A 215385-nucleotide genomic window follows, 5' to 3' on the forward strand; every position below is an offset into this window, starting at 1 on the left:
AAAACCCTTCTCTGCTCTTTTATTTGTGCAGCATTGGGGATTGAATCCAGGGCCTCATGCATGCTAAGGAAGCACTCTTCCTCTGAGCTACCTCACCAGCCCTCCACTTGTTTTTTAATCACAAAGCTTTGGATGGAGAGAGAAGGTGAGGGAGAGCAATACGTATGGCAGCATAGACTTGAAAAGGGAAGGTGCATTGCCATTTGATTTGGAACCTCAGTACAAGTAAAACCATGAATAGCAAACCCTTGGCTGTAAAGGCACCCACATTCAAATACACAAAAATACTGCGGAACCAAGCAAGAGCAGATATCTGAAGGTTTTTTGTTTTTCCCTGTGTTGATTTACTTTGTCATAGCATGCTCACAATAAAATCTGCAATTATCTAGTTTCTGGGGTAGACTCCTCAGCCCGGCATTTGGTGGAAGCAAAGCTAAATAGCAACCACTTCCTGCTCCTAGCTGGACAGCTATCAGGAAAGGCAATGAATGCCCAGCAGGAAGTGTGTGGTTAGGGCCACTGGGGCTATGTTCCAGGACGTGGCTTTGAAAAAGTATGAGGGATAAAGGGCAGGTTTCATTTCCAACAGGAAGGGCAGAGGGGATGAATTTATGTCAGCAGTATCAGTGTGGTCCCTGGAGTGAATGATGAGAACCTGTGCTCCAGTAGTGTGCCTGGAAGTGCCGTCCGCTTAAGCATGAGCTTCAGAATCCGGTGGAGGACCCGAGGGAACTTTCAAGGACCTGCTTACATGCTCAAGCGCCAAGCCTACAATGCCATCCCCAATCTCAACCTCCTGCTTCTCTTTTCCATACCTCTGTAGTCGACTAGGATGGTTTGTTTCCCTCTGTGCCTTTCCCCAGGAATCATCTTTTTTATTCCCAGACTTCAGGTGTGGTACATGCTACAGATGGAGTCTGGAATGTCCCCCATAGGCCTGTGTGTTAGTGGTTTGATCTTCCTCGGGGCACTTCTGGGAGGTGGTGGAAATCTTTTAAGAGGTGGGGCACACTGGGAGGTTTTAGGTCACTGGTGGACTTGTTCCCTATGCTGGTCCTGTTCACCCTGTTTCTCAGTCACTTCAAGGTGAACAACTTACTCCACCACCTGCTCCCACCATGATGTACTGTGTTGCCACAGGACCCGTTGGTTATGGACTGAAACCCCCCAAATTCAGCCTTAAATCAAACCTTTTCTCTTTTTAAGTTGATTTTTTTCAATCATTTGTTACAATAATGTGAGGCTGACTCCTAATACCACACATTTGGAGCTCCTGGATCTGTACCTCTGCTGAGGCTCAAATAACTTGTGCAAGGTGTCACAGCGAAGGAAGCCAGCTGCAGAGCCCACAGATGAGGTGTGCTACTGTGCTGCCTCTGCAGGAGGTCTCCCTCTTCCTCTCATCTCTCTACCCTCTCCCTGCACATCCTCTGGTCTCTCCTCCACATTTTTTCTGGCTCACAGTCTTCTCTGCTCCCAATCCCCCATCTTCTCTCAACATTCCTGTGAATGATCCACTCAACAGCCCCAGCCTATCCGTCTCCACCCTCTCTGTCTTCATCCTCGCTCTATCAGGGCACCCACATCCATCACCCTACTGCCATTAGTCAGAATCACTCTAGAACTGCTCTCTCTGAAATCCTAAACTGTTTTCCATCCCTGATCATAGCTTGCCCTTTCAGTCCTCCTCCCACTCCTGTGTCTACCTTCTCCACACATTCTGCCCCTTCCCATCTTCATTTCTGTCCTTATTTAGCCGTGAGTCCATTATTCAACCCAATTAATTTCAATTAATCACCCAGAACCTTTAACCTTCTGCTCCTCTACTTGGCAAAACCTAAAAGAGGATCAGTCAGATTTTACTCCTATCCAGGGAGACCAGTGGAGCTGCTGGAGGGGTGCACTGTACAGCCGTGGCTGTCACTCTCGCCAAGGCCCTCCACTGCCACCCTCCCTGTCAGCATTCTCCCTATCTCTAGTCAGCCTTGCCAACCCCTTATAGTCTCAAGGGACCCCTCCCACTCATTCTTGGGCTTGTGTCATACTTACAAAGGCAAAACAAAAACTATTGGGAGGAACTTTATGTGCCAGTATCCTTGCTTCCTTTCCTCTTGTCTTCTCTTCTCCTGTCTAAGGTTAATCCTCCCACTGGGTCCCAATTTTCTGTCACTGCTTTATGGACATACTCGCTGACCAGCCATCTTCTTTTGTGTATGTGGTGCTGAGGATCGAACCCAGGCCGCACGCATGCCAGGCGAGCGTGCTACCGCTTGAGCCACATCCCCAGCCCCGACCAGCCATCTTCTTTCCAGTGTTTTCAACTTTCCTCCCTGCTAGCCCGTTCCACTTAGTATATAACCATATTTGTCTCGCCTATAATAAAATCCTTCTGATACTTGTGTATTCCTCTAATTATTATTATATCATCTCCTTTTCAAATAATATTTATAAAAGTAGCATATAAGGCTAAGGGTATGGCTCAGTGGTGAAGGGCTTGCCTAGCTGGCATGTATAAGTCCCTGGGTTCAATTCCCAGCATGGCAAAAAAAAAAAAAAAGTATGTTTTGGATTTCCCCATTCATTTTTAATCTACAGAAGTATGCTGTTATTAGGTTGGGGATGACAGCTCAGTGGAACAGCACTTGCCAAATGTCTGAAATAAACTTGCTTTTGCCCTTATAGCAAGACTCCCTTGCTGACCACTTTCTCCTTCACCTGTCTTCTCTTTGTGTCTACACATGACTTACATTTTCCTCTAATCACTCTTTCTCAGCTTATATCTTAGGCTGGGTTCCCCCCCCCCCCAAGCAAAGAGAGAAGGATTGAAAGCAAGCAATTGATGTGGAAGCTGGTCCCAGGAACACTGGGAAGAGGAAGCAGGGAAAGGAAGGCAGATGGTGCAGGCTGCAGTAACAGGCAGGTTATGGCCAAGGGTAGGGCGCTCAATTCCACTGAAGAACCTGTGGGAGGTTATGAAATATACACCTCCAAATTGTTCCCTGGAAGAATGATGAGCTGGGATATCTGTCCCCTCTTAGGTGTAAAATTAACTGACAATAGGAAAAAAAAAAAAAAACAACCAAAGTTTATTCATGTGCATATGGAGCACCCAAAAGTGGCTTCTAAATAGTTGAAGAGGAGCTCAGTGTGAGGCCCAGGCAGGAGGATCCAGAGTTCAAAGCCAGCCTCAGCCATTTAGCAAGGCCCTAAGCAACTTAGCAAGACCCTGTCTCTAAGTAAAATATAAACAGCACTCCTGGGTTCAGACCCCTGTACCAGAACAAAACAAAACAAAAACACCAGTTAAAGAGGAGAAACGGGGGCAAAATGGCTTCTATGGGAAGAGCAGTTGGGTTTCCAGGGTAACAGAATGGAGAAAAGTTTGGGATAATGCTTGTTTATTAAGTGTGGGAGGGTTTTCTCCCTTTCTTTCTTTCCTTCCATAAAAGTCCCACAGATCCTGGGGGCTGGGGATGTGGCTCAAGCGGTAGCGCGCTCGCCTGGCATGCGTGCGGCCCGGGTTTGATCCTCAGCACCACGTACAAACAGAGATGTTGTGTCCACCGAAAAAAACCTAAAAAATAAATAAATAAGTTTTTTTTTTTCTCTCTCTCTCTCCCTCTCCTCTCTCTTAAAAAAAAAAAAAAAAAAAAAAAGTCCCACAGATCCATATAAGCTCACTTTCAGAAACTTCTGCTTTCAGTGAGATAAGGAGAGCTCCAACAAGATTTCTTTCTGTATCTGTTGAATCTCAAATATCTTTAGTTTAAAATAGTCCTCACATATACTCTGGGCCCAGGTGGGTCCCCACACTGCCAATTCCCTAAAATCCCTGTTGAACTCCTCGGGGATTCCAGCATGTCTATTGCCAGCAAGCTCGCTCCTTTGGCTGGAAAAAGACCTTAGGCAGAGAATCCTGGTAAAAATGTTGAGTGCCAAAAGGACACAAGCTACTACCATTTTTATTCTGATTTTTTCTCTTCCTCTACCTGCTTCTTTAATGGTGGGATTCCCCAAGATCTTACCCTTCCATAGTTCTCACAGCTTCAGTCACTATGATGTCACTCAAATCTATCCCTTCCCTTCTCATCTCCCTTAAGGTGTGTGTGTGTGTGTGTGTGTGTGTGTGTGTATTGAGAACCTTACCTTGGATTGTCCACTGCAAACAAAACTCAATAAAAACTGGGTTGACAATCTCTCTTTTTAAAAAACGTATATATTTTTTAGTTGTAGATGGACACAATACCTTTATTTTATTTATTCATTGATTTTTATGTGGTGCTGAATATTGAACCCAGTGCCTCATGCCTCACGCGTGCTAGGTAAGTGCACTGCCACTGAGCCACAACCCCAGCTCTGGGTTGAGGGTCTTTTAAAGCCTTTTCTCTTGTTATTCCCTACTTGTCTTGCTTTCTTAAAATCTGGTCTTCTTATTGTTTCCAGAGGTCTTTCTAAAACATCTGTCCTAGGCTGGGGGTGTAGCTCAATGATAAAACGCTTGTTTAGCACACACAAGGTGATGGGTCTGACCCCAGCATGCATGCATGCATGCATAAAATTAGATAAATAGGGGCTGGGGTTGTGGCTCAGTGGTAGAGTGCTTGCCTTGTACACATGGGGCACTGGGTTCAATCCTCAGCTCCACATATAAATAAATAAAGGTATTGTGTCCATCTACAACTAAAAAAAGTTATGAAAAAAATAGATAAATAAATATCTGTCTTACAATATGCCAGACAGTCTTTTAGGTGGTGGGGATATAATAATGAACAAGACAAAGAGGATTCCTGCTTTCAAAAGCATAAATTCTGCAAATACAGAAATAAACAAGAAAGAAGAAAAATATGTTTCATGTAGACTGGAGACCTATTTTAGATTGGGAGGTCAAGAAAGGCATTTTTGAAAAGAACACACTAAAAACCAGAACTGAATGACACAAAGGACACATCTATGCAAACGTACAGGCAGAGAGACCACTTCATTCCCCAGCTGAAAAAGGCTTCTTTCAATGGTTTTCCAAAGACTTCAGGATCTAAGTCCAAATTTCTGCACAGGGCAGAGAAAAGGCTTACAGCATGAGGCCAGCTACCTTCCTCTAGTTTTTTACATTACATGACATCAACTCATTACATACTCACAAGCACCACGAAGACAGCAAGTAGACTGGCTGAGTCCCCCTTACCTTTATTCATCTTTGTACTCTGTCTCTGCATTAGGAGTCAGCTCCATAAATGTTTGTTAAATGGCATATTGGGCAAAAAGTTTAGATGCATTATAAATGTACTGATCTAGATCAGTGCTGTCCAAGAGAAGAAGCATTCCACGTGTGTAAAGTTTCTTCATAGCTACATTAGAAAAGTAAATGAAACGGATGCAACTGTCTTTACATTTTATTTAATGGAACATATCCAAAGTAGTATCCTTTTAACCTGTGATTCATATAAAGATATTGAGCTATTTTACATTCTTTGTTTATCTGAAATCTTCCAAATCCAGTGTGTGTATTTCACCCATCGCATCTCAGCTGGGACTGGCCACATTTCTAGTGCTCTGCAGCCACCTGTGGCTTGTGGCCACCTCCTTGGCGACGGTCCCCTACCAAGGACCTAAAGCAGCCCAGCCATTCACCTCCTACCGCCTTACCTATTTCATCTGCTTTGCAGCCCTTACTAGTTTTACTCGCAAAGCTCTGGTTTGCCTGTCTCTTTTGTGACAAGGACTCACCCTGAATGGTGCCAGGACAGGACAGACATTCAATAAGCGTCCATCCCTTCTTGAATCCGTGCCCAGCGGGCATCGCGAACCTGGGCCGTCCTCTCACCCTCCGGGGCTGCCCTCGCCCTTCCTTTCCCAGGCGGGTCCCTGGAATGGGGCTGGAAACCGTGGACGTGACTGGGAGGAGTCTGGCCTCCTCGGGTTTCGCGCGGCGCGCACGGGGACGCGGCCGCCGGCCATGGCAGACCTCACGGTGTGCTCCTTCCTCACCAAGGTGCTGTGCGCCAACGGCGGCCGTATGTTCCTGCAGGACCTGCGCGGCCACGTGGAGCTGTCGGAGGCGAAGCTCCGGGACGTGCTGCAGCGGGCCGGGCCCGAGCGCTTCCTGCTGCAGGAGGTGGAGATGAAGGAGGGCCTCTGGGACGCCGAGGCGGAGGCGGCGGCGGGCGCGGGCGGCGCGGGCAGCGGCGGCGGCGCCTCGGCCTGGAGGGTGGTGGCCGTGTCCTCCGCGCGCCTCTGCGCCCGCTACCAGCGCGGGGAGTGCCAGGCCTGCGACCAGCTGCACTTCTGCCGACGGCACATGCTGGGCAAGTGCCCCCACCGCGACTGCTGGTGAGGGGAAGGCGCCGGGGGCCCGGAGGAGGGCGCGGGGCGAGGGCCTTGGGTCCAGCGGGAAGCCGGAGCCCAGAGAATGGTGGAGGCGGGTCCTCGTCGGGCGCGGGGTGGGATGGCGACCTCCGGGGAGGCCTCGTCTGCGCTCCCGGCTGGATGCGGGGGGGGGGGGAGCGGGAGGTCCCTCGGCCCAGAGTCCTCAGTCGCCCGCGCCCCCCAAACTGCTGTCCTGCCAAGGTGCCTTCGCTACACGCCTGGGTTGAATCGTGCAGGAACTTTTGAGTTGACCCCCCTCAAAGTGGCCTCCAGGGGACATCTGAGGATCCCGTGAGATCCATGGGCCTTTTGCGCCCACTCCCCTCTTAACTACAGTTTTACAGGAGCAGGTCTGTGCTCTCGGGCTGTAAAATCCTGGTCTGGCCTGACCCACCCCCTCCCCCGGAAACAGGGCTGGAGGCTGTGAGTGAGGACCCACCCTCCGCACCCGCTCAGCGGGAGTTTGAAGCTCTTTCGTGGCGCATTCTCGCCGCACCCTCACCCCCACTTTATGTGGAGGCGCTTTCTTTCTAACGTTAGTAGACAATGGGAGACGGTCCCTCTCTGGGTGGAGAACAGATGTGCAGCCTGTCCAGGGAGGTGACTGGGGGAGGTACACTTGGCTCGAAAGCATCCTTAATGAATAAGAAAATGACCCTGGGAAGGGAGTAGTTTCAACCCAACTTTCTTATTATCAATCAGTGCTGGGAAATTGTGTGACCCACTGAAGTTGAAAGTTGTCTAAGGCAAGAATCCCACCCACTGGCCCTTCCTCACCTGGGCTTCTGACCCAGAGCTTTGTGTTTCCCCAGGTCTACCTGTACCCTTTCTCATGATATCCACACACCTGTCAACATCCAAGTCCTGAAAAACCACGGGATTTTTGGCCTCAATGAAGCCCAGCTTCGGATCCTGCTTTTGCAGAATGACCCCTGCCTTTTGCCAGAGGTGAGTGGCCATGGAGTTCATTGCCTTCTCTGGCTTTGTAGCGTAATAGCTCTGAAGTAGTATGATTTAGTTTCCGATTCTTAAAAGGACCCTTTCTAATTCCTATAATGACAAAATTCGCATGTGTGTTTCTGTTTAGCCATACATAAAGAATTGTTTTCAACAAAATAGTGAGAATCCCAAGAGAAAATATTATGAGACTACCAATTAAAAGTAGAATTTTGTAATCTGGCACCATGATTCTATCATAGACTTTTTCATGTTGCCAGAAAAGGGGTGGGAGGAAGGTGGGGGAGTGAGGAGACCACCATTCAGGATGGCCCTGTTTTTTGGTTTTGGTTTTTTTTTGTGTGTGTGTGTGTGGTGGTGGTGGTGGGGATTGAACCCAGGGCCTTGTGCATGCAAGACAAGCACTCCACCAACGGAGCTATATCCCCAGCCCAGGATGATCCTAGGGTATGACAGGGTCCAAAGGGAAAGAAAGTTGTGAGGTAGAACATGTGAGCTGGAGCTTTTGGTGCAGAAGATGGCAGAGGCCTCCCTCGAGTACATTCGAATCTGTACCCAAGGCAGTCCTGGAGGGGATCTTAGGAAGCAAGGCTTCTTCTTGGCATCCATCTCATTTTAAATGCCTGAAACCTTTGCAGCAGGTTTTCTGTGAGCCAGGAGCATCCCTCTGTTACAGAAAGTAGATTCATCCAGAAGCTGGCGCAGATTATTGACAGGAAGGGTTGAAAGGTGACATCAACTGTGAAGCTGGGAACAGACCTTCCTCTATTAGAGGGAAGGAGCAGTACAGCTGCTGTTTGCCCTTTAATTTCACAGTATTTCTTGATTAGCAAAAGTTTAATGGGCTTTTTTTTCTTTCTTTCTTTTTTTTTTTTTTAAACAACTGTTTACCTGTCCGAGATTTTATTAGCAGGACTGTAGCGGCCAGTTGCAGAAGAGAAGGGGGGAGAGAGAGAGAAAGAGAGAGGGAGGGAGGGAGAGAAAAGAGAGGAGAGGGGGAAGAGAGGGTGAGAGGGAGAGAGAGAGGAGAGAGCAGAAGAGGAGAGGGGGAAGAGAGAGAGAAGTTTAATGGTTTTATATTGTCAAACTCATTGAATCTTTTTCTTTTTTTTTTTTTTTTTTTTTAAGAGAGAGTGAGAGAGGAGAGAGAGAGAGAGAGAGAGAGAGAGAGAGAGAGAGAGAGAATTTTTAATATTTATTTTGTAGTTCTCGGCGGACACAACATCTTTGTTGGTATGTGGTGCTGGGGATCGAACCAGGGCCGCACGCATGCCAGGCGAGCGCGCTACCGCTGAGCCACATCTCCAGCCCCGAATCTTTTTCTTTATGGCTATGTTAGACAGCTTTTTTTATTGGTGTTACTAAAAGACCTGACAAGAACAAATGTAGAAGTTTATTTTGGGGCTCACAGTTCAGAGGTCTCAATCCATAGAAGGCCATCTCCATTCCTTGGGGGCTTGAGGTCAGGCAGAATATCATGGCAGAAGACTGTATGGAGGAAAGTGGCTTAGGACAGGCAGATCAGGAAACAGAGAGCTTCACTTTGCCCAACAAGGACAAAATATAGACCCCATAGGCATGCCACCAAGGACCCACCTCCTCCAGCCACATCCTACCTGCCTACAGTGGGCATCCAGTTAATCCCTAGCAGGGGATTAATAATCTGATTAGGTTTAGACTCTCACAACCCATTCATTTCACCTCTAAACTTTCTTGCATTGTCTCACACATGATGGGCTTCTGGGGATACCTCAGATGGAAATCATAACAGTGGCTCTTCCTAGATGACCTGGGCCCAGCCTCATCTTGTCCTATTAGACTGCTTCAGTGTTCTTTTAGCTCTTATAGTGGGAGGCTGCCCTTGGCCCAAAGTTGGACCTAGAGGTGTGTGTGGCCACTTAGACATCAGGGGCCACAGACAAGCACAGAGGATGAAGTGAGAATGATGCCTCCTGTCTTTTGTATGAAGGTGCCTGGTTGATTCCTTTCACTGCTCTCCTAAAGGTACAGTGCAGGATCCAGACACAGCACACAAGAAAAGACAGTGGGGGATAGTATGTGAAATATCATGCTAGCTCATTTGAAAATTTAGATGAAATGGACACATTTCTAGACACATAGGGCAAACCAAAATTGATTCAAAGAGTCTTATATTTTTTTAAAAAATAAAAGCACTAAATAAACCCTGAAGTGTAAGTTTTCTATAAGAAAACATCAGGCTTACATAGCTTTATCATTTATTTCTATCAATTTTTTTGCATCTTAAGCACAATTGAAAAATAAAAATTATGTATTTATGGCATACAGTGAATATTTTAACATATGCTTTCATGTGACATGATTAACATAACCCTGCTAATTAACATATCATCACTTTATAAGGTTATCTTTTTAAAAATTTTGAGTAGTGAGGATTTTTTTAAAAGCAGGTTTTTAAAAAATTTATTTATTTATTTATATGTGGTGCTGAGGATTGAACCCAGGGCCTCACACATGCCAGACAAGAGCCACAACTCCAGCCCAGTGATGAGGATTTTTAAGATCTACTGTCTTAGTAGTTTATAAGCATAGAGTATGTTATTTTGAACTCTAGACACCATGCTGTACCTTAGGGCTCCAGAATGGATTCATCCTAACTGAAACTTTAGTCCCCTTCACCTGCATCTCCCCATTCTCCCCCCAAGTTCCAACACATCTTTAAGGAACAGATTGTTCTAATATTTGGACTAGGTATGGGGTCTATTTTCCTTGATCTTCTGTACATTGTTGTACCAGCATCCTACTATTTAAAATAGTTTATAATATATGATAATCCAAGTCTCTATACCCATTATTCTTTCTCAGTTTTTTGTTTAATCAATTCTTGTTTCCTTTTTCTGATAAAGTTTAGAATCAGTTAAATTCCTAAAACTATTTTTTTTAAGAGAGGGAGGGAGGGAGGGAGGGAGAGAGAGAGAGAGAGAGAATTTTTTAATATTTATTTTTTAGTTTTCGGTGGACACAACACCTTTTTTTTTTTTTTTTTTTTTTTTTAATGTGGTGCTGAGGATCTAACCCAGCGCCTGGCATGCGCAGTACCGCTTGAGCCACATCCCCAGCCCCCTAAAACTATTTTCTAGGAACTCTTTGACTCTAGGAGGGTCAAAATTGCATTAAAATTATAAGTTCATTTTAGAAAATTGGCACCACAATTATAGATAGGGATGCTCTTTTGTTTTAAAGCAGGTTATGTGTGTCCTGTAAAATTACCCATGTTTTAGCTTGATTGGTGGTGTTCCTGTTGTACCATTTAACATGCTCCTCTATTTCTTGAATATATGGTAAACTAATAGATCTGGAAGTTTGATGGGATTTGGGTTTGATTTTTTTTTTTATAGCAAGAATATTTTTATAGGTGGTGCATTATTAGGGTAACTTAACATTCCAGTTTGCCTGGGAGTGGAGGGGTGTCTTGAAATGTCAGACTTTCATAATGGTATTTCTTGTTGTACCACATGGGGGATCATATAACATCTTGCCATCTTTTTGTGTGTGTGAGGTGAAGTCTGATTGGTCATTTCAGAGCTGACAGCCTGATCCATCGTTATAAAGCTCCCCGAGAGTATGTCCTTGGTTTGCCTGGAGCAGACCAGTTCACGTTAGCTGTCCCCAAGTAATCATTAACAGTGCTCCCCCGCTCTCTGCCTGACTCTCATATTATATGGTAGTTCTGCCTGACTCTCATATTATATGGTAGTGCAACCTGTCGAGATGGGTTTCATTGAAGTAGACCTGAAGTGGGGATTCGGGTCTTGTGATTTATTGAGGGAGGGCTCTTTAGGAAAAACCAGTGGGGAGGAAGGGAAGCAGGATATAGAGGAAAAAAGGCTATAAGCTCGGGGAAGTCTGGCCCAGACTTGATCATGGGGCCATGGATAAAAATTGCACTGAAGAATTGCTCTAGCCTGGGGGCAAGGGGCCAGGCTTTTGTACCTCCATGTAAGTCCTTCATTGGCTACAGGGTTTGGGGGAGAGCAGGTCAGTTGAGGGTCCAAAGTAAGAGAGGGAGTAAGAGAGCCAGTACACACACTGTCTGGGGGAGGCCAGGGCAGGGCTCCACTGATATCCCTCAGCCCTTCACCAAAGATCTTAACAGCTGTTGACAATCAGAAGATGCCATTTACATCAGGGAACTTCAAATCAAAAGCACTATATCACACCCTGGTTAGAATAGCTATTGTTAAAAATAAATAAAAAAATAAAATAAATGCTGATGAGGATGCAGAAAAAGGGGAATACACTGTAGGTGGGAATATAGATTAATGTACCATTATGGAAAACAGTACAGAGGTTCCTTAAGCAAGCAAGGAAGAAACAATATCTAACTACCATATATTGAGGCATTGAAATTAGTATGTTGAAGAGCCATCTGCATGGCATGTTTGCTATGCACTGATTGCAATAGCCAAGATATGGAAACAACCTAGGTGTCCATTGATGGATGAATAGATAAAGACACACACACACACACACACACACACACACACACACACAGGAATATTATTCAGTCCTAAAAAGAATGAACTGTCATTTGCAGCAACATGGTTAGAACTGGAGGACATTATGTTAAGTAAGTCAGATGCAGAAAGACAAATATTACATGTTCTTACTTACAAGTGGAAACTAAAGGTGATCTCAAAGAAGTGGGGAATAGAGGCTGGGTTTGTGGCTCAGTGATAGAGCACTTTCCTGGCATGTGTGAGGCATTGGGTTTGATTCTCAGCACCGCTTATAAATAAATGAATAAAATAAAGGTCCATCAACAACTAAAAATATACATATTAAAAAAAAGAAGTGGAGAATATAATAGTGGTTACTAGAACCTGGGAAGGAATAGTGTGAAGGAGGGAAAGATGGAGAGAGGATGGTTGATGGGGCCAGGGGTGCAAGAGTAACCTACTAATGTTCTATGGCACTGTAGGATAACAATGGTTGACAACAATTAATTGAATATTTCAAAATATCTAATTGAATTTGAATGTTTCCAGTACAAAGAAAAAACATATGTTTGAGTGACAGACATGGCAACTACCCTCATCTGATCTTTATACATAGTATAATACACATTGTATACATGTATTGAAATGCCACACTATACCCCAATAGAGGGTACATAGTAATATGTACAATTACTGTGTGTCAATTAAAATATTAATTTAAAAAAGATACCATTTAATCTCCAGTTTTGTAGGAGGAACTGTTTTTTATTGGCTGAAAAAGATACAATAGCGGGTTGTGGTAGCACATACCTGTATCCCAGCACCTCAGCAGGCTAAGGCAGGAGGATCACAAGTTCAAGGCCAGCATGGGCAATTTAGCAAAACCCCATCCTGAAATAAAATAAAAAGGATGGGGGGGCTGGAATTGTGGCTCAGTATAGAGTGCTCGCCTAGCAAGTACGAGGCCCTGGGTTCGATCCTCAGCACCACATAAATATAAATAAATAAAATAAAGATAGTATGTCCAACTACAACTAAAAAAAATAAAGTAAAAAAAAATTTAAAAAAGGGCAAGGAATGTAGTTCAGTGATGAAGTGCTCCTGGGTTCCGTCCCCAGTACTGCAAAGTAAATAAAGATACGATGAGAACTAATATTCAGGTATTGCCTTCTTTCCGTACCAGGTCTGTTTGCTGTACAACAAAGGTGGGGATCCCCTCTATGGTTACTGCAACCTCAAGGATAAATGCACCAAGTTCCACGTGTGCAAAGCCTTCGTCAGGGGAGAGTGCAAGCTGCAGACCTGCAAACGGTCTCATCAGCTCATTCATGCTACAGCCCTGAAGTTGCTCCAGGAGCAAGGACTGAGTATTCCAAGTGTCGTTAATTTTCAGATCATTTCTGCCTACAAGCATATGGAGCTGCACAAGATGCTTGAAAACAAAGGTAGGCCTAGCAGAGGCAGACAAGAACCGTCAATGGTGAGGTGGTTTCAAAATCTTCACAGTAAAGAAATAAGAACAGTGACTTGAAAGTGAGTCTGAGGACCAAACCACTTCATATGTTAATTGCAGCTTTGTTGTTAGAAAGTTTAGGACAGTGGACAAGTGACAATATTGAAGGGTTTCAGAAGACTTTTGAGTTTATAGTATTTGAACAGAGTAGCTCCTGGGCCAGTTGGGAGCAGGAGCAGTCTTAACAACTTGCTGGGAGGTGGGGAGGGAGAAAGGTGAGGATAACATAGGGATGGCTTTCTTTTATGAATTGGTTTAAAGGGTCTGCTTTTTTTTTCATTTTTTAGCAATTTTAATCACATTATAGAAAAACTTGGAGCACAAACTAGAAATAAAAATTGCATGTGATTCCCCTCACTCTAAACGGTAATAATTGTTACACTTCATTGTAGGCCATTCAGTCCTGTTACTGTGTAAATGTTCTTTTAACTATAATGTGTTTTGCTTATTTATTTTATTAAATTTGCTTATAGCTGAAAATCAGTTAGTGGTGGGTTTAGAATTGTTGATGAGAAAAGGTAATTAATTAATTGCCAAAGTCAGAGGTACTAAGCTTTTATTTTATTTTTAAATATTTTTTAGTTGTATGTGGATGCAGTGTCTTTATTTACTTTTATGTGGTGCTGAGGATTGTGGGAGTGCCTCACATGTGGGAGGCAAGTGCTTTACCACTGAGCCACACCCAGTACTAAGCTTTTAATGTGCAGTTTTCTTTCTTTCTTTCTTTCTTTTTTTCCCCCAGTACTGGGGATTGAATATCATGCCAGACAAGTACTCTACCACTGAGAAACTTCCCCAGCTCTTTTGTGAAAACAAAAACAAAAATTAAGTTTTGAGACATCCTGACGTTTTCTTATGTCGGAATGTTAGTGGCAGACTTTATGAATTTGAAAGTAAAGGGGGACTCCGGAATACCAGTGTCACAGGCTGTCTAGGGAACTCTCAGGGAGAGAAGGGACCTTCTACTCTGTTTCTGATGTAGTGCCTATTATTATTGTCATCTGGTCATTTTTACTGGGACTCTTCTCACTGCGGAATACTGACTTTCTGCTTGCTATTGTTATATTTTTAATGTAACAATTACCTGTTTTAATTCAGAAGGCACAAACTCTCCAAACCCTGGGAGTGAATTAGGAGTCTTGTCTGAGACCTGGTTACCAATATAAAATGAAACTTAAAGAGTAATACAAAGAATATTTTTGGAAAGCTTATTCCTCTCTTCTTTCTTTTAGATAACTCAGCTACTGAGTGTTCACAGGGCCTTGAAAAACAGAGAACACAGGAGGCCAGGGCTGGAGAAGGCAGGCCTCTGGTCCCCCTCCCTGCTCAGTCAGCCAGGAAGCCCTGCCCAGGTAAACCGTGAAGGGCACCAGTGAAGCAAAAAGCTTCTTCATCTTGGAAGACCTGAAAGCAAGTCTTCTGCTGAGCTTCAGTTTGTAACCATTCGTTCGTTCTTTTAGTCATTTCTTAATAATGGTCATTAATAGCTACCTCACAGCTTATTGTGAGAGCTAAAGGTGGGAGGATAAAATTTGGCATGGGTGGCTGGGGATGAGGTTGGACATGAAGCAGGCAAAGAGAAGGTAAAATTTGAGCGCAGAGGGGTCAGTCCAGGGAAAATCCTGAAGATGCAGCTTCTGCAGTTCCTGAGCATCTTCCCCAGCCTGGGCGGATGGAGCTCTTCAAGTGGTAAATTTCTGCTGACTTCTGTGGTCTGACCAATGATTTTGTCCATGTAATCAGTTTACATAGATCCATACGCTTTGCACGGTTTTCTACTTAGGCATTTCATAAGTATCATTCCATTTTGTTCACATGGATCACACATAATCATTTTTTTTTTGCACAGATACATTAATATATCATAGTTCATCTACCTCCCTTATTCTGGGATATTTCAACTCTAACAAATTTTGAATTTATCTTTCTATAAAATATACACAGTATTGAATTTATAAAGCCATGCTTTACTTTCGCTTAGCTTATAGGTGCTAAATGATAATGTGTTTTGGTTTGCATTTCTCTAAATGTATGTGAGTGAATAGTATTAACTGCCTTGTGTGGGTTCTCTTTTGTGTACTGTATATGTGGCCTTTTATTGCTGGGCCCTCTGGGCCGACATGGAGCTCCGTGATTTTCATAAAAGAATGTCATCCATACTGTGCTCAGGATGTCCAAGTTTTGTGCATCCATCCTTGGCTTGCACCACAGAGTAGGTAACCTTTGGGTTCCTGTCAAAGATTTCTACCTCAGCCTGTCTATTTTTTATCTTTTATTGAGCTTTTGCTAAGCCCAGCTGCTATAGTTTGAAGGATGGGTAGTTCATCCATTATTCTGTAACTCTTCTTTCTGTGGATGCAGACGGACCAAGAGAAATCTACCTGCTTCACCCATTTCATGTGGACTTCCCTCTTCCTCCCCGTTCCCTCTTCTGTCTTCTCCTGTGTATCCTGCTGTCTTTTTCAAGTTACGTGTAGATGTCACGTTCTTTGTTTTTATCAAGGGGTACCACAGAGGCAGGTGTATGAATCCTTTGCTGTGTGTATTGTAGTCATATTTCCAAATGTCCTTGTGTAAAGTGCTTTCTTAATTTTTTTTTTGCAATAACACAATGTGAGAAAAAGGGACAATATAGTAGCTTTTATAAAACTAAATTTATTTAATTTTGAGAAAACTTATGTTTTCATTTTGAGAAAAACTGAAATGCTCTTCTATTGAGATGGGGAAATGCAAAAATGTTTGCAAGTGATAAATTTCTGTGTTTTCTCCTAAAAGGGCAATATGATTCATATAACTTATGATAGTTTTTTTTATTGTTGTTGTCAACAACAGTATTTCTGAAAAGCCTGATGTTCTGCATATTTTGTTTTTTCTTTCTTTATTATTTTTTTCCTAGTTCTGATTTTTCCTGGTGCTATTTTTTTTTTTTTTTTTTTTTGGTGGTGCTGGGAATCTAGCCCAGGGCCTTGTGCTTGCTAAGCAAGCACTTTACCACTGAGCTACACCCCAGCCCTGGTGCTAACTTAAATTTTATTTTACATTTATTTTGCATAATGATTAAATGTAAAATCATTATTTTACATTTAATCATTATGACTATCTCCAGTTTATCCTTTTACCATGTTTACTTTTGTCTAAGCCATCTTACACCCTTAATGGAGAGAATGAGGGTCTAAAGGCGTATGCTTTACCCTGAGAGACTTGGTGGACTTTCACATCATTGTGTTCTTTTTATATATCTTATAATTGTGATCTTACATAAGTAAAGGCCCTCTGTAATCTTTGTTGCAATGTTTTATTCAGTTCTGTCATCTTCCATTTCAATTTTGGTTCTGCTGATAATCATTCTATAAAATTATCCTATGTAATTTACTGGACCAAGTCCCACTACATACCAGTAAAGTCAAGAGACAAGATATGGAGGCAAAGAGTCTGACTATTAAAAAAGCTGGCTAGATGAGAAGACAGGGACTCTGTCCCAAAGCTCATCTTCCTGGGAAGCTGACTTGGGGGTGGCTTATGTAGCCGGATGATGGGTGTTCCCTGATTGGTGGGTCCTGTCTCACCAAGTGGGTGGGCCAAATGAGGCACATCTGATCCTCATTGCCTGGTCATGAGATGTTTTTCAGTTCTGCAAATTTCAAAAGCAAAGATCATTATTTCCTCAGACTATTCTTGTCACTGATGAGTTACATATTACACAAAGGACAGGCTCGAGGTGGGTAGCTGCCACTAGTCTCTCTTGGTGATTGCCAAACTCCTGGTGAAAACAGGTTTCAATTAGTTACTTATTATAAACCTTCGATAATGGACGAAAACATCCTTAAGCTCAGCTTCATGATCACACCTCTTAATCTTTCTTTTATTTCCGTCTGATGGTCCAGCTCTGAGACTTCTCATGTCAGAGCTGGAGATGGGTTTTCTTGGTTAATTTATTGGGGTCATGAGGTGAAGCCTCGCATCTCACATTAGGCTCCCCACGCTCAACATAACCCAACTTGAATGAATTCATTTTCCTCCAGGGTTGTTTCTCCTTTTATTTCCTTATTTTTGGATGCTTATCCCCATTCAGTCACTGGACTTAAGCCCTGTACTCTTCTTTGTCTTTATTCCCTGTGTCACATTGGTCACCCAGCGCTGGAGATGTTTGGCTCCTCAGGAGCTTCTCAAATGCTCATCCTTCTCTGCCCCTTTCTTCCCACCCCTACACAATTCCTTGGCTCACACCTTTATCACCCATCTTATGTATCCCACAGGGACATAACTCGGTGTTTTTCAAGTTATATGTGGTGCGAGTTTTTAGTAGAAGGTGCTAGGTGGGCACCTTCCCCCACTTTAGTTCTGGTAGCTTTATTTTATTTTTTAATATAACAGACCTTTGTGGATTCCATCCATCTCCCCCCACCTCCCTCTCTTCTGCACCTAGCTGTCGGGTTGATCTTTTAAAAGCAAATCTAATCCTGTTGCTTTGTTTTCACGTAAGGCAAGTCATAAACTCCCCCCCCACCCCAGGGACCAGGAAGGTGAGTTAAATAGATGGAGTGGACTCTCTGCAGGGAAAGGGGGCACAGAGGAAATCCTGTGGCAGACTCTCCCAACTGCAGTGGGCACGGCCCTGATTTCCATCTGGGAATGTGGACGCAGTTTGTCATATAGTCTGCTTTTCTAAAGAAGCCAGAAATCCAAATTTGTGTGTGTGTGTGTGTGAGAAATTTTCTGATTTTTAAATATTGGCTTCTAATTGAGTTTTAGAAATATAGATTAAGAGTGTTTCTGCTGACCCACGTGGAGTTTTTGAAATGTACTCTTTTGTTGTCTTGTGACTCTGTATTTGTAAAAGATGTTTCCTCTTTTACAAGTGCCGGTCCTTCTTCCCTCTGCCTGCCTCAGAACCTGGCAGTTACAGTCTTCAAAATGTTAGTGTTTCCTGGTCCCTAGAGAGGAAGCACTTTTTGTAGAATTTTTTTTCTTTTTTGCAGTATTGGGGATTGAACACAGGGGCGCTCTGCCACTGAGCTGCATTCCCAGCCCTTTTTGGTTTTCATTTTGAAGCTGAGTCTCTCTGCCCCAGCCAGCTTTGAACTGGTGATCCTCCTGCCTCAGCCTCTGGCATAGCTGGGATCACAGGTGTGAGCCTCTGTGCCCGCTTCCTGTAGCGCTACCCTAGTACTTACCACATTATATCACGGTGCTTTGTGTTTTTAGTCCCTGGCTTTGAGGAGAATCGTTCTTGTTAATTCTAACTTCCATGTGGAAGTTAAGACCTGTTTTTTTTTTTTTTTTTAATCATACAATGAATTAAATGCTGTATTGGAATCTGTTTGAATCAGTATATATCTTCATTGGTTTTCTTATCCCCACTTACATTCTTTAATATTCAAAAATACAGCCCCCCCAATGGGGGGATAAGTAAAGTAAACATCTCTTTCAGTTCTTCAATTTGAATTTTTTATCACTCTGTAACACTTTTGTTTATGATGCTAATTCTTTCCATCAAGGATTTAGTCTGTCTGTTATTAATGTGTTTTTTGATGTTGTTTTGTTATACTTTGTTCTTATTTTTGTCTAGGTCTTATTATGTTACTTCTTTCTTGAGTATTTTATATCTGTGTTCCTACTCAGCATGGAAATCTTTATCTTTGGAAGGCTGTTAATTTTAAAAATATTTATCTTTTGCTGAATTGTTTTTGTTCCAGTAGTGGTAGAATACTTTTTTTTTCTAAAAATAAAACTATAGCTGCAAAATGATTTTTTATGTATTTTTATTATTTTGTGTTAAGTACAAACAAAATGTGATTAAAAAGTTTCTTTGGTATTTCTTCATTAAATATAAAGTTGATTGTTGGTTTTAAATGAATGTTCTTTATTAGAATAAGAGGAATAACATCTTTTCTTCTTTGTTTGAAGCTAAAAGCTTGATAAGATGAATTGGTATCTTTTAATATAATCCTATTTTTATCACTTAAATCCCTAAAATGATTGACTATATAAAAAGTTTTCATAATTTTAAAACACCCTTAAATTCCTGAAATAAACTCTACCTGATTATGGTACATGTTCTTTTAATGTACTTCCCCCTTTGGTATACATTTATACATTCATAAATAAAATTCACGGGGCTGGAGATGTGGCTCAGCGGTAGCGAGCTCGCCTGGCATGCGTGCGGCCCGGGTTCGATCCTCAGCACCACATACCAACAAAGATGTTGTGTCCGCCGAGAACTAAAAAATAAATATTAAAATTTCTCTCTCTCTGTCTCTCCTCTCACACTCTCTCTTTAAAAAAAAAAATAAATAAATAAATAAATAAATAAAATTCATTTATATTTTATACATGTATGTAGTAACTTTCTTTTTCTTTATTTATATGGTTAAAGCGTAAATTTTATTCTAACTACTGTTTAGCGTTTTTGTAAATTGATTTGAAATATTTAAAAAAAAATTATTCTTATATTTTTAAATTACTCTGTCATTCATTAGTAGAGAATATTTTTCCAAAGAGTTTTTTTTTTTTAAAATACAATAATATTTCATTGTGGAAGTTTTAAGAGAATGTAGGAATATATTAAGAAGGAACTAATAAGCCAGGCATGGCAGCACACTTCTGTCATCGCAGCAACTTGGGAGGCTGAGGCAAGAGGATCACAAGTTTGAGGCCAACCTGGGTAACTTAGTGAGATTCAGTCTAAAAACAGGTGGGGGGGGCGGTGGCTGGAGATGCAGGGAGTGGTAGAGTGGCTGGGTTCTGTATACCCCAAACTTTTTTTTTTTTTAAAGAAGGAACTAATAATCACCCATAATACCAATGTATAAAGGCACTTAATTTATTAGTTTTTTTTTTCTTTTTAGTCTTTTTCATGTATACAATCTTAGTAACAATGACAGAACTAAACAGAGCATCCAAAATAAGGTAACAGATGCTGGGCATGGTGGCATAGGCCTGTAATCCCTGAGGCTCAGGAGGCTAAAGCAGGAGGACCACGAGTTCAAAGTCAGCCTCAGCAATTTAGCGAGACCTTGTCTCTAAATAAAATATAAAAAGGGGTGAAGACGTAGCTCAGTGGTTGAGTACCCCTGGGTTCAATCCCTAGTACCAAAATAATAGTAAGGTAACAAATAGGACTAAACATAGCTATGGTTTGAGTTTGTCCCTCAAGAATTTGTGTGTTGAAAACTTGGTCCCAAGGTGGTGGTATGTGACCTTTAGGAGGAAGGACCTAGCAGGAGGTCCTTAGATCAGCTGGGGACATGCCTTTGGATGTGGGACTCCAGTTGCTCTTTGGCTTTTTTTCTGGCCAACATAATCTCTTCCTTTCGAATGTGCTCCTGCTGTCATGCTGCCATCAGCGATGAGGTCCGCCAGATCCAAGCTGATACTGGCACCATGCCCTTGAACCTCCAGAACTGTGAGCTCAATATGCTTCTCTTTATAAAGCATCCCATATTCAGGTATTTTATTATAGTAAAAATGACTAAAGCATCTCCCAATTATGTAAGTTTGTATATTTAAAACTTTACTATCAGTTGCATTAGAAAATGAGATCAAACAATGTCCTAGTTATGCACTTTATCAGTCAGTATTTAGTTGCAACTTATAGAAAGTGATTCTAGTTTAAGAAAGTAAAGGAATTTGGCCAGGCCCAGTAGTGCATGACCCAGCTACACAGGAGATTGAGGTGTGAGGATCACTTGAGTCCAAGATTTCAAAACCAGCCTGGGCAACACTGTGAGACCCTATTTCTAAAACAAAACAGGGAAGTAAAGGAATTTACTAAGAGTAGGGGATAGTTCACAGGCTCTGAAGGAACTGCAGAAGAAAGTTTGGAGACTGCGCCACGTGGAACCACACCCTTAATTGTGCTTGAGAACTGGTCCATGAACACATCACTGCTCCCCCACCTCCCCCGGGCACAAGATGTTATGGCTGTCACCACCACCACAGTAATGCTGGGTCCCCAAAACTGAACTGATGCCGCCCACCATCCAGATGGATTCTGTGCAGACTTTGTTTCTCTGGGTTACCAGCTTCTGATTCAAAGTGAGATGTTAGAGAATGCAGCCTCAGGGGGAAGAATCTGTGTCACCTGTTGATGCTCCAGCTACAGGGGGCGATGGGAGTGTGAGTGTCTGGATTTGTTGCTTCCATAGCAAGAAATGGGCTCTGCCTCACGTGAGACAGGCTTTTCCAACACATGAGGAGGATTTAGAGTGACAGGTGCATTCCGCATTCCATTACTTTAGCATCCCAATGTCATTATGCACATTTCCCCCATTTTTACTTTTAAAAGGGATGAGGGCCACTTGGGAGGCTGAAATACGAGCATCACAAGTTCAAGGCCATTCTCAGCAACTCAGCAAGGCCCTAAGGAACTCAGTAACTGTTTCAAAAGAAAATAAAAGGGAGTCCGGTGGGGGGGGGGGGGCGCGAGTGGGGGCTGGGGATGTGACTCAGTGGTAAAGCATCCCCAGTAACAAAAATAAAAGTGGGTGGAAGATTTTCCAAATATTCTTACAATATTTGTAAATGGGGTAAAGAAAACCAGAATAAAAAGTTTCATCCTCAATATGACATCAGATATACAAAAGAATAGTTGAATAGGAAAAATATTAATAGTGTTCACTTCTGGAAAGTATTTCAGCTCAGTTTTGGGGACCCAGCTACTGTGGTGGGAGTGACAGTCATAGCATCTTGGGCCTGGGGTGGCATCAGTGTCTTAGAGGACCAGCATGCAAAACCCACTCAAAACACAATAAAAATGCTCAAAACAAAACCAGCCAAATTATGTCCTCTTAGCATTCTTTTCCCCCAGGTGCTGGGCATGCTAGGCAAGTGCTCTGTGCTGAACTACGCCCCTCAGGTCCCAGGCTGATCATCTGTGTCTGTTCTTCCCTCTGGAACATCTTGAATTCAACTAAAGCGCCAAACCCCATCTGCTCACAACTTCACTCACCTGGCAACCCCTCCTCCTGGTTTTTGCCTCTGTCTGTGTTTACCAGATGTCTCTAAGAGCCTTCAGGTAGAATTTGCTGGTAGCTATATTCAAGAAATCCCAGATGAGAAGCAACTAGCCAGGATAAGCTAAGCTGCCTCACAACACAATCCTCATTACTTGCTCTGGATGCTCTACACCTGATCTGGGTCCTTCATTCCTAACTTTTGATAACTTTTATTCCAACTGGTAGCTACTCTTAACTTCTATCAGTCATTCTTCCTGTTGTCCTAGACTGTGTGGATCAAACTCCTGCTGGTTTCCCATAGCGATCCTATTAGCCGCCTCTGCTCAGCCCCTAATTTATCATCAATGGCAGCCTCTTTGGTTGCCCACACCTGAAGTCCACTCAGGTGCCTGCCCATCTGAAGACTGAGCCAGCCCTGTTCTGCACGTGAGGCAAACACCATTTGTTAATTCAATCAGGTGTTGGGAAGTGAGCAGACCAGCAAACCAGCAGACGATTGTCACTGAAAAGGCAGTTTATTAGGGTTCCCGAGAAGAGGGGGCCATGCCATGCCAGGCAGGGCCACCTGCAGGTAAATGGCAGGAGGTGGGAGGTGGGGAGGGTTGGTGAGAATGGTGAGGCAGGGTAAGCAGGCCAAGCGGGTTTAGGATTGGCTAGTTAGAAGAGCTTGAGCAGGGTCCGGTGCAGGGGCTGCCCCTAGTTGTCTGTTCCTAGTCTTGCAAAGATCAGAGCAGAACAAAGAGCATCCCGAAGTGCAAGAGCCTGGGGAGGCTGGATGGAGGAGGAGTAGACTCTCTGGACTGGTTGATTTGCATATGAAAGGCTCACTCATTTTCTGTCTCTAGGAATCTCATAATTCCGGGAGGAACAGTCCCTCTCTAGTCAGAAAGGACCAAGGCGTCAAAACCTCAGATACAGAAACTGGAACATGTGGTTGATACCATGTTTTAAACATCCATCCTGTCCTGGGCAGGGTTGGGTTGGCACTGACCACAGCCTAGATCCAAACCCCCTGGTAGTCTCTGGGTTCTGGATGTGCTGCCTGGTCATCCTTTTGTATGAGGCACCTTCAATGGCATTTTGGCTACAGAAGTAGCTCAATATCCTGCTCAATATCCACAGCCTTAGCTGGGTGACTTTGCAGCTCCTCTTATGGAAAGATGGAGCCTCTTTTCCTAAACCCCTGTAGGCCCTGTGACTTGTTCTGACAAATGGAATGCAGGGTAGGTGAAGGTATGCCAGATCTAAGTTTCTTGGAGAGCCCTCTCCCATTTCCACTAATTCTCTTGAACCCCATTTTAAGAAACCCAGGCTGGCCTGTTCCCATGAGGAAAGACCAGTTTCTACCACGCGGCCTGCGCAGTGGTTTCATTAATGAGGTTCTAGGCATAAAGTTAGTTAGACGAGATCGAAATAAAAACACAAGACTCAATTACCTTAATTCTATTGCTAGGTCCGAGACGGCTCCCCTCTCTGGTTCGCTCCTCTAGCCGCCCAGCAGGGCAGCAAGGATTACTCAGGGCTAGCAGGAGAGAGAGAGCGAGCACGCCAGGGAGTAGCCTTTTATTAGGGAACCAGAGATTCAGGGGAGAATTCCATCCAATGAAGGTTGAGGGGGGGCTGCACTCCAAGGTCAGGGTCAGCGATTGGGTCCCCGGGGTCAGTGGTCAGGCACACCCCCACACGGATGGGCTCTCTCATCAGGAGAGGGACGGGAAAAACTTCGACATGTGCCAAAGTGCCTCAGACCCTCAACGGGAGGCACCCGATCACGTGTGAGAATGGCTCCCAACACCAGTTGTCCAGGCTGAGGGTATCCTATGGCAGCCTCTTGCTTGCTGTCCCTCACTCAAACACTTCAAGGGCTCAGCAGGGTCACCTCCTGCACCTGCAATTGACCATTAGTGCATGAGTGAGCTCATCTGAGACCAACAGAACTGCCTAGTAGACCTGCGGATTTATGAGCAATGATAAATTTCAAGGGGAAGATGGAGGGTTCTTCTGCCTAGTGGAATCCAAGCCACCCTAAATAGCCACTCTAATCTTAATATTTCAAATAATTAACAAATAATAAAACACACTCAGAAACATAGTTACAAAAATGAAGCCCCTGATAGATCTAGTCCACATGGGTTCTTGAACTAGACAAAACCAAAAATAGCTCTGGTGGTTTATTTAAGGGAGTACATCAAAGGTAAGGTTTCAAGGGCAGAGTCTTGCTTTGTGATGTCTTGTGGTCAGCAGATTGATTGACATCTTGGCAGGTCACACCGATCTCAGGTGCTGTGTGGGATCTCAGAGCTTGAGGGGGAAGTTCACCTGCATCAGGTGATCAGTCCCTGAGGGGGTGCTACAGGGAGTTCACAACGACAGGCCTATCCCCTCAGGAGGCTACTCTGCGCAACAGTCCACACAGAGCCCAAGGATGCCTCAAGACAGATAAATGCTAATTGATTTAAGCCACCAGGATTGGGGTGGTTTATTATGCAGCTGAAGCTGACTGATACAATACCTATCTCATTTACATGTGAGAACACAACCAATATGATAGGTATTGTTATTAGCATTATCCTTATTTTATAAATAAGAAAATGGAGGCGGAGTACTTAACATAGAAAGTCTCGTGCCTTGTGAGTGGTGGAGATGGCCTTTGAAATCTAACTCCTGGGCCTGCTTTCTTCACTACCACCTCTGCCATTTCACTAATGTAGGGAGACCTGAGGTTCAGGAGCCTTCAATAGGCTCTGATTCCATCTCTTTACCTGATAACTCTATGTCAAATACACAGTTCCCAAATAAGGTTCTGTTAGTATGGTTACTCATCCGACCCAGGTTATGAGACCTTTTAGAGATTTTCTTTTCTTTCTTTCTTTCTTTTTTTTTTTTTTTAAGAGAGAGAGAGAGAGAGAATATAATTTTTTTTTTTTTTTTGTAGATGGACATAACAAAAAGCCTTTATTTTTATGTGGTGCTGAGAATCAAACCCGGGTCACACCCGTGCTAGGCGAGCGCTCTACTGCTGAGCCACAATCCCAGCCCTACGGATTTTCATACTCCTTTTTCAGATCACAAGTCAGTTAAGTACACATTAATTATTTTCTGGGGTAATATTTTGAGATAATATAAAAGTTCCATTCCTCTTCAAACTTTCATCTATTTGTTGTAGCATCTCTGGATGATTCCTGTCAGAATCACTTATGGGGATGGTTGCCAAGGGGTTATTTTCTAATTCCCTTATTTATTATACTTTTAGTGGCTGGCTTCCTAGTGGGAGAGAAGAGTTTTCTCTTATTTATTTACTTGCTAGGCAAGTGCTCTACCATAGAGCTATGTCCCCAGCTCTATCTTTATTTATTTTGGTGCACAAATTGTTTCTTATTTGTCCAGTAGGAGTCCATTCAAGCTAGCGTCTCCATCCTTTTGACATGTCCTCTTCATTCTTTGGGCATTTTTTTACTTTGTGAGGCTCGTTTATGCTCTCTCTGCTTCAGCCCTGGAAGCTACTGTTTTTTAAAAACATGATCAACAGGGGCTGGAGTTGTGGCTCAGTGATGGAGCACTAGTCTGGCATGTGTGAGGCCCTGGTTTGATCCTCAGCACCGCATATAAATAAATAAAATGAAAGATCCATTTACAACTAAAAAAAAATTAAATACAAAACATTATCAACCACTTCCAACCTTTCTCCACCCTGTTGATCTTTAGCAGAAACATTTATTTATTTATTATTTTGGTGCTGGGGGGTTGAAACCAGGGCCTCCTGCATACTAAGCATGCCCTCTACCACTGAGTTAGACCCCTAGCTGAAAATAACATTTAAAATCAAGATCTGCATATAAAAAGCAAGATGTGCTCATCTTGACTGCTGGGGAGAGGACACTTATTCTCTTGGCTACAGACCCAGAAATGGGTGCATACACAAACATGCATGTATACATTTATGCACATATACACATATCTGCACAATTAATACTTATTTATATGTGGTGCTATTTATAGGTACATTAAAACCCTTGAATTCACATTGAATCCTTCAGATCTAATGCAGCTCCAAAAGCTTCATTCTCTCCTACTTCCCATCCATATTTGTAAATTGCTTCTTAAACAATGAGATGACCATATGATCCATCAAAAGTTACACAATTAATTGAAGGCAGAACCTCAACTCAGGCTCCCAGCCCATTGCCCACGACAGTAGACTACACTCTGATTATTCACAATAATATTTATGTAATTGTTCACTTCTAGAATGTACAGAAGTTTCAAAATTACCAAACACCTCTAGAATTCTACTACCTAGAGTTAATATTGGATTAGTGGTTATTTTATCCTTAAACTGGGGTCATACAAACCAAACAGCATGTTCAAAAGTTACTTCGGGGGCTGGGGTTGTGGCTCAGAGGTAGAGGCTCTAGGTTCAATCCTCAGCATCACATAAAAATAAAATAAAGATATTGTGTCTACCTAAAATTTTTAAAAAAAGTTACTTAGGTTTGGGTCCGTTTCCCCACCTCCACCCATGGTCAGTTTAGTGAGGTTATTCACTTGAAATATGGTTTAATTCATTTGCTTCTGTTGTTTTAATTTTGGGGATGGCCCCTATCCTTGATTTTTCTCTTCTCTCCTTTTTTTCTTTTTTGTATGATATGAAATATGAAGGTGGTTTCAAGGATAAGGACTAAACAAAAATGGTTGTTCAGTAAAATGTCCTCACCCACCTCTCTTCTTCCCACTCACTCTCTGTAGGTAGCTGTGTTCCTTTGCGAGGGCTGCTGTAACAAGCACTGCCCACTGAGTGGCCTGAACAACAGATATTTATTTTCTCACAGTGTGGAGGCTGGAAGTCCAAGAACAAGGTGTGGGCAGCTTTGGCTCTTCCCAAGGCCTCTCTCCTGAGTTTGCAGACGACTGTCTACTTCCTGTGTCCTCACATGGTCTTTCCTCCATGTGCACACATCCCTGGAGTCTCTTCTTCATCTTATAAGGACACTAATCATACTGGATTAGAGGCTCATGTGTCCTCATTGAGCCTTAATTACTATCTCCAAAATAGTCACACTGGGAGTTAGGGCTTCGGCACATGAATTCTCAGGGACCTAATTTGGTCCATAACTGTAGAACCAATCTCAAAAGTCTCTGTTTTAGTTTGCTGTAGGATTTTTGTTTGTTTTTTTTTGGTGAGGATCGAACTCAGGGACTTACCACTGAGCTACATTCCCAGCTCTTTCCAATTTTTATTTTGAGACAGTCATATTAAGTTGCTGAGACTGGCCTCAAATTTGCTATCCTTCTGTCTCAGCCTCCCTAGTTGGGGAGTGTCACACCTGGCGAGATTCCTATGGTTTTTGTTTGGTAGATTCATGTAACATTATATACATACATGTATATGATGTGTAATACATATATATGTAAATAGATGTCTATATATTTAAAGTCTTATTTCCCTTCTTTCTTATATAAAATATAACATAATAAAATAACAGTCTCCCTTTAATGGTTCTAAGATCCCCAGTGGGTGCCTAAAATTTTAGCTAGCACCAAACTCTGTAATACTGGTTTTCCTATGTGCCCTACAGCATTGCCATCTAGAATCAATGATATATACCTTCCATGATTTATACCCTGCAGCCTCCTTTGCGTTTATATTCTTGAGCTTTGAACCCATTATTAAGTAAAATAATAAGACTTGAACACAAGCACTGTGATAGCATGACTGTCAGTCTGGTAACCAAGAGGGGGACTAACGGATGGGTAGTGTATACAGTGTGGATATGCTGAACAAAGAGAGGATTCACAGACTGAGACATTGCAAGATTTCATCACACTACTCAGAATGGCATGTAATTTGTTTCTTTCTGGAATTTTCCATTTAATATTTTCAGGCTGCAGTTGACTGTAGATAAGTGAAACCCCAGAAAGCAAAACCATGAATAAGGGTGTCTATTGTCTATTCTTTTGTACTTCATTTGTTTTCACTCAACAATTTATCCTGAAAATCACTCTACATGAATTCATAGTTAACTAAAACTCTGAGTACTGGTGAAAATTCAGGGAATGACTACTTTTCATATGGTACTTGTCAAAGTGTATTAGTAAATTCTTTTCAGGTGGGTACAGATTGAAGATTTTTGGAATTCAAGGGATCAGATAAAATTTTGTTGGAACTATGAATTCTCAAGAAACCTTTTTGTGGGTTGTATGTATTTTCACTCATCACTCTGGTTTGGGCAAACTCAGTAAAGACCAAGGAAAACTAACTTCAATGGCACAACACAAGTTTAATACTTTTACCTATAAAGTTAGTTAGTGGATAGAAGGGAATATAGTCTAATATAATGGGCACTGGACTGGGAGTTTGAGTTGAGGTTCTGTCTTCAATTTATTGTATAACTTCTGATGGTTCATGTGGTCTCTTTGAGTCATTTTATCAGGTGTAAAGTTGAATTAATTCCACCTGCTCTTAGAAGTCTAAGCTATCTTAAGATCGTACAGGGAACGAATGGTCCAAGACAAAAGCAGAGATGGCATGTTGTATTTTATATACATAACTGTAATACAATCAAATGTCCTGAGAAAGGAAGGTAAATATTTGCCTAAGAAAACTGTGTGGGATAGAGAGAGATGCAGCAATATTACCATTTGAAAAAAACTAAAGACTTTTAGAGCCAGCCTGAGGAATGTGGAGAGGATGTAATGGGACAGAAGAAATGTGGACATCAGAGCCAGGAGCATTGGCAAGAAGGTAAGCTTATTATGTAAAAGAGCGGAGAGAAGCAGATGAAGGGAAAATGATGACCCTTTGAATATACCCCGATAATAGGAAACTGATTGTCAATATTTATGAAAATGCAGCTTCATGGATGGGAAATCTATGAATATGTAAAATCACATAGAATAGAAATAGTTTTTATATTTAGAAAGCCCATGAGAAGTAAATGAAATAATAATGGGAATGGAAGTGCTGAAATTACTTTGGACTGACAATCCTTAGAGTTGATACTGGAATATAGAAATGAGTCATAGCTCAATTAGGAAGGCTGTGATGGGAACAGTTCAGCTGTCTAGCAGAGGAAAACCAATGCAGGTGCTGAGGACTGCTCTCCCTTCATGATAATCTCAACAGCCTCAAGCAAGAAACAATTAGAGCTCGGGTAATGATGTATGCCTGTAATCCCAGCTACTTGGGAGGCTGAGACCAGCCTAGGCAGCTAAGCGAGACCCTGTCTCAAAAGAAAACAAAAAGAAGGGCAGGGGTAGCTCAGTGATAGAGCACTTGCCTAGCACGTGCAGGGTCCTGGGTTTGGTCCCCAGCACTCCTGTCCATGCACACACAAAGAAACAATTATAGAGAATTAAGATGGTGTATTTGTTAAAAGCTTGTGGATCTCTATGATTTTTTAAAAAAAATTACTACTTACATATATTGTTTTGATAATATAATAAGAAAAATTTAAAATGACTTAATATTCAAAAAACAAAAAACAAAACCAGAATTCTGGTGAGGCTGGCAGCCACTGTTTCCTGAGCACATTGAGCTGGACATTCACAAATAGCACACAGATTTATCTCAGCCCGACCAATCTGATAGCTGACTGATTGCTGAGAGAAGTTCCCAGTTGTAAGACTATTGTTCAAGTAGGTTGCATGAGAAGCCAGCTAATGTAATAATTAGGAAACATTATCTAGGAAACTCCGTCTTTTCTTACAAAGAACTGAAAACCTTTTCCTTACCAAAATGAAGATAACTGTTATGCTTTGCTTCTTGGTTCATATTTCATTTAATTTAAAAATATTTATAAATAAAGATACTAACATAATTAGTGTGTCACGGAGAAGAAAAATACATTAATGATTTTGCTATTGTTTTATTTTTTATTTACTCTTTTTGTGATGCTGGGCATCAAACCCAGGGCCTTGTGTATACTACACAAGCACTCTATCACTGAGCTATGCCCCAGCACTGTTACAATTTTTAAAAATATCAAGGAAATTCATGAATTGAGGGTTTCTAATGTGGTTGAGGCCCTAGATATAAATTTACTTTTTTTTTTTTTTTTTTTTTTTTAGAGGTACTGGGGATTGAACCCAAGGCCTCATGAATGCTAGGCAAGCATTCTATAATTGAACTACACCTACAGCCCTTTTATTTTTCATTCTGAGACAGGCCAAGCTCTCACTTAGTTGTCCAGCCTGAACTTGAACTTGAGATCTTCCTGCCTTAGCCCCTTGAGTAGCTGGGATTACTGGCATGTACCACTTTAAGCTTATATTTCATTTTCTGAGCTTGTCTCTAAGGTCTGATGAATGATTTGAGAATGTAAGATTTTTGTTTGCTTGTTTTTTGCTTTATATTCCAGGACAGATAAAATGCTAAAGAAAAAAATCTGAAACAAAAAATTAAACATTAAAAAATCAGAGGAGTGGGGCTGGGGCTGTAGCTCAGTGGTAGAACGCTTGCCTTGCAAGTGTGAGGCACTGGGTTCGATCCTTAGCACCACATATAAATAAATAAATAAATAAATAAATAAATAAATAAAAAAATAAATAAATAAATATTGTCCACCAACTAAAAATACAATAAAACTTAAAAGAAATTATAGGAGTAAAAGAAAAAAGAAAAGAAAACAAAACAAAACAAAAATCAGGGGAGTGCTGGGGTGTGCCTCGGTAATACAGTCCTTGCCTAGCATGCACAAAGCTCCAGAAACACACACAATCTGGAGAAAAAGAATTATTTAAAGAATAATGAAGAAAGGGGAAAACTAGCCTAAAAGCAATTCTAGAAATTATAGCACAAAGAGAACAACCAGAATCAATTGTAGAAATACAAATTCCAAGTTGTATTTTAGGGCTGCTTGGATCTCATGAAAATACTAGAGGAAAATAGGTTAGGATGAAAACAACTTCAGCAAAAGTGAGGCATTTGTAAGTGCTATAGAGATTAATATAATACTTATTTGTTTTATGCTTAATTGTTTAATGTCTGGAACTTTATAATCAAATCTACAGTGTAGCCAATCAGTGATACCAAAGATTAATTGAAAAATCAAATTCAAAATACAGAAGGATTGCCAGGCGAGGTGGCGGCTCAGGAGGCTGAGACAGGAGAATTGCAAGTTCAAAGCCAGCCTTAGCAACTGCGAGGCAGTAAGCAACTCAGTGAGACCTTGTCTTTAAATAAAATACAAAATAGGGCTGGGGATGTGGCTCAGTGGTCAAGTGCCCTTGAGTTCAATAGTTCAATCCCTGGTACAAAAAAAAAAAAAAAAAAAAAAAAAACAAAAATAAAAAAACCAGAAAGATTAAGTAGAGGATTATAATATTAGCAGCAAAATGATATTGCTTTCACCTAGGCAACAGAGCACAAAGTACAACTATACATTGAAAGGAAGTGTAGTAGACTAATAGCTCAATCAGAGTTGTAGGAGAGGGGTGTTTTCTAAAATTGGTAATGAAAAATGAACTGAGTGTGAAACTCAAAATACTCAGGGCTCTATCAAATATCACAAGAAACTTAAATGCTTTCTTGCTCTCTCTCTCTCTCTCTCTCTCTCTCTCTCTCTCTCACACACACACACACACACACACACACACACACACACACACACAATTCGATTCGGTGCTGGGACCAGGTGTGGTGGTACACACGTGTAATCTCAGCAGCTTGGGGGGCTGAGGCAAGAAGATCACACGTTCAAAGCCAACTTCAGCAAAAGTGAGGCGCTAAGCAAATCAGTGAGACCCTGTCTCTAAATAAAATACAAAACAGGGAAGATGTGGCTCAGAGGTTGAGTGCCCCTGAGTTCAATCCCTGGTATCCCCACTCAAAAGAAATTTGGTGCTGGGATTGAACCCAGGACCTTGTATATGCTAAATTCATACTCTACCATTGATCCAGAACTTCATACAACTAAGAAGCAGTTAGTAACATTTAAAGAGATACCAAATAAAATTACTTTGGAACTTGTAATCCAAATGAAAAGGCAGAGAGACTGAAATCAGTATCTCTAAGATACTTAATACTACTCATCAATGATGAGAAATATTGGTAATTATAGTAGCTTCTGTTTCTTGCAGCTTTACTAAATGAGACAAGGCTTGGGTGAAGTCCTTTAGGTATACCACCTCATGTAGTTACCAAAAGAGTCACGAGGTAGATTGGTCCTACCCTCACACCTGGGCAAGAGGGTCCCTTGCGTCACTGGGCTTTCTCTCCTCTGGCTTCCTGTGGATTTGGCCCAAGAGAGACATCAGTGTGCTTTAAAGGGCTGTCTTTGCTCATGACAGGTACCACTCAGTATTCAGGGAGATGCTTTCAACATCTCCTATTGTATGTCCTCTAAACCAAAGTGGCTGCATCTAAATGCCCTGCAGGTCTGTGTGATGTAGGAACAAGGGTTTGGATTTTGCACAGGATGTCAGTGGTGGAAACATGCAGGTAGGCAGAAGAACATTAACTCCTCAGATAGCTTTGCAAGATGAATTGTTTTCTCTCAGTCATTCCAGCGTCCATTTGCCTTCCTCCTTTCTGTTTTCCATCAGTAGTTCTGGACATAGTCACAAATTGAGTAGCATTTGCCACAGTGGTCAAGGCAGCTGTGGGGTATTATGTGCCATGAAACAATTCCTGTGATTCTTCAATATTTAGATAAGTAGCCTTGCACGGAACATGTGAGATGCAGGATAGGATATAAATTTTTTTTCATACTGCCTGTGGAATTTAATATGATTTTTGTGTTTTATAAAAAATATTTTTAAAGGCTGGGGTTGTGGCTCAGTGGTAGAGCGTTGCCTAGCATGTGTGAGGCACTGGGTTCGATTCTCAGCACCACATATAAATAAATAAAGTCCATTGACAACTATAAAAGTATTTTTAAAAAATATTTTTAAGATTTAATTCATTTTTAAAAAATTAAAAAGGAAGTCTCACATCAGCTCAAGATGCAGAAAATCAAGAACAAACCAGATGGTCTACAAAATCATATTCTTGAGTCCATAAAAGAACTGTGATCACAAGGCAATCAAGTTAACTGAAATCCAAAGAGTGACAGTGCTGTGCAGGCAGCGATGTGATACCAAACTTTATCACCTTTAGCTGAGCATGGCGAAAAGAGAAGGCCCCCACCCAAATGAATAAGATGAAATTGGCTAGATTCTTAGTTGGGGAGGGTACTTGGGATTGAACCTAGGGGTGCTTTACCACAGGGCTGCACCCCAGCCCATTTTAATTTTTTATTTTGAGACAGGGTCTCTCTAAATGGCTGAGGCTGGCCTCAAACTTGCCATCCTCCTGCCTCAGCCTCCCCAGTTGCTGGGAATATAGGTACACACTATAGCTCTAATGAATTCCTAAAGGCCAAGTATGGGCTAGCAAGTCAATTTGTAACAGCTAATAGCAGAGGAAAGCTGAAAGTTGTATAAGAAACACTAAAACAAATAGACTGCAACAATTAACAGTCTTCCCAGTCCTGAAACACTTGCAAAGACAAGATGCTCCTCATATTACAGACATGCTTATAAAGACACAAAAAGAAAGATGAAAAGAATTGAGAGTACCCAGTTGGATAAAGGGCCTGAAAGGCTGAAAACTCTCATACACGGCTGGCGGAAGACTACACTGGAAGACTAGGTTTTAAAGGTCTTAAAAAAATGCATGCCATTTGATCAAATAATTCCAGTTGCAGAGATTTTTCATGTGAGAATAAAATGATTATTAAAATAGTAATTATGAATAATAATGCAAAATGAGAACTTTACCTGTCAAGTTTTTATGTTTGTTAGGTCCCTAGCAAGAAGCAAATCGCACACACAAACAGGAAGATTAGGAACAGTTGAATGAAGAACCATTTATAAAGGAATGGGCAGGGCTAAAGGAAGCCAGCAAAAGATGGCGGCCAGGGGAAGGAGCCATTCTGGGAGCCCAAGGAAAGTGGCCACGGGAGACAACCCCAACTCGGTGTGGGGTCTTCCGTTCAGGGACTCAGTCAGCCAGTAGTCAGGGAGGGAGTGAAGGGGATTGGTCCCTGGATCCCCCTTTTCTCCCCATCATCAGATTTCTCACTGATGTCTGTCTTGGGCTCAACCCACAGGAAGCCAGTGGAGAGGAAGCCCAGTGATGTTAGAGTCGGTCCAGTGATTACGAAGATCAAGCAGATGGGGAGTAGAAGGGTGGTGGATGGATGGAGGGCTGACTGGGCAGGGTACTGGGCGGGGTGCGGCTCTGTGGTAGAGCACTTGCCTAGCATGTGCCAGGCCTCTGTTGTGATCCCAAGCACTGGAGCGGGCGGTGGGGAAGAAAAGAAAAAAAGGATCCAGCACAGTGTTTTCTGTAGCATTGCTTAGAATGGTGAAATATTAGAAGCCACTAAGTGCCTATCATTAGGGAATATGCTAAATGACGTACGATAGGCTGATATCTTGGTGTACCATCGTACCAGTAAAAGGAACATTTTGGAAGTATCATTTATGAAGGTGAAAGACGTTCATCATATATTTTTGAGTGAAACAAAATTTTTCATATAGCCTGGCCCCATTTTTAAAATCAGTATTTTGTGTGTGTGAAATTTATGCATTTAAAGAGTTTGGGAAGAGCATTCATCTACTGTTAATAATACTTCTTCTGGAAGGTGAGATTACAGATAATTTTAATATTCAGAATTTTGCTGCTCTACATCTTATGCTTTTCCTATAATGTGTGATAAAAAATTAAAGTTCTTTTTTTAGAAAAATGAGAAAGATGGCATGATCCCAGATTTATTCAGTGAGTTCAGTAGGTGCTATTCTTAATACTGATAAGGAAGATTTCTTAAGAATCCCATTAGAAGCCAGTTTCACTTATGAACATAGTTACAAAACTCTTAAATGAAATTCCAGCAAAGAATTGAGCAATGATAATTATCATTGTATATTTGGCGAGGTGCTTATTACTACCTGGGGTGCATGGTGCGTTATAAGTTGCCAGTTTCTCCAGATCCCCAGGGTGGTGATCACACTTTTTTTCATGGTCTAGTGCTATGTTGTCCAATATGGAAACCACTGGCCACATGTGGATATTTAAAATTAAATTAACTAAAATTAAATCACATTAAAAATTCAGTTCCTTAGTTGCCCGAACCATACTCTGTGCACTTAATAGCCATTTGTGGCTAGTGGCTATTTCATTGAACAGCACAGATTTATAGAGTAAACCCATCATTCTACAAAGTTCTTCTGGACCATATTGGTCCAGAAAATTTCTTAATTTTCCCTTTAAAATGGTGGGTGGATTCCACACAGAGTTGTTCATGGTAGGTACTTTTGTCATCTAGTGTTTCACAATTGTCACCCAGAGCCTATAAAATTCAGTTTTGTATCATATTGAGCAAGATTCACTATTCAAGCCTATTTTATTGTTTTGAGATTGCCATTTCCTAAAGGGCAGAGATTGTGTTCTTCCTCTATTTCTGTCAAGAGCCTTAGTGCACTCAATTTAATAAATGTTTACTGGTGTCAACTAGTACAGCTTCCCCAGCTCCTTAGAAGGCCAAGCCAATGTTATCATCTGAAGCAGGCTTTTATATTTTCAAGTGATCTCTAGTTGGTGTTCATGTGCATGGCAGAGGAATCCAGCATTTCTTGACATCCTTTGATGTTTGATCAGCTGCTCTATCAGTGGGAGGATGGATAAGTACATGCCAAGGTACCTTCTTTCTGGGCCTGGTACCAAAGAATGATGGACAACCTCATGCTTCTCTTAAGTTAATTCACTCCCTCTGGGAGGAGGAGGTGAGAGAAGAGACTGGCCGTGTCTTTGTTTCTGTACTTCCATTTATTCATTTAACAAACACGGGGCACTGGGGAGGGAAGAGATGAAAAGGACAAGGTCCCTGCACTTGTAGAATTTACAGGCTGGTGGGGGAGCAGAGTTAATTCCATGTGAAAATGAAGTGACAGAGATCTCTTGAGGACTTGTGGGAACCCAGAGGAAGTGCAGCAGGCCCAGCCTGGGTGAGGTCAGGGGACGCTTCTTAGAGGACTGATGCCCAAGACAACCAGGGACTCAACACCAGGGGTTTCAATCCTAGGAAAGATGTGCCTCTCGAGATTTGAGCAGTAGAGGAGTTTTCTAGAGAATCAAGGCAGTTAGACAGATAGATGGCTACTCTCTGGGTTTGGCTTCATTTATTCATGTAATTGATCCGAACTCGTGACAAGATGGAAGAGTGAGGAACTGAGCAAGACTATGATCACTGTGCTATTCTGAGCTTGAGCCGGGGTTGAATTTTAGAACATGGTTATATGCGAGCTGGAGTTAGTATCAAGCCAGAGAAGAATGATCCTAAAAATAGCTTTCACCAACTGTTGCCATGATTCTGATGTGGGTTTCTGGCTGCCTCAAGAGCGCTGCTGTGGGTTTGGGGCTCTGTAGGAGGAGACCCTGGAGAGTGGAGGCAGAGGTTTGAGCTGGTGGATCTCCACAGCTTGTGTGATGGGAGGCGGAGTCTTGGAGGAAGAGGCGGTGAGGGAAACTGCAGGAACAGAGAGCAAGCCTGGAACCTACCTAAGGAACATTCTCACGCGCCATTGCTGCTACCAAACTGTGCGAGAGTCGTGGACATCTCCAGGCCAATCCATCTGGGCAGGGATCCTGGTTGACTTTTGTACCTGTGGTGACGGGCTCTCTGAGGATGTCCTTCCCTCCACTGGCTTTTATTCTGATGGACAGAAAGTCCTTCCCAGGGACCAAGGTAAACTGAAGTAGTTATTTGGTTGAGATCGAGGCAGGTCAAAATCTGAACTTGTCTTACTAATTTGCTCTTTTGTCCCCAATATATAGCTTTTCTTCCAGTTAGGCAAGAGCCCCGTCCTGCGGCAGGCTTTGCTCATTCCTATCTTCCCACCTTTCTCTTCTCTGCAAGGCTCCCTCCTCCTCCTTGCCTTCCTTTAACCAATGTTGCCATTGTTTCTGTGGTTTAGGACCCAGCTCAAGCCCCATGTGCTCGGGGACACCTTCCCTACTACTAGCTGATCTGTTCCTTCTTTGGATTTTTTTTCATAGCCCAAGTCCTGCCATCTAGCGCTGTGACTGATGATCTTAAAGAGGGGGAAATCAACTTTAGAGACGACTGAAGGCCTCTACCTTGATTCATCTGTTTCTTCTCTCCTCTCTGGGAGATGAATATTGTGGCATTACCCAGAGGAAGAATGCCTGTAAGCCCAGTATTCTCATGCAACCATCTTAAGATGGTCACATTTCCTTCCCAGTCACATAGTGTTATATATTAGCTCATAAATCATTTGGTATTAGTTTTCCCCACTTAACATAACCCAAACCCTTCCTGTGTGTGTTCTCAGTTACTGCACTAGAAATTCAACACCGCCTCTTACTCCGCTGTGATTTATCAAGCGCCTCTCTTGACACTAGGCCGTGGGCTGTGAACTCCACCTTTTCAAAAGGATTTTATGTTGCTCTCAGTTCCATCTCCTCTTAGCTCTGAGAGTGTGCTCTGGTGATGACCTTCTGCATTTTATTCTCTCACTGCCTTTGGACACCTCTTAAAACTAGAAGGAAGTTCAGTCTTGTCTATCCTGACAGCATCTCAGCCTTACTGCCTGCCATTCTCCACTGTTTCCCAACCTGCTCCTTGTTATTTGTCTCCCACCCCCTTCAACATAGTGTGGAGGTTCCTTAAAAACTAGGAAACGAATTATTATATGATCCAGCAATGACACGACTGAAGAAAACTCAATCCATATGCCAAAGAGATCTGTATACATTTGGGTCCACTACAGCACTCTTCTCAACAGCCAAGACACGGAGGCAACCGAAGGGGCCATCAATGGGTGGATGGATTTATCATGGAATTTTAAATATGGGGTTAATAATGTGGGGTTTATAATGGGATATTATTCAGCCATAAAAAGGAGATCCTGTCTTTCATGTCAACATGGATGAACCTGCAGGACATAATGTTAAGTGAAATAAGCCAGGCACAGAGAGAAAAATCTCCTAATGACCAGATTGTCAAGTTCTAAGAGGTCTTCTAGGTCTCTTTGTCCTTGACATTGACTGTTCCCTTTGTTTCAAAACTTTCTTCCCAGGCCTTTGGTGACATCTCATTGGCATGATGCTCTACTTTCTCTCTGCATGGTTCTCCACCTTTTTCAAGGACTCCTCTTCGGATTCTCCAAAAGGTTGGCCTTTGGTCTTTCTTGAGGGCCCTTCCCTGTCCTCTTTTCTTTCCTTCTCTCCTCTCTTTCTAGGCACAGTGATGTCTTCTCACATTTCTAGTTAATAATCCTGCACCAATAGCTCCCATATCTGTATCTTTAGCCTTCTAGCCCCATCCTCCAAGCCCCGGCTCCTCTTTACCACTGCTCATGTTAACAGAGCTCCCCGGGTGTGTGCTAAGCACAGAACAGCAGCACCTTTAATGCTAGATGCTTCATCTGATCTCCTAATCCAGCCTCTCCTAGAGGAAGAGCATATATATTTCAGGACACAGAAAGCATGAGCCAACAAAGAAAATAAATAATGAATTGGTTTTTATAGAAGTTAAAAAATTCTTATTTTTGAAAGTTACCATGGAAAGAATGAAAAGAAGCTGAGCACAGTGGCACACGCCTCTAATCCCAGCAATTTAGCGGGAGGAGCCTGAGGCAGGAGGATTGTGAGTTCAAAGCCAGCCTCTGCAATAGTGAGGTGCTACGCAACTCAGTGAGACCTTCTCTAAGTAAAAATACAAAATAGGGCTGGGGATGTGACTCAGTGGTTGAGTGCCCTTGAGTTCAATCCCTGGTGCAAAAAAAAAAAAAAAAAAAAAAGAATGATAAGACAAGCAATGGATAGGAGAAAATATTTGTAAACACATATCTGAGAAAGGATTTTTTTTATCAAGAATATATTAAAATACTTACAACTTGGTAATAAGATGAGAATTAACCCAAACATGTAATGGGTAAAAGATATGAATGACTCTTCACCAAAGAGGATACATCAATGGCAAATGAACACATGAAAAGGTACACAACCTTTCTGGTCATTGGGAAAACGCAAACGAGACTACGACAAGCTGACTCTCCACGGCTACTCCAATGGTTTGATTAAAAAGACCAACAAAATCAAGTGTTAACCAGAACATGGAACAATTAGGACCTTCATACAATGTTGTGGAAATGCAAAATACAACTCACTTTGGAAGATAGTTCGGCAGTTTCTTAAAAGCTCAATATACAGTTACCACGCAACTCTGCAATTTGACTCCTAGGTATTCACCCAGGAGAAATGAAAATGTTCACACAAAGCCTGGAAACAGTTTTAGCAGCATTATTCGTAATGGCCAAAAGCCTGAAAACAACTCAAATGCCTATAACTGGTGAAGTGGATAAACAAATTTTATATATCTGTTCAGTGAAATACTACTAAGCAATAGAAAGGATCACAGGAACACTATATGGAACAACTTGTATGAACCAGAGACATTATGCTAACTATAAGAAACCAGACTCAAAAGGCTACACACTGCATGATTCTGTTTATATGAAATTCTGGAAAAAGCAAAGCAGTAGAAAAATAAATCAGGTCAGTGGTTATCAGGAATGGGGGTGGGAAGGGGCAAGGGACAGATAGCAAAGGAACTTGTGTGTGTATTCCTGGGTATTGAACCCCGGGGCCTTGCACATGCCAGGCAAGTACTCTACCATTGAACTTCATCCCCAGCCTTTTTATTTTTTATTTTGAAATAGGGCCTTGCTAGGTTGCTGGCTCCGTATTTGTAATCCTCTTTTCTCAGCTTCCTGGGATTACAGGTGTGAACCAAGATGTCTGCCTCAGTTGGGGGGGGTAGGGGGGAGGGGGGAGGGAGGGAGAGACAAAACAGGTGCTTAGAGAGGGGTATAAGAGAGAAGAGGGAAGTTGAGTCTGTGGCCAGAGTCTGGACCTAATTTGTAGGCATATTTTATGTATCCATTCAGGGAAATTCTACCAAGAAACAGAAATGAACTTTTTAGAACAAAGAAAATATTTCATATCTTAAGTGTGGTGGGCGATATAAGATTTCACAGATTTGTCAAACTCATTGACTATTTTAACAAGGTGAATTTCTCTGATTGAATTACCTGGCTGAATTTATCTGGGTGAATAAACTCGACTTAAAAAAGAAAGGAGAGAGAGAGAAAGAAAGGAAGAGCATATATATTTCAAGTGGACTTTCAGGGAAAATAGCGAATTGACTTTAAATTTTGATAGATAAAGCCAAATTGTCTTCCAAAATGGCTACACCAATTTACACTCCTACCAGTAGAATTTGAAAGTGGCTATTTCTCTATGCTTTTTGCACAATGGATATAATCAAAATTTTAAAAGCTTTGTCTATATGATGGTGTAAAATGTTAGGATCCTTGATACTTCATGCATGTGGTGCTAAGATCGTGTCTCAACTGGTCTTCCCACTTAGGCTTTTCTCTCTCTAAATCTAAATCTTATATATTGTTAATCTTTCTGTGCTGAGTCCTAATACTATCTCAAAAAGATCTTGACTGACACTTCATTGCCAACAAATTAGGTCCAGACTCTCTGGCTGCAGAGTTAGGCTCTTCTTGTTCTGACTCAGCTTCCCTCTTCTCTCTCACACCCCACTAAGCACCTGTCGGTCTGTCTGTCTGTCTGTCTGTCTCTCTTTTTTTTTTTTTTTTTTGCTACTGGGAATTGAACCCAAGGGTGCTCTACCACTGAGCTATATCCCCAGCCCATTTTCATTTCTATTTTGATACAGGACCTCACTAAGTTGCCGAGGCTAAACTTGAACTTGCCGTCTTCCTGCCTAGGCCTCCCCAGTGGCTGGAATTACAGGTGCACGACTGTTTTTATCTCTGATTCAGATTTACAGCTTGAGAGTTTCTATATGTGCTTGCACAGCAGAACCCTGGGGAGCGCTCTACAGAAAGGGTTGCTCAATCTTGCCTGCAGAGATTTGGATTTAATCGTTCCGAGGTGTGGCCTGGGTTGGGGGGTACTTCGCTGTGTTTTCTGGAGCCCAGGTGATTTTAACATGCAGCCAGGGGTGTGACCCACTCACCTTTCCAGTTACTCTGACACTAGTTAGAACAATCTCACATGTTCCTGCCTTCATGTCTTTGTTGAGGCTGTCTGTCCTTCCACCTGGAATACCTATTCAGTCCTCTATAGCCTCCAAATCCACTTCATCCCTTGAGGACCCCCTGAGGCTCAGCTCCTTTGCAATTCCACAGTGAAGCTTTCCTTGAGCCCCTCTATCAAACACTTCTGCTCCCTTGGATCTTTTTTTTTTTTTTTTTAACCCAGAGATTGAAACCCAGGATGCTTAACCACTGAGCCACATCCCCAGCTCTTTTTGCATTTTATTTAGAGACAGGGTTTCACCAAGTTTCTTAAGTTCTCACCAAGTTTCTTAAGGCCTCACTAAGTTGCTGAAGCTGGCTTTGAACCTGCGATCCTCCTGCCTCAGCCTCCTGAGCCTGGGAGGCACACCTGGGATTATAGGTGTGCCCCACTGTGCCCGGCTCCTTTGATCAGTTTTATAACTTCCCTCTGGACATTTTTCACGTTCTGCTTTGCCATAATTTTTTTATTTACTTTTTTCTCCCTGTAAGATTGTTAAATTCTTTGAAACAACTGTAACTAGTTAATCTTACTCATTACTTAGCACTTTATGGGACATTTGTTCAATAGGAGCTCAGTAAATGTTTTTTGGATGTTTATTCTAGTTGATTTTCCATTTTGTACAGTTGCTTCTCCTGCCTGGGGCCCTCTTCTCCAGTTGTCCCCACTGGACCTTATTGAGTGACCATCCTGACTGCTCTAGTGAACACGGTATCACTGTCCCCCACCACACTCCTTTCTCCCTTTTTTAGTTCCTGAATAGCTGTCATCAGCTGTGTATTTGTGACTTGTATATCACATGTCTCTCTCCCCAGCACATAAGCTCCACCAAGAGAGGCCTCTCTTTTGTTTCCTGTTGTACCCCCCTCAGAGCCCACTACAGTGCCTGGTATATAGGTGCTCAAGAAATATTGATGGAACTTAGCGAATTAACTTTATGGACATTTATCTTATTTTGTTAATTCGCATAACAACCCATAGTTAGCTGAGGTAGGCATTTCAAGCCCATCATCAGATAAGAAAGATGGAATTTTGAGAATAGGGATAAGCTTTTGGTCCACATCCACAAACTTTCATGTGACAGATCGGAGTGCAGAACTGGGGAGTCCCATTCCTCTTCCAGGGTTCTCAGCCCTTCTTCTGCCTTCCAGCTACCCTCTAGCTGTTGCTGGTCAGTCCTTCCCTCCCATCTGTACCAGGGCCCAGCCCTAAGGGTAGAGGGGTCCAAGTCAAGCGTGTAAGCGTATGTGCACACACAATGCAGTGAAGTGTCAGCAGGGACGGGCCACGCAAGCTACCATCAAATAAGAGGCACCCAGCTTCCTCCATGACCATACAAACCTTCCTAATAACCTGCCGGGCTGGGTTCCAAGGTGGAATTTCAGACTCTGGAGTTGTGGGCAGGCATGTGGCAGCCGCTGCCCTGTGAACATCGAGCCCTCCTGGCCTTCTCTTCCCACTGTGGTTCTTTGCTTCGCTCCAGCAGACTTCACATGCGTGTCTGTAGCCACCCCACCTGCCTGTGCAAGCTCTACACTCCCTGCAAGCAGCTACTGCTTGGTCACTCCTCAGGATCAGACACACAGCTGCTGCTTCACCCTTGAGTGGAGACACCTAAGGAAGAGCCTGGGGCCAAGGGGAAGGAATTCAGGATTCCTGGGCTCTCCAGTGTGGGGAAAATGTGTGTTCCCTTGGCCTTGCAGTCGGAGGGGGCCCAGATGGGGCCCATTTTGCCTGGTATAGAAGGAAACCCCCATCCGACCTTTCCCCCTTCCCAAACCACACTGGAAACCTCCCAAGGACCCAGGCTAATTCTTCCCTTGTCCCAGAGGTTGTGTAGTATCAGATGGAAAACAGGAGAATTTCACTTGGGAGTTGAGCCTTAGGGAAAGAAATTAATCTCTCTGGCTTGTTTATTTATAAAATGAGAATTGGATGATATAATCTCTGAAACTGATTTTTTTTATCTTCTTTACATCCTATTACAACAGGTTGTAGTAGGTGCTCAAGAGTCTACTAGACTTATTTGTTGCATAATTTGCTACAAATGCCTCAAAGCTTCATCTTAATCCCTTTTTGCAGATACAAATGTGTGTAGGTGTGCGAGTCTAGAGTTTAGGCCTCTCATTCTGCCTCAGCTTCCCTCTTTTCTCTTACATCCCTTTAAGCTCCTGTTTTATTTCTCTCTCTCCCCCCCCCATCCCCAGTACTGGGGATTGAATCCAAGGATGCTTTACCACTGAGCTACATCCCTAGCCTGTTTCATTTTTTGACACACCACCTACCAGATGAGCCCTAGGAGACATCTTCCTAGACACTGCAGTAGAATGCTCTGAATTTTAACAGAGGTCCTGGAGTTCCGTCTTCAAGACTGGGGAGACTAAGACCCTAGGTCTCTCACCCTAGACAGTTGGTGCCCAGGAATCATTTCTATTAGCTAAAAGTTGCATTTTCATTTTTATTTCTAACTGATGTCAACTCCTTAATGGTGGGACAAACATTTCACTGTCTGAGTTGGCTGAGGAGGGAGAGGGAGGCTCCTTTCTCTGACCTCCTGAGGTCTAATACAAGTGGAAACTTACTGAAGACTGAGGCCACATCTGAAAGATATACCTCTTCACTGGGGAGTGGATATTCCCCAATAAATGTATAATGAGGGTGCTGGCATTGAACATGGGTCAGTGCCTAGGAAGACTTGCTTCTGGAAGTGAACTAAGAATTTCTAAGAATGTGTTAGCAAGGGTAAGGAAAGGGGCTGGAGTTACAGTGGTAGAGCGCTTGCTTAGCATGAGTGAGACACTGGGTTTGAGTCTCAGCATTGCACGTAAATAAATAAAATAATGGTCCATCGACAACTTAAAAAAAAAAGGATAAGGAGAGGGAAACTGACCATTATTTCCCTTATCTCCAAATGGTGGTGATCAAAGCAGAATGACCTTGGTTGAGAAGTAAAGGTATTTAATCATAAAACATCTAAAGAAACCCATACATGCAATTGGCACACAACCTATCTGTCTATAGTCCTCCTGTCTGTAGGCAGAGTGTGGCCCTCTTCATTTCCCCCCTCTGCTGCCATGGAGAAGCACAGGAGTAATACAATTTCTAAACCGTTTCCATGAGTCCTCCAAGTTCTTTCTTTGGGATCACAAACAATACGCTAGGGCTTTTGCAGCCCTGGGTTCAACAGAGGGCTTACTGGTACCATGGGAAATCCTAAGGCAGGATGACACCATATTTGAACTTCATATTAATTTAATGGGGGAGACAAAGCACAAACTCATAAAGGATAAAATAATACAACATGACAAAACCAGTCAGGCTCCCTTCCCCAAGAGCTCAGTGTGCAGTAAAAAGATGCCTCAAGGCAGTGGTTTGTGGTCAAATTGAGGCAGGACTCTCAGGTTAAAGTTTAAGCTGGTGACAGAAAATCAGTGCTGGCTATATGCTTAAAGTGAATGGTAAAAAGCCCTCCTCAACTACCTCCACTGTTCAAGACACAACAAGAAAACATGGAAACCCTATGCAAGCAGGTATAACCACACCCCCTTGCCTGGAAGTAACCTCTAAACCCAAGGTAAGAGGGGATGGGACCCTCATTTAAATTCATTTCCATGTTAAAAGATACACCCAAGAGGAGACCTAACCCAATTTTAGACACATCTTTGATCTTCTGCAAGATGCACAGTAAGAGACTGCAACATAATCATGACTATTGCTGCATAACTATGAATATGCAAATTCCTGATCCACAACTCTACAAACATTGTTCACCCTTTGCCTTCCTTGCCATTCTGTGGAATGGCTGCTTGGCTGTCTGGCTACTCTGCCTATGAGGTAGACACTACTAATCAATGCAATGAATGAGTCTTTCTAACCCTCTATTTTTAGCTGGTTTGATTTCTCTCTTGCATGAGCTAAAGGACTGGCTGAGCAGGTGACAAAAGGAGGTGTTTATACAATGAGTTCAACAAAAAGAAAAACCATGAAAACCATGAACAAGAGGTTCCGCATCTAGGGCCACCATATCCAGGGACCAGACATGCTCTGACAAGCAGTGTCTCCACTTAGGTATTCACCTGAGTGTGTATGCTGGAGACAAGGTATGCAAAGCCCGTTTGGGTCAGGGCAGGGGGCCACCCGGGATTGTTCATGATGTGCATAACCCTGCTCCACGTCAAGAACATCAAAACAAAACAAATTTTATTTTCAACCATTTTCCCGAAAACGAACAGGTAGATACTTAGAACAGGGTGCTCCAGTCTTGGGTGGGACCTCCCCCTCCCAGGGCTTATGGGGAGAACCTGGCTGAAGAGCAACCTGGAGGGATCCTTTGGTCAGTAGAGATGATTCACATTTTCCATTGTCTGTCATGGTTTTTTGGACAATAAAATAGTGCCCCCCGCCCCAACCCCCATGCACAGCTTTAGGACCCTGGCTGGTATAAGTTCTCCAACAGGATGCAACCGTCCCAAACTACCCGTTTCACCATTCCAAGTCCTTCCAACCACCCTGTCCTCAGAGTTAGAAGCCTGGCACACGGGGATTGACAAACGTCAGCCTCCTTCTCTAAGTTTCTCCTTTCCCCAAGAAATCTAACCCCCAAACTCTGCCTTCATCTCCCAGGGGGGTTGTTTTATCCCCCCAAGGGCCCGGCTCGGTGGGGGTTCTCCAGCTCTGCATCCATTCGGTTCACCGGCCGCTTCCCAAAGGCCTGCTGGGTGCGGAGTGGAGGGCCGGGGTCTTCTCAGGACCCGAGAGGGAGAAAGGAAGGATGGGCAGAGCTGTGCGCGCGCTTCCTCACCCTTTTACTGAACGCTGGGCTCTCGGGACGGGAGCCCGACTTCTCCCCGCTCTGTCGGCTCTGCAGCCCCGAAGGCTGCCCCCGAACGCAGGCGCTCGGCGCACACCTGCTGCCCGCACCGAGTCGGCGGCAGAGGAGGAGCGAGAGGCCCGCCGCCTTCGGGGCTGGCCAGGTCCCCCGGCTCCGACCCCTCCTCGAGGGCCTCCCCGCTCCAGGCGCCCCGGGGGAGCCAGGGCGGCGGGACCCGGCGCTAGGTGCCGGGTCGGGGCGGCGCCCGCGGCTCGCCCGGCCCAGGCCTCCCGCGTCCCCCGCGTCCCCTCCCGGGAGGCGGGTCCTGGGGGAGGGCTGGGCACCGGCCCCGCCGCCGCGCCCGCGCCCGCCGCCTGGGCCGCCCCGCAGGCAGGCGCCGGGCCGGCCGGGAGGTGGTGCTCGCCTCCCCGCGCCCGGGCCCGCGCGTTGCCGGGCAGCGGCTCCGAGGCTCCGAAGGGGGCGGAGCGGCGAGGCCGGCGTGCGGCTGGCGGCCCCTGTCCGCGGTTCCGGCCCCCGGCCCGCCCCCGCCTCGCCGGCCTCCCTCCGCGCCGGTGCGCGGCGCCCCGTCCCAGCCGCAGCCGCAGCGGCCGCCCCTCCACGGCTTGAGCGCGCCGAGCCGCGAGGCCGGGCCGGGGCGCCGGCCGGGAGTGCCGGGGGCGCGGCGCCGACGCCGAGGCGCGGCCATGGAGGGGAAGCCCCGCGCCGGGGTCGCGCTGGTCCCGGGGCCGAGCGGCCGCGGGCCTTCCGCCCGCCGCGCCCGCCGCCGCCGCCCGGGGCTGCTGCTCCCTGGCCTCTGGCTGCTGCTGCTGGCCCCGCCGGCCTCGTGCGCCCCAGGTAAGCCCCGCCGAGACCCCCGGGACGCGGCCGCGACCCTGCCGGCCGGTACTGCCGATCTTTTCAAACCCCGGCTCTCCCCGCCCATCCTCTTTTATTCTCCACGGCTCCCTCGCCCTCCGTTCTGGAGATGCTTTTCCATTCTTCTTGGGCCCAGCAAATAAAGGCACGGAGGAAATACATAAATAAAAGGAAAAAGCGAGCGGATTCTGGCCAGTCTTGCTAAAGGTCTGCAAAGCCATCCTCTGTGAACCGTGGAGCCCGAGGCGGGTCTGGTGGCTCCATCAACCGAATGTGCCTTCTTTTTTTCTGCAGAATGCAGGCACTGAAATTGTATGTGTGCATGGCTGTATGAATGTGACATGTCGAATGTTTGGGGATACTTTATTGTCAGGGCGAAGGAGTACATTCGGTATGGGCTTTAAGACAGTATGGCATTGCCGTGAGCAGCCAGCGTCCCCCAGATGCAGGCAGGCTGGTGGTGTCCCCCAGTGAGCCAGGACACAAAGAACATTCAAAGAAAATCTCTTGGAAAGCGCCCTGGCTATGGGTCTTTCCAGGGAAATAGCTATTGATATTAATTCTGCAAAGGCATTATTAGTACAATGGAGTGTGAAAATATTTTGATTCTTAAGTGTCAGGGCATGAAAGGAGTAAGGGTTGTTTTTATAATGGATGCAATTTAGTGACTGTTCATCAGCATGGAATTAAGAGGCATGATTTATGAAGAAGCATGTGGGTGGGTTTTGTTTGTTGAGGAAATGATTTAATTCATATTGCTTCTCTGAAATGTTTATTTGTCCACCCTGAGTGTACACACAGGACCGCCTGGAGATGGGGTCTGAGCCGACACACTGCAAACCAGTGATTGCCCCAGCACACACACTTGGCCACTTTGTGGGTGGAAAAGGGAAGGTGGAATGAGCAGCTAGGGGTGGAGAGCTTCTGCACACTGAACAAAAAACAGAGAGCCATGGAAGCTGCTCAGAATCCTCCCTTCTTGTGGGAGTGGGGCCAACGGACTGCCAAGTGGCTTTGGACAAAATTGGAACATTTGAAGGTGTTCCTTTGGGCCTGACAGTATTATAACTGGTGAGATGGAGGGCGTGTGCAATAGAAGCAGAGAAAGGGACTTTAGGGATCATAGAATGGGACCACTCTGCATGTAAGAGGAAACTAAGGCAGAGAAGTGACTGGCTCAAGGTCACAGGCTAGCTGGTGCAGAAGCATCACTTTAAACCTCCCTCCCCCACTGCTCTTGACCCACAGACAGGTCCACGTCTGAAGCCTCCATAAGAATTTCCCCTAGTTGGGTGGGGCCTTGTCTCGGGGAGCCACACCATAGTTGGCACTGACGGAGTGGGTCTCTTTTAGGAAGCCTACAGCTAGTGCAAATGGCTTCACCCAGTGTAGTCCACCAGGCTCCAGTCTTGCCGCCTGCTAGTTCCAACCCTGAGTTTCTCTTCCCTCAGAGGAGGAGAGGAGAAGAGAAGAGAGGAGAGGTGATAATCCTGAAGAGTGCTTGGCTTTAGTCAACAAAGAAAGCCCTGTGATACTAATGGATTCATGTCATGGGACACAGCAAACTGTTTCCATTACAGAGTGTCCTGTGTGCCAGGTGCTACATTTTATATACACGATCCAATCAGGCTAGTAATTAGGCATTACTGTTCCCACTTCACAGAGGAGGAAACTAAGGCTTCAGGAGTTGAGGTGTGGTTAGTTCAGACTCTGTCCTCAATAGCTTCCCCATGTACATATGATATTTAGATATTCTGCAGAGGTTGTGGTGAATATAAGTTCTTCTTTTGATGAATTAAATAGTAGAGCAGTTGGGACTATCCTTCCAGAAATTTCTCTTCTTTAGAAGCCCTTTTCTGTTCCCCTCCACCCCCAATCCAAACATGCAAACAGTGACCTGAAATTACATTTCCAACCTAGAGCTGACGTCATGGAAGCAGAGACGTCATCCTTTCACTAATTTGTATATCGGACTTCTCTGGTTTGCACAACTGCTTCGGGGCTGGGTGGTAGACTAAGAACTAAAAAATAGAGGACCCGTTTACAAGGACCTGGTTCTCCAGGATCCAATTGGAAACACAAAGCAGTGTGTGAGCAAGCATAGATCCTTGTATGCACTGTTTAGGGTAAGGAAAGACAAAAGGCAGAGAGGGACATACTAGTAGGGTTCCTCAGTATGGAAGTGGCCCCTGATCCTGATCCTCCTTTTTTTTTTTTCTCTCTCTCTCTTTTTTCTTTCGCAGTGCTGGGGCTTGAACCCAGGACCTTGCCATGCTAGTCAAGCTCTTTGCCCCTGAGCTACATCCCCAATTCTTCCAACCCCCATCCCCATGTGGGGGATGACCTTGGCAGAGGGTAGCTTCCTGATATAGCAGGGTTGCTTGTGGGATACCTGGGCCTGGCCAACAGCTGTTCATCTTTGGAAGAGGTGGCATCACAGTTATTTGGCCTGTGTCTTCTTTCTGCCACTAGAACCTCTTTGCTAAGTCCTGAGTGTTGGACTTTGACCAGCAGTGGGAAGAAGCTTTGCTCAATGCTGCTGTGGTGGTGTGTTTTCTCTGAAGAGTAAGCAGTGTTAGTTAGAAGATGGTGTGCCTTGGTCCTGTTTTGGAGTCCCTCTGCCAGGGAGCAGTCCCCTCTGTGACCATCTGACCATGCTCCCCGCCTTTAGTAGGTTTCTCTTTTCTCTAGAACTTCTGTTCAATAGTCTGCTTTCCAGGTGACATCCTTATTATGATCTTTAAACTTCTGTGTTATTGATTTCTTGTTTATTTCTATTTCATTCATCATTTTGAATTTGATTTTTTTTCCTTAAAGAAAACATTTATAAGTTTGGCTTTGACTGTTCACTGTTGTGGAAACAACTTGTAATACTTTGGACTTTCTTTTGAATGCAGTACTTTTAGGCAATTCGCCATCCACAATATAAAAAGAAAGAATCATGCCCTGATCCTTTGCCCTATTCAGAGATAAGTCTTTTTTAAAAATAATAGTCATTATGAAATTGATAGATAGCTCTGCAGAATTTGGAAGTTACTAAAAGGTACAGAAAACAGTTACTCACAATCCCACAACCCATCAATGATACTGTAAATAGGTTAATCTTTTAAAAAAAATTTTTTTTTGTTTTTAGTTGTAGATGGACACAATACCTTTATTTTATTTGTTTATTTTTACGTGGTGCAGAGAATCAAACCCAGTGCCTCAGGCATGCTAGGCAAGCGCTCTGCCACTGAGCCATACATAACCCCGGCCCCTAGGTTAATCTTCTTAACATTAAAAAAAAGTGAGAATCAAATTATATGCTTAATTGTATTTATGACTTTTTCAACGTTTAACTTCAACATTTTCCTATCCATTAGATATTATTAGAAAATGCAATTTTCTACCTAATAATTTAATTATTCTTCCATTTCTAGTCCTTTTTTTTTTTTAGTGGCTATAAAAAATGACATGGATAAATAGCTGCAGAGATAAGCTTTGTCTATACATTTTTTTCTGCATGTGTGGGTCTTTTTTGGAATTAGAATGTGATTAAACTGTCAGGCCAATCAGGCTGTGTTTCTTCATGTTTTGTGTAGAGTGCTGGGTGAGTAGTAAGTGCTCAGATTGTGGGTGAATGCATCAATTTTTTTAAAGTTGTAATTATAAAATAAACCCTTGGAGATTGGGTAGTTGCATCCTGTCATCACCTGCACTGAATATCATTTTAAAAACCCGTGTTGGTATGTTTGTAATAATTGTTTTAATTTGCATCTTTTAAATTTCTTTAGTGTTGGACTTTTTGTTGTTTATTTTGTATTTATATCCTGTGATTTTTTTTTTCTGTATTTTTGTTCATTTGTCAGTTTGGGTATGTATTTAAGTCTTTGCATATTAAATATAAGGATAGCATCCACTGTTGTTTCTACTTGCTGTACTTCCCCTTCCAGTGGATTTTTCTTTTAAATTTTATAAAATTTTGAAATGAGGAATTTGGAGTTATTTTGATTATCAAAATCTGTTTTTTCTTTTTACAATTTTTTTTTCATTGTATTTATACTTTGTGATGGTTTCATATCCTGTGAGCAAAGACTTAGATAAATGTTAGGCAAGTGTGGTCTGGGGCCTCCAGCATCGACATCATTTGGGATTGGGGGTGCTTATTAAGAATTTAGATTTCAGGGTTCCTTCTTGTCCTAAATTTAAATGTTTGGTAGTGGTGCCTGGGGTACTTCATTCTGACAAGTTTAGAGTCAAAATTTTATACTTCAAAACCACTGAGGTGGATACTGTGCACCCTGGAACTGAGAACTGTAGTGCTTTGGAGATGCACCATTTAGCATCTTGCTGTTGTGTTTTCATTGCTAGAACTATTGCTTTATTTTGTTTGGTTGTAACTGTTTTTGGTCTTGTGATTTTCTGGGTTTTCTTAGGGTTTCCAGGAGAAGTGCAGAGCCTGCTGCTGAGTCTGCCTTCTGCAGCCTGGATCAGGAGTGTCTCCCTGAGGCCTGAATGCAGAGCCCCATAGGGAGTGGTTGAAAGTCACTGGGGATCTGAGAACCAGGGGTTTTCTGTCAGTGCCCTGGGTGACGGAGCCGGCTCATTACTGTCATGGTTACACCAGGTGAATTTTCCCAGATAGGAAGTCCCTGCTCTGACTCACTTGATTTCAATTGTGCCCACCCACCCTTCATCTGGAGCTCTCCAGGATGCTGTTTCTCTTCCCAGAGCTCAGGCAGCAGGATCTGTTGGATAATGAGTTAGACAACTTGGGTGTGCACGTTTCTGCCCACAGCTTACTCTGTGACTACAGGCAAGTTGCCTTGTCCTGGGTTTCCCCATCAGTGTTAAAAGGGGATGAAAGAGAGAGATTGCCTCCAAGTGCCCTCAGTGCTGTTTCAAGCCTCATCTTGGGTGCCTTGGATGCTTACTATAGGCAGCATCGATTCTGTTCCTATAGGGTTTCTGCACCTGTCAGTTCTCTTTGCCCAGTAATTGTTTATGCTGGTGACCTGCTGAGGAGAGGTTCACTCTTGCTATTGCATTGAGTTCTTCTTTTTTAAAATACTCCTCTAGGCAGGTATGGTAGGGAATGCCTATAATCCCAGCTATTCAGGAGGATCACAATTTTAAGGACAGCCTGGGCAATTGAGAGAGACCACGTTATAAACAAACAAATAACCCCCCCCCCCCAAACTAATATAGTTTTGGGAATATAGCTCAGTGGTAGAGCACCCGTGTGTCCAATCCTCAGAACTGCAAAAATAAAAAAACAAAACCCTTCCATTCTTTCCTCTTGCATGCCTACACCAGGGCACATCCTTTGCTTTCTCTCTTTTTTCCCACTCTTTGTCTCTTCCATTTTTCCATCTCCTTTGATAATGCTGCAGTGTGCTGTGGTTTACAGCTTCAGGTGTTACTTCTCTTTATTAGTAAAAATCTAATATTGCCACCCTCACTGGTCCACACACCTGCATCATCATTATCATCTGGTAGTTGAAAATGCGGATTTCCAGATCTCACCCTAGACCTTCTGAATCAGAATCTGCCTTGGATAAGATCCTCAGGTGATTTCACATGCATATTAAGTTTGAGAAGCCCTGGTGAGGAGCCCTGGGTGAGGCCATGCCTTCTGACCCAGCCTTCTGGGACTGAGTAGTGTTGGAACGCTGGAGTCCAAGTCTAAATCTGCAGCTAATCCAGATGCTCAAGAGACCCTGAGACATACCTGCTTTTAGGACTGATAAAGCCCTATTCCATTTTGTATGGGACGGCTCTCCAGAGCTGCCTTGATTTGCCGCCTATTCATTCATTATGAACATTTGGCTAATGGTTACAGCCTGAAATACTGCCATGCCCTTGGTGGACAGCTGCTGTGCTGAACTTCCCTTGCCCCCATCCCCTAGTGCCCTGAGCCTCCCTCTCCTCCCACCCTCCCTCAGGATTCTTCTCTCCTACCTCTCCAAGATCCAGCAACTGGAGGGTTAATGCTCAGTCTAGCAGCTGCTTCAAGGGCTGTGCTTTTGTCTTTTTGATAAGAGCCATTCCCATAGGTGTGTGGTGGCATCTCATTGTAGTTTGAATTTGCATTTCCCTCAGGATTAGTGGTGCTGAACATTTTTTCATGTGCTTCTTGGTCACTTGTATGTTTTTATTTTATTTTTTTTATATATCTGTCTCTTCAAGTCCTTTTGCCCATGGACTTAGAATAACTCCCCTTCTGTTAGTCAGTGCTCATGCTCCACCTGCTGAGAACTGTGTGGACTGTGGTGGACAGTCACTTGTTTATTCATCCGTCCCCTATTCAGTCCTTAGAAAAAGTTTGTCACATGGTGATTTGATGGTAGCTGAAGTCACAGATGTGGAGGACACCACCCAGGGAGAGCATGAGAGGAGAAGGCACCAGTGACAAGGCCCAGGAAACTAATGATGAAAGGGGAAGAGAAAGAAGAGCCCCTGAGCAACAGGGACTGTTGTGACGAGATGGTGCTGTGAAAGATTTGAGTGAGTGATCCATCATGTCAAATGCTATGCTACCGTACTTTTTTGTACGTGTGGTGTGAATCCAGGACCCTTTATGTGCTAGACAAGCACTCTACCACTGAGCTGTACCCCCGGCCCCCCAAGGGTATGAGGGTACCAGGGCCACCTGATCCATATCTCTGGGGATACTTGTCACACACCCTGACGCATGGTCAAGTTAGATCTGCTGAAGCAGCGTTTGCATTTTTGCAATGTTCAACAGGCTCTTTAAGATTTTCTCGTGCTTGGAGAGGTTTGAGTTATTCCTGAGAGTAGGCTGCTGGCGGCATGGAATTGATTTAAGTTTTAAAACATATTAAGACTTGACCATGTTTATAAGCCACAAGAAGGAGCCGGTAAAGAGACAGTGGTTGAGAATTTAAGGAAGGGCAGGCGTGACAGATGCACAACTCACCTGAAGTGGGGAGTTCAGGTGGGAAGGCAGGATTGGGGGAGAAGAAGAAGGGTTGGGGAGAAGGGGGTTGGGAGAAGGAATTGGAGGGGGCCTGGGAGTGAAGTCTAAGGGGTTGGAAGACATCGATAATGAGTCAGGACCCATGCTGCATGATTTTGTCCTGCAGCACTTGACATTCCGTGGTGGCCAGGGAAAGGTGAGTGATTGAGTGGCTTGAGACATCGGGGCAGTGCCAGTGGGAATTGAGGAAGCTGACCAAGGTGGATGAAGGGCACTGTGTGGGGTCCGGCCTGGAGGAGGAAGGAAGTGAACATTGGATGGAGCAGTGGGAAAAGGACTGGGAGAAAGGGTCCAGGAGGCACCCCAGGCAGGAGTATGAGGAGGGAGGCGGGGAGAGGGCGGGAGGGGTCGGTGAGTGGTGTTTCAGGAGTGCATGGACTCTGGTTTTGGTCCTGGGTAATGACCAAGGTAGGTGTAGTTCAGGAGTTAGTTGTTGAAGTGGAATGTGGAATGATCTGGGTGGATAATACCATCCAAGTCTGTTGAACTTGCCAGGAGCAGGGTGGGAAGGGCCGTAAGCTGGGCCTCAAACCCGCAGGGCATGAAGGGAGAGACCTGAGCATCGTGCACCACGAGGAGGAAGTATCTCGAGTTGTCCACTCTTCCCTGCCATTCCCACTCCCACTGTCCCCACCCCAGCCCCTGTCATCTTTTCTCTGGCCACTGATGTGGCCTGGCTCCATCCAGTTCATCCTCCACCTTTCTTGAGTCTGCCGCAGCTGCTGTGGCTTTCATCACATTCCACACCTGAGTCAAGCCCGTGCCCTGTCGCCCTGGGTATGGGACAGGGGGGAGAAGGGATGTGGGATGGGAGAGACTGGACACAGTGGGTGCCAGGTTTTCAGCGTGTTGGTGCTGCAGGGGGCCAGCACCGTCCCTCCAGCAGCAGAGGTGGGGGACAGCTGAACGCCAAGTTGGCCCACCCCAGACTGAGGCCTAGCGGTGGAGAGGCTGTTTTTCAACCCTGAAGTGCGGGTTTGAGTTGACAGACGTGGCGATGACAGAGTAGGGCCCAGCCCCTCAGAGGGCCGGTGTCCTCTGGGGTGCTGTGTGTTCAAGGAGTGAAGTTGAAGTAGAGTTAGGGATGGTAGAAGGGAGAGTAGCAAGGTGGAGGCCCCCTGTGAGGTGAGGAAGTAGGAAGAAGCCCTTGTGGGTGGGGCGGCAGGAGACAGGTGTTGCTGAGAGGGGGGCAGAAAGCGCAGGGCAGAGCCTCCTGGGTGTGAATGGATGGGACTCACGGCAAGAGTGGAGGGATGATTTTGGAGAGGAGGAAGGCAGAATGGGCCGGAGCTCTGGCCATGGAGATGCAGGGGGTGCAGCTTGTGACTGTGGAGGGTGGCAGGTCAGGGGCTGGGCTGTGGCTCAGTGTGGAGCTTTCCTAGCACACATGAAGCACTGGGTTCAATCCTCAGCACCGTGTAAAAATAAATAAATAAAATAAAGGTGGATATAGTCGGCGTGGGTGGAATCGGGAATTGAGGAAAATACAGCAGGTTTCTGGAGGAGAGTAAGAAGAGGGGTGAAAGAGATGCCAGGCAGTGGACAGGGCCCAGGGAGTTGGAAGGCCAGTCTTGGTAGTGGCCCAGGGGGGTACTCTATTCACTCCTCCAGCCACCCTGAATGGCCTAGAGCCTTGGAGAGAATGAGAGGCGACAGCCTTCCTGGGCTGTCGAGGGCAAGGACACTGGGAGGCTCCTGGCTGCCGGTGATGGGCTGGGAGCTCCCAGCCCTGTGTAGTCATCTGGAAACTCTTCTTGCTGCTGCTTCTCTGGCCTCTTGTTTGGGCCTGTGGAAGGAGCCCTTCATCACTTAGCATTTTGGGTGCTGGGATTAACTTTGGAGCCAGACAGTCTGAAGGGCCGCTTTAAAAATGCTGGGTAAGTATTGCTGGGAGCTTTAAAGCCGGGCAAGGGGAGGGGAGGCTAAAACATACAAAAACAAGTATTCTCATGGAGCCAGCTGTGTGTGTGTGTGTGTGTGGGGGGGGCAATGCCTGGGAGACAGGTGGAAACTGGTGGGAAGTTGCTGGGCTTTGCTGTGCCCCAGGTGAGCTCCTGAAACCAGCTGCGTCAGCTTCACCTGGGAGCTTGTTGGAAATGTACCCAGGCCCCGCCCCGGTCCCCTGAACGAATTTACTTGTAGACAGCCTCTCCAGTGATTATGTGCACACTAGGATTTGGGAAACTCTGGCCTAGGCAGTTTCTCATGGAGTTTGGGTGTGTTTGAGAGATTTTTGGTTGCTGCCTAATTAGTGGGGGTCTTAACGTGTCAAATTCTAGCCCAGGTTTCAAGTTGACTGGGAAAACCAAGGGCAGGTTCAGAGCTGAGTTGGTGTCTGGATGTGCTCACAGACCTGCTCCTGCTCTGAACTTCCCCACAGGGTCCCCGCATGTCCCCAAGCCTTTTGTCCCATTCTGGTCTTCCTGAACGGATCTCAGCAGGAGTCAGGGTGGTTAGCTACCAAGGATTACAATAGCACCCCAGATCGTTGAAGCAAACAGGTGTCCCGGAGCAGAGGAGCAGATACACAAAATGTGGTCCAGACATACAATGAAATATTCACGAAGCCTTAGAAAGGAAGGGAATCCTGATGCACGCAGCGTGGTGAGCCTTGGGGACATGATGCTGAGTGACATAAGCCAGACACCAAAGGACAGATGCCGTATGCTGCTGCTTTCACGAGGCACTTAAAATAGGCAAACCACAGAGGCAGCCAGTGGAATGGTGGTTGCCAGGGCCCGGGGAGGGAGGAGTGGAGGGCTGTTTAATGGGTACAGAGTTTCAGTTTTACAAGGTGACAAGAGCTCACTGGTGGCGCAACAATGTGAATCTCCTCAGCACCACTGAACTGTACACTGGGAATGGGTCAGAGGGCAAATTTTATGTTTTTTTTTTTTTTTTTAACCACAGTTGTTTTAAAGAATAACCATCGTGGTGGAGTGGGACCTAGCTGGTAGAGTAGCAGGAGTGGACTTTGGTCAGAGCTGGGAGCCAGTGGGGTGCGGGGCAGGACGGTGGTCTCAGTGGGTGTCCATGGTCTAGCAGCGAGGCTCTCCAGGCCTCTCCCGCTCAGGTCAGCTTTGCTTCCTCCCATCCCTTCCTCTCTCAGGCTCATGTTGTCGAGGGTTATTTGCTGGGGTCTGGGCTGGGGAAGGCAGTTGGAGAAAGGGGTTAGGGTTTTCAACCTGGGCCTGAATGGAGGCTGAGGAGAATCTTTATTTTTTGATTTATTTTTTTTCCTTGTATGGTCTTTATTTTTTTAATATTTATTTATTTCTTGAGATGGGGTCTTGCTATATTGCCCAGGTTGGCCTTGAACTCCTGGGCTCAAGTGATCCTCCTGCTTTCAGTCTCCCGAGTTGATAGAGGCTTAAGAATTTGTAAAATCAGACTCTTCTTCCTAGCCTTTGGAATTGGACTTTTAAATATTTTTATGCCTTTTGAGGGTTACAATAGCTTTATTGGCTTTTTCCAGATTAGAAAAACAATATGCATTCATTGCAATAATTAGTACTTACTGTTCCCTCTGCCTAGAACATTCTTATCTCAGATTTTTATCGGCATGGGTTACTCCACTTCCTCCAGGTCTCTGCTCAAATCTGGTGTTCTCAGAGAGGCATTCCCTAATGCTTTTTATTTTTTTTTTAAATATTTTCAGTTATAGATGGACACAATATCTTTATTTTATTTATTTATATGCGGTTCTGAGGATCAACCCCGTGCCTCACAAGTGCTAGGCAAGCGCTCTCTACCACTGAGCTACCAACCCCAGCCCCTCTAATCCTGTTTTAAAAAGTGAGGAGCTGCCTTCATCCCTAAGATCCTGCCTCCTTAATTTTGCCTGGCGACTCTTGTCATCTTATGTATCTCTGGCCGTCTACTCCGTCTCCCTACACTAGACCATAGGCTCGGTCAGGGCAGGGTTCATTCAGTGCTGTTGCCCACTAAGGCAGCGAGTCTTCCTCTAGTGCCTGCTCTGTGCTGGGCCCTTGGGGTCCAGCCCTGAGCAACATTAATCACATGAGGTGTTCCTAGATGGGAAGTGCCGTGGTGAAGAGAGCAGGTAAGTAGCTGGGACTCAGGATTTGCAGTTTTAATCTGGGGGTTTGTGAAGCCCCACTGAGAGAGATTAGGGCTGCTGTCACAAAAGCTCCACCAATGGAGTGGCCTAACCGACCGGAATCTGTTGTCTCCCAGTTCTGCAGTCTGACATCAAGGCGTGGCAGGACCTTACTCCCTCCGAAGGCCTTGAGAACAGTGCCTGGCTTGTGGTGCAGTCTTCCCATGGTGTTCTCTGTGTGTCCGGTTAAATCTCTCCTTTTTATAAGGACAGACCTACTGGATCAGGACCCCGCCCTTCTTCTGAATGACCTCATCCTAATCACGTCTGCAGGGCCCTGTTTCTACAGAACGTCCTATTCTGAGATTATAGGGGGTAGGACTTCATGTGAATATTTGGTTCGATTCATAAAAGTGACATTTAAACCAGGATTTGAAGGAGGCAAGGGGGCATCCATGTTTCTAGCAGAGGAAGTAGCCAGGTCAGAGGCCTCGAAAGGTATAAAGGCACCTGGCTCTGGGGATGAGAGGAGGCCAGAGTGCTGGGAGGAGCGGGGGCCTCAGGTGTGAAAGAAGTGGGTTTTGATCAGAGGGTGTTGTATTGAGACTTGGAATGTAAAATCCGTTGTACATTGAATGAATGTAGATGATTATACACAGGTATAAAGGCTTTTAGAAAGCAAAAATCACCCCCGATCCTGCCACTCAGCTGTGACATTTTGGTGTCTCTTTCCAGACTTTTTTACACACAGAAGCAGACACACACACACACAGCAGTAGTACCACACTCTGCCTGTGGTTTGGCAACTTGCTTTTTTTTTCACTTCGCACTTTATCACGGAATCTTTATGTTGTCGGGAAATATAGATCCGCATCATGATATTATCCGACACTGTGGAGGTTCTGTATTTTGTTTAATTAGTTCTCTGTTGATGGATAATAATTATATCGCTTTCTGCTGTTCTGAGCATCACTGTACATACATCTTTACACACTTTTCTAATTATTGCCATAGAATAAATTCCCAGAAATAGAATTGCTGGACTAGGCAGTGTGCACATATTAAATTTTGATATATTTTGCCAAATTGCTCTCAAGAAAGGTTGAAGCAATCTATATTCTCTCTAGCAATGAATCAGAGTGCCAATTTTGCTTCCACCCTCCATAATACAGCCTGTTACTGATCTTTATATTATCTTTGCCAAACTCCTAGGCAAGAATTATCTCCTTAACAGTTGCACTTCTTCGATTGTTTACTGGCATTTGATCCTTCATTGGAGCTCTCCTTTGCATTTTTTTCTCTAGTCGTCTTCTGCAGAAATCTCAAGACTGACCTGGGAAGAATTCTAACAGTGACAGAGAGCTTGCCTTGTGCCAAACACCCTGGGAGGCTAGTGTCTCTTGTTTCATCTACACAATCATACGAGGTGGATATTACTGTGATACCCATTTTTTAGATGAGGAAGACAAAGTTTAGAGAAGTTCACTAGTTTGCATTAGGAGTCACAGCTAGTAGGAGTCCTCCTAACTCTGTGGATGAGTGTGCCACCCGCAGCCACGGTTCCCCTGGTCTGGGTCATATTAGAGAATGACCTCATGGTCTCTCCCACTGAGGAGCCTGCTCACAGATTTGCTTGCTTGGGCAAATGAGCTCTGTGGCCCCAGATCTAAGCCCTGCCCATCGCAGAAGCCCTGACTGAAGGCACCCTCAGGACTGGCCCTGAGAAGGTGCTCACCAAACTTTATTTAAGAGAAGTGAAGGAAGTGGATTTTGGAAAGTTGTATGGAGGTGCCCTTTGGTCTTATTTCAGCAGATAAAACATTTTTAACATAAATAAAAGATGGCAGAAAGCTAAGATTCATGTTATGAGCCATATTCTGTTTCCTCCGGCATGGAAGGTGATCTTCTTCTTAATGCTGCGTGACATTTTCTTTCTGCGTTTCTTCTTCACTGTGTCCTGGATCGTGTGTTTGTGGCTTTGGTAACATTTCTGTCTTGTTTTGATGGCTCTGTTTCTCTGTGGTTTGTTCCTGGCAGCAGAGTGTGTGGATGTTCTTCATCTTCTTTGTTCGTAAATTAGCGTAGGCCATTGGTTGAAAATCCATTTCTCATTAACTAGAAATTTTGTTGGGAGGAAGGCAGTGCCTTCAGAGAGGTCCCTTGTTCAAAACCCAGCCAGCGGAGGAAGCTGTCCTACTTCCGTGGCTTTCTGTGCCTCTTGAGCTTTTCCTCAGTTCTCTGTAAAACACAGCTTATTAATGCTCTGAGTTCTTGCCTGAATCTGGTGTCAAAGTTTAACCTGCCCAATAATTTCCAGAAATCTTATTCCTGTAACTGTTCTGATTTTTCTGTTGCAGTTTACGTTGACTTTATGCATTGACAGCCTCCTCGTTCCTCTGTTCCCTCCTCCTATTCAGTGTCCCACTCCCGTGAGAGGAGAACTTGACCTGCTGTGGCATCTGCACTGTGTCAGGCAGCGTCAACTAGTGCTGCACAGAAACAACCAAGTCCCAGGGGCTTTCCTTCAGCTGGTGGCTTCTGACTCCCCTGTGGGGTCTGTCTTGTGCCTTTTGAATTTTGTCTCTTTCTGGAATTTTGCTAACCTGGCACCTGTGCTTTGTTCTTCCGTTGTCATCTTGGATTTTCTAGCTCCAGAGTGCACGTGTGCAGGCAGGCGGCTGTGCACAGGCGGCTTTGTGTCATTCATTTGTTGAGTGCTCCCTGCCGCGTGCTGAGCACGGTGCTGGATGTTGAGATACTATGATGAACGTGGCCCTCAAGGAGCTCAGTCACACAGGAGAGAGCATTCCATGTATAAGTAACTGCCAGACAGTGTACCAAGTGGTATAATAAGGGGACTGCTGTGGTGATGGAAAGAGGCCCGAGAACTGGCAGTAGATGTAGATAAAAAGACGGCAACGTGGAGATACTTTAAGAAGGGAGGTAAGATGGAGTGGTCTTTCAGTGCCACAGGGGAGTGTTGTTTCAGTTATTTATGGCTGTGCTCCAGGATGGAATGTCTTAAAACCACAGTGGTTTATTATTTCTCATGAATCTGTGGGTCAGGAACCTGGTTGGGGTCTCTCCCGTGGCTGTGTTGGGCTGGTACCTGACCTGAGCCGTGGGGTGTGACTTGGCTTCCCTCCCATGTCCAGTCTCGTGGCATTCTCCCACAGGTCCACCCTCTCTCTTCCCACGTGGCCAGCTTGGGCTTCCCTGGAGCAAAGTGGTCTCAGGGTAAAGGACTTGGTGATGGGCAGGTGGCTGCCTAGAGGGATGATGCAGAAGCTGCTAGTCCTCTTAAGATCCCGGGCTTGAAGTTTTCTGAAAGAAGCAACCGGAACGGTGACTCTGGTAGAGCAAATCACAAAGCCAGCCCCGCTTCCAAGGGGCAGGAGGGATAGTATGCACTTAGGATTGGATGATGGTTATCTTTGGAGACTTGCCACCATGAGTGGAAAATGTTCCAAAAGAAAGATATATACAGTTACAGATAGATACATCACAAATGGAAAGAAAGATACAGTTACTGGAGAAAGTTCTTGGAGGAGGCAGGAACACATGATAATAATAATAGGCATCGTGATAACTAACTAAAATGGGATGAGCACTTACCCCAAGCCAGGCATTCTTAAGGCACTAGGCATGTAGTAATTGTCTTACACCATTTAATGCTGATAACAACCCCATCTATCAGGTACAGTTATTAACCTCATACAGGTGAGGAAAGTGATAATATCAGGAGAGGAAGTAAGTCACCTTATTGACTTTAAGTCACATAGCTAGTAACTGAGAGAGGAGGAATTCAAACTCCAGAGCATTCTTGGATAGAAAGAATGAACGGTGCGTCTTCCACTGCGGCAGGTGGGAAGGGGGGAGGAATGAGTCCAGGTGTGGGCTGATGCAGGTAGGGATGGGAGGAGGCTGCAATTGAGGGTGGTGATTTCTGTTTTTTTTTTTTTTTCTTTTGATGAGGACATGTCATCTCTTATGTAAGATGGGACTGCAAGAGTTTGGGCTCCATGAAAACAAGTGGTTTATAATTCTAGTACCTGGGGCTCAGGAGAAGGACCAGAGCAGAAAGCAACAGAAGGATGGTTGAGTGTCCAGAGCCTGGAGGAGCTGGAGACCGTTCATGAGCAGCAGCACCGTCCTAGCCTGTGGCGGATTCAGCTATAGGTTTTGGCTGTCTCATATCAGGGCAGAGAAGGTCCATCTGCCCTGTGGCCATCATGGGGCTGAACCCTCAGCGGCCCCTTCAGCCCATGACAAAAGTCTGATAGATCTGTTTTCTGTTTAGCTTCCATGATGGCCTCTGTGTCACAGTTTACCCCAAGTAGCTCCCCCAAAGTAGCATTTTTATAATAGATTTGGGAAAAAAAGAACATCAAGAGTCTTCCTGCATAGACCCCACAGACTTTGTGTTTTATTTTATTTTATTTATTTTTTAAGAGAGAGAGGGGGGGGGAGAGAGAGAGAGAGAGAGAGAGAGAGAGAGAGAGAGAGAGAATTTTTAATATTTATTTTTTAGTTGTTGGCGGACACAACATCTTTGTTTGTATGTGGTGCCCGGGCCGCACGCATGCCAGGAGGGTGCGCTACCGCTTGAGCCACATCCCCAGCCCCTTATTTTATTTTTCTAAAGTGGTAGTGGGGATGGAAACCAGGGCCCTCACGCATGCTGGGCAAGCACTCTATCACTGAGCTGCATCTCTAGGGTCTTAGATCTGTTTTGAAAGTCTCACTAAGTTGCTGAGACTGGCTTCTAACTTGTGATCTTTCTTCCTCAGCTTCCCGAATGGGTGGGATGATAGGTGTGCACCACCAACTCTGTCTTTGGACATTTAATTGGGTGTTTCTTAAGGTACTCTTCAAGTCTTAAAGTCTTTTCTAGTTGTGATGGGTCTTTTAGTTTTGGCACTGGATTAATTGCTAAGAGGGAATGAATTAGTGTGCACCCAATATGAAGGTCGTGAGGTTAGAAACACATTATGTATGAGAACTCTGGGCCACAGTGCAAAAAAAAAAAAATTGGTTATTTCTCAGGTTGTGTAATATGTGTGCCTACTTGTACAGGAACAGATTCTGTGCCATTAGTCTATTTGGATTATCTTGGATTGTTGCTGAATGATCCGGGGGAAGTACCTGCCATCCACTGTTAGGATGAAGCCACTCATCTCTGGACTGGGAGAGGAAGAGTCGCTGATACGGTAAAGTAGAACAGCAAGACTTTGAATTGGAGAGATGCACAATTTTAAACAACAATCTCAGGCGGCTCTATTGTTCTGGGAGGTATATGAGAGACTGTTAACTCCTGAATCATACCAACTTTTACAGCTGAGAAGTTATATAAATATTCATATCAGTTCCTATTTCTGTGGCTCTGACAAGATGCCCCAGGGCCCATAGCTTCAGGATTCAGGCTGAGTTGGAGACCGTTTCATCAGTGCATAACCAACAGGATGAATTTCACCCTCTTGATTATTCTGTTTGAGATTAAAACTCCGGGGAAGAGAGCAGGACTTGGGAATGGTGCCCATCCCTCACCCAGGAGCGAGTGGGCATCTTGAGTGACAGTGGGCGGTATCTGGATCACATGCTATGGTGGAGGCAGTGTTCCCCAAAGCAGGACTTGGGGGAGTGGGCACCAGGCAGGATTGCAGCTGTGCACTCCACAGCCTGCTCCTGGGGTCACGTGTCCTCTGTGCTCAGCACGGGGCCTTGTGCATGCACACACTCACTGATAAACCTGCATGTGTCTGGAGGATATGTACAAGGGAGAGGAGTGGCAGAAATACGTATTCACAGACATTTTCACAGAAAATTACAAATCACAAAGACACAGTGTATACAAAAGTATAGTGTGCACAAACATATAGGTTAACAGCAATATAATAATATCATGCTGCTGTAATAATCAACTACAATGCAAATAAAACCATTTGGACTCAACATAATGCTTTGGGCTTGAATCAGAGGAAGGCTAAATAGTAGAGGGTGATCCAGGAGAGAGTAGGGGGGTATAGAGATCAGGAGGGGCCAGCATGTGACTGTGGGGCACCAGATGGGTCCACATGCTTTAACAAAGTAGTGGCTAAGACTCATGATGAGACTTTGGGTCCCCACTTGTGTTCCATGATGGGTCTCTTGGCTGTGTTCCTGCCAGTGTGTTCACTAAGCCAGTCTGATCTCTGTCTCTGATTTGTTCTGTCTTTACTTCCCTCCATCTGCCTGGAAGAGTGGAACAGCCTCTTCCCCTCTGGCCTCTTTGCCTCCTCTCCTCCGCCTTCAGGGCTCTGGGGTGGCCTTCCCCACGGAGCTCTGTTGGACTGTTAATTTGTGCCTGCTGTTCCTTATTCCTGGAATGCTCTTTCTGCTCCTCCTTTGTCTGATTTTGTGCCTTCCTCAGAATCCCACCCGTGCATAACCTCCTCCAGGAAGACTCCTGCTCCCCCAGAAGGGTTTCCGTGCCTTCTGTCCATGTGCATCTTATTTGAGTGCTGGCCACTGTACGTCATTGTCCTTAACTAGGTTGGAGACTTCTCGAGAGTGGGAGGTCTTGCCTTCTTGGCCCTGTGTCCTCACCAGCTGGCACCTGGCTCAGGGCAGGTCCTCAGTGAACATGGGTTGAGTAGTTGAACGGACGAGTGAGGAAGGAATGGGCCACACGTGAACATGGCCTGGGTCGATAACGGTGACGATGGAAGGACCGGAGCACCGAGTGGGGGAGTTCACGGTGTCGGTGACGTCTCTAGACTCAGCTGCTTTGTAAGGCTGGATTCTTTTGTTGTCCTTGTGCCTTACTGGTACCTCCCCTGAAATGCCCGGTTCACACTGCTCTTCTTTCTTCAGATCTGAGTCACTCTCTTGGTCTCTGGAGTCACCTTGTGTGATGGGACCTCAAAACTCGTCTTCATTCCAGACCTGTCCCGTGGACTTCGGCCTCTGTGGACGGGCAGTTGTCATTCTAGCCGTCAGGGTCAGCACTGAGTTCCCTGCACTTCCCTCTATTGAGAGGAAGTTTATTAGTCTCTGATTATAAGTGATGCTCGTTTGTGGACACTTCAGAAAATATGAAAGTATATTTAGAAGAAAATAACCATCTTTATTTCTACTACGTAGCCATGACTGTTTATCAACAGTTTGACATATGCCTTTCTGGTCTTTTAAAAAATATACATATGTAATAGACTATTTTTTATGAAAAAAGTACTCCTTTTTATATGCATATATAATTGACTCTACTTTTTCATAAAATGGGATCATACTATCCATAGAATTTTGCATCTTGCTATTTTTATTTCCTATAAGCATTTTCCGTATTCCTTAAAATATTTTTAATTAAAAAAATTCATCTGTAGAGCAGAATTTCTAAGCCATTCTGTAATTATCTGGTGTCTTTCTTGGTCCTCATTCATGCCATCCTATGCAATGCTATGACGAACCTCTTTATGCATAGATTTTGGAACTTCTGGTTATTTCCTTTAGGATAGATAGAAAGAAGAAGAGTAGCTAAGTTGAAAAAGGGTAGCCTGGAAAATAAAAAAAAAAAAGCCATGTGTGGGTGAATCAGAATGCTTTCTAGCATTCAAAGATTTGCCCTGTGTTGGGATTTTAGAAACAGATTTATAGTTTGCATATTTCAGTAATTTTCCTTAGAACACCTGGTCAGACTCTGGTTTTCCCGGCCCTGGGGTCTGGTTTCGTTCCATCTCATCTCTGTGTGAGCTTGTTTGGCTGTGAAGGCTCGCTACCCTCTGCAAGCCTTCGGAGATCTAGAGCCAGGAGGGTGGCGTGGATGGAAGTGGGGATCTTAGCTGCATGGTGGTGTCCTAGAGACTGGTGGCATGACCTGGTGCAAAAGGCCAGGGACCTGGAGTGTCCAGACGGAGTCTGCTCCTCCGTAAAAGCCCAGCTAAGCTGTCTTTGCTTTGTGAAGTGCCTTTTTCCGACCCCCCTTTATGCCACAACTGCATTTAGTTCTCATCTTGAATTACAGTGATTATTTTATTTCTAAAATTGTGGTTAAATACATATAGCATAACATTTACCATCGTAACCATTTTTAAGTATATGTTTCAGTGGTGTTAAGTGCATTCCTATTGCTGTGTAACCAGCCTGCAGAGCTCTTTTCATCTTGTAAACCTGAAACTCTGTATCCATTAAAAATCAAGTCCCTATTCCCTTACTCAGCCCCTTGGGAACCACCATTTGACTTTCTGTTTCTATGAATTTGACTCCTCTGTTCTCTCGGATAAGTAGGATCGTATGCTATTTGCCCTTCACTGACTGGCTCATTTCACTTAATATGTCTTTGGGGTTAACCCTTGTAGTATGAGTCACAATTTCCTTTTAAAGGCTGCATAATATTCTGTCTGACCACATTTTGTTCATCCATTCATGGACACGTGGGTTTTCACCTTTTGGCAATTGTGCATTACAGTGATTCATTTATCTATTTTGTAGCACTTCTGATTGAACCTAGGGCCTTGCACATGTCAGGCAAATACTCTACACTGAGCTACGTCCCCAGCAATTTATTTTTAATTCTGTTTTTACTACCTGACTATGAACAGCAGGGACAGCAATTGGTTGTCTTTGGGACCTGGATATTTAGTGCTGTCTCTGGCATATAGAGTTGAATCACCTAGGGACACCTCAGAGGAGGGCTGTGTGTGGTGACTTAATGCTGTTGTTCTCTGTGGTGCCATCAACACACTGTGACTTCAGCTGTCTCTGTCCCTCTTGTCTTCAGGCCCTGGGTCTCCCATCTGCTGCTTTCCTCTTCTCTGCCACCACCTCAGTCTTGATCACCTAGTCCTGACCGCCAGGCTCTGCAGCACACAGGTCTTCCCCCAGCTGTGGCACTGTGTCACCCTCACCCAAAGCTGCTGGAGCTTGGCTGGGTCCACCTACCTTCCAGGGAGGCCGGGGTGCCCGTGAGCCAGGGAGGGTGGGCTGAGACAGCAGCCTGAGGCGGAAAGAGGACTGTGGCATCCACTGGGGGTGGGGGACACTGAGGTCACTAGTTTGCCCTGGCTGGAGAGAGCAGGGGGATGTGAAGGAGTCTGGTTTGCTCAACACAGTCCAGGATCCTGAGTGGGGCAGTCCCTGTCCTCTGTAGTCTTTCCCCCTTCCTTCCAGTATCCCTCCACGGCTGCACCCTCTGCACCACAGTCATGCCCTGTCAGGCCCTCTGTGCTCTTTCTTCTTTTTGGTACCTAGGATTGAACCCAGGGATGCTAAGCCACTGAGCCACATCCACAGCCCCCCCCCCCCTTTTTTAGAGACAAGAGTTGCTTAGGGCCTTGCTAAATTGCTGAGTCTGGCTTTGAACTCATGATCCTCCTATCTCAGCCTCCTGAGCTCCCGGGATCACAGGCGTGTGCTATACGCCTGTTTAACATCTTATGCATGCTTATTTCTCCAAAGGGAGCAGCACCTGCCCAGGTCCCCGGTTTCCTAACTTCTGGCCCTCTGCTGAACAAAGTTCAGCTGCTATTTTTACTGATAGAGTTCAAGTGCAGAAACATACTCTGCTTCACACCCTTGTAGCAGTTTCTCTCTACTCCACTCATTTGTTTCTTCTCAGAAGCTGATTTTTATTATTATTAATCTGACTTCTTATACATACTAGAGAACTAGGTCATCAGCCCTTGCTAACATAGTGCTCGTGCAATGTGCTGACTCTCCGTATCTTTAGGGTATTGGTTCCAGAAGTCCTGAGACACCCAAATCCCAGATTCTCAAGTTATTTGCACAAACCTATGCCCATTCTCCTGAAAAATTCAAATACTCACCAGATTACTTGTAAATACCTAATGCATAGTAAATGCTATCTAGAAAGTGGTTAAGCTCTATTTTTTTAAGGGAGTAATGAAAAGTTATTTGGTGCATGTCCCCATCTAAAGCAGTTTTATTCATTTTATTTCACTCATTTCCTTTCATGTTTTTGTTTCTCACTGAAGACTTTCAGCTTGTCTGTTGGGCTGTTTTTTGGCCATGCTTCATGTAGGAGGGTGACCTCGGTTTTTTAAAATCTTTTTTTTTTTAATTCTTTATTTTTATGATTGTTTTTCCTATTACCATTGTACTTGAAAGAAATTAAGATGAAGCTGCTTTCCAAACAAGAGTGATTCTGAGAGGAACTTCAAAGTAGCGACCTTTGAGCTTGTCTCCTCATCATCTGCCCTGATGGGTCCTGCTCTTCCTATCATTCTGGTCCTTGGTTTCTACCCAGATATGCACTGTGGACGTGCTCTCCTCGCCAGGCTTTCTCCTTTCTCTTATTGAATGTTGCTCACCAACAGTTTCAGCTCATTAGGGAAGTTCAGTGGTTTACAGGCCTTCTAGAACCTCTGGAACGGCTCCTTGGGATGTTCTCAAGATGATCACAAAAATAGCAGAAGTGATAAGAGCAAGAGCAAGGGTCTCCAAGTCCAACTTCAGATTTCAACGTGTGAAAATAAATACATTTGAGAGCCAGAGTATAAATATTTTGCTAGAGAAGGCCTGTTGGGCAATTGTTATACTAGCTGATCGGAGCGTCAAGTCCTGTTAGTTCACATCAGCAGTTTACGACTCACGCTGCTTTGTTATGAGTGACTTCCCTGAACATCCCTTGATACGCGCGGCGTCCTCAGTTCACTCCTGGGAACGCGTTTTCTCCTCTTTTCACTAGCTGAGACGTACGGAAGCGTGAAGGCATGCTTATTTTTGTGTGCCCTGGTTTCTGATTATTAAACTATTCTCTTGCCTTAACCTGAGGTCTTTCATGAGTCCCATGTGGTTTCATCCTAGAAACTCAAATTCTTATTTTCTGAGCAATGTTATTGATGATTACATTAATAGCTGGCTTTTTTTTTTTTTTTTTCCCTAAAAGCTCACTCCATGTTCGCCTGGTGGCTCTTGACCTCGTGCACGAAAGAATCACTGGGGCATGGGCTGGGGATATGGCTCAAGTGGTAGCGCGCTCGCCTGGCATGCGTGAGGCCCGGGTTCGATCCTCAGCACCACATACAGACAAAGATGCTGTGTCCACCAAATACTGAAAAATAAATATTAAAGTTCTCTCTCACTCTCTCTCACTCTTTCTTTAAAAAAAAAAAAAAAAAAAAAAAAAAAGAATCACTGGGGCAGTTTGGAAATCCAGATCACCTCCTGCCAAATTGAGCCAGGGTTTCTTGGAGTGGGGTCCAGGTGTCAGGAAAGCTTTGACGCAGCCATCCCTTTCCTGGATTATCTCATGTCCTTTTCCTTTTTTCCTCATGATGTGCCTCAATCTAGAAGGGCACATCAAGGACAGGATTGATTGCTCTGGGGTTCTCGGAGGTTCTCCAGTCTGTGCTCCCTCCGGGGTGATCCTCTCCATGTGCCTGTGCTGCCCTGGAGCCCAGCTGCTGGGGGAAGGCAGAGCAGGGGTGTTCTGAGCCAGTGCTGCCTCAGGTCACGAAGCGCTTTTAAATCCTGGATCCTGCGCAGACATGTCTGTGGGGTACTCTTCTCCCATCATTTGCTTATCATGATGTAAGAATTTCCATTGGTTCAGGAGGATTTGTCGGATTAGCATTCTGTGAACTCAGGTTTGTCGCAGAATGATCCTCGGTGAATGTCTTCAGTTTGGGGTGCTTTATCAAAGTCTGTGCTCATTTTGAATCAGTTGCTTTGTGGGGAAAGCAGGTGTCCCATCCACCTGGTGCATGGAGAGCATAGTTGCTCATCTGGGAGCAGCTCATTGAGCTGCAGAGGGGATAGAAACAGTCTCTTGTGTCCAGCCTCTCCACAGGGATACCCAGGGAAGGCAGGCCAGCTGTGCAGTCCAGGAGATGCCAGGACAGGAACCCAGGGAAGGCTGAGTGAGAGATCAGGGGAGAGAAGACTCTGATATTTGAAGGCCAGAGGAAGAAACTAAGGAGGGGGACAGACGAGGGTGGGAGGAAGCATCTGGGAACCCTGAATTCTGCGATTCCTTGGTGGAATTTGGGAGACTCAGGACAGAAGGTGTGCGTGCAGGTGGGGGAGGGGACAGAGGGATGGCAGGTGGGGAGGCAGCGGTGGTGTCAGGAGGGGACTAATGAGAATGGAGGTGTTGGAGGACCTAGGTGAGGCGGTGCTGATAGCTTCAGCGAAGCCGGAGAGAGACTGCTGGAGTGTGTGGTCAGGGATGAGCAGCAGGCCTGGGCCGGAGCCCATGGCTGCTGGGCCTCAGCAGTGCCTGGCAGCAGCTGGGGAAGATGTGTCCCTTCTGGAGCCGACTGAATTCGCAAGAGGGTTGCCGCTCGTGTGGAACAGAAATTAGAAGTGATTATTCTTGTACCAAATAGTCTTTAAATGACAAGGGTCCCCTAAGGCACTTAAATATAACTCAGATTCCAGAGCTGGTTTCCAGGCAGCTTTTCAGGAATTCCTCTCATCACACAAGTTAAGGCTCAGAGGCGCGGGCGAGCTCCTTCCTCCACGATGAGGAAGGATTAAGGGCAGAGGAGAGGTTCTCCCCGTGACCAGCTGCGGGGGTCTGTTAGGAAAACTGTTTTAAGAATTTTGCGAATTTGAGAGACATTTAGGTTTTGAAAATATATATGACAAATAATTTCTAACTTTTAAAATCAAAGCATATGCATTTATTTATATCAAAGTGCTTATAAAAAATAAAATAATTGGGAATCAATCTAACAAAAGAGGTGAAAGACCTCTATAATGAAAATTATAGAACACTAAAGAAAGAAATTGAAGAAAACCTCAGAAGAGGGAAAGATCTCCCGTGCTCCTGGATAGGCAGAATTAATATTGTCAAAATGGTCATACTACCAAAAGCTTTATACAGATTTAATGCAATTTCTATTAAAATTCTGATGACATTCTTCATAGAAATAGAAGAAGCAGTCATGAAATTCATTTGGAAAAATAAGAGATCCAGAATAGCCAAAGAAATCCTTAGCAAGAAAAGTGAAGCAGGAGGCATCACTATACCAGAACTTAAACTGTAAAGCTAGAGTAACAAAAACGGCATGGTATTGGCACCAAAATAGACATATAGACCAGTGGTACAGAATAGGATACAAAGACAAACCTACACAAATACAGTTGTCTCATACTAGACAAAGGTGCCAAAAACATTCACTGGAGAAAAGGAAGCCTGTTCATCAACTGGTGCTGGCAAAATGGAAAGCCACATGTAACAAAATGAAATTAAACCTGTATTTCTCACCTGCATGAAACTCAAAGTGAATCAAAGACTTAGGCACTAGAACAGAGATCCTACAGCTACTAGAAGAAAAAGTCGGCCCAAATCTTTTTCATGTCCGCCTAGGATCTGACTTAACAAGACCCTAAAGCGCAAGAAGTAAAATTAAGAATCAATAAATGGGATGGATTCAAACTAAAAAGCTGCTTCTCATCAAAAGAGACAATAATGTGAGGAGAGAGCCTATAGATTGGGAGAAAATCTACCATATGAACCTCAGATAAAGCATTAATTTCTAGGATATATGAAGAAATCAAAAAACTTAACACCAAACAAACGAACAATCAATAAATGGTCTAAAGAACTGAACAGACACTTCACAGAAGAAGAAATACAATCGATCAATAAATATATGAAAAAATGTTCAACATCTCTAGCAATTAGAGAAATGCAAATCAAAACTACTGTAAGATTTCATCTCACTCCAGTCAGAATGGCGATCATCAAGAATACAGGGAACAATAAATGTTGGTGGGGATGTGGGAGAAAGGCACACTCATACATTGCTGATGGGACTGCAAATTGGTGCTACCACTATGGAAAGCAGTATGGAGATTCCTCAGAAAACTTGGAATGGAACCACCGCTTGACACAGCTATCCTACTCCTTGGTTTATATCCAAAGGACGTAAAATCAGCATATTCCAGTGATATGGCCACATCAATGTTTATAGCAGCTCAATTCAGGATGGCTTAACTATGGAACTAACCTGGGTGCCTTTCAATAGATGAATGGATAAAGAAAATGTGGTGTATATATTTGGTGGAATATTACTCAGCTTTAAAGAAAAATGAAATCATGGCATTTGCCAGTAAATGGATGGAGCTGGAGAATATCATGCTAAGCGAAATAAGCCAATCCCCCAAAACCAAAGGCTGAATGTTTTCCTTTGATATGTGGATGGTAATTCCCAATAAGGGTGTAGAGGTGATGCTAGGGAAGAATAGAGCTACTTTAGATTAGAGGGAGTGAAGGGATGGGAGGGGATATGGGGCTAGAAGTTTAGTAGAATGAAACAGACATTATTACTTTACCTACATACATGACTGCATGACTGATGTGATTCTATAACATGTACAATCAGAAAAATGAGAAATTATGCCCTATTTATATTGATACATCAAAGTGCATAAATGCATTCTATTGTCATGCATAACTAAGACAAATTTAAAAAATTAAAAAAAAAAAACTTCTTGTAAGGATGCTCTGTGATGAATTTCCACCAACTGATTACAGCCCTGTGACACCAAGATGAAGAGGTAGAATGCTACTAGCCCCTTAGAAGCCAGTCATCTCCCCCAGGATAGTGGCTTTCCTGGCTTCTACAGCTGAAATATGAAATTGGTGTGTGCAATCCTGGTGTACACAGACTTTAACCAGTAGCTTTGGTTGCTGGGGCAGCTTGTTCTTGTGCGGATCTTGGAGTTAGATGGCCATGGTCATCTACTTGAAAATATGGGATTCCTGGGGAAGGTGGTACTTGGCATAGTCTTTTGAAGTCAGGGGTGTTTACTGCTTCTGTGGCTCTGCTCGGGATGCCCTGTGCCCTCTGGGGATTGGCACAGGTGGATCTGCTTGTCTCCGTGTGCGTGACCCACCCATGAATCCCTGTGCACCTAGTGGGTCGCAGGCCGTCCTGGGATCTCTGGAAGGTCCTCAGGGTGCCTGGACTCTGCAGTCAGTCTGGGCTATGAAGCCAGTGCTAGGTGACTTCAGGGACTTATTCTTGAGGCAGACTCATCCTGGTACTCTTCTTTGAAGCTTGAGCCTGGAGAAGTGGGTCACTTGGCTTACAGATTCAGTCTTTTATTTATTTTTAATTTGATAGAGTTGCCAACATTTAAAAATGAGGAGTCTTCCTTTGCAATAACTGAATACCCGGCCCCTGGGGCCCACTTTGCTGATGTCCTACAGCTTCTTGTCCTTGAATGTGGGCCTTTATTGGCAAAGTTTGCTCCTGGGCTTCTTCCCTCCCCAACCTCTCAGCTTTTGTGCTTTAAGAGTTTCCCACAAAGCCAGGACTTCATAGACCTCCCTGCCTTCGGGTTTTTACAGGACCCGGCAATTGTGTACTCTAAGTCAGGGATCTCAAGTTTCCATCCAGAATCAGAGGCACCGTAGGTTGTATTATGTCTTTATTTTTATGTCTTCATCTTTTATTGGATAGGTCAGACTTTCATATTGTTTAAAGTACACAAGCCATAAAATTATAATAGTGAAGCATTCCTCCTACTCTACCCTCCTACCCAACCACCCAATTACCCTTCTCAGGGTCTTCATTTGCCTTCCAAAATACTTAATGCAGATACAAACAGAACGTGTCAGCTCACTGCGCTCCTGTTCCGTAGCCTTCCTTTCTTGCGTTAACAACATATCTTAGACACTGTTCCATGTTGGTACTTGAGAAGCTTCTTCACACTCTGTTGTGTATATTAGTGCTTCTAAGAGAATTCCAAGATAATTTGTACTTGGGCCCTCGGGGTCAGGTGTGCACCTTCGCGTCCACCCAGCGCTCCACTGCTGCCCAGAGCCTGTCTCTCAGTTGCTTGATGTTCATGCTGCTCCCCGCTGGGTCCTGGAGCACAGCCGTGGCCCTGCTGGTCCCAGCCATCATCCATCACTGACCTGAGTTCAGCTCACCTGGGCAGACCTTCCTCAGCGTGTCTCACGCTATCCAGAGGAAACCCCGTTGCCTTTGCAACCACACTATCATCGTCCCCCAAATTGATACCTTCCTTGTGCCTCTCCTGTTATGTTTCTGTGGCACTTGTCATTTTTCTGGGACCTAGTAGATAATAAATACTGACTTGATGAGCCTGGTTGATTTGATTGACCTTTACGTGCTGGTAAGTTGTTAGCAAGGTTCTGCGGGGTTGCGCTAGAACCTGTCTGTCTCTTTATTAACTGTGTGATGGGAGAGACGGCGGAATAGGCATTTGGTCCCCACAGTGGGGTGTGCGGAAACATTAGAATTTCTCAGTACTTTTATAGAAAAATCTATTTTGTATATAGAAATAAAAATTGCTTTACTAATATCTAGTATATGGGTTGACCCTGACACCCTCACTTGGTCTCTGTGACAGAGGTTTTGTGTACATATGGAGAGTAAAGAGACCTGAGGACAAGCAGGAATGCCATGATGTGGAGGGGTTGACAGTGAGTTTGTCACCTGTTTGTTGTCTTTCAGGGACTTGGGTTGGACAGAGGTGATGAGTGTTTCATTTTGCAGATTTTCAAATAATATAAATATTTTGAAATTTCATATGAACAAAATTTCCCTTAGTGTACAAATGACCTAAGATGGCTTTTTTTCCCTTTCTTTTTGAGGGGGTAGAAGCCCTTGGGTGGAGGTGATGTTAATAGTGCAGCCACCAGCTGGGGAGAAATGGCGGCACTCTTACTCCTGTAGCGGCTCTTGTCAGCCCAGTGCATCGGGAAGCAGTGACCCCGCCTGTGTGAGTGCCTGAGGGCAGTGTAACAATGCCACATGTTGGGTGGCTAAAAACAGTGAGTTGACTTGCATCGGGTTTGGGAGGCCAGAAGTCCTGAGTCAGCCGTGCCCTCTAATGGCTCTGGGGAGGCCTTGTTTGTCCCCTGCTGCTCGGGCATCTGCTGGCAATCTTGGCTTTCCTTGGCCTGTTGCTCCATCACCCCCGCCACACGGCTGTCTCCTTGTCATCTTCCCTCTGTGTGTCTCCATCCTCTTCTGCATATGTCCGTCTGTCCTCCTTTTAAGAGAACACTGGTCCTGTTGGATTAGGGCCCTCCCTAGAGACCTCACTTTAACTTACTGCCTGTAGTAAGACCCTGTTTCCTAATAAGGTCACTTACTGAGATGGCAGCAAGGGCAGTTTAGGACTTCAACGGATCTTTTTTTGTGTGTATGGAATAGAATTCCTTTCGTAAGACCATCTAATCCGATGTGGTAAGTTGGGTCTCTGAGTATTGGAATTCATCAGGACGGCTGGAAGAATCGTTCCTACCTCCAGTTTTTATCAGGGAAGCTCAGGTAAGTCTGCTTTTGCCTTTAGATGTTCAGCAAGTGTCCTGAGCTATTTATTGCGCAGCCACTTCAGTATTTTAAAGTTTGCTTTTGTGTATGATTTATAAGACTCGCAACAGGGGAGCAGTAGGCTGCGTAGGCTGTAAACAAAGCAACTGGAGGTGCGCTTGGGGATGCTTTTGATGATTGATGACACAATCTGCTTGGAGATGGCACCTGGGCTGTCTGAGGAGTGGGGTCATCTGTGTCCAAGTCCCATCTCCACCTCTTATTAACTTGTGGACTTGGTAGGTTCCCTTCCCTCTCTGTGGTTGGGTTCCTCATTTGTAAATGGGTTGTTGGGGAAAATTAAGTGATTTAATTCTCAAAGGATGCTCAATGTAGAACTTGGCAGTCAGTAAATATAAATTATTGTGGATGTTAGCAGGTTGGCTTTTGTTGTTTTCCACAGTAGCTTATTTTATCTACTGTCTCATCTTGGGGAAATTGTTCAGTTTGGGGCCAACAGATTTCACAAGAAACTCAGCTGGATGGACGATGATTCTGTAGGAATGGACTAAGCAAACAGCAAGATGGGTGTGGAACTGGGTGTGAGTTTACTTTTATTTTCTCCCACTCGGCGTGAACATGTTGATAAGTAAAATCCAAGTGAATGCACCTCTGAGGTTTTCCTACACCCATGGACAGTGCCGTGCCGTGGGGACTTGGGGTATTTACCTGTTCCCCAGATCCTCTCTCCCTGGGCTGCCCCAGTAAAGATGCTTGAGCCCCAATGGTTCTCAGCTGAGCAGGGTCATTTTTAAAGATTGGTTCTTTTTAGTTTTGTATAACATTAGGATACATTTTTACATAGTCACAAAAGCATGGAATGGACTTTGCTCATATTCCAGTCCCAGCACTTGCAGCCTCAGCTTCCTTTCCTTTGCTCTACTGATCTTTCTGCAGTGTATTTATGGTTTTTTGTTTTGTTTTGTTTTTAAGTTAGTGTCTGGTGGCTGTACTTGATGTTGGAAACTGTGGTATGTTCATGTGTGGAATCAGTCAGATTCATTCCACTGTTCTTCACCAGGGTCAATTTGAATGCCTGAGGGGCACTTTTGCGTGTGTGTGTGTGTGTGTGTGTGTGTGTGTGTGTGTCCCCGTCTGTCTGTCTGTGTGTTGGGGGCATTACAGACAGTGGTGGGGTCAGGGGTCCAAGGGACTGGGGACCTCTAGAGGCTTCTGTGTAGGACTGCTGTTAGGCTTCTTCTTCTTTTTTTTTCTTTCCTAAGTTACAGTTCTGTTTTAGAATCTCTTTGGTCTGTGAGCGATTTTTCTTCCTGTCCCTATCGCCAAGCAAAAGAAAGAGTAATTGTATCACGACAGTAGAGTGGTTTCAAGTTCTTGCTGAAGATGCCCTGTGTTTCTTACTTAAATAGCCTCAGTAATCAAGAGCCTTTTTCTGGTAAAGGCCACTGATTCTCTGGAGAAATCAACTCAGGCTTACACACAGGCAGAAGTCCACTTTTTTAAAGAACAAGTTATAACTGGCATTTAAAAGTAGAGAATAAAAAGCCTCCCTCTGTAAATGTAACAATAAATACAGTGTATTATTTGATTTATGTTATCATGATACATTAAAACCAGTGAAGGAGGAAAGGGAGAAGAAGACAGATCAGAAGCAAAGGATGGAGGGAGATTGAGGGTGGGGAGGGAGGTGAAAGGGGAGAGTTAGTAAACCCAGAGGAAAGATCCAGCTTAAATACTTTCTCTGCCAAACTTGATATTGACTTAGCCTGTGGATATATTTTTAAATTTATCATATGAAGAGCAATGCTTTTGTAATCTTATTTTAAAAGTGGTCACTGTATTTAATGACCGTGTTTGCATGTATGGGTTTTTTTTTTTTTTTTTTTTTTTGTACTGGGAATTGAGCTCAAGAGCACTCACCCACACATCCCCAGCTCTATTTTGTATTTTATTTGGAGACAGGGTCTTACTGAGTTGCTTAGCACCTCTCTGTTGCTGAGGCTGGCTTTGAACTCCTGATCCTCCTGCCTCAGCCTCCTGAGCCAATTACAAGTGTGTGCCACCATGCTTGGCTGACTGTGTATGGTATTCTTGAAAAATGCTAGTGGATGATTTCAATGTGCCTACATTAAAGCATGTTAGCAACCTGATTTGAGAGAGGAGGGGGTCAGAAGTCAATCACAGTCTTTGGGCAAGATGACATGAGTGACTTCATGCTTTCAATACCTGAAATTGATGGATGAAATACAAACAGAGAAAGCCAAGGACAAATCGTGACCTTGGTGGACCAGACGTGGTAGGGTGGTGCAGGATAGTTATGGGGCCAAGGTCAGTCCTGGCAGGTGGAGTGCTCAGCTTGGAGATGCGCTGAGGCTGAACCTGGACAGGCACTAAGGAGATGGAATGGTACCTTCCTTTCCCTGAGGTCTGGAAATGGGCTACGAGTTCAGCCAGGGGACGGCTTTAACACAGCCTATGCTTAAAACACCTGGGGCGAGGTTGAAAATGTGCACTCCTCACCTGCTCCTTCACAGAATCTGGGAAGAGGCCTGAAAATCCACAGTTTAAAAAGATCTTCAGGTAGCTCTGAGTAAGGAACTCTCTTCAAGAAACACTGCACTGGTGAAAACCAAAGTCAACTTTAGAAAAATAATAGCTTCCCCAAATGAAATGGACATGAGCATGTTTAGTTGTACTGAGGAGTTTTTGTATTTGAGTCCTTCAGTTAACTGTCTTTAGAAATTTCTTGATGAAAATTATATTATGTGCATGTGTGGGTATGTAACAAGGAATCCCACCATTATTTTCAACTGTAATGCACCATGCACCAATAAAATTATGGAAGAAAATTCCTTGGTGAAATAACACCATTTTATTTATTTTTAACTTAATGTAATTTTTTGGAGGCCTCAGGGCCTCCTGTGCTAGGCAAGTGCTCCCTCACTTAGTTACACTGCCAGCCCTACTGTCACTGTTTTGAAGTGTACAATCCAGTGGCATTAAATATTCACAATGTTTTGCAGCCCTCACACCACCTAGTTCCAGGTTCCCCCAGGCTCCCAACTAATCTGCTTTTGTCTCTATGGGTTTGCCTATTCTGGATATTGCATATAAATAGAATCATGAATTTCTCTGTGTGTATGTCTGGTGGTATTCACTTAGCAAATGTGTTCAAGACTTATCTCTGTTGAACATGGGTTGGTCTTTTATTATTTTTTATGGTTGAATTCTGGCGCATTGAACATTGAGATCTGTTTTACATCCCTATTGCTTATGCCACATTTTTTTTATTCATTAGTTCATGGACATTTGGGTTTTTCCCATCTGGTGGCTATTATGAAGAGTGCTGCTATCAACATTCATGTAGCAACGTTTCTTGGAACACCTGTTTTAAGGGCTTGGGGTATCTCTCTGTCTGGGAGTGGAATTGCTGGGTTTCCTGATAATTCTGTTCAACTTGTTGAGACACTGCCCACCTTCCCCTAGTGGGTCCACCAGCAGGGGTCAGAGCTTTGACCCCGCCACCTGCTCACCAGCTCTTCCCATTTTCTTTCTTCCGTGGCCATCCTGTGGGTGTGATTTCACATTTTACAATGGTTTTCATTTGCATTTCCCTAAAAATGAATGAGGTGGAGCATATTTCCACGTGCTGGTTGGCAACCGCATTGCTCTTGAGTTAGAAGTTATCTAGGTGCTGGGCAGGGGGTGGGCGCAGGGTAGGGAGATGTTGACCATAAGTCACACAATTTCACTTAGGAGCAGCAAGTTTAACAGAGATGTTGTACAACATGGTGATCATAGTTAGTAACCATCTATTTTAATCTTGAGAAATGCTAAGAGAGTGGATTTTAAGTGTCCTCACCACAAAATGATAACTACGTGAGGTTGATGAGCTTGACTTAGCCAGTCCACAATTTCTGCATGTATCAAAACATCATGTTGTACACTACAGATAGGTACAATTTTATTTATTTGTCAGTTTTAAAAATAAAAGAATAAGGAAAGGAATAGTAGACACTTTTCCCATAGGTGGTGTTTCTTACCATAGCAGTTAGTCTTGTGTGGTGTGGCGGAGACTGCAGTTGCTGGGGCAGGCAGCCCAGGGTGCCAGGCCTTGGGCAAGCCAGGACTCACTGTGCCTGCCCGCCCTGTCGTACGCAGCATGTGTCAAGAATAGCATGTCTACTAGGAGCTTTGTGAGACCTGAGGCTATCGGAGAGGCATCCAGGCATGAAGCCATTGTCACACAAAGGAGATCTGTTGTTACATCACTATTGCTTATGGGTCTCTCAGGCTGCCTGAAGATTCCTCAGCTGGGGAGGATGGAGCTGTGCTTGTGGCAGTGTCCATTGTGCAGTGCCCTGGGTAGCCATTAAGAGGTCGCTGGGGTAGCAGGCAGGTCCTTTGCTCTGTTGTGTTCCTCACTTGAGTAGTCCTGCTCCCAGCCCAGCCTTCAGCTTACCCTTACAGGCGAGGTAGCGGACGTGTTCCTATGAGCTGCCTGGAGAGCTGGTCCCTGGGAACAGTCCCTGCATGTTCATAGTTCTCATTGGGCCTCCCTTGGGGCTACCCATCCTTAACTGGGTTTGAGGTCCTCTGGGGGCAGCACCCGCATGCTGTCAATTTCCTTTGGAATTAGTAGTCAATGTTATTTTTTATGTATTGCTCTTTTAAATGCTGTTTAAAAGTCTCCAAGTTGGTAGGTCTGTGGCGAGATGCAGTGAGCATAGATTTTAAAATTTGAAACCAATTTCAGTATATGCACATGAATTTTGTTGATCTTGTAGTTAGGAAAAGTTTTGTGCATAGCTACTCAAAAACACTTGTCTAAAATTTCCCTGGAAAACTCTCAGCAGCCTCTCCTGGTGGTGCTGTGAGGTCTCGGTAGTGTGATACTAGGGTCAGAGCAAGAGATTTTGATAGCAGAGGGATTTGGGTTCAAGTCTTGGGTCCCCACTTACTGGATGTGGGACTTGAAAAAGTTTCTTAATCTTTTGGATCCTCAGTTTCTTCACTGATAAAAAGTGAGAAGAACAGAGCCCAACGCTTGGCAGGGTGGTGTTGTGCAGATGAGCCTGCACACCTGGAAACTAAACATCACAACATTGTTTTTCTTTTCTTTTCCTTTTTTTCCCCCCAGTGCTAGGGGTGAAAACCAGGATCTCACAGATGCCAGGCAGGTGCTTTCCACTGAGCTACACCCCCAGCCCACATTTTTTTTTAATGTGGTAAAATATACATAACATAAAACTTAGCAGTTGAATCATTTTTAAACATACAGCTGAGTGGCATCCATTGTAATGTGTCCTTAATTTTTAAAAATTTAATTTTAATAAGAATTGTGTATTGATGGAATCTTTCCAGGTTTTACGTAGATGAAACCACCCTATGGTACCCTGATTTCTCTCCTGGAGTGCAGGTGCCCTCTTCTTACCATACCTGAAGGTCATCCCTGCCGTCTGCCCACCTTCTGCTTGCGCCAGGCTGGTGCCGGTCAGTGGGGCTCCCAGCTGTTGCCAGCTGGAGTTTCCTTAACCCTGGGGACCTGCAGGCCCCCTGAGGCCTGGCTATTCATAGAGGCTTTCTCAGGTCATTAGGTGATTATGCAGAAGGCCTCTGATTTTGGAGGTTGGGGGAGAGTTGCCTTCTGTTTTACACAGGTGTTATGCTGTCTCTTAACACTTCCCTGAGTATGGAATAGGGGAAAAAAGGATTCAGAGTCTTCTTGCCTTTTTCTAGAAACTCTAGTTAAGGGGTATGGGAAGAAGAGGAAATTGAAACTATTTAGCCGTCATGTTTTAAAGTAATTTTAGTACTTCATTAATCTGTCCTTTGGAAAGGGACTAAAATAAATGTACTGCTTTGGAAATATTCTAACATATCTATTTCCTCCCCTCCTTCTTTATAAATGTCATAATTTCCAAGATCTGCTTTATTCTTTATTCATTCTTTTGGGAACTTTGAACTTCAGGGAGAGAGCTAGAGACAGACCAGCATTACTGGAATACATTCTTAGAGCCAGTGGTTAATCTGTAATTTTTCTAAAGAACAGAACAGACTTCAGCAACTTTGTATTCAATTCTTCATTAAGCAACTTAAAAATGTTCTAAAATAAGCACAGACATGTTATCATTCAGATTCCAAATAATTCTTGTTCTTTCTATAATTGTATCTTTGAGTTTTGGAATGTCCTTAACCTGAGCTTAAGATCCCAATGTCCCTAATGCCATACCGGATGTCAGCGGTGGTGCTCGGTGATGGCCTCATCACTAGGTGAGTAGTACATGGGGGGTCTTTTGATAGATGGAGCAGGCTATCACTACACAAGCTGCTGGTATATGTGTCACTCCTCAAAGTGGCACAGCCAAAATTTAGGCACCTTCTGCTGCGATGCAATAGGAAGTTCAAGGACCACCTGAAAAGTGTTGTGCCCAGAGCATCCATCCTGAACCTGAGGGAGCCTCTTGATCTAACTGGAGGTTTATGGGCAATTCGGGGGTTAGAAGAACATGTTAGATGACACCATGAGACTATAACCAGCCAAATATAGAATGTAGGTTGTCTGTGGGGACAGATGACCTGTTTTCTTTAACAAGTAAATAGTGAGTGCTTAAAAAAAGAACGGGACAGGAAAACTTATAAAGAGACTTAAGAGACACATGAACCAGAGCGGCGTGTGCCTTGTTTGGAGCCTGATTTGAAAAAGCAACTATACAAAAATATTTTGAGGCCATCAAGGAAAACTAAGAAGGAAGTGGATAATTAGAAGATATTAGGGATTATTTTTAATTTTGTTGGGTGTGATAATTATATTGTGGTTATGATTGTTAATGAGTTCTTATCAGAGTTAATGGAGGTGCTCATTGAAGTGAAAAATAATATCTGGGATTTGCTTTTCTTTCATTAGAAACATTGAAATTGTCGAAGCTGGGCAATGCTTTCTAGTCTTTCAGCCTTTGCATATGTTTGAACATTCCATAATAAAAAGTTTAAAATGCCAAAATTTGTTTGTTGGCAGTATTTAAATGTTTTACTGTAAACATCAAAAACATAACATGGAATCCGCTGTGCTGGTAGGACTTCTGTTTTAGAAAAATTGCCTTTTGGCTTATTTATTTATACATTTGATCTGGTTAGTTTCTTGGCAAATTAGTCTTTATATTAACTTTGTGTTATTCCTCATCCTGGAGTCCAAGGAGCCTTTAAATAAACCAAGAAAAGTCATAATTGTAGATACTTAGAAAGTTAATGTTATGGATAATTGCTAATCAGGAGGCTCTTCATACCAATAAGCAGGCAGAAGAGGGGGTTTGGGAAAGATTGCCAGTGAATGGAAATAAATTAAGTAAGAATGAGAATAATTTGTGTGACTGACTGAATTGAATCATAGAAGTATATGTAAATAGTGTCTTAGTCCTTTGGGGCTGCTATAACAAAATACCTTTGAGTAGGTAATTTATGAACAATAGAAAGTTATTGTTTTCCATTCTGAAGGCTGGGAAGTCAAGATCAAGGTGCCAGGATTTTGTACCTGGTGAGGGCTGATAAGGGGAATAAGCTTCCGTAGGCCTCCCTTATGTGGACAGTCGAACTTATGGCTCCACCCTTATCACCTTCCCAAGGCCCATCTCTTAATTCAGTCACGTTGAAGTTCAGGTTTTAGTACAGGAATTTTGGGAAGTGGCACAAACATTCCAAGGATAGCAATATGATTGCATAGCTGAGTCCTCCCCTCAAGTGAACGTGTCATTGTGGGGTTTGGGAGTCACAAGTTTTCCCCTCTTTTCTACCTTGATATGGTATCTGTCGACTTCAGTGATCATCACCGTTAGCCCAAAGGCTGTCTTGGGCACTAGAATCCCATTTCCGTCCACCCCAAGCTGGCTCCCTGCCTTCCACACAAGCCCTGCTGTATAAGGCTTCCCTTGCTGGCCACACCCCCGTCATAAGCCACGCCCCACAACACCGGCCACGCCCCTCCACACCGGCCACGCCCCTCCACACCGGCCACGCCCCTTCACACATCTGTTGGATGCTTTCCCACCTCAGGCTTTGCCCACGCTGCCCCCTGATGGAGCAGCCTCCTGCCGTCTTCCTGGCTCCTCCTCCTTTCCTGACCTTCCCTCTCTGTCGTTCTCCATTCTCATTTCCTAGGCAGTCCTCTTGTCTGTCATCACCTGCCTCCTCCACAGTAAGGTCCACAAGCAGGGGACCTTTCTGCCTTGGTTAACTCTTTGTACCTTGCCTGTAGCTACCCTGGTCAGGAGGATTATGGGACTTAGAATGTTCTAACAGATGCTTTAGGCCTTGGGCTGGGCCCGGGAGACAGACCCATGAAAGATACAGCCTCTCCCTCTAAGGAGCTCAGGGCCTTCTACGGAAGCCGGGAGTAAACCAGTAATACAACTTAAATTTGAGAGAAACGCCTGGGCAGGCATCTGGGGAAGACGGCACAGGGGAGTCTGGATCTGATAGGAGGAAGATCTGGCGGAGGGAACAGCCTCTGTGAAACCATGGCAGTGGGGTGGCTGGAAGGGGCAGGCTGTGGGGAAGGGTGCCCAGCAGGACACGCAGTAAGTGGCAGATGAGGGCTCTTGTCCACCAGCTGAGGGTTTTGGATTTCTGGAGGCCATTAAAAACCAATGAAGGATTAAAATATATATATATTAGTTTTTGATGGACCTTTATTCGGTTTATTTATATGAGGTGCTCAGAATTGAACTTAGTGCCTCACACATGCTAGGAAGTGCTCTGCCACTGAGCCACAGCCCCAGCCCTCAATGAAGGATTTTAAGAATGAGATAACCTGGTAAGGTCATTTCTTTTTTTCCTTTAGGTAAATTGCAGACATATTGCCATGAATTGAGCAGATCTGCATGTTAGAAAACTCGAGGTGGATCAGAGTTTAGATGGGTTAGGGCTCATGGCGAGAGACAGCCCTGACTCATGCTCATGGCCAGGAGCAGACACCTCTGATGAGGCCCCGGGAAGTTGCAGATTTTCTCAGCCTCAGGAGTTGGGGCACATGGAGGGTGGCCCCACAGCTCCAGTGACCAAGTACAGGGCAGGGAAGTTTCATGCCATTGCCCTTTGCTCTTGGGCTTAGGTCCACTCCAGAAACTGTAGAAGAGATTTGAAGGACTGCTGCTGGGTGCTCTGGGCTCTCCTGGTTCTTGAACTGCACCCAGAGTGGGCCAAGAAGCACCTCCTGTGCTCAGCACCCTGGGAAGCCCATCTCCTGTTAGCTGTGCAAGGCAGGGCTCTCAGCAGATTCAGGTGGTGGGGAGGAAGGAGTGGGGACTTAACAGCAGAGGGAACTTGCTGTGAGCATGCATGGGTCTGAGGGAGAGCATGAGGTTGTTGTAGGTACTCCGTGGAGTTGTCTAGTAGTGGTGGAACTGTGACTCCAAGTCACATTTTCTTTTTTTGAGATGTGATCTTGCTGTGCTGCCCAGATTGGGCTCAAGTGATCCTCCTCAGCCTTCTGAGTAGCTGTGACCATAGGGTGTGCCACAGTGCCCAGCCTTGATGGTTCTCTCTTGCCCTACCACACTGTCAGCTGCCATGTCTAAACTTCAGGTGGTCTCTAACTTGGGACTCTGCTCCATTCCCTTCTTACTATTGCCCCCTTGGTCTTTGTCCATGTGGTGTAGGGTGGAGTCTGCTTGGCCTTCTTCCCACCCTGCACTGTAATGATGCTAGAAGGGCTGTTTTGCTCAGAAAGTCCCGCAGCACCCGGTTGTCTGTGGACATTCTCTTTTGGTTCCTGAGCCAGCTTTTCTAGCATCCTTCCCAAGCAAATGGAGCTGCTGCAAATGCATCCCACATCCACCAGGCTGGGGGCCCTGGCCCCTGCTGGCGCTTCCCACCAGTGTGACCCCTCTCTCTTTTAAGCCTCCTTGCTCACTTGATATCAGAGAAAAGCTTAAGCCCGTAGATAAGCTGTTTACTGTTTGCTGGAATTAGACCCAGTTGGGGAGGCTGCAGTGTCTCCTGGTCGCCTTGTTCCAGCTGGTGCACTGGTGTGGAAATGAGTGCTGCTGTCCCTGGGTCCCCCAGGGAAAGTGCCGCCTCATGCTCTGTCATGGCATGTCGTGTGCCATCGAGCTCCAGTGTAATTGGAGACAGAAGATTATCTTGAAGATGATGGTGTCCTTTTCCCTCTTGTTGTGGGACTGTGTTTTGAATTAAATTATTTTAGAAACAGATGGCTGACAGAGAATTTTTTTTTTTTTTTGCCTTTGTTCTTAGTGAATTGAGTATTTAGTTTATTTTGGTTACTTAAAGTGCTGACAGTCTTGCTTTCCAGGTTGGTGAGAGAGGGCTGAATTTTATTTAGGAAAGAATAAAACCAAGCAAAGAGAAAGCACAGCATCTTCCGAATGATACTCTTATACCTTGAATCACACCAGTATTTTAATATCTCGACTCCTCGAATAAGCACGTCATGCAAAGAGCCTCCCCACATCCCAACCAGGAAGCTATGCTGATGTTTTAACCATAATGGTTTGAGTTTACAAAAAGCTTTGCAGTACCTTTATTTTAGTATTGTTTGGTCGTGGCCGATGTTTTTCAAATTCCTCTTAGTTCTTGTTGTATTCTTTCTGGTGAAATCACTAATTGTATCTGGGCCCCTATCTCTAGAGGAAGTGGAAGGTGTGACCGATGACCGGGGATTTCTCCAGGGGACCTGTGCAAGTTGGAGATAGAGCGGTGCCTGATTCTTCTTTCTGTGGGATATTCTGGAGACGTTGGCCCCATTATCTCCCTGTTTGGAAGGGATTGTGCTACACCAGTTCCAAAGAGCCCTGCTTTTTATTAGCTGGGACTTTTTAGCTAAAAATGAAGCTCCCCCAGCTGTTGATGAAGTGGCCATTGTTATTCTGGGAAGCCCCTCTTTAGATCTGGGGAGTCTCTCACCATGTGATGGTCAGAAGGCCACAGGATTGATGGAGCAGGAAGGCATGTGACTTAGGCCTGGCCAGTCAGACACCCCATCTGAACTTTGGATCCTGAGGGTGCAGCCGGCTGTGCTGGGTCGCTGTGCTGAGTCCAGGACTCTCGCGGCACAAAACCCCAGCTGGCTCTCCAGCTGCAGCCCCGCTCAGCTCAGCTCGTGGCTGCTGTTTGAACTCTGTAGCCAGAGTTGTCTCCGTTGCAAACACTAGAGGACCCTGGCTGAGAGAACCTTCTAGCATAAATATGGGGTCATATTTCAGTTCTACTTGGAAAGCAAACTTCAACACCCATTTTTCAGGTAACAATTTTCTGGAATGCTGACTCTTGTTAGCAGATGAGAGAACTGAGACCTGGGGGAGTGAATTGAGCTGTTCAAGGCCAGCAGTTAACGAGCTCACGGTGAAGCCAGGTGAGAGCCAGGACCTGAAGCTCGTGTGTCCAGCCGTCTCTGCTACATCACATGCCTCCTGTGTGAGTCAGGAACCAGGGACGTGAAATAGGGCAACAGATGTTTTCATGTCACCTGTGACTTAGTAAAAGTCAAGTAACAAAAGATATCAAAGGAAGATTTCAAAAAGAAGTGTTTAAATAGATGTGAACTTAAAATATTGGGGAAAATCGGTTACTGTCATTCTCCCTGAGGCTGAGGCTTTTCTGTGGCTCTCTCAGGCCCCATAGCCAGCTGATCCTGAAACCTTCCGGGACAGCAGGTCTTGCTCATGCAGGATGACAGGGAAGCCTGCCTTCTGGTTGGGGTACAGCTCTCAGGGTGAACCCGGCTTCGTTTCTGTGGGCAGCTCCCTCCCCCTGCTCCCTAGGTCTCTCTCTCACCCCAACCCTCCTGGTGGGCTTTGCCTCCTCCCCACTTGGGCCCTGGTCTCAGTGGATGACCTGAACTCATTTCTTTCTTTCTTTCTTTCTTTCTTTTTTTTTTTTTAGGAAAAAGAGAGAGAAGCCCCTCTGGTCAAAATTCCCTTAAGTTCTCACCATTAAGTTGTACCATTTGCTGGTCTCTGTACGCGCCCTCAATTCCACTTGCTTCTTTCCTCTCCTCCTGGGTTCATCCCTCACCCTGTCCACCTTCATGTCTTCCTCTCCTCTGGATTTTTCCATCGGCGTTGCTCTAGCCCAGCATTTTTCAATGAAAGGCTCTTGCACTTGCATTTGAATTGGTGTTAGATAAAACATACGTGGCCCTCACGAGAGTCATCCAAACTGAGGAATCAATATTGGTGTCATACTGTGAACTAAACTACAGATTTTACTGGTTTCATCAGTTTTTCTGCTTCTGTTCTGGAGTCCAAGGCAGAATCCCACCACTCGTTTAGTTGTCATACCTCCCCAGTCTCCCGTCTGTGGTAGCTCCTTAGTCTTTTCTGGTTTTTTATGACCTTGACATTTTTGGAGAGTTGGTATATAAAATACCATTGCTGGGTTTGTCTGATGTTTTTCTCCTGATTCGATTGAGATTTTGTATTTTTATAAAACTGTATCTTTAACCAGCTCTAAGAACCGTGACCCTGGACCCTTGCACTTGGCTCTCATCCTTCCCTGACCTACGCAGCTAAACTCAGAAATGTTGTGTGGCATAGTTCATCATTCTTCAACTCACGGCAGCCTGGCCTGTGAAATTCCTGCCACCACGAGACACCTGCCACCACTCGGCACCTGCCATCCTGTCTCACAGCTGCTCTCCAGCCCTTTGTTCTTGGTCTCCTGGACTCATTCACCGAGGTGACCCTTTCCTGATTTTACTGTTCTGTTTTCCCCCTCCTCTGACTTCTCCTCACTTTTGCAGGCTTATCCTGAGCTCGTGTATCCCTTTGCATACTTGATCTCACCACATGGATTTCCCTAAGACACATCTTTCTGGAGTTTCTCACACCATCATGGGCACTCAGGTCCTCTGGGGATCTTGTGAGAAGCAGGTTTCTGATTGAGTGGCTTCACGCAGGCTTGAAATGACGCGACAGTTCCGAAACTCTCCCGGGTGAAGCTGGTGGTCCGCTGACCAGCCTGGGTAGCCAAGTTCAAATATTCCACCCCAACTAAGCCTCTGTCATCTCAAGTTCAGTTATTGTGGCCGCATAACGGCTCTCTCATTTCCTCTTGCCCCTGTTAACCTGTTCTTCACAGAGCAGCACAGAGAAGGGCTTTAAAAAAAATAAACCCAAACACAAATTCTGATTGTGTCGTTCTCATGCTTTAAATGACTTCCTCAATGGCTTCCTGTGGCCTTCCTGGTGTTGTTCAACTTCGGGGCTTCTCTGCTTGTATTCTGGTCCCTGTCTCCTCCTAATCCCTTCTTGGTGTTTTTCTTTTTCTTTTTTTGAAGAGGGTGCTAGGGATTGAACCCAAAGGCACTTAACTGCTGAGCCGCATCTCTAGCCCTTTTTATTTTCTTATTTTGATATAGGGTCTTCTTAAGTTGCGGAAGGCCTTGCTAAGTTGCTGAGACTGGCTTTGGACTCATGATTCTCCCGTTTCAGCCTCCCAAGTTGCTGGAATTATGGGTGTATGCCACCATGCCCAGCTTTCTTGGTGCTTTTTAAAAGCTTTTCCCCCCTGCTTCCAGACATGCTAGCCTTCTGTGGGCTCTATCACCAATCCTGCCCCTCTGCCACTGGGCGTCATGGAGATCCTGCCTTCAGCCCAGACAGGCCACACTGCCTGCTGCTGGTGCCTTGATTGATAGTCAGGCTTAAGCACTTTATCTCAGTACTGAAAACCAGTGACAAAAACTTTAAAGACCATATTTTGCACATTTGGCCCTAAATTTAAAAAGCAGAATTTAAAAAAAATTTAAGAAGTAGTGCAGAAGAGTTTCACAGTTTTTAGTGCAGAGAATGATTTCTTAAAACTTCCATCTTAAGATACAACATGAATCTCAAACAATAATGGTAAAAATTGATAAATTTGACTCTATTAAAATTGAGATCAAAAGATACCATAAAGAGAACCAAGCAACAAGACACAAATTAGGAGAAATTATAACTAACACAGGATATTAGGATCCAAAATATGCCAAAATCTCTAAATCAGAATGAAAACGATGGATAACTCAATGGGAAAATGGTCTGCAGAACTGACAAGACACTGAAGAGGCCACATGAGTGGCCAGCAGATATGCAAAAATGCTCTGCAAATGAAGACCATGAGGTTTCCCTCCAGCAGGATTGGTAAAAGTGTCAGGTATTGGTGAGGATTTGTAAGTCATGCTCTCCTGCATTACTAGTGGGAGTGTAAATTGGCTCAACTACTTTAAAACTTCTTGGTGGTGTTTAGTAAAGTTGCAGATGAACATGCCTTCTGAGCCAGTTTCCTATTCCTAGATACACACTCACACACACACACACACACCCCAACTTTTGTAAGTTTAATATCCACAGAGTTATATGTGTACATACATACATACTTTTCACGAATGTATGTGTACCAGAATATAGGTAAGAAAATTCAAGTCTGAAATGTTTTCTCTAGCAAAAATTGGCACTAGTCCAACTGTCCATCCACAGTAGATGGATAAATGAACTTGATCTATTCTTTTTTTTTTTTTTTTTTTTTTACTTTATAACTTGATCTATTCTTGTGATGGAATTTATGTTGAAATGAAAATAAAGACTTATAGCTACATGAAAAGAGGGATGAATCAAAAAAAAGAATGTGGAGTGAAAAAAATTAGTGATGATAGAAAATAGGAGCAGGACCACAGCAGGACTGTGGCCCGGAGTTCTGGAGGCAGAGCCCACCTGCACTTCCTGTGCCCGTGCGGAGAGCCACCCTGTGCTGGGGTCCTTATTCACCAAAGCATGGCTCCATAGCCCAACATCAGGAAACATACAGTCTTGAGGCTGCTAAGACACTGGGATATCACCACTTGTATCATGGGACAACAATAAGGACATGATAAGACATCATCAAGGTTCCTGGGGGCCTGGCTGCACCAAAAGTAACTCTACTAGGGGTGCTAACAGTTACCCTGTTGCTGAGGTAACAAGGAGTTTTACAAGAGGTTGCCTATCTCTTGTTTTTCCTACTAACAGCCAACTTGTTATAATTATCCTCTCACTAGTCATATAATCTAATACCTCCATATTCTCACATCCTACATCATAAACATCTCAGCCAACCCCCCCGCCCCGCAACCCAGTCTCCCCTTCCACCATCAGAAACTAAACCATCATGCAAGCCTATTGACTATATAGTATAAGATAATTGAACTCATAATTTCTGAGCATAGTGACAAAACTGTAAATGTAAAAATAGAAGCTAACTGATATATGGTTGCATGTTGGGTACATTGAGTGCTATAATATTGATCTCTCCTTTAAATGTGAGATATTGGTAACCTGTAGGCACACAATAAGACAATAGGGAAGAAACTGTAATATTTGAGATCTACACTGTAAGAGAGGATGATACATAGAAATCATAAAAAAAAAAAGGTAGGAAAGTGCCCCAAACAAACCAAGACACTACAACAATAGAATCCATAGATAGTGAAGTAGGTGAAATGTCAGAGAAAGAGTTCAGAATGTACATAACTAAAATGATTTGGGAATTAATGACCTAAGTAAGCAGATACACACAAAAATCAATCATTCCAAAGAGATAAAGAGATAAGAGAATAAATTCAGGCAGCCATTGATCACACCAACAAAGAGTTAAGAGAGCAAATACAGGTTGCAAGAGATTAAGAAAGAAATAGAGATACTGAAAAAAAAATCAAACAGAAATCCTTGACATGAAAGAAATGATAAGCCAATTATAAAACTCAATAGCATCACCAACAGACTAAACCTCTTGGAAGACAAACCTCAGACAATGAAGACAAAATATACAATCTGGAAAATAAAGTTGACCTTACAGAGAAGATGGTAAGAAACCATGAACAGAATATCCAGGAATTATGGGATACCATCAAAAGACCAAATTTAAAATTTATTGGGATATAGGAAGGTTCAGAAATTCAAACCACAGGAATTCCCAATCTTGTCAATGAAATAATATCAGAAAATTTCCTAAGCATGAAGAATGAATTAGAAAAATCGAATATAACAACAATAAGGACATTATAAGACATCATCAAGGTCCCTGGGGGCCAAATGTACAAAATTACAACAGATCTACACCAATACACATTATAATGAAAATGCCTAGCATACGGAATAAGGATAGAATTTTAAAGGCTGCAAGAGAGAAAAGTCAGATTACTTATAAGGGAATACCAATTCAGATCTGAGCAGATTTTTCAACCAAGCTCTAAAAGATAATGAACGCCAACCATGAATCTTATATCCAGCAAAATTAAGCTTCAAGTTTGATGATGAAATAAAAAGCTTCCATGATAAATAAAAGCTAAAAGATTTTACAACAAGAAAGCCTGCACTACAGAACATTCTTGGCAAAATATTCCATGAGGAGGAAATGAAAAACAACAATGAAAATCTGCAAAAGGAAGAACTACAATAAAAGAAAAAGCCAACCAAAGGAGAAACTAAGTCAAGCTAAACACCAAAAATAAACAAAAATGACTGGTAATACAAATCATATCTCAGTGATAACCCTAAATGTTAGTGGCTTAAACTCACCAATCAAAAGACATAGGGTGGTAGATTGGATTAAAAAAAAGACCCAACAACATGCTGCCTTCAAGTGACTCATCTCATAGGAAAAGACACCCACAGTCTGAAAGTGAAAGGCTGGGATAAAATATACTATTCACATGGCCTACATAAGCAAGTAGGGGTTTCCATCCTCATATCAAATAAAGTAGACTTCAAGTTAAAGTTAATCAAAAGGGATAAAGATGGACATTTCATACTGCTTAAAGGAACCATACATCAACAAGACATAACAATTATAAATATATATGCCCCAAACAATGGAGCATCTATGTTTATCAATCAAACTCTTCTCAAGTTCAAGAGTCAAATAGATCACAACACAATAATTCTGGGTGACTTTAACACACCTCTTTCACCACTAGATAGATCTACCAAACAAAACCTAAACAAACTATAGAACTCAATAATACAATCAATAACTTAGACTTAACTGACATATAAAGTATATTATTATCAATGAGTGAATATACTTTCTTCTCAGCAGCACATCGATCCTTCTCAAAATATGTTATGCTACAAAGCGAATCTTAGTAAATACAAAAAAAATATAGAGATACTACACTGTGTTTTATCAGATCACAATGGAATGAAATTAGAAATCAGGATAAAATAAAAAATAAAAGCTAGTCCAACACCTGGAGACTAAATAATATGCTATTGAATGAACAATGGGTTGGAAAAGATATCAAGGAGGAGATTAAAAAATTCATAGAAATAAATGAGAATATTGATACAACATATTGAAATCTCTGGGACACTATGAAGACAGTGCTAAGAGGAAAGTTCATTGCATGGAGTTCATTCCTTCCAAGAAGAAAAAGTCAACAAATAAATGACCTAACATTAGATCTCAAAGCCCTACAAAGAGAAGAACAAATCAACCCCAAAAGCAGTAGGAGACAGGAAATAATTAAAATTAGAGCTGAAATCAATGGAATTGAAACAAAGTAAACAATTGAAAAAAATTAACAAAACAAAAAGTTGGTTCTTTGAAAAAATAAATAAAATTGATAAACCATTAGCCATGCTAATGAAGAAAAGGTAAGAGAAAACTGAAATTACTAACATCTGTGATGAAAAAGGAACTATTATGACAGATACTGTAAAAATTAAGATACCATACTACCAAAAGCACTATACAGATTCAATGCAATCCCAGTCAAAATCCCAATGGCATTCCTTATAGAAATATAAAAAGCAATCATGAAATTCATCTGGAAAAATAAGAGACCCAGAATAGCGAAAGCAATTCTTAGTAAGAAGAGTGAAGCTGGTCGCATTACTATTCCAGACCTAAAGCTATACTACAGAGCAGTAGTAACGAAGCAGCATGGTATTGGAACCAAAATAGACCTGTAGACCAGTGGTACAGAATAGAGGACATAGAGTCTAACCCAAATAAGTTCAGTTTTCTTACACTGGACAAAGGTGCCAAAAATGTACATTGGAGAAAAGATAGCCTCTTCAACAAATGGTGCTGGAAAAACTGAAAACCCACGTGTAACAAAATGAAATTAAACCTGTATCTCTCACCATGCACAAAACTCAACTCAAAGTGGATCAAGGATCTAGTAATTAAACCAGAGATCTTGTACCTAATTGAAGAAAAAGTATGCCCAAGTCTCTATCATGTCGGATTAAGCCCCAACTTTCTTATTAAAACTCCTGTAGTGCAAGAATTAAAAACAAGAATCAATAAATGGAATGGATACAAACTGAAAAACATCTTCTCAGCAAAAGAAACAATCAGTGAGGTGAATAGAGAGACTACAGAATGGGAGCAAATCTTTACCATAAGCACATCAGATAGAGCACTAGTCTCTAGGATATGTAAAGCACTCAAAAACCTTATCACCAAAAAACCAAATAATCCAATCAATAAATGGGTCAAGGAACTGAACAGACACCTCTCAGAAGAAATTATACAACCAAACAACAAACATATGAAAAAATGTCCAACATCTGTGGCAATTAGAGAAATGCAAATCAAAACTACTGTAAGATTTCAATTCACTCCAGTCAGAATGGCAGCTATCAAGAATACAAACAACAATAAGTGTTAGAGAGGATATGGGGAAAATGGCACACTCATACATTGCTGGTGGGATTGCCAATTGGTGCAGCCAATCTGGAAAGCAGTATGGAGATTCCTTGGAAAACTTGGAATGGAACCACCATTTAACCCAGCTATCCTACTCCTCACTCCTCGGTTTATACCCGAAGGACTTAAAAACAGTATTCTACAGGGACACAGGACAATGTTTATAGCAGCATAATTCACAATAGCTAAATTATGGAACAAACCTAGAGCCCTTCAGTAGATGAACGGATAGGGAAACTTTGATATATACACATAATGTTCCACTCAGCATTAAAAGAGAATAAAATCATGGCATTTGCAGGTAAATGGATGAAGTTGGAGAATATAATGCTAAGTGAAACAAGCTAATCCCCAAAAACCAAAGGCTGAATGTTGTCTTTGATATGAGGATGCTGACACATAATGGCGATTGTGGGGGAGAGCATGGGCGGAATGGAGGAACTTTGGAGGGGGCAGAGGCGAGGGAGGGGAAAGGAGGGACAAAGGGTAGGAATGATGGTGGAATGAGTTAGACATCGTTACCCTAAGTACCTGTACAAGACACAAATGATGTGAAAATACTATGTGTACAATCAGTGTCTTGAAAAATTGGGCTTTATATGTGTAATATGAAATGAATTGCATTTTGCCATCATGTATAACAAATCAGAATAAATTAAAAAAAAGAATATTGGGGCTGGGGATGTGGCTCAAGCGGTAGCGCGCTCGCCTGGCATGCGTGCGGCCTGGGTTCGATCCTCAGCACCACATACCAACAAAGATGTTGAGTCCGCCGAGAACTAAAAAATAAATATTAAAAATTCTTTCTCTCTCTCTCTCTCTCTCTCTCTCTACTCTCTCACTCTCTCTAAAAAAAAAAAAAAAGAATATAGGTAGTGTAGTTCCATTTTGAATAAAGTTTGAAAACATACATGCGTGTGGTAAAACTATAAAGAAAACCAAGGATATGAAAAATACAGAACTCTAAGAGATAGTTATCTCAGGGGGAAGGGAAGGTGATAGGAAAGGGTATACCAGGGCCTCAAAGTAAGGGGAGTGCTCTTCCTTAAACTGGGTTGGGGGTACTTACATGTTGGTATTATCTATATAGCTGGTGTGTGTGTGTGTGCGTGCGTGGTGTATGTACACATGTACACACACACATACACTTCATATTCGATAGTAGCACACCAGTACCAGTTGGAGGAGAGGGTGACCTGGGGGAAGATACTGGCGTATGTTGGGGTTGGAGAAAGAAAGGGAAAATGCTATTTTTTTAAACCAGGTAGAAAAAGGAAAGGTGAGGATTGGGGAAGGGAAGTTTTTATAATGGCACAAAAAACCTCCACTACAAGAAGAAAAGTTGCTAAAGATTTGCCAAGTTGGGCAGCAGTTTAGTTATCTGACTGCTTTTATTTTTAGACTCTTCGAAATTCTGTGGTGGGGGGTGTGTGTGTGTGTGTCTTGTTTTGAAGGTTTAATATCCACAGAGTTGAAATGACTCATCATGTTTTGAAAACTACAATTTAGCAGAGAAGCAAAAATAGTAGCTCCATTTGGATTGAAGCTCTTTAGAGACATTCGACACTGCCATTCCCTGGGGTTCCCCAGTCCTCAGAGGATCTCCTGTGTTTCCAGCACCCTGGAGCTAGTCCCTAGGTGGTCACTGGGGTCTCACAGTCCAAAATGCCTTTGTGTGGGTTTCATTAACCAAATTTAGTGTGTGCTTTCAACTCAATTATCGTATGACATAATCTGGCATGTTTTTCAATTTACTTTATCAACTATTTTGAGAAAATGGGCTAATTTAACAAGGTGTGAAGAGCCTTCCACCTCTGAGAACACAGGGACCTGTCTTTGCAGGCTGACTCTGTCCCATGTGCTATTTTGAACAAGTCAGCTTAAACTCTGAGTCTCCTGTGCCCCAGAAGGAAATTGGCCTTGGTCTTAAGGGATCCATTTAGCTTGAAAAGTCCATGATTGATCACTACATTTAGGGAAGCGTTCCAGATAGAGAAATAGATACTTAAAAAAAGATACTTATTTGTGTGAGTCTTAGATAGTTGGGGATCCTCATCACTGACTTTTAATCACTCTGAGGCAGCACTTGGGCAGTTCCTGGGCTGTGACATATAGCATGGCCAGGTGTGTGGGGGGGTACCTGATAAATATGTGTTTATGCAAGCTCAAGGAGAGAAGGTGCCTCAATGTTGGCTACTTAGAGTGGGGTGGCACACCCGGGTCAGCTGGAGCGAAGCTGAAGTCCAGGCCCCATCGCAGAACTGCTGGGCAGGGGTGGCATGTTTTCAAGGTCCCCACATCATTTGCGGGCACGTCACTGTCTGAGAAGCACTTGGTCTCACCCCAACCCCGTTCCTTTCTCTCTGTTGTCAAAGAGAGAACCTTTTACTCTTTTGTGATCTAGTGCTTTAGAGCTCGGAAATTGGTCCCCAGGGCTTGAGATGAGAGTCCCTGATGCCTTTTATGCTGAAAAAGAGACTCACCTGGGTTTTCTAACCTCTTCCTGAATTAACCACAGAAGTAATTCCCCATGGCATTGCAGCTGCTGTCTCTCCCCCAGGGCCTGGCAGAAAAGGAAAAAAAAAAAAAAATCCCAGGTTGGCACGCTTGACATTTCTCAATGTGAAGTTTTTTTTTTTTTTTGTTCCTGTGCTTTCCTAGTTAGGAGATTTTTTTTTTTTTTTTTTTTTTTTGGTCCTTTTGATGACTTTGCCTTTCTTGCTCCCTTATCAACTCTGAAGGCAGGGTGGATTTAATTCTCATTTGCATCAGAGCTGGGTCTCTTCTTGGCCTTTTGGCTAAGATCAAGTGGAGCATCAGATCTGGTTCATAAATTAGCCACTCAACATCAGTTTTCTCTCTCTCAGCCTTCTGGTGCACTTGAAATGTGTTTCTGATTTCTTTTAAAAGGGATCTCACTCCTTGTTCAGCTCTTACATTTCAAAACAAGTTATATCATAGCAGAGTTTTAAAACAGACACATAAAATGACTCATCCTTAGGAAAACTTTCAAATTTATATGCTATACAGTTGGACAGAGTTGTGATTTGTATTATGTCTTGAATATATGCCTTTCAACCTTTACTGCAGAGAAGAACAGCTGCTGTTTTACTGGATTGGTATTAAGTATCATGTTCTCTTTCACCCGTGCTTGGACTGAGACAGGTAAGTCATAAAAGCACGTACACAGGGAATCCTAGGGCCAGGTTGTATTGAAGGCAAAAAACATTTAATAACATCATATGAAACAACTTAAAGTCTCTATTTAATAAATTGTGTCCTTTTACCGTGTTTCTCTTTTCTTTTTTTAAACTAATTTTGCAGTGCTAGAGATTGAACTCGGGGCCTTGGGCATGCTAGGCAAGCGCTCTACCACTGAGCTACATCCCTAGCCTGTGTTCATCTTTTAAGTCATTTCCCAGAGAAAAGAGAATGGAGGTTTGTGGCTTTCATATGTTAAAGGCACCAGCTAGAAATATGTTGTCTATAGGACTAAGCATTATTTACAGATTTTAGGATATTTACACAAAATCTATTCACAGAGTTTTGTCTTAACTTTTGTTTTAACTTTTGTGTATATTTTTAGTTGTAGATGGGCCCAATACCTTCATTTATTTATTTTTATGTGGTCTGAGGATTGAGCCCAGTGCTTCACATGTGTTAGATAAGCTCTGTACCACTGAGCCCCAGCCCCAGCCCCTGTCTGAACTCTGATTCTCATCTGACAGGTGAGTCACAGATCCCTCTGCTGTCCTCCTTTCACCTTCCAGGCAGCTATGCTATTTTATGCATCTTACTCACGAATTAAATAGCAGTATTATTATTCATTTGTACCATTAATGTTTGTTTAGAGTTACCATCTATTTGTCATTTACTTATTCTCTATCTCCTCTTCGCATTCCTTTTGTCTGAGATAATTTATCTTTGTTCTTGAAGGATGTCCTTGTTTAGAGGTGGTGGGGGTAGCTGCTGCTTCCTCCTCCTCCTCTTCCTCTTCCCCTTGCCTCCTCTGTTTTTTCAGTACTGGGTGTCCAACCCAGAGGCTTGCACACACTGGGCAAGGACTTTCCCTCTGGACTACATCCCCAGCCCAGTTTTAATTTGAGACAGAGTCTCTCTGAGTTGCCCAGGCTGGCCTCAAAATGGTGATCCTCCTGCCTCAGCCTGCTGGCTAGTTGGGATTCCATGGACCAAACCATATGAGTCTTCTTGATGAGGAGTTTTTGCTCAAGTCTGAGATGTCAGATATTTTCTCTCAACTCCTTGAAGAGTTTGTTCCCTAGTCCTCTAGCTTCTATTCTGTGACTAGTTCTCTGCTTGTGTAATCGACATCCTTCTCTCTCTGACTGCTTTTATAATTTGTCATTTTTAAAAAAAATATCTTATTTATTTATTTATTTTACTTTTATGGGGTTCTAAGATGGAACCAAGTGCCTCATGCACACTAGGCAGGTGCTCTGCCATTGAGCTACAGCCCTAGCCCTCATAATTTGTCTTTGGTGACCTGTGGCACAATATTATAAGTATGGGTTTTTTTAAAAAAATCACCTTGTTTGGGATTTCCTGGTTTTCCTAAATTGAAGGATTTGTGTCTCCTTAGTCTTGGAAAATTATTAGTGTTATCTCTTTGAATATTGTTTCTCTGTGACTCCCTTTATTACGTTTTTCTAAAACTTTGATCAAAGGTGCGTCTCATTCTGTCTTCTTTCTTATGTTTGCATCTCTTTGTTTCTAGGTGATTTCTTCAGATGTGCCCCTCAGTTCACTAAATCTTACTTCAGCTGGGTCTAAATTGCTCTTTGATGTGTGTGTTAAGTTTTTAAATTTTAATTACAATATTTTCATTTTTCAGTGTTCTTTGTTTGCTTTTCAAATATTTCTGGTCAGTTTTCTTAGTCTCTTGCTCAGAACTCATGTTTTTAATCCCCACTTATTATTTTAGATGAATTAAACATATTTTAAAAATGTTTCCCAGAATATCTGAAGTCTTTGAGATCTGAGATTACTTTGATTTAGTTTCTTTTGGCTTTTCCATGGAATTCGCTTGACTTTTCATGGTGCCTTATTTTCCTGTGTGTTTTTCATTTGAATTTTGTGCTCATATTTGTTGGAACTGTAGCTGTGGGAATATTTGATTTGAGAGTGTGTTCTTCTGAGGACAGCTTTTTTTTCCCTTTCTCTTTTTGAGACAGGGTTTCACTCTGTTACCCAGGCTGGTGTCAGACTCCGGGGCTCTGATTCTTCTGCCTCAGCCTCCTCAGCTTTCATTGTCGTTAGGTTTATAAGTGTGTGTGACCACGCTGGCCTGGGATCATTTATATTAGACTCTGACAGACATTGGAGACTGGGCTTATTTTTTGGGAGGGGATACTAGGGATTGAACTCAGAGTCACTCAACCACTGAGCCACATCCCCAGCTCTGTTTTGTATTCTATTTAGAGACAGGGTCTCACTGAATTGCTTAGCATCTTGTTTTTTGCCAAGGTTGGCTTTAAACTCATGATCCTCCTGCCTAAGCCTCTGAGCCACTGGGATTTACAGGTGTGTGCCACTGCGCCCAGCTAGACTGGGTCCACTTTAAATTAGGTCTCTTAGCACAGAGTTATTATAAGGACCATATAAATAATATAGGTTCTAAACTTGGAGAGACTTGTGTAATTGCTGCACAAAGCCAGGGTTGAGATAGACATTTGTTCTTTCCTTTTCTCCCCCTCCCTCCCTTCCTTACTTCGTTCCTTCCTTTTTTCTTTCTTTTTTGGCCTGAACAACAGAACTTAGCTGGGTCACTTCTGGAGGCCAGCAGTCCAAGGACTGGGTCAGCAGGCTGGTTCTCTCTGAGGCTGTGAGGAAGAGCCCTGCCCAGGGGTTCTCCTGGCTGCTGGTGTTTGCTGACAGTCTTTGACATTCCTTATCTTTTAGGAGGATTGCCCTGATCTTCCTTCACCTTCACAGGTGTTCTCTGTGTGTGTGTGTGTGTGTGTGTGTGTGTTTGTATGTGTCCAAATTTCCTTTCTAAAATGAGGACAAGAATCATAAGGAAGATTGAGTTAAGGGTAATTTTTATAGTATTTCACACACAGTTGGGACAAGTGGAAGGTGTTGTTCCTGCTTGTGATCGCTGCCCTGTCCCCAGCTGTGCTGCAGTGGACAGTACTCTGGGCCTCTGTCAGTGCCTGGGCTGTCACTCACCTAACTTCTCTGGGCAACATATCTAAATTACAGGTGGAGACACCTGAACTTTTAAAATGATGACGGCTGTCCCAGGATCAAGAATAGCAGAGTTTGAGCAGATGATGGGATGATTTGGACACGTGTCAGAACCTGGTATTCCTCTGACACTGTTCTTTCCTTCATTTGAGCAGGTGTTTATTGAGTTCCTACAAAATATCACTCACTGCGCTGGCTACCAGGAAAACAGGAAGTGTCCCTGTTTTCCGAAGCTCACAGTTGAATGAGTAGGCAGGCAGTTTGATGGTAAGGGGTGTGACAGGTAGAAGCCCAGGGGGAGGCAGTGACCCATAACTAGAGCTTGGAGGGAGGAGGCCAGAGCTGTGTGCTATCTGAAGGACTGGAAAGGCCTGGTGGAGAGCCAGGGAGGGGCAATCAGGAATGGGGACATCAAGATGCAGGTCACCAAGGCCAGAGCAGATTTGGGTTTGGGGAACCGCAGGATGCTTATTTGGCCAGAGCATAGTTGTGGAGCTTGACAGGGGTGAAAGGTGGGCCTGGAGGTCTCACCTTTTGGAAGCACCACTGGAAAAGCCTGGAACTGTCACCAGGACCTGAGTGGTGCTGCCAGGAGGCACTCTGTCCTTGAAGGAGTCAGCTTGTGATTGGAAGAGAGAACCGTGGGCTCGGGGTCAGGGCAGCCCTGTGTTAGATGCTGGCTTCCCTCCAGGCAGATCCTGTAGTGAACTTGTCCACCTTCTCTAACCTCCTTCCTCGTGTGATAAATGAGGGAGAATGGCTAGACAACCTCCCAGAGCCTGTTTCCTGTGTTGTGTGGTTTTGTGGGTACGAGGGTCTGTTGTCAGAAAGCAAGAGAAAGTGTGTAAATGTGTACACACAGAGGCCAGCTTACATAAAGGTGGTGCTCAGGTTTCTGAGTGCTTGAAGATTCATTTCCCGTGGCAATTCTGGCCATATCTGGCTTCCGAGTAGCTGTGAATGGTAGCTCTCTACCGCGAGTGGATGTTTGCTGAATGAGTAACTGTGGATGCCTGAAAGGAAACCATAGCAGTCCGACTCCCGTGGCATTGCAGCTAACCCAGCTCTGGTTTTCTTGCTAGATGAGCTCCCTCTGGAGCAGCACGGCCTCTCTTCCTTCCCTGCGGAGCTCTTGCTGGAGACCAGCACCATGCCCAGCGCTGCACACGTGGCCTTAACAGAGACTGCGGCGGGGTCCCAGCGGAGCCGGTCTCTTCTCCCCACGTCCTCTCCATCTGCCACTAGTTTTGATACGGCCTTTTTAAACCATGGAAAGCAGACCCAAAGTACAGCAGATCACAGTGTCTTTGTGGTAAATTATGGGTCTGTGACGAGTAATGAGGTGGCCTTCGTTGACGATGACATGGATAACTTTTTGCCAGATTCTCCCTGGACTTCTGCACAGATGGTGTCCCCAACACAGTCCATCGTGGTCAGCCCACCAGAGCTGCCTGGAGAAACGCCCGAGCTCAAGCCCACTCCATCACTACCCTCGATTTCCCAACAGGACCAAGAGGTGACATCAGCCTGGCAGAGCTCAGCCCAGCCACCAGCGACTTACGTGGAGTCCCCTAGTCATCTTGGCACCTCTTGGTCAGCTTTTCCCACCTCCGAGGGCATGATTCCAACTCTTAATGGGAACCTGGTGCTTTATCCTACCGGAACCTACAGCCAGTTACCAAGTAGGACTTGGCCAGAGACAGTGGCTCTAGTCACAGAGGACGCGGAGGCCCTGCCCTTGGGCTCGTGGTCTTCTTTGCCTCCGCCGTTAGGTGATGGCGGTCCCCAACAGCCATCTCTGCCCCCAGGGGAGGTCTCACAGACTCCACAGCAGGTCCTGGCCACACGCCCAGGCACACACCCCGATGTGACCACCGCTGGGAGTCAGCGTCTGGAAGAAACTGTCTTTCCAAGGCTGGACCCCACGGTCACCGTGTCACAGACGGCCTTTGCTTCCAGGAGCACACAGGCTGCTTCGTTTTCCGCCCCTCCTGCGTTTGTGTCTTTTTCTACTCCGTCAGTGGATGCTTCACACTACCCCTTCCTTCCTGGAGATGCCGGCGACACGTCAGAGTTGCCTGGCAGTCCTGTGGTCCCCAGTCACGCGGCGGATACCCTCGTCCTGAGCCCCGTGGCCTCCCTCAGGCCCTACACTTGGTGTGCGTCCTGTGCTGTGGCATCTCCTCGGCACGTTCTGGCCACAGGTTCCGTGGAGAGAGACGTGGGGTCGGGGGATGGGCCTGAGACCCTGACGGTGGCCACGCTGGCAGCGAGCAGCCCCTCTCCGTGGGGTAGCGAGGCCACCGACCTGTCTGAGTTCGAGGAAGATCCTCAAGAATATAACACCCTGTTCCCCTCCAGGCCCGTGGTCTCCCTGGCTTCTCCATCCCTGAGGGTGTCGGAAGCCAGCCCAGGCGTGTCGGCTGAGGTGGGCACGAGCAGCGTCACCAGCGCCCAGGTGGACTCTTCTCTTGACCACCTCTCTGCACCAGTGTCCCTCGGGCCTGCCTTTGGCTTCTCCCCGGTGGCCGACGCTCAAGGAACGCCACCCAGTGTGACCGCTGTGTCTTTCTCGGTCACTGCCAGCGTCCTCCTCGACTCGGCTTTCTCTGTCACAGTAAAGGAAAGCACGCCGTCCCTCTGGGTCAGGGACGCGAGCCCGTCCCCCTCTGAGACTCTGGTTCCTCCGGCAGAGCCTTCACTTTTCTCCCACCAGGAACCCGCGGGGGCTTCTGCCCAGGGGTGGCCGACTGTCCTGGATCTGGCGTCCAGCCTCCCCTCCACGCCTCCGCTGGACCTAGGCAGCCCGGCCCCCTCCTCTTCCCAGGTCCCTGCTGCCCCATCCCTGATGCCAAGTGGCCTGTCCCCCATCACGTCTCAGCCCCTTTCTGCCTGGGTGGCGACCTCGGCCTGGCCTGGCCCTGCCAGTCTGCACTCACCGCCTCTTTCTGCCCCGAGTTCCACAGACCTGGCGTCTCCTCAGCTCTGGCCGAGCGCCGACCTTCCTTCAAGGACGGTCACCTCTCTCCCTGGTCCTTCTGACGTGCCGGTGCTGCCGAGCTTCTCCTCGGGTCCTCTCCAGCTTGCTGGCTCATCCACGGTCACGCCCACGGACTCCGACGCCCTTTTGACCTCGGCTCTCGCTGGAACTACCTCCTCTTTTGCGTTCTTGCCCACCCGCCACGGCTCTGCAGTCGCCACGCTAGTGCCCTCCGGCTCTGAGCCCACCCTCGACGTCTCGACTGCTGCGACTCACCCCTGGTCACTGTCCCCTGCTTCCCCTCTGACACCTGTCTTCACCGAGGCTTTTCTGTCCTCGACTCTGACACCCTCGGAGGACCCGGTCAGTGCTACAGACTATCACACGTCTGTCTCACCCTCTTCCTCCCAAGTCATTCCCACCCGCCCAGTGTCCGACAGCGACGCATATCTGCCAACAGCGTCCTCACTTGCCCCGGGTGGGAGCTCGTCACCCCTGCCCACAGAGCCACCGTCCACGCTCACAGGCTCACCGGGGGACACATCCCCTGAGCCAAGCACACCCAACAGCACTGCTGCCCATACTGTGGACACTGACCTGAGCAGTGGCACTGGGAGTCCGAGCCCCCCGGAGGGCAGTGTGGCCCCTCCGTTGCCATCCCTTCACCCTGTGACCACCTCCACTCTTGAATCGACAGTGAGTACTCCAGCACCGGCCACCACCAAGCCACCTTATGTGTGTGACATTACAGTCCCCGATGCCTACTTGATCACAACTGGTAAGGCCCTGCGTCCGGTTGCCTCTCTGGGGAGGGGGCTTTTCCTAAGGTGCTCGTGAACAGTGCTTACGGGAGACCTGAAATGCATCTATGTATGTAAAATACTTAGCCCAGTACCTGGCACTGAGCAAGCACCCTGAAGATTACCTATTAGTACTTGCAATAAAAGCAAATAGAGGATTTAAATGAACCATGGAGCTTTTGGTAGGGTCTTTGTCTTCAAAGCTCATAACTCAGTGGGCACATGGATGACATGGTTGAAAGGAAGCCGGTTCTCATTGAGTTCAAGCAGAGTCGGGCAGTTGCATAAGGGTAACCTTTGCAATTTTACACTGATTTACTATTCTTGCTTTTGCTTTTATATATTCCTGTAAATGTCATTTGGATCCCAAGGAAAGAAAAATGGAATGAATAAATGTCCTCTGAACGTAGTCACAGACTTTGATCCTCTGCCCCGCCTGTAGCCTCGGTTGGTGGCCAGCTGAGCTCCAGGGTCCTGAGCATTGTGGGCTGCTCCAGCCACATTGGGCTGCAGCCCACCTGGGGACATGCTGTACAAGGCCGACTTATCTCAAGGGCAGTGTCCAGGGAGGAGGCCTGCTCGATCAGCTCTCCATGAGAAGTGACTTGGACGTACATGACGTCTCGTGGGCTATGAGTGTGTGTTCGCCTCCAGCCTCACGTGACAGATCCTGGCTCTGTGAATTGGTTTTGGTGGGGACAGTTTTGATGAAGAAGGGAGAGAAAAATAGCAGGAGAAGTAGGGAAGAAGTGGAGTGGAGTGGGTAAAGAGGAAGAGGAACGGGAAAAGGTGCAGGCGAGGGCAGAGAAGAGCATGCCTGGTCCATTTCCCCCATGCCGAGCGCGGTGGACCATGGAGCCTCTGCCCACCACCAGGACAGAGCCGTCACCCTCGCAGTGGGCTGGGACCCTGGCAGCCTTTGCTCTCCTCACCCCACAGTAACCTCTGCAATTCAGGTGACAAATCATTACTGAGCACTTCGTAAGTGTGTGTTCTTCTCGAGGCTGTGAGGGATAGAGTCAAGGAAGACATGGTCTTAGAGCCTGGTAGGGCAGGCAGTGAGCCATGGGCTGGAAATTAGGTAGTGGGAGGAGGAGGTGACTGGTAGGAAATGAGGTTGGAACAAAATTAGACACTTCAATCTGTAGGACGAAGGCAGTTGAGCCGTGAGAGGAGTTTCTCATTGACAAAAAATATTTTCATTTTTTTTTCCAGAGTGGTTGGATGTAAGGAGCTCTTTTAATAAGAGTTACTGAAAGCATCTTTATCTCTAAGATACTAGGATATTTATGATACAATGTTGTATCTTTTAAAATTTTTCTGCAAACAACTGGAAACCATTTTAGGAGTACCTCTGAGAACACTGGGCATCATATAGGATAAATTTGACTTTCATATGTGGTATACATTTAATGACGCCCTTTATTAGGTGTCTATGTTTTTAAACTGCCTTTTGGAACAAAATTCACCTCTTACGAGTGTGCTTTGTCAGCTGTGCAGAGCACCCTGTTGTCACTTTGCGTTTGGAGGGGAGGTAGATGCCATCTCTCGCTTTCAGTAAGGCCTTTGACGAGAGGACAGATCAGCTCATCTCCAGTGCTGGTTTAGATTTGACCTTGGTGGCTCTCTTTTTATCTATGAGAGAGTCTGGAGTGGGGTTCGAGGTGGTCCTTTGCAGTGGAGTTCTCTAAGAAGGTAGAACCACTCTAGGTGCTCTTGATCCTTGGTGTCCTTGCAGGGAGACCCTTGACCACAGGTGTCCAGCGGGGGTGACCATGCTTCCTGACCCATGCCCTCTTCTGGAGGGCTCCTCACCTCTCCTCTGCTGGCTCTGGGGAAACTATAGATAGTTGGCAAAATAACTGTAAGAGCTGTTTCTGGATGATTCTTTTTCTCCCCAGAGACTGTAGTTCTCACATCTCAATGTTCGTTTTATAATATCTTCCTCAGATTGCTTAGGGCGGGTGGCAGTTATGGTGGCTGTGGGACCATGTAGAGCAGCACCTGGCTGTGGAGTCACATGCAGTACCTGCTTTCTGCTTTCCCTGATGGTTCTTCTGTTTCTGACTTTCTGTCTCTGTCCTTCCCCAACCTTAGCTCTGTAGATCCTTGCTGTCCTCCTCTCCCCGTCCCCAGTCTGTTCTAGTCCTCCCTCCTTATTTCCTTTCTTAAATAGGACATCTTTCCATTCTCCCTTCTCCTTCCCGTTCATTCTGTCTTTCTCTTAAGATCCACGGTCCACTCTGATCCACTTGGAGCCTGTGCGGACTGTGGTGGCACCGGCATGACCCAGCAAGGTGCTCCAAGTAATGGATTTGTCCTAATCGTCTCATGAGCTAAAGGAGTGGTCCCCCTTACCATTTTACATCCGGGTCACTGATTTGTTGGAAAAACAATCAAATGTAACTTGTATTTTTTTTTAAAAAAATATTATTAGAGCTTTATAGTTATACCTAGTAGCTGGGTTGGTCCTGACAAACTCACACTTGCATGGAAGTCGGCTTCAGTTCATGATCCCTCCCTTTCTCTCCTGTGCCCCCTTCCCTCTCCCATCCCCCTTTCTCTACTAGACTTCCTTTTGCTTGCCTGTTAATTTATATTTGGTTGGTTCTTTATGTAATCTTATCCTTCCCCCTCTTTTCCTTTATTCCACTCTAGCTTCCAAGTGTGAAAGAAAACATTTGACCTTTGAGTTTTTGAGTTTGGCTCATTTTCCTTAGTATGATATTCTCCATCTCCATCCATTTACCAGCAAATGCTACAATTCATTCTTTTTTTATGGCCGGGTAGAACTCTGTTGCAAATATATATATGTGTACATACACACACACATACATATAATTTATTAATCTATTCATCTATTGATGGGACACTTTTTTAAGAATAAAGAATGTGGAATGATTCTCTCTCCATTTCTAAAAATTAAGATCAGGGAAATGAAAAATGGAATAATAATATCAACTGCATCCTAATTTTGTGCTATGGCAAGTTGATGGAAGAGGAAGGAAAACATGGTGGGGGAAGGGAGGGCAAGCTTACTAAATACTCAGTGGACACAGGGCAGCAGGCATACACATTAGCATGAATTTTTAAATGGAACTTTTTAGATGTGAAAAAAAATTCAACAGAACTAGGCTAACTAGGCTGTAGTTTGAGAAATATTTTATTTCCTGCACAAAAATTTAAAATATGGGAATTGGGATGATGTCTTTTCCCCACCCTCAGTGGTTAACATTCTTCACCTGCTGCTTTGAAGAGGGAGGAGGCCCTAGAAGGGAAAAGTCTTCTAGTTTTGTTGAGCAGCATCTTAAAGCCTTTAAAAACATTGCTTCTGAGAGCTTCTAAAGTCTGGTGTTTTGCCATTCGGGCCACAGCCAGGGGACAACCTGCTGTTTGTTGGGATAAAAACGGGAACTGGAAGCTCTTTGTCCCCTGGCTAACACATTTTGGCATAGCTTGGTATTCCTAGTGATGCTCAGCTGCACGCGGTGGTTGTCTTTGATCTAGTGCTGGCCAGAAGAGCAGTGCAGGAGTACATCATCACCTCCATCAAGGAAGTGCTGAGGATTCACTTCAACCGTGCGGTGGAGCTGAAGGTGAGCCGGCTGGACGTGCGGTTGAGTCCGACGGCACGCGATGAGGCCCTGCCAGTCCTTCCTCTAACCCCTCTGCTGCTCCTTCCCGCTCATCCTCTCCATCTCCTCTCAATGTCATTTCATCGGGGAAGCCTCTCCTGATGCCAGACAGGGTCAAGTTGAGTTCATTGGGGGGACGTTTTGGCAGAGTTGGGACAGAGGGTCTCTCAGACCAGAGGTGACACTTTTGGTGATGACCTTAACAATTTTTGCTTCCCTTGATTTACATTAAAGGACAGACCAGAGGTGACACTTTTGGTGATGACCTTAACAATTTTTGCTTCCCTTGATTTACGTTAAAGGACTTGGGTTTGAGTTTAAATTAAATCTCAGAGTGAGTACATCCGCATCTCTCAGTACATTGAGTGAGACGGAGATGGATTTCTGAATCTTTTACACCAGTCCCCCCAGGGCCCCTTCTCCTAGATGAGCTGAGGAGTCATCCACAAGGTGATGGGGAGCACACGAAATGGGGCTCTTGTCAGAAATTGAGATGTTCCCTAAGATGTGCTCCCCTGTGGTGGAGCTGAAGATTTTAAGAATAGAGTGAAAAGAGGAATGGAAAATATCTCCCTTATAATTTTTTTTTTGTATTGACCACATATTGAACGATATTGTGTTGTGTTAAGTAAGGTGTATTTAAGATGAATTTCCAGTAATCTTATGTTTTTTAATGTGGTCTCTAGAAATCTTAAAATTGTCTAAGTGGCTTCCATTGTATTTTGGACAGCGAATGCTTAATATAGAGAAAGTGCTCTTTTCTGTGTGGTTTAAACATGGCGAACACCTTGAATTCTCTGTAGCTTGTTATTCAGTTCATATTACTGGCTATTGTTTCCTGCTGCTCTGGTAATTTTGAGCTGTTTTTGAGAAGATTGAAAGAATATAACTAAAAATTTTGATTTTCTGTGAAGCACTACCCTTTCATTTAAAATACTGATATATATATATTTTTTTAAAAAAATTTAATGTATTATCTTTCTGCCCAGTACAATTTCCTCTCAGCTTGAATTGTCTTTTGTATTTTTTATTTCCCTAGGTTTATGAACTATTCACTGACTTCACTTTTCTGGTAACATCCGGTCCTTTTGTTTACACGGCAATATCAGTCATTAATGTGCTTATTAGTAGTAAACTTGTGCGTGACCAAACTCCTTTAATCCTGTCTGTGAAACCTTCTTTCTTCGTGCCAGAGTCCAGGTTCCAAGTCCAAACAGGTGAGACAACTGAGCATAGTTGTTTTGATTTGTAAGTAGAATTTCATTTTATTTTTATATTTTTTAAAAATGGGAGATTATTTTAGAAATTATTCATTCATTTGTTTATTTTTTGAGACGGGGGTCTTGCTGTGTGCTCAGGCTAGACTCTGACTTCTAGTCAAGCCATTCTCCTGTCGCACAGCCCCTCGGGTGGCTGAGACTACAGGAGTGTGCTATTGCACCTGACTCTGTTATTTAATTTAGAAAATCTTTAAAATTATGGAAAAATTTCAAGCATATGTAAAAGTACACAGACTAGTTTGATACCCCCCGTGTACCTACCATATGGTTTCCACAGTGTTCAGCTTCTAGCCAGACTCATTACGTCTATACCCCCATTTACTTTCCCACCTGTCACATTATTTTGCAGTGAATCTCAGGCATTGTATCATCTCACTTATAAATATTTTAGCTTATACCTCTGAAAGATAAGGCCTGTTAAACACACAAGCTCACACCCACACACTCACACTCACATACGTATATATCTGTCCCAAAATTATCACACTCCCTAAATTTAACAGTAGTTCCTTAATATCATACTTTTCTTTTTATTATAGACATTTTTAAATGTATACTAAAGTAGAATTACATATGCTCATCCTGAGCTTAAAATAATAATTTTACCAGTTCTTTTTATCTTTCCTCCACAGCTTTTTTGAGGACCCCAGAGTGTTTTAAGACAATGACAGATATTATGTCATTTTGCCCATAAATACTTAAGAATTCATCTCTAATGAATTTATATACCTTTGAAGTGTTTTGTCAGTAGTACCTTGTGATGCTCAAGTTGTTATCTTAGGTGTTTTTCCATTTTAAGACAATACCAGTCACCCTCATATTGCACATATTTATTTGGTACAAATTTGGCTTTCTGCATTTCCATGACACGATCCATAGAAATAATACTATCTGCCCTTGGGCCCAGGAAGCAACTTGATGTTCTGCTTATCCTTCTGCAGCCCCAAGAAGCAGTTGAACTGCCAGTCCCCAGAAGTGTGGCCCCTGAGGGCCTGAGAATCAGACAGGCAGACATGCTGACCCACCCTCAATCCTGGGCAGCAGCTGAGCACGTTAGCCCCTGTAGGCCCTGCACAGCTCTTGGATAATGATGGGTGCCCTGTGCCATCCCACCAGAACATTCTGGCTCCCAGGCAAGACACTGCAGGCACTGATAGGTACCCTACCCCACTACCAGGCACTTCAGTGCATCCACCTGGGCCCACCAGAATGGTCTTGCCCCTACACAATATTCAGAGAAACTGACATGTGCACCACAGATGGTGGTATAAGACTATAATCCCTGCAGCCTGGGCCACTGAGACTTATGCAGATGTTGCTGATGTTGATTATAGCTGAAGAAGCTCCACTGAATACCCACCTAGAACCAAAGCCAGTGCAGCCTTTCCAACCGCCATCCTAGGACATGCGGTCAGGAGAAGTCTTTTAATATGAAAGGCATGTTATAAAGTTGGTAGAGGCAGCAGATCCACCAGATACACCAATGTCAATGTAGGGACACAAGAAGCATGAAAAAACGTGACACCTACAAAGGAGCATGGCTCTAGCAATAGCCCCAAATAAAAGGAAATCAGTGAATTGCCTGAAAAAGATACAAAATCATGACTTTTTAAAAAACTATTTTTAGTTGTAGGTAGACACAATACCTGTATTTTATTTATTTATTTTTAAATTATTGATGAACCTTTATTGTATTCATTTATCTGTTTGTGGTGTTGAGAATCAAGCCCAATGCATCACACCTGTGAGACACATGCTCTACCACTGAGCCACAACCCAGCTCTCTTTATTTTATTTTTATGAGAACCCAGTGTCTCATGCATGCTAGGTGAGCGCTCTACTTCTGAGCCACAACCCCAGCCCCCAAATAATGACTTTTTAAGGACTTAATAAGATACAAGAGAACACAGACAATTCAGTGAAATTAGGAAAGGTAACTCCTGATAGAAATGAGAAATTTAGTAAAAAGTTAGCATTTCATAAAAAAGGGCCCAACATAAATCATGGGGCTAAAGAACTTAGTCAATAGAAATAAAAAACACAGTAGAGAACCTCAACAGGAGAATAGATCTAGCAGAAGAAAAGGATTTCTGAACTTGAAGACAGGTCTTTTAAAATAACTTAGTGAGACCAAAAAACAACAAAAATAAAGTATGAAGAAAGCCTTTGAGACTGTGAGACACCATTGAGTGAGCAAACATTCACAGTGTGGTTATTCCAAAGGAGAAGAGAAGAGAAGAGGCATAGAAAAATCTATTCAATGAAATAATTGCTAAAAATGTTCCAAAATTTAGGAAAGATGGATATTCAGGATCAGTAAGCTCAAAGAACCCTTGCAGATTCAACCAAAACAGATCCTCTCTGAGGCATATTATGGTCAAATCATCAAAAGTCAAAGGTAGAATTCTAATGATAGCAAAAAAAAAAAAATGTTAGGTCACATATAAAGAAATCTCCGTTATACTAATAACAGACTTTGCAGCAGAAACTTTATAATCCAGGAGAGAATGGAATGACACAGTCAGAGGCTGAAAGAAACGAAACAAACCCCTACCAACGAAGAACACGCTACAAAGCTATCCTTTAGAAAGTAAAGAGAAATCAACTCTTTTTAAGGCAAACAAAAACTGAGGGATTTTATAATCACCATACTGGACCTACAATAAATGCTTAAGAGAGCCCCACACTGGAAATGAAAGGGTAGTAACTACCACCATGAAACCTGTGGAAGTCTAAAACTCACTAGTAGAGCAGATACACAGAAGAGGTCCATCAGTACACAAAATGACCAAGCCCCCAGACCTCCAAAACAGCAAGGGAGGAAGAAAGGAACAGAAGATCTACAAAACACCCAGAAAAAAACCAAGAAGTTGACAGAAATATGGCTTTCCTTATGAGTAATAACTTTGATGGTAACTAAATTCACCAATCAAAAAATATAGATAGACTGAATGGATTTAAAAAAATCAAACCAAAACAACAAAAAATGACTATGCTGCCTACAAAAAACTCACTTCTCCAAAAAAGATACACATAGACTGATAGAAAAGCAATGAAAAAGATATACCATATAAATGGAAACCGAATGTGAGCTGAGGGAGCTATATTTATAGCAGATCAATGGACTTTAAGTGAAAAACTGTAAAGAGAGACAAAGAAGGGCCCTCTATAATGATAAAGGGATAAATTCAATAAGAAGAAACAACAATTATATATGCACACAATGCTGGTGCACCCAATTATGTAAAGCAGACATTATTTAAAGATTTAAAGGAGAGAGAGACTCTATTACAACAACACTGGGGACTTCAGCCCCTCATTTCATCAACCGACAGGTGGTTCAGACAAAAGAATCAACAGAGTAGCGTTGGAGTTAGACCATACTGCAGACCCAATGGACCTGACAGACATTTACAGAACATTTTACCCACCAGTTGCAGAAAACCATTCTTCTGTCAACACATGGAATGTTCTCCATTATGGACCATATGTCTAGCCACAAAAAAAGTCTCAACAAATTCAAAAAAATTGAAATCATAGCTCATGTCTTTTCTGATTACCATGGAATAAAACTAGAAATCAACAAGAGCAAATTTAGACATTGTACAAATACATGAACATTCACAACATTTTTTTTTTTTAGAGAGAGAAAGAGAGAGAGAATTTTTTTAAAATATTATTTTTTAGTTTTTGGTGGACACAACATCTTTATTTGTATGTGGTGCTGAGGATCAAACCCAGCGCCACGCGCATGCCAGGCGAGCGCGTACCACTTGAGCCACATCCCCAGCCCTCACAACATTCTTTTGAATGGCCAAGTGGATCAACAAAGAAATCAAAAGGAAATTAAAATCTTCTTGAAACAAATGAAAATGTAAACGACATACCCAAACCAATGGGATATAGCAAAAGCAGTGCTAAGAGGGAAATTTATAGCAATCAGTGCCTACATCAAAGAAAAGTTAAAGAAAAATTTCAAATCAACCTAATGTTACAACTAAAGAACTAGCCAGAGAAGCCAGAACAAACCAAATGCAAAATTAGTAGAAATAACAAGGGTCAGAGGAGAAAAAAATACAAATGAAAGAAACAATTAGAAAGATCAATGAAATGTTGAGTTGTTTTTTTTTTTTGAAAAGATAGATACAATTGACAAATCTTTAACTAGTCTAACAGAGAAGGGGGGGAAGGAGGGGAAGAGAGAGAGAAAGGGAAGGAGGGGGAAGAAGGAAGGTAGGTAGGTAGGGAAGAGAGAGAAGGTGGGGGTGGGCACAGCCCAAATAAATAAACTCAGATGAAAAGGAAGACACCACAGCAACATGAGAGATCATCCTGAGGGACTATTAGGAGCAACTGTATATCCACAAACTCAAAAACTCAGAAGAAATGGATAAATTTCTACACACATGTAACTTACCAAAATTGAACCACAAATACGTAGGAAACCTGAGCAGACCAATAACAAGTAAAGAGATTGAATTAGCAATACAATGTCTCTCAACAAAAAAAAGTTCAGGATCAGATGGCTTCGCTGTCGAATTTTATAAACTCTTTAAGGAAGAACTGACGCCAGTTCTTCTCAAGCTATTCCAAAGCCTTGAAAACTAGGGAACTCTTCCAAACAGAATCTTCAACGCCACCTTATACAGATACTAAAACCAGACAAGGACACGACAATGATAAAAAAAAACAAAAAACAAAAAACAAAAAAAAACTAAAGTCCAATATTTCTGGTGAACATAGATGCCAAAATTCTCCATAAAATACTAGTGACGTGAATTTAATAATATGTAAAAAAAATTACAGGGGATGGGAGGATTAAGTGAGCTGTAGATAGGGTAAAGGGGAAAAGGGGAGAGTGGGGAACGGAGGGGGCATAAGGGTAGGAAAGACAGTGCAGTGCCTTGGTCATCATTACCCCAAGCACATGTATGAAGACATGAAGGATGTGACCCTACTTTATGTACAACCAGAGATGTGAAAAGTCGTGCTCTATCTGTGTAATATGAATTGTAATGCATTCTGTTGTCATATGTAACAAATTAAAATTTAAAAGAATTTTAAAAAATTATACACCATCATCAAGTGGGATTATCCCAAGGAGGAAAAGAAGATTCTACATATGTAAATCAATAAACACATCACAACAAAAGAATAAAGGACAAAAACCATATAATCATCTCAACAGGTGCAGAAAAAGTGTTTGATAAAAGTCAACATCCCTTCATGATTAAAAACCCTCCAAAATTAAATACCTAATACTTAACATAGTTAAGGTTGCATATGAGAAACACACAGCCAACCTCTTGCTGAATGGGAAAAATTAAAATTGTCATTTCTAATATCTGGAATAAGACAACACTGTCGATTGCCACCACTGTTATCCAATGCGGTACTGGAAGTCTTGGCCAGAGCTGACAGGCAAGGAAATAAAGAGCAGCCGGATGCCAAAGGGCCAGGCAGTTGAAATGTCCCTGTTTGCAGCAACATGAGTTTATAGCTAGAAAAACCTGAAGACTCTAAAAAAAAAAAAAAAAAAAAAAACCTGTTAGATCTTATGAATTCAGCAAGGTTGTAGGATACAAAATCAATAAGCAAGAATCAGTAGTGCCTTAATACAACAGTACTGATACTCCTGAGAAAGAAATCAAGAAGATATCCCCTTCAGGATAGCTACCCAAACAAACAATAACAACCAGAAAGCACTCGGGAATAAGTTAACTGAGGAAGTGAATGGTCTCTACGATGAAGAGCATAAAATGCTGATGCAAGAAATTAAAGAGGACACACACGCAGCAAAAAATGGGAACATATTCTATGTCCAAGGATTGAAAGAATTAATATTGTTAAAATGTCCATCATGGGGCTGGGGATGTGGCTCAAGTGGTAGTGCGCTCACCTGGCATGCATGAGGCACTGGGTTCGATCCTCAGCACCACATAAAAATAAAATAAAGATATTGTGTCCACCTGGAGCTGAAAAATAAATATAAAAAAAGTCCACTGTACCCAAGCAATCTATAGATTCAGTGCATTTCATATGAAAATAACAATGATGTTCCTAACAGAAGTAGAAAAAAAAAACTTATAAAATTTGTGTGGAACCATGAAAGAACCAGAACAGTCAAAGGAATCCTGATCAAAAAGACCAGAACTGACTGGGCGTTGTGGTGTATACCTAGAATCCCAGCTACATGGGAGGCTGAGGCAGGAGGATTGCAAGTTTGAGGCTAGCCTCAACAACTTAGACCCTGTTTGAAAATAAGAAATAAAAAATTAGCTCAAAGTAATAACACAAAATTAGTTCAATGTGTAGCTCAATGATAAATGACCCTGTGTTCAAGGGTTCTATCCTCATTGCTAAACAAACAAAACCCCCAAAGCTGGAGGAATTACAATACCTGGCTTCAAAACATACATAGTGATAATAACCAAAGCAGCTTGTACTGCACAAAAACAGAATTGTAACCCAGTGGAACAGAATGGATAACCTGGTATAGATCCACGTACTTACAGCCAACTGACTTTTCACAAAAACATACATTGGAAAAAAAAGGATGTTCTCTTCGATACGTGGTGCTGGGAAAACTGGACATCCATGCAGAAGAGAGAAACTAGATCCCTATTTCTTCTCCATATACAAAAAACCAACTCAAGGGGCTGAGAGTGTAGCTTCGTGGTAAATTGCTTGCCTAGCATGGGTGAGGCCCTAGGTTCAATGAATTGCCAGTATCATACACACACACAGACAAAAGGAAAAAAGTCAACTCAAAGTAGATATGAAAACTATGAAACTACTAGAATAAAATATAGTGGAAATGCTCTAGGACATTGGTCTGGGCAAGGTTTTTTGGATATGACCCAAAAAGTACAGGCAACGAAAGCAGAATTGACAAATGGGGTTGCATCAAATTAAAAAGTCTCTGAAAGGCAAAGGAGTCAAACAGCGAAGAGGTGGTCTTCAGAGGGGAGAAGTGATTGCAAACTGTGCATCTGACAAGTGTTTCTCTTCTACAATGTGTAAGGAACTCAACAGTAAAACCCCAAACAATCTGATTAAGAAATGAATAAATGACCATAGGAGACATTTATCCAAAGAAATTATATGTGTGGCCAACAGGTATATACTAAGGGCCACCAATTGCCCAGCCTCACTAAGCATCAGAGAATCACAAATCAGAACCACAGTGAGAGATTGTCTCACTTCAGAATGGCTATACCAAAAAGACAGGAAAAAAAAAAAAATCAACGTGGCAAGGATGAAGAGAAGAGGGAACTCTCATACATTGTCGGTGGGAGTGTAAATTTGTATATGCATTACGGAAAAGAACGTTCATATATTCATTTGAGGAAACATGGGGGTTCCTCAGAAACTAGAAGTGTGGTACCATATGGTCCAGCAATAGCACTACTGGATATATGTCCAAAGTAATTGGTATGTTGAAGAGACACCTGCACTTGCATGGGTAGTTTCAGCTCTATTTACAAAAGCTAAGACAGGGACTCAACCTAGACCTTCATGGGCAGTTGAATGGATAAAGAGAATGTGATATATATATATATATATATATATATATATATATATATATATATACACACACACAATGGAATATTATTTGGGCAGAAAGAAGAATGGAATTCTGTCATTTGCAGCAATGTGAATGGAACTAGAGGACATTAAGTGAAATAAGTTAGGGATAGAAAGCCAGATACCACGTGTTCTCATTTACAGATGGAGGCTGAAAAGCTGATGTCAAAGAAGTAGGGAGTAGATTGGTGGTTACCAGAGCCTGGAAGGGATGTGGGTGGGGAAGGAAGACTGTAGCACAGAATAACTATGGTTAAAAACAATTAATTGTCTCTTTTAAAAATAACTAGTAGAGAGGATTTTGAAGGATCCCAGCACCAAGAAATGATAAATGCTGGAGGGGAGAGACGTGCCAGTCACTCTGATCTAATAGTTATATGCTGTTTACATGCATGGAAATGATATGCCCTACCCCAAATATGTATAATCGTTATGTGTTAATTAAAAACAAAAATCTATTTTAAAAGTTTATATTAAAAAAGAGAAATAAGCTGGGCGTGGTGGTGCATGCCTGGAATCCCAGCAGAAAGATCAAGAGTTTATCATCAGTCTCAGCAACTTAGCGAGGCCCTAAGCAACTTAGTGAGACCCTGTCTCAAAATAAAAAATAAAAAGGGCTGGGGATGTGGCCCGGTGGTTAAGCACCTCTGGGTTCAAACTCTGGAACCAAAAATTAAGTAAATAAATAAATTTAATAAAAATTTTTTTAAAAGAATGTTTGAAAAATAGAGAAATAAAGCACCACAGCACTTGATCGCATTCTCTGGGTGAATTTGTTGATTTGGGTTCCATTTTTTTCACTCTCTTCATTCCGTAATCCTCGAGAAGCGCCTCACTCATGGGACTTGATTGCTGTCCTTGTTTTCAGTGCTTCAGTTCGTGCCTCCAAGTGTGGATACTGGCTTCTGCAACTTCACCCAGCGCATCGAGAAAGGCCTGATGACAGCCCTCTTTGAAGTGAGGAAGCAGCACCAGGGGACGTACAACCTCACGGTGCAGGTGAGACTGTCCCTGGATGCAGAACTGAATGCGGATCCTGTAGAGGGGAAACTGCCCCACAGTGTTTCATGTGCTGAGCCCTCATTGCCCCCAGTGGGGGAGACCCAGGTGATGTGTCCCCGGGTCATCTCCCTATAGTACAGCAGGAGTCTGGTAGGCACGGCTTGAGCATCTTGGAGACCGCCGAGTAGCTGACAACCAGGGAGGTCGGTGTGGTGAGCTGAGGACATGACCATGGGCAGGAAATTCAAGAATGTTCTGAAAAGCAGTGCTGTCCGTCTAAACAGCCAAGGGGGAGTGCCTCAACATACTGGTGTTTTCCTAAATGTTGTGTATCCCTCATCCAAAATGCTTGGCCCAAGAGTGTTTCAGATTCCAGAGTTTTTCAGATTTGGGAATATTTGTATAGACTTTACTGATTGAGTTTCCCAGATACTGAAAATCTGAAATGTTCCTAAACCCAGAACTTTCTGAGTACTAACCTGGTGTTAAACGGTGTTGGATTTTGGAGCACCTGAGCTTTCAGGCTAGGCAGGCTCTGCCTGTGTTATGGGATACCTGAGTGCAGTACCTCAGTCTAAGCCGAGGTGGTGGCTTCACATCCCAGGATTCGCTTTGTACAGATCATATGGAAACTGCTGATGTTTTCACATTTCTTTGATTTTTCTCCCCCTTCATATTCTTTGTTCTAACATGCCTGTTATCTAGATCTTGGTGCCTCTGGATTCACCTTTCATATTTCTTATTTTTCCCCTCACATTTTCCATGTCTGTTTATTCTCTATTTTTTACAGATTGTCTAAACGGTCCCTCCAGGTCACTAATGCAGTCATCCTCTCTGGACATGGCGTTATTCATCCTCCTGTAGACTTTTTCTTGAGCAAACCTCTCTCTCTTTTTTTTTTATTTCCATTTTTCTTTGCTTCTTTTTCACGGTAGCCTTTCCTTCCACGATGCAGGTCGTCTTGAACGACAATGCAGGGTCACCTTGAGAGTCTCTGAGGATGTTCATTTGAATTTTAAAAATCTCTCCTCTGTTTCCTAGCTGTGTGTGCTTTCTCTGCAGTCCTTGCTCTGCGTGCTGGTCTTGCTCCTTCGCCCCTGCACTGTCTCTGGAGGTGCCCAGGTTGCTAATGCTGGAGGCTGGTCCAGATCCCTACAGCCATGTGCCCGCCCTGCCTCCTCACGGGGGGTTCCCAGGGTGCTGGCAGCTGGGCAGAACATACTGGTGCGGGCTTCCCAGTGCAGCACGTGGTCAGAGGTGGGCAGAGGGGCCACTGTCAGGATGAGGCAGAGAGGCACTGACCTCTTTTTCATGGCAGGACGGAGCTTTCTTTCCTTTTTCTCTCGCAGGCCCTGGACTTACCTGTCTCTGCCCTCTGTCTTACTTAGGGTCCAAACCCACAAGGGCCCTTTTGTTCCCCAGGGACTTGTTTTCCTCTGGGAGCAGTTCTTTGGCCTGTGCTGGCCTGGGTGTGGCATTGAGAAGTGGGGGAGGAAGGGACCCAGGCAGCTCTTTGACACAGATCTTTTAATTAATCATCCCGATTACCTCTCTGGCCTGCTTTTGTTCTCTGTTCCTCTGCTCTCCCCGGGGTGTCTCTCTTGGTCCTCCTTGGGGAATGGCTCTGCTGTGCGCCCTGCCTGTGTAGGTTTTGGGTCTCAGTTCCCTCAGTTCTGGTTTATTTCAACATGAACCTGTCCTTTCTCCATCTTCCAGAAATTTGACAGACTCTGGGATTCCCTTATTCTCAGTTGCTGTTGTGGATTTATTCCCCTTTGTTCAGCTTCTTGTTATTTCAGTGGGATTTGGGTGGGAGGCAGAGCCGGGGAAGGATTATAAATACATGAGCTCAGTGCATCATTTAATGTAAAAAGCATTTTCAATAAACGGAGTGTTTTAAAGTCTTGCAAAAGGGAACCAGGTTAGCAAGCCAGATATTTTTCCTTTGATAACTTTACCTCTTTTAAAAACATTGATGTCAGAGCTGTGAGAGAGAACGCATCGTCCAGCTTGCAGATGAATGTTTTAATTTATTTTAGAAGCTTCTTCTGACTTTTCTTCTTTCAGATCTTGAACGTCACTGTTGGTTCCTCAAGGATGGCCTCTCGGCGGGGCCCGGTGAATATTATCTTTGCTGTTAAAAACACACAAGGATTTTTGAATGGGTCAGAGGTGAGCGAGCTGCTCAGGAACCTGAGTGTGGTGGAGTTCAGCTTCTACCTGGGGTACCCGGTGCTGCAGATCGCAGAACGTGAGTACCGCATGCTTTTGAGGCTCAGGGGAAGTGGCTGCTGACATTTTTGCTGGTGGACCAGTTTTTAAAAATATTTTGAATTTTTAAAATAGACTACTTTTTTAGAGCAGCTTCAGGTTCACAGCAAATATGACCTGAAGATATGGAGATTCCTATCATACCCCTTCCCTTCATGGACAGTCTCTCCCGTCAATACCTGCCCAGAGTGGTCCATTTGTTACAGTCAAGGAACCTACATCGACACACCATTACCACCCAGATGCCATAATTTGTGTCAGAGCTGACTTTTTAAAAAAATATTTCTTATAAAATTTTTTATTTCTTCTTTTTAGATATACATGACAGTAGAATGTATTTCAACATATTATACATACATGGAATATAATTTCCAATTCTTGTGGTTGTATATGATGTGGAGTTCCACTGATTGTGTATTCATATGTGAACATAGGAAAGTTATGTCTGGTTCATTCTACTGTCTTTCCCATTCCCATCCTTCCTCCCTCACCTTCATTCCCCTTTGTCTAATCCAGTGAACTTCTGTTCTTCCCCAGAGAGAACATTTGGGCTTTGTTTTTTTTGGGATTGGCTTATTTCACTTAGCATAATAGTCTCCAGTTCCAACTATTTACTGGCAAATGCCATAATTTCATTCTTCTTTATGGCTGAATAACGTTCCATTGTGTATATATACCATATTTTCTTTATCCACTCATTTGTTGAAGGGCACTAGCTTGATTCCATAGTCTAGGTATTATGAATTGAGCTACTATAAACAATGATGTGGCTGCGTCACTGTAGTGTGCTGACTTTTAAGTCCTTTGGGTATATACCAAGGAGTGGGATAGCTGGGTCAAATGGTGGTTGCATTCTGAGTTTTCTGAGGAATCTCCATACTGCTTTCCAGAGTGGTTGCACCAATTTGCAGTCAGGGCTCCCTCTTGGTGATGTGTGTTCTTGAGTTTGGGCAAATGTACAGTGGTAAGTCTATACCATTGTAATGTCGTACAGAGTAGTTTCACTGGGACTTCCTTTTCAAAGGAAGTATTTGACAGAACTCCAGAGTATAAATCAGATAAAATCAGAACGACTCAGAATTTAACCAGGTGGCTCTCCAGAGCCCTCCTCCCGTGCTGTGACTCTGTGACTCTGAGAGTAAAGGGGTACATTAAAGAGTACTCTAGTTTTAGAAAAGGGCAGCAGTATAGTGATGGGGAATAGGTCTGTGGCTGTCCGGGGCTGGTGTGGGAGGAAGTCTGACTATAGCAGCGTGGCAGGAGGTGGCTTAGGGAGTGATGGGACTGTCTGTACCCCACCCTGGGGTCCACGTGACTGTGCATATGGATCAAAACCCATAAAATTGGACATCGAAAGGAGTGAATTTTACTGTGTGTTAATTTAAAGATACAATGTAATAAGTGAAAGCAAAGCAAAAGATACAATGTAATAAGTGAAAACAAAACTGAAGCAATAAGGTTCACAGAGCCCTTGGAGGTGATGGTGAGGAAGGGAGAATGTTTACCTCAAAAATGGTACATTCTAGAGTTGAAGTTAGACAAAAAAAGTATCAGATTCTTTTTCAAAATGGAGCAGCCAAGCGGCCTAAGGACTTCACATTTTTCAGATTATTGGTGATTAAGTTCAAAAGAATAATGTATAAAATAAGAAGTAGACAGGGATAAAGCGACTTCCAGTTGCGCATATTATACAGCAGCTAAAAATAATAAGTATGCTGGACAGCAGAGGCGTGCTGAGACTGTTCCAGGCAAGCCAGGACACATGGTCGCTTTGCCCTGGGTCACTGCTGGGAGAGCCCAGGGCTCTGAGAGCACACTGGGAACGCATTGCCTGGAACAGTGACCTCCATGGAACTTGAGGGGCGTCCCTCTGGGAAGCAGTGCCCTGTGTTGGGGCTGGGGAAGGCCCGCTGTTTCTGTTGACCATCTCTCTCCTAGAGAACACCATGCCCAGAAGCTGCCTCCCATCTGGTCATCACACTGGCCTGGCACCGTGTCCTCCCTTGTTCAGAGCGCAGTGGCATGGCAGGGATGCTCCGATGGCTCACCTGGTGCTCCAGGGCGCTGGCCTTTCTGACTGTTGCAAACGTGTTTCTTACAGAGTCTCTCCTCCCCATCTCTTTCCTTTTTGTAGCCTTCCAGTACCCACAGCTCAACCTCTCTCAGTTACTGAAGTCCTCCTGGGTCAGAACAGGTGAGTAGAACTGGCATAATGTTTTGGGAACTGTAAGAATGAGAAGTCTGTGTGGGCATATGGAGAATGAGACGCCTTTCCTGTTTCCTAAATTGAGGACAAAATGTACTTTAAATTCTTGGCAGAGAATGAATGAGAAAGGGATTCAAATTGGGCTATGGGAAAGTGTCCCACTGAGTTGTGGCACAAAAAGGATTGGCCTTCTTTAAAATTTATACATAAGTCCAGGGCAGAATCTAATCAGAACTCACAATGTCCCGACCTGGAACAAGATGAGGTTCAGAAGTGAGGATCTTTTTTTTTTTTCCTAAAATTGTTATTTGTTGGTTTAGAAAGACAAGTAAGATAGTTAAACTGCCACAGGGGTCCACGGCAACTATTTAGAGGGAGGGCATCGCAGAGAGAGACTTTCTAACCAGGTCCACGAGTCTAACCAACAGTTAGACACTCCCTTGGTGCCAGAGTACAAGCAGCATGTGATTGGCACAGGTAAGGAGTATGTCAAGCAGCGTCATCACCGTTTACGGGATGCCAGTTCTTACTGAACATACAGCGTGCTGTGCAAGGGCCTGCCTCTTTGCCTGGCATGTGGGCCTTGTTTTCTAGATGATCTTTGTAGCGATTGAGTGACTTGCCTAAGGTTGTATCTCACAGAGGATTGAAACTAGTTCTGGCTGGAAAGCACATGGTGCTTCCCTGTGGACCATGCTGATAAGCTGATTGTCTGTATAGATAATCTCCTCTAAAGTAGATATCAGAAGGCAGCCAGACACCCTTTCTTCAAGTGAGTTTGAAAGTCCAAGTCTTAAGACAAGATAAGGATGCACACTGTTTCCAGAAGTTTTGAGATAAGTGCAGACAGACACAAGGTTGGATCTCGCACAGATGCTCTTTGCTCCAGAGCTCCTACTGTGCTGCGTTCCCAGGTTTTCTGGCCACCCGTCTGCAGAACACTGAGATAAGATCAGAGCACTGCCAGGTCCACCCTCACCCTGTTCGTGTCCATTTTGCCCACTCCTAACGTCTTCTCTCTAGGATCAGCATTTGTAGTAATCTGTGTTAATTTCGGCCTCACACACATACACACCCATGCAGTCCCACCCTTTCCGCCTCTGACTTGTTGGGGACTGCGTGTTTCCTGTTGCATGCAGTCCTCCTGGGCGTTGTGGAGAAGCAGCTCCAGAATGAGGTGTTTCAAGCTGAGATGGAGCGCAAGCTGGCCCAGCTGCTCAGTGAGGTTCCCACCAGGAGGCGCATGTGGAGAAGGGCCACCGTGGCTGCAGGGAACAGCGTGGTGCAGGTACTCTTAGAGGGAGGGAGGAGGGACAGGGGGAGCCCACTGAAAACCCTGTGCTTCATGTGCAAATGGGAAATGCAAGGAAAAAATTCTGATTTCAACTGATTGCTCTTTTGGACAGCAACTAATGCAGCAGCATTGGGGGCCAAGTAGCCTTGACCGAGTCCTGGTACGCGGGTGGTCTAGCACTGACCTGGGGAGCAGAGCACAAGGATTGTTACTGGATTGTCATAATAATGCAAGAGCTTACTTTTTTGAAGAGTGTTTTTTTTTTAATTACCAAAAATGTATTTGTGGCTGGAATTCATTATAAACATGAATTGTTTATCTGGAAGAGACCTTAAGAGAAGGAGAGAGGGTCTCTTTCTGTCTCCCACCAACATGGTTGTCTTGTGTTACCCCAAGTCTCGTTCCTGTTGGTGAACTGGCGGACAGATTCCAATAGATTGGTTTGAACTGAAGGGTGACCCATTTTAAATGCACAGACTCATAAGACCCTGGGAGTTGGGCTGTTATTTGTTCCTTTTCTAGGTGAATGATGTGGGCTTTTTCTTCTTTACCAACCACTAGGAAAATGGGCTGTTTAGAATGACTGTATTTCAGAAAAAGGAAACTAGGATGACACTCAGAGGTGCAGGTGTGGGGCTGGCAAGCGGGGTGGGAGGCATCAGAGAAGATGTGCACATGGCATGGGGTAGGATGAGGGTGGCGTATTTCCTGAGAAATGGCATCCTGGTCCCTGACACTCTGACCAAGTGCTTGCCTCCTGGCATTGCTGTGTACGCTCCTAGAAATGTGATTCTTAGGTTTCTAAAGTGCTTCCTTTGTCAATTGCAGTAACTAGAGAGAAATTTAAAAACTAATAAAAATTAAATAAGCATAAAACAAAGAATAAAAATTAAAATGAGTTATAAAACCTTTGCCTTGTTCTATAGCCCTTGGCTTCATGGAGTTCAAGATTTGAGTGTGGGTTGATTTATGCACACAAAGCAATTAGGAGCACCATAAAACTGTAAAAATAAGGTGCTAAACTGGATACGCAAGGTCCTGAAGTAGGAATATTAATTTGTGGAAGTTAACTGGTCTACCTAATGTTAATGGTGCTGTCTGATACAGGTGGCTTATAAAGTGTTCTGCTTCTCTTCCCCTTTCAAGTGGCCAAACAGTGAGGATGTAGTCAAGGATTTGTAGACAGGAGTACACAACTCCTCACCAGAACTTAATTTGTAAATGTGAAAAAGTTGAACAAACCTAAATGTCCAGCATTTGGGGATAAATAGCAAATATTTATTTGTTGGAATATTATGCCGCCATTATTTTTTAAAATTAGAAATACAGAAGGATGTTTGAGTGAAAAGAGACTAAAAAAGACCTATATGATATAATCCAAATATTAATATAGAATTCAAGGGAAAAAAGAATTGAAGGAAATATATCAAATTTACTCGGAGCCAGGTGCGATGGTGCATCCCACTAATTCCAGCGGCTCAGGAGGCTGAGGCAGGAGGATCAAGAATTCAAACCCAGCCTCAGCAACTTAGTGAGGTCCTAAGCGACTCAGGGAGACGCTATCTCTAAATAAGATACAAAAAAGAGCCGGGGATGTGGCTCAGTTGTCGAGTGACCCTGAGTTCAATCCCCAGTGATCCTCCCCAGACCAAAAAAAAAAAAAAAAGTTTACTCTGGTTTTCTTCAGTTGGTTGAATTTCAGGAGATTTGAATTTTATTTTTTACCTTTTTTACATGTGAATTTTGAAATTTTGCCAACGGGCCATATGATTTTTATAGTGTACATGTGATTTTAATCAGAAACTAATTTTTAAAATGAAGTTGAAAATATTACCCAAAGTGATGGTGTCTGGTACCAGGCTCATCATGGTTCCAGACCCAGTCCAAGTAGCCGTCAGCTGGGGGATGAGGGATGCTGGAGCCAGACCTTCTGACCATTACATTCAGACTGGACAAGCTGGTGAGAGGCTTTAATCAGGGTGGCATCACTGGACATTAGGACATCCCTGGACATTCTTCTACAGGAAGAAATCATGCTGAATTTATCAAACTTTTTTTTTTTTAAGTTTTCTTTTTAGTTGTAGATGGACACAATACTCTTATTTTATTTATTTTTATTTTTATGTGGTATTGGGGATCCAACCCAGTGCTTCACACGTGCTAGGCAAGTGCTCTGCCACTGAGCCACAACCCGGGCCCCTTATCAAACTTTTATATAGGTTATGTATGCATATAGAGAAGAGGGACAGGTGGACATAATCTGCATGGTTTTCTGCAGCCCTTTGATAGCATTCCATACTACAGGCTAATAAAAAGTCAATCACCACAGCATGGTCATTGGGAAGGAGGAGGTGACAGGGAAGGAGATGTGCTCCGTCAGCAGGCCTCCAGACAGCAGGCAGAAGGCAGGACAGACAAGTCTTCTCAGGATCAAATAGGATGGATGTTCTTTTTTTAAAATTTCTTTTGTTAGTTGTAGATGGACAGCATGCCTTTATTTATTTTATTTGTTTATTTTTATGTGGTTGCTGAGGATTGAATCCAGGACCTCACACGTGCTAGGCAAGCTACAGCCCCAGCCGTTAACAGATGTTCTTAGAGGGTGAGAGTTTGGACCCAGGTTGTTAAGGATCTTTGGAGATGATTTAGAGAAAGGAGTTTTCAGTGAAATCATGAAATCATTGGTTTTTTCAGAAGTTTCCCAAGGTGAAGGAGTCCAGCTGTGGTACCCAGAGCATAGGACAATGTCACAAAGCCACACACGTGGATAGAGAAGTAGCAGCTGCATTTTAGCAACGGCAAAAGTACAGAGCAAAAATTCAAAGTGCACGAGTAAAACAAGGCCCTCATTGAACTTTTTCTCAGGATAGGAACCTAGTGCTTTGCTGAAGGCTAAGAGGGCAATAAAATAGTTGCACATTATTAACAGAAATAGCAATGAAACAAACCTGTATGAGTGCAATACCCTGGTACCTCAAGTGGACCAGATGCTCAAGTATGGATGGGAAGGGGAGCTGTCCTAGGACACAGAGGAAGTTAGGTTTTGGGACATGTCCAGGTTTTATTTGATATGGAAAATCACAAATTTACAAGGTTTATTATTCTTAAATGAGCAGTTCTCAGTGGATGGTGCTTTTGCCCCACTCCCACTCCAGGGCACATTTGGCGATGTCTGGAGACATTTTTGATTGTCACTTTGTGTGGTGGAGGCCGAGAGTCAGTTGCTACTGGCATCTGGTGGGTAGAGGGCAGGGATGTTGCTAACCAACCTAGAATACTGGCCCCAAGTGTCGATAGTGCTGAGGTTGAGAGGAGGGAATGCTAGTTGACTCAAGAAGGGACTTCACAGGAAGGTCAGGAGTGGCCCCCATGGCTTGGTGAGCCTGTTGGAACTTGTTGGCAACACTTCTGGACTGCCAGGGTTTGTAAGCCCTGAGTCCTGCGTATCTTGCTGGCCCTGACATCTCAGAGATATTGAGCACAACAAAGTACACTTGACATTCTGCAAGGAGGAACTTACATTTTAATCCCTCTTCCCATCAAGAGAGAGCACCTTGGTGATGTGGGGCTCTGGGCAGCGGCAGGGGCGTGTTGTGAGGAGTAGATTCCTGGGTCACAGTCAGGGGTAGGTGGCCTGAGGATGGAAACGTGAGCTTCTGCAATGCTGATGGATTCTGTTCTCTCAGGTGGTCAATGTGTCCAGGCTGGAGGGAGATGACAATCCCGTGCAGCTCATCTACTTTGTGGAGGATCAAGACGGGGAGAGACTCAGTGCCGTCAAGTCTTCAGATCTGATTAACAAGATAGACCTGCAGAGAGCTGCGATTATCTTGGGGTACCGAATCCAAGGCGCTATTGCCCAGCGTAAGTCCCAACTGTGTTGGGGCCCCAGACCAGGCTTCTCTCCACATAAGCTCCAATGTGGGGCAGTAGATTTTGTGTCTTAAGCCCTTATTATGAACTGACACTTATATAAGATGCCAGTTGTTAAAGCTCATTTGCCGAGACCCCCTTTGTTCTGGATTCTGGGGTCTTCTAGTTGTGGCGGGTACTGCTGCTTTGCCTATTTCCTCTTCCTGGTGTTGGAGTGGGTTACGGCACCTTACATCAACGCCCATGTCCTTCTCCCTTCTCCTGTGCTGTTTCTCTTTTTAAAAATTTTGTCTTCGGCAAATTTGTGTGCTTGTTTTGTTATTATTCCAAAATCTCCTATGTCATGTTCTGAACGTCGGTGGGGACCGTGAGTCACGCAGGAAGCAGGGAGGTGCCCTCTGGATTTGTTGGCTCCTTTCAGGGTCTTTCAACACAAAGAAGTCCTTGATCCTTACCCTTTTCAATCCTATCTCTCTCCCACCCTATCCTCACACCACTCCACAGTGTAGAAAGAGGTATTTTGATCTTTGTTTTTGTTGGAAAGTCCTTGGCCCCTGCTCCCTGGCCGTGCCTGTTCTTGGTGTCCCTTTTCCAACTCTCAGATTTTGGGTACATATTTAAAATGAAGGAAAAGGAGAGGCAAAAAAAAAGGAGAGGTCTGTTTTCCAAATAGACCTTTACAAATCAGACTCTTTTAGTGGGGATGTTTTTCCTCTGTGATCCAGAGAGTCCTTTTAAGAGCTTGGGGAGATTTGCTCTGGCACTAAAGCCATCAGGAAGTGTTTTAGCACCAGAGGATGCTGAAAAACTCCTTAGAGAGTGTAGATGGGAGGCAGAGCAGTTTCAAAAAGTGATGGCTTTGAAATTGTCCTTGGTAGCATCAGGTTCTTGGTGAAGTCTATCTTGTCCCTGGATACTAACCAGGACAGGGCTCTGGACGCACATTTTCCATTTGATGGAAGACGGTGGGACGGAGTGAGCCGTAACCACGGGCAGGCTGTGCTGGCACACCTGAGATGTGACTGCATGCTAGTGCCTTCTGTTTCAAGGCAGTGAGAAAATGGGAGCAAAAGCACTTGCTGACGTGGCTTTACATGTGACATTTGTGGGGGCAGGAGGGGCAGCTCACGCACTTAGCATTTTAAACAAGGTTGAGTGCAGCAGGATACCACACCTTTTAGGCCTTCCTCCGTCTGGTCTTGGGCCTCTCCTTCCCCAGTCCTGGGATTTCAGAGTTGGTGAAGGAGGCCTCAGCTGAAGCCAGGGCCAGCCCAGGGGCCTTGGGACACTGGTGTCGACGTGGCTTTGCTCAGCCTCTGCCTCTCCAGTGGTTTACCAGGCTGGAGCTCAGAGGAGTGTCCGGATCTCTCAGCTCCTTGGTAGATGCTGACATTGCTTCTCTGTTGTCAGTTGTTTTTATGCAAAGTGAGCTACGTATAGAAATTATATTCACATTAAATCTTAAAATCCAAAGTTTTGACCCATTGTTACTTTCCCCATGTCACCTGCTGCGTCTGCTCTGCCAGGGCCTTTTTCATAGTCCATTTGATTTAGAATATTTGCCCCCTCCCTGTTGCTGTCAGGGGTCTAACCCAAACATAAGCCTACCCCAAGAATCTTTTGTTATTACATCTTTGAGCAGATACTTTTAGATCCCACCACAGATATTAGCCGTTATATGATATGAAGGAGCCTAGGACTCAGTCCCTGCCCATGTCTACTAAGATGGATTTGAAAAGACAAGACAAGATCCTGGCCAGATTGAAGAGCAGAGTGTGCAGTGTATTAAGCTGGTACATTTATATAATAAGAGGCATTTTAAAAGAATAATGAGGCACCATTTGCAAAACAAAGACAACAAGAACAAAAGAACTTAGACCAGGGAGAGATTAGTGTCCTCATGGGGAGGTCCTTAGGAGGCAGCTCTCTGGGGTGAGAGGGGTGGGCATTTGGGTTTCCATGACTGGATCTGAGTGGAAGAAGCATTGAGCATAGTCTGGGTCAGGCAAGGAGCCACTGAGGGAAACTGGGGGTCCAGGGGAGTTGAAGTGTGATGGTCCAAGGTGTCAAAGAAGAGGGGGCTGAGGTAGGGTGGGTGGGCACGACATGGGCGAGGAGTGGCACATTCAAAGTGTAAGATTTACTTGAATATGATTTAAAAAATTGACACTTGAGAGCTTAAATAAAGGAGTTTTAATGAAGACCCAAGGGTTCAGGAGGGTCCCAGATGAGGAAGTAAAGGCAGCATAACCATGTGTTAAGGCTTCAGTTTCCAAACACAGTGGTGCACACCTTAGAAAAATTTGAGAATCATCTTTATCATTTTTTAAAAATCATGGTAACATATACATAGAATAAAATTTACCATTTTTTTTTTCTATTCGTGCTGGGGATTGAGCCCAGGGCCCTGTGCATGCTAGACAAGTCCTTACCACGGAGCCACATTCCCCAGTCCTGCATTTTCACCATATTTAAGTGTATAATTCAGTGACTTTAACTAGATTCCCAGTGTTCACAACCATCTCCATTACCCGTTTCCAGAGCTCTTTGATTATCCCAAACAGAAACTCTACTCATTAAATAATCCCTCCTCATTCGCCACCCCCCATCCTCGGGCAAGCTCTGTTCTTTTGTCTGTCTCTATAAACTAGCCTCATTTTGGGTGGAATCACGACACTCAGCTTTTGGGGCCTGACTTCTTTCACTTGGCATGTCTTCACGGTTCATCCAGTTGTAGCATGTGCCAGCTCCCCTTCCTTTTGAACAGCTGATGATATTCACTGTATCAACGTTCCACATTTTGCTTATCCATTCACCTGCTGATGGGTATTTGGGTTGTTTCCTCCTGTGGCTGTCATGATTGATGCCACTATGAACAGCACCGTCTGTATCACCTTTCAGTTGCTGAAGGAGAAGTTACCATGGGCCTGTGTGCTCTTGCTGGGTCTCATGAGTTATTTCTCTCGGTACACGGCACTCCTAGTACATGACATTATTTCGCGATTCATTTACTTGATTGAACCTGTGCTCCTTGGGGGGCTTTGTTCTCTTGTCCATCCTTGTGTCCTCCTCTAGAACTGCATCTGGCACATGTAATAAGCACTTGTGGAGCCAGATGCTGGGGTGCATGCCTGTGATGGCTCAGGAGGCTGAGGCAGGAGGATGGCAAGTTTGAGGCCGGCCTGGGTAACTTAGCAAAACCTGTCTCAAAATAAATAAATAAATAAATAAATAAACAGTGCTGGGATGTAGCTCAATGGTGAAGTGTCCCTGGGTTCAATCACTCATACTAAATAAACAAATAAATAAAATTTGAGAAAAAGTGGAAAAAGTTATTGAGTAGCAAGAGATGGGGAGCCTCCTAGTCGGGCACCTGTGTTCTCTTGAGACCTGGGAGGGTGTGAATTCCAGCTGTGCCAGTTCTGTGGGCACAGCAGTGTTCTGTATAAGCAGCTGCTTTTCACTCTCTTTAAAAAAATATTGATTTATTTATTTTTATGTGGTGCTGAGGATCGAACCCAGTGCCTCACATGTGCACGGCAAACGCTTGCCACTGAGCTACAGCCTCAACCCTGCTTTTCACTTTTGATCAAAGTTTTACAGAACCATTTTTGGTGTGGAAATGTACCGCCATCAGAATTCAGAGATGAGCTAATAAACTAGAAGTCAGGAGACCTAGAACCAACTGAGCTTTGCCATTGAATTAGCCCCAGGCCTTTGGAAACCTCCAATGTGTCATCGTGATTGCTGATGTCCCCTGCAGGGGGCATGCCATGTTGCCTGCTCATGGTTCCTGTCATTGGGAAGTTATAACTTACTGTCTTGAGTAGAAGGTCTGGGGACTTTCTGAGTTCCTGGTGGAGGAAGGCACATTCAGTCCGGTGCATGGGCTAAGAAGGCATTATTGAGAGACTGTCTTCCTATCCACAGCTCTGGACAGGGTGAAGAGGCCATCTCCGGAGTCCCAGAGCAGCAACCTGTGGGTCACTGTTGGCGTGGTCATCCCTGTGCTGGTGGTGATGGTGATCATCGTCATCCTCTACTGGAAGCTCTGCCGCACGGACAAGCTGGACTTTCAGCCTGACACTGTGGCCAACATTCAGCAGCGGCAGAAGGTAAGGGTTGGGATCACTTGGGCAACCTTGTGGGACAGAGATGGGTCCAGGCTCTAGATACTGAAAGGTGGGAGGGAGCTATTAAAGGCATCTTCTGGCTCAGGGGTGGTGTCCTCTGCCTTCGTGTCTGAATAACTGAAAGCCCAGTTCTTCTGTAGTGTGGACACATTCCAGGAAGGTGAGGCTGCAGAGGCTCAGAGGTGAAGTGAGCTCCGTGGTTTCATTTTTGAGAGTCAGTTGAAGATCATATTCATCCTGAGTCATTTGAAGATCTTTTCAGTTGAGGATCATGTCCATCCTTTGTATGAATTTGGATCTCTTTCACCCTTGGATATTTTCAGAGAAGAGGGGCCAAGGAAATTTTTCTCACATCGATGTATCTTTTCTTTCATACACAACTCCACCAGACAGCTCCTTCATTCTCTGTCCGCCATATTGGATGCCCATCTATCCACTCCATCATTCAGAATTGTAAATACATGCCTTAAACTTCTAACTTCAAATATACAAGCAGACATTTATTTGGTATTCTTTCAGTGATATCAGTTCTTTTTGCTGTTGTTGTTCTGAGTGTTGGTCTGCTGAGAGCAATACTATATGATTTTTCTTACAATCAACAATACCCATAATGTGTCAGCTGTGGTTTCCAATTTGGTTTTCTTTGAGAAGAGCAAGGCAATCTGAGTGCAGAATTTCTTGATTTTTTTTTTGATGCCTCCCTCCACCCCCCACCCCACTTTGCAGTTTTTTAAAGTTGATTCGCCTACACCTAGTTCGACAGCAATTTTTTTTTAGCAGCCCATTTTACATGTGTCTTTTCCAAAGCACTCAACTTAGTTTTCATAGAAATAGCAATTCTCTTTTCACATGTATGTTTCAGCGGTGTTCTATACTATCTTCATAGTCACATCAGGTTTCAGAGCAAAGAACTTGACTTTGGGTCAGTGTCTGGCTCATATGCCAGAGTCCTAGGGAAGAACTCACCACAGACATTCACCTCAGCATGAATATCCGTGTGTTTAGGGAGTGGAAGGTGGTGGTCAGTCTACTGTATTAACTTTTACCCTCTGTGGATCTCACAAATTTAGAGGACTCACTCCACTTTGATGGTACTTATTCTTCTGATTAAAAACAGGCAAGCAAAAGGCAAAAGAACAAGGAATAAGAGAAGCTTTTAACTTCATTCTGATGATCTCAGTGTAGTTCTGCCTCTTGTAAACCTTGACCTGCTGAAAGAAAAAAACAGGTTTTATTTTAAATTTTATTTTAGTTTTGTAAAAGTGAATGAAAACAGTCCATTTTTTCCCTTATGAGTTCAGCAAAAAATGCAAAATCTTAATGAGATATCAAGCTTATGGCTATATTAGAATCATTTCATATGTAAATGTTATATTTCCACTCATCTCCATGTATTATTTACATGGTCTGCTTGGGTTTCTCTGTTGTTATACCAGTGAATGGCATGGAAAAAACACACGACACCTGAATGATTCATAGTGTGAATTTCATTGTAATAAGTTCAGCAATGGTTTGGGAGGTGTTGTTCTTCTCATAAAAGGATTATAATGGGGAAGTTTCAGCAGCAGAGCTGTGTGTGTAGGCCTTTCCTGGTCCATATCTCCTGACACACGTACTCCTTGTGGAAACCCACCGTTCTCTGTTACTTCAAGAAACTGAGAGGTCAGCGCATCTTGGGTTAAAAAAAGAATAGTCCCCCAGCTTTCTCCTTCTCTCATTTTACTTCTGAAATACTTTCCTGTGTCAGACCACATTGTGAATCAAGCGGACAGAGTTTCAGATAGAACTTCTGGCCCTGGGGGCTGCTCTTTCCCTTCAAGGTGGTGTGAGGACGTGCAATCCATGTCGCCAGCCTTGTTGTGACAAGGGTCCTCTGCAGGGAGGAGCCGGGGAGAACCGTGGCAGCCAGCGCAGGCTGTCGGGAGGCCAGGCCGAGGGTCTTGTTCTGCTGGCATAAGGACCCACCTTGCCGATGTGCTCATGGATTTGCAAGAAGGGAACCATGACCTTCCTTTAGTTTAAAAACAAACCTGTCTACCTCCTTGGTGCTCCTTCTAAGCCTGTATGGCCATAGCCTGTTTCTTGGGTGACCTGCGGGGCACTCTCCTGCCCTGGTACTTCAAGTTCCTTTTCCTGTGGCCTTCTGTTTTCTCTCTCCATTCTACTCACTCGGCCATTGCTCCAGCTCTCCAGAGTCTTCCAGCGAATCCCAGAACTGCAAACATCTGGAGACAATAAATCTATTGATCTACAATCCACACCCCCTTACCCTATAATGAGAAGATGACCTCTTCAGATTGCCTGGGAGTAGGTTATTTTTGAAATATGATAACAGGGAGAGGCTGTTCTGTCGCGTTTTGAGGCAAGGCCCTTTCTTATTTCTAATAATAAAGGGAAAAATGCATGTAACTGTCCTTGATCTGTAATCTCTTTAATCTGTAGTCCTAAGTCATCATTTATCACTACCACCTGAAAAGCTGCTGCTCAGATCCTCTCCACCCTGAATGGCATTGGCTAGATGCTGCAGGGCCTCAGGGAAACTTGTTCCTTCTGATGGGGACAAGCCACACCCAGTTATTAGCTCAGATCCTAGTTATTGCCCAGATCCTAGCTCCTGAGTGATTGGCACCTGGGTTGCTCCTAAGGTCTGCACTGGGGGCCGCTGGAGGGAGCTGCCCCAGACCATAACTGTACACTCACTAAACTTCTGGGCCAGGTGGGCCAGGCTAAGTTACAAACACAAATAACATGTCATCACTGCCTTCCAGGGCCTTGGTGAGGGAGAGGAGCAGTCTCCCAAAAGCTGACACACGACAGTACAAGCAGGTCCTGTAGAGGGACCACTCCAGCAGGTGGCTGCCTCTGCCTTTGTGAGCAGGTGACGCTGGGCTGCAGCTGAGAGGTGACAGAGGTGACATGGCTGCAGAAGGAATATGAGCAGCTCAGGCAAGCCGGAGCAAAGTTGTAAGGAAAGGCACAGCCTAAAGCCACTCAGACCCAGGTGGTGCAGTCAAGGCTGGGGGGCTTCAGGACATGGAGGGACTCTAAAAGTTACCAGGTACCGTAGACAGTCGGCAGTGACTTCAGGGCTCTCAGCAGGACAAGCAGCTCCGACAAGCTCCCGTTAGCTGAGGTCTCTTGGGAAGCAGTGTAGAGTGAGTGACCTGAGGAGGAGCTGGCTGAGGGCTGCTTCCCTCCTGCTGGTCAGCCCGTGCCCCACAGCGGCCTGGAATCTGTGCACAGGTCCTCAGTTCACCCCACCAGCTGAGTGTGACCTGTCCTGGGCTTGGGTGGGAGACTCTTGGGTGTTGTCCAACAATTCCTAGGCCCAGGGTTTCCATGGCCCCATGCTGGCTACGCTGAAGACAAACAGATGGCAGCAGCTTTGCCTTCTAAGTGGAAACAGCATGGTGGTTAGTTTTTTTTTTTTTTCAAATTATATAAGTCAAATAACCAATGCTTGCAATGGCACTCTCTACATGATTGCAAATTTTTATTCAGACACTTTTGGGATTTGCTCTGTGGTTTCTATTGTCATCTTAACTGCCCCTTCGCAGGGGGACAGGCTAACCCAAGCACTGGGGACTTCACTGTGTCTTGTTACATCTGGGTCTTATTATATTTATGACCCACGTGTCTTGAGATTCATCAGGCGTCTCGCTGTTTGGCTGACCTGCTCCACCAGACCTCCCTGACTCCTTGGTGATGTGTTCCAGTGGGGCACAGACAATGTGGCTTGTTCCCTCCATAAAATAGGAAAGAAAGAAAGAACAAGAGCCGAGCCCTAACATGCATATTGAAGACTAATTAATTTCCACTCCTCTTTTATAAAACATGGAGTGGAGCCTGTTTGGTATGTGAGGCTGGGCATGCAGTGCCAGCCAGACTGAACTCCAGATTCTTTAAAAAAAAAAAAAAAAAAGAAATGAAAAAACTAGGTACAATGATCCAGAAAATAGGGTTGAAACAAAAGGAGTGAGTACCATACTGGGTATGTATGTGTGTCTCCTCTTAATTTTTTCCTTCTGTGTGAGGATGGCTTTTGTGTATAAGTATGGATTAGTTGTCCCATTTCTGTTGTCATTGAAGATGGTGACTTGCCCAACTGGTGAAAAGTGCAAGGATCTAACGGATATATTTAAAAATGTCAGCTGGATTCGACAGTAAGCCAATGGGATTTGTATACTTCATTTATGACACATAACCTTTTCTTGATTCCTCATAAAATTCAGAAAGTTTGGTGCTTCAGCTGTCCTTTCTAAAGTTCATTAAGTCATCAAATATTTATTGAGGGTCTGTCCTGTGTCACGTCCTGTTGCTGACCTAACAAAACATTATATCCAAATTTATGTCTGTAACTATCTGGTACCTGAGGACTCAACTGTTTACCTTAACTACTTGACGTTTCATCAACCAACAGCTCTAATAATGCTGTCAGTCTCACTCGCCCGGCACTTTGGCTTTAAGAAGTATCTTCACATCTATTTTCATGGTTGCTCCTTGCACGAGCCTGGCTGTTTCTCAGGCGTTTAGAGCCTACACTGGGGCTGTGCATGCAGCACGCAGAGACCAGCACTGTTTGTGTTTTACATCAGTCCCCTCGGAGGCCCTTGCTTTGTTACAGCAAACCCCGGAATGTGTAAAAGAGATTGTTGCCCAGTTCTTAGAGGCACGCACTTTCTTACTGGGAAATATACCAAAAAGGATTTTAGCAAGATTTATGAAATGATGGCAGTGGCGGGTGGATGACTGCTGATGCTGTTACTCTTTTGCCTAGGAGCACTTTGTTTAAGGAGATAAAAGGAGGTGTAGCTGGAGTAAAGCAACCCCATAAAATCCCAAGCCCACATTAGGATTTTTATCATCAGCTATGAGCAGTCGGTGTCAAATTTCAATTTTCTGGCTATCTTAAAAAGGCTCGACAGATGGACACTCAGGAATTATATAGGTGGATTTGTACTTTCATTTCAAGATGAAAGCAATATTTATAATTATGTATTTCATAAATTAGGATATTTCAAAGCCTAAGAGAGGGAACTCCATCCTAATCAATGGACTAGATTTTTTAAAGTTTAGAAGTTAACTTCTGGCTTTCCTAATTTTTCCTCTTTATCTATTATGTATCTATACACCCACAGATAGATGCTTCACTTTTAAGAGTACAGTTGAATCTTTATGGAAATTCACAGCATGTGAGGAAAAAGCATTAGACTGGTGGTAACTGTTGGGTTTCCAAAAGACATGTAGCTGATGGCTGCTAAGTACATTATTTATGAATCCAAACACGTTGCTGTGTAGTTAATCTAAATGAGCCCACAGGCATGTCAAACAAGCAGGGAGGGATCACGAGGCTCAGTGAACAAGAGACTTGCACTGGTGAGCTGAACACAGTATCCACTAGTTGTTTGAAAGAAGTTAATGAAAATTTAACCTGCAAGTCTGAATAAACCCTCAGGAAGATGTACAGCCTTATCTTAGCTCTACTGATTTTTTTTTAAGTTTGAAATTGTAATTTTGATCTTTCAGACATGGATGTGGAAATTTTCACTCCTTTGTCTTTTGATGCAAAACACAGCATTAGGACCTGGAAAGCCCGTGCACAGGTGCTGTCAAGCTCTTTAGTTGCTGAGGATCGTGGTCAGCATGTACCCCAGGGCGCTTCTGTATTTCCCTGCAGAAGGTTGAATAGATCTTGACCATCCTCTTCTGAGCTAGACACATAAAACACAGGGCCTGGCTGTGAGCTTGTCCCTGGGACAAAATGAGACAGTGCCTCAGGAGTTCTTCCTGCTGTCCTTTTGGTTCTCATTGATTCCTCCACTGGAGGGAGGCATCTTTGATGGTTGGGAGGTGCTAGAGGTGACGTTGTTAAATAGAAGCAACCTGTGGCCCCCTCTGCAGAATGTCTGAATTCAGAGCATCCTGGACATGGATTGATGATCCTGTTTCTTGTCTGCATTTCTCTCTTAAAGAAATACATACAAGATGGGGATGAGGCAGCCGTGTGCCACAGGTTTATTGTGATTCAGTGAAAGGGATCTGCCAAGCACCCTGTTGTCTTTTCATTTGATGTCCTCACCTCTACACAGAGCACCCCAGGAAGCTCCTGTGGGGGTTAGAGGCGGGGGTCTCTCCTGTGAGGTAGGAAAAAAGGGAATCCTACTCCTAGGAAAACATTTTGTCCACCGCAGGGGTCTCCCGGTAGACCAATTCAAGATTGCTGTGCTAACCCAGTTTCCTGGATGAAGAAAATAATTTATGGGGGCGGAGGAGGCTGTGGAGTGGTAGGTCTGGGTTCATGGTTTGCAAAGCAGTGCTCCTGAGCCTAGGCATGTGGTGCCCAGGGCCTGTCTTGTAACAGGATCTTATTAATTATAGAATGCAGGCAGTCAGTCTTTGCGCCTTTTGTTTCCAAGCAACTCTTTGTAAACTCTCTTTACAGTAAGTTTTGTCACCCTCTGCTGGCAGAGATTGTTATTGCAGACCGCTTTCTTTCTACCGTTGATCCTAGATTTCTAGCATTAGAAGCCGTGCATGCCTGCTTGTAATCCCAGCCACTCCAAAGGCTGAGACAGGAGGGTCACAAGTTGCAGGTTGGCCTCAGCGATTTAGTAAGACCACAGCAACTTAGGAAGACCCTATCTCAAAATAAAAACAAGAACAGGGAATGTAGCTCTCTAGAAAAGTGTCCCTGAGTTCAACCCCCAGGAACCAAAGACATTAGGTGACACCCCTAAGCCACTGGTGTGCTTAAAGTTAACACAAATATGACAAAACTTTTTGCTTCTACTTGTAGTATATTGTCTAAAATCACTCTGGAGGGGGCTGGGGATGTGGCTCAAGCGGTAGCGCGCTCGCCTGGCATGCGTGCGGCCCGGGTTCGATCCTCAGCACCACATACCAACAAAGATGTTGTGTCCGCCGAGAACTAAAAAATAAATATTAAAAATTCTCTCTCTCTCTCTCTCTCTCTCTCTCTCTCTCTCTCTCTCTTTAAAAAAACCAAAACAAAACAAAAAATAAATAAAATCACTCCGGAGACTTGGGCGGTCGTTTGACTGCTAGGACTATCTGCGGGTGTGGATAGTCTGCCCAGGAGGACTTTGGTTTGCCTGTGGTGTTCCTGCTGAGGACACTGCTCAGGGAGACTCTTCAGGCAGTTTGTTTCCCTATAATCCTGGTGGCTCTTTGAGTATCATGAAAATAGGGTCATCAAAAATGGTGCCCTGGGCCTAGGGGTGCGACTCAGTGGTAGAGCTCTTGCCTAGCTTGCCCGAGGCTAAGTTCCATCTGCAGCCCTGAAGAAGAAAGCATCTCTGGGTACCTCAGATGCCCTTCCTACCTCATCACAGGCCCAGAAACTGAGGCCCGGATCTGAGGTGTGGGCTCATGGGTCTGATGTAGGTTTTGGGTCCGTTGTTATCATATGCCTGGGTGTGAGTGTGGACTCTTCCTGAAGACCCCCTCCTCCTTCAGCTTTGTGCTCCCATTACTTCTGTCGACCATTCCTTTCTAGAGATTCTTTACTCTTTGGCTATGATTCCACTGAACTTTCCAAATTCTTCCCTTTTTCAGAAGCCACCTTCTGTTTTCTTGCCTGCTTCCTTCTCTCTTCTTAGCCGCACACTAGGAGATGTTCTCCAACTCTGTATCTGTAGAGCCTGGATTCATTTTGAAAGGCCCCAGCTCCCCTGCATGCCACCTCCGGACAGGTGGCGTTCAGCATTCCCTCTCAGCCCACGGGTCCCTAAGCCACTGCCCTCTGTCTCCAGCTGCACCGAGCTGCTTCCCTCTGGGACCTTCCTGCCATCTCCGCTTAGCCCATTTGAGGCGCGTCGTTTTATCCCCTCCGTCGTCATTCCCGCAGGGCTCGCCGCTTGCCCCTGCCGTTTGGGATGCCCTGTCTGAAATTTCCGGCCTTCGCTGGTCTGTTTGCTCTCCCTTCGTCTCTTGTGTCCGTCTGGTTTCCATCCCCTTCCTTCTGCATCCTGCTGCTACCTAGCCCTTCCCATTTTCTTGGCAAAGATTTTGGCTCAAGCCACGTGGTCTCATGCACGTGGCATCACGGGGCCCTCTTGCTAGTCCCTTGGGTCCTTCTGCTTGGATCTTAGAACATTTAGTGGTCTCCTGATTGCCCAGGAGTGGCACTTGGGGACGTGTGTTCGCAGGTTGTCTTCTCTCCTTCTCCCCCGCTCTACATCCTGGCCCCTCTGGAGCAGCTGATGTCACCTCTTTGGGCCTCAGGATTCTCTGGCCCTGACATAATCAGGAACATGCTCTTTGTAGTTTTGCCTGTCCTCAGGGCCTGCCTTAAGTCCCTCTTTCCCTATGAAGAGTGTGTCACCTTGTCTTTCTCTCCTGCTAGTCCACTGTGACAAGGGGGCAGGTGCTGTGTTGGAATGGCTTTTCTATTACGGTCTAGCTATTTAATCCTTGTTCTCTTGTTTAATCCTTTGCTGGCATCTGTCACAAATTCTAGGAATAAACAGAACCTTGTACCCAGTCAATGTCATAGAGACGCTTGTGGGGTTGGGTCGGTGGCATGGGTGGCACAGTCTTGGGTTGGGGTCGTGCTCAGCTTGTCAAGCCCTCGTAACCTCTCTTCACAGTGCTCAGATTTCACAGTAACCACCTCGATTGTGTGTGTGTGTGTTTTAGCTGCAGATCCCTAGCGTGAAGGGCTTCGATTTTGCTAAGCAGCATCTGGGTCAGCACAATAAAGATGACATCTTGATTATTCATGAGCCAGCACCACTGCCAGGACCTGTGAAGGACCACACCACGCCCTCTGAAAATGGAGACGTGCCAAGCCCCAAGTCCAAGATCCCTGCCAAGAACGTCCGCCACAGAGGAAGGTTATTATTGGGCTTTCTGGATTGTTCTCTGTTGCAGAGCGGGTTTCTGTTCTCAGGTTGTCCATTGCCAGTCTCAACAGGGCCGAGGGTGAGTATCGCCCAGTGTCTGAAGCCTCGGATCCTAATGACTTGCCCAGAGGCACACACGGACTTGGGAGTGCTCTCGCCTGCTCCACAGGGTTACCAAAGGAGGATGTGCAATTATTTCCTCAAGTTATTCAAGGTTAGGAATCACCACCTGTGACACTTTGGCAGTAGTGGCCTCAGATTGGATTAGGGACAGGCCAACTCCAGTGTGTCTGTTCTAGGTGAGCGTGGGAGGCATTTCTGGTGATCATAAGCAAAGGATGGATACAAAGCGCAAAGCGCACAGCCCATCCTACATACTTGGCCAGCGCAGGCTTCTTTGCTCTTGCGTCACTGCTTTGTCTGCAGGTGACTCTCATCACGTCCTCCAGTGAGTTTTGCTTTTCTCCAGCTTCCCACACTGTCACCTTTGTTAGCACAATGCACAGGACTCTCCACAGCCTCCCAGCTCACCATTCCTATTTCCGATACCTCCTATCAATCAATCAATCAATCAATCAAGCATATGGAGCATTACTTAATTTTCCAAACTACCAGTAAGTCCATGGCTGCCCTCTGATCCTGTGAGATGGGCTGGAGTCATGTAACAGGAGACCAAGTTCACACGCAGGTTTTATGGGACTGACTTGAGGTCATAGCACCACCAGGATTTGGCTACTGACGCCTCAGATTACCAGCCGGCCTCTGAGCTTCGGACTGTAACTCCCAATTAGCTGTGGGGAGTGAAAACGTGTGTGGGCACACCAACATTCAAAACAATGCCATCATTTCCATCTGATCAGAAAACCCACCCCAGGTGTCTGACCTGGTTATAAGAATGTAATGGATGTAAGTGCATGATCTTTGCGAAAGAAAATGAATTATGCAGAGACATGCTACTTGCTTAATTATTTTCCAGGCTAAGAATGAATTGAATTATTAAAAATGATTTAATATACTATTAAAGCTTGGCAGGATATTTTTTTCTCCCCAGTAGCCTCCTCATAAACTTCTAGTCCTATCATCTCAGTTGCTTTATAGCAGTGGATTCAAACTACTGTGAATCAAAAATACTCAGGAAAAAAATACTCAGGAAAAAATACTGCATCTGTATTGAACTTGTACAGGCTTTCCTTTCATATCATCATTTCCCCCCCAAAAATCTAGTATGACAACTATTTATATAGCATTTACATTGTAAGAGGGATTATGGATAACTTAGGATGTGCATAGGTTTGATATAGATTTGTGTCATTTGATGTCAAGGACTTGAGTACCATGGATTTTGGTGTCCGTGGGGATTCTATAAGCATCGCCCCATGATACTGAGGGGCGAGAGTATACCTTAGCATCCCTCAGGGCACCAGAATGTCTTGACACTTCATGTTGTGGTAGAAGCCAGGGAGCCCACAGAGGCAGTGTGCTAACTAGTTAAGGATTTTCCCCAGCCTGGGGCAGCCTGGGTGCTGTGATACCCTTGATGTTTGTATTTAGAACCAATCTCAGTAGCGATTGTCATCCTGCTGTTGTGAGTTTAGGAGTCTTACATACTCTAGAGTCAACTGAGGCAGCTGCAGAACTACCCTGGCCTCCTAGGGATTCTTAGCCCCAGTGGACCCTAAAGCAGGCCCAAACCCCAGGTGCTCTTTGATCCACCTTGTGTTAGACCCACATTGCCTGTCTAGAACTGACCCAGGGCCAGGAGCTAGTTGTAGGCCTCAGTAGCTGTCGGACTGTCCTCCACTGTGGCACTTATTTCCAGCCTTTGTTGAATTGCAACCTCCAAGCCAGTTAGTAAACATATCCCTTGTCTTCAGCACATGGTGACTGAATAGTGTTGTCCTGGTCCTTGGACGGTTTCCTCTCTCCAGCTTTTGCCTGGAAGCCTGATTTCTATGACTGAATTAAGGTGACCTTTTTCTTTTGTTCCTTCTTGCTTCTGATGTTTGCAATTTGTTTTGTGCCTGCAGAGTCTCCCCCTCGGATGCCGACTCCACTGTCAGCGAGGAGTCCAGTGAGAGGGATGTGGGGGACAAGACGCCAGCAGCGGTCCACGAGAGCAAGGCCCACAGAGCCCCACAGAGCGGTCTGTGACTCTCCTCCTCCTCCATGTTACAGGGAGTCGTGAGGTTCCCGCAGGCTAGGGTGTGACCCTACTTCAAATGCCGAGCCTTTAAAAAAGACCCGTGAAATGGGGTGCAGTTCTCAGCATTAATTGTCACCTCTGAACATTACAGTGGTGTCTGCTTTGAGGCAAGGGAGGCAATTTTCCTGCCTGAAGGACAAGAAGGAGGAACTGCACAGAAATCATAGTCAAAAAAGTGTCCCCAGAATTCAGTGACTTTCTTAGGATTCGAGGATTTCACAGTGTCCCTGTCCACTCCATTTGTCCGGTGCCTCGACCTTTTGTATGATCAGACTCCGTGTTAGTGTCCCTGTACTGGGAGTCAGATAGAGCTTTGGAGACCAGGGATGGAGTGAATTTCCTTCCCATTCCAAGGTCCAGTGCCATGAGACTCATGCCTGTTGGAGCCTGTGCCCAGAGGCCTTCCCAGCCATGGGAGCAGTTTTTGGAATGATGGCAAGGCAGCTTGACTTTAGTTTAATTGATTCTGTTAAATACATGTGCCCATTCAGCTTCTGTCTTGCCTGGAGATTTATTTATATTTTATTGTTGTGTTTCAGAAATGCAGAGATGATTGGGAAGCCTCAGGCTACTATTTTCAATAGTAATTTTTATATTTTTAAAATCACATGTTTTTTCTGTATGAAAATGCAGCACAGAGTGATCTGCATTGGTAGATGAACAGATTCTGGATGGAAGCCCAAGGGCCTCTGCTATCTCTGATATGTCTGTGACTTTGCAGGTCCCTTAGGCCCTGGGGCTCCTGTGGGACTAAAGCAGCCAATCCTTGAGATGCCTATCAGCTGGTTTTTGTATAATGTTAAAGAAATACCTCCCCCCCCCCCAGAATAAGGGAAGAGATTTTTTTCCTTTGGATTCCGTTTTTCAGAATCTTAAAAATTATTTAGCACCATGGTAACATGTGCTGTATTTCAGAAGGGATTAAAATCTAGTTTTGATTCTGTGAAAGAAACATTTGGGGGGAGGAATCAAAGAGCTCTAAATTTCCTCAATTTCTGTTGATTGCTTACCTCAGAAAATCTTGCTATTAGTTCCTGCACTTAACTCCTTCCAAGAGTGTCACAACCAGTGAATTCTATAAGAATCAGACACCACTCTCATCACGCATTCAGAATCCAAGTGGAGAGCACTTCAGCTGGGGGACAGAGAGCTGGCTGGATGGAGGGGGTGGATCAGATGTCCCTGTGAGCAGCAGATGCTCAGATGCTGCTGCCATAGTTGGAAGGGACACCAGTCTGTGCATTATTTTCATGCTTTAGAAAGATGGTTTTCTCACTATCAATAGCAATTCACTTTAAAAACTTTGTTTCTCCTTGAAAGGCATCATAAGATAGCTTTCTACAGAGGTATTTTCTTGCTTGCATAGAATTTTGTTAACTAAGTTGGACACAGTGGTGCACACCTGTTATCCCAGTGACTTGGGAGGCTGAGGCAGGAGGATCACAAGTTCAAAGCCAACCTCAGCGACTTAGTAAAGCACTTAGCAACTCAGTGAAACCCTGTCTAAAAAAAAAATTTTAAAAATGGCTGGGGTTGTGACCCACTGGTTAAGTGCCCCTGGATTCAATCCCTGGTACCAAAAAAAAAAAAAAAAAAAAAAGAAAGAAATTTGTTAAATATAAAAAAGAGTCTGAGCTGATATCATAGCTTTTTAATTATCTTATATGTCACATAAAAATCCTCCTTTTGTAAGTCAAATGAAATTAAAAAGTAATGAAGGTGGGAGGTTGTTTGAGAACTGCTGTCCTGGGACCAGTGTTGCCTCTCACCCCTCAGTAGCCACTGGCTCTCTTTAGGCTTCTTGGCAAGGCTTTTGATGGCTATCCCAAGTCATCTGGCATTTTGAGGCCCAACTTGCAGTGAAGCTCAGAGAAGACCTCTTTGGTTTTTGTAAATTTGAGTTGTGCTTTATTCCCTGTGCAGCTGTTTGGAAGGGGACTGCCGTGCAGGGACCCTTCAGAGATGACGTACAGGCAGATCTGCAGTTAAGATCAGCCGTATCATTAGCACGGAGGTCACCTTTATTGAGGGTGTGAAGGTGCAGGAGGTACTGTGCATTCTGTATGGGAGACAGCAGCTATTCTCAGGGTGTGATCAGGGCTGCAGTCCTGTGTCCCTGCCTGACTAGTTTCTCTCTCTGCCCCTTTATTGTCAGAATTATATTAAGTAGATAAGGACTATGAAATGCTGAGTGTTTTTTTTTATGCTGTCCTTATTAGGTTGCATCTGTGTAAGTGTGTGACTTTTAAGTAGTCATAACTTTATTACTTAAATTCTGCAAACTCCAAGTTTTGGAATCTTATGTGGGAACAAAGCCAATATTTACTCTTGCACATGCTAATGAGTTCACCAAGCAAATTAATAGTCTTTACCAGATCAACTACATATAACATGGAGATTTTTTCAGTAGTATCAGAGTGCCCATTTATGAAATGATTGAGATCATATAGTTCTCCTCTTGTCACTAAGCAGATCCCCAGAGGCCTCTTCAAGGAAACATCCTGTCAACTCACTTGGTCATGCATGCAACAGGGTTGGGGTATAATGGAGAAGGTGAGATAAGTGTGACCACACTTGGTGGTGTGTGACTGAGGGTCACCAGCAGTAGTAAGGGTGCAGTGTACATGTGTTTATCTGTAGATAGTGGAATAGTATTCCCACACAAATTGTGGTGCTTCAGCATTTCAGTAATGCCCTTTCCTCTCTCATTCTGCTTGGATGACCTTATCCTATGTGATCCAGGATTGTGCTCTTTCTCTTTTTGTCTTAAAATGCAGAAATTTATTTTTTCTTTCCTTTAAAAATTATAAATGTATATAATTTAATATGATGTTTAATATTTGCATACACTGTAGGATGGTAAGATTTATTTCACATTTATCTTTTTACTTTGTGGTGAGAATACTTAAAATCTAATCTTGTAGCTATTTTCAGATATACAGCATATTGTTATTAATTTTAGTCACCATAATATATGATCTGTCTAGGTGAATTTCTATCATTAAAAAAATGTTTTTTTTAAATGATAGAAATGGTGTTTTAATCTAGAGTCCTTACTGTGTGGGTCCCCTCAGGCTGGAAGCCACTTAGCATTATTCTCTTATGTGTTCATTGAACTCTCCATGGGTCATATTATCCAGGGAGTTTGTTTTTCTAATTTGTGTAATGCATAGCAAACAACTTTTTTTATACATAATTTAAAAAACACTTTTTGGCCATTTGAAGGGCTGGGACCCAGCTGTGGAAGCTGGAGGGTTCTCTCTACTTTCCACTCTGTTCTCCTGCACAGCCCCTCAGCTCGGCCTGTGCATCCTGTGCTCCTCTGGTTGCAGGTGGTGAGTGACAAAGCAAGGATCTCCAAGTGCAGTGGGGAGGGGAGGGCTGGGGCCCTGTGCAGGAGCCCATGGAACCTGGGCAGGGAGCACAGAACAAAGGGGAGAGGCCTTTTCTTTCTGTCACCTTTGGCCTGAGGCTCAAAGGCATCTCCGAGCTCTCTACCATCCTAGGGGAGAGAGATCTCACCTTTGGGTATCAATAGCTTAAGGGGCTACCCTTTGTTGCTGTCCCTTTAGAAGTTTGGGTCAGCAAGGTTAGAATGTCTGGCAAAGTAATCCTCTCCTTTCAGGCAGTAAGCCTGCAACTGAAGTAGCTGCTACTGGATGAAAGGAGGTACAAACTGTCGGCTGCCTGAAGGTGTGCAGTAAGGAAAGAATGCCCCAGAACAGCTGGGGTCAGACAGCTGGGCCTCCTCACCAAGAGACACTGCTCACTTGGAGTTGTACGAAGGATTTCTAATTGCTTGGCATAACCCGTGAATACAATTCTAATTGAGAGAAAGTACAAAAGTCTCTCTCCACCGATGTACATTCCTTATGTAATCATCTTCTATTTCTCACTGCTTTGCTCTTGATCTTTTTTTACACTTGGAGAAACCTCTACATTTTTCACTTTTGCTTGAGGTTTCAAACCTTAGGCTTAAAAAAAAAAAAAAAAAAAAAAACACACACAGTCTCCCTGCTCTCATGCCTTCTACTGGCCATTTATTTTTAAAGCAGTGTCTGAATTTCAAGAGGTGAGCCTGGCCTGTTGATCTTCGTGTCATTAGCCAGCTCTTCCCATCTGCTCAGCTCCTCTTCCTCTTTCTCTCTCTCCCTTTTCCTTTTTAAACTTGAAAATTTATTGGGATTATTCTTACTTCAGAAAATACTCATTAGAGAAAATTCTCATTACAGAAAATATAAGAAAGGCACCCATTTTTACCAAGATCCAGTCTCTTTAAATGTTTTTTTCTTTTTTTGGAACACTTAAATTTCTTCAATTTCACAGATTCTTTTTGTAAAAGTTATTGTAGTAAAATATCATAGTATAAAATTTACCCTTTTAGCATTTTTTGGGGGGTTACCAGGGATTGAACTCAGGTGCACTCAACCACTGAGCCACATCCCCAGCCCTTTATAAAATATTTTATTTAGAGACAGGGTCTCATTAAGTTGCTTAGGGGCCTTGCTAAATTGCTGAGGCTGGCTTTGACCTCACCTCCCTGTCTCAGCCTCCCAAGCTGCTGGGATTACAGACATATACCACTATGCCCAGCACCCTATTAGCCATTTTTAAGTGCTTTTTAATCTCTCTTTTTTTGATTTCCTGTGTGCAGCAGGTTTTTCTTCTCAGGCATCTTCAACTTTTCTTATCAAGATGGGAAAGAGAGACAAATAGTATATGCCTGAGCGTTCACAGTCCCCTTGTCTTTTATTTTCTCAATTGTGTAGTCAGCCCTCTGTATCCGTGGGTTCCACATTCAAGCAACCATAGATGGAAAATATTTTTTAAAAAATCACATCTGTATTTAGCATATAGAGACTCTTATTATTAGTAGTACTAATGATAGAGTAGAGCAAATATTTACACAGCACTTACATTGTATTACGTATTTTAGGTAATGCAGAGATCATTTAAAGTATACGGGAGGATGTACATAGATTCGATGCAAACACTCTGCCATTTTATGGAAGGGACTTGAGTGTTTGCAGATTCTGATATCTACAGAGGTCCTGGGACTGATACCCTGTTGGTACTCACTTAATATCACTCTAGGAAGCTTCTTCCTAGGTCAGCTCAGAACTGCTATAAGTGCTTTTTTCCTAGAAGGTGTGTAAACTGCTTGTTGACCTGCTGAGCAACTTGAGGATCCTTCTGTCCTCCCCCACCCTTTTTTTTAAAACTGAAGATTTGAGCCATATTTAGACAAAACAGAGTAATTTTTTACACAGTATCATAATGATTTTTATCACATCTTTCTTAAGAGTTTGTAATTTTTAGTGAAACTGAAAGAGACAATGTTTAACCCATATCATTTAAGTTCAAATAGAGAAATTTTAAGTATGCCACTATCAGCATGGGACATAGTTTTGGTCAGAGGACCTGTCTGAGGATTGTTTCAGGCAGGGTCCATAATTTTGAGTGTTCAGTTTCTTTAAGGTGACTTTGTTTTTCTTTCTTTCTGTGCTAGGTGCCCCCTTGCCCAGTTCAGGGAATGAGCAGCATTCCTCCGCCTCCATCTTTGAGCACGTGGACAGGATTTCGCGGTCCTCAGAGGCCGGCCGGAGGGTTCCCAACAAGATCCAGCTGATTGCCATGCAGCCCATCCCAGCACCCCCAGTCCAGCACCCCATCCTGGCTGACCGAGTGGCAGAAACCAACAAAATCAACAAAGAGGTATTATGAACACCCCCTCCCTATTTTCTTTCTTTTTTGGGCGGGGTACTGGGGATAGAACCTTGGGGTACTCTATCTCTGAGCTACATCCTCAACCCCTCTTTATTTATGTATTTTGAGACAAGGCCTTACTAAGTTGCTGAAGAGGCTGGTCTTGAACTTGAGATCCTCCTGCCCCATCTTCCTGAGTAGCTGAGATTACAAGCATGTGCCACCCTGCCCAGTCACTTTAGCACTTTTAAAATTTTATTTTGAGACAAGGTCTAACTAAGCTGCCCAGACCGGCCTCTCTAACTTAGAATCCTTCTGCCTCACCCTTCCGAGTAGCTGGGATTACAGGTATGCACCATCTGGCTAATACCCCCCCCCCCCTTTTAAGCATATTAATAAAAAATCCATTCTGATTTTTGTCAATGCTTTAAAAAGAGTGAAAGATACAGTGTCAAAAGGTCACAAAGGCATGAACTGCTGACAACTGTGCTCAATTTAAAACATGCTTATTTTTTAAAGATCAGATGCTGATCAGGGACACTCTTAGACACATTGGCAGATGTGCAGAAGGGAGTAACCCAGGAACCCTGAGACTGCTGCCCCCAGAAAATCCTGCTTTGGCTCTGGGTCAGGTCCCACATGGCCACTGATGACGTCGCTATTTTTCAGGATGTTACTCTTTATGAGGAGGGGATCCCATGTCAGGGAATGTGTTTCCCTAAGCTGGGTAATCATCCATAAATGGGTATTCTACAGTATAATGCACATACCTTCCTTGAAAGTCAGTTTTACTTTAAGAATCTCTAAAGTAGTGATAATATTGAGTATGGAAAATATTTATTATGTTCTCAGGGCATATCCTAACTTTTGATCAGACAAGTGTGTGCTCAAGAGTTGTCACAAGCCGATTTCCAAGGTTTGGGCATTTCCCCTGCTTTGGGTAGAGGACGCCACTGCCCCTCCTTCCTGCAGGTGGATCTCATTTATTTCCCCCAGCCTCTTTCAGAGTGTTGGGTCTCACCATCACTCCGTCACCTCCCTTAGCGCCTGCCTGGAGCCCATAGACAGCAGGTCCAGGGTTGGGGAGAGCATGGCATGCCTAAAAGGCCAGGTGGATAGCATGTCCAGAGACCTCTGAGAACACCCATCCGCCGCCCCCCTGCCACCCCTGCTCAGATTCAGACGGCGCTGCGGCACAAGTCCGAGATCGAGCACCATCGCAACAAGATCCGGCTGCGCGCCAAGCGCCGCGGCCACTACGAGTTCCCGGTGGTGGACGACCTGTCCTCGGGCGACACCAAGGAACGGCACCGCGTGTACCGCAGGGCACAGATGCAGATCGACAAGATCCTGGACCCCACGGCCAGCGTGCCTTCGGTGTTCATAGAGCCCAGGAAGAGGTGGGCCTGGGCCCTGCCTGGGGGTGGGCGTGGGGACTTGCCCGAAGAGCATAGGCAGATTGGGATGTCCCTCTGTGTTGTAGGGCCCAGGACAAAAGGTCCTGTCCATTTTTTTCATGAAATTCCTGAGAATGAGTTGAGGAGGGTTGTGCCAGGAGGGCTATTTCTGCTTCTAGGAAGGCCCAGGTCAGCCTGGGGCGCTTCATGCGAAAGCTGCTGCGGTGGGTTTTCTCCTCTGCGTCTCCGGTTGCCTCTGCACGGATCCTCTGGGCTTAAGAACACACACAAAACTGAGCTCCAGCAGCCTCTTCCATGGCCTCCCTGGCCCTTCCTCCCTCCCCTCCCCTCTGGTACTGCTGTCGAGCTGTCCAGGTGCATCTCACTTATTTTCCCACAGCTTCCTGCAGAGTGTTGGGACTCACCTTCCCTTGGGCTTCCCAACTCTGCCCCTTGGCTCACATATGTTCTTGAAGTAGGGCTCTCATTTATGTCTCCCGTGCCCAGTGTGAGTCGGGTTTTGTCGCCTGCCTTGTGGAATCTTTCTGGAGCGCTTGGCTGGCCTCTCCGTGCAGCTCCTCCCGCTGCCCGGTAGATGGCCCCCCATGCTCCCTCAGACCTTCCCCTGCCTCCCCTTTCTGGCCTTGGTTGATTGGATGCTGTTTCTGTGCCTCCCATTTGCTTCCCATGGCCCTGCCCAGCCTCAGATCTCACTCTTCAAGATCTGCTTCAGGCCCCCGTAGCTGATGGTGGTATTAAGTTCCCCCCGACCTCTCCCTTTTCTGACCATCTGTGTCACTAGATGGTGTCCTGATTACATGATTGTTGGTCGGTCGGGTCTGCAGGGCCCAGACTGGGGCTGCCATGTTGTCTGTCTCCTCGGGGCATCTTACCGTGGTTAGCACATAGTAGGTCCTCAGAAGATACTTATTGTATGGAGGGGGTAACTCAGCGGCAGGAGGCTTATTTCCCATGAAGATAATTTCTGTTTATTCTGGCAGCTCACGAATAAAACGCTCTCCTAAGCCCCGCCGGAAACACCAGGTCAATGGGTGCCCTGCTGATGCGGAGAAGGACAGGCTCATCACCACAGACAGCGATGGCACCTACAAACGGCCTCCCGGCGTGCACAACTCAGCCTACATTGGATGCCCAGTGCGTAATGCCGAACCCTCTGGAAATGGGGTGGGGCTCAAGCAAAAGACCCTGATAGGAAAGGATGATGAACAGTGCTGGCTGCTGCCCCATGGGACATAGTTGGGGCGGGGCCGCAGAACCGTGAAGTACAGGGGTGGGGCTAGGCCACTCCTGTCATGTCAACCTGGGGCTGCTGGGTAATACCCCTGAAAGACTAGCCCTGTCCTCAGGCTTCAGAATGGGAGCTGGTTGAGGATAATTGGGAGGGGGTGGGGAAGGTGTCCAGGTTTGTCTCCCCCTCCACTCCCTGTGAGTTTTTTTTTGGTTTCTTGGTGACAGGGTTGTGCTCCCCTTCTGCTCTCAGAGTGCTAAGAAGATGGTATATTTGTTGAACCTTTGCTGACTTCAGTATCTCATATTCAAAATGTTGGGGACCTGAAGTGTTTCAGATTTTGGAATTTTTTAGGTTTTGGAATATTTGCATGGACTTTGTTGGTTGAGTATCTCTAATCTGATAATCCAAAGTCTGCCATGCCCCCAAATCCAAAACTGAGCATCAGGGCAGAACTCACAAAGTTAACACTTCACATTTTTGAATTAGGGATATTCAACCTTTATATACATTTCTTGTTTTTGTTTTTGCAGTGCTGGGGATTAGGGTCAAAGCCAGGGCCTCACATGTGCTAGGCAAGCGTTCTGCCCCTGAGCTACATCCCCAGGACTTTTTTTAAAATTCTGAGACAGGGTTTCACTGACTTGCTGAGGCTGGCTTCAAACTTGTAATCCTCCTGCCTCAGCCTCCTGAGTAACTGAGGATTACTGGTGTGTGCCACCTCACACCAGTAATGTATGCATTTCTTATTTTTATGGGAGGATGAACTTAGAAATTAAGAAACGAAGAAGTGAACACTTTTTTTTTTCCAGTGCTTTATTCACTCAAATTACTGAAAGAGGCACAGAATTGCTCGAAGTGTTGGAGGCAGACATTGCTAGCATTAAGACACATGCACACAGGCTCCATTGAGTAGGGCAGCCGTCCTCCCTGAGGGGCTGTGAGAAGTACAGACACAAGAGGGGGACAGCCAGACACAGCTGACTCTGGCAGTGCTGGGAAACACAATGGCCTCAGCCTGGTGCCAGGGAGCAGCCCTGCCGTGTTGCCCCAGGCCCTGTCCTCCTTCTGCAGGCGAAAGGACAGAGCCCTCCTTGTTTAGAGAGCAGTTAGCAAAAGGCTTGTCCTTGGGGAAGGCATTTGTGATGTACATGACCAGTCTAGATACTTATGCAACCAGCCATTTCTTGAAGTTTCTATTTTTTTCTCCTAAATTGCACAAATAATACTGACTGACAATAGAATACCACAAATGTATGAGAACTGTACTGTCGTGGAGCCCAAGTGTAATTGAACCCTGATCCCCTGAAAGAAATGGGTTTTCTTTGGAAACTTACTATGTTTCTGGTGTCCTTTAAGTCGACTGACTGTGGCCTTCATAACCTCCTCCTGAGGATCCTGCGATTTTAGAGTTGGAAGGTCTGTAAATTAGACCACTCTCCTCCTCGGTGGGATTGAGTCCCCTGGTCTCTGGGTCTTTCTGGATGCTGCGCTCCTCAGGAGCCATCGCCGGGCCTTCTTGCAGCAGATGGTGCTCTTGTGTTGCAGAGGGGCTTTGGAAAGTGTCTGGACGCCAGTGGTGTTGGACTTCACCGTCCCCTGGGGATCCAAGATTGCCAGCCACCTGGAACTTTTGTTGGTCTGAAGCAGGGACTTCCTGAGGTGTGGAACTGACCACAGGAGAAGCAGGGGCATTCCTCCTTCCCCTGGGCAGCCTGGGGTGCTTGGCCCCCACAGGGGAGCCTTGCTCCCCTGCCCTTCTGAGTTCCTCTTCTCTTGATCTCTTCATTCACCTTCATTGACCCCAAATGAAGCTTCCATCATGATGGTCTGGACCCTCCTTTTAATTAAATAAGTAAGAATTTTTGAAACAGCTTCTCTTTTTATGTTGCCCAGGCTGGCTTCAGACTCCTGGGCTCATTCAGTTCTCTTGCTCCAGCTCCCAAGGAACTGGGATGTCACACGTTCATGCCATCACACCTGGCTTGGACCCTCCCTTTCTTCTTCGTTTTTTTCCTTCACAGAAAGCGCAGAGGTTCCTCCTGGAGGAACATCAGCCTGGAGACCACGGCTCGCCTGTATCCCTGAGGCTCCTCTTTCAAAATTCCCCAAAGGAAACTCCTCTTCCCCAGATGAGCTTACTTTTCACTGTCTCTCCCTAAAAATCCTGAAATGCATCCTTAGGAAGATATTGCCTCTCTCAGAACTCACCTTTTCTTAGGTAGCTTTTCATCCTCAAAACCATACGGGTCCTCCATGGCTTTGGGTTATCTTGACTTTTCCACTTTCCCTTCAAAATATCTTCCCTTGAGGTCTCTCTTCTCCTAAAACTGGAGAAATAAATGCCCCTCACTCCCTGTAACTAAGGCTGCCAGTGTAGTCCAGGCCTGGTGGATTGTGGCCCTCAGGCCAAGTCCAGCCAGATGCATACTTTAGAAGGTGCAGTAAAGTTTTATTGGAAGACAGCCACACCTGTTTGTGTGCTACCTGTGGCTCCTTTTCAGAGTTGAAGAGTTGTGATAGACTCTGTGACCTGCAAACCCTAACATACTTATTATCTGGCTTTACTGAAAATGTCTGCCAGGGCCAGATGTGGTGCCACTTACCTCTAGTCCCAGCTACTCAGAAGGCTGAGGCAGGAGGATCACTGGAGCCCAGGGGTTTGCGGCCAGCCTGGGTAACATAAAAATGTTACCCCATCTCATAAAAAGAAGAAAAAAATACTTCTTGGCTCCTGATGTTATTTATCATCCAAACTAGACGCTTTGGGTAAAAGGGAATGCTGTTAATTATTAAACTGGGGCAAGAGGGGTAAACCAAGGTTGTCTTGAATAAAACAGGGTGTCTGATCACACTTAGAATAGCCTACCAAAGATTGCAAAATAGGAACCCAGATCCATCATCTTTGAAGTCTAAAAGTGAACAGGTTGGCGTGTAGTTCTGAAGAAGGATAGAGAAACGTGTATCTGCTCAAAGGGAGCAACATTGCACCTTAATACAATTATCAAACCAGGATTCAGGGAAATGGAATTCGGATTCTGACTTAGGCATTCTGGGTGAGCCTCCACTTGTGTAGGTCCCAGCTTTTCGTCTCCTAGGGAACGTCTCCCTGTGAACCACTGTGCTAGGGGCTGGGGTATAGAAAAACGAATGCGCCCTCTTGGCTTTCCAGTTCTGAAAATGTGAGGAAACAGCTAGGTGACCAAGGAAGAGAAGCTCCAGCGTCATGGCTCCGGGACTCTTGGCCTTCTCAGGAGGATTCACAGGGCTTTCTAAAAGTCCAACAAGAACAACTTTAGAAGAGGAAATTTTTATTTGGGGGCTCACAGTTTCAGAGGTGACTACTCTGTTGGTCTGGGCTGGAAAGGAGGCTGGACATCGTGATGGACCAGTGTGGAGGAGCTGTGAGTATGGACCTTCACCCACCTCATAAGGAAAAGGACATAGTTCCCTCCAATGGTAGATCCATCATAAACCAGAAGCCTCTTTTAGGGCCTTACTTAGAATCCCTAGTAGAGCCTTCATGGAGATATTGTAGTTTTAGAGAAACAGATGAGGCCAGGCATGTAAGGGGCATAAGAGTGAAGTCATCGATGGAACTTTGTGGAGAGAAGAGCATCTGCTCCATCTCGAGGGGGCCAGAGCTCTCAACAGTAGTTGGTTGTTTCTGTGTGAGTCTGAATCCAGAAACTAGAGCATTCACATGAAGTTTTCAGATTTTTATAATATTATATATTTTCCTAAAGACAGTAAAGGCCAAGCAGAGCAGGTCTGAGGGCCATTTGTGGGTTTGCCAACTTGTAGTTCAGTTTTCTGTGTTTTGGAATTAAGCAGTGGCTGTCCTTTGTGCTGGTGGGAATGACCTGTGATCTTCCATGGGACAGAGTTTGATCATTAGGAAGCAGTATCCAGACAGTTGGCCAAGCTTCAGGGTGTGTGTGGAGTAGAGCTTTTCCTTGTCATGGGCTCACTGACCCAGACAGACATGGGAGTGTCTTCCTTGGCTCCTCAGGAGGGTGATCCGACCCGCCCAGGTGGCGCGACCCATCATGAGCAAGGCACTCTAGGTGAAGGTGGACCTTCTTCCGCAGGGCCTCAGGGGCATACCCTCTTCTCTCTCGATGCATCTGCCAAACCCTGATGTTTGGACTTGGGAGCCTCTGAGACCTTTGATTTCCTGTTTTGTCTCTTACAATTTTCGCAGTGTCTTCTATGACCATGTTTTGCTCATAGTGCAATGTTGAGAAATAAGTTAGTTTCAAAAAATCTTAATTGTTGCCTGGATTCCTGCCTCTTAACCCAGGGTATAGAACATAATTTAAACCTTTCTTAATGACTCATGTTATCCAGAGATGCCTCCAGTTTAAAGACAAATGGCTTCTAAATAATTCTTTAATTATTGCTATTTTACAAATAGTTATATTAGGTATTATACTTGTTTTTATGAATATGAACATAGTTTTAAAATGGTGGTGACTTTGACCTTTTTTAGGGAATATATAGAGCAATTTTTTTTTTTTTACTATTAATAGTCAATAGACTGCTGCACTTTTTGTTTTCTATACCTATGGAGGATTGACTATGTTTTTTGAGCATACACGCTAATTGTTTTTAAAATTTTTATTCATGCATTACAATTATACATAATAGTAGGATTCACTGTTACATGTTCAGACAGGCATATGACGTAATTGGGTGAATTTCATTCCCCAGTACCTCCCCTTGGCCTCTCCTCCTTCCTCTCTCTGGTCTCCTACTTCCCTGGTCTACCTTCTATTTCATGAGATCCCCACCCTTTTCCCCCCTCCAGCTTCCACATATGAGAAAAAAATATGACCCTTGACTTTCTGAGTCTGGCTTATTTCACTTCATGTAATGTTCTTCAGATCCATCCAATTTCCTGCAAATGACATGATTTCATCCTTTATGGCGGAATAAAGCTCCATTATATAAATATGCTACATTTTCTTTATCCTTGTATCTATCAGTGGACATCTAGGCAGGTTCAGTAACTTGGCTCTTGTGGATTGTGCTGCTGTGAACATAGGTCTGCAGGTATTGCTATAATATGCTGACTTTTCATTCTTTGGTATGAATACAAAGGTTGGTATAGCTGGGTTATATGGTGGTTCCATTCCTAATCTTTTAAGAAATCTCCAATCTCTGATTTCCATAGTGCTTGTACTAATTTACAGTCTCACCAACAGTGTGTAAGTAAGTTTTCCTTTCTCCCCACATCCTCACCAGCATTAATTATTATTTGTATTCTTGATTGTGACTTTTCTAACTGAACTGAGATGAAATGTCGCTGTAGTCTTGATTTGCATTTTCCTGATTGCTAAAAATGTTGAAGATTTTTTCATATATTTGTTGACTATATTTCTTCTTTTGAGAAGGATCTGTTTAGTTCATTTGGTCATTTATTGTGGTGGGGTTTTTTTTTTGTATGTGTGTGTAGGTTTTATTAAACTTATTTTTTCTATGTTCTGGATATAACCCTCTGTCACAAGAGCAGCTGGCAAAGATTTTCTTCTGTTCTGTAGGCTCTCTTCATGCTCCTAATTGTTTCCTTTGCTGTGCAAAAGCTTTTAATTGCATTCCATCCTATTTTAAGATTATTTCCTGAGCTTTAGGGATCCTATTGAGGAGGTTATTGTCTGCTTGTATATGTTGGAGTATTGACCTTATGTTTTCTTCTATCAGTAGTAAAGTTTATGGTCTGATTCCTCAGTCTTTGATGCATTTTGAGTTGACTTTTGTGCAGAGTGACAGATAAGAACCTAGTTTCATGGGGCTGGGGATGTGGCTCAAGCGGTAGCGCGCTCGCCTGGCATGCGTGTGGCCCGGGTTCAATCCTCAGCACCACATACAAACAAAGATGTTGTATCCGCCGAAAACTAAAAAATAAATATTAAAATTCTCTCTCAAAAAATATTAAAAAAAAAGAAATACAAGAAAGAACCTAGTTTCATTCTGCTACATTTGGAAGTCCCGTTTACCTGGCACCATTAGTTAACAAGACTATGTTTTCTCTAATGTATGTTTTTACTTTCTTTGTGAAAGATCACACAACTGTATCCTGTGGGTTTGTCTTTGTGCCTTCTATTCTGTTTCATTGGTCTACATGTCTGTTTACAGGACAGCACTGTGCTGTTTTGTTGTGATAGTTCTGTAGTATGATTTAAAACTGGGTATTGTGATGCCTCCAGAATTTCTCTTTTTGCTTAAGATTGCTTTGGTTATTCTGAGATTTTTATTCTATCCTATGAATTTTAGGGGTGCTTTTTCTGGTTCTCTAAAGACTCTTAGTATTTTGATGGAAATTGCATTTAATCTGAAGATTGCTTTTGGTAATATGGCCATTTTAATCATTTTACATGAACAAGGGAGGTTTTTCCATCTTCTTGTGTCTTCTTTAGTTTTCTTCTGTGTTCTATAATTTTCATTGTAGAGGTGTTTCACTTCCTTGGTTAGATTTATTCCCAAGGGATTTTTTTTTTGAGGCTATTGTGAATGGAATCAACTTTTCTGTGTTGATTTTGCATCCTTCTACTTTGTTGAATTTGTTTATTAACTCTAGAAGTATTCTGATGGAGCTTTTTGTATTATTTAAGTATGGGATCAGATATGATCCTCTGTAAACAGTGATAATTTGACTTTTACCTTTACTATTGGCATATCTTTTATTTCCTCCTGTTGACTAATTAGTCTGGCCAACATTTAAAGTACTATATTGAATAGGGGTGATGAAATGGACATGTTTGTCTTGTTCCTTATTTCAGAGGAAGTTCTTTTCATTTTTTTTCCCCTTTAAGTATGATGTTGACTTTGGGTTTATTGTGTATAACGTAAATGATTTTGAGATCATTTTTTTCTATTCCCAGTTTCTTTTGTGATTTTATCATGAATGCGTACTGAGTTGTGCTGAGTTTTCTGTATTTATTGAGATCGCTACATGATTTTTGTCCTCGATTCTATTTACATGGTGAATTACATTTATTGATTTGCATATATTGACCTATCCTCATATTCCTGAAATGAACTCACTTCATCTTTTTATTCAATCTTAATGTATTGTTGAATGTAATTTGCTAATATTAAGGATTTTTGCATCTATGTTCTTCAAGGATATTGGTACGTAATTTTCTTTCCTTGATGTGTCCTTATCTGGTTTAGGTTTCAAGTGATACTGGCTTCATAGAGTAAATTTGGAAGTGCCCCCCATCCCCTTTCTATTTCATGGAATAAGGTGAAGAGTGTTGGTATTAGTTTTTCTTTAAAGGTCTGGTAGAATTTGAGAATCCATCTGGTTCTGAGCCTTCCTTTGGTGCAAGGCTTTTATTACTGATTCAATCTCATTGCTTGATGTTGGCTGGACCATTTACATTAGGGATCCTCTTGGTTCAATTTGGGTAGGTCATATGTTTCTAGAAATTTATCCCATTTCTTCTCAATTTTTCAAATTATTGGAGTGTAAGTTTTCAAAATAGCCCCTAATGAAGACCCCATGAATTTCAGTGATGTCTGTGGTGATGTCTCCTTTTTTATTTCTAATTTTATTAATTTGGTCCTTTCTCCTTCTTTTGGTTAGTTAGGCTAATGGTTCATCAATTATATTTATCTTTTCAAAGGACCAATTCTTTATTACACTGATCCTTTGTATTGTTTTTAAATTCTCTATACCATTAATTTAGACTCTGCTCTTAATTGTTTCCTTCTATTGCCTTTGGATTGGTTTATTCTTGTTTATCTAGGATTTTGATATGCAACATTAGGCTGTTTAGGTGGGGGTCTTTTTAATTTTTTTATGTTGACACTAAATTATAAACTCCCCTCTTAGAACTGCCTTTATAGTGTTCCTAGGATTCTAATATGTCGTATCTCCATTTTCACTTGATTCTAAGAATTTAAAAATTTCTTCTCTGATTTTTTTCTATCACCCATTAATCATTCAAAAGTGTATTGTTCAGTTGGGTGTGGTAGAGCAGGCCTAAAATCCAAACTACTTAAGAGGCTGAGAGAGGAGGATTCACAGGTTCTAGGTGAACCTGGGCAACTTAGTGAGACCCTGTCTCAAAATGAAGACTAAAAAGGGCCAGGGATGTAGTTTAGTGGTAGAGTACCTCTGGGCTCAATTCCAGTACTGCCTGACCCCACAAAAGTATACATTGTTCAGTCTCCATGTGTTTATATACTTTTTCTTGCTCTTAATTTTAAATTTCATTTCATTATGTAGTTTTTCTTGCTCTTAATTCTTAATTTCATTCCATTATGATCTGATAAAATATAAGTAATTATGTCAATAATTTTTTTGTGTGTGTATTTGTTGCCTAAAATATGGTCTATTTTGGAGAAAGTTCTATGAGAGGCTGGGAAGAAAGTGTATTTAGCTTTTGGGTATGACATTCTATAAATGTGGGTTAAGTCCATTCCATTTGATTTATAGTATTTTTTTATGTCTGAAGTGTCTTTGTTGATTTTATATCCAGATGACCTACTATTGGTAAGAGAGGTGTGTTGAAATCATTCAATATTATTGTTTTGGGATCTGAGCCCATGTTGAGTAGTATTTGTTTTACGTAATTAGGTGCAGTGATGTTTGGGGCACAATATTTACTATCATTATGTCTTCTTGTTGGACTGTTTCCATTACCAGTATGAAGTCATCTTTGTCTCTTCTGATTAATTTTACCCTGAAGTCTGCTTTGCCCAATATAAGAGTAGATACTCCTGCTTGCTCCAGGCTCCATTTGCAGGGAATATCACTTTTTATCCTTTAACTTTTAACCTGTGGATGTCTTTGCCTGAGAGGTGTATATCTCTTGTGTACAACACATATTGTTGGATCTTGTTTTTAAATCCAATTTGCCAGTCTGTGTCTTTTAATTAGAGTTAAGACCATTTATATTCAGTGTTATTATAGAGAGCTGTTTAGTATTTCCTGCCATTTTGCTTTACTTCTATTGTTTAATTCAATCCTAAGTCTCATTTGTTTAAATAGTCTTCTAATGAGATTTATCCTTTCCTGAGCTCTGCTATTTTTGAAATCTTCTCTTGTTGTTTAGGAATTCTTTAAGTATCTTTTGTAATACTGGCTTAGTAGTCATGAATTCTTTTAGCTTTTTCTCATCTTCGAAAGTTTTATTTCACCTTCTGTTACGAATGATAGCTTTGCTGGATATAGTAATCTTGCTATGCAGTTATTTTCCTTCAGGGTTTGAAACACATCTTTCCATGCCCTCCTTGATTTTAGAGTTTTGAGAAATCAGATGTTATTTTGATTGGTTCATCTCTAAATGTAATCTGACATTTTTTTTCTTGAGGCTTTAAAAATTCTATTTTTGTTCTGTATATCTGGCATTTTAATTATAACATATAATGGAGAGGATGTTTTTGATCTTATGTATTTGGGATTATAAACACCTTTCATATATGGACATTCTTTTCTTTCCCAAGGTCTGGAAAAATTTCTGCTATCATTCACTAAAATACTTGTCAATGCCATTGACCTGTATTTCTATTCCTTCCTTGATGCTGATGATTCTCAAGTTTAATCTCTTAATGTCCCAGAATTCTTGTATATTCTGATCAAAACTTCTACTCCTGCTTTATTGTTTGAATATTCAAGGCCAACCACTTTGTTTTCCAGCTCTGAGATTCTGTCTTCTACTTGGTCTATTATGTAGAGAGACTCTCAACTGAATTTTTCATTTGATTCACTGTGCCTGTCATTTCTAAGTTTTTTATTTAGTTCTTTTTTAATTCTCTATTTCTTTTTTGAATTCCATTTATACCCTGTATTGATTTCCTTAAATTATCCAGTTGTTTTCTGTGTTCTCTTGAAATTCATTGATCTATTTTGTAATCATCATTTATCTGTTATTTCATCCATTTCTCTATCTTTGGAGTCAGTTACTGCTGAATTACAAATTTTAGGTGTCATGTTACCTTTTTTTCATATTTTTTGTATTCCTATGTTGAGATTTGTGTATCTGTTGGGATGGATTTCTCTCTGCTTTTATGTCAGGTCCTTATGGTCCTTTCTCTTGGCAAAGTGTTCTGGGATATCTGTTTGTTGTGAGTTGTCGTCCAAGTGTGTTTCATAGTATGGTTTTCCTGCTGGTTCTTTGGTGATGTTTAATGTACATTGATTCGGAGTTTACTGTGTTGGAGGGTGATAATCCCACCTTCTCTGTAGATCTTACAAGAGTGGGGTCCTTCTATTAGGTCAGGCAATTGTTTTGTATATAGCAACGCATATGAAGTACACCCTATGTAGCCTATGTAATTGCTCTTCTAGACTTGACAACTCTGTATATTCTAAAGGGGTATGAGAACAATTTAGAGGGAGATACCTTGTAGGTGTGGTGTATTATTGTTGTATTATTATATTGTATTATTTTTCCCCGCTACTACTATAGAAATGGATACCATGAGTGGGATCTGAGGCCCCTCATAACTATTCCTACTGAAGGTCTGGTCACTGGTTTGGGATTTTTGTCTCCCCTGTTCTTCATGTTAATGTACTAATGAAGTTTGAGTCTATTAGGTTGTGTGTGGTACAGGTGTGCTGTCTCTTAGAGAATGTACACTTTGAATCATGTTTATTGGCTGTTTAGGCTTTCGGTAAAAATGTATACTCTCAAGTACTAAAATACATTTCAGATAGTTCAGTTTAGTTGAAAAAAAAAGAGTTGAATATTCCCCCATTTTTGTTTTCTTTCTGATATAACCCTGCATTCCTCATATAATGTAATGCATATTCCTTGGCTGTCATTTAAAACATTATCTTATGATAAATCTTTTGCTCAATTTCAGGAGAATTGATAAATTCCATTTTGGCCTTGTAGTTTTGTTCCAGGGCCACCACAAAAGCTCATGTCTGTGTTTTTTTTTTTCCCTGTGTCATTTCCCCACTGTAGTCTGATCCTGATCTCCCAGCAGATGTGCAGACACCATCCTCGGCTGAGCTGGGCAGGTATCCGGGCCTGCCCTTCACCCCTGCCTCTCAGTACATCCCACCCCAGCCATCCATCGAGGAGGCCCGCCAGACCATGCACTCCCTCCTGGACGACGCCTTTGCCCTGGTGGCCCCCAGCAGCCAGGCTGCCGGTGCAGCAGGTGCAGTGTCCGGCGTCCCAGCCAGCCTGCCTGTGAACAGCACCCCTTCCCGCGAGGAAAGGCGAGCCACCCAGTGGGGGTCCTTCTACAGCCCAGCCCAGACAGCCAACAATCCCTGCAGTGTAAGTTCTGACCTTCTAGAATTCTTTCCTGGGCAAGATAATGGAGTTTTGTGGCCTAACTGCATCTCTTGCAGGTTCCCCAGAAAACTCAGGTTGTATTTGATAAGAATTCAATCTTGGATGATAGGTCTTGCTTTTTATCATCTTCTGCTAAGTTAATTCTTAATATTGGAAGCGTTCTTTTATGCTGCTCTGATATTTTGTGGAGCAGTTCAGAGGATTTTGTGGAAGCATCTTCCTTTCTGTGTTATGAAATGGAGGTAGTTTAACTGTCAAAACATATTTGCACTCACGTCTCCAGCTTAGACTGGAGCAGTTTGGAATAGACCCAAATTGTTTGACCTCTTGTATGAGGTTAAACACCTGGAGAGGCCCCCTGAGGGTCCGGAAGCATAGGTAGCGGTCCTGGCATGGGCACTGTTCACAAATGTCAACTGCCCATCTTGGGAGCTGACGTTTTAGCATTTCCTCTGCCTTTTTATCGCCCTTCGTGTATGTTTTTCGTTTTTGGTTGGTTCTTTCAAATTTGCCTTCTTAGGACTTGGAGAAAGAGTAACACTCAAGGAAGTAATGTTCATGTATTTTTGCTTAGTTCAAAAGAAATGATTTGACTGAGGATTGGTGACATTAACTCTGGAGAGAAATTAATAGACCACAACTTAAATTTATTAGTTGGGGAAGGTTATACTGGGTTCTTCTATTTTTTTTTTTAGCTGTAGATGGACAGCAGGCCTTTGTTTTATTTGTTTATTTTTCATGCGGTACTGAGGATGGAACCCAGTGACTCACATGTGCTATGCAAGTGCTCTGCCACTGAGCCCCAGCCCCAGTCCTGGCTCCTTCTAGTTTTGTTTCCCTTATTCAGGTGTGATGGGTCCCTCATCATTGAGTGACAATAAAAAAATTTTTAACTCTGAAATTGGTTTGAATTTTCAGGCCTTTGGTAATAGATTGTTTCCTTCCAGGTCTGGGAGACATAGTGCTTGCAGCGTGGGTAGCTGGTACCGTGGGCAGGGGGAGGGTACCATTCAGTGTAATTGTTTTTGTTTTTAATATGAAAATCTAGCTTGTTCTAATAATAGATGTTAAACTACTTCAAGGTTATATCTGGTGGTTATAATCTTTTAGGAAATGGTTGATACAGAACACAACTCAGTGATAAAACAAGTGTGGGTACAGTTGCTGTCTGGTCTCATTTGCATTTTCATTCAGGTGCATTACAGAGTACCTCTGTGCCTGGGGCCCTGCTAGGTGTTGGGGACATCGTGGTGTACAGCACAGGTCCCTCCTCTCTAGCTCTTGCACTCCAGTGGGGACCAAAACAGTAATTCCAGTACACTGTTGTCAGTGCCATGGAGAGGAGGCAATGTGGAAGAGTACCTAGCTCAATCTTGAGGAGTTTAGGAAGACTTTTGTGGATAAAATGACATCTGATTTGCTGTCTAAAGGATAATTAGTGGTTATCAGAGAATAATTTTTCACATAGTGGGAAGTATGGCAGAGACACAGAAATAAAGGCATGTAAATAAACTTCCTGTTCTGGAAAAGATGGAAGAATGGGTCCTGGATGTCTTCCTTACTGAAACAACTAAAAAACTGAATGAAATATGTGGGTTTTTGTGACACTGGATAGTAAGCAACAAAGGACAGGGATTGCCAAGAAGCAAGTTGAGTCCTACTGTTGCTCCAGCTTATGCCTAGAGAGAGTTTCTGACCACCACGCAGGGAGGGGGACCAGGCAGAGGTCAGGGATCTGCCTGAGCTGAGGCGATGGATTGGAAGTCCAGGGAGGGAAAGGCAGCTAGAGTTCACAGAGGTGCCTGTAGGACATGATCCCACTTTCTCCGAAGGTCTCACAAGAGTGGGATCCTTCTAGTAGGTCATGCAGTTGTTTTGTACACAGTGAGGCTTATGGAGTACACCCTATGTAAATGCTCTTCTACTTAACAACTCCGTATATTCTAAAGGGGTATGGGAGCAATTTAGGTTGAGATACCTCATAGTTGTGGTGTCCACACCTTTGTATTGTTTTTCTCTGCTTCATGAGTGGGAAAAGATTAAAGCTGCTCTAGTTCTACTGAACGAAGCAGACAAACATAAAACTTGAATCCACACAAAGCTCAAGAGTATTTATAGAAACAAAAATATGCAGCATCCAATAAGGTAAAATTAATAATGTCTGGCATCCAATCAAAACTAACTAGACAAGCACAGAAACAAGAAAAAGACATGGATGATAAAAATAGCCAACAAGGGTTTTTAAAGCATTATTTTAATGTAGTTTCATATATTCAAGAAGCTAGAGGAAAGATCAAGCATGTTAATTAGAGACCTTGAAGATATTAAAGGATATGAATTAAACTTAGAGATGAAAACTCCGTATCTGAGAGGAAGAATATATGGGGTGAGATCAATGCCGGGTTAGGTATTGCAGAAGAAAAGATTAGTGGACTTGGAATATATGGTAATAAAAATTATATACTGTCAAACAAAGAGAGGAAATGGAATGAAAAACACAAACATGATTAATGAGCTGTGCAGTAGCTTCGAGTGGACAAATACACATGACATTTGGAGTTCTCAGAGAGTGGGAGAGACAAAAAATTATTAAGGAAATAATGACTAAATCAATACTGAGAAAGAAAAGACTGGAGTCATCACACTCCTGTTTTAAAGTTATATTACAAAACTACAGTAACCCAAGCAGTATGATACTGTATGAAGACAGAAACACAAATCAATGGAATAGAACAGAAAGCCCAGATAAATCCTTACCCATGTGGTCAATTGATTTTCAGTAAGGACATCAGGAGGACACAGTGGGGGGAAAGGATAGTCTCCTCGATAAATGATGCTGAGAAAATTGAATTTCCAAATGCAGAAGAAAGAAATTGGACCCTTGCTTTATATCATACACAAAAATCAACTGAAAATGGATAAAAGACTTAAAATATTAAGACTTAAGCCATAAAATTCCTAGAAGAGAACATGGGGAAAATCTCCTTGATGTCGACCTTGGCAATGACTTTTTTTTTTTTTTTAATATCACATTGAAGGGGCTGGGGATGTGGCTCAAGCGGTAGCGCGCTCGCCTGGCATGGCCCGGGTTCAATCCTCAGCACCACATACAAACAAAGATGTTGTGTCTGCTGAAAACTAAAAAATAAATATTGAAAAATTCTCTCTCTCTCTCTCTCTCTCTCTCTCTCCTCTCAAAAAAAAATATCACATTGAAAAAATCAGGCTACAAAAGCAAAATCAATAAAGGGGATTACATCAAAATAAAAAGCTCCTAAACAGGAAAACAGTCAACAAAATGAAAAGTTAATCTACAGACTAGGAAAAGGTATTTACAAATCACATATCTGATAGGGAAGGGGTTAGTATTCAAAATTTATGAAGAACTCTTAATAGCTCGATAGCAAAAAACCAATTGAATTTAATTTCTCAGACAAACTTAATTTCTCCAAAGAAGATATAAAAATCAATAGCAGGTATAAGAAAATGTGTTCAACCTCTGCAAATTAAAATTAAAATCATCATGAGATCTCACCTCATGTTAATGTGATGACAGTGTTGAGAAAGGGAATCCTAGTGCACCGTTGGTGGGAATAAAGATCAATACAGCCATTATGGAAAACAAGATGGCGGATCCTAAACAAATTAAAACTAGAACTACAATGTGACCCCGCAGTCCCTCTTCTGTGTGTATAGAAAGAACGTATCACCTGCCTTGTAGGAAATGTTCCAGGAAGTCCTTCAGTTAGAAGAAGCACAGTGATGCCAGGTGAATATTTGAATGAATAAAATGCAAATGAATGAAAAGCTCTGGAAATGTTAATATGTGGTTAATTATTTTTAAAAAACTTCATTATTTAAAGATACTAAAAAGACAATTGACTCTTTAAAACAAAAGTAATGACAATATATTGTGGGGTTTGTAACCTATATAGAAGGAAAATATATAAAAATAGCACAAAGGCCAATAGGGAGAGATTGATGTTTGCTCTTTTAATGGCCTTATGCTGTATGTGAGTAGACTAAAGCACTGACCAGTAGACAGGGACAGAGGGTGTGTAGTACGCACCCTACCACAACCCATTGTCAGCCAACAAACGAGTTAAAAGAAATCATAAAATATAGTCCCTGGAAGGCAGAAGAAGAAGAAAAAAGGAACAAAGAACAGGTGGGGAAAAGAGAAAACAGAAACCAGCAAGGTTGGTTTCAGTCCAGCCTTATTAATAGTCACATTAAACATAGGTGGTCTAAACATCCCTCTGAAAGGGTAGAGCTTGTCAGAGTGGATAAAAAGCAAGATCCAAACAATTGCTTGGCGATGAGACACCACATTAAATACAGAGGTACAAACTTGCTTGAAAGTATGGAAAAGGTATGCCACACTAATCATGAAAAGTTGGAGTGAATTTATTACCATCAGCCAAAAGAGATCTTATAGTAAAGAATATTATCCAGCGTAGAGGACCATTTCATAAATAACAAGGTGGTCACTTTTCATCAAGAAGAAAAAATCTCAGCCAGGCACAGTGGCACACACCTATAATCCCAGCAGTTTGGGAGGCTGAGGCAGGAGGATTGAAAATTCAAAGCCAGCCTCAGCAACTTAGTGAGACTCTGTCTCTAAATAAGAAAAACAACAACAACAAAACAGGGCTGGGGATGTGGCTCAGTGTTTAAGTGCCTCTGGATTCAATCCCTGGTACCATTAAACAAACAAAACAAAACAAAAAATGAAGACAAAATTTTAAATGTTTATTTGCATGAAGCAAAAACAGATAGAATTACACATAAATATAAATCCACAATTAAAATGGGAGATTTCCAATACTCTTCTTTCAATAACTGGTAGGACAAGTATACAGAAAATCACTAAGATAGAGGTGAATTGAATAACACTACCAACTTGAAATAAATGACATATAGAGAACAGGGCAGCTAACAAAAGCACAATATACGTTCTTTCAATCATGGAATTTTTACCAAAATGGAACATATTCTGGGCCACAAAGCTAATCTCAATAAATAGAAAAGATTCAAATTATACAGACAACCCAATAAAAAACTTCGTTAAAGAAGATATAGAAATGGAAAAACAAATGTGGTATGTCCATATAATGGAGTACTACTCAGTAATAAAAATAAACTATTAGCCACGCATGGTGGCTCAAGCCTGTAATCCCAGCAGCATGGAAGCCTGAGTCAGGAGCTCTTGAGTTCAAAGCCAGACTCAGCAACTGCGGCAAGGTACTTAGCAACTCAATGAGACCCTGGGGATGTAGCTCAGTGGTTGAGTGTCCCTGAGTTCAATCCCCAGAACCATCCCCCAAAAATAAATATTGAATCAGACAAAAACATAATTGACTCTCATAAATAATTATGCTAAGTAGAGGAAGCCAGACCAAAGAAAATGAATATATACTATACAATTCCATTGAAATACAAGTTTAAAAAATGCATACAAATCTGTAGTGACAAAAAACAATCAGTGGTTGCCCAGGGATGGGTCAGGTGGGGACATCAGTTGGAAGGATTATAAAGGGGCACCCAGAAACTTTGGGGGTGAGGGCTGTGCTCATTATCTTGATTGTGGTGGTAATGTACACTTACAGACATACATCAAAGCTTATAGAAGTGCATTCTTTAAATATGTGCAGTTTATTGTGTGTCAGTTACAACTCAATAAAGGTGTTAAAAACTTCTTCCCCTAAGTGTGCTTGATATGTATATTAGCTAGGATTCTCCAGAGAAACAGAGCCTATGACATGTGTGTGGAGAGAGAGATTAAGATTTATTGGTTATAGCCGGGCACAGTGATGCACACCTGTAATCCTGGCAGCTCAGGAGGCTAAGGCAGGAGGATCATGAGTTCAAAGCCAGAGCAACTCAGTGACACCCAATCTCTACATAGAGTATAAAAAAGGGCTGGGGATGTGGCTCAGTGGTTAAGACCTTGGGTTCAATCCCCGATATAAAAAAATGAAAAGAGTGACTGATTATGAGGAATTGGCTCGCTTGATTGTGGAGGCTGAGAAGCTCATGATCTGCTGTCTGCAGGCTGGAGGACCAGGAGAACCAGGGGTGTTCTGAGGCCTGAGCTGAATCTGAAAGCCTGCAAAACAGGATCTCCAAGAGCAGGATCAGGAGGCAGAGGGAGCACCACCCCACCTTCTCCCCCTTTTTGTTCTACTGAGGCCGTCAGTGGAGTGGCTGAGGTCAGCTGCACTGGGGAAGCCACCTTCTTTACTGGGTCCACCCAGTAAACACAGAAATAGTGTTTAACCAGGTATCTGGGCACCCTGTAGCCCTGTCACCGTGTGTTCTTAACAGTGGAATTGGTTCTAGCATTTCGTACAGAAGCGGCAGTGAAGGGGTGGTTCATGAGGCAGGAGAGAGAAAGCAAGAAGCCCACAGTCCTAGTGCCCACCTCATCCCAAGGGTGACACCTTCACGTTGAAGGGCTCTGGGCAGACGGGAGACGTAACTAGGTAAGCCACTGTGAGAGATTGGTCCCACGTTGGGCTGCAGGGTGATGTCAGTACAAGAGTAGAGGCAGGGGGACCACTGGGAAGCTGGTGGAGCAGTCTTTGTGATGGTCAGTGGCTCCAGCCAGTAGACTGGTGTGGAGGGAGTTGAGAGGAAGAATCCAGAAGGTTCCACCTGTTTAATTGCTGGCCGCATTGAGCCAGCCTGGAAGAAGATTGATGACCCAGGAAAGAGGGTGCCATGGGTCGAGGGCACCCGGGGAGGAACTGTGTTTGGAAACGACGGGACGTATTCCTGCCAACTCAACAGAGGCAGGAAGGAGAGGTTGGGTGGCATGAAGCTGAGGAGCCACATCTCAAGGCTTCTGTGCTCCCCGCGGGGAGGGCAGAGCCGTCTGTTGAGAAGGAGAGGAGAAGTGTGGCTGGCTCCGTGGTTTGGGGGGAGAGTCGGGATCCGAAATGCCTGTTGTGGAGAATTTGGGATCACAGATTGGAGACACAGCCTGAGGTCCCTGTTAAGGTTGACCCTCAGGAAATTATAGTGGTGTAAGTGAGAGTTCTCCATCTGGCTTTGTGGTTCAACATCGGACACCCAGGTGTGAGGCCGAGAAGGCAGACAGTGGGGTTGATCCAGAATTAAGGCTCTATCAGGGGACTGTGACAAGGGGACACCTGGCAGGCGCTGTGCGGTGAGAGATGCCGTTGAAATGTGATAGCCCTCCCACTAACAAGGAGTGAGAGAGAACCGGCCTGGGGAGCACACAGAGCCAGTGGTGCTTCCTCTCCAATCTGTCCACTAGTGGGCGCCACGTCCCCAGGATCATCTCAGGAGCGTCCTGTCTGGAAGGTGCCCAGACAGCTCGGCCTGCAGGTGACAAGTGAAATGTAGTTTGGGGGTGTTGAGAAGACCAAGCTGCTGCAGGACTTACACCTCGGAGACATTCGTGGGATGAGGAGGGGACCTAGGATGAGGAGGAAGATCTGCCAAGAGCCTGTTTGCTTAGTCTTGAGATTTCCAAGACGAAAGCTCTTGTCTCACTTTCTGACCTGAACTTGGTCACTGCTGACGGTGTCTCCTTGCCCCCAGGCTTTTCCTTGATCCTACTGTTCCCAGCCCCAGACTGCCAGGTAGCCCCCCAGTCAGCCCCTATCTGAGTGGAGGTGCACCTCTGCTCGCTCTTGGGTGGGGTCAAGAGCCACACCGTGCTGTGAGAATCATTTTTTCCCTTGGCCGCTGCTTTTCTCCATTTATAGCATGATTCTTCTCCTTCACTTGCACGAATTTTTAGCAGTAATTTTTGACAGATTTGTGTTACTACTTTTATTATTTGTTCCTGGCTCTTAGGTGTTAGAGATGAAAGATTCCATGATGATGCCTTAACCTACCATCTCAACCAGGAATTCAAATGCATTCTAGTATCTCTTATTGTGGATTTAAAAAAAAAATCAATTTTGGACTTTTTGACGTCACCCTGATATTTTTCAATGGGAGTGGTATTGATTTAATCTAGTGGAAAACCAGGATCATATAAATTTCAGCATGTTGATAAACTGGTGGTAAAGTTACTGGTTTGTTGCCAGGACGAACCTAACCACCCTTTATTTGCTTCTTCTGACAGTGAAAACCAGAGGAATGTGGGTTTCAAGGTGCCTTCAGTCACCTCGTGAGCCTCTGTGTTCCGCCGGATGACATTCTGCTCCTTTTTACCAGCAGGGCGGTGTGGGTTAGGCAGCAGTGAGTCAGGCAGCTGGGATGTGGTGTTCCTGCTGCCCTGAGTGGAGCTCCACTCTTGGAGTCGCCCACTGTGCAGGCCTCGGGGCCAGCTAAGGTCTTTTACAAGCTGCCTCTGCTGCCTGGTGGCTCCACCTCAGGCCTGTCCTAGCCATTTGACTCGCCTTTCACATTTGACTGGGCTGTGTTTTATATGGATTAAGAATGAAATGAAAATGAGACTTGTATTGTCATAGCTGATTAAAACTTTAAAATTCAGTTTTGTCCTCCAAGCCTTTTATATAAGGGTGACTCATTTAAAGTAAATACCTGACACCCAATCACAGTAATTCTGTCAGGGATTTTTTTTTTTTTTTAACTTGCCCTGTCTCTCAGCACAGAACATCCTCTTTCTGAAGACACTAGGTTAAAATGCCTCACCCACAATAGTACCATGGATAAAAACGAGCAGCTTTTCCCCCACAGTTTTTCTGTTGGTTTACCACTCAGATCTCCTGAAATCCTGATAGGTAGAGTGATGAGCCTTGATTTAAAAACAAACAAACAAACAAACATGCATAGGAATGTGTCTTAAAACTCTGAGCCATGCTGGAGGTGGGTGGGCACCATGGCTAATCTTCATCCGGTCTCAGCTTTTTCTTCAGTCATTCAGAAAAAGGAATCAAAACTGCTCTTCTGCCATCTTTCCGTTTTCTCTGTCACCCCCTCTAGTTTATCTTCCTCAGCTGGGAACCTACAAGGTTCTAATCTCCCTCCCGCTGCCCCGGGGATTGAGTCAGAGAAGATCAGAAGGGGACGCAGGTCCTCCACGGTTTCCCATCTCCAAATCCCTCCAGGACCATCATAGACATCCTTATGTCTAGGACCTTCTGGCCTCTATTTTCCCTCTTAAGAGGAGAGATCTGTCCAATGGGGAAAGACCCATTGGGAAAAATCTGGGCAGCACAGCGTAGTGGGGGAAAAGCCTGGACTTTGGAGAAAAACTAAAATTATAGCCTAAAAAAGAAAGATCTAGAATCAGTACAGCCCCAGGAGCCAGGCCTGGGAGTTCCTGATTACAGGCAAGCAGTTGTTCACAGTGGCCCAGGAAATGGTCAGAAACAGAGGGGCCACCTTCGTCTTCTAGTCTCTAATTTTGGGTTTCCTTCTAATTTCTGGTTTTCTATTTTTACAGTGTCCTAAACGTGGTACAGCATTTGATGGTTTCGTTTTGGAGATATTTGAATTGCTGCTGGTCGATCCCTGGATTTGGGGGCGGGGAGTGTGTGCTTCATACTAACTGTGACCAGTTAAGCTACCTTCTAGCAGAAGATAAAGTTCACAGAGAAGGAGACTAGGGGTGAACAGGCACAGAAAACCTGTCTATTGTTCACAGTCTTAGTTTTTGATATAGAAAAGACCTAGAAATTAGTTGTGTCTTCTCTAAAGCCTAGTAGCCCTGTTCTCCAAACTGAAACCCTTGCTGGATGGCAGAATGCCCCAGGAGCATGCTAAGCTTTAATGAGAAAATAATTCTCCTGAAAGTTGATCCTGCAAGCCCAAGTTTATAAGTTTGCTGTTGTCACTTTATAATAAATACTGAATGTTAGTCTTCATGTCCTTTTGAATTTCTTCCAGAGATATGAAGACTATGGGATGACTCCCCCTTCTGGCCCATTGCCAAGGTAAGGTTTCAGAACAGAATGTATTATGACTTTGTTCTGTAGGCTGCTCTTTTTAAACTCTGTAAACCCATGTCTTTTAGCTAATATGAGCAGAGATGTCAAAGTGATTTATATGTTCCCTTGATCTAATCAGAAGAGGAGGGGGGGAAGTTAGGATTTAAGTTCTGCTTCCAGTAATGACGGGCTGGAGAGTTTGAACCTGTCCTTCTGCTGGGAACACCTGGAAAAGCTAGATGAGATATTCATTGTTTTTTAAACTCCAAGGGCTAACAGAGCTGTGCAGCAGTGTGGGACCAAGGTCTGGGAACCCAGAGAAGTGAGCCCCGCTTTGGGGTCACTTTTCTCCCAGTGGCATCTGCTGATTCCAGAAGAGGCAGCTGAGATGCTGAGAAAGTGGATGAAGCTCTAAGAGACTGCGTACAGGGCTGGGGGGAGGAGGAGGAGAGGACCTTGATAAACACCCAAGGTTTTGAGTTCTAATCCTTAGGCCCTGGGAAAAAGGGTGGGTCATAGGAAGATTGGTCCCTTCAGAGATTGATGTTCAGCTTTGAATTTTAACGAGGGATTGCTCTCTGGCAGAACACATGTGAGTCCCCCCCTCAGAATGGTTAATACGCTCCAGGTCTTATACTGTTTCTACAGAACATGTCACCCATGGACATGCACACAACCAGGCATATGAGAAGAAAAGAAAACACAGTTGAAAATAAAATCAGGAGCAACAGACAAAGCAGAACCACAGGGGATCCAGATATTGGAGCTGTCAAACATAGATTTTACAATTATACTTAATATGCTTAATATGGAGTTCAGTTTTATTGTCTGGGAAGATATATAAAAGTACCACTTTGTGTTAGACTATTGTAAGTAGAGGATTCTAGTGTAATTTTTAGGTTAACTAAAACAGTGCGAAAAATGCTTAAATATAATAAGGAGAAAGAAAACAATTTTAAAATAATCCAAAAGAAGATAGGAAATAGGAGAAAAAAGAACATGAAATTGGCAGAATTTACAGCAAGCCATTATAAGATGGTAGAGATCTAAATTTAAGGGTGTGTGTGTGTGTGTGTGTGTGTGTGGGGTGTGTGTGTGTGTGTGTGTGTGTGTGTGTGTGTGTGGTTTCACTAAATGATAATGGCTATATATTCTAATTAAAAGACCAATATCATTATATTGGATTTTAAAAAGGGGTATTTGACTTATGAAAGACATGTCAAAAATATAAAGATATGGAAAGGATATAGAAGATTTGAACATGATTAATCAGTTTGAGCTAATTGATATACATAAAACATGGAATGTTCAATACTGCACAACACACCATTTTTTTAAGGGGTGGGTAGTACTGGGGATTGAACCCAGGGCCTCCCACATTCTTGGTAAGTGCTCTACCTCTGAGCTATATTCCCAGACTTTTGTATTTTGTTTTGAAACAATGCTTTGTTTAATTGCTGAGGCTGGCCTCAAACTTGTGATCCTCCTGCCTTAGATTTCTGAGTAGCCAGGATTATAGGCATGTGCCTCCATGCCCAGCATATCTCTTTAAAACACATTTTTTTTTAAGAGCTGGGAGACATATAGCTCAGTGGCATAGCACTTGCCTAACATGTATGGTCTTGTATTCAATCCTCAGTACAACATACACACAAAAATAATGAAAAATTTACTATATCTTGGGCCATAACCAATCTTAAATTTCAAAAAAAGTAAATAAAAATATATGTGTTCATTCTAGTAAAATTAAGAAATAATAATAAAAGATAATTAGAAAACCCTTGTACATTTAAAAATTATTCAGTACTCTGCTAAATAACATATAATACACTTATAAATCACAATAGAAATTTTAAAACATTCTAAAATGAATAGTAAAGTACAATATATCAAAAGTTGTAGGATCAGCTATGGTAATGTTTGGGGGAGGGAATTGTTACTCTTAACACATGTATTTGGAAGGAAAAAATAGCTGGAAATCAGCAATCTAACTACACATCTCAAGAAGTTAAAAAAGAATATCCAATTGAAGGAAGGAAATAATATAGACTGTAAAATAGAAAACAAATCTCCTGGCAAACTTGATAAAGTAACCTGTGTAACAAATCAACAATAGGAATGAAAAAGACACATTAACATAATCTTAAAAGATTTTACAAACACATTTTTGTTAATAAATTTGAAATGGAAAAATTTCTAGAAAGAGGAAATCTGAATCATCATATGATTATTAAAAAATGGAAATCATAATTAAAATTCTTCCCATAAAGGAAACTCCAGGTCCAGATGGCTGCAACAGTGAACTCTGCCAAACATGATGGAGGGAAAGGCCAATGTTGTACAAACTAATAAAAAGTAGAAAAAGCGGTAGCGCGCTCGCCTGGCATGCGTGCGGCCCGGGTTTGATCCTCAGCACCACATACAAACAAAGATGTTGTGTCCGCCGAAAACTAAAAAAAAAAAAAAAGTGGTGTCTGTGTTTAAAAAAAAAGAAAGACTACCCTCAAATCACTTAATGAGACCAGGGTCATTGGACCTCAAGGTCAAGGACATAAGAACAAGGTCATTGCAAGACTGGAAACCTTAAGGGCCAGTTTCACTCTTGAATATAGACATGAAAGAACATGAAACCAAATACTTGCAAACACATCCAGCAACATGTACAGAAGAATATCATTTACAGCCAAATTGGAGTTATTCCAGCAATGTGAAAGTGATTTAGCATTTAAAAAAAATCATGTAACACATTGCTTTAAAGGGAATAAGGAGAAAAATCTCATGTCGGTAGCTGCAGATAAAATGCAGTTTATTTTTTAAAAGCCAGTTTTATGTTAGTATGTTCTTGATGAAGTAGTAAAAATTAATTTTATTCAAACTAGGCCTTTGAGTCTTTCATAGTCTGTGTGACAAAAGTGGAGGTACTGACTGGACAAATAAGGCCCTTGTGCTGAATATGGGATCTTGGAGGAGAGCACTTGCTCTGCTGTTTGCGACTGAATGGAACCAACTGCCTCCTCGCTTTCTATTTAAACAACTGATGAACATCATGTTCAGACTCGGGAGTTTATCACTGTGTTGAACATGAATGAAATGAACTTCTTCAAGAAAAACAACTGACAGTCGTTTTTCTTGAAGTAAGAAACTGTCAATGATAAAATTGAGTTTTCAAGTGAAAATTTAAGACTAGAACCTTTTGTCTGCCATGTTGAACTTGAGAGCATCCTCATCTTCTGGATGAGCTTGGTGGTGCCAGTGAAGCAGGGGAATTTTTGATACTGTAGAATTAGGCACGTGAGTGTCCATAATGTCTTTGTAATTCAGTGAACTAGTATTCTCCAAATGGTAAATGCATGGGTTGAAGATCCACTCAAAGTCAAGATAGAGCCATCTGATATTGTTTCAGATCCTGCATTGCAACTAATCCTTAAGGAATTACCACTTAAGTTTTGGTGTGGTCTCAAGAAGAATATCTGAAGTATTATTTAAGTACTTTCTAAAAAGGCTATTAAAATACTCTTCTTTTCTAAGAAATGTTTTGTGAGGGCAGATTTTCTTCCTAAAATAACATGTGTCAACTGATTGTAAAATATTTGAGAATCCAGATGTCCCACGTTAAGGAAGTCTGAATAAGAGTGCCACTCTTTTCACTAATCTGAGGGGGAGGGATGGGAGAATGTAATTAAAGTCATAAAATTGTTATGTTAGCATGTGGTAGGTTTGTAGTTTTTGTAAATGAGTTTTTAAAATATTGAAACATTTTCTTAGTTTTAATTTCTAATAATACCATCAGTGTGGGTAGATGTAATCATATAAACAGAAACTCTTGGGAGTTTCTCAATACTTTTTATGAGTTTAAAGACATCCAGAGAACAAAATAGACCAAACTGCCTTAGAACATGGGTTTTTGCCCTCGATAGACACATCTGTGGAGTGTTTTCAAAGCCCTTGTCTTGGTTTCACCGTGTCTGGGGTGCAGCGTGGGCACCAGGATTTCGTCTCCCCCAGCGATGCTGATGGGTACCCACGGCTGAGGACCACAGCTTTATTGGGAATCTATGTCTTTCTTTGGTCTGGAAACTAAAGCATCTCTTCTTTTTTTTAAAAAAAAATAGAAGAAATATATATACCAAATCACCCAGCATAAACTGGTGAATATCAGCTTAGTACTGAGAGAGGGCCATGGAATAATCAAATCCACCTCAGGGAGCGGTGTCCTTCTCCCACCTTCCAGGAGCTGGAGGAGGATAAGCAAGTAGACAGAGAAGTCTGCATGTTCTGCAGGGTGGGGTGGACTGGGGAGAGGCCAGCACAGAGGAAACGTAGTCCTGATGCCTGTGCTTTGCCTTCAGACCGGGTTTTGGCCCTGGGTTGCTGCCGTCTTCAGAGCTGGCACCCCCTGAGCCCCAGCAGCCACCGTCGTCAGCGGAAGCTCCATTTGCTGCCCGAGGGATCTATTCAGAAGAGATGCCATCGGTGGCCCGGCCCCGGCCTGTTGGGGGCACCACAGGTAATGTGGCGACTGAGCTTACATTTCTGGGGGAATTACTTTGGGAATAAATTTAAAGGCTATAGTTTGGCTTCCCAGAGGGTCAGCGTCTTGGTGTGGAGCAGTCTCTTCTCTGGCCAGAGCTCCTTTCTCTCAGGTTCTGGTAGAGCTGAGGACAGGGGAGGGGAAGGGATGTGGCAGAGCCCCCCCAGGCTGCTGTCTGCCGATTCCTGAATCAGTAAAACTGCGGCACACACCCTCCAGGAAGGCACGGCTACGTTCTCCAGTGAACGGGAGGTCTGTGGCAGCCCTAGGACGGCATCAAGCTGAGTTTAAAAGAAGGGGCATTTGTGCCTTGTAGTGAACAACCCTCAGGTTGCTGGACAGTGGCTAGAGGGAGATCTCGTTTTATTGGGTCACTTTTGGAGAGCATTCAGCCACCGTTTTCTCCTCAAGTCTCCCTGTCCCCGGAGACTAAAGCATTTTCCCTTCTGCCTTTTAAAGTACAGGTTGAGTATCCCTTATCCAAAATACTTGGGACCAGAAGTGTTTCTGTGTGTGTGTGTGTGTGTGTGTGTGTGCACGTGTGTGTGTTTTAATAATTTAATAGACTTTACTAGTTGAGTATCCTTGGTCAGAAAATCCCCAATCCAAAATGCTCCCAAATTGGAAACTGCTTGAATGACATGTCAAAGTTTTGGACTTTGGAGCATTTTGGATTTCAGATTAGAATGCAAACCCTGCTATCTCCTTCCCTTTTCTTATTGTCACTTTTGTGACCCTATGACTAAGCCCTCCCTCAGCTGTCTCAGACAAGATAGAGCACCTGTGGAAGTCGGAGCCACCGTGGCACTGTGTGGACACCTGTCTGCCCCTCTTTAAATCCTCATTTAGAGAGTTCTCCTAATGCTGTTCCTGGGCAACCAGCACCACTTCTACCATCATTCAGTGGTGGAAGTCATGTTTTCTTATTCTACCATTATTACAATTTAAATCCCTGAAAGCAGCATCTGTGTTAACTACCCGATGAAATTAAAATAAAAATCTATGCCAGGATATCTCCACATAGGAAGTTAAGTTTCCAACTTCTGTTCTTAAACGAATATATGCTAAAGTGTTCAATTTCTGGAGATTTTGAAACCAGAGAGAAAATAAATTGTAAAACCTTCTAAAATATATTTATTTCATTGATTTGAGAAGCATTTTGCACAATATGGTTTACTTAGTACGGATTGTTTTTTTTTTTAAAGACCACAATAGAAGTGTGATTAAACTTCCTTTTATGTATTCATTTTTGCTTTTTTTGGAAAGAATTATAAGCATTTGTATTTTAATAGGCCAACTGTTCTTGGGTTTTGTCTGTTTTGAGACACATGTAAATGTTTCAGAAAGGAGGAGCTTTCTGAATTTTAGTAAAGAAAGAAAGGAATGAAAAATGATTTCTGAATTGAGAAACCTCAATAATCACAGTTAGATAAGGAACAAATTTATCTTCAGAAAGTAAGTTAAGAAGCAAAAACAGAAAAATACATTTGTCTCAGAGCCTCCTGGGAGTTTTATGTTAATTTTCAAACCCAGATCCCATCCTCGGGTTCAGCAGATGCTTGATATTTGGGAAGAATTTGTTCGGAACTCTTTGTAAATCTCCCAGTTTTCAAAGACAGCTCTACTTTATGATCAATGTCCCTAACTGGTCCAATAGAAGTACAAGTGGAACACCTGAGAAAACACCTTCAGACCCCTAGGGGGCACCTGCTGGTGGTGGACTGTGTCCAGCATGGCTGAGTGGAATTTCCTCACGGCAGTTGGAAGGGTTGCCCCATCAGTTCACCTGTGGTTCAGACTTGTCCCCAAATGACAAATGACCATTCCATTTAATAGAACTTGAACTTCTGAGTGGTTGATACTGTGTAAGCTCTATTTGTGAATGCTGTTCTGTGTTCTAGAACATCTGTAGTATAAGATCTGAGCTCTCCCTATTACTTACACAGCTCTCTATTCTTTGAGAATTTTTTAAGTTCAATATCATCTTACTGTGTTCTATTACAAAACCTCAAAGTCACACTTTTATTTTTTCCATTCATTTCTTCACCCTCCTTTTGGAAGACTGAGGCTTCAATGAGAGGCCATGATGTGTTAAATAATTTATTTTCTTGTTTTCTGAACATACATCATTCTAAATGTTATCAAGGAAGTAGTTTAGGGGGCTGGATTGTGGCTCAGTAGCAGAGCGCTTGCCTAGCACGTGTGAGGCACTGGGTTCAATCCTCAGCACCACATAAAAATCAATAAACAAAATCAAGATTAAAAAAAAGAAGAAGAAAGTAGTTTAGGCCAATTCCATATTCGCAATAATTGCGAGATGTTTTTCCATTTTAGTCTTCCAGGATGTTTTTATATCTTGCATTGTCTGCTAGTCCTCAAAACAAATAATGGCTGGGCACAGTGGTCTATGCCTCTAATCTCAGTGACTCAGGAGATTGAGGCAGGAAGATCACAAGCTTGAGGCTGGCTTTGGTAACCTTGTCTCAAAATAAGAAATAAAAGGGTATATAGTTCAGTGGTAGAGCACACTTAGGTTCAATTTCTAGCACCACAAAGAAAAGAAAAGAAAAAAAAAAAGTATCCTGCGATGATATGGGACTTCTCATCCTTTACAGATGCTAGGCTTTGTGCTGAGTCTTATTTCTCTTGTGAAATGTTCAGTATGTGAGCCTTGCTGCACAGTATAAATACCAAACAAAATTCAGATTTATTAATTGTTTATTAAAATCAAGATGGATATAGAAATTCTATGTGTCACTCATTTGAAGAGGGAGTTTTATTCTAACAATTTCTAGTAAGAGAAGAAATTGTATGAAACTTTACAATGGAAAATGTTGGGATCTAGTATAATTATCTTTCTGGCTATAAAAAATTATCAAACATATATATTTCTGAATATAACCCAAAATGAAATACTACCTAGGGAAAGTTTGTGGTATATTATAACCCAAAGTCATTTTTATTATAGAGAATAGCTCCTATAAATTGACAAATGGGCAAGCCTCAAAAGACGAATAGGCAAAATATTGAAAGAAAGAATTCATAAGAGAAAGATGTGTGGGGGCTGGGCTGTAGCTCAGTGGCAGAGCCCTTGCCTAGCATGTGTGAGGCACTGGGTTCAATCCTCAGTACCACATAAATAAATAAAATAAAGGCATGTTGTCCATCTACAAGTATACAAAAAAAAATTAAAGATGTGTGTAGACCACATGTAGTGGTGTATACCTATAATCCCAGCTCCTTGGGTTGAGGCAGGAAGATTGCAAGTTCAAGGGTAGCCTGGGCAACTTAGCAAGACTCTGCCTCAAATAAAAAGGGTTGAAGTTGTAACTCAGTGGTAGAGCACTTGCCTAGCATACATGAGGCCTTGGATTCAATTCCAGTAAAACACACACACACACACACACACACACACACAAAGACACACAAAGAAAAAACAAAAAAAGATGCATGTGTGTGTATATGTGTACCCTATAAAAGAAAACTTGGAAAAGGTTCCAGTTTTGAAAACAGCTTAAGAAATACAGATTAAAACCACAGTGAGGCATAACTACATTCATGAATCATTTTCTGAAGATGGTGGTATGATAAAATTTTGCTGATTAAATAAAATAAAAGATGTAAAGTGCCCCAAATAGTGCTTAGCATATCATACATTTTCAATAAATACTAGCTGCCTTTATTATTATTACAATTATGTTATTTCAGTGGTGGTGTAAATCATTAAAACATTTGGAAAGCAGTTTGATAATAGGACTCATAAATCTTTGATTTGGTGTTTTCACTTCTAGAAAGTGAAAGGAAATCCCCTAAATTCAAAACATTGGGTGGAAATTATGTGTGTCAAGATGTTTATCACAGCATTATTCAGAATAGCAAAAAAAGTATTCGCTTTTAGGATTCCCAGTAAGTGCATCACTGAGTAAACTGCACAGCTATTTAAGATGAAAATATAAAAAGCCAGAAAAGAAGTGCTAGCCAAGGTGGCAGGTCCCATAGTCCCAGTACTCAGGAGACTGAGGCCAGAGGATCCCTTGAGACCAGCCTGTTTCCAAAAAAAGAAAAAAGAAAAAGAAAGAAAAGAGGAGTTTAGGAATCACCAGTTGCTGCCTTGCCCACATTTGTGCTTGATCAATTTCATATCTTCCAATCCTTGAAATAAGTCTGATTGGGTTTTTCACAGCATTGGAGATGTTGGAACGCCAGGCCCACAGGAGTGGGCTTGTCAGAGGCTGAGCTGGAATCAGCCCAGACTCTGAGCTCCACGCAGAGTCAGGGGAGAGCCTGTGCTGTACAGTGATCAAAGCAGGGAGCAGAATCATGTCTGGATTAAGATGGCAGCCACTGTGTGCTTTCCCCCTGCACACTTGTTTGGACCTTGGAAACCACTGTGAACACCCGGCTAGATTCACAGCTCCTCACGAGATTTGCTCAGGCAGTGCCTGCTAAGTAGACAGTGTTGATAGTCCAGATAATGTCAATAACGCTGTGAGTTCTCAGTAAAGGATGGGTGCTCCAGTGGAGTTCATTGCTCCGCCAGAGGCCTGGACAATTTTTCCTGACTTTCAATTACCAATATGTGTCTCCAGATAAAACCAGGGGAATTCTTTTCTTAAAAGCAGCTGATGAGTTAAGGTCTGGTAACTAGATAACGTGAGCAGCTGATGAGTTAAGGTCTGATAACTAGATAACGTGAGCAGCTGATGAGTTAAGGTCTGATAACTAGATAACGTGGGTAGGGGTGGGCTTACAGATGGAGGGACCTTCCCCTCTGTGAACTCTCGGAACCTGAGCGTCACGGATGAACTTGATGATCCTGGGAGCATTTGGAAATAAGTATTTCATTTCACAGCACATAAAGATCATATTCTAGGACCAGGAGTGTAGTTCAGTGGTAGAGCATGTGCCTAGCATTCACGAGGCCCTGGATTCCATTCCAAATGCTATAAAAAGTGAAGTAAAATAAGATAAAATAAATAAAGATGGCTTTTTTCCTCCTCTAATTTGCAGTGTAGGGATATTTCCAAATACCAAAAGTTGGTGGCCGAGGAAATAGGTTATTTAACACCTGACCATCCGAGCCACACAAGGCTACAGGTTTCCCGTGTATGGGAGTTAGTGCCACAGAGTCAGCTGGTCTACCTCAGTGTCCCTCACTGGCTAGGTGAGGTGTGAGGTGTTGATTGTGCTATGGCTGAGTTATGGGAACACTGTGAGTAAAAGGGCCTCAACATTCTGAATTCAAACACATTTCCACCTTTTAAGAAAAAAGCAGCTGGGCTCAGTGGCACACGCCTGTAATCCCAGAGGCTTGGGATGCTGAGGCAGGAGGATCGCAAGTTCAAAGCCAGCCTCAGAAACTTAGAGAGGCCCTGTCTCAAAGAATAAAAAGGGCTGGGGAAGTGGCTCAGTGGTTTAGTCCCCTGGGTTCAATCCCTGGTATCAAAAAAAAAAAAAAAAAAAAAAAAAAAAAAAAGCATAGGCCCTAAACAATGTAGTGAAACCCTGTCTCAAAATTAAAAGGGCTGGGATATGACTTAGTGGTTAAGTACCTCTGGGTTCAATCCCCAATAACAGGAAAAAAAAAAAGGCATATTGGATATTCTGCTCCTTGTGAATCTCAAAGCTATAAGCAACAAGAACCAGGTGTCAACTTCTTTATGGCTCTAGAACCTTTGAGTCAACATAATTAAAAAATCAGCAGGGCCACCCTGGGTGTCACCCTACAGAAAAGAGCAGAAGTGCCCTCTGTGATCTTTCATCCTCAGACCTTTGATGTGTCACCATTAGCCCCTGTATTGAAAGGGAATTAGAGCAGTTCCTGGGCTGTTCTCGTGGGACAGGCCATTTCTGGAGATGGCACTGGCACTGTTTGAACCTTGCTCATCATCCCTGTCCTTAAAGGGGCCAGTGGTCAGTGTGGACGGTATCTTGCTCCGTAACCTTCCTCTCCTATAAATGCTGACCAGTGACTGCACCATGTTCCTCCCAGGCTCCCAGATCCAGCACCTGACGCAGGTGGGCATTGCTAGCAGAATCGGGGCCCAGCCCGTGGAAATCCCGCCCAGCAGAGGTGGCCAGTATGGAGGACCGGGCTGGTCTGCATATGGGGAGGAGGAAGCAGGGCGAAGGGAGGCCGTGAGTATCTGGGACTTGGGCCATCAGTTAAAATTCTTACACAATCTTTAAATTTAGCTGCTGCTGCTTGGGGAATCCATTTTTAATCTCCCTCCCTGTTTTCACCTTGCTGTGTGTTTGCCTGTAGCTTGTAGCAAACTCTCTCCCACTTTTGGAAAGCATACTACTTTCTTGAGGCAAATTTCGATGGCTTTAAGTAGCAAGTCTGAACCTGAAGGTAGCTAAAATCTGGACGTGGTCTTGGTGTGATCACTATATGAACATCCCTGATCTCACCATATGCTTTATGGGGCTTGCTGATGTCATTTCCACCATGCCCCCTGTGCTAGATGGTCTTGGAGTGAGCTCAGAGGTAGCAGGGTTTCAAGGCATAGACCTCCCTCAGTGTGGGAACAGCTAATTTCTACAAGTGCCCTTCTCTGTTTTTTTTCTCAATAATTTTATATCCTCAAGGGATAAATTAATGAAGTTTGAAAATACAAGCCAAACTATCACTTTAGGTTTTATCCTTATCTTTATGCTCCGGCTTTTATTGAATTTCTTAACCTTCCTAACAGCTATGCTAGATCCCAGTCATGGTTAGTGCTTTATGTAGTGAAAGTAAATTCATGTTAGAGTATGTTTTTCCCCAAAAGACATTTGTTAAACTTACAATTGCAGGTCTTTGCTTAAAGTTATTGACACATTTTTTTTCTTCTGCCTTCATTGTACTCTACTGAGATTCAGGTTTTCCAGTCAAATCCAATAATGTTCACTTTGGAGGATTTCTTTATTGCTCTATGGAGGAGTGAAATGTAGAAAGAAATAATTCAGGACTAGGAGGCCACATTTCTCTCGCTTTTAGCATTAAGGTTTTTAGTACACAGATATACCACACTGACCTATACACTAATTTAGTGCATGGATGTGAAGTTTTTTTTTTTCCACTTGAGAAAATTATGAAGGATATTTTAAAAATGAAAAAAAAAATCACTGAAAAGCATAATTGTTCTTGTCAAATGAATGCCAAATTAATCCATGTTCTGCAGACATCAGCAGAACAATTGTCTACTTTTGTGTGTATAACTTAACTTTAAATTGCACTTGAAAAGACATGGACAGACACTGGGCCTGGGGCCACATACCTGTAATACTAGCCACTCAGGAGACTGAGGCAGTAGGTTCACAAATTGCAGGCTGGTCTTGGTGACCTAAACCCTATCTCAAAATAAAAAATGAGAAGGGCTTAGGAAATAGCTCAGTGGCACTCCTGGGTTCAATACCCAGTACCTGAAGATAGATGATGGATGGAGAGATTGGTAGATGATTGTTGATAGATAGGCAGGCGGCACAGCTCAGTGGCCGAGTGCTTGCCTAGCATGCCCCATGCCTTAGGTTTGAACCTCAGCCCTACAACAAGACCACAGATTGATAAGGCACAAGATGATCTTGTGATCTGGCCCAGGCTCCGTGGTCCCACCTGAGTTCCCAGGTACATGCTCTTGGGACTCCGGACCAGGCTAAGGCAGTTCTTTCCATCCCCTTTGCCCCAGTCTTACCTCCCTCTGCTCTCGAGTGTCGCCCTCTGACCTCTCACCTTCATGGGGTGCTTGCCTGCTCTCTCTTTCCAGCTCCCCAGGTCCCTACCTGTTGTCCTGTGGTGGCGAGTCCCACACCAACACCCGCTTCACCCACTCTCTCCACACCCTGTGCACAGGCAATCAGGCCACAAGGGCCCTGCCGGAGGGCCGAGTGACCCTGGGAGGTGGGCGAGGAAGCCCATGAGCTTTCCCAATGCCAACTTGAACTTGATGTTCCCTTTGGTTGCCGTGTGGGAAGTGCAGTAACGTTTGCCATGTTTTTCAGCCTCACGTTCTTGGACATCAAGACTATTCTTCTTCACCGCTGTTTCAGGTGCCAAGGACTTCGGGCAGGGAGCCCTCAGCTCCTCCCGGGAACCTTCCTCACCGGGGACTGCAAGGCCCTGGGCTGGGTTACCCCACCAGCTCCACGGAAGACCTCCAGCCCAGCCACTCCTCAGCCTCCCTCATCAAAGCGATCCGCGAGGAGCTCCTCCGGCTCTCCCAGAAACAGAGCGCCGTGCAGAACTTCCACAGCTGATGGGCCTCGCCCGCAGGTTGGCCAAGTATCCGCTTCCCGTGGAAGCAAGACCAAAAGGAAATCAACTGAGTGGGTGTTTGTAAGCGGAATGAGCATCTCCTGGGCAAGCTGCCTGAGTGAGGGAGCAAGTGGCAATTTTAGAAGATGCCATAAGTCACACAACACCCATGACACTTCCTAGATTGGCAATTTGGTGGCCACTTGGGTTCAGTTGAAATGTATGTACTTTTGGCCAAAAGCCAGCAGCACTTCACAAAAACAAAACAGAAACCTAAGCTAACAATTTTGTTTAAGTCTCCTTTTTAAAGACAAAAGATGAAAATGTGTAGGTGGTGTTGGGTTGGAAGGAACCCAGCGATTCCAAGGGATTCAGACTGACATGTACGATGTACCTGCTGCTTTGTTTTCTAAGAAGAGATTTGAAGACATTTTATTAACAGCTTGATTTCCCCTTTTTTTCTCCATAGGAACTTATTTTAATAGGAATATTAACAACAAAGAGTACTAAGACTGTTGGGAGATTTTTTTTTTTTTTTTAAAGCTACTAGTGAGAAACCAAATGATAGTTTAAGAGCCTGAAGACTCCAAACGAAGCCATCGCCTGCGTTCTTCCTCCTTTTTTTGGTGCTACAGCCCCAAGGGCCCCTTCGCCTTTGTGTCTGTGAAATGCAACGTTGGCTTTGCAATGGAAGAATGGGTCGAAGGTTTCATTCTGTTCTAGAGGGAAAAAAAAAAAAAGCAAAGCAACTCCCAAGTGGTGGGAGAAAGCTTAATATTTATTTGGTTATTCAAAATACATATCAAAATTTAGATTTACCTTCTTAATTGTATTTGCTGTTTAATAATTGGGCAGATGCAACTCCTGATGGCATCCTGTTTCAGCACATGCCATGGAGGCCAGTCCTACAGAGTGAGGCTTTCAGGAAGTCCTAACTGGTAGATCCTTGCACTTGGCTTATGATCTGCTCACAAATTATGTTTGAATGAGAAGTCTTCTGTAAGCAGACGTTATTGAAAACAATTCCTAGGACCACCAAATTATTGTGAATCCATCCCGAGTAATCCGTTCCCTGTGTTCAAGACCTGGAAGTGGAACAGAGTCCGACTCAGACCCTGGAGAGTCAAGAAGAGTTTTGAGACCACAAGGGAAAGGAGAGAGTTTTCCCTCATTTCTGATTTTATTGTGTTATTCCTTTGTTGAGTGACTATTAAAACTGTCTCATGCACTGTGGGCCAGAGAGAGGGGGTCATCTCCCTTAGAACATGCTCCTGAAGTTTCCCCACATCCCACATTAGAGTCAGAAAGGGAGTGACTTGTTCTGTTTTCTGGTGTCTGAGTGAAACTCAGAGGAAATGCAGGCTTACAGAAGAGATTCCCACTCTGAGCCTCTTTTTATCAGATGAATTAATACTTTTGATTAAACCACAGATAACAAGGTAGAATTTGGGGCTGTGCTTTAATCAAAACCTGTGTACCTGCACCAGGTTTTAAGAACCTGGAAACAGCTAGAACAAGCTTCCAGAGTCATTGGTTCCATCATCATGCTTTACTCCATCCTTGGCTAAGCTTGTGGTACGGAGTTAGAGTTTGGGGACACAGGGAAAGCCAGTTCTGCGGAGTTCAAGTGTAGCCATTGTTCACCTGCCTGCCACTGAAAGACTAGGGTGCAGGAAGGTAAGTACGTGAGTCAGGTTTTTGTTCCTGTGACTAAAACATCTGATGAGAACAATTTAGAGGAAAAGTTTATTTGGAGTCATCAGTTTCAGTCCATGGCCATCTGACTTCATTGCTCTGGGCCCAAGATGATGCAGAACATCATGATGGATGGGTGTGGTGAAGGGAGGCTTCTCAGCTCATGGCAGGCAGGAAGCGGAGAGCAAGGAGCCAGGGACAGAATCTAATCCTCAAGGGCATGTCCCTAGCGCCTGTTTCCTCCAGCCACACCCCACTTGCCTACAGTTACCAACTAGTAGTCCCGTCAGTTATTAATTCATGCTGAGCTTGGAGGTGCACACCTGCAATCCCAGCTACTTGGAGAGCTGAGGCAGGAGGATCCTTAGTTCAAGGCCAGTCTGGGCTACTTAATGAGAACTTGTCTCAAAATAAAAAGGGCTGGGGATGTAGCTCAGTGGTAGAATCCCCGTGTTCAATCTGCAGTATTGCCAAACTCAAAGTATTAATCCATCAAATGGATTAATCCACTGATGAGGTTACAGCTCATGATCTATCTAATCATTCCACCTCGGAACATTCCTGCATTGCCTAACACATGAGCTTTTCAGGGAACACCTCATATCCAAACCATAACAGTAAGTCGATCCAATAAAGGACTGGCAGCCTCTTGTCAGACAGTCCCCAAAGGCTCCCAATAGTGTAGGAGAGAAGGCCCCCTTCTGGGCTTGATTTCTTAACCTCTTGGTCCTGGCTTAATACCCGACTGTCCCTAAAATGGATCCTCTTTTCATGCCACTCAGAATATCCAGACTTAGATACCCAAGCAGAGTTTTATGGTAGACACTTGATAGTAAGTTCAAATCTTGTGACAGCAGGTGGAATAAATGACCTTTTCTCTCACGGTTCTGCTTGGTGTCATAAGTGTTTTACATATAATGTGTCCTAAAAATGGTTACCTCTTCTGTGCGTTGCAAAAACGGGTCTCTGCTTCAAGGGTGTGACTGCAAGAGCAGAATGGATGCCTTTCAGCTACCACAAGGGGATTCTGCCTGAATTCTTAGAACCGATACACCTTTGAACAGAAGTCAAGACCAAAGATGACATGTAACGAAGAGCTGGTGGTGTGTGGCGTGGCATGGATGGGTCCTGCGGGCTGCCAGCACTCGGTCATTGTTGGGAAGCGCCCTTGGTCTGCACTTGTTTCCTCTAAACACCTGCTACAGTAGTTTACCAGGCACCAAGTTCACTGTACTGGCTCTTGTGGGGTGCACCACGCCCAGTGGGTCTTCAGACACTGGGTTAGTGTTTTTCTACTTAAAAAAAAAAAAGTCCTTCTGTTGATCAAGCATAACTTTGCAGTTCCATCTATTGGAGCACCCTAAAATTTAAATTTTATGTCTGTAATTATTTTCCTGTTTTAGAAATTCTAGTTGTAACAAACTATAAATTGGAGTCAGCATTTTAGAGGAGATTGTTAGAGAAGTGATTTTTTTTGCAGTCTACTTTATAACTAACTCCCTGTGTCAGGTTCCTTCTCTGAACATCATTTTCCTCTTAATCCACAAGAACACGCCTCCCCTGCCCTCCTCCCAGGATCTCAAATTGTAAGGAAATGATGTGTTCCTGTGTGCAGGCATCCCCTGAGGAGCAAGCATAAAGCACTGTGAAAATGTAAACTGTTACCTGTGTGAATGCCCCGGGATGGATGATGTGACCTGCCATGATCTGCCAGTGGGTGGGTTCACGTGTATGTATCCAGAGACAAAACTGGAAACCCAGTGTGACTCGTGTTCCTCACTCTTGTTTTGTTTTAAACTCACCCCACCTCCCCGCTCCCACCAACTTTCAAAGGGCATCTATTAATCATCTTTCTGCTACTGACTTTCTGCTGTTTCCGGTACCAAATAGGTCAGCAGCCATGGAGCCCGGTCTTCTGAAATCTTAGAATCTAAGTCAGATAGTACAGATGGGTATAAAAGATGGAAGAGGGGGAAAAAAATAACATGGATTAAAGATCCATAAAATTCAGAGTATACAAGTGCTTTGGGTACTTGAAGTCATAGAAGTTGCATATTTGGAAGCAATAAGATCTTGGGGAGAGATCATCTGCAGAACCCACTTTGATGAAGACAGTGGAATCGTCCAACCAAGGGTGAGATGTGTGGGCTGAGCCCCGAGTGGGGAGGGATGTAGAAATTAGTGTATGCTGGCGTCAAAAATGAACTTGATCCTGATCAGCTGCAGTATGGCAAACCGCACTCTTTAGGGTGATTCAGAAGAGGAGGAAATGGTGCTGGAGGATACATTTGCTGTCACACAGTGAGCAAATGACCAAGCCGATGGAGATTTACTGATGAAGATCTCCAGTTGGGGGGAGGAAGTGGAGTATATCAAGAACTGCTAAAGATCCAATGTAAAGTGTGCAAATAGTGATAAGAATGATTCAGAGCAGATCTTGATGGCTAGCCATTCAGTAACATTAATCCTTTGTGGGGCACAGCAGGTTTTAAATAAATGTATTTGCCTTTTTTATAGCTACACGTTTTCCTCAAATTTTATTTAATGCCAGAGTGTGTGTTGATTTTGGTGGCATGTGGTTTTTAAGGAGTGGGTTGTTGCTAACCAGATTTTCCAGGGCATGAGACCTGTGGTGCAGGGCACAGGGGAAGGTCTGCTGGGGAGGGGTTGGGCTGAAATGAGTAACTGCGCCCTCTGAGTCTCCCGTCTCTCACGTTCAGGGTCAGTGTTGACTGCATTAGCGCGACGTCTTCGAGAGCACTCCAGTAACCAAACCAGTCCCCAGAGGCTGTCTGCGTGGGCGGCACCCCATGAGTTCATCATTAATCGCCCCTCTCTTGGCCCTCGCACCCTGGAGTCTTAGACATGGATGAATTTGACGCTTGGAAGGACAGCTGGTTAGGTTCTGGGCTTGGGGAGAGGCACTCCTGGTCTAGAGTCCCATGCTAACTTGAGTTCTCTCATGGAGTTCTTACCATGTCACTTCTACCTCCAGAGCAAGGCTCCAAAGCTGGTCGCCAGGCAGGAGCACAAGGACATCTGCCTCGGTGCCCACAGAGAGTCCGCGTGAGCACAACACATTCCCGTGGGTCAGTCCGTTGAACTTTGTTTTCACATGTACTCCAACATGCTGCAGAATTTTTTGAACTGGTGAGAGGGGGTTTCTATGAGCCACTGCTGTGACATTCTCACAAAATGTATAGACTTCACACTTGTCACCTAATGAGCAAGGAGGGCCCATGTTTCAGGTTTCTTTTGATATTTTGGGGGGGAATTGTTGATGTTTGAACTAGAACTCCTTTGTCCACTGTTGAGAAGACTTGAAGAATGATGGTGACACGGTACGGCACTCATTCCATGCTGTGTGTGTGTGACAGCACACTTGATCATTTATCTCAAGAATGTATAGCAGAGCCGGGCGCCGGGATGCGCGCCTGTAATTCCAGTGACTCGGGAAGCTGAGGCCAGAGGATCACAAGTTTGAGGGCAGCCTCAGCAACTCAGTGAGACCCTGTCTCAAAAATAAAGAAAGAGAATAAAAAGGCAGGGGATGTATCTCGGTGATAGAACACTCCTGGGTTAATCCCCATGAGGGGTGGGGGACACAGTAGCATTGAAGTATAGGGTAAAAATAGTAAGTGTCTTTGGAAACAAGCAAGTAGGAAACAGAGAAGCAATCGGTGTCTTCGTCTGGAACACTTTAGTTCAATTCAAGGTCCCACAGGGTAGATAATGGTCCAGGCTCCTTGCTTTGCCGTCTGACTCTGGGTTTTTCTGCTCTGGCTCCACTTTGTGTTTAAAAGGTAGTAGGGACTAAGAAGGGAGGGAATGATTCTAATCTCGCTGTCCCTGATGGCCCAGAACCACCTTCCCGGACTACTTGGAGCATCATGGATGCGCTTTTCTTGTGTCCACCAGATTTCAAGTGTTCACAACTTGACTCCAAAGTGTGCAGGTTGGGAATGGTACAGGGACAAGTTCATGCCAGACACGTGTTCTGCTCCTCTGGCAAATGTGGGGAAAGAGGAGGGGGGTACTAGGGGAACAGCGGCTTACGCCTTAGCTCAGTTGCTCTAAGTTCCAGGAAATCAGTTCAGAAAAGAGGGTGGGGGTAGGAATGCTCTCCACTCGGCCCTCCTCTGGAGCTTCACCTGGGGACCTGGAGCTTAGGCTAGAATTAACAGGAGGGGTCACCCCGTAGAGTTGCTCTGGGGTGCCCACTTGTCTCCTCGGTGAAGGTCTGTTCTGATTCTTCCTGCACCCTCTTTCCTAGATCATGAATATTATTGTATGAAACTGTGCAGAGAAAATTGGGGCCATCGGTGGCATCAATACTGCAACTTGAACTTGACAATCATGGTTTGCTGGTCTCAAACGGGCACTTAAATCTCAGTATGGGTATATGATTTAGTAACTGAACCCTCCCTTCTATTTGTCGGTTATGTTTCTACCCTTCAATTAGCTGCACTGTTTTTCTAATGTGCTGTAGATTTTTTGAAATAATTTATGCAAGTGTTTGGTTTCCATGTTTACAATTTTTACAGCTTTCCTAGCATTTTAAATGGAAATGTCAATAAATGCTATGAATTGGTGTCAAAGTGATATTTTCTGTTTATTTCCTTTGCAACATGATAATTTTCTCATTTGTAAAACATGAAAAATTGGGTGAGATGACCTTTTGGTTCTCTAATTCCGTGTCCCTGGTGAGAACACCTAGTGCTGCCTTTGTTTTCCAAGGAATTAAGTTGAACGTATTCCATTCATCATGGAGTTTGCCAGATCGGTTTCCACTCACGTTGCCAGTGCCACGCCTTTCTACTCTCTGTGCTATTTTCCTGTTACCCAGTGATGGAATTGATGCATCTGCTAAGAGCTGATTTATTTTGGAATTAAAAGATTTAGAAAGAAAGGAGAAGGTTAAAGTCCGTGCAATCTCAAAAGGTAATAGGGTAAACCTGGAGTTGTTGATGAAACCTGAGAAAATGAGAACCCTTGGCAACTTAGAAAAGCAGAAGGAACTCAGATCACAGGAGAACACAGCAATGAAATGAACTGTGGAACCCTGGACAGGATCCTGGGACAGTGGCACCAACAGAGGGGGCGCCCTAGGGAGATCCAAGGACGTCTGTAGTTTAAACAGTTGAAGAAAGGGAATTTTACTGGGTTTGTTCTGTTTATGGTTATTAAGACTTTAATATTAGAGGAAACTATGGAGGTGTACAGAAACTCTGTACATAACTTTTGCAGCTTTTCTCCAAACTGAAAGTGATTTTAAAATATAAAAACAGTTTGGGTGGTGTAGCTCAGTGGTATAGTGTGTGCCTAGCATACCAGGGGCCCTCAGTTTGACCCCCAGCGCATCACAAAGCCCTGTGTTTGATCTTTAGTGTGCATTTGCATGCGTGTTCTCTCTCTCTCTCTCTCTCTCTCTCTCTTACTGATGTGTCCCTGCTAAATCCCACGTGGCTGCTGCAGGATAATATGGTCTTGTCCACAGCCAGAATGTCTGGCACCTCTCAGGACACACAGCTCCTGCTATCACTGAAACCACAATGAACAGTTTTGAGTCTTGCATAAGATAAGCCCTCATGGGATCGACTCAAAGGAAAATTGAACCAGAAAAAAATTAGAGCAAATAAAGCAATATGAGAAAGACCTTAAAGAATGTTTGAGATGTTAAAAGAGCTCAAGAAAAACCTAACAAGAATAGGATGTGATGGAAGTTTAAGCAAATTTGACAAAACCAAAAATAAATCTTTGAAGACAGTGAGGGAATTAAGAAAATGCATTGGTATATAATGGTCACATGATGCAATGTTTTGTAGGCCTAGTTGAAGAAATAACGTTTGTCATTCATGGATCTTTATGCTTTAATAAATATAGCTTTAGATTAAAACTCTAGAACTTACTACCCTCGGAGATCTCACGTGTTCTGAATGTAAACATATTCAAAGTGAGGGAAGAGCAGGAAGCTACTAGAAGAAGCTGAGGCTCAGAAGAAAGGCCAGGCTGGTCCCACGCCCACAGCCCGTACTCTGAGTTGGGAGGAATATGAACTTGAACCACAATTAGCATTTCTTGTCCTGCTCTTTCCTCTTCCACTTTGTACCTGCCAAGCACAGCTGAAGGTGAAAAGAAAACAGGAAGAGGTCCTTTGGTCCAGTGCCTGAGTCAGATCACTAGACTAATGGAGCCTTGTGGCTGGACAGTGCCCTGTTGATGCAGTAACTTTCTTCCTCGCCAGGCCTCCCGCCCCCCCGCCTTCCTGCCCCCTTCTGCCCATTCTGGAATAAATGGGGGATGGTATATGTTTGATATCCCTAGTGTTAAGCCTGGAAAAATTACAGCCACAAGTCTAGGAAAACCACATCTGTGTAGTTAAGTTTATTTGTTGTATTGGCGCCAAAGTGTAGCATTACAGAAGGGTGAAATCTGAAGCATATTGTGACATTCTCTTAGAGAGCCTGGTCACAGATGGGTCCTTCAGCATCTTGACAAGACACTTAAGGGGAAGTGTCTGGGTTTGGGCTCTCTGGTATGGTAGTATGCCTCTCCTCCCTCTTTTCCTCCTTTCCTCCCTCCCTTCCTTTTTGATTGAACCCAGAATGCTCTACCACTGAGCTGCATCACCAGCCCCTTTTATTTTGAGACCGTCTCACTAAGTTGCCCAGGCTACCCTTGAACTGGAGATCTTCCCGCCTCAGCCTCCCGGATTGCCGGGATTATAGGCATGTGCCACCATGCCTGGCTATAAACCAGTGGTTTTCTTTCATTTGGTATTTTAAAATTCTGAGATGTTTTTAAAGAAATTGTTTCTGCAAAGTGTTTTTTTTTTTTTTAAAAGTGGGGAGAAGAGGGGCTGGGTAGAGCATTTGCCCAGCATGTGTGAGGTCCTGGGTTTAACCTCAGCATCACATAAAAATAAATAAATAAATAAAAACTATTCTGTCCATCTAAAACTAAAATATTAAAAAAAAAAAACAAAACCCAAAACAACAACAACAACAAAAATAAAAACCTTTAAAGGAAAAAAAAGTGGGGAGAAGGGTCTTAGGAACTAATGGGGGTCTTGCAGTTCAGTGCAAGTGAGCATTGGTCTTGCTGTCCAACAGTGGTCTGCACTGTGGCTGTTTTTGAAGAGCTGTAGGGGATTCTATTTTTAGCAGAATCCAGATGAGATCACACACGGTTTGGATCTTCCTAAAGCTGTGAGAGAGAGAGAGAGATAAGCATGGCGGCCTGACTCGGACACACTTGGTCCAAGAACCTGTGTGTGTTTAAATCTTAGATATTGTTCGTTCTGGCTTCTTGGGGAGACAGATTTGATTCACAAATTAGAAGTAAAGTTAAATTTGTAAAGACACAACCAAATTTAAATCAGAGCATCACACACTAACTAGCCTATTGAACTTCACCTTATTCTGCTTTTCCTGGTCAAAATTCAAATCAGTAAATAAAAAATCAAATCAGGAAATAAAAACCAGCATAACTCTACCACCAGAGATACCAGCACCAAAATTTTAGTAAATTTTGGTCTTCTTAAAAAAACAAACAAACCTGGAGCTGGGCCTGGTGGCGCACGTCTGTAATCCTAGCAACTCAGAAGGCTGAGGCTAGAGGGTCACAAGTTAAAATGTAGCCTCAGCAACTTGAGGAGATCCTGCCTCAAAGAAAATTGAAAAAGGGCTGGGGACTTAGCTCAGTGGTAAAGCATCCCGGGGTTTAATGCCCAGTACAAAATTCCAATTTACCTAGGAATCTGTATTTTTTATTTGTTAAATCTAACAACCTTAACATAACGGCTAACAGATAGTTGTGTTTGTGCTGAGGGAGATAATCCATGGGAATGGGGAAGTGTGTGGATAATGTAGAAGACAGGAGAAAGTGAGAGGGCTGGGATTCAGCCCATAATGGAGAAATTAATCCTTTAGCATCTGAATGTTTCCTATTGTGCACAGGAAGGAAAGCAACACAGGCAAAGAGATCAGCCTCACATATCAGAAATGGACAACACTTTTTGTTCTGGGAAAAAAAAATTTCAACTGAAAATGTTACTATTTCTTTGGATTTGTAAACTCCGATTTTTTCAAAAAGCAAGAACATAATTTTACAGGAAATTGTCTGATTTTGTGCTTTTTTAAAAAATGAATTCTGTAGAGTGTGGGATCACAAGTTTAAAGCCAGCCTCAGCACTTTTGCAAGACCCAGTCTCAATAAATAAATAAATAGGGCTGGGGATGTAGTTCAGAGGTAAAGAGCCCTTGGGTTTGGTTCCTTAGTACGTTAATTAACTAATTTAATAAGGTGAGTTCTGCTTTCTTTTCCATGACTAGTGAAATTCGTTTCAGATTAATGGTGTCTGTTATTTGGTGTAACACAGTGATGAAGGGACGTGCTAGTAAGTTTTTTAAGTGTTTTATGGCCCTGGGTGTGTTCTGTCTTGATGAATGTCCCATGTGAGCTTGGGAAGGACGTGCTTCTGTTGTTAGAGCAAGTGTTCTATAAATGTCCATCATATCCAGGTGACTTGCTGGTGCTGTTCAGTTCCACTGTGTCCCTAGTGACTTTCTGCCTGTTCCATGTGTCCTTTTCTGATCAGGGACTGTTGAAGTCCCCAACTGTAATAATGGCTTTGTTAGTTCTCCATGCAGTTCTATCAGGTTTGCCTCCTGTATTCTGACGCTCCGTTGTCAGGCACAAACACATGAAGGATTGTTACATCTTCTTGGAGCGTTGGCCCCTGCCTCTGTATGTAATGCTCCTCTTTATCCCTGATGAATTTCCTTGCTCTGGAGTCAGCTTTGTCAGAAATGAATACAACTTCATTTTTTTTTTTTGATTAGTGTTGGCATTGATTAGCATTCAATCCCCACTACTGGCAGGGGCTGGGGGGAGTTGGTGAGGTTTTGCTAGAATACTTTAAGAATAATTGTTAAAATGTCTCTTGATATTGTGCATCCTAGCAGCAGTAGGGTATGAAGTTTGTAGCAGTGGAATGGAGCGGTAGCTTTGCAGTTAGGACTGTGTGTGCATCCACTTTTGCTTCTTCCTGTTTGCACAGGCTTGGTCAGCTTGAAAGGTGATAAAAACAAAAACATGTTGAGAAATAGAATTGAGTAGGAGGCTTTGTTTGAATGATTTAAAAATAATTGCTAAAATGCATTACAATGTGTTATATCCTCATCATAGAAGGATAATAATTATACAGTATACAATAGAAGAATCAGGCATTAACTTTGCAGTAACAGCACCTAAGTTTTAATTTACCTTTGCTTTATATATATATATATATATATATATATATATCCAAATTACGTACCCAAGGTTTTACATATATATATATATATATATATATATATCCCAAATTAGGTACCCAAGGTTTTATATATATATATATATATATATATATATATATATACACATACACACACACATATATATTTATTTATTTATATTCCAAATTATATATATATATATATATATATATATATATATATATATATATATATATATATATATAAAACCTTGGGTATGTAATTTGACCTCTTTTAATGTATATTACAACATTGTGGTATTTGGAGTTTAGTTTTTTTTTGTTGTTGTTCTTGTTTTGTACCAGAGATTGAACTCAGGGGTGCTTAACTACTGAACCACATCCTCAGCCCTTTTTAAAGTGTTTTATTTAGAGACAGGGTCTCACTAAGTTGCTTAGGGCCTCACTAAATTGCTGAGACTGGCTTTGAACTCATGATCTTCCTGTCTCAGCCTCCTGAGCTGCTGAGATTACAAACTTATACCAGCTTGGAGTTTAGTTCTTAGGAGGAATCCTAGGAACTTTTTATAAGAAAGGATAATATTTCAGAAGGAGGCTATTTACTTTCTGAAGTCATAGAATATCCTAAAAGGCCATTTCCCCAGACATGCATGTGTGTATATTTAATTAATAGATAGATAGATAGATAGATAGATAGATAGATAGATAGAGATATAATACATAGCAGTATTTAGATCAATTCCTGGGCTTGAGTAATCCTTCTACCCCAGCCTTCCAAGTAGCTGGGACTATAGGTATGTACCATTATGCTGGGCTTTTTGTTTTTAATGCAATTTTATTATGAAGTCATAATTTTTTTAGAAATCCGGAAAAATAAGTTCAAATATAGAAAAAAAATTCCTAAATTGACTGTGTGAGATAGCCCCAACATCTTGGTGAAATCCCATTTTATATGTACTTTATATCCCTAGTTGAGGGACATATTATATATATAATTTTCTATCATTCTCTTCTTTAGCACTGTCATAAGCATTTTCTCATGTCATTCAATGCACATTGGCATCCAACATTTTGTGCTATATATGTGTAGACACAGATATCCTCTCTAAATTTTCTTTATATGGATCTACCATAATTTAATCATGCCCTTGATGATAAACTCTTGGCTGTTCTCAATGCCTTGCTATTATAAATAATGATGTATTAAATATCTCTGAATAAAATTGTCTGATTTTCAGATTACTTTTTAAAAATAAATTCCTAGGGCCAACATTATTGAGGCAAACTATCTGAATAGATTTAAAGGATTTTATTCCATATTATCAATTTTCAGAAATCCTGGGAAATTTTATACCCCTAATGTTTGAAGATACATCTTACTGCATTGTCAACAGGACTATATTTATATTTTTAAAATATTTTATAGGGGCTGGGGATGTGGCTCAAGCGGTAGCGCGCTCGCCTGGCATGCGTGCGGCCCAGGTTCGATCCTCAGCACCACATACCAACAAAGATGTTGTGTCCGCCGAGAACTAAAAAATAAATATTAAAAATTCTCTCTCACTCTCTCTAAAAAAAAATTTATAATTTGACTGATAAAAAAAAGTTTCCACATAGTTTTCATGTTTATCTTTTATAGTGACATGATGTCTCTCATTAACATTGTGACTATATCCTTGTTTAGCACTTGGGTCTTTTCCTGGTGGTAGTATTATCTGCCGCAGTCTGGCTGGGCACAAGATAACTTACTTGATGTGTAGTGTTCAGGAAGGCAAATCTGGGGAAAAGATTTGAAATGGTATCACTCTTGGCCCATCACTGATTCCGATTTATGTTACAAATGCAAATTCCCCCCCCCCATCAGCCTGGTGACCCACCTGCCTCCCTCAACCTCCTCCCAGGATTTTTCCAGGGAAGTTGCCCTCAGAAATTTGGGGGGGGAAAGCTTTGTGTGCTCCTCTTGATCCATTGGCCTTTTACATGGTCTCTATTCAGAGAAAGGTGGGAAGTTGTCATCTCTGCAAGTTGGAGATGCTGGAGGCTCTGTGTGTCTTCCAGAAAATTTAGCTGTTGGGACAACATATAAAGTCTGAGAGAATTATTTTAATGTTAAAAATAATTTTAAAATTATTTAAAAATCCTGGATGCCTGGTGTGAACCCTCTACTGTCTATCCGAAATATCCACTGGGTGTACCTTACAGACCACAACGTCAAAGGTTCCTCTCAGTTTGGTGTGTGACTTGCTGTCATCCAGCCCCATAACCTGGTTCTGCTATTTGCTCTCTGCCATGAAGACTTTCAGAACTGAAGGCCCATCTGCCCTTTGGTTTATTCCTGGTAAAAATATATGGCAGTCTGGGCTGGGGTTGTGGCTCAGTGGTAGAGCGCTTGCCCAGCATGCTTGAGGCACTGGGTTCGGTTCTCAGCATCACATACAAATACATAAAATAAAGAGCCATCAACAACTTAAAAAAATATTTAAAAAAAAAAAATATGTATATAGCAATTTCACTCATGATTTCAGATGAGCCAGTCACAGAGTTGTCTTTTTGAATATATTTTCTTCCTTCATTTCTTCCCAAACCTGACACAACCCTGGCATACCTGAAGGCGAAAATATACCCAAATCCAGGAGCTTAGAAATAGGAACACATTTTATCTTTTAATTCAACTAAAATGCATATGCTCAAGAATTTTCTTAGGGCTGGGGATGTGGCTCAAGCGGTAGCATGCTCGCCTGGCATGCGCAGCGCTGGGTTCGTTCGATCCTCAGCACCACATACAAATAAAGATGTTGTGTCCGCCGAAAACTAAAGAAAAATAAATATTAAAAAATTCTCTCTCTCTCTCTCTCTCTCTCTCTCTCTCTCTCTCTCTCTCTTTAAAAAAAAAGAATTTTCTTATAGCCATCTTTCTAAAAATTCACATTAAAAGAAAAAAAAATGCTAACTTTGATACAAATGAAAAGCAATGCTATCTCAGATTTAAAGTAAAATGGAATTTAATAAATCAGTATCCAACAACGCTATGCATGTTGTCCTTGGCTGAGGCGTGGACTTGACGGGGATGTTTGTCTTGAAAGGGGGAGACTGAAAGAAATAATGAAAAGTCAATTTCAGTTTCTTGGACAGCTAAATGAAGTCATCTGTTGTTCTTTTGAAAAGCAGGTAATCCCATAGGGCTCAGTTCAATAATGGCTTCTCCTGGGACCAGCGATACTGCATGTGGGATTATTTCCCAGGGAAGTTTGATCACAGGCGCATGCCGGAAGGGCACTTGTGAGGATTCTCATCCTGGGGTGATGTGGAAATGGGGCTTGGAGACAGTATAGGCATCTGTCTTGCAGGGGTGGGGAGTGGACCATCTGGACAGCAGCCAGAAGTAGAGGTCACCAAGTGCATGTCAGCCACAGTAGGCCTCCAAGGCAGCAGTGTTATGAAGGTTAAGATGCGGCATGAGATCTGATTTAGTTAAGTGGAAACACCCCAACTTACAGTACACCTCACATTTTTACAGGAGCACATTCAGGGACCCCCACGATCGCCTTAACGATGGCAGCAGGAGAATGAGGGGGATGGGGATAAGAGGGAATCCAGGACAATAAAGGGGCCTCGTAGAGATCAGTGTGACCAAGTGACATGAACTGAGGTGCAATGATCTATACCCTCTGCACAGGCATCGAGGGGCAAATGCCAGCTATGCAAAAAATAAACCTTCACGGGAGGAAGGGCTAGCCTGACATGGTGGTGTGCCATATGTTTTCCCCAAATAAAGGAGTATGGTTCTCCTAAAGAGTCAAGAACCACTCATGGTTACCTAATCGCTGATGTAATAAGTGATCTCAAGAATGGAATTGATAAACTAATTTAGGCATTAAAATTTGGTGCCAGTAAGCTATACAAGTTATCCTACTATTTGTAGTCTTTTGTTGAGGATTTTTAATTCAAAGATATTTAACTTGATGCCTGAAACTCCACCGTTCTCCAGAGTGTTAAGACTCTCCTGGGTGCTTTTAAATCCCATTTTAAAAGCAGATTTCACATTTTAGAGCAGTTTTAGGTTCATAGTAAATTTGCATGGAAACTCCAGATGATTCCTACATGCACCCTGCCCCCACCCATGACAGTACCTGAGTGGTACATTTGTTACACTTGATAAACCAGTGTTTATACATAATCATTACCCCAAGCCCAGAGTTTACACTAGAGTTTACTGTACAGCCTGTGAGTTTGGAAAAATTTACAATGATATGTATTCACCATTATAATATCATTCAGAACAGTTTCACTGCTCAACAGTCTCTGTGCTCTGCTGTCTACCATTTTCTCCCCCAATCCCTGGAAACCACTGATCCTTTTATTGTCTCTACAGTTTTGCGTTTTTCAGAATGAGGCATAGTTGGAATCATAGATATGTAGTTTTTTTAGACTGGCTTCTAATACTTAGTAATCTACAATTAAGTTTCCTCCATGTGTCTTCATGGCTCCACAGCTTTTAAATCAGTTTTCAAATGAGCATTTTGATCCAAGCATCTCCAAAGTCTGATTTATTCTTGGTCTTTCACATATTGCTTCCTAACAATACAAAATTTGGGATAGAAGCCACTTGTTTAACCAGTGAAAACAGAAATGTTTGCTTATTTTTATGCAACAATTTTGGATCTTTTTCCTTCTTGATAGAAATGAACATGTTGTAAATGAAATATGAGGATTGCACTATGGACCATGATTGCTTTAGTGAGAGAAATGGGCTTTTGTGCACTCTGAAATCGCCCAACTCCACATTTGCATCTGTGGGACTGTATCGCCTCCTTCACCAGTGGCTCTTTATCAGACTGGCCATGATTGTTTACTGTTTGTCATCATTTTTTTAAAAAGTAGTTTGTGTAGCCTGCGTGCGTTGCTCAGGGAAGCCTGCTATTGGAACCAAGTGTTAGATGCAGAGTTTGAGCTTCTCTTGGTTCATGGCAAATCTGCATCTGGAAAAGGTACATTTCAGCCACAGGAACAGCAAAAACAAGGGAAGGGATGGAAGAGGGCCTGGCATCTTTACAGAACTGGAATAATTCAGAATTGGGTTTGCCTAAAGGATACGCAGGAGGAAAAGCTAGAGAAACGTGAGGATCTGGGGTCATCTTAGAGGCTGGATCCTGCCGTCAGCCTGGGGAGCCATAGAAGGACTTTCAGTGGGGGAAACTTGATCACTGACTATGAGGGAGAAGAGCCACCCTGGAAGAAGTAAGGGGGTGGGCTAGAGGTAGAGTGAGGCTGTCCCCAGGGCGCTCCAACCATCGGCTGGCAAAGACCCCTGGAATCACACTGTTTGGACATGTATGCGGATTTCAGGGTTTGGAGAAAGAGAGGGTGAGAGCACAGCTTCTTCAAAATCAGGTAGATTATTTCTTTACATTTTAAAATATGCTCACATATACATGTGTGGAATGAGGCCTGGCGTACACAAAATGTTGTGCCCTCCCCAAATTCATGTTAAATCTTAACACCCAATGTGATGGTATTTCGAGAGGGGCCTTTGGGGGTGGCTAGGTCATGGGGTCAGTCTCATCGGTGGGATCAATGTCCTTGTGAAAGAGTCCTCAGAGAGTTTCTGTGTCCCTCCCACCATATGAGAAGATGGCTGAGCCTAAACCAGGAAGAGGGCCCTGACCGGGACCCAGCCCAGCCTGCACCCTGAGCTCAGTCTTCCAGTCTCTGGAACAGTGAGAAATCGGTTTCTGCTATTTTTAAGTCACTCCATCTATGAAAAGTTTTTACAACAGTCCAAACAAGACAAGTCTAAGCTGTCCTATGAATCATCTGTGACTGAGCTTGCCTGGCATCTAACATTTAACTTTTAATAGAAAATTATGTATGGCTTATTTATCCATGGGCATCGAACATATGAAAAGAAATTGATTAAAAATGATGATCTTTAAAAGTCAGGTAATTGTGCTCCAGCTTAATGTCTAAGTTTCTGCACGGGACATTTTGATACGGATCCGCCCTATGCTGTGTAGGCTGTATCATAGTTTGTAGTGGGTGTGGAGGGTAAAGTTGACGATTGAAGACAAAATTCAAAATGAAAAGTCCATCTACCATGGGATGGGGCTTGCTGCTTTACACCTGGACCCTTTCAGATCCACCATGGTCTTCCTTCTCTCCGTCTCCAAGAAGGGAGCCGTTTACATTCACTCTGTCCTTCCTCTTGTGCAAATAACCTCATGCCTATAATCTCAGTGACTCAGGAGCCTGGGGTAGGAGGATTGCAAGTTCAAGGCCAGCCTCAGCAATTTAGTTGGGTTCAATCCACAGCACCAAAAAATAAAAATAAAAAAAAAGGATATGGAAATGTTAATTACCTTGATTTGATCAGTACACAATGTACATAGGTGCTGAAATGTCACCCTGTACCCCATAAATGCCTGCATTTTAATGTGATATGGCAGGGACTACACCCACTTCACTTCAATATAGTCTAGGAATCAGCGTGTTGTTCCAGACTGGAGAGGATCTAACATCCACTGCTGCTCTGCCCCTCTGTTTGTTCAAGCAGCTGTGACATCTCAGGTCTGGTAGAGAAGAGCCAGTCTGCTCAGGTTGAAGGGACAATGGGCCTCCCGCCCACCTCCTCCAACTGTGGCTCAAATGGCTCCATAAGCTTTTGCAACCACACCTGAAAATACTGCATTGGTCCAATTCTTACATTTTCTGTTTAGAAAACTGATGCCCAGCGAGGAACAATGACATGTGTGTTCACACAGGTCAGACAAAAATCTTAATTTCCCTTCTTTGAAAGCTAGTACTCTTACCACTATGTCACACTGTATTATCTTGTATTTTTTAAATTTATATTTAGTTGTAGATGGACACAATATCTTTATTCATTTATTTTTACGTGGTGTCGAGGATCAAACCCAGTGCCCCATGCATGCAAGGCAGGCGCTCTACCACTGAGCTACAGCCCAAGCCCCTGTATTATCTTTTAAATGTTTGCAGTTGATAAATGTGACTGTGCTCTTGAATGAACCTTTTCCTCTCTTGGAAGATAAACCACTACACATTGTGAAATTTTTCCTTGAATATCTGAAAAAGTGGACTGTGTGCACACTGAAAAAGTGGACTGTGCACAGACTCCATTGACACATTCATCCATACGATTGTGCGACACTCAGGGACAATAAGCCCATCCCATTGTACTGATGGAACATGGGGGTCAGGAATTATGGGCCTTTTGCAGAGTGCAGGACGAACCAGGTGGTCCCTTCAGATTCTGTTCTCAGGGAAGTTTACTTAGATTTTCTGAGAGAGGGAGTGAGCAGCTTTAAGTTATTTGCTTCTTCTAGAAAAAGTCTCTTCCTCTCAGAGGCCTCTTTTTTCCTATGTTTTGAAATAATGTTTATCCCATCTGAATGTTTTCTCACAAACAATAGGAGTTGTTTCATAAAGAATCATTTGTCCTTTCTTCCTCCTGACAAAACCACCTTTCCCTCCCCTCCGTTCACCCTCCACTGGGAGAGTTCACCAGGACACGCAGTGTCCACCCTTCACGGCAAGTGACAGGGCTGCATTTGCTGACAGAGTGGTAACCCTACCCGCTTCTTCAGAAGGAAGTTATTTCAGCCACCTGGAGAGAAGTGGAGGTTCTGAGTGCAGAGACGTGAGCATAGCTGTCCATGGCAAGGACTTGTCCGTCCGTCCATCCATCCGTCTGTCCATCCATCTGTCCATCTGTCCATCCATCCATCCATCCGTCCACTGGACAAACATGAAGACCTAACTCTACCCTAGGATTGCAAGGAAGTATAAAGGGATCACCAAGAAGCCCATTCGCAGTGGCTGCCCCTAAGGCATTGCAAAGTGTCCGAGAGTCCCAGCTCCAGGGAGCCCAAGGCCACCCATGGGAATGGCGAGTAAGACGGGCAGGTTACAGGCAGGGGACCAGAAGGAGACATTCCTGAATGTCCCAGGAGATGTCGTGAAGGCAGAACAAGGGAGCTGGTGGGGAGAATGGGGGGGACCAGACAGCCTCTGGGGACATAGGAAGGAAGACTGAGAGCTGGAGAGGGCCCGCGGTGGGGGTGACGGAGGAGGGGCGTGTGGGGCAGGGTGCCTCTCCCATCATCTGCCCTTGACTGAAGGGAGAGAGAGGAGCCAACCGCCTGGTTTTCAAGTGTGCTCTCTAGAAGTCCACGTCTTCAGTTTCTTGGGCACTCCCTTGGGTGTCCAGAAGAAAGCCCTGGCTAAGAGAGGAGCAAGCCCACAGGGACTCCCCGACAGCGGAGTTCATGGGGTGCCGAAGACCCTTTGGAGTGGGACTTGAGGGCTGGCCGGCCTTGGCTTATTTGGACCCCTCTCTCTTTTTCCTTCCCTTCTCAAAGTAGTAAAGGGGGGTTGGGGACGTAGCTCAGTGGCAGTGTGTAAAGCCCTGGATTTGATCCCCAGCATCAAATTAATGGATGAATGAATGAATAAAAGCAGCTGAGGCTTCAAGGTGAAAGGCTTTAGAATAACGGTGGCCGCCCTCCTCCCGCCCTCTGCGACCCACACAGTGATGGCGAAGGCCGTTCTCAGGGCCGGGACTCTCATCTCATGCGTGCGAGTCCTTGGGCTCCTCTGGAGTCAGCTTCATCAGTTTGTCCACGCAGAGCAGGATGAGGGTGAGAAACCAGAGGCTCCAGCCCACCGCAGCCGCGATCCAGCCGTACTCGTCCACTCCAGCATGGCAGCACCGGGCCGCCTGGGGGCAGAAGTCCACATCTGGGGGACGGGAGATGAGAATGGCAAGCTGTATCCACCCAGCTCCACCAGCTCTTTCTCTAATCTCAGTAAGAACATGAGCAACGTGAGAGCTGCCATGCACCATGCCAAATCTTTACGATTTCCCTTTCATGTTTCTCACAGGACGACAGGCACTATTATTATTAATATCGTTATTTTGGTGCTGCAGGGACTCCTCCAGCAGGCATGCCCTCTACCACCATTCTCGACCCCCAGCCTTGTGATAGGTACAATGACTATTTCCATTTGGTGTGAGTCAATTGATATTGTAACTTGCCCAAGGTCTGAAGATGGCAGAAAGAGAACTCGAACCCAATATAGACTCCAAAGTCATATTCTTGTCACTTCATATGATTGCCTGTTACCTTCTTTATGAATGACCAGGAGTGGACCCATTTGGTCACTGAATGATGGCAGCGTAGAGGGGCCAGGCTTAAAGGAAAACTTCCTACTAATTAGATGTGTTAATGGTGTTTCTTTGTTACCGAGCTCCTGCCACTGGAAATACTCAAGTAGAGAATGAACAGAAATAGGTAAAGGGGACCGAACCAAGTGCCTGTCTTGTTCAGCTTAGCTGATTTTTATAGACTTCCCCCTCCAAACTTCTTTCAAGCATTTGAACCCAGGGCATCTTTGGCTGCCCACCAGGGACTGGGTCATTGCAGCCACCTGCACCAAAGACCATAAGCCTGCATTGGGATCAAAGCCAGGACGGCTTTTAGACCTGTTCTGCAGATGGTACTAGGCAGAGCCACCCTGTGCCCAGGAAGCCTGGGAGGCCTTGGTCACCTAACACCAGCCAATGGAAAGCAGGAGGGCTCAAGTTTCCCCCGCAGCTCAGGGCCAGCTCTGGGATGAGGGCAGAAGCTTACTGGGGCACTGTTCCAGGGTCCCTGGATCTGGGTGGTGGGTGGTCAAGGTTGAGTTGTTGCTGCTGCTGCTGACTTCTGAAAGAAAAGACAGGACATCGTCTCAGGCAGAAGGAAACACTGTTCCCAGGCGCAGGTTTTGGAATCGTGTCACTGTGAAAGTGTGACAGAATTTCCCGTGCAGGTATACTGAAGCTTTATGAAGCTAACTCCCTGCTGTAGACTGAACTGTGTCCCTCCCAAATTCATACGTTCATGTCCTCATGCCCAACGTGACTGTACTCGGAGACAGGGCCTTTAAGGAAGTAATTAAGGTTAAAGGGGTCATATGGGTGGGTCCTGTGCCGGCGTGACTAGTGTCCTCATGAGAAGAGGAAGGGACTCCAGCTATGCATGTGCACGGAGGAAGGCTATGTGAGGTCAAAGGGAGAAGGAGGTCATCTGCAACCACAAGAGGGAGGCCTCAGGAGAGACCAGATTTGCCGATACCTTGATCTTGGCCATCTAGCCTCCAGAACAATGAGAAAATGAATTCCTGTTGTTCAAGCCCCCCAGTCTGGACTTTTCATTTTGGCAGCCAGCCAGCCAGGGAGGAATCCACTCCCCTTTTCCTATCACTTTATCTTCATTTTTCATTGCCCTTCAGTGACCAAAGGCCTGCTATATAAATAGCTTGTCACACTCTATTTTTAGCTGTGCAAATAGATGTAGCTATAAAAGGGCCTTTCCAGTCTATATTGAAACAATCACGGAACGATCTAGAATGTCTTCTCACAACGACTTCAATTCCTTTCAAAACCTTGACAAGTCAACTTTGAAATCTGACCTTGATTCTTTATTCCCGATGATGGTGAAGTTGTTACACAGGCACGTGGTGAGGAGCAAAAATTAAACAGTCGTGTAAGTCAGTCCAGGGTTTGGGATTTTGTGTTCATCAGTAGTGAGTATTGTGAAAGTGTTACAGAATTCCCAGTGTAGGTATCTGTATGCGACAAAGCTAACTCCCTGTTGTCAACTGAATTGTGTCTCCTACAAACTCATTGCCGGGTATGCAGTGCTTAAATTTGTTGTTCAACTTATAAGCAAAGAATAATAATTTTTAAAAAAAGGAGAAAGAAAAAGAAAAAAGAACTTAAGCAGGAATTCTAAAAGAGCCGCTTTTGCTTTTGTCTCAAGGAAGCTGGAAGTTTAACCCTTTCCCATCTGGACAGAAGAGAATACCCACTGGGTTTGGGGGATGGAGAAGAATGTAAGCATGTGGAGAAGAAAAGCCACTGCCATGTTCCTTCACAACTGAGAATGAAAGACAGGGGGCCCACATTGTCTGATACAGTGGCCCCTGGCCACTTGTGGTTATTTAAACTTACTAAAATTAGCTGAAGTTAAAAAAGCCAGCTTCCCCGTCATATTAGCCATGTTTCAGATGTTCAATCACCACATGTGGCTGGTGGCCGCCATATTGGAAGCACAAGGCAGAAATGGAACATTCCCACCATCAAAGAAAGATCTATTATCACTAATGCTAATTTAGGTAGATCAAACCCAGACATTGATTTTGGAGCACTTTCTGGAAATTATATCGCTATTCAATCTGCATTGTTGGGAATGTAAAAAAATCACTTCAAACCAAAACAAAAATGTTTGAAAACTCTCAACACTCCACTGACTGTGGGTCAGCATGTCCTTCAGGTGCCTGTTGTCATAGAGTTAGGAAGAAGGCTGTTTAGCCAAAGCCATGAAATTGCTGCCCAGACTGACTTTATGCCACCCAATCCCTAAGCAACTCCTGGGTCCTGCTTAAGGGATGGTAAATTACCTTGATGAAATCTGACTGTTACTGTAAATTATTTACAACTAAATGGCTCAGGGCTTGGTCTTTGTTTTGGAGACATTTATTCCTCAACATTTGAATTTTAACTCCCTTGGCCCTGACTTTCATCTCCCCTCTAAACCTAGAGTAGTGATATTTCTGCCTAGAGTAAGTGAGTGGGGGAAAACGTAGTTAACTGCCAGTATTAGGTTATGAATTACCACATAAAAATGTTTTTTTGTTATAGATGGACACAATATCTTTATTTTGTTTATTTATTTTTATGTGGTGCTGAGGGTCAAACCCAGGGCCTCACATGTACGAGGCAGGCGCTCCGTCACTGAACCACAACCCCAGCCCATGAATTAACACTTTTATATTAAAAAAATCATTTCACAACAGCAGTTTTATATGGTTCAAACAGAGTAGCTCAGCTAAAAATTCCTAAGTACCTGAATATCACCCTCCTCCCTTATGAGCAGAATAGCCAGGGGCTTGCCCCATTTGGGAAGAAGAACAGCTCAGTGGAGTTACATTTGTTATTATTATTATTATTATTATTATTATTATTATTATTTTAGTACCAGGAATCAGCTCCAGGGGTGCTCTACCACTGAGCTATATTTGTTTGAGGGAGATTTTGTTTGTTTGTTTGTTTTGGTACCAGGGATTGAACCCAGGGGCACTTAACCCCTGAGCCAGATCCCCAGCCCTTTTTATGTTTTATTAGGAGACAGAGTCTCTTTAAGTTGTTTAGGGCCTCACTAAGTTGCTGAGGCTGACCTCAAACCTGTGATCCTCCTGCCTCTGCCTCATGGTCATCAACTTTTTTTTTTTTTTTTAAACCTGCAACGTGAGCAAGGAACTGTGAGGGTAAAGCAGATAAAAATTAAATAGCCATGTTTGAGAAGGGTGGAAGTTGGGAAATAAGACAAACTTGTTAACCATACTTGCTAACAATCATTGTGTGTGCAATTACCTTTTTTGTTGTTGTTGTTGTTTTGTACCAGGGATTGAACCCAGGAGCTCTCAACCACTAAGCTACATCTCCCCCTTCTTTAAAATTTTGAGACAGGGTCTCACTAAGTTGCTCAGCGCCTCTGTAAGTGGCTGAGTCTGGCTCTGAATTTAAGATCTTCCTGCCTCAGCTTCCTGAGCAGCTGGGATTACAGGCACGTTACCACCACGCCCAGCTTATTGTACATTCTTTAAAAGCAGCCATCTCATTTGCTTCTCACAAACAACCCTGTAACTCAGCAGTTTCACTGTCATGTTCTAAACAGGAAACAGGCTCTGAGAAGAGAAGCAATTTGCTCAAGGTCACACAGCTAGTAAGTTGGGGAAACTAGGATGGAAGGGAGACTCGGTGGGTCTGGGCACCCACACTGAGCCCTCTGGCCGTGGCCACAAGAGATGCTAAGATGGGAGAGAGAGGTGCAGACTTGATGGGGCTTGGGCTTTGAGACTGGGAGAGTCTCTGGGTGCAGGGCAGACAGGGAACTCAGACAAGATCAAAGCTGAAGACAGCAGAAGTTAAGTGAGGCCCCCTGCCCCCAGGTGCAGGTCCCCTGGGAGAGTGAGAGGTGGGGCTTAGCCCAGCGCCACAGGTACCCTGGGGAGGCAGGAGAGGGGTGGGCAGTGACTGGCAGCTTCCAGGCTTTGGGAAAGTGGCAGAGGAAGTGCAGTGGCCAGGAAGGACAGGGCTTCGGTAAGGAACGTGAGACCCCAATGTGAGGGAAGACTGTCAATCACACAGCGGGGGTGGGGGGCTGGGGGGAGCTGAGCAAGAGGAGCCACCAGGAAACCAGCAACCAAATTTATCACTGAAGACCAATTTGGTCCCCTGATAGGTAAGATTCTGACAAATTCTGTGTGTGTGTGTGTGTGTGAGAGAGAGGCAGAGGGTGCCCACAGAGGTGGCTGCTCCTGTCCCAGCCCAGGAGTTAAGTATTTGATCTTGGTCTAGGCAAACCCAAGACACCCCACCCCACACCCACCCTTAACCCCCTGCCTACTCCTTCTCCGTGAAAAAGTCCTTTTTCCTCTTTGCTTCCTGCAGGACCAACCCTGGCCAAGGAATTCTCGCCCTCCCCCTCCCCTCTGCCCTCCCCCTCCCTCCTGCTGCACCCTCCCTCCCTCCCTCCCTCCTGCCCTCCCCCTTCCTCCGTGAGGCCAAGAATAAAGCTCACAGTTCTACCTGCCCAGCAAGCCGAGTGGAAGGAGGCAAAGCCCAGGCAGAGGAGCAGGGCGGCCCGCGGGGCAGAGGTGAGGTGCTGCGCGACGCGGAGGGAGGCATCTCCGTGGGCCATGTCTGCAGAGTGCCGGGTGCTGCAGGAGCTGGCAAGCTTCTGCTCTGTGTTTGGGGGAAAAGGGACGGACGGGGTGGAGCCAAGGAAACCTGGCCTGTCACACCTGCTCTCACCTCTCTAGAAGGGAAACCAAACTATGTTGGCTGGGGGAGCAGAGGAGGGGCAGTGCAGGTCCTTCTTCCTTGACATGAAATTTGTCCCCACTGAGAAAAAAGGGAGGACTGGAGGGGAGATGAGTGTATTTCTTGGAGGGGAGTTTGCTGCCTCTTCCGCTTGCAGGAGTAGCGTGGACTCCCTTCCCAGTCTCGTATTTACTGAGCACCTACTATGTGCTCTGTGCTTTGCTCAAGTCTACGGATACTTGCCCTCCAAATGCTTAAATGACAGACACACATCACTGAAATACAGGGCAGCATTTCAGGAATGAGTTGGGAAGAACAAAGTACTTTGAGTCTCAGCATAAAGAGGTTGCATCTGCGGATGGGATATTTCTTGAAGAAAATGACATCCGAATTGGGCCTTGAAGAATGGATAGAATTTTGAGAGGTGGCGAGGGGAGGAGGGCATTGTGGGTGGGAGTGACAGGTGAGCAAAGGCTCACAGGTAGGATAGTGCTCAGGGGCTCAGCGGGACCATGCCACAGGTAGGTATAGGTGAGCTGAGGAGAGGGCGCTGGGCGGATGGAGAGCAGGAGGCTGAGCTTCTATATGCAGGGCTGGGGGCTGCAGCGAGGTGAAGATTTTGCACTGAGTAGTGACTTGGAGGGAATTCTGCCTTCAGCCCAAAGCATGTACAGTGGTCTCCCCTTACGCATGGAGGATATGTCTCAAGACCCCCTGTGGACACCTAAAACCCCAGGTGGCACTGAACTCCCTCTGTTCTGTATAAGGTAAAGTTCAATTTATAAATTACAGTAATAATTAGAAAAAACAGCAATTATAACAAAATGCTGTACTGAGAGTCATGTAAAACTTATGAATTGTTATTTCTGGAATTTTCCATTCAATATTTTAGACTGAAATTGATTGTGGGTACCTGGAAACCACAGATGGGTGGGGATCACTACTGTGCATTGAACACTCACCCTGTGTGTGAAAGCCTAGTTACTTGAGACTCACAGCTGACGGGGACATGGTCCCTCCCCTGGAGGAGGGCTCTGTCCAGCAGCGAGACCAAGCAGGGAAGAAAGAATTTTGATGCAATATGGCAAGACTCAAACATGGGAATCTCCCAGTTATGGGACTATAAAAGAGGGAGGAGCACCTGAGAGGTGCAGGGAAGGGATCTCAATGAAGTGACATTTGGACTATGTGTGCAGATGCAGCCAGAAAGAGTCCAATGTTTGTAGGGTTCTGCCTGGGATCTAATTCTAGCCCTGTGTCTTATTGACCTGGTGGCCCTGGGCAAGTTACTTAATGCATCCAAGTCTCAGTTTCCTTATCTGAAAAGGAACAGGACAATAGCACCTATCTTGGGGTTTGTTGAATGACTTAATGAAGCATTTCATGTCAAGCACTTAGCTCAGGTTGAGCAGATTCTAATTACTTAGGAACCTGAACCACCATTTTAATAGAAGGATCATCATTGAAAATACCAGAGAAATGGGAGGAAGGCAGTTTAGGGAATAATAATGTTATTTATACATCAAGTTATTCATATCCTAACTTGATCCTCCAAGGACTTAAGGAAGCGTACCTGCAATTAATCTAGCTAGATAAAATTAAGATCAATGAGAAGAAACGAGGCAAGGAGAAATTTAGGCTAGAAAGTAGAAAATAGGTCCATGAGCAAGTTCAGAGCATGGAAGGCCACATGTGTTTTCTGAGCTTCTGGTAGGCAGCATGAAGAGGGTCACAGGGTTGCACAGGTGATTCATGGACTCAAGATGAAAAACCACAGCGACAGCTCTCGTTACCTCCCCATAAAAAAATCCCAGGATGTGTTTGATGTGAGCAGAGCGTGTCCCTCCAAAAAGATGAGAGCCAGGGATTTTAAATGACCCTGCTGTGGGCTGTTGTAGAGGTGGTGTGAATAGTAGCTGTGACCTGAGCTGACAGCATCCTACCAGATCCTAGCCACGATACTTCTCTGCCCACAGAGGAGATGAAGGGGAAGGATAATGTGCATCTCCTCCTTTCTTTTCTGTTATTGCTATTTGATTTGAGACTTTGAGATTAGCTGTTTGCAGAACAGTTAAAAGACAAACATTGTCTTTATCAACAGATGAAAGTACTTGAACTTGACCTCTCTGGTAACTCACTAATTCCCCAAGAGAGCCTCAAGGCGACTCTTTCACAAACATCTCCAGTATCAGTGTTTTCAACCGGTCCACAGCTGAGAACTCCCGGAGCAGTTACTCTGCAAGTGAGCCTCTCATGCATTTTGCATTGGTTTACTTTGGAGGGTGGACCAGGAAGTTGTGTTGCTCAAAGCTAGACATTCTACGGGAACATTCTCAAGATTTTTTTTTTTTTTAATGCTTGAGATTGGCATTGGGTTACACATACTTAAAAAAAAAAAAAGTCCAGGCTAATAATATCTGTGACCAGGCTCCGTGGTGCAAGTTGGAGTGGGGTAGCTGAGAGGGTGGGGTTCCAGGGCCTTCACTGTCCCCAGTGTCATCTGTGGTTCCTGATGAAAGCAAGGACAGAGTGTTTCCTGCAATGGCCAAAGTCTATGAAGGATCTTCCAGACACTTCCCTGGTGATTCCCATGGGCCCCTCTACCACCTGTCCATCTCTGGCCTTGAACTTGGGGCATTCGTCTTCATTTAATTCAAAATCCATTCAGAGGAGGATCGAGGCCCCAAATACAACGCTGCCTCTTCCTTCTGATCCCAGGTGGGATGGATGGTTCTCCCCTTGTGGCTTTATCAGATGTGTTTTCACAAAATACCGTCAGGCTCTGGATGCCTCGAGCTGAAGCATCGGACCTGGACTGTGGGACTCTGAGGGTGTGGAGTTTGACCTCAGTCACTGCCACCCAGGGATGGGTGTCGAATTTGGAGAGAATGAGGGATGCCTGTGTAAGAAAAATAGAGAACTCCGGAGCCCCACCTTCAGATCCTGCCACTGTGTTGATAAAAGCAACCAGGAGGCCTGGAGCCCACCATTTGGAACTGTGTTTGGACAGATCTAGAGCAATTCATTCAACTTGCTTTCCATAACGGCAATGGGAGGTGGCCCAGATCGAGGAGGGATTACCCAAAAGAAGGAAGTCTCCTGAGGTTGAGGCTGTCTTCCTCCTGGGCTGCAGATCTCATTCCTGCCCCCCTTCTCAGAAGTGTGTCTTACTTTACACACATGAGGGGCTCCTCTAGTTCTCTCTGCCTGTGTGTGGTGCTGGGGACCACGGCCTGCACCCCAGCCTAGCTTAACTGCGTTGCCTTCTGCAAACATACTCCATTGATTTCTTGTTTTGCTACTTAAGAGCCACACTGGGAGCTGTGGTGCACCTCTGTAATCCCACTGACTCTGGGGGCTAAGGCAGGGGGACCACAAGTTCAAGGCCAGCTTCAGTTACATGGTGAGGCCCTAAGTAACTTAGTGAGACAGTTTCTCAAAATAAATAAAATGGACTCCCTGTGTAGTGAGCAGTACCAAGGGGAAAGAAAGGGGGGGGGCTGTCACTGAAGTGCACACAAATACAGAATGGTGACACCTTCCTGGTGAATTGAACCTTCCATAAAACATCACCGTGTAATACCCCAGGTTACCTCAAGTAGCACTTTTGACTTTCAACTTTCCTAAATCCTTGTGGAGTTTCAGCTGTGTATCTTATAAAAAATGTATATAGTGTTGGATTTTGTAAAAAAAAATATTTATTTATTTATTTATTTATGTGGTGCTGAGGATTGAACCTAGTGTCTCGTGCATGTGAGGCAAGTGCTCCACCACTGAGCTGCAATCCCAGCCCCTATGGTGTTGGGTTTTTAAAACCCACAGTCTGATGTTTTTATGAATACTTGATCTATTCATATTGAATCTATTTACTGACACATTTAGCTTTAAATCAACTTACCAGAGGCTCTCCAGCATTCCCGTCTGTCTTATGCTCCTTTTTCTTTTTTGGGGGGTAGAGGTACAGGGAATTGAACTTGGGGGCACTCAACCACTGAGCTGCATCTCCAGCCATTTTATTTTTTATTTTGAGACAGGATCTCACTACATTGTTTCGGGCCTTGCTAAATTGCTGAGGCTGGCTCTGAATTCGAGATCCTCCTGCCTCGGCCTCCTGAGCCACTAGGATTACATGTGTGCACCTCTGTGCCTGGCTCCTTTTTCCTTTGTTCTCACTATTTTGGGATTCTGTTTTTTATTTTTTCATTTTTTTTAGCGGCTACAACATACATCCTTGACATTAAATATATTAATTGAATATATTTCTTCATCTTCATCTAATATATTAATTGAAGACCTGGAACTTAATTCTGTTTTCCCACTCCTGGTTTTTAGTCTTTCTTACTACATACGTTCAACAGCTGCTTCTCAACTTCTGAATGGGTTATGTCCTATTAAACCATGTAAGTCGAGAATACCATAATTTGAAAATCGATTTTACCCTAACCTACAGAACTCCCTAGCTTAGGGACACAGTACACTGTGGAGTGTCCATCGCTTCTCCTCTTGGCCTGGATCCCTGACGTCCAGCTCTCCAGGAGTGTCCTATGACATAGGGTATAGTCCAGGAAGAGATCAGCACGCACCCTCCCAAGATGGTTTCTACCGAATGCACAGTGCTTATGTGCCATCATAAAGTTAAAAACATGCCACACCTCTTAAGTCACCATTTATATACATGGTTACCATTAAGTCATTATTGTTCCTTTATAAATGAAGGTTTATTTAGATCTATCCACATACTTATCCATTTATCGTTCTCAATTCTTTTCCATGTGACTGGTCTTTCAACTGATGGCAGCCCTTCTCTATGAAGAATAGCTTTTCGTATTCCCCCCACAGAGTGCCAGTGCTCTCAGTTTTTGCTTATCTGCATGTCTTTATTTTTCCTTCACTCTTAAAAAACATTTTCATTGGGTCTAGAAATGAAGGTTGGCAGAAATATTCTTCTAGTGCTTTAAAGATATCAAGATGTCATTCTAATGTGTGTGTGTGTGTGTGTGTGTGTGTGTGTGTGTTACTGGGGACTGGACCCAGGTGGGCTCTACCATTGAGCTACATCCCTCGCCCTTTGTATTTTTTGAGATGGGGTCTTGTGAAATTGTTTAGGACCTTGATAATTTGCTGAGGCTGGCCTGCAACTTGCAATCCTCCTGCCTCCACCTCCCGATTCAGTGGGATTCCTGGTGGGTGCCACCGGGCCCAGCCACCTTCTGTTTCTTTCTATCCACATTGTTTCTGTTGAAAACTGTTGGCCCTCCTGGTGCAGCCTTGTAGATAACTTGTTTCTTTTTCTTCTTTGGTCATCTTTAACATTTTTGTTTTGGCTTTGGTTTTCAGTAGTTTTACTCTAACGTGCTCAGATATGCATTTCTTTTTATTTGTCCCACTGGAGTTTGTAGGCAATTGAATGTGAAGCTTGATGTCTTTCAGAAATTTTGAAAGGTTCTCAGCCATCAAATTCTACTCCTGTCTCCTTCTCGTCTCTCCTTTGGTGACTCCAGTTATACACAGAACTTTTGCCTGTACCCTCTAATTCTTTCTTTTCCACTTTTTTGTTTTCTTGTGCTTTATTTTGGATTTTTTTCTCCTATCTAGATAATCTCTTGTCATCTGTATCAAATCCACCTTTGTAACTACCCATTGGATTCTTTTTTTTAAATATACCTTTATTTTATTTATTTATTTTTATGTGGTGCGGAGGATTGAACCCAGGGCCTCGCATGGGCAAGGGGAGTGCTCTACTCCTGAGCCACACCCCCAGCCTCCCACTGGATTCTTAATTCCAATTATTCTTAATTTCACAACTTCCATTTTAGTTTTTGAAAAATATATGATTATTATCTACAAAGATATTTGGTTTCTATTTTTCATCTTCACAAACAGAGTGAATAC

General features: G+C 43.7%; 3 protein-coding genes across 4 annotated transcripts; 2 read left to right on the top strand and 1 right to left on the bottom strand.

The window, feature by feature from the left end:
* The first annotated feature begins 5953 nt into the window (after positions 1-5953).
* On the top strand, positions 5954-14712 carry Zc3hav1l (ZC3HAV1 like). Its single transcript, XM_026398583.2, has 4 exons — positions 5954-6327; positions 7176-7311; positions 12982-13243; positions 14544-14712. The coding sequence occupies exons 1-4, from the start codon at positions 5954-5956 to the stop codon at positions 14672-14674; spliced, it is 903 nt and encodes a 300-aa protein (XP_026254368.2). The 3' UTR covers positions 14675-14712.
* Positions 14713-46869: 32157 nt separating this feature from the next.
* Positions 46870-184641, top strand: Kiaa1549 (KIAA1549 ortholog). Of its 2 annotated transcripts, none has more exons than XM_026398578.2 (20): positions 46870-47050; positions 101342-104017; positions 107547-107635; positions 108714-108891; positions 117410-117540; positions 119611-119794; positions 121949-122008; positions 123160-123308; positions 127001-127178; positions 131118-131302; positions 139979-140175; positions 142212-142327; positions 147897-148102; positions 149270-149493; positions 150492-150645; positions 161662-161982; positions 171832-171878; positions 176222-176379; positions 182396-182541; positions 184387-184641. In XM_026398578.2, the coding sequence occupies exons 1-20, from the start codon at positions 46900-46902 to the stop codon at positions 184639-184641; spliced, it is 5805 nt and encodes a 1934-aa protein (XP_026254363.2). In that variant the 5' UTR covers positions 46870-46899. The 2 variants fall into 2 exon arrangements, with proteins under 2 accessions (XP_026254363.2, XP_026254364.2); XM_026398579.2 differs by having other exon boundaries at positions 184435-184641.
* Positions 184642-204192: 19551 nt separating this feature from the next.
* On the bottom strand, positions 204193-209371 carry Tmem213 (transmembrane protein 213). The gene is made up of 3 exons (XM_026398543.2): positions 209260-209371; positions 205256-205330; positions 204193-204362 (listed from the first exon to the last, which is right to left on the bottom strand). The coding sequence occupies exons 1-3, from the start codon at positions 209369-209371 to the stop codon at positions 204193-204195; spliced, it is 357 nt and encodes a 118-aa protein (XP_026254328.2).
* Between the last annotated feature and the right edge of the window lie 6014 nt (positions 209372-215385).

The sequence above is a fragment of the Urocitellus parryii genome, chromosome 3 (genome assembly GCF_045843805.1).
Source record: "Urocitellus parryii isolate mUroPar1 chromosome 3, mUroPar1.hap1, whole genome shotgun sequence".
Classification (NCBI taxonomy): domain Eukaryota; kingdom Metazoa; phylum Chordata; class Mammalia; order Rodentia; family Sciuridae; genus Urocitellus; species Urocitellus parryii.

What these genes read in the sequence shown, in the direction of transcription:
- Zc3hav1l (XM_026398583.2), top strand. Translation starts at nt 5,954, where the DNA reads ATGGCAGACCTCACGGTGTGCTCCTTCCTCACCAAGGTGCTGTGCGCC. An exon ending in TGCCCCCACCGCGACTGCTG is followed by an intron (nt 6,328 to 7,175) that starts GTGAGGGGAAGG and finishes GTGTTTCCCCAG; the next exon opens with GTCTACCTGTACCCTTTCTC. An exon ending in CAAGATGCTTGAAAACAAAG is followed by an intron (nt 13,244 to 14,543) that starts GTAGGCCTAGCA and finishes TCTTTCTTTTAG; the next exon opens with ATAACTCAGCTACTGAGTGT.
- Kiaa1549 (XM_026398578.2), top strand. Translation starts at nt 46,900, where the DNA reads ATGGAGGGGAAGCCCCGCGCCGGGGTCGCGCTGGTCCCGGGGCCGAGC. An exon ending in ACATTCAGCAGCGGCAGAAG is followed by an intron (nt 131,303 to 139,978) that starts GTAAGGGTTGGG and finishes TGTGTGTTTTAG; the next exon opens with CTGCAGATCCCTAGCGTGAA. An exon ending in CCTTCTGGCCCATTGCCAAG is followed by an intron (nt 171,879 to 176,221) that starts GTAAGGTTTCAG and finishes CTTTGCCTTCAG; the next exon opens with ACCGGGTTTTGGCCCTGGGT.
- Tmem213 (XM_026398543.2), bottom strand. Translation starts at nt 209,371, where the DNA reads ATGGCCCACGGAGATGCCTCCCTCCGCGTCGCGCAGCACCTCACCTCT. An exon ending in CCACTCGGCTTGCTGGGCAG is followed by an intron (nt 205,331 to 209,259) that starts GTAGAACTGTGA and finishes CTTTTCTTTCAG; the next exon opens with AAGTCAGCAGCAGCAGCAAC. An exon ending in GACCCTGGAACAGTGCCCCA is followed by an intron (nt 204,363 to 205,255) that starts GTAAGCTTCTGC and finishes CCCGTCCCCCAG; the next exon opens with ATGTGGACTTCTGCCCCCAG.